At 45.7% G+C, this 256,223-nt stretch overlaps 1 protein-coding gene and 1 pseudogene across 5 annotated transcripts; one reads left to right on the top strand and one right to left on the bottom strand.

Annotated features, from left to right (window-relative positions):
- On the top strand, positions 73,653–75,588 carry LOC110261727 (annotated as a pseudogene).
- ADCK1 (aarF domain containing kinase 1) lies at positions 100,853–232,868 on the bottom strand. Of its 5 annotated transcripts, XM_021099557.1 has the most exons (12): positions 232,743–232,844; positions 220,326–220,480; positions 219,049–219,194; positions 217,507–217,590; positions 176,366–176,569; positions 147,430–147,588; positions 136,325–136,483; positions 128,987–129,103; positions 116,016–116,165; positions 114,610–114,807; positions 109,822–110,015; positions 100,853–109,112 (listed from the first exon to the last, which is right to left on the bottom strand). In XM_021099557.1, the coding sequence occupies exons 2-12, from the start codon at positions 220,378–220,380 to the stop codon at positions 108,941–108,943; spliced, it is 1,638 nt and encodes a 545-aa protein (XP_020955216.1). In that variant the 5' UTR covers positions 220,381–220,480; positions 232,743–232,844; the 3' UTR covers positions 100,853–108,940. The 5 variants fall into 5 exon arrangements, with proteins under 5 accessions (XP_020955216.1, XP_020955217.1, XP_020955221.1 ...); XM_021099558.1 differs by lacking the exon at positions 220,326–220,480 and having other exon boundaries at positions 232,743–232,868; XM_021099562.1 differs by lacking the exon at positions 136,325–136,483 and having other exon boundaries at positions 232,743–232,846.

The raw sequence follows: 256,223 nt of genomic DNA, 5'->3' as shown, positions 1-256,223 counted from the left end.
ATTGTTCTATATGAATTTAAATGTAATTCTGTGTACATATGTAATCTCACTGTAACAACTATTTGTTACTATAATAAAACTATAAATCTAGTGTTGATAACAAAAAATGAGAAAAAATATGTTTAAACCCAACAAATTAAGAACAGAAGAAAGCTTCCTCAGCCTAGTAAAAGAAATCTCTGAAAAACCTACAGCTAACATCATACTTATGGTAAGTGACTGAATGGCTTTCCCCTTAAGATCAAGCACAAGACATGAATATCTGCTCTCACCATTTTACTCAACATTATACTAAAAGTCCTATCAGGTTAATAAGGCAGTAGAATAAATAAAAAACATTCAGGTTTGAACAGAAGCAAAACTGTCTTGGTCACGTATGACAAGACTGCTGATGTAGAAAATCCTAAGTTATCTGCAAAACAGCTGATTTTTAGCAAGGACACAGGATACAAAGTCTGTATAAAAAACAGAATTTCTAAATGCTAGAAACAAAGAATTAGAAATGAAATAAAATAGATACTATTAACTGTTTTAAAATATTGCATTAGTTCTCAATTGTTACATAGAGAATTACCAAGTTAGCAGCTTGAAACGGCAAACATTTATTATCTCACAGTTTCTAAGAGTCTGGAATCTGGGAGAAGATTCCCCAGGTGGTCCAGCTCAGTCTCTCAGGAGGTTGCAGTCAAGATGCGGGCCAGGGCTGCTGCCATCTGAAGGCTTGAATGGGTCTGGAGAAATCTCCTTCCAAGATCACTGGTTCACGACTTGCTGTGGAGGCCTCAGTTTCTCATTTATGATGGTATCTGTCCTTCACCACGTTAAACCCTCCAACAGAGCAGTTCCCATATTTTCCAGAGCAAGTAATCCAAGCGAGAGCAAGGAAGAAGCCATGACGCCTTTCACTACCTGCTCTCAGAAGTGGCATTCCATCACTTTGCCATATCCTATTGGTCACACAGGCATGGTACAATGTATGTGTGTGCCGTGGGGGTGGGGGCATGAATACCAAGAGAGAAGGACCACCGGGGGGCCAACCTGGAGGTTAGCAACCACAAATAACATTCATGACAGCATCAAAAGATATAAAACATTTGTGGATAAATTTAACAAAATATATGCTAAACCTTCACACTGAAATAGACAAAATAATTACTGAAACAATTAAAGAAGATCTAGATAAATGCAGATATATCCCATGTTTATGGATCATAAGACATAATATTATTAAGATATTAATATTTCCCAAAATACTGGGATTAATTACAATGCCATCAGGTTTTTTTTAATAGAAATTTGATGAACTGATAATAAAATTTGTATGTAAATGTTAAGGATTTAAAATAGCCAAAACAACTTTGTAAAAGAAGAACAAAGTTGGAGGACTTAGACTACCTCCTACACTACATCCCAAAATAGTGTGGGAACTACACTATTTTAAGATTTATCATAAAGCTACAATAATAGAGACAGTGTGCTATTAACATAGGTTAGACATATAGATCAGTGGAACAGAATAAAGAGTTCAGAAATAGACCCACTCATATATGGTCAATTAATTTTTGACAAAAATGCCAAAGTAATCCAATGGGAAAGAATGTTCAACAAATGTTGCTAGGACAATTGAATATCTCAAGAAGAAAATAAACTTTGAACACTGCCACAGCCAATATAATACTCAACGGAGAAAAGCTGAAAGCCTTCCCACTAAAATCTGGAACAAGACAAGGATGCCCATTCTTACCACTTTTATTCAATGTAATAATTGGAAGTCCTAGCCACAGCAATCAGACCAACAAAAGAAATAAAATGTATCCAAATTGGAAGAGAAGTAAAATTTCTCACTATATGCAGATGACATGATACTATATATAGAAAACCCTAAGGACTCCACACAAAAACTATTTGAACTGAATAATGAATTCAGTAAAGTATCAGGATATAAGATTAACATTCAGAAATAGGTTGCATTTCTGTATACTAACAATTAAATATTAGAAAAGGAATTAAAAAAATACCATTTAAAATCGCACTCCCAAAAATTAAATACCTAAGAATAAACCTGACCAAGGAGGTAAAAGAGTTAGATGCTGAGAAATATAAAACACTAATCAAGGAAATTAAAGATGATCCAAAGAAATGGAACAATATCCCATGCTCCTGGATTGGAAGAACAAATATTGTTAAAATGGCCCTACTACCTACCCAAAGCAATCTACAGATTTAATGTGATCCCTATCAAATTACCCATGACATTTTTCAAAGAACTAGAACAAATAATCTAAAAATGTATATGGAAACATAAAGACCTAAAGAAATCCCAAGGAAAAAAAAACAAGCAGGAGGCATAATTCTCCCAGACTTCAGACAATATTACAAAGCTACAGTAATTCAAGACAGTGTGGTAATGGTACAAAAACAGACATACAGGCCAATGGAACCAGAACAGAGAGCCCAGAAACACTTACGATCAATTAATCTTTGACAAAGGAGGCAAGACTATAAAATGGGACATTCCGGACATGGCTCAGTGGTAATGAACCCGATTAGGATCCATCAGAATGCAGGGTTTGATCCCTGGCCTCACTCAATGGGTTAAGGATCTAGTGTTGCTGTGAGCTGTGGTGTAGACATGCTGTGGCTGTGGCATGGGCCTGAAGCTGCAGCTCTGATTTGGCCCCTAGCCTGGGAACTTCCAAATGCCACAGCTATGGCCATTAAAAAAAAATAAATAAAATATGTATATATATGTATTATGTGTATATATATATAATGGAAAAAGGACAGTCTTTTCAGCAAGTGCTGCTGGAAACACTGGCTAGCTGCATGTAAATCAATGAAAGTAGAACACACCTTCATGCTCTGCATGAAAATAAACTCAAAGTAGCTTAAAGATAAGACAAGACACCATAAAACTCCTAGAAAAGAACATAGGCAAAACATTCTATGACATCAACCCTACAAATGTTTTCTTAGGTCAGTCTCCAAAGCATTAGAAATAAAACCAAAAATAAACAAATGAGACCTAATCAAACTTACAAGTTTTGCACAGTAAAAGAAACCATAAAAAAAAAAGATAACCTACAGAATGGGAGAAAATAGCTGCAAATGATGCAACCGACAATGGTTTAATCTCCAAAATATACAAACAACACATACAACGCAACAGCAATAAAAAAAAATTGAAAAATGAGCAGAAGAGCTAAACAGATATTTCTCCAAAGAAGACATATGGATGGCCAACAGGCACATATAAAAAATGCTCAACATCACTAATTATTAGAGAAACATAAATCAAAACTATAATGAGGTACCACCTCACACTGGTCAGAATGGTTATCATTAATAAGACTACAAATAATAAATGCTGGAGAGGGTGCGGAGAAGAGGGAACCCTCCTACATTGTTGGTGGAAATGTAAATTGGTACATCCACTATAGAAAACAGTATGGAGGTTCCCCAGAAATCTGAATACTGAACTACCATATGATCCAGCAGTCTCACTCCTGGGTATATATCCAGACAACACTTTGACTCAAAAAGATACAGGCACCCCTATGTTCACAGCAGCACTATTCGCAAGCTAAGACATGGAAACAACCTAAATGTCCATCAACAGAGGAATGGATTAAGAAGATGTGGTACATGTACACAATGGAATACTACTCAGCCATAAAAAATGACAAAATAATGCCATTTGCAGCAACATGGATGGAACTAAAGATTCTCAAACTAAGTGAAGTAAGTCAGAAAGAGAAAGAGAGATACCATATGATATCACTTATATGTGGAAACTAAAATATGGCACAGATGAACCCATTTACAGAACAGAAAAAGACTTGCAAACATGGACAGCAGACTTGTGGTTGCCAAGGGGGAGGGGGAGGGAGAAGGATGGACTGGGAGTTTGGGGTTAGTAGATACAAACTGTTACATTAAGAATGGATAGACAATGTGGTCCTGCTGTATAGCACAGGGAAATATGTCCAATCACTTGTGATGGAACATGATGAAAGATAATATGAGAAAAAGAATGTATATATATGCATGAATGGGTCATTTGCTGTATAGCAGAAATTGATGGACCAATGTAAATCAACCATAATAAAAAATTCTTTAAAATAAAATTAAATAAATTTTAAAAATTGCCTTACACTATGATTAAAAATTAATTTAGGGAGTTCCTGTTGTGGCTTAGTGGGTTAAGAACCCAATTAATATCCATGAGAATGCAGGTTAAATCCCTGGCCTCACTCAGTGGGTTAAGGATCATGGCTGCAAGCTGGGGCATAGGTCACAGAGGTGGCTCAGATCTGGTGTTGTCATGGCTGTGGCACAGCCCTCAGGTGCAGCTCCAATTCAACCCTTAGCCCAGGAACTTCCATGTGCCATGGGTGCATCGCTAAGGAAAAATAATTATTTTAAAATAGATCATTGAAGAATATACAATGAGGAAAAGACAGTCTCTTCAATAAGTGGTACTGCAAAAACAGGACAGCTACATGTTAAAGAATGAAGTTAGAACACCATATATAAAAATAAACTCAAAATGGATTAAAAACCTAAATGTAAGACTGAATACTATAAAACTCTTAGAGGAAAACGTAGGCAGAACATCCTTTGACATAAATCAGAGCAATATTTTTCTGAATCCATCTCCTAAAGTAAGGGAAATGAAAGCAAAGATAAACAAATGGGACCTAATTAAACTTAAAAGCTTTTGCACAGCAAAGGAAACCATCAACAAAACAAAAAGACAACCTACTAAATGGGAGAAAATATTTATAAATGATACAATCAATAAGAGATTAATATCTAATATATACAAACAGCTCACACCACTTAACATCAAAACAAACAAGCCAGGAGTTCCCGTCGTGGCGCAGTGGTTAGCGAATCCGACTAGGAACCATGAGGTTGCAGGTTCAGTCCCTGCCCTTGCTCAGTGGGTTAACGATCCAGCGTTGCCGTGAGCTGTGGTGTAGATCGCAGACGCGGCTCGGATCCCGCGTTGCTGTGACTCTGGCGTAGGCCGGTGGCTACAGCTCTGATTCAACCCCTAGCCTGGGAACCTCCATATGCCGCGGGAGCGGCCCAAGAAATAGCAAAAAAAAACAACAAAAAAACAAGCCAATTTAAAAATGGGCAGAAGAACTGAATGGATATCTTTCCAAAGAGGAAATACAGATGGTCAACAGGAACATGAAAAGACGCTCAAATTGTTAACCATCAGGGAAATGCAAATCAAAATCACAGTATCACCTCATACCTGCCATAACGGCTGTCATTAAAAGGAACACAAATAACAAATGTTGGTTGAGGGTGCAGAGAAAAGGGAATGATACTGTATGATTTTGGTGGGAATGTATATTTCATGTTACTGGTGGGAATGTATATTGGTGAAGCCACTGTGGAAACAGTACAGAGGTTTCTCAAAAAAAAAAAAAAAAAAAAAAAAAAAACTAAAAATAGGAGTTCCCTGGTGGCCTAGCAGGTTAAGGATCTGGCATTATCACTGCTGTCACTCAGGTCACTGCTGTGGTACAAGTTTGATCCCTGCCCCCCAGGAACTTCTGCATGCCACAGGTGCATCACCCCCCCAAAAAAAAAAAACACTAAAAATAGGGTTATCATATCATCCAGCAATGCCACTCTGGTATATATTCAGACAAAACTATAATTCAAAAAAATACATGCACCCCTATGTTCGTAGCAGCACTATTCACAATAGCCAAGACATGCAATCAACCTAAATGTCCATCAACAGATGAATGAATGAAGAAGATGTGTTACATACTCCGTGTGGCCACTACTCAGCCATAATAAGGAATAAAATAATGCCATTTGCAGCAACATGGATACAACCAAAGACCATGATACTAAGTGAAGTAAGTCAGAAAGAGAAAGACAAGTACTGTATGATATCACCTATATGTGGAATCTAAAAATACAAAAACTAGTGAATAAGAAAAAAAAAATGTAGTTCCCACTGTGGCGCAATGGGAGTGGCAGCACCTCTGGAGCACTGGGATGCAGGTTCGATTCCTCTACCCAGCACAGTGGGTTAAGGATCCAGTGTTGCTGCAACATGGGGTATGTTGCAACTGCAGCTCGGATCTCATCTCTGCCCTGGGAACTCCATACGCTGCAGCGTGGACAAAAAAAGAAAAGAAGAAGTAGAAGCAGACTCACAGATATAGAGAACAAACTAGTGGTCACCAGTGGGAAGAGGGAAGAGGGAAGGGCACCACAAAGGTAGGGGTAAGAGGTAAAAAACTACCGGATACAAACCAAGCTATAAGAATATAGTGTGCAATACAGAGAATATAGCCAATATTTTATAAGAACTCTAAATGGAGCATAACCTTTAAAAAATGTGGGAGTTCCCATCGTGGCTCAGCGGAAATTAATCTGACTTGCATCCATGTGGACACAGGTTCAATCCCTGGCCTCACTGAGCGATTTAAGGATCCAGCGTTTCTGTGAGTTGTGGTGTAGGTAACAGACATGGCTGGGATCAGGTGTTGCTGTGGCTGTGGTGTATGCCAGTGGCTACAGCTCCAATTCGACCCCTAGCCTGGGAACCTCCATATGCCACAGGCCCTAAAAAGACAAAAATAAAATAAAATAAAATAAATAAATAAATTAAAATTGTGAATCACTATATTGTATACTTCTAACTTACATAATATTATACAGCAACTACACTTCAATTTAAAAAACTGATCACTGACCTAAATGTAAATGCTAAACTGAGATATTCTAAAAGAAAACATGACAGAAAAATGTTACGACTTCAGTATAGGCAAAGAATTTCAATACACAAAAAGCATGTAATCCAAAAGGGAAAAAACTAATAAACGACTACAATCGTCCCTTGGTATCATGGGGGATTGGTTCCAGGACCCCCCGTGGAGACCAAAATTTGAGAATGCTCAAGTCCCTTACATAAAAATACTATAGTATTTGCACATAACCTACACACATCCTCCCATATACTTTAAATCATCTCTCGATCACCTGTAATACTTAACATAGTCTACATACTACGTAAACAGCTGTAAATACAATGCAAAATCTATGTAAATAATCTCCTGTGCCCAGCAAATTCAAATTTTGCTTTTTAGAATTCTCTGGAATTAAAAAATATATACTTTCCATCCATAGTTGATTGAATCTGCAGATGCAGAACCTGCAGATACAAAGGGTTGACTATATATCAAAATTAAAGCTTCCTCCTCTGAAAGGGAGCATTTAAAAAAAGGGCAGGGAGTTCCCCATCATGACTCAGTAGAAACGAATCTGACAAGTATCCATGAGGACAAGGATTTGATTCCTGGCCTCGATCAGTGGATTAAGGATCCGACATTGCCATGAGCTGTGGTGTAGGTCACAGACAGCTCGGGTCCCATGTTGCTGTGGCTGTGGCACAGGCCGGCAGCTACAGCTCCGATTCAACCCCTAGCCTGGGAACCTCCATATGCCACAGGTGCGGCCCTAAAAAGACAGAATGAATGAATTAATGAATGAATGAATATTTAAAAAGGGCATGTCATTGATGAGAAAAATATATATGCAATACGTATAGCTGACAAAAGTCTTGTATTTGGAATATATGAAGAACTCTTATAGCTAAGAATGAGATATTAACTCATTTAAAAATAGGCAAAAATTTTGAACAGACATTTCACAGAAGAACTACAAATGACAAATATGCAAATAAAAATTGGCTCAACATCATTGGAGAAATGCAAATTAAAAACAAGATATTGCTATCACCCACTAGAATGACTAAAATTCAAAAGAAAAATAGTACCAAGTGTTGACAAGGATGTAGAACAACTGGAAATTTCACACTTCTTGGTAGAAATGCAAATAACATAGCACTTTGGAAAATTTTGGCAATTTCTTACAAAGTTAGATATTCACTTACTACATGACCCTGAAATCCCCTAGGTATTCATACAATAAAAAATACATGTCTGCACAAAGACTTGTTGCAAGCTGCATGACTTTTTCGTAATAACTTTTATCCATAAAACTCAAAACTAGACACAATCCACAAGTCCATTAAAAAGTGAATGGTAGGAGTTCCCACCGTGAACTCAGTGGTAACAAATCCAACTAGTGTCCATGAGGACGCAGGTTTGATCCCCGGCCTCGCTCAGTGGGTTAAGGATCCAGCGTTGCTGTGAGCTGTGGTGTAGTTTGCAGAAGTGGCTCTGACCCTGCATTGTTGCAGCTGTGGCGTAGGCTGGCAGCTATAGCTCCACTTTGACCCCTAGCCTGGGAACTTCCATATGCCACATGTGCCGCCCTGAAAAAAGAAAGAAAGAAAAAAGTGAATAATAAACAAATTGTCTCATATTCCTATCATGGAATACTACTCAGCAGCAACAAAGAACAAACTATTGACATAAAAAATAAATAAATAAATGGATCATTCTCAAAAACATGGCACTGAGCAAAACAAGCCAGATACAAAAAAACTTTACAGTGTATGATTTTATTTATAGAAACTAGAAAAGACAATTTTAATTTAATATGATAAAAGGCAGATCAGTGGTTACCTAGAGTTAGAGGAGAAGAATGACTGCAAAAGGCCAATTGGGAACTCAACAGAAATGTTCTATATCTTGTTTATGGTAGTGGTTAAATGAATGTATAAATTCCCTGAAACTCATTAAACTGTACACTTAAAATAGGTGCACCTTACTATATATGTTATAGCTCAACAAAGGTAATTAAAATATTGTTTTTTTAAAAAAAAGATATCATTGAAAAAACAGCAACTAGTACAAAAAGCTAGACATTGAAAAGTTAGTCCTCTCCCACACCAATTGTCCAGACTTGCAAACACCTCATCTCTCTACCCAAAGGTAACTACTATTCCCAGTGATTTTACGCATTACTCAAAATTGTCTGTGTCTACGTCAATATATTTCTATACTGGTATTTGCATATGGATATTTACATCTGCATATGGATACCTACAAACACACAATATACTTTGTTTACATGCATGTAGACATCTTTTTGTATTACAGCAGGTATTTTTGGTGCCTAGCATCCCGTCTTCTCACACCACCTCTGATTTCTGCTACAACTCCTATGGACAGTCCCTTCCTTGCATACTGACAGAGTCCCACCTTGAACACTGGCACTTTCTGCAAAGCCACAGAAGTCTGTGCAGCCCACAGGGAAATGCAGCCATAAGTGGGAGGCAGTTAAGTCACTCAGAGCAGGATGAGCTTCACTAATAAATGTCCCAGCCTTCCTTCTTACCAACAAGACAGACAATTCTGGAAGATAGACATTTTAGGTATTTTACAAAGGTCTGACTTATTTTGGCTTCTCTTGGCTACAGCAACACTCTTTATATGCATTTTGCCCCACTCTCTTCACACCCTCATTTATTTTTCTTAGGATCACTTCCTAAATACAACTACTTGCACCCAAGGCCTCGTCTGAAACTCTCATTCAAGGGAACCCAAAACAAGACATACACAAAATTTTTTTAACTTAATACATTTTGTAGATCACACCATATGAGCCCATATGATCTGCCATGTTGTAGCTCATACATATTCAACTACATGGATGTACCCTAGATTTTATCACCATCCTCCCATCAGTGGATATGCAGGTTGTTTATATATTGTACACAATGTTTTTTAAAACATCCTTTTGCATGTATCTTTGTAAGTTAAATCGCTAGAGATGGAATGGACAAAACAAAAGGTGGCCATGGGTAGTATCTAAATAAGAAGCATCCCTAATAGGATTCATCTGTCAAATCTTACCTGTATACATAGCTTTTTCGTCGAAAACCCAGGGTGTAATGATGCACAACTAGCCCCATCAGAGTTGATGCAAGGCCGTAATCCCACATCCTAAAGCCCCTTTTATTCAACCTACTAGTCCCCTTTTCCATGGATCAACCTGTCACCTTACAGTGAACTCAAATACAATCAGGAGGAGGCCTGAGACAGACAGTAAGAACACAAGCTAAAACACAGGGAAATGGAAACAAAGGGATAAGTGTGTGTGTGTGTGTGTGTGTGTGTGTGTGTGTGTGTGTGTGTGTGTGTGTGTGTGTGTGTGTGTGTGTTTTATTTTATTTTTAAACCACTCACTGATTGCCAGGAAATTTAGGAAAAACTCTCTCAGATGGAGTCAGAAGCACTGGACTAGGAGTCAGGAAATTCTAGCTCTCTCTCAGCCAAAGCAAGTGGTGTCCTTAGATAAGGGACAGTCTACCTTTGCCTCAATTTTCTCATTTATAAAAAATGAAGAGGTATACAGTTCCCATCGTGGCTCAGCAGTTAACAAAGCCAACTAGCTACAGCTCCAATTCGACCCCTAGCCTGGGAACCTCCATATGCCACAGGTGTGGCCCTAAAAAGACAAAAAAATAAAATAAAATTAAGATGTAGCCCTGAATCTTTCTTGCTGAAGCCCTCCTTACCCTGATATTCCAATTTCTATGACCCAGGCAGTTTGTAGAAATGGCAACTTTATATACCAAGGTGTTGACCCCTCTACTGTCTGTTAAAAGCTCCCCTCCTGACCACAAGCAGATGCTAGAAAACACAGGCATACCTTGGCAATATTGCAGGTTTGGTTCCAGAACATCATAATAAAGCTAATATCACAATAAAGCGAGTCACAAAAATTTTGATTTCCCAGTGCGTATAAAAGTCATGTTCATAGTATAGTATAGTCTGTGAAGTGTGCAATAGCATTATGTCTAAAAGACAATGTACAGACATCCAACTAAGGACTGGCACTTGTCATCTGCCTCTACAAGGATTAAATCATCAGCCACTGCAGCTGCTGACCTTCAACACCCCCTGAGAGGAATTCAGAGTAGAGATCAGGAGTGAGGCACTCTGTGCTCTGGGAAAAATTGGCAGAACAGGTCTTCAGATATTAGATATTTTCAGGAGAAGATTTTATTAGCCCAATTCTTGCATCTCTCCATTTGTAGAAAAACCACTAAAACCCTTCAGGGTAGTGTCTGCTCCTTGCGACTAGCAGTATCTTCACATGATTAGTAGTAACCTTCCCATGACTAGCAGCAACCTTCTGCAAAAATGTGTGCTCGACTGCATGTACCTTCCCGTTCACCAAAATCACATGTGTACTGACCTTCTCCCCACCTCTTCTGAGCAGTTTCTCAGAGCTATCTGAAATGGTGCCTCCCAGGCTATAGCCCTCATTTTGCCCCAAATAAACCCTAACTCACAACTCTCACATTGTGCTTTTTTTCCCCCCGTCAACAATGCCTTAATTAAAAAATACTTTCTTGGAATTCCCGTTGTGGCTTAGCAGGTTAGAAACCTGACCAGTATCCATGAGGACACAGGTTTGATCCCTGGCCTCACTCAGTGGGTTAAGGATCCGGTCGGCGTTTCCGTGAGCCGTGGTGTAGGTTGCAGACGCAGCTCAGATCCTGTGTTGCTGTGGCTGTGGTGTAGGCTGGCAGCTACAGCTCTGATTAGACCCTTAGCCTGGGAACCTCCATATGCCACAGGAGCAGGCCTAAAAAGAAAAAAAAAATGCTAAACATGATCTGAGCCTTCAGAGAGCTGTAATCTTTCTGCAATAGTAGCATCAAAAATCATTGATCATAGGAGTTTGTGCTGTGGGACAGCTGGTTAAGGATCCAGTGTTGGCTCTGATGGCACCCAGCACGGTGAGTTAAGGATCTGGTGTTGGTAGCTGTGGTTCAGATTCGATCCCTGGCCCTGGAACGTCTATATGCTGTGGGTGCAGCCAAAAAAGAGAAAAAAAATATATCACTGATCATAGATCACCACAACAAATATAATAAAAATGAAGAAGTTTGAAATATTGCAAGAACTACCAAGATGTGGCAGAGAGACACAAAGTCAGCAAATGCTGGTGGAATAATTGTGCCAACAGATTTACTTAATGCAGGGTTGCCAGAGACCTTCAATTTGTAGGGAGGGGGGGAAACAAAACTCTATATTAATGAGGTGTTCCTGTACTGGGTGAGCTGTCTCTCACTTTAAATCACAACCAAAATGCAAATACCTTTAGAACAAATGCAAATATCCCTGAGAACAGGGTACCCTTTTTCCTCTAACAATCAGTAGGAGTAGGTTTCTGCAGAGCACACTTTGGGAACAATGCTTTAACCCCAGGGGCAGCTGGAGCTCAGGCTTTGGAGCAAAAAGACTTGAACTCAAATACTAGTTCCTCCATACATTAGCTGTGTGGCCTTGACTAGTTCTTCTGTAGAAAGAAGCAAACTGAGCTACTTGGCAGGGCAGCTGTGAGAACTAGAAGAGATGGTAAATAGCGAACATGTACCTCATGCTGAGTATCAGCTTCCAAAGTTGTGGTGAGAGAGTCAGCTGGAGCCCAGAGGAAGTGGGTGACTTGTCTTTGGGGGCCATGTTAACCTGTATCACACACTCTCACACACACACATATGCACACATTGTTAAGAGCTATATACTTGCTATAGACTGAATGTGCCCCCCCAACACCCAAATTCATAAATTAAATCTTATGTCCCAGTGTGATGCTATTAAGGGGTAGGGCCTTTGGGCTATGATTAGGTCACAGGACAGGAGCCCTCATGAATGAGATTCACGCCCTTATGAAAGAGGCCCCAGAGAGCTCCCTAGCCCAGTTGCCATGTGAGAACGCAATAAGAGGATGGCCATCTAGGAACCAGGAAGCAAGTTCTCGCCAGACACTGAATCTGCTGACACCTTGATCTTAGACTTCCCAACCTCCAGAACTGTGAGTTATAAATTTGTGTTTATAAGTCTTTGGCATTTTTGTTAGAGCAGCTCAAACAAAGACAACATTAATGCTATATATTAATCTTTTACCATTTACCTAACAACTTTATTTCCCACATTTCATAAGACAATTTGGTTGCTAGGAATAATGAGAGTATTTCCAGTGCTTTACTTTTATAAATAATGAGTCAATGAATTACCTCTACATACCCATCTTAGCATACTATGTTACTTCATAGGTCCTAAACAGATGTTAGACAAACAGAACTTCTGTGCAATCTAGATAATAACTGCACAACGAAATTCCTTCCCATCATGGCTCAGCGGTAATGAACCCAACTAGTATCCACGAGGACACAGGTTTGATTCCTGGCCCCGCTCAGTGGGTTAAGGTAAGGATCTGGCATTGCTGTGAGCTGTGGTGTAGGTCACAGAGGTGGCTCAGATCCTGCATTGCTGTGGCTGTGGTGTAGGCCAGCAGCTACAGTTCCAATTGGACTTCTAGCCTGGGAACTTCCATATGCCATGGGTGCAGCCCTAAAAAGACACACACACAAAAAAAATTGCACAAAACGAGAGTGAACTTCAAGTTCATCCAAAAAGTATTTGCTGAGATTCTAGATGCCAAGCACTGTCCAGGCACACTTTCATATCACCTTACAGTGCTTCCCCAAATGGGTACATGTGTGCTTCTCTTTATACAGTGGATTTGGTTTTGTCATGTAAATTGGATTCTTATGAAATGGGAGATAAGAGATAAGAGCTGAGTTTAAATATTACTATGTCTCAGCCTCTCACAGACAAGAAAGCAAGAAGAACCTCTTCAGAGAAGCAAGAGGACAGGACAGAGCTGTCTGGAATACAAAGGACCCCAAACTGAATGTGGCATATCCTGTTTTCTCCAGTCATCAGAACATGAGAGTCCAGCCACCTGGGTGCAGTTTCAACATAATTTATTCAATTAGTCAACTATTTACTGAGCATCAATTACAGCCAATAATAACTCAGCTGTCATTCACTGAGGCAGACTAGAGTACGGGTTAGGAGTGCAGGCTCTGCCTTTAAAAGAGTGAGGTCAATCTATACAAACAATCTGTATGATAATGAATGACAGAGTAAGGAGCAAAACTGTACACCAAAGGGTACCATGTGTATAAAGAAGAGGGGGTGTATATACTTCTTTATGCACTGCATATTTCTGGAAAAATTAATAAATCCCAGTGAAAGTAGCACTGATTCTGGCCCTCATACTAAAATAGTAACCAGATTTATACTTCTTCCCTTTTTTTTTTTTTAGGGCCACACCCACAGCATATGGAGGTTCCCAGGCTAGAGGCTGAATCAGAGCTACAGCTGCTGGCCTATGCCACAGCTACAGCAACTTGGGATCTGAGCCGCATCTCTGATCTACACCACAGCTCACACCAGATCCCTGACCCACTGGCCAAGGCCAGGGATCAAACCTGCATCTTCATGGATAATAGTCAGATTCATTTCTGTTGTGCCACAATGGGAACTCACTACCCTTCTTCCTTAAATAGCTTTCTTAAAAAGGACAAAATGAAACAATGGTTTAAAACACTGAGCAGCAGACAGAGTTGGAAGGGTCACTGATGGCTGAGAGAAGGGAAAGGAAGGCAGGCCCCACAACTGCCCCAGCATATTGCTAGAATGTTCTATGACCCTAGGAGAAGCCCCATGGTCTCCCTGAGTTAAGAAGACAGCAATTGCATTCAGGGTGGCCAAAACAGCTATTGACAGGGCAGAGTATCAGAGAAGAGAGAGCTCCCGCAACCTGCAAAGGGGTCACCTTCTGCAACCTGCAAAGGGGTCACCTCTAGTTACTGCCTAAGTACTGGTCAGCACATGCACGAGAAGCTAACAGAGGCTGGGAAAGAACAATCATAAAGCAATTAGACCAACTATTTCCCAACCTCACACAGGCCTAGAACTAGTTCATGTTCCACCAGCCCAAGTGGAAAGACCTCATAATAAACTAGAGATGGGGCAAAATCCTCAGAAGCAGGAACAAATTAGACCTTGATGAAAAGACAATAATGGACTAGCATAATAAAGCACAGAAGAGAGGCCTCCTGGGGGTTGGATGATGGGGGGGGCAGAAAAGGGGAGATTAGGGGTCAGGGTCACGACCTGAAGCATAACTACCTGTTCACTGTACACCTTTCTGCACTGTTTGGAATTTCTACTGTGTATATGGATTCCTCTTTAACAACTTTTTTTAAGGGGAAAGGCTCTGGAGTCAGACTATCAGAGTGAGAATATGGCTCCACCTTTTGTAAGCTGTGTAAACTCAGGAAAGTCACTCAACCACTCCAACCCTCGGTTTTCTCACTGGTGGAATGGATGTCTTTGGATCATTGTGAAAACTAGTTTAAATGTTTAAGGAAGAGCTAGGAGAACCTGGCACTTCTGTACAAAGGTTGGTTTTGCTTTCTTCTAACCCATGTTTCTGGGAAAATCACCCTATTTTTCCTTTGAAGGAAATACCTCTGCCCCACTCATCCATTTGTTTCAGGTGACCATGGCTCCATCCCCCAGCTCCAGAGATGGGCATGTTACTATGGTCTTAGGAGATGGTTGCTGATGACATGATACTACACATAGGAAAATCATAAAGATGCTACCAGAAAACTACTAGAGTTCATTGATGATTCAGTAAAGTTACAGGATACAAAAGTAAATCACAGAAATCTCTTGCATTTCTGTACACTAACAACGAAAGATCAGAAAGAGAAATTATAGGGAAACAAACCCATTCACCATCACATCAAAAAGAAGAAAATATCTAGGAATAAACCTACCTAAAGAGACAAAAGACCCGTACTCTGAAAACTATAAGATGCCAATGGAAAAAAAAAAAAATCAAAGATGACAAAGATGGAAAGATTGCTCCATGTTCTTGGATTGGAAGAATCAATATTGTCAAAATGACTATATTACCAAGGCAATCTACATATTCAATGCAATTTCTATCAAATTATCTACAAATGGCATTTTTCACAGAACTAGAACAAAAATATTTTAAATTTGTATAGAAACACAAAAGCAATCCTGAGAAGGAAAAATGGAGCTAGAGGAATCAGGCTCCCTGACTTAAGACTATACTACAAAGCTGGAGTCATCAGAACAGTATGGTATGGCACAAAAACAGAAACAGAGCTCAATGGAACAGGATAGAAAGCCCAGAAATAAATCTATGCACATAATGTCAATTAATCTACAACAATGAACACAAGTATATACAACCAAGAAAAGAAAGTTTCTTCCGTAAGTGTTGCTGGGAAAAAAATAAGTGTTGCTGGGAAAATTGGACAGCTACATTAAAAGAATGAGATTAGAACATTCTTGTAAGCCATACATAAAAATACTCAAAATGGACTAAAGACCTAATGTGAGGCTGAATACTAAAAAACTCTAGGCTTGCTAAGTGAACAGATTAGATTGAAGCTGCTGGTGATCATTTTCAGGGCACCAGCTTGAGAATGAAACCAAGATATAGAAAAGCAAAGCTGAGGGCTGAGAGAGATATGGTCCTGATGATATCATTTGAAGATGGGGATCAAGTGATGTCTAATGCCAGTTTCCGTCACCTGCAACAAGAAGAGGCCTGACAAATTCAGTAGGGATTATTACTATTCAATTCATTCAACAAGCACTGAGCCCAGAAGGGATGCCAGAAACCACCAAGAGCTGGGCATTTGAAAATGAGATCCCTGCCTTTAAGAAGTTGATGGTCTAGTGGAGGAGAGACTTATACAAAGGGACAACTGCTAGGATAGAGATATTCCCAGGGCAGTCTAGGTGAGCATCTAGACCATCCTGGGAGGAGTGAGCTGGACATCCAGAAAGACTGTGAGGAGTGATGCCTAAACTGAGGTTCAGCGGATGCTAAAGAAGAGGCCGCAAGAAAAAAGGAAGTAAAGAGGTGTTCAGACATGAGGGGTCAGTGGAGATAGATGACATTAAAGAAATAAGCAAGGAAAAAAAAAATCAGGAAGCACTTTGTATGTCATGCCCTGGAGTTTAGACTTTGTATCCTGGCTATTGCAGGATGCCGTTCAAAGACTTACAACAGGGGAGACACAGAATCAGATTTTTGTGTGGAACATAGATTAGAAGGCAAGACAGGTGAGGAAGACCAATTAAAAGGACATGGGGGTAATCCATGCTTGAAATGATCAGGGACTGACTTAAGAAATTAGGAATCGGTATGGAGAGCAGGGAAAGAATGAGTTTGAGAAGTTTTAAGGAGAATGAATTGACTGGACCTGATGCTGCAGGATAATGTATTTCAGTATTAAACATTAAAATAGGAAAAATAGTTTACAATTCTATAGCACATACTTTCCACCTGGTCCTGTTCTAAGTGCCTTACACAAATTAACTCATTCAACCTAGCACCACGAGGTAGACAGTATTGAGGTTTCTCATTTTACAGATGAGGAACTGGACCTCTGGGAGGTAAAATAACTTGCTGAGGCTACGCTCTAGCAAGTGGCGTAACTGCAAGCCCAGTAGGACAACTAGGACCCTGTGCTATTGACTGTACACACGCACATGGGTTTAAAAGGTAAACAAAAAAGTAAGAGGAGCCGGCCAAGAAAATAAAAACAAATGACTAGGCAGAGAGAGGGCAGCCTGGAGAGCTCAGTGTCACAGAAATAAGGAAGGCGGATGCCTGTTTCTTACCTCAGTAGTAATTAAATACCCAATCATGTAATTGCAGGAAGATACGCCAGGCTTAGCTGAGAAGAGAGTGGGAGGTACTTCCACACATATTATCTCTCTTTTCAACAGTTCCGTAAAATAAGTGTTTTCAGAACCCCAACTTCTAGATGCGGAAACTGAGGTTCAGGGAGGTCAGGGCCTCCTCAAAGCCACACAGCAGCTGGGAAGTAACCCAGTCATTTCTCAGATGTGCACTATGTGCTTGGTTCAACACAGTGCTATCCAGGGGCCCAGGGCTGCATTAAGGTGGGAAGGGGACATACTAGAATGGTCACATCCCTTATCCCAGTGGGTCTGTAATCTTGTTGCTTATATGATGCTACAACAAATGAAAACATAAAGATCATGATAAGGCAGCATAAAGGTGTGTGCTTAGGTAAGTGATACAGACGCTGGGCACCCAGAGCAGGTGAGGAAGCATCACAGAGCTGGTGGGCAGGCGTTGAGTATTGAAGGGTAGCCCAAGTATAAAAATGGGAGTTTATGGGGCATCTCTGGGAACTGGGTCCTCACCTGGTTGCTGTGAGTCAGAGATAGGCATCTACTGTTTCCACCTGGGCAGCATCTCTGCTGTGTTCTTCTAGTCTCCTCTGACTTTTCCTTCCATTGGGAATCTATGTGGTCTGGATATGGCTGGCCCCACTCCTCCCTCATATTCCAGGGGTAGGCAAATGATGCCAGCTTGGTCAATCACTGGGCTTCATTCCCCTCAACCCAGTGACTGGCTCCGGACCCAATCCAGACCAGTGATCTCACATACAATCTCAGGTGTGTGCTGGAACTTTGATAAGGAGAAATTCTTTCCCTAAGAGAGATGACATCTAGGAATGATGTTAGCTTAGAGATGCCAGGGGCCACATTGTAGAGAGGTCTGCCGGAAAGTAAAACCTATACTGAAGAAAGGGGACAAGAGGGAGAGAGATCTGATGAGAATGTTTGGGCCCCTGGATCCAGCCATGCCTGACTGCAAACATCCCGGACTCTTCATTTACTCCAACTAATAAATTCCCTTTGTTGTTTTCAATTAAAGTATAGCTGACTTACGGTTTTGTGGCAATTTCTGCTATACATCATAGTGACCCAGTTATTCATACATGTTTTTTTCTCATACTATCTTCCATCATGTTAATGGCATTTGCAGCAACATGGATACAACCAGAGATTGCTAAGTGAAGCTTACTAAGTGAAGTCAGAAAGAGAAGGAAAAATACCATATGATATCCCTTATACATGGAATCTAAAATACGTCACAAGTGAACCTATATGCAAAACAGAAACAGAACTTTTGTTGTTTATACCAGTTTGAGTTGGAGTTTCTGTCACTGGCAGGTGAAAGAGGTGTGACCGAGCTCTGCCTGCCTTCCCTGGAGTTAAAGTGCAGGGACAATGAGGTAAGGTCCATAAAAGAGACAAGGACTATAGGCTTCTGTGGAAGATGAGATAGGTGTAGACTTCACAGAAGTGGCTCTAGTTGCAAATATATCTCAAAAGGCAGACAGAATTTTACCAACCCACATTTGGGGAAATGTAGCACAGGAGGAGAGGTGACGGCAGAGAGAGAAGAGCACAGGGCAAGTTCAGGGTGCGTCACAGGGTCTGATCTGGCTAGAGGACAAAGAGACGCGAGGGGGCTGTGGAAGGTCAGGTGCTTGGAAGGCTCCGCGCACCAGGAGGTGTGTATGTATTGGCAGATAGCTGGGGACACAGATATGATGGTCTCAAGGGATCAGAGACATGTTCCTCCTCCAAGGTCTCTAGAAATGTTTGGATCCCAGGGAAGCCAGAGCAAGCGCCTGGCTATGATAAAGCAGGTAAAGAGCTAAGTGTCCAGGTAAGAGAGGAAACAGGACATTGTTCTCTGGTCCCACTCTACCGCCAGGAGGGTACGTCGTCCTCCAAGCCTGGATCCCTCCTCCCAGTTCCTGCCGAGCCCAGGACAAGAGATGACATGATCCTCATGCAGGCACCTGCTCCTGGAGCCCTGGCCAGGGGAGGGGGAGTTGTCTGAGTTTCCTGGGGGCGCACGGCTCCCCTCAGCCTCCCCTGTGGCGCCTGGCTGCACCTCGCAGCAGCCCGCTGCTGAGGGGATGTGTCCCTGCTGCTCGAGTTAATTACAGTAATTATACCTGCTCTCTCTTTGGCTCTGGTTCCCTTTGTTCCCAGTTTCCTGCCCGCTCATTTGCAAATCTAATCGCTCTGTGGATTGATTTTTTTTTTTTTTTAAGAGAGAACAGGATGAAGAGACAAAGATAGGGAGCAGGGAATGTGGGAGAGAAAAAGTGGGGTGGGAGTGGGCTTGGAAGAGGGGGAGGGGAGGAGACAGAGGGAGAGCAGTGACAAAGTGGAAGAGAGCATCAGAGAAGGGAAAGGATGGGAGGAACACCTAGCACAGGTGAGAGGCATCAGGGAGCTGGTGGACATAGTTTGGGTAACGAAGGCCATCTAGTATAAAAATAGGAGGACATGGGGCATTTCTAGGGGTCTGGCCCTCCCTGGATGCTCTGAGCCAGTGATAGGCATCTGTGATTTCCACCTGTACAGCATCTCTGCTGTGTTCTTTTATTTTCCTTTGAGAAACCCTCCTCCCCACTGGGAATCCCTGTGGGGTGGGAAGGGCTGGGCCCACTCCTCCCTCAGATTCCAGGAGTGGGCACTTGATGCCAGAGTCACCCCAGAGGCCTGGAAGGTGGAACTGTGGAGACCAGAGCCCTTGGGCCTTTCTTCTGAGTCCCCGGCTTCTCCCCAGACCATGCTGGTCTGGCACAAGTGATAGGAAGCTGGAAGGGCCCCAAATTCCAACAATACCAGTTAATATCCCTGGCTCCTTAAAAACCGTACTCCCAGGTATTCGTGGGATTTTGGCTCATCCAGAACACCTGCCCAGGCCTTCAGTGTCAGGTGGCTGAGAGGTGAGAGTAGGGGCTCAGGTACAAAGCAGGAGGGAAACCTGAGAGCTGGGGATGGTGGGTTTTTCTCTCACACCACAATCACACCCTGGATACTCTTAGGAAATAACCTGGCTGTATATTGTCATTTATAATCAAAAATACACATTTGGTCTTTATCCTGTTTCTGAAACAGAACTCCCTAAAATCCTTGGAATGTCCCAAGTGATAGCCAGAAAGGTGTCTCCATGTTCACAATAAACCCCTTTTAACCACACCTGGGTGTCTGTTAATGAGGTGACTTTTGGAAAAGCACCTAAGGGTAGGAAGTGGTTGCCAGGAGAACAACCATGTGTGTGAAGAAGGTTGGAAATTTCAGTCTCACCTCCTGGCTTCTAGGGTGGGGAGGGGGTGGGAGGTTGAGTCAATTGTCAGTGGTCGGTGATCTAACCAATCATGCCTGTGTAATGAAGCCTGTAATAAAAACTCAAAAGGAGGGGGTTCAGAGAGCTTCTAAGTTGGGGTATCAGAATCCTTCCATGTGCCACTGTGCCAGGCCCCAATCCTCAGGAAGACAGAAGAACCTTTGTTGGGAACTTTACCTTATGTAGCTCTTCATCTGGCCATCAATTCATATCCTTTAATATTCTTTGTAATAAACCAGTAATCTAGCGAGTGAACTAGTTTCCTAAATTCTGTGAACAGCTCTAGCAAATTAATCAAACCCAAAGAGGGGATTGTGGGAACCTCTGACTTAACAGCCAGTTGGTCAGAAGCAGCACAGGTAACACCCTGGGCCTGCGATTAGCACCTGAAACACAGGCTGGGGCAGTCTTATGGGACTCAGCCCTCAGCCCCTGCAACCTGATGCCATCACCAGGTAGTGTCAGAACTGAGTTAAATTCTTTTTTTTTTTTTTTTTTTTTTTTTTTTGTCTTTTTGCTATTTCTTTGGGCCGCTCCCGTGGCATATGGAGGTTCCCAGGCTAGGGGTCGAATCGGAGCTGTAGCCACCAGCCTACGCCAGAGCCACAGCAACGCGGGATCCGAGCCGCGTCTGCAACCTACACCACAGGTCACGGCAACGCCGGATCGTTAACCCACTGAGCAAGGGCAGGGACCGAACCCACAACCTCATGGTTCCTAGTCGGATTCGTTAACCACTGCGCCACGACGGGAACTCCGGAACTGAGTTAAATTCTAAGACGCCAGCTGGGTTTGAAAAATTGCTTGGTGTCAGGGGGAAACCCACACATCAGAACTCGTGACCAGAATTACAGCACAAGGATTTTCCAAATGTGCTTTTAGGAGCTCTGAGGTCCCGTGGAGAATGCCCATGGGGAAGGGGACAAGTGGGCACGTATTCCGCTAACACCCCTTTCAGCGATCTTTCTCCAATATTGGGTTCCACTGGAATTTTGGTTTGAAAATAATACAAATTAAAAAGGAAAAGAAGAAAGGGGATTCTACAACTGATCTACTTCAAAACAACTTCTCATCTGTCAGGTGGGGAAGCAGACTTAAATGGATCGAATGGCATGACCACATCACATGACCACTGGATCACAGGCCTTATAACTCACATTCAGGGGAGGTTTTCACACCCCACGCTGCTTGTCAGGGTGTCAGGGAGTGCCAGGGATTTTGCCAAAGCTCCTGACTCTACCTGGGCCCCTATGAAATGCGGGGAATGTGGCTGTGGCTGATGACATTATCCTGCCAGAAGCCCTCAGTGAATCCAGGAATCCTCACTCCTATGCCCTCTGAATGACCCCACAGGTGGAGTGTGTTTCCCAAAAGTGTTTGCAACCATATTTTCAATCCCGTGTGCCCTTCCCAGAACCTTGCCACCTACAACACCATTCCATCAAGAGCTAGAATCTATTTCTTCTCCTCCTGACACTGGAAGGGGCTTTGTGATTGCCACAAAGAACAAAACATGGTGGAAGTCATGCTGCATGACTTTCCAAGCTGAGTTAGAACTGAGGCAGTGCACCTCCCACCTGGCCCTCGTTTGAGAAGCTCACCATCGGAACCTTCCTACCATGCCATGAGGAAGCCCAAGCTATATGGAGAAACCACGTGTAGGTATTCTGGCAATAGCCCCAGCAAAGGTCCCAGCCAACAGCCAGCATCAACTGTCAGACATGAGAGCAAGAAAATATTCAGATAACTCTAACCCAGATGTTGAATCACCCCCAGCCTCTGAGTCTTCCAGCTGAAGCCCAACATTGTAGAACAGAAACAAAGCATCTTCACTGTGCCCTGTTCAAATTCACGACTGAAAGAGTCCCTGCACAGTTATTTTATGGCACTAAATTTTGCAGTAGTTTGTTATATGGCAATGGATAGCCAGAGCAGATGGTATCCAGAAGCTGGAGCAGATATTCCCCACATGAAGTTAGATTCAGTTAAGCAAGCAACCAACAACCAAGGAGCTCAAGAACAGAGTTGATGCCATGAATCCAAATCCTCAGCTATTTTTTCAATTTACCACCAGCACTTCCAATTAATTATTGAGAAAAGGTCAGAGTTCAGGTTCGTGTGGAGGCAGAAGTGGGAATGGCAGTGGGTGTCAACTTCCCACAATGGATTCAGACAATGTTTACTAAGTACCTACCATGAGTCAGACACAGAACAGAGTCCCCGCCCTATAGGAGCACAGTATAATTGGGGAGGCAGACACATCCACAGTCAGATGTAATTATAATGCAATAGGTTCAGTTGCTATTAAAAATAAAAGTACTTTGGGAGACTTTGGAAACAGGAATATCAGCCTCAAGAGTTTCATATCCTGGAATGGTTCCCATCTACTCATAGGTATAAATAATACTCCAAACCCCTGTATGTTAATCCCAAACTCCCAGTTTATCCTTCCTCCCCTTTCCCCTTTGGTAACCATAAGTTTGTTTTCTATGTATGTGGGTCGATTTCTGCTTTGCATGTAAGTTTATAATACAAAGGAGTTGCATCCTTAAAATGGGGGGGGGTGTACCCTTGTTAGCACCATTTCTGCCTCCTTACCAACCAGAGGACAGGGTATTGAGCCATTTGGATGATAAGATGAGAGAAATGCCTTAGAAATGGCAGAACCTAGGTCTCTTGCACCTTGGAATCCTATTCCAGGTATGGTCTGCCTATAAACTTAGGCAAATAAACCCTAGTCTTGTTTAACGCACTATTATTTGGGGAGTCTTCATTACTAAATCAAATCCTACCCCCAAAGTCCATTAAATTAAAAACTATTAACTCCTTATTTATTCCTGTGTGCGCGCACACACACACACACACAGACCCAGCCCCCAGCAGATATTCAAGAATGAGTTGAAGAATTTGCTGTTGGATGAAACCAATTGTACATTCTTGGCATCCCTGCTCCCTACTGCCTGGGGTTCCAGCTCACAGAGGGCAAGAGCCAGCTTTCCCACAAGGTTCTGATGCCCCTGAGGGTACCTTGTGATATGTCATGTGATATACAAAGCAACACTTTTACAGAAAGCGTTTTGTTCAAAGATTTGGTGAAAAGGGTTCTGAATTGTTTATCTCGTAAAAGGTTTTGTCATATGCACAAGACCAAAGCTGCAAAATTCCACTCTCCTATGTCAGCCAATCTTGTACTTTGCGTGAGCACAAAAAGCAGGAAATGTTTATGTGCAGTGAATGATTGAAAAAGTTGTTCTTTCTGTGTTATCAGGGAAACCTCAGCAGTATCCAAGTGGATTGGGCTATTACTTTAGGGAGAGGAGATTAAGCCAGCCTTTCCCTAATCATGCTCCGTTGATGGATGTTACACGAGGAAAGAAAGAAAAGGTTTCATGGTCAAATGAGTTTAGGAAAAGCCAGATTAAAACAAAATGACGAACAAGTGTCCTTGGGGCTTTCAATACGGTAATTCGCACTGTGAATTGCCACCAGGGGGCTGTAGCATGCAGAGGGGCCCACGATGCACCTTCACCTGGACAGTTTCGTGGTGGACCATCTCCAAGGAATCACTTGCAGAGATATGTAAATGTGCCTCTCACTGTTGGTCACGTCTGCCAGAGCAGAGGAGTGGGAATGTGTTTTTAACCTATTAAATTCTGGGGAGAGTAATGGGCCAAACCAACCCCTCTGATATTTTGCCCTATCCCTTTCCACTGCCCCCTCCCCACTTGTGACGGTCAGTGTTATGTGTCAGCATGCTTAGACCATAGCACCCAGTTATCCAATCAAATGCTAATCTAGGCATTGTGTCCAGGCTGTTCTGTAGATGTAGTTAACATCTGCAAGCAGATGGCTTTAAGAAAAGATTACCATTGATAGTGTGGCTGGGTCTCATTCAACCAGCTGAAAAGCCTTGACAGCAAAACTGAAGTTTCCCAGAGGAAAAAGGAAACTCAGCCCATGGGCTGCAGCAGTAGCTCCTGCCCAGCGTTTTCCAGCATGCCAGCCTGCTCAGCATTTATAGATTTGGACATTTTGGACTCGCCTCCAATCAAATAAGCCAGTTGAGTCAACGCCAACTATTTCTGTTTACCAGAGTAAGCCAAGCTAACCCCTACATACTATTGGAATAAATTCCTCAAAAATATAAAGTTCCAAAAATTTTGGAATTTTGTATGTATCTTTTCCAAGGTAATATTATGAAATTTAAGTTGAAACTTAAACTTGGACAGACAAAATCCCAAAGTCTGAAACATTAAGTTGAAAATCAGATGTTCAGAACATTCCAAAAATCATCCGAGGTGCTATGTCCTTTGGGCTGCCATTGATGACCTTGACAATGACAGTGAGTCATGACTAGCAGTCAGTCTTAAGAGTATAAAATTTACTTAGGTTCATTACATGAGTTCATTACATAGGCTCATCATATGGGTCTTGCTGTTGTGGAAACACAATACGAAATGAATCTAAACTTCAATGTTTCTTGTGTGAGGAACCCCAGGCAATGATTGTATGTAACCCTCTCTCTGGCAGCAACATTCAAAAACAAAAAGCAAACTTTGAAAGAAGTGTCTGTACCAAAAGAAGAGAAATGTCATTATTGATATAATGAAAAGCAAAATCAAATAAGTAAACCTAAACATTGTTTGAAATCCTCTGTGGGGTCAGGTTCAAAATGGTCTGTAAAGGTGAATTCAGCTCACGTAATGACAGATAAATTTCTGTCCCAATCTCAACTAAGCTGTCAAGCTAAAAAGAGTGGTCTTATTAAACTTATGCAGGCAGATAGATATTAATACACCCAAAGCATACCTGAACAGCTGGTTAAGACACTAGAGATAACCAGAGATAACCTAGATCTCTATGCTTTATTTTAATACTCCTATAGCATTTTTTTCTGATTATAAAAATAGTACAGGAGTTCCTGTTGTGGTTAAACAGGTTAAGAACCTAACTGGTACCCATGAAGATGCAGGTTTGATTCCTGGTCTCGCTCAGTGGGTTAAGGATCTGACATTGCTGCAAGCCATGATGTAGGTCAAAGATGTGGCCCTGATCCCAAGTTTCTGTGGCTGTGGTGTAGGCTGACAGCTGCAATTCCAATTCAACCCCTATCTCAGGGAATTTCCATATGCTGAAGGTATAGCCCTAAAAAGAAAAAAAAAAAAAAAAAAGAAAGGGAGAGAAAGAAAGAGAGAGAGAGAGAGAGAAAGAAAGAAGAAAGAAAGAGACAAAGAGAAAGAAGGGGAGAGAGAGAAAGAAGGAAGGAAATAAAGAAAAAAAAGAAAGAAAGAAAGAAAGAAAGAAAGAAAGAAAGAAAGAAAGAAAGAAAGAAAGAAAGAAAGAAAGGAAGAAAGAAAGAGAAAGAAAGAAAGCAAGCAGACTTCTAGGTGAAATCACCTGAGTCAAACAAGAATACAGAAACTCCTCAAGTACTCAATGAAATAAAGCAAAAAGAGTGAAACAAACCAGCAAAAAGTCATGAGTAGCAACCAATAAAGAAAAGGAACAGAATCTTACACCATGGAATTCAAAAATGATAGCCAAGAAAAGAAACAATATTTTGCTGTGATCAATATTTTGCTGTTAGACATCATTTTTTTTTTCCAATGGCTGCACCGCACCATATGGAACTTCCTAGGCCAGGATCAAATCTGAGCCACATCTGCAACCTACACCACAGCTGCGGCAATGCCAAATCCTTAACCCACTGTGGGCTAGGCTGGGGATCAAACTCACATCTCTGTAGCAACCCAAGCCACTGCAGTCGGATTCTTAACCTACTGCACCACAACAGGAACTCCAGAATGACTGTTACATCATTTGTGACAAGACTAGGATGTAGGAAAGTAATTGCAGTCAAAGACTGCTGAGAATTCCCACAAACACTCTACAATTTGAGGAGGTGTGACCTGAAAGAGTAGGAAGATCTAGGAAAAGCTATAGGGAAATTCCCGTGACTAGAAACGGCTCCAATCCCACTGTGGGGCCTCTGCAGAGGCAGGAAGGGCCACAGGGGCTTAACATCTTCCTAGGGAGAGAGATAACAGGAAAAAGAAAGATTATAAACCCAGTCTAACAATCAAGAAAAAAAAAAGTAACCCAAGAAACAGGACTAAGTGCCCCATGAGAGATTTATCCCATAGAAAAACTTAATAAAAATACAAAATCAATAAACAGGAGAGAGTAGAACAATAAAATGAAATTTCAAGGAATTTCACAGAGCTAAGGAAACAAATTGTGAACCAAAATGAATTTTTTACAAATCTAGTAAGTAAATTAGAAATAGCTGAATGAAATGAAGTAGACCCAACTGAAAAACAGAACTAACAGGTTTGGGGGAAGGCATTATGTAATCACAGAGGAGAGAATAAAACAGAGATTAAATAGCAACGCAGGATCCTTAACCCATTGATCAAGGCTAGGGACCGAACCCGTGTCCTCATGGATACCAGTCACATTCATCTCTGCTGGGCCATAATGGGAACTCCTACTAAGCTTTTTATTATGGAAAAAAATTAAATGTATAAAACTAGACAGAGCATTGTCATATCAATTAATATTTACTACTAGAATTAATATTATAATATCAATAACATTGTTATTCTTAATACTTTATTACAATAGTAGCATTAAAATGTAATAATACATTATTATAATGATTTAGAGTTTATAATTATTTTAAAATTATTTCTGAAATAATATTATTTGACCGTATTAATTATATCAATGATTAAGTAATATCTTTTAAATATATATCAATTATTCATGGTTATATTATTGTATTACTTTAATATAATTATTCCAGATGATATAAACATAGGTTTATATTATAAATTATAAGATTATAAGGATGTAAAATTTAATTTAGAATTATTAGTTTTATAATTAATATTCATTATTAACATTATTTATTACTAACCTCATTACTGTGATTAATTAATATTAAGACTTGTGGTCACCTGGATGTGTTTTGCCACTTTCCTGCCATGGCACCCACAGCAAATGGTGACAGATAAGGCATATTGGGGATAAATGGAAGGCTGTTTGCAGCCAGAAACACCTGGCTAAAGCTCAGCAGCCCCAGGCCCCAGGCAGCCACCTGTGGGTCCAGAGGGTGATCATCTGGGCCTCTGGTTCTTCTTCTCCACCTACAGGATGCTGTGGGCCTAGATAACTGGCTTTAGAACAATGTTTGAGATGATTCTAGACTAGAGGCCAGTCAACCAGACTATGTGGATTAGGCAAACCGTTTGTTCTGACTGTGGACGAGACCCACAGGAGAGGAAATTCAAAAGGCTCAGGAACAGGAAGAGAGGCAGCTAGAACACTGGTCTTACATGAAGGTCCTGAAAGATTCCCACAGGAAATATTCACAGTACACACAGAAATCAACCCACCTCCCCACTAAGAAAGGCATCAAAGATGAAGAAAAATGGAGCAAAGGTACCGTGCATGACAGAGAGCGCCCCTAACCCTGAGTGACACTCATTACAGAAGAGTGCACTGGTGCCTGCTCTGAAACCAGATGATCTGCCACAACAGCTGCCAGTGTCCGTCTTTTCATCTTGAGACAACTGGAAATGGTTGCGTCTCTTTTTTTTTTTTTTTTTTTGTCTTTTTGCCATTTTTTTGGGCCGCTCCCACGGCATATGGAGGTTCCCAGGCTAGGGGTCCAATCAGAGCTGTAGCTGCCGGCCTACGCCAGAGTCACAGCAACGCAGGACCCAAGCCGCATCTGCAACCTACACCACAGCTCACGGCAACGCCGGATCGTTAACCCACTGAGCAAGGGCGGGACCGAACCCGCAACCTCATGGTTCCTAGTCGGATTCATTAACCACTGCGCCACGACGGGAACTTCGGTTGCATTTCATTCTAATCAGAGTTGGACTAAGATGTTACTCACGGAAGAGGCTGGAGAAAGGCTTAGGGCTTCTGAGGATGCAGATTTCACCCATGGAAGTGAAAAGAAGACAAGAAAAAAAGGAGCCTGTTTGTGATAAAAGATTAAGGTTTCAGGAGTTCCTGCTGTGGTGCAGTGAGTTACTGATCTGACACTGTCACTGCAGCCGTTTCAGGTCACTGCTTGAGGCATGGGTTCAATCCCTGGCCCAAGAACTTCCATATGCCATGGGTGCACAAAAAATAAAATAAAATCTGTTTCAGTGCTGATGCTGCCATTAATGTTATTGTTTTAAAGTAAATGATTCCATATTTTAAAAAATAAAATAATTTTAAATAAAATAAAACAGAGATCAAAACCATTAGATAGGGAATTATAGGTGTAGAGGACAAATGCAGTCAAATGTAAAAATAAATGGTGCCCTTAAGTTTTAAAAAGTAGAAATCAAGAAAATTCTGAGCCAAAACAATCCTGAGAAAGAAAAATGGAACTGGCAGAATTAGGCTCCCTGACTTCAGACTATACTAGAACGCTACAGTCATCAAAATAGTATGATACTGGCACACACACACAAAAACAGAACTAAAGATCAATGGAATGAGACAGAAAGCCCAGAAATAAACCCACACACCTATGGGCAATTAATCTACGACAAAGGAGGCAAGCATATACAAGGGAGAAAAGAGAGTCTCTTTAATAAGTGTTGCTGGGAAAACCGGACAGCTACATGTAAAAAAAAAATGAAATTAGTATATTCTCTAACACCATATACAAAAATAAACTCAAAATGGATTAAATACCTAAATAGAAGACCAAATACTATAAAACTCTTAGAGAAAATATAGGCAGAACACTCTGACATAAACTGTAGCAGTATCTTCTCAGATCCACCTCCCAGAGTAACGAAAATAAAAAATGAAAATAAACCAATGGGACCTAAGTAAACTTAAAAGCTTTTGCACAGCAAAGGAAACCATAAAACAAAAAGGGAACCCAGAGAATGGGAGAAAATATTTGCAAATTATGCAACTGACAGGGATTAATCTCCAAAATATACAAACAACTCATGCAGCTCAATATAAAAAACAAACAAACAAACAACCCAATCAAAAAATGGGCAGAAGATCTAAAGAGACATTTCGCCAAAGAATACATATAGATGGTAAAAAACACCTGAAAAGATGCTCAGCATGGCTAATTATCAGAGAGATGTCAATCAAAATACAATCAAATATGAGGTAGCACCTTACACCAGCCAGAAGGGCCATTATCAAAAAATCTAGGAACACTAAGTGCTGGAGAGGGTGTGGAGAAAACAAAACTATCCTACATCATTGGAAGGACTGTAAATTGGTACAACCACTATGGAAAACAGTATGCAGGCTCCTCAAAAAACTAAAAATTTACCTACTATATGATCCAGCAATCCAACTCCTGGGCATCTAGCCAGAGAAAGCGTAAATCAAAAAGATACAGGAGTTCTGGTCATGGCTCAGCAGTAACAAACCCAACTAGTATCCAGGAGGACTCAGGTTCCATCTCTGACCTTGCTCAGCGGGTTATGGCTCTGGCATTGCCGTGAGCTGTGGTGTAGTTCACAGACTCGGCTCGGATCCTGTGTTGCTGTGGTTGGGGCATAGGCTGAGAGCTACAGCTCAGATTCAGCCCCTACCCTGGGAACTTCCATATGCCATGAGAGTGGCCCCCAAAAAAATACAAAAAGAAAAAAAAAAACATGCACCCCAACGTTCACTGCAGCATGGTTTACAATAGCCAAGACATGGAAGCAACCTAAATGTCCACTGACAGAGGAATGGCTAAAGAAGATGTGATACATACATACAATGGAATACTACTCAGCCACAAAAATGAATGAAATAATGCCACTTGCAGCAGCATGAATGGACCTAGAGATTATCATACTAAGTGAAGCTAGTCAGTGAAAGAAAAATGATATCATTTATACTTGGAATACAAAAAAAAAAAAAGGATACAAATGAACTTATTTGCAGAACAGAAACAGACTCATAGATTTTGAAAAACTAATGGTTACCAAACAGGACAGTTGCCAGGGCGGGGGGGTGAATGGACTGGGAATTTTGGATTGGCATAGGCACACTGAAGTATATGGAATGACTGGCCAACAAGGACCAACTGCATGGCACAGAGAACTCTACCAATATTCTTTGATAATCTATGTGGGAAAAGAATTTGAAAGAGAATGGACGTACTTACATGTATAACTGAATCACTTTGTTGTACAGCAGAAATTATCACAACATTGTAAATCAACTATATTTCAATAAAACTTTAAAAAATTGAAACAAAAAATAAAGTTAGCTGATTAGTAATGTTTTTTTAAAAAATACATATTCTTTAATGTAATACAGGAAAATTTCACTGAAATGAAGGAAGAATCCACAATTCAAAATGATACATCATGTAGATCAAGAATAATTATTCCAGAATAATAGACATTAAGATATATCCTACTTAAGTTATCAAACATCAAAGAAAATAATAACTAAAATAAATATCATGACAGATACCAAAAAGACACATCCTATGGCCAATAGGCACATGAAAAGATATTCAACACTGCTAATTATTAGAAAAATGCAAATCAAAACTATAATGAGACGCCACCTCACACTGGTCAGAATGGCCATCTTAATAAGTCTGCAAATAACAAATGCTGGAGAGGCTGTGGAGAAAGGGGAACCCTCCTACGCTGTTGGTAAACTAGTATAACCACTATGGAAAACAGTATGAAGATACCTCAGAAAACTAAAAATAGAATTACCATATAATTCAGCAATCCCATTCCTGGGAATATATCTGGACAAAGCTATAGTTCGAAAAGATACAGGCACCCCTATGTTCACTGCAGCACTATTCACAACAGCCAAGACATGGAAACAACCTAAATGTCCACTGACAAATGAATGGATTAAGAAGATGTAGTACATATATACAATGGAATACTTCTCAGCCATAAAAAAGAATGAAATAATGCATTTTCATCAATATGGATACAACTAGAGATTCTCCTACCAAGTGAAGTCAGTCAGAAAGAGAAAGACAAATACCATATGATATCACTTATTTGTGGAATCTAAAATATGGCACAAATGAACCTATCTACAAAACAGAGACAGACTCACAGAGAAGAGACTTGTGGCTGCCAGGGGGGAGAGGGGAGGGAGTGGGATGGACTGGGAGTTTGGGGTTACTAAATGCAAACTATTATATTTAGAATAGACCAACAATGAGGCCCTACTACAGCACAGCGAACTATTCCAATCCCTTGGGACAGACCATGATGGAAGATAATGTAAGAAAAAGAATGTATATATATGTATGACTGGGTCACTATGCTGTACAGCAGAAATTGGCACAACATTGTAAATCAACTGTACCTCAATAAAAAAATAAAATTTAATCTTAAAAAAGACATATCTTAGTTAAATTATTGGACCTCAGAGATAAAGACAGAATAAACAGACTAAGTAAGAAGGAAAACATCAGACTGGCTTCAGACTTCTCGCAGCAACACTCAGGGCCACAAGATGATAAGATGTTTGCCAAGGTCTGAGGGAAGGCAAATTTGACATAACTGCAAATTACAACAGGTTGTCTTACAAAAGTAAAGTCACAGTCAGATGTTTCTGTTCAATGTAGAACAACAACAATAACAAAATTTGAGAGGACCCCAGAACCTTCTTTTAAAAGCTACTCAATGAAATAAGGAGAGAAGGCCAGCGCAGTAAGCATGTTAGACAAAATCCTCAGGAAAATATCATAAAAGGAGCCTTAGCTCTCTGGCCCAGGAGCCCACGTGGAGATTTAGCCCTTCTCTTGGGGGCGGGGCGGGGGGGAAATGAGACCAGTAGACCTGAGCTTTGTTTTCAGGAACTGGGTTTCAAGCCACAGGGCAGCAAAAGGAGAATATCTGCAAAGCCTGTAATTGATGCCTCTTTGTTTGGAATCTTGCGCCCCTGGTCACTTTCATATCACCTTCTGATAAGAAACAAGCAAAATGAAGCTGTCATTTGATTTCACTCTGGGCCCACAATTTCCTTTTCATTTATTTGTTTGTTCGTTTTTGACCATACTCTCAGCATGTGGAAGCTTCCGGGCCAGGGATCAAATCCTAGCCAGAGCTGCAACCTACGGCAGCAACACCAGATCCTTAATCCACTGCGCCGAACCAGGATCAAACCTGCACCTCCACAGAAACAAGCCGATCATTAACCCACTGTACCACAGCAGGAACTCCTGGGTCCACAATTTCTGCCATAAAGAAAGTACCTAAAATCAAGGAAAACCCTTCTTTTGGTGGGAACAACTTCACTGCAAACCCTGCTTTCTGCTCCCAGCCACTGCCTGACTAAGCCCAACTATGGAGCCCAGGACCTTTCAGACAACTCCAGAACCAAAGCTGGAAGCAAGGTGGCTGGCAGTGTCTAGACACTGTCTGGGTACTGCGTTTGAACGGGAACAAAGGGCATGTGAAGTCCTTCTCCCCATCTGTCTCCTGAAGTGCTGAAATTGCCACCTCCCTGCAAGAAAAAAGAATTAAAGCATGTTTGGCCTGAGAGAGGCATTGCCAGCTAAGACAGCCCCAGGACTCTGAGTGCAGGGACAGACCCCCAGAGTGTGCCCTAGAATGACATGCATATGCCAGCTAAAGACTTCTCTGAGGCAATCTCGTGCTCACTGCCAGAGGAGAATAAGGGACAGGGACCCAACTGGAGAGACAGTGGTTAGGACGAGACCCTTGACACCAGATGGCCTAGGTTTTAATCTCCACTGCAACTTCCTGTGTAACTTCAGGCAATTTCCTTTAGTCTGTCTGTGCTTCAGTTCCCCGCCCCCCAGTAAAATGAGGCCAATGGTAGTGTCTACTTCATAACGCAGTTATGCAAATTAAATGATAATCCATATAGGACACTTAGAAGAGCCCCTGGCACATGGTGAACACAATAAAATGTTAGCTCTAAGTATTAATCCTGGGGGAGAGGAATCTAGAAGTGCTCATACATACCTACACCCTAAAGCCACCCTGGTCAAGGATGCTTCTCTTCCCAGGAGCTGGGAGCAACAAACTTCCCCTCTGATGAAGTCGTCTGAGAAAATAAAGCTCAGGTTCAGGGGGCTAGGATTTCCTTCTTGGGCTTCTGAGAGCACCTATGGCCCATACCCGGTTCAGCATGGACCAAGACCACCTCTCTCCTGAAGTCTGGTTGATATCAGGTGACATCCATTTTAACTAGAGCTTTATCACCTGCAAATAGACCTCCTCCATGAGTTCCACATGCAGTCCTTATCACAGTGGTGCAATAATTCCCATTTTCAGATGGGAAGACTGAGGCTCAAAACAGTCAACTTCACAGAGCTTGAAGTAGATAAGTTGGGATGCAAATCAATTCTGCCTCCAAATCAATGCCCTTGCATTTACGTAAGAGAGACAGATGTGTTTTTCTTTCTGATGTCTGTTTGGCGGTCTCCTGTTTTCTTCTCTGATTTTCATTTCTCTGATCCCTTTCTTCTTCTTAAACCTTATATTCCCCACAGTCCATCTACAACAAAAGAAAGGGCTTAGGACAAATAGCAGCTCAGGTGATAACTCTGACGAGGGATTGGGTTCTGTATGCAGAGATGCAGGGCAGTTTGTTATTCCAGGAATAAGAGCCGAAGGGCTGGTCAAAATAGAGAAGCAACCACTGCAAAAAGCAGTCCCTTAGCCACCCTGTCCTCTGTTCCATGTCCATTCTATCCTCATTACAATCCTTTGTTCTAATCTTTCCCCGGAACCCACTGTTCATTCTAAGGGGAGAGAACAGAAAGAAATGAGGTGGTAGGGGCACCTTTCAAGGGAAGAGAGAAGCAGGTCATGCCCTGGGCAGAGAAGTGGCTCTAGCAGCTGCAGAAGAGAAGCCCCACACTGTATCCTGCATCAAGGGAATTGTCCGTTTAGAAGAGGGAAACAGGGGCTGTTGCCTCTCAGGGCCTCTGAAATGGCAGTTCAAGCTACAAACCTCATCTTTTTCCCTCCCCACAGTAATGACCAACTACTACTAACTGGGCAGAGAAAGAGCGCCACCTCCTGGCCAGACACGTGTTTAGGACCAATACAAGTATTTGATAACCAAGTCACACCTTTTTTAGGGCAAGATTAGCACATTCTTCAGTGCCTTTCACCTCAGTCGCCGGCAGTCCCCTTCTAGGCCTTGGAAAGTAGCAGACTCTCTTGAGCTATGGCATAAGGAGGCTGCCTCTTCAACTAGTCTGGTCCATTTGGCCATGCTTAGCTGGCAACTATCTAAATAATGTCTTGAATTTTGCCATTATTTTTTTTAATAACCAGGAAGGAAAAGAGTTGATACTAGTAAGAAGGTAAAATTCTCGGAGTTCCTATGGTGGCTCAGTGGTTAACGAATCCAACTTGGAACCATGAGGTTGTGGGTGATCCCTGGCCTTGCTCAGAGGGTTAATGATCTGGCATTGCCATGAGCTGTGGTGTAGGTTGCAGACACAGCTCGGATCTCGTGTTGCTGTGGCTCTGGCATAGGCTGGTGGCTACAGCTTCGATTAGACCCCTAGCCTGGGAACCTCCATATGCCACGGGAGCGGCCCAAGAAATGGCAAAAAGACAAAAAAAAAAAAAAAAAAAAAAGGTAAAATTCTCATAAACTTAGGACAATGGAGGCAAAAGTAAATCATTTAGCTTTGACTGGCCACCCTGCATCCTCCAGCAGCCAAGTCTGTGCTTAACTGTGGAGGAAAAAAGTGTCATGAAATGCATTCTGAGGTGCTTGAAATAGAGCAACAAAGGATATGCCTAAAAGGCAAGATGCAATTAGGGATCATATAATTTGATCAGAATATCTTGGATAACATGTAAGTCTATTCTGTCTCTCAAGTCACTCTGCTTCTATATGTGTTCAAAAGTATAACAAAAGCACAGCAGAAGTCGACAGAACATTATAAATCAACTACTTTAATAGAAAAAATTTAATGATCATCTTACCAATAAAATTTCACTGTACAAACATTTTTTAAAAGGTATATTACAATTAAAGCAAAGGCAGCAGTGTCTTCCAGGTCCATGGTACAGACCATGTGGTAAATGTTTAGATCCTGTTTTCCCCAGTGTTAGTATCAGGTGACACCATCAATACATGACCAGAAAGGAGCTAGTGGCAATATGACATGCGGAGACAATGTGGGGAACAAAGACCAGAATTCAAATCCTAGCTCTCTTATTTGAAAGCTTTATGGCTTTTAAAAATGTCAGATTAAATCTCTCTGGTCTCAGTTTTCCATTTGCAAAATAGGATGCTAACAATTCCTGCCAAACCTACCTCCCAGAGATGATATAAGGCTCAAATGAGATGAAGTTTAAAAAAAAATAGAGAAGGAAACTAATGTTTAGTATGTATGTGCATGTGCTGCCATAGGCTAAGTACTTTATACATCTTGTCTCATTTAATCCCATGAGAAATACATTACTACCTGCAATTTACAAACTAGGACATTTGCAGAAGTTACATAAATTTTCCGAAGGTCCCTCGGGTTATAAGTGGTAGGGAGAATACAAATTTAGGAGTACCTTACTTTTCAAGACAATATTTTATAAACTATGAAGTGCTATTGGAAACGTGTGAACAATGACTTCTAAGTGAGAAGTTAGGAACAGTATATTTTCATCTTACTACTTCCCTTGCTCTTTGCCCCAGACCTCAGATCCTCTCTCTACCCAACCCCTCAAATGTGGTTTCTGGAAAGTTCCAATATGGGTCATCCATACTTCTCTGTGGAGGAACTTGCAGTGGAGGGCTTTCTATGAAAGTGCTTGCTTTTTTAGTTTTCTCCCTAGAGGGCAAGAGAGTAACTTCCCTCTAAGGGAATTTCCAACAAGGAGCTGGAAGAGAAGCCTGTGGTTCTGAGAACAGACGTGTCCTCATAGTTCCTGAAGCCACATCACTTAAGGCTCTGGGATGTTGATATTATGGACCATCAAAACTATTCTTCCTTCAGTGCCCCCTTTGTCCCCATCAGAGACAGAATGCCAGACTGGCTGCACTGGCAGTGAGTCCCAAGGTAGAATTCTGTGTCTTCTATTATGCATCTGCCAACCTCTCAGAGGCCTTGAGTTTCATACTAGGGCTACAACTGACTTTCTCCATCTCTACCTGCTAATCCCAAAGTAACCTAATAGTCTTCATCTCAACACTTTGTATCACTCGATAGTATAATCTTCCACACAGAGGCCAAAACTAAATCCACAGTGTCTGACACACAGAAGGGACTCAATGAACATTTATAGAGTTCATGCACTGAACAAACACTGATTGAGCATCATCAAAGGGTCAGGATTTGGCAACAGATGAAAGACGGGGATAGACAAAGGCTAAGTATGTGATGTAACATGCAGTAATGAATATCAACAAGAACGTTAAGCAGGGAGTGAGTAGTGAGGCAGAAGGTGGTGAGTGATGAGTGATGAAGTGGAGAGGTCTGTTTTAGATAGAGTGGTCAGGATAGGCTCCTTCAAGGAATTTATATTCGAGCCCACATGAGACTGAAGCCAGGGCATAAGACATGAAGACAAGTGGAAAGAAAGTTTTCCAGGCAGAGGGAATGCCAAATACAAAGACCCTGAGGCAGGTCCAAACTTGGGAATTTGAGTCCAAACAAGGCCAAGGACACCACAGCAAAATGAGCAAAGAGAAAGGTAGTAAAAGATGAGGTCTGCCACCTACACCACAGCTCATGGCAACGCCGGATCCTTAACCCACTGAGCGAGGCCAGGGATGGAAACTGCAGTCCTCATGGATGCTAGCCAGATTCATTAACCACTGAGCCACGACAGGAACTCCATGTTCTGCTTTTAATTCTTTTGGGTATATACCCAAAAGTGGAACTGCTGGATCATATGGTAATTCCACATTTAATTTTTCAAGAAATCGCCATACTGTTTTCCACAGCAGTTGCACCATTTTTCATTCTCATTCACAGTGCACAGGGCTCTAATTTCTCATCTTTGCCAATACTCTTTTTTCTGGTTTTTCTTTTCTATAGTAGGCATCCTAATGGGTCTGAAGTGCTACCTTATTGGAGTTTTGATGTGCATTTCACTAGTAGTTAGTAATGCTGAGCATTGTTTCATATGCTTACTAGCCATTTGTGTATCTTCTTTGGAGAAATAGCTATGAAGTTCTTTGCCCATTTTTAATCCAGTGATTTGAGGTTTTTGTTATTGAGTTTCGAGAATCCTTCACATATTTGGATATTAATTTCTTATCAGATCTATGACTTGTCAATATTTTCTCCCATTCTGGGGGCTGCTTTTTCACTCTATTAATTATACCTTTTTATGCACAAAAGTTTTTAATCTCAGTGCCATTCAGCTCATCTATCTTTCTTTTGTTGTCTGTGCTTTTGGTGTCATATTTGTGCAACATATTTTCAAAATTTCCCTGGCTGCCATTTCGAGTCTTGACTATGATGAGTCAAGGATGGAGACAGGAGACCAGGTAGGAGGTGATGATAATAACACAGAATAGAGTTTATAGGGGTATGGACTAAAATGGTTGGTAGTGAAATTGGAGAAGAGTGGGTGGATTTAGGTATGTTTTGAAGATAAAAGAGATATAAGTTGACACTTTGGATGAGAGAGACAAAGAAAATTAAGGAATAAAGAATGATTCCTACTCTTTTGGCCTGAGCAGCTAAGTGAATGATGATTCCATCGTGAGACGGAAATAATTAGGAAAAAAGCTGCTCTGTCAAAGGCTTTAGTATAGTTTGCTGGAACTGCCTATTATACATCCAATAAAGCTTATGATAGGTAGTTTGATCTACAAGTCTGAAATTAAGAAGAAAGATCTAGGGAGTTCCCGTCGTGGTGCAGTGGTTAACGAATCCGACTAGGAACCATGAGGTTGTGGGTTCGGTCCCTGGCCTTGCTCAGTGGGTTAATGATCCAGTGTTGCCATGAGCTGTGGTGTAGGTTTCAGACGAGGCTCGGATCTCGCATTGCTGTGGCTCTGGCGTAGGCCAGTGGCTATAGCTCTGATTGGACCCCTAGCCTGGGAACCTCCATATGCCGAGGGAGCGGCCCAAGAAATAGCAAAAAGACAAAAAAAAAAAAAAAAGAAGAAGAAGAAGAAGAAAGATCTATGTGGTAGATATGAATTTAGAATTCCCCAATTATCTGTTGCTACAATGCTACATAATAAGTAACTACCAAACGCCAATGCTCACATATCTGGGGTGGCTGTCTAGGTGGCTCTGCTGATCTTGGCTCAGCTCACTCATGTATCTGGGGTCAGCTGGCTGCCTACTGAAAGAGAGGAAAGGGTGAGACTTAGGGTGAGCTGAAAGATGACTATTTTGGCTTAGGCCAAAATGGCTGAGAACTGTTCAGATTCAGATACATTTCGAAGGTAAGCTGACAGAACTTGATGAGGGTGTATAAGGAGAGTAAGAAATAGACTCTTAAGGTTTCTGTCTCAACAAGTAGGCGTGCCACTTCTAAGGTGGGGAAAACTTGGAGAGAAGCAGGTTGCTGGTAACAAGAGGAGAGGAGAGTTTTGGACATGGAGAATAAAATTGCAGTGGAAATGTTCAGCAGGCAACTGGGTATAAAAGTGTGACGTTTGGGACGAAAGATTAAGGCCAGAGATGCAACTGCATATCTGGGTATTAAAGCCTTGGGAAGAGATGAGCTCTCCTGAGGTAGGGCATATCTAGAGGAAAGATGACCACAGGCTAATGGATTGACTCTATGTTCCTCCTTTACCTCCACATCCACAGGCGTCCACGTCCTGCTGAATATCTCTCAGATATGAACCCTCTTTTCCACCCTCTTAGTCAAAAATCTTACTCAAAAAATCAGACCACGGCAATTGCGTTCAACTGGTCTCCCTACCGCCAAGATCACTTTATTAGGTCATTCTTCATGTAGACACCAGGGGGATCTTTGTCAAGCAAATCTGGTTTCACCAGTCCTGCTTCAACACCTTAATACAAACTCTGTAATGAATGGATTAGTCTGCCATCACCCGAACCCAGTAACCAAAATTAACCTCACTAACCTCACTAATAATTCCATGGGAAACACACAATACCACACAAACTCACAATACCTGCCCTTCAGAAAGAGAACCTGAATCTGATCAAGACTCTAGCTCCAACTACCATCACGGACAATGTTGGGGTTAGAGGCACTTGTTACAGGGAACAGCAAAGTACAATCAGCCAAATCTAAACTTGGGGGTACCACAGGACAAAAAATTAGTTTCATAACAAATTTTTTAATTTTAAAAAGGGCTTTTTTAGTCAAGAGGTGGATGGGCAGAGACTGCAGAGTAAGAAGCACTTAGGAGATAAATCATCCATGTGCTGCATGTGGACAGCGTTTGATTCTGACTTAACCAAAACAACTGTATAAAGACATTTTCGCAACAATAAGGGAAAACTGAAAGTGGACCAGATTTTACGTGATATTAAGGATTCTTTATTTATTTTGCTGGGTGTGCAGATTATATTGTAGTTATATTTTTATTTTATTTATTTATTTACTCATTTTGTATTTTGCCTTTTCTAGGGCCACTTCCCACGGCACATGGAGGTTCCCAGGCTAGGGGTCTGATCCGAGCTGTAGCTTCCAGCCTACGCCAGAGCCACAGCAACGCCGGATCCGAGCCGCATCTGCGACTTATACCACAGCTCACAGCAACGCCGGATCCTTAACCCAATGAGCGAGGCCAGGGATCAAACCCGCAACCTCATGGTTCCTAGTCAGATTCGTTAATCACTGAGCCACAACGGGAACTCCTGTAGTTACATTTTTAAAGAGAAACTCTCTGGTACACTTTCGTGGTTATATATTTTCTTAAAGAGATGATACTAAAGTACCTATGGATTTCCTTCAGATGCTCCAGCAATTAAGAAAGAAACTGGAAAAAGTAATCAATGGAAAAAGTCAGTGATCATTAAAGCTGGGTTATGGGTATTTAAGACTCCTTTATACTTACCTCTACTTTTATGTGTGAGACTTTTCCATTATAAAAAGTAGAAAAGAAAAAGCTTAGAACATGTGGCAAGTCCAGCATTAAGTTGGCCCTATGTGTCTTCATTTCTTCCTTCTTTCTCTAACCCTCATGACATGATCTATTCTGAATACACCAAAACCCTTGGTTATCCAATGAAATATATTCATGATGTATTAACATGTATTTTATCAAGATGTTAACTAACATTGATAATCAAAATGTCTACAACTAACACCAGTGTATCGCTAGCACTGGTCTACAACAGAGCAGAGTTAATTTTATGCTGCAAGTGTATACATTTTATTGGAACACTACATACCCCCGTTTTCCTGGATACCTATCCAATTCTCTTTATTGCCCCCAAACCTTTTATTGTATTGTTTCCTCTTATGGGGGCCCTTCCCTACTTCCCCACTTGGCAAACTCCTCCAGGGTTCATCTCAAACGCTAGCTCCCTTGTGAAATCTGCCCTGGCCCACGGTGAACCCTCTCCCCCCGATTCTCAGCAGTCAGTGGCTCCCTCCTCTGCCCCCCTGGCTCCTTGCATGGATCTCACCATCACTGTGTGTGGCACTTATTGGCCGCCTCCCCTCCTAAATGGAGAACTCCTTGGTATGTTCTCTCCACAGGTATATTGCCCAACTTAGCACACAGTAAGTACACAATACATTCTTGAAGGAAAAATGAGAAAGGGAGGGAGGGAGGGATAGAAGGAGGAAGGGAAGAATGCTTTTCCTTTCTTCTAATTGCAGAGAGATTCCCAAGATAACATGCGTCCTCAGAGAACCCAGAAGCATGTTACCCCTCACTGTTCACATCAAGTATCTCAAAGAACCACTGTCCACCCAGTTCATGCCCCATCAAGGTAGAGAGTCTCTAAGCAGATGGAAACCTCCTTCACGGAGCCCTCGCTTCTCTGCCTCCTTGAATTCCAACACCAACAATAACAAAACGGACAGAACCCAACCTCCAAATTTCCAAAGAAATGGCCTTCTCAGCCCATACCCTGTAGACCAAAAAGGAGGATGGGCATAGCCGTGCTCCTGGGCCTTCCCTGAGAGCTCCCACTTGGGAAGGCCTCCGGCAGGATGCTTTAGTATCTTGAAGGACACCAAGGTTGTGTTAGAAGCAGGAATCATGGTTATGGCCACTTTCTCCAGCCGATGACTGACTCTGGCACTCTAACAGCTCATAGCAAAAATTACCTCTCCCTCATGATGAAGACAGGAACAGCAGCCACCAATGAATGCCAACTCCTGCAGCACATGGCCTGCAGAGCTAACACCTGGGAGGTCACAGACCCTCACCCAGACCTCTAAAAGCTGGAAAATCCCAGGGTCCTGAAAGGTGCTGGTGTCCCCACCCCCAGAGGATGCTCCCACACCCTCACAGGAGAGCTGTGCACCTTCAGTTAGCTCACTACTTCCGGAATTCTGTCTAAAGCCACTCCTCCTCAGGCAAGTCCATGACCATAGGTTGAGGATCAATTTTCCACTTACAGTATAATGAGCACTCAAGGGGCTGCGTGAATCTACTGGGCATGGCCCACCTCCTTCCCCAGAATTGAAAGATGGCCCCCTATGTGCAGCCAGATTTTGTCCCAAGACACTTCCCTGCACTTGGGTTTATGGGGAAAACGTGAAATTAATCTGACATACACAGAGGGCAGGGAGGATACTGGTGGGCTGTGCTCAAACTGGAAGATTTTTGCCTAAGTTTTAAGGGAAGGGGCTAAATGCCCATGTGTCCCAAATTCATGTTGAAATAACAAGTGACCTGCAAAACACAATCCCCAGCCCGAGGCATGTGCACCGCTGGTGCTCTGGAATCTACAACTAAGAGAGGCAGTATGGAGAAGTGATTAAGAGCAAGGCTCTAGAATGAGGCAAACCCTGGCCCAAAGGCTGACTCTGTCCCTCATTAGCTATGGGTCTTGGGAGAGGACTTCTCCAAGCCTGATTACTCATCTGCCAAGTCTCTCTTTTTAGCGCCTCTCATCAGGAGTGGTAAATGACAGGACATATAAATCACCCAGTGCCTTTCGTAGCAGCCATTACGGCTCTTGCCCCTAATGAGTGGTTTTTGTGATCAGTCCAGAGGAGCAATAAAAGCTGAGCCTTACTGAGAGCTTGCGTTAATGACAGCACTGATCTGTGCCAGGCACTGTTCAGATGCTATACGTACCCTGTATTAACTCATGTCATCCTCATAATAATCTTAACACTATTATGCCTTCCATTTTATAGATGACAAAACCAAGGCACCATGAGGTTAACTATTTTGCTCAAGGTCACACAGCTAATAAGCAACAGAAGCAGGATTCCAATTCAGGCCACCGGCCACCAAAACCCAGCTTTTCTTTTTTTTTTTTTTAACTAGGATATGTCTTTTTTAATTTCAGTCTTATTTTTATTGAAGTATAGTTGATTTACAATGTTGTGCCAATTTCTGCTGTACACAAAGTGATCCAGTGATCCAATGTGTATTCTCCTATATTGTCTTCCATCATGGTCTATCCCAAGCGACTGGATATAGTTCCCTGTGCTATAGAGTAGGACCTCACTACTTATCCATTCCAAATGTAATAGTTTGCATTTCCTAACCCCAAACTCCCAGTCCATCCCACTCCCTCCCCTCTCCCTTGGCAACCACAGTCTGTTCTCCATGTCTGGGAGTCTGTTTCTGTTTTGTCAATAGGTTCATTTGTGCCCTATTTTAGATTCACCATGTATAAGTGATGTCATATGGTATTTGTCTTTCTTTTTCTGACTTACTTCACTTAGCATGATAATCTCTAGTTGCATAGTTGCATCCATGTTGCTGAAAATGGCATTATTTTCTTTTTTATGGCTGAGAAGTATTCCACTGTATATATATAAAACACATCCTCCTAATCTATTCATCTGTTGTTGGTCATTTAGGTTGCTTCCTTATCTTGGCTATTGTGAACAGTGCTACTCTGAACATAGGGGTGCGTGTATTTTTTTAAATTATAGTTTTGTCTGGATATATACCCAGGAGTTGGATTGCTGGATCATATGGTAGTTCTACATTTAGTTTTCTGAGGAACCTCCATACTGTAATCCAAAGTGGTTGTACCAATTTACATTCCTACCGCCAGTGTAGGAGGTTCCCTTTCCCCCACGATCTCCCCTGCATTTGTTATTTGTTATTAATGACAGCCATTCTGACCAGAATGAGGTGGTACCTCATTGCAGTTTTGACAAAATCCAACTCTTCACTGTCCCACCACTACCTTACTTCACCCAGTGATCATATCTCAGATGCATGTTCCATGAGGACAGGACCAGGGTCTTACTTCACCCAGTGATCCAGCAAACATGGTTTCCTCCCTCTAGCAGCACACAGTAAGTGCTCAATAAACACTGCTGCGTGATCAAATGAGAACCTCACCCTCCATGGTCCCTAGTGAAGGGACCGCAGAAACACTGTGTTGATGGTAATTTTGCTGTATCATCTTATCCAATATTTTAAAAACAGATCTTCATCAAGAGCAACAATCAAATCTTTCTGTGCGCTTCTCCAAATTAAAGTGTACCTTTCCCAAATGGATATACGTATATGCCTGACCGGGTCACTTTGTTGTACAGCAAAAATTATCACAACCTTGTCAATTAACTATACTTCAATAAAACTAAAAAAAAAAAAAAAAAAAAAGTAAAAAAAAAAAAAGTGTCCCTCTCACTCCAGCTCCTTAAGAAGAGAGAAAGATTAAAGAAAGAGGAGAAATGTGTTAAGAGGTATTTGTTACAAGATATCAAATGTGTATGCAAATACTTCATTTTAAAAGAAACCAGGTAGAAAAAGGAATGAAGTACCATTAAGCGTGACAACCTCAAAAATGGGCTAAGTGACAAAAGCCAGACACAAAAGCCAGGCACATATTGGATGATTCCTTCTATATGAAATATTCAGAGTAAGCAAATCCATAGAGACAGAAAGAAGATTAGTGGTTTCCAGTGGCTGGAGGTGGGGGTGAGGAGTGGGGAATGCTTACTTAAAGGGCATGAAAAAGTTTTGAAACTAGAGAAAAAACACTATGAACGCACAAAATGCCCCTGAATTGTATACTTTAAAATGGTTAATTGCATGCTATACAAATTTCACCTCGAATTTTTTTTTTGAATAAAGGATCCTCAGACCCACCCTGAGGCATGTGTCCACACCACCGGGAGCTGCAGAGTACAGGGAGCCCATCCTTTGCCTCATCACAGCCTCTAGCACCCAACACAGTGTCTGGGGCAAGAGACAAGTCAGCACAACACTGGGGCAGGAGAGACAGGACAAAGCCTGCAATTTCCTGGCCCACAACCTAACTGCCCACAAGACAGGTTCAGGGACCCTCGGAAGGGCATTTTCAAGGACTCCCTCCTGCGATAGGATCTCTCTAGCTGGGATGAGGTAGGGCCAGGGACAAGGCATTCTAAGCACCCCAGCTCGATTCAGACTTTGCTCAAGAGTCTTAAAATCAATGCAGCTGTCACTTAGCTTCTGAAGGATCATGCTCCTGGGACAAGACACAGCCTTATGGGCCTAGCACACCAGAAAAGAGAAGGGATTCCACCTAAGATATTTCAAAAGGATGCACTTCACTGAACCCATTCTGCCTTCCTATCTTCACTCCTCTGACCCAAGAGACCTCACCCCAGGAGGATCACGCCAACGTCTCCAGAGCCAGGAGCCTATATGGCAACATAAAGGTTTCCCGGGAACCTTTCGGAATAATCTATGTCACCACAAAGCGCATTAACAATTCCTAGGAAATAAAAATAGATTCCAGATAATAAGATAAAGTCTAACCTTTCTTCCCCCCCTGGGGGTTTGTCTAGCTGCTCTTGCTCATAGGGTGTCATGTGCTTCAGACCACAGCTCCCAGCGACAAGCAGCCACGACGACAGCTCAGTGGGAAGCACGTGCAGAAGCTCCACCCAGCCCTGCGATTCAAGATGGCGGCGGCGGCCCGTGCGCAGAGAGGCTGCGCAGTGCGATCAGAAGCCGCAAGCAGCGCGGCTGCGCCCACCCCCAGAGAACTCCGCCCCTCCCCGCCCCTGCTGAGGTCTCTACAAAGCAGCTCTGCTCCTGGCCAATGGCGAAGTGGAAAGCATGTTCTCTAAAGCAAGGACTTACACCTCTCCATTTTTTAATCAAACAATAAAGCTTTCCTTTGCTTCTGAACCAAACTCAGTTTCATTCTACCAACTCGAATGACACTGAGCAGAAGGACCTCTGTTGGGACCTTCTCCCGAGGGTGGTAACACTACGACCTTGAGAGTCCAGGACAGGCAATGTCGTCTCCTGTTTAGATGCTGTTTAAGCTAGGGAGTTGGGAAAAGCAAGAATGATTAAAGACCCTAGGGGCAGGACATATGGTGGAATCTTGCTGGTTGTCCCGAGTTGAACCGCTAAACTCCGCTTTTCTCCCGCACCCTCCGTCCACATGACAGCCGTGGACTCCCAGTCTCCAGCTTTGTTCAACTTAACTCAACTACCCTGGTCACAGGTGACTGAACCAAGAGTGAGTACATGACATAAGTTAGATAATCAGAGATCTCTCCCTGAGAAATCTAGAACTGGGACCATGAGAAAGAACTGGATCACTTCATGAAACTAAAGGTTTATATATAAAAGTAAACTGGGAGTTCCCATTGTGGCTCAGTGGAAATGAACCTGACTAGCATCCATGAGATCCCTGACCCCGCTCATTGGGTTAAAGGATCCAGGGTTGCCATGAGCTGAGGTATAGATCACATATGGGCTTGGATCTGGTGTTGCTGTGGCTGTGGTGTAGGCCAGCAGCTGTAGCTCCAATTCCACCCCTAGCCTGGGAACTTCCATATGCTGCAGGTGCAGCCCTAAAAAGAAAAAAAAAAAAAGTAAATGAAGGACAACTGTGTCCCGGCACCTGCGAACTGCTCTGTGGCCAGCTACTCCACTGGCTCCCAGTGGGCTACACCTCCGGCTGTTCATGACCATTTATAATCCTCTCCCCTTGATTGTGGGCTGGACTCCGTCACTTGCTTCTAAGAGACATAATATGGAAAAAGTGATGTCACTTCCGAGATTAGTTTATAAAAATCTGCGATTTCCATCTCGCTCCCTTTCTCTCTGGCTCTTCACACTGATTTGCTGGGATAAAGCAAACTGCCACATCCCATGAGCTGCCCTACAGTGCAGCACCCATGGCCAGGAACTAAGGATGACTTCCTGTCATGAGCTAGTAAGAAAGCATGGTCCACAACTGTCCAGGAACTGAATCCCGCCAGCAACCATGTGCTGAGTTTGGAAGAAGATCCTTCCCCAGTTGAGCCTTGAGGTGACTGCGGCTCTGGCCCACATCTTTAATTGTAGCCTATGAGAAGCAGCAGGCCGAGCTAAGATGCGCCAGGATGACTGATCTGAAACTGATATAATAAAATATATCTTACATCATTAAGTGTTGAAGTAATTTGTTACACACAACAGATAATTCATACATGCTCTGAAGAGAAGGAGAAAGGAAATCCAGGCTGAAGAAAGAAGAGAATGTTACACACAGAAAAGGAGAAATGACAGGAGGAAACCTGGTGGTTGGAGATCCCTGTGGATTGGAGTGGGTGTGGGGAGACCACTTAGAAGTATTTCTGTTGTTCAGGCAAGAGATTACGATATCTTTGTGTGTGGGTGTGATAAGACTGTTGATTGTGCTTGAATTGTTCACTGAGTGTAAATTTAGATTATGGTATCTTAACCATAGGGTAGGGTAGGAAGTTCCCATTGTGGCTCAGCGTTAACAAGCCCAACTAGTAGCCATGAGGATGCAGGTTCGATCCCTGGCCTTTGTTCAGTGGGTTAAGAATCCACGTTGCCATGAGCCGCAGGCCACAATGCAGCTCAGATCCTGAGGTGCTATGGTGGTGCCACAGGCCAGCAGCTGTAGCTCTGATTCAACCCCGAGCCAGGGAACTTCTATATGCCACACCTGTGGCCCTAAAAAGCAAAAAAAAAAAAAGATTGAAGTAGGGTGTATACAATGTCCTTTTCTGTGACGGAGAAGACCAAGGGAGGAAAATATTCAGGGAGACAATTAAGAGGTCACTTTTATTTTTACATATGGCCCATTAATGCATGAGACCATGACATAATTCAACTCGGCAAATGCGTATTGACCTGTGTTGGTGCTCTTCCAATGGTACACACACAAGGAAGATGAGTTCCTTGTCCCCAAGGTGCTCACGGTCTGAGGGAGGGAAATCAAGCATGACACAATGTATAAAGTGCTGCATCTGGCCTGTGAGCATATTGCTGCTATATGTTGAAGAGGAAAGGGAGTGATTAATTGTGTCTGAGGAGACAGAGGCTTCTCAGAGGGAACATCAGCCTGTGCACTGATCACACCTATAGGAAAATACACTTCTGTGCAGTAACAAGGATAGAAAACGACTTCAAAGTAATAAAATGAATACATTTCTAGGTGCCTTGTATTTTTCCTTGTCTTGAGGGCATAATAAAAAAAGTCTTTCTTCCATTTAGGGGAACATAAAGGACTTAGATCAGAGTCCCTGCTGTGGTGCAGTGGGTTAAGAATCTGACTGCAGCAGCTTGGGTGGCTGCAGAGGTGCAGTTTCAACTCCTGGCCCGGCACAGTGGGTTAAAGGTTGCCGCAGCTGTGGTGTAGGTCGCAGCTGTGGCTTGGATTCAGTCCCTGGCTTGGGGAACTTCCATGTGCTGTGGGTACAGCCAAAAAAAAAAAACAAGGACTTAGATCAAGGAGTGAAGGAAGACTGTACGAGGCAGTCGGGATGGTTCTACATAGCTCTTCCTGCTTCGAAAAAACCATAGACTTGACTGAGTCACAGTTATGGGGGGAGGCTCTGGAGATAGACAGACTTAGCTTCTCTCAATGTTCCCAGACTTTGCCATGTATTAGCTATGAGACCTTGGCCAAGTGGATTAACCTCTCTCTTAGCCTCAGCTTCCTCATTGTGAAGTGGATATAATAATTTTTGTTGAAAGAATTAAATTAAATAATCTTGCAATGCTTCTAAAATGGGGACCAACAAATATGTTTTCTGAGTCTAAAGAATTTAGTAAAACTACATTTTTTAATGTATGAGTCCTCAATTGGATAAGAAGCATAAAATTCTACCATTAACATATTCCAGGGAGTTCCCATCATGGCATAGGGGAAACAAACCTGATTAGGAACCATGAGGTTGCGGATTCGATCCCTGGCCTTGCAGAGTGGGTTAAGGATCCGGCATTGCTGTGAGCTATGGTGTAGGTCACAGACGAGGCTAGGATCTGGTGTTGCTATGGCTGTGATGTAGGGCGGCAGCTACAGCTCTGATTGGACCCCTAGCCTGGGAACCTCCATACGCCGTGGGTGTGTGGCCCTAAAAAGCAAAAAAAAAAAAAAGGCAACATATTCCAGATTACCCGGTTGACCACCTCATAACTAAGTTCTGCTGGGAAAGTTCAGTATCAAAGTTTTTCATGCCACTTGTACAAGTGTTGGCACCAATGAATACTAGTGTAATGACCATAGGCTGGTAAAGAGAGAGAAACAGAGGCAGAGACACTTAATATATAAATGCTGCTTTGAGTTAAAAATGGGCCAGATTTTGCCACATCACTGTACAAGCGGAAGCTTCAGGGTGGCACAGTGGTTACATAGAGAAATTAGTGGGACAATGGAGTCATCCCCCAGCACGAGGAAGCAGTGATGTGACAGAGGAACCTGCCCCACAGTCATCCACTACAATGCACAGTATCAACAGCTATTTAGTTTCAACAAACATCGTCATTTGTCACATTAAATAAATGGTGTTGACTTAAGCTGTTTCATGTTGCACTTTTGTCTGCATTTAATTTATAAATTTCATTTTTTTGGTCTTTTTTTTTTTTTTTTTTGCAGGGGGCAGGGGGGGCCACACCCATGGCGAATGGAAGTTCCCAGGCTAGGGGTCTAATTGGAGCTGTAGCTGTGACCTACGCCACAGCTCACAGCAACGCTGGATCCCCAATCCACTGAGCAAGGTCAAGGATCAAACCCTCATCCTCATGGATACTAGTTGGGTTCATTCCTGCTGAGCCACAATGGGAACTCCTCGTTTTGTATTATTGTTCTTTAAACACTGTAAGCACAAGAAGCTGAGACCTAATTGTGTGTCAGTACATATTTAAGGAGCAAAACGATAAAAGTAAATCAACTCTAAAGTTCCATGAGAGAATACTTTTCCTTTAAAAGAAGGCTGTCCCAAACAAGCGATGTAGGGTGTTTAGCACAGGGTGTAGAAATGGTAAGTATTATTAAATCTGGAGGAGAATGCTGGAGTCCAGTTCCAGGTAAGAGGGAGTAAGTGCATTTTACCCTGCTTCTCCCATTGAATGAAGCTGTAAATCTTGGACAGAACACATGAAGCAGCTATTTGAGAACTCTCTAAAGTAAATAGTGTATTTACCCTTTTTTCCATCCAGTATCCACAGTCTGAACTCAGTGCAGCCCAAAACCCAGAAGGGGCATTGGAGCACAGAGAGTAAGTTCTGGGAAAAGCCTCTAGCTCTGGCTTGGGGATCAAGAAAGGGAACTCAAGATGCTCAGAAAAAGGGCAGAAAAACCCTATATTTTTTCTTTTTTCCCTCCATTCCCTCACACTCTAGCTCCTAAACAATCCTCTGGTAGCAAGAGAATCCCACAGGAACCAAAAGTCAGTCCTCTATGATTTGTGGAACTATGGTCTCAAAAGAATGGAGTGAACCTCCATTGATTTTTGCTCTCTTTCTACTCCTTGGACTTGACACGGGCACGCTTGTGAACGTGAGTGGCAAAACTGGGTAAATAAAATCCTAGATTTCTAACTGGAGAACAGAAAATCCCCAAAAGTCCAGAAAATAAAGATCTTGGAGAGGGAGGAGTTTAGGAAAGTGATGCCATCTAACTGGAGGACTTGCCTCCAAGCTGTGCCTGCATGGATCAGATCCCAATCAGCATACCAAAGACTTTGAGCAATGAGCTAATGTATAGAACACCCCCCTCCCCCAGCCAGGTCCCAGAGTAGCTACCATGTGGCACACACAGGAAAGAGTCAAGTAGCATACAAAGGATTTAAGAACCACCTTGACCTGGAAAGAGCCCACAGAAAGTGAGTTAGAACTTGCAGCCTAATTTACTCAAAAGAATTGAAAGCATATGCCCATAAAAAACTCGTACATAAATATTCTTGTAGCTTTATTTGTAATAGCCATAAACTGGAAACACTCAAATATCTATCCGCAGGTGAATAACAAATTGCTCTGGCTTATACTGGAATATTATTCAGCAATAAAAGTGAACTATTCACTCCGATAGTGAATGAGTCTCAAAAATAATTATTCTTAGAGAATGAAGCCAGAAGGGAAAAAGGATGAACTTCTTTGCATAACAGATACTGGCTCACAGACTTTGAAAAACTTATGGTTGCCAAAAGAGACAGGTTGGAGGTGGGGGGGTGGGCTGGGGGGTTGGGCTGGAAATGCTATAATATTGGGTTGTGATGATCATTGTACAACTATAAATGTAATAAAATTCGCTGAGTTAAAAAAAAAGAAAAAAGGAAGTACTTACATTTTATAGAAAATTCTAGAAAAATAAAGACTAAACTATAGTGACAACAAGCAGATCAATGGTTGTCAGGGTCTGGAGGAGCTGAAGGGAGGAATGACAGTGGGACACAAGTAAACTTTTGTGGTTTCACTATTTTCATTATGGTGACAGTTTAACAGGTATGTAAAAATGTCAAAATGTATTAAATTATACATTTTTAAAATGCACAATTTATTGTATGTCGATTACATCTTTAAAAAAAAAATGTTCCGGAGTTCCCGTCGTGGCGCAGTGGTTGACGAATCCGACTAGGAACCATGAGGTTGCGGGTTTGGTCCCTGCCCTCGCTCAGTGGGTTAACGATCCAGCGTTGCCGTGAGCTGTGGTGTAGGTCGCAGACGCGGCTTGGATCCCGCGTTGCTGTGGCTCTGGCGTAGGCCGGTGGCTATAGCTCTGATTGGACCCCTAGCCTGGGAACCTCCATATGCCGAGGGAGCGGCCCAAGAAATAGCAAAAAGACAAAAAAAAAAAAAAAAAAAAAAAAAAAAAACTGTTCCAAAAATTGTTTTAAGAAAAGAACTTACAGGAGTTGCCGTCATGGCTCAGCAGAAACAAATCTGACTGGCATCCATGAGGACGCAGATTCATCCCTGCCTTTGATCAGTAGGTTTTAAGGATCCAGCTTTGCCCCTGGGTAGTGGTGTAGGCCGCAGATGTGGCTCGTATCTGGCGTCACTGTGGCTGTGGTATAGACTGCAGCGGCTGTGGCATAGACTGCAGCGGCTGTGGCATAGGCCAGCAGCTGAAGCTCTGATTTGACCCCTAGCCTGAGAACCTCCATATGCTGCAAATGCAGCCCTAAAAAGACAAAAAAAAAAAAAAAAAAAAAAAAAAAAAAAGACAAAAAAGAACTTGCAGCCTAAACCTGACCAGTTCAGTTGCCTACTTAAACGAAAACATCAACATTATCCATAAGACTTAAAACAGACCCAGAATCAAGTACGCATATATGTGTGTGACTAGGTCACGTTTCTGTGCAGCAGTACAATGTTGTAAATCAACTATACTTTAAAAAATAATAATTACAAAATGAAAAAGACCCAGAATCTCATAACAAAATATTAAAAACATTTAGGATACAATTCAAAATTACTTGACATGCGAAGAATTAGAAAAGTTTCAGCCCATTTGGGAAAATACAATCAACAGATGTCAACATCTAGACAACACAAATGTTGGAATTACCTAATAAAGAATTTAAAGCAGCTATTATTAAATTCTCCAACATTTACTTAACCCTCCGGAAATTAGTGTAAATATAGAGACTCTGAGCAAAGAATCAAAAGACATTAAGAAGAATCAACTGGAAAGTTTAGAACTGAAGGCTACGATGTGGGTTCAGTGGCAGAATACAGCTGACACAGGAATGAGTCAACCAACTGGTAATGAATGAAATGATCCAAAATGAACCACACAGGTAAATAAAATGGAAAAAAATGAATCGAGCCTTAGGAACCAGTGGGACACTAACTGAACATCTAAGAGTTGTATTAATATAGTCCTAAAGAGGAAAAAAATAGGAACAATGCTTAAAATTGTTTGAAGAATTGGCTGAAAACTTTCCAAATCTAGAAGAAATAAACCTACAAATTCAAAAAGCTCCACAAATTCAAAAAAGGATAAACCCGAAAAAATCCATGCCCAAATGCATCATAAACAAAGTGCTATAAATTAAACACAAAATACAAGTCTTGAAAGCACCCAGAGAAAAACAACACATTAATTATAGGAGAACAGTGATTCAAATGGCTGTAGATTCATCATGAGAAACCATGGAGACCAGAAGGAAGTGGCACAGCATTTTTAAAGTGCTGAAAATAAAGCTCTGTCAACAAGGATTCCATACACATCAAAAATATCCTTTAGAATTTAAGGTAAAATAACATTTTCTTCAGATGAAGGAAAGCTAAGATGCCAGCAGACCTGATCTAAAAGAATTGTTAAAGGAAATTCTTCATACAGAAGGGAAATATTACCAGAGAAAAATCTGGAATGTCAGAATGAAGGAAGAGGTAAATATCAGGAGTTCCCTGGTGGTCTAATGGTTAAGGATCCTGTGTTGTCACCCCTGTGGCCTAGGAACCTCCACATGCCACCGACATGGCAAAAAAATAATTTAAGTTTTAAAAATTAAAAAAGAAAAGGGTAAATATCTGGTTAAGTATAATAAACATGGAGTTCCCATCGTGGCTCAGGGGTAACGAATCCGACTAGGAACCATGAGGATATGGGTTTGATCCCTGGTCTCGCTCAGTGAGTTAGGGATCTGGCATTGCTATGAGCTATGGTGTAGGTTGCAGATGCGGCTTGGATCCTGCGTTGCTGTGGCTGTGGTGTAGGCCGGGAGGTGCAGCTCCAATTCGACCCCTATCCTGGGAACTCCCGTGTGCCACAGCTGCAGGCCTAAAAAGACAAAAAAAAAATTAATTTAAAAAATAAACTAGTCTTCATCTCTTAATTTCTTTATGTTTGATGATAATAAGCAGAATTATAACATCATCTGGTGAAGTTTTCAATGTATATACTACATAAGATAATTATAACCTAAAATGGGAAGAATAGAGGGACTGATGTGGCAAGATTTCTCCATTTCGCCTTAAGTGGGAAAATACTGACTCTAAGTAGATCATGAAAAGTTAAGATGTATATTGTAATCCCTAGAGAAACCACTAAGACAAATTTTAATTGTATAAAGAGATACACTCAAAAAATAAATTTAAATGAAACTCTAAAAAATATTTAAATAATCTAAGTAAAAGAAAGGAATCAAAGGAACAAAAATGGGGTTGAAACAGAAAACAGATAATAAAATGGTAAATCTAAATCAAAACTTACCTGTAATTGCATTAAGTGCAAATAATATAGACACCAATTAAAAGACATATTGTCAAAATAGATTTTTTTTTTTTTAACTCATGGCAGAACTATATGCTGTCTACAAGAAAGTCACTGCAAATATACTGCTATAGGTAGGTTAAAAAAAAAAGAGGTGGAAAGGCATACAACACAAATACAAAAAAAAAAGTCAGGGAGTTCCCATCGTGGTGCAGCAGAAATGAATCTGACTGGTAACCATGAGGTTGCCAGTTCCATCCCTGGTCTCAAGCAGTGGGTTAACGATCTGTCGCTGCTGTGAGCTGCGGTGTAGGTCGCCGACGTGGCTCGGACCCTGTAATAGCTGTGGCTGTGATGTAGGCCGGCAGCTGTAGCTCTGATTCAACCCCAGGCCTGGGAACTTCCATGTGCCCTGAGGGCAGCCCTAAAAAGCAAATCAAAAAAAGTCAGAGTGGATATATTAATATTAGACGATTTCCAAGAAATGAGAAAATTACTGAGTCATTCACCAGAAGAAACAGCAATCTTAAATGTGTACCTAACAGAGCTTTGAAGCACATGAAGCAAAAACTGATAATAACTGAAAGGAGAAGTAGGTAACTCTATAATTATAGCTGGAGACTTCAACACTCTTAATGATTAGAACTAGTAAACAGAAAATCAGCAAGAATATAGAAGAACTAAACATCATCATCAACCAACTGGATCTAACTGACATTTACACAGCACTTCACCCAACAGCAGAAGAATACACATCCTTCTCGATACAGCGCTCCACCCAAGAACAGCAAAATAGCACATTCTTGGAACATTGACAAAGACAGACCAAACTGTGGGTCATAAAATAAACTAACAAGTTTAAAAGAATAGCAACCATACGAAGAATATTCTCTGACCATAATGGAATCAAACCACCTTGGTAACAGAAAAATAATAGGGCAATCTCCAAATACTTGGAAATTAAATAACACACTTCTAAATAATCCATGAGCCAAAGAAGAATCTCAAGGGAAGTTAGGAAATGCTTTTAACTAAACAAAAATGAAAAAAAAAAAACAGATTACAATAAAAATTTGTGAGATGTAGTTAAGGCCATATTTGTAGAGAAATTTATAGAATTAAGTGATTATGTTAGAATATAATCAAGGTTTCAAGATAATATTCTAAGTTTCCATTAAAAGACCATTAGAAGAGGAACAAAATAAAGAGAGGGCAAGCAAAAGGAAAGAAACAGTAAAAATTGAACAAATCAGTGAAATTGAAAACGGAAAAAATAAAGGACATCAATATAAACAAAAGCTGATTATATGAAAAGATGAAAAAAATTGAAAAATTTCTAGAAAGAAAAAAGAGGATACAAACTGTCAACATCAGGATTGAAAGAGGAGCTGTCACTATAAACTCTACAGACATTAAAAGGATAGTAAGGGAATATTTTAAACAATCCTACACACATAAATTTGACAACCTAGATAAAATGATCAATTCTTCAAATACCACAAACTACTCATACTATCCGAAGATGAAATAGATAACCCAAATAGTACTACAACTATTAAAGACATTATAGTTTAAAGTCTTTGTGCCCAAAAAATCCACAGGACTAAATTATTTCACTGGCAAATTCTACCAAACATTTAAAGATGAAATAATACAATTCTGGACGATCTCTTTCAGAAAATAGGAGGGAACGCTTTACCTCAATTTATGAAGTTAGTATTACCCTGATACCAAAAATCAAAGACAGTAATCCCACCCCACCTCCAAAAAAGGAGAGAGACAAGAAAGAGGGGAGAAGAGAAAATAAAATTGGAGACCAAGATCCCTCATGAACATAGATGCAAAAATCTTCAAAATATATTAGCAAATTAAGTCCAGGAGAATATAGAAGGAAAAATACAGTACAAACAAGTGAAGTTTATTCTGGAAATGCAAGGATAACTCAATATTTGAAAATCAATCCATTCAATCCATTATATCAACAATCTAAAAAGCAAGCCCTGGTGATCATATAAATTGACAAAGAAAAGCATTTGACAAAATTCAGTATCTAATCTCTTTTTTTTTAAAAATCTCAGCAAACTAGGAATAGAAGAAAAATTTCTAAACCTAACAAAGCACATCTGCGAAAATCCTATCTTTCATCATACTTAATGATGAAAGATTGAATTCTCTTCCCCTGAGATTAGGAAAAAGACATAGTCTCACAGTGCAATTCAACATCATACTGGAAACTGCAATTAGCGCAACAAGGCAAGAAAAAGAAATAAAATGTTTAAAGATTGGAAAGGAAGAAATAAAAATGTCTTTATTCACAAACAACATAATTTTCTAAGTAGAAAATCCTACAAAATCAACAATAACAACAATGACAAAATTACTAGAAACAATGAGTTCAACAAGGTCACAGGCCACCAAGTCAACACACAAAATCAATCATAGTTTTAGATCCTAGCAAAAATACATACCATTTTCATATTTCACATTTCAAGAAAACTGAAATACTTTGGTATGAATCTAACAAAAATATGCATAGGATCTCTGTGCTGAAAAAATTACAAAGTGCTGATGAAAGAATTCACACTTGGCCTAAATAAAAAGGCAAGACAACCCATGCTCATGGACTGGAAAACTTTATATGGTAAGGACATTCATTTTTCCCAGACTCATCAACAAATTCACATAATTTTAGTCAAAATCCCAGTGGGATTTTGTAGAGATTTGAGCAGACAATTCTTAAACTTATATGGAAAAGCAAAGAAACTAGAATAGTATTATGGACTGAATGTTTGCATTCTCCTTAAAATTCATAAGCTGAAACCCTACTCCTCAATGTGCTGGCATTTGGAGATGAAATTTTTGAGAAGTAATGAGGTCATAAGAGAGCAGATCCTCGTGATGGAATTACTGCCCTTATAGGAAGAACCAAGAGACAGCTTGCTTCCTCTTTCTCTCTGCCTTGTGATGATACAGCAAAAAGGCAGCAAGAGGAGCTCCCGTTGTGGCGCAGTGGTTAATAAATCGGACTAGGAACCATGAGGTTGCGGGTTCGGTCCCTGTCCTTGCTCAGTGGGTTAAGGATCCAGCATTGCCATGAGCTGTGGTGTAGGTTGCAGACGCGGCTTGGATCCCGCATTGCTGTGGCTCTGGTGTAGGCCAGTGGCTACAGCTCTGATTGTACCCCTAGCCTGGGAATCTCCTTATGCCGTGGGAGCGGCCCAAGAAATAGCAAAAAGACAAAAAAAAAAAAAAAGGCAGCAAGAGGGCTCTCACCAGAACCCAGCCATGCTGACACCCTGATCTCAAACTTGCAACCTACACAACTGAAAAATAATTGTGTGTTGTTTAAGCCGCTCGTCTGTGGTATTCTGTTACAGTAGCTCAAACTGATGGAGACAAATAGCTAAGCCAATTTTAGAAAATGAAGGCTAAGATTAGAAAAGTAACACTACCCAAATTTTAACACTCACAACAAAGATACAGTAGTCAAGACACGAAATTAGCAAAAAAAAAAAAAAAAAAAAAAATAGACACACGTATCAATGAAAAAAGACCAGAAATAGTCCCATGCAAACATGGCCAACCAGTTTCTTCACAAAAGTGCAAAAGCCATTCAATGGGGAAAGGACAATATTTTCAGCAAATGGTATTAGAACAATTGGACATCCATATGCTAAACAAACAAACAAAAAAACTTCAACCTAAATTTCACACCATATACAAAAATTAGCTCAATTGGATCATGTATCTAAATACAAAATATAAAACAACAAAACTTGCAGAAGACATAGGCAAAATCTTTGAGATCTAAAGTTAGACAAAACATTCTTAGATATGACACCAAAAGTATAATGCATAGTATTATATGCATTATAGAAATTGAAATTATTTCTAGAAATAAAAAAAATTTTTAAAAATCAGACTTCTTCAAAACTAGAAACTTTGGTCTACAAAAGACACTGTTAAGAGACTGAAAAGACAAACTACAGACTGGAAGAAAAAATATTTTCAAATCACATCTTCAACAGAGTACTTTTATCCAAATATATAAAGAATTCCCCAAGCTCAACAAAAGGAAAACAACACAACTGAAAAATGGACAAGGGACTAAAATAAACCTTCATCAAAGAGGATATAAAGATGTCAAAAAAATGTTCAACATGAGTTCTCTGGTGGTGCAGCAGATTGAGGACCTGGCGTTATCACTGCAGCAGCTCAGTCCACTGCTATGGCATGGGTTTGATCCCTGGCCCAGGAACTTCTACATGCCACAGATGCAGCACACAAAAAAGAAATGTTCAACATTATTAAACATTAGGAAAACATAAATTTAATATCATAGTAATATACCACTACACACCTTTTTTTGTTGTTGTTGTTGTTGTTGTTGCTATTTCTTGGGCCGCTCCCGCGGCATATGGAGGTTCCCAGGCTAGGGGTCAAATCGGAGCTGTAGCCACCGGCCTACGCCAGAGCCACAGCAACGCGGGATCCGAGCCGCATCTGCGACCTACACCACAGCTCACGGCAACGCCAGATCCTTAACCCATTGAGCAAGGGCAGGGACCGAACCCGCAACCTCATGGTTCCTAGTCGGATTCGTTAACCACTGTGCCACAACGGGAACTCCTACACACCTATTAAATGGATAAAATTAAATTTTACATACCAAAAATACCAACGACTGACGAAAATATGGAGCAACTAGCATTCTCCCACCTTGCTGGTAAAAATGTAAAACGGTGTGGCTAGAAAACAGTTAGGCAGTTTCTTATAAAGTTAAACATACACTTACCATATGACCCAGCAATCCCACTTCTAGTTATTTCCTCTAAAGAAATGAAAACCTATGTTTACACGAAAACCTAAACACACATGTGTATAGTGGCTTTATTCACAACTGCCAAAAGCTGGAAATGACCTAAGTGTCCTTCAAAAGGCGAATGGATAAACAAACTGTGGAACAGCGTACAGCAGAATAGCAACCTCTCAGCAATAAAAAAGAACAGATTTTAATACACACAACAACTTGCATGAATCTCAAAGGTATTATGCTTAAGTGAACAAAGCCAGTTTCAAAAGGTTACCTACTATATGATTTCATTTCTGTGACATTCTTGAAAACACAGAACTATAGTGATGGCAGACAAGTGAGTGGCAGGGGTTAGAGGTGAGAAAAGAATGTGAGTAGAAAGAGCTAGCATGAGGGAGCATTGTTTTAATTATGTGGTGGTTACACAAATCCATATATGTGTTAAAATTAATAGAACTGCACACACATCAATTTTACTATATAACCATTTTTTTAATTTTAAAAATAAATATTAATCTATGAGACAGACAAGCTATACCAACTCAAAGCTAAGAATACATAGCTTTGCAGTCCCCGCCTTTATCCTTGCAAATAGCCTGCAAGGTTCTTCTCTCCGGGTTACCACAGTACATCAAAGTTTAGGCTTCAGAAGCCAACCTGGCCTGGCATAACTGATGCCTTATTTAAGAGGTGCTCAAGAATTTTAGAAAATAAATTAATTGTATACATTTAAAAAAATGTATACACATAAGGATAACTTGATCCCCTTGCTGTACAGTGGGGAAAAAAAATAATTAATACAAAAAAAATTCTACAAATCAATAAAAGGCAACTCAATAACTGTTCACTGAAAACAAGGAAAATAAAAATGTCAACAACAACAAAAATAAATAAATAAATAAATAAATATGTATAAAGGAAAAAAAAGAAAATAAATTAATTGGAAGATGATTCTTAGCATTAGAAAATGATCCTTCACTTACCAAAAGATTCCTCTGCAAAGGGAACTATCTAGTCCCTTTGAGTTTGCACAGATTGCAGACCTAATGACAAAGAAATTAAAAACTAAAACAATGGGAGCCACTGCTAATTGAAGTAAATGATGCCCTACACAGTTCTAAAATTAGTAGGTAAAGCAATGAGAAAATTGGATGACATTTACCAATATTTGGAGTTCCCTGGTGGCTCAGCAGGTTAAGGATCTGGTGTTGTCACTGCTATGTCAGATTCGATCCCTGGCCCTGGAATTTCTGCATGCCACAGGAGTGGCCAGAAAATAAATTTACCAATATCTGAGGTACACACAAATTCTTAAATCCAGGCATTGTCTGGAAGATGTATTCAACAGGTGCTTGACCCAGCATATGGTGAGTCATGTGCCCAGTGGGTGGAGAATCATCCAGCTAAGCCTGAACTGCCTTTTCCCCAAAACAGAAAGAGAAAAATGGAGTTACCCCATTTTTGTCTGTTCCTTTTCCCAGCCTCTTCTTTCATCATTATTCCCAAGGAGTAAATCTCACCAACCTACTGTCAAGACTTTGCAGAGAGACTAGAGAAAGCTTCAGGCCTCTGTCCAGAAGAACTTCTGAATATCTTTTTTGTTTTGTTTTGTTTTGTTTGTCTTTTTAGGGCTGCACCTGTGGCATATGGAGGTCCCCAGGCTAGGGATGAATTGGAGCTATGGCTGCGGGCCTACGCCAGAGCCACAGCCACATGGGATCTGAGCCGCATCTGTGACCTACACCACAACTCATAGCAATGCCCGATCCTTAAGCCACTGAGCAAGGCCAGGGATCGAACCTGCATCCTCATGGATGCTAGTCAGATTCATTTACAGTGAGCCACAATGGGAATTCCTGAATATCTTATTTAATTCTCCCATCAAACCACAAAATAAGTACTTGTGTTGCTTAGGTTGATTTTGGCTACAAGGAACAGAATAACTTATTCACAGAAGGATTAACAAACAAAGGTTCATTTTTCTTACATGAAACATTGGAAGTTAATGGCTTTGTTGTAGCTGCTCCAGGATGGCAGGACCCTCTTTGGCCTCTTGGTAATAAAATAGCTGCTGGGGAGTTCTCGTTGTGGCTCAGTTAACGAATCCGACTAGGAACCATGAGGTTGAGGGCTCGATCCCTGGCCTTGCTCAGTGGGTTAAGGATCTGGCATTGCCATGAGCTGTGGTGTAGGTTGCAGACATGGCTTGGATCCTGTGTTGCTGTGGCTCTGGCACAGGCTGGCAGCTACAGCTCCAATTGGACCCCTAGCCTAGGAATCTCCATATGCTGCTGGAGCGGCCCTAGAAATGGCTAAAAGACCAATAAATAAATAAATAAATAAAATAGCTGCAAAAGCCATAGCCTTACTCAGCAAATTTCCACTGTGGGAGCAGCATGTGCAAGGCTCCTCCCACTCACCAACCTCACATCAAGAAGGAAGCAGGTGTCAGACAGAACAGAGAGATATTCTTTGTCTGCCTTCTCATATCAGGGAGGGAAAATGCCAGAACCACCCCTAAAATAGTCCCTTTTCATCATTAGCCAGAACTGATCACAAGTTCACTTCAGGATCAGGGACTGGCTTACCTCCCCAGGGATCATGGGAAGTGATACCTAAACAACACTGATGTTCTGTGGGCAAGGAAGAAAAGGAGGCAATAAACATTGCCTGCCACGTACTGTTGTTATTTCTTCCTTTCTACAGATAGAAAACTGTGGCTTAGAAAGGATAAGAGACTTGCCCAAGGTCACCCAGCTGGTAAGCGTTGAAGCCAGATTTCAGACCCCAAACTGTCTGGCTGCCAAGCTGTTCTCTTAATCTCTGTTAGTACCTCCTCAGGATGCAGGTGATGTTGTGATCAATTCCTTCCCTCCAGGATGGCTAGGAGAGAGAGATTGCACTGCTAATGACAGCTCAAGACTGAGCAAGATTCCCACTGTGGATCAGCATCTGGGTCATCCCACACCCACTTACCTCATGGCAGGTAATCTCCATCTTCCCATGGTTCTGTCTTCCTTTCTCTCCTCACTGGTGCTCATCTTCCTGTTTGTTGGGTTTTTTTTGTTTGTTTTGTTTTTTGTCTTTTTTTGCCTCTTCTAGAGCCGCACCCACGGCATGTGGAGGTTCCCAGGCTACGGGTCTAATCGGAGCTGTAGCCGCCAGCCTACACCAGAGCCGCAGCAATGTGGGATCCGAGCCGTGTCTTCAACCTACACTACAGCTCACAGCAACACCAGATCCTTAACTCACTAGGTAAGGCCAGGGATCAAACCCGCAACCTCATGGTTCCTAGTCAGATTCGTTAACCACTGCGCCATGACAGGAACTCCTCATCTTTCTCTTTGAACAGGCCCTTAGAGACTATCAAGAGGAACAGTGCTGAGTAAGGTTGTTGGTTGGGAACTTTGCCCCTCTGGCTCGATCCCTGACCCAGCCACGCTGGGCTGCTTCTCTGGCCCTGTTCAGTTTGCTCAGTCTCGCCCTGCTGGTTACCCTAGGGATCCTTACATCCACAATAACTCAAAAGTCACCACATATGACTCTACTGCAAACATATCCTGCCCAAAAGTGAGGGCTGCAGACTACATTTCAATGAGAAAATAAATTAACAGGTAGTAATAAATTTTCCCTTCTTCCTCTGTTTTCCCAGTGGGCCTTGAAATTAGCAAAAGCCAAATGTCACGTTAATTTCATTGTCAGGGGCCAGAACTAAGGGTGACATCATAGTGTCCCCTGGGACTGGAATTCATTAGCCCGGGTTGGACCAGTGGGGAAAGGGAAGTAGACAATACTCATGAACAGGCTCCACGCCAAGTCCTGTTTTGTTTTGGTTTTGTCCTGGGCTGTTTCCCAAGGGGAGAGAGCTGGGACCCTAAAATGTTAAAGGTATCATGGTTTCAGGTATGGGGCATGAATAGATTTTCCAACACTAGGTTATGTTCTCAACACACTCCTTGTACCTTCATCCCTGATTCAGGAGGCCTTGTGGGGAAAGGGCATCTTGTTGCATCTAAGTGATGTCTCTCCATTCCAAAAGAATATCTGCAATGTTATTGAGTGGGACAAGGAAGGATTAGCAAGTCCTCGGATTATTTGAGCAATAAAGATATACGGCCATAGGCCTTTTCATTTGGAACTCCGTCTTGGTCAATATCAACATCTTATGGCACGTCGATAAATCCTGGCATCAACCGCAGTGGAAGAAGTGTCGATGCCTGCTGCCGGCAACTTAGTTTATGGTGAATCAAGACCTCGAACGAGGCTTTAAATTTGCTGATGCCTTTTTCTGTGGGGTGTGTGGCGGCTCACCCAGCCAAATCGATTCGAAGCGTTGTGCTGGGGAAGAGGAAAAGGTTTGTGGCTCTCAGAGTATTAGCAAGTTCATTTCATGCTGATGCTGCGACAGAGGCCGGGCAAAGGTTTACAGAAGCAGCATTCATCAAGCCAGCTGGTCGCCCAGGACAGGCCTCAGGCTTGGAGCAGACAGGGAAGGGGTGGGCGGCTAGCTGTTCATAGGGAGAATTACAGCCTTCTTGGAGGGAGGAGCAGGGACAAGCAGTGAAAAGGGGACAGGATCCAGAGGCTCTGATGACTCCCACAGCCAGGAGAGGAGCCAGAAGGGGCCAAGAGCCTAGTTCACTTCAGCTTTCAGAAGCTATCTGGGACGAAGGGCATTTTCCCTTCCCAGAGAACCTGTGGCAGACTGACAGACTGCAAAAATGGCCCTGATTCGCCATCCTTCCCACACCCTTTGCCGCATGACTTGGTTGTTCTCATCAAGGGGTTGAATCTATTTCCCTGTTCTTTGCATCCGGGCTGCCTTGTAACTTACTCTGACCAATAGAATGTGGTCAAAAGGCCTCACCTACTCCCCTCTCCGGCTCCCAATTTCCAGGCTCCCCCTTCCGCCTCATGAGAACAAGATCAGCCAGCCTCCTGGAGGAGGAGAGAGCATATGGAGAAGAGCCAAGTCTCCCCAGCTGAGGTCATTCTGGACCAATCAGCCTCCAGCCATCCTGATCACAGATGCTGAGCCCCACCGAGCCCAACCCAGATCGGCAGAGCTGGCCAGCCAATCTATAAACCTGTGAACAATGATAAATGGTTATTGTTTTAAGTCAGTGAGGTCTGGGGAGTGGTTTTTTATGCAGCATTATTATGTCAATAGATAATTGATGTAGGTTTCATCCAATTGTTTTAGTAACCAAAGCAATGCCCAGGGGAAATCACCCCAGGCCCTGAACTTTGGGGTTCCTGACTCTCTGAGGATCAGAGTTCTACCAAATGATGCTAAAAACCTGAAGTTTGTACATTATACACATGCAACCAACCCCCCCCAAAACCAGTCCATGCCTTCCCCCAAAGAGTCTACCAGCAAAAAAACCACACACACATCTCCCCAATTTAACTTAATCTTAGGGGGAAAGGTTGTGATTTCCAAAACAACCCGCCCAGTTTTAGCTCCGTGGCTCGGAACCACACTGCTTTTTTTCTGGTATGGATGGAAAACAACTTATCTGGCCTCCACCTCCCCAGTTTGCCCCCCTGCGCCACTGAACCATTTTGTGTGCTTGGCTACGGTCAACATTCCAGGCTAAAAACAGGGGGGTAGGTGGGTATTTGTATTAGTTTTCTACTGGTCCTGTACTACATTACCACACATTGAGTGTCTTCAACAATACAGATATATGACCTGACTGTTCCAGAGGTCAGAAGTCTGACAGGGGTCTCAGTGAGCTAAAATCAGTGTGGTGTCAGGGCTGCCTTCCTGTCTGGAAGCTCCAGGGGAGGATCTGTTCCTTATCTTTCCAGCTTCTAGAGCTTGCCCTTATTTCCTGGCTCATGGCCCCTTCCTTCATCTTCAAAGCCAGCACCGATGGATCAAGTCCTCCTGCCACATCTCTCTGACCAACTCTGCCACATCCCTATGCAACTTTTAAGGGTTATTAAATTGGGCACAATTAGATAACTCAACATAATATCCCCATCTCAAAATCCTTACCTTTAACCGTATCTTCAAACATTTGTCTGCATTGTAAAGTAACGTAGTTACAGTTTTCAGGGATTCACAGACATGGGCATCTTGGGGGGGGGGGCATTATTCCACCTACCAAAACTTCACTGTGATTTTTTTTATAAAAACTGAAAGATAGGAAGCTTTTGTCCTTCTTAGATATCTCCATAGAACCGATGGGCCTACGCCTGGAATTCTATAAAATGGGCTCACATTAGAGAAGAAGAGAGTGATGGAAATAAGGCAGAATCGATAGCATCCAGTAACTCAGCCGCAAAGGGGTAGAGCACCCCTTCCTCCATGAAACAGTGGTCTCACTACTGAGGTAGCAGGATCAGGCTCCCAGCTCCAGGAGGGATTCGAGAGCCTCAGTCTACAAGGGATGCAGCTCTTCATGATGTCATAACCCTGCACAGAACTTCAGGGGCTGGCGATGACCCTGGTGGCAATTCCAGGAAGGCCACTTGGGAGCCATGGCAGACTCTGCAACCAGCGAGGTCCTTCCCCCATGTACTGAACCCTGTGCTAAGAGTTGAGGGGCTGCAGGGATGGATTCGAAGAGATTCTGCTGCAAAGGGGTTACAGACTAGAGATTACATAGAACAGGCATTTAAATAAATGACTATTCCAATTTCTAGAAAGGAAGAAGCATCACAAGAAACAAATGATGAAATACTATGGAAGTTCAGAGCAGGAAAAGATGGGAAGGGTGCAGAGAATACAGAGAGGAGGAAAGAAGAATTTAAGGAAGCATGATATAAATTTAAGTTATAAACTTTATAGCTTAAGCTTGGGTAGGCAAACTCTTTCTGCAAAGGGGAAACAGTAAATGGCTCTGTGGGTCATATGGTCTCTGCTGAAACAACTCAACTCTTCCGATGCCATGCAAAAGCACCTAAGCAAGTGTGTGAACATGACTATGTTCCAATGAAACTTTATTTAAAAAAAAAAAAAATGGTAGTGGGCCAGATTTGGCCCACAGGCTGAAGTTAGCAATCCCCATTTTAAACCATGCTGTAGGCATCCAGTGAAAGTGAGCATAATCATGAAAGGATTTATAGAAGACATAATGCTTTGGTTAAGCTCTGGTGATTGGATAGAACTTGAATATGAAGGAACCATCAAAAAGAAGGTAAAATTGGAATTCCCACTGTGACTCAGCAGTTTAAGAATCCGACTAGTATCCATGCGGATGTTGGTTCAATCCCTGCCCTCACTCAGTGGGTTAAGGATCCAGTGTTGCTGTGAGCTGTGGTGTAGGTCATAGATCTGGTGTTACTGTGGCTCTGGTGTAGGCTGGCAGCTGCAGCTCAGATTCGACCCCTAGCCCAGGAACTTCCACATGCCGCCAAGTGTGGCCCTAAAAAGACAAAAAAATAAAATAAAATAAAATAAAAAATAAGAAGAAGGTAAAAGTAACAATTTTATGATATATTGAAGAGACCGAGCCCCCAAGAATTTCATATAGAGGATTTTGTATGGAGGAAATATTTGAAGTACGGCTAGTTTGAGTTAGGGTATTTTATGGAGAGCCTTAGTAGACAAAGAAGTTTCAGCATAAGACAGTAGGAATTAGGGAGTTGATAAGTTTTGAGCTGGAAAATTAGGGCGTGCAATTATCTTTCAAATCAAGAGTAAGTTCAAGAACTGGCCACTAGGGTCATGCAAGCACTCAAAGCAGAGGTCCTGAGGACTACTGGCCCCAGGGTTGAAAACTCTCCCTTTATTCCCCGGCCAACAAGTGGTCATGACGCTGACCATTTCCACGCACAGTTGGAGCTGGTCTGCACCTCACACAGAGCTGGGCCCAGATTCCCAGAAGACTCTAAGTGCACACTAGGGTCTGAGCTTGTTTCCTGCAAAGCATTGGGCATTTCTGCCTTCCTGTCATCTGCAAAGGGGACTCTCCCTCCATCTCTCTGCCTGCTCTCTCCTCTGCCTTCTCCACCCCAGAGCCCTCTTGCTGCTGTGAATCACATGTTATAACAAATGAGTTACCAAAGGCTCCAACAAGCTGCTCATCGTTATCCCCAGCAGGAGAAAAGCAGCCACGACCTGGAGCTGGGACCTTGTTAGAGTTTGTAATGAGCTGATGGGAAAATATTTCTGCCTGATTAGAATTCCTAATGAGCTGCTGACGACGGTGAGCAGAGAAAGGCCAGCTTCCAGCTCTTTCCCCAGCTCCTCCCTCACCTCTCCCTGCTCCCAAGCAGAGCTCCAGACAGGAAAGGGTTCTTTGCCAGCAGTTAAAACCATAAAGAACAAACACAAAGCATCCCCAGAAACTCCCTGTCCATCCCTCTTCTCCCTTTGCCTGGGAAGATACCTCCATCTTATTCGTTTTCCCATGCACGCTGACTGCTGACACCTGCTAATCCTAACGATGCCACCTGGACCATCCATAATTGGTCACAGGTGCCCCAGGGGTCCTGCAAGGTCCTCGCTCAGAGAGATAGAAAGGCGGGAGAATACAGCATCTGACCAGCCACTGGAAACATGAGGTCACAGGCCAAATTCCCGTAGTGACCGGTCAGAGCCAAGTTTCCCATGCAAAGAATTTTTTTCACGTCTAATTCAGAGAATATTCTGATATCCCTATTTTCTTCTGGTTGACTGGTTTTAGAAAGCATCTGGATGAGTTCCAGAGTGAATTGATTCACCACAATTATGATTTTTTAAAAGGAAAATAAAAACTCGCAACATATTTTGGGAGTTGTTCCTGGTTCCAATAAAAAAATTTGGATTCAGTTTGGGATTCAAGTTATGTGTATGGTCAAGTCCCTATGTCAGAGAGATTTGAATTTTTTTTTTTTTTTTTTTGGTCTTTTTGCCTTTTCTAGGGCCGCTGCCCACAGCACATGGATGTTCCCAGGCTAGGGGTCGAATCGGAGCTGTAGTCGCCTGTGTACACCAGAGCCACAGCAACGAGGGATCCAAGCCATGTCTGCGACCCACACCACAGCTCGCAGCAACACCAGATTGTTAACCCACTGAGCAAGGCCAGGGATCAAACCCACAACCTCATGGTTCCTAGTCGTATTCGTTAACCACTGCGCTACGATGGGAACTCCAAGGGACTTGAATTTTTAAGGCTTAAAAGATATTATGTAGTCCTGGGTTATGTAATTCAAAGGAAGAGAAGATATTTTGACGTAGTAAGAATAGAAAATATTTCAGGATTTGCTAAAATGCCCCTCGGGGCCCCTGTGAGTTCTGTCTGTGGGAATCAGCCCAGTCTGGCCCCTCTACCAGGCAGGGGCAGCTCCCACTTCATTTCTAAGGGACCCCATAAATACCAAGGTCCCGTTGCTGTGCCCACCTTAGAAGCAGGCTTCCAGCATAGGCTAAATCACAAAGCATCGGCCCTTTTAGCTACCATTCAGCAAATCACACTGGAGTAGTGGTCTTCGAGCTCGGCTATACATTGTTATCTCCCAATGAGCTTTAAAAAATGCAGATGTCAGGATCCACCCCCAGAGATTGTGATTTTATTGGTCTGGGGTATAGCTTGGGTGTTGGGACTATTTTTCAACCATTGCTGAAAACTGAAGTATAGTTAATTTACAATGTTGTGTTAGTTTCAGGTCTACAACAAAGTGAAATCAGCTATATATATATAATTGTTCAGATTATTTTCTATTATTACAAGATATTGAGTATAGTTTCCTGTACTATACAGCGGGTTCTTATTTTTATCTATTTCACATATAGTAGTGTGTATATGTTAAACCCAAACTCCTAATTTATTTATTATTATTTTTTTTTATTATTGTCTTTTTGCCTTTTCTAGGGCCACATCCATGGCATATGGAAGTTCCCAGGCTAGGGGTCTAATCGGAGCTGTAGCCGCCGGCCTACGCCAGAGCCACAGCAATGTGGGATCCAAACCAAGTCTGTGACCTACACCACAGCTCACGGCAACTTGGGATCCTTAACCCACTGAGCAAGGCCAGGGATCAAACTCGCAACCTCATGGTTCTTAGTCGGATTCGTTAACCACTGAGGCACGACGGGAACTCCCCCAAACTCCTAATTTATCTTCCCCCATCCCCTTTAGTAACCATGAGTCTATAAATTTGTTTTGTAAATGAGTTCATTTGTATCATTTTCTTTAGATTCTACATATACATGATAGCATACAATATTTGTTTTTTATGTCTGACTTAATATAATAATCTCTAGGTCCATCCATGTTGTGGCAAATGGCATCATTTAATAATTTTTTATGGCTAAGTAATATTCCAATGTTCCACATCTTCTTTATCCATTCATCTGTTGATGGACATTCAGGTTGCTTCCATGTCTTGGCTATTGTGAACAGTGCTACTGTGAACATGAGGTGCATGTATCTTTTCTAATAGTTTTCTCTGGATATTTGTCCAGGAATGGGACTGCAGAATTACACAGTAGTTCTATTTTAGGTTTTTTGGAGTTTTCTTCTCTTTTTTTTTTTTTTTTTGCTTTTTAGGGCCACACCCACGGCATATGGAGGTTTCTAGGCTAGGGGTCCAATCGGAGCTACAGCTGCTGGTCTATACCACAGCCATATCAATGCAGGATCTGAGCCTTGTCTGAGGGCTATGCCACAGCTCACGGCAACGCCAGATCCTTAACCCACTGAGTGAGGCCAGGGATTGAACCTCCAACCTCATGGTTCCTAGTTGGATTTGTTTCCACTGAACCAACAGGAACTCCTATTTTTGGTTTTTAAAGGAAACTCCATACTGTTCTCCATAGTGGCTGTACCAATTTACATTCCCACCAACAGTGTAGGAGAGTTCCTTTTTCTCCAGGTGGTGGGACTTTTAAATATGCATCTAGAGGTGAGAGTCACTAGTCTAGAGTAACACTCCTCAAATTTCCATGTGTATGTGAGTAGACCGGAATCTTGTTAAAATACAGGTTCTGATTCAACAGGTCTTGGAGAGATCTGAGAGTCTGAATTTCTAACAAGTTCCCAGGAGATGCCATACTGCTGGTTCTTGGACCACTTTGGGTAGAAAGGATCCAATATACCATCCCCAAGTGCTCTATATTTATTGGACACTATACTTGCCAGAAGTGCATCAACTGCAATCAATAGAAATCCAGCTCACCTTGGAATAACCAAAAGGAGAAATTTATTGGTACAAATAAATGGAAAATCCAAGAGCGGTGCTGGCTTTAGGCATAGCTATATCCAGGAGCTCAAATTATGTCACTAGGACTTTCTATTTTTGCCTTCCCTTGAGTTTGTTGCATTTTCAGGCAGGCTCTCTGCAAGTGGCATCAAAGATGTTCCAGACTTTTCTCATTCACACAGCTCACAAAGCTAGAGAAAGAAATCGGTCGCTATCTCCTTCACCATCCATACTGGCCCCTGAAAATGACTCATATTCCCCAGCTTAGATCATAACCCCACTGCTGGGCAGGGATGTGCAGGGTTCCACAGTGAATAGCCTCACTTGAAACACAGGTGTGAGAAAGTGACGTTTCCCAAAGGGAGGGATGCAGAGCCAACCACAAAGGAGCTGATGTCCCCCATGAGCACCGGTTACGTGGCAGAAGCTCTTCAGACGTTTGCTGCCACCTCCCCTTCTCTTGCCATTAGCTCTCTCACCCACAGTTACTCTTCTCTGCTCCTCACAAATGGGCTAAGGGCCTCCCTAAGCTTTAGCAATCTGTCCCTCATAGGCTGTCTCCAGTCCGATGCTGACATCCTGCGTGAGCAGAAGCCAAGAAGGCGGTCCTTACAACTCCAGCTTCCTCCCTCTCTGCTGACCTCCAGGACCAGACCAGGAAGAGCACCAAAGAACAGACAGTACTTTAGAGGTAGGGAAAATGTTCAGTGACAACGTCAAATCCCTCCATTTTATAGATGAAAACACTGAGGCTCAGAGTGACACCTTAAATTCAGGTTTTCATTTCTGGCAATCACCAGGAAGCCAAACTGGGCTGTCAGAAACGGAGGGACTGGTCACCAACTGACTCCAGGTGGGATTAGTTTTGTTTGGATGCTAAATGTGCCCCTGACCAGATCTAGGGCGGAATGACATTGCCTGGGATGCTGCGCCTGAGGCCCGCGGGCCATCTGGACTCGCTCCCTGGCCCTTGCCCACCAGTCTACCAGCCACCGTGCCCCTGTCCTGGCTGAGGCTGCACACATTCTCCTGGCACTAATGATCCGTGACCAGTTAGATATATCCAGCAGCCAGAACATCCTCCCAGGGACGCTCGACCTTCCTCTGCAAACACAAAGGCCTGGCAGGAGGGCAGCTGGCAGAGCCTGGGCCTGGCTGGGGGAGCCTCCCCCATCCCTGGCCCCCAGTAGGAGGCGCACAGTGCCCCTGCCCCCTGCAGGCACCTGTTCAGGTGAGGCGGGCAGGGAAGGGTGCAGCAGGATCACATGAGGGAAGATTCACACACACATACAGAGTCTGTCATAGCTTAGGCCCAGCCACCCATTCTGCCAGTCTACCTCCCTCCCTGGGTTAATGATGAGGCCCCAGGCTGTGCCAGCTGTTCCGGGTGGCAGGCTGCAGAGGCAACGGGAAGACTTGCCAGCCTCCAGCGACCCCCCCCCAAACACACCACTCCCCAACTCCTAAAACCCCAGGCTGCCAGCCAACAAGAAAGCAGAGGGTCCCACAGCCAATTCTCACGGGAGCCAGGCTGCCCCCACCTCCTACAAAGAGGCCGGGAATTGTGGCCAAGAGATGAGGCAGCTCCCAGCTCCCAAGAGGGCCTGGGTGGCGTGCAGCACAAGGAGAGGCCGCCCAGCTAAACTCTCAGAGCCAGGTTGCTTTCACTCTCAAGTTTCCATCACCCCCACCCCACCTTCACCCTCCCTGCCTGGCCGTCATTCGGTGAAAGTTGTTTGGTTCTCTGCTTTGCACTTCTCACTGCCTGATGTTCTCTATTTGTTTGCTGTCTCTCCCTCACCTGGCCCCATTCACTGCTATACACCCAGCACCTACAACAGTACCTGGCCTACAAAAGGTAATTGTGATGGACACTATGACAGCAATGGCTCCAGCTACAGGGCCTGGGCCAAAGATGGGTACGTAGGCCCTTGCCAGGTTGGCCCACATCCTTGGACTGATGGAGATCCAGCTTCTAAGCCCAACCCAGGACAACTCTGAAGGTCAGGTCGGTCTAGTTCCAGAGTGCCCTGAAGGTCAGGTCTAGTTCCAGAGTGCCCTGAGGCTGTGTGGTTCTCCTTTGCCCACTCCTGCCTCTGTTCCCTCCTTGAACCACCACAGGTGTTGATGCAAGAACATTCCTAAACATCATGCTCAATAAACACAGCCTCAGAGTCCCCTTCCCAGGAAGCCAGACCACGGCAGTACATATTTGTGGAATGAGAGAGGGGAAAGGAAGAGTTTTGACTCTACTGTTGATCACCTGACACATCCCCCAAAATACCTCCAATCTGCCTTCTTCTCGCCCCATCAGTGCCCCCACCGAAATTAAAGCCACCACTCTCTTATTTGGAGCCTGGCATCCCTTCGGCAGCAGCCGCCGCTGTGATGCCCACCCCCCGACTCTCCAGCCTGCTCTGAGCTCAGCTGCAGCTGTGGCAGAGGGTTACTGAGAAGCAGGTAGCTTCCCACCTCCAGCGGTTCCTCTGCTGTCCCCTGGGGCTTCTCCCACAGCACAGCAGCTTGCTCAGCCCAGAGCAGAGTGCTAAGGATTTAGTGCCGGCCCGGGACACTCAGCAGGACTCCCAGGTAAATACCCACCCCACCCCCGGTAAGCCTATTCCACAGGATTCCTCAGAGGCCCCCCCCCATTAACCCACCCTTCTTTTATTGGCTTTTCTCTCTTCACTTCTCAGCTCCCTCAGTCCCTCACATGTGCTTCCCAAGTAAAAACTAGGAGCACCCAAATCTCTGTCTTAGCACATGCTTTGCAGGGAATCCACACTAGGTGAGCCTCCTCGCCAGCCCCCAGACTCCTTCTACTCTTGCTGCCTTGAGCTTCTGAAAGAGGGCCCCACAGAGAACCGGCTTCTCAGCCTCCTCTAGGCCCCGGGGACTTGACTGTGCGACTCGGTCTATTCTTGCATTCAGTGGCTGTTTGTTGAGTGCCTACTGCTTGAGACATTGGGATACACAGCAAACCATAGTCAGAATCCTCACCCTCCCGGAGCTGACACCCCTCCCCTCCCCCATTCCCTTCTGGCTTCCAACAAGCAGGCCTGCTTCCCTTTATCTTTCTGACTGACTTAGTGTGAGATGTCACTTAAATGTGGAATCTAAAATATGGCACAAATGAACCTGTCCACAAAACAGAAAGACACCCCCAGACATAGAGAACACGTGTGGTTGCCAAGGGGGAGGGGGGAAGAAGTGGGATGGACGGGGAGTTTGGGGTTGGTAGATGCAAACTATTACATTTAGAAAGGATAAGCAATGAGGCCCTACTGTACAGCCAGGGAACTATATCTATTCCTGGGACAGACCACGATGGAAGAGAATATGAGAAAAAGAATGTATATATATATATATATATGTATGACTGGGTCACCATGCTATACAGCAGAAATTGATACACCACCGTAAATCAACTATACCCTAAAAAAAATAAAGGCTTCCTTTTCTTGCCTCACTCCTACTTACAACTTAAGTCTCAGCTCTATGAGATCCTACCTGCCCTGCTCCCTTGCCTAATTTCTCCCCAAGAACTGCCCTCACAGAGCCTGTTACTTTCTCCTTACACCTGTCCCCAGACCTGTTTCCTCCACCATCCTGCCCACTCCATAAGCACAAGACTATGCCTGCTTCTTTCTCATTCTCACTGTAGCCTCTGCCCTTAGCACCATGTCTGGCACCAGTGCATGGATAGATGGATGGTTGGGTGAATGACCTATGGCACCATTGTCATGACTGAAAGGTAAGAGGAGAAATGAGAAACTCATCCTTGTGGATGGACATGGAGAGACCAACATGGAGGAAAATGTCACAGCCACCAATACTGGTGACCAGGATGACCCCAAATTTGGGAGAGCTAGATCATCAGGTGGCAGCAAGAATGTCCCTGGGACAGGGTGACAGTGGCAAGGCACAGAAGCAATGAGACACAGAAAGGCCAGGCCACAACCACCAAGCCATTTCTTCCTCTTTCACCATTTCCCAGCCACAGAATGACAGTAATGGAAAGCATCTCAGAGACAATCTATGCTCTTGTTTTCAGGTGAGAAAACCAAGTCCCAGAGAGGTGCCTTGGCCTAGTGAGGGTCCTACGATTAGTGACAAGCCTCCAAACGCAGAGTTCATTGCTCTTGTTTGTTAAAACTTGAGCCTCAGTCCGGCCAGTCCAGGCTGTAAGCACCGCTTCCCAGGCTACTGCCCTCAGCCGTGCACAGCTCATTGTCCAGAAAGAGACAGCTTCCAGGTGCCAGCAAGCAGAGATTTGCAGGATGGTTAAACCCTCTCCTGGGCTTCATCCTGGGTTTGGGGGAAGTGAGGTGAGTGTGGCAGGAGGGCGCAGTTGGCCTCATTCCTAAGCACCAAGAAGGACTCCACTCCCAACTCCTACCCCAAACCGTCCTATGACCGTGAGCAGTAATTAGGGGGTAGGGGAACGCCTGCAAAGTGTCCCAGTTCTCCCTTGTCTAGGTCCTACAGAGTGATGACTTAAATCCAAGGTCATGGCAAATCATCTGAAGTTCATTGCCAGGTCTGTGATGGTACAGGAAGGGAACATGGAAGGAGCATACAAGACTCTAAACAGAATCCTCACCATGGATGGGCTGATTGAGGACATAAAGCAGCGGCGGTACTATGAGAAGCCTTGCCGTCAGCGACAGAGGGAAAGCTATGAAACCTGCCGGCGAATCTACAACATGGAATTGGCTCGCAAGATCAATTTCTTGATGCGAAAGAATCGGGCAGATCCATGGCAGGGCTGCTGAGGCCTGTGACTAGGAGGCCCAGTATAAAAACCCTTATTCATTTGTCTCCACCTCTTTTCTTTCTACAACCCCATTTTTTCTCACCTTTATTACATTAAACCCAATCACGTATACACAAGAAGGCCTGCATATGTAGGACCAATACCACCAGTCAGGAGTGGACCCTCTCTTTTATTAAATCAAAGAGGAACTGAAAAAAAAAACAAAAACCCCTCTCCTTGTCTCCTGGCACCCCCACGTTCCTACCCTCAACAAAGGACTGCTCTGGGGTGACCACCCAGACTCCTATTTTCTAGATGCTCTCTGCATCCCCAGTGTCAACTCAGATGGTAAAGGCAAGCCTCCCCATTGATACTGTGTTAGGCTCTGCCCACTCCTTCTGGCTTTTGTCCTAGGGACAAGCTGAATGGTAGAGTGTGAATGACAACTGGGAAGTGTCTGAACCAAAGTCTTTTTATACCATCTTCAGTTTATTAGAACAATGAGCAGGGAGTTCCTGTTGTGGCTCAGTGGGTTAAAAATCCCACCAGAAATGTAATTGTAATGTATACATGTAAGGATAACTTGATCCCCTTGCTGTACAGTGGGGAAAAAAAAAAAATCCCACCAGTATCCATGAGGATGCAGATTCGATTGCTGGCCTTGCTCAGTGGGTTAAGGATCCAGTGTTGCTGTACACTGCAGCATAGGTTGCAGATGAGGCTTGGATACCAAGTTGCTGATGCTATCACTGTGGCATAGACCAGCAGCTACAGCTCCAATTCAACCCCTTGCCTGGGAACTTCCATATGCAGCAGGTGTGGCCCTTTAAAAAAAAAAAAAGGAAAAAGAATGAGCAAACATACAGAAAAAAAAATAATAGTTCACATTTACTGAAGGCTTAGTATGTGCCAAGAGTTATGTTAAGCACTACATTGATTTTTTTTTCTCTTCTTTTTATGGCCACACCTGTGGCATATGGAAGTTCTTGGGCCAGGGGTTGAATCAGAGCTGCACCTGCCAGCCGATGCTACAGCCACAGCAACACCAGATCTGAGCCACATCTGCAACCTACACAGCAGCTTGCAGCAGTGCTGCATCCTTAACCCACTGAGCTAGGCCAGGGATTGAACCCACATTCTCACAGACACTATGTCAGGTTCTTTACCTGCTGAGCCACAACAGGAACCCCTAGATTGGTTTTAATTTGATAATTCTATACAGTATAAACTTTTATTATCTATCTATTTACTTATGAAGAAACTGAGGTTCAATGAGACCAAGTGACTTGCCCGAAGCCACGCAGCTAATAAGTAATAAAATTGGAGTTCAAGCCCAGTGTATCTGATCCCAAGCTCTCCACTGCGTCCTCCACCAAACTGCTCATGCTTTCCCAGAGATCAGTGGGTCCCAGACACCAAAAGAGAGGCCAAGTGTAAGCCAGGCACCTTCTCTTCAGAAGATGGTATCCAGGAGCCAAGCAGTTATCAAAGACAGCAAGGCCTGATGACACAGAAGTCAAGAGAAATGGTGACTGCTGCCACATGTGACATAGAATCCCCACCTCCAGTGCCTCTGAGACTTGTTTTGGGCTTAAAGCAAAATAGTGAGGCTTTGGAGCACTCATCCCCCTTCTATATCCCATACCCTTTCCAACAGCCCTACCCCTACATCCTATCACCACACACACACACACACACACACACACACACAGCTCCATATCACACCTGGCCAGACCCCATCATTACATAGAAAGGTCGATAGGGAGTTAGTGATATGTTATCCTTCAAGAGCATTTGCAGTTTTAAAGTGGATGTAGAAGGAGGCAGTACAAAAACAAAGGAACAGCTGGTTCTCTTTCTTGGAGTGTCTTAATCAGGTGTAAGGTAATTCATCACTATTACAGTGAGACTACTAAAATTTGCGACTTGGCTACTTTTTGGAAAACTAAAGTCAATACCCTCCCTAAAACAACATCCCTGTCCCTTGAATTTGACATGTATGCTTGAGTGGAAGAGAGAGGATGGAGGGACAGCCAGTTCACCGCTAAGTACATGAATCACAACCCATTTGGAACACGGCATGATCCAGGTGGATAATGAGGATCCAGATATTCTTAGTAGTTGTGGCATTTAGAAATTATTATGGCACTTTACCTTCTCCCACCCAATTTTTTTTAGACCTTATCAAAACCTGAGTACCCAGGAGGGTATATTCCATAACATGGAAGAGATGCTGTAAAGAAAACGCAGGTGAGGGAGAGGTGCCCTGGCAGCAGTAAAGCTCTGCCCTGTCTTCATTCAGGAAGCTCTCCCAACCCTGCCCCCTCCAGGCACTCTTCCCCTATCAGCGTGACAGGTAATATTATCAAAATGACTATACTACCCAAGGCAATCTACAGATTCAATGCAATCCCTGTCAAATTACCAAGGATATGTTTCACAGAACTTGAACAAAATATTTTAAAGTTTGTTTGGAAGCACAAAAGACCCATAATAGCCAAAGACATCCTGAAAAAGAAAAATGGAGCTGGAGGAATCAGGATCCTGGACTTCAGACTATACTACAAAGCTACAGTCATCAAAACTGCATGGTACTGGCACAAAGAGACATATAGATCAATGGAACAGGATAGAAAGCCCAGAATTAAACCCATGCACCTACAGCCAACTAATCTATGACAAAGGAAGCAAGACTATACAATGCAGAAAAGACAGCTTGTTCAATAAGTGGTGCTGGGAAAACTGGACAGCCACATGGAAAAGAATGAAATTAGAACACTCCCTAACACCATACACAAAAATAAACTCCAAATGGATTAAAGACCTAGATATAAGACCAGACACTATCAAACTCCTAGAGGAAAACATAGGCCAAACACTCTCCGACATAAACGACAGCAACATCTTCTCAGATCCACCTCTTAGAGTAATGACAATAAAAACAAAAATAAACAAAGGGGACTTAATTAAACTTAAAAGTTTCTACACGGCAAAGGAAACCCTAAACAAAATGAAAAGACAACCCACAGAATGGGAGAAAATCTCTGCAAGTGAATCGACTGACAAGGGATTAATCTCCAAAATTTATAAACATCTTCAGCAGCTCAATACTAAAAAAAATAAACAACCCCATCAAAAAATGGGCAGAAGATCTAAACAGGCAGTTCTCCAAAGAAGACATGCAAATGGCCAAAAAACACATGAAAAAATGTTCAGCATCACTCATTCTTAGAGAAATTCAAATCAAAACCATGATGAGATACCACCTTACACCAGCCAGAATGACCATCATCCAAAAGTCTACAAACAATAAATACTGGAGAGGGTATGGAGAAAAAGGAATCCTAGTACACTGTTGGTGGGATTGTAAATTGGTGCAACCACTGTGGAAAGCAGTATGGAGATTCCTCAGAAAACTAAAAATAGAACTACCATTTGATCCAGCAATCCCACTCCTGGCCATCTACCCAGAGAAAACCACGACTCAAAAAGACACATGTACTCTAATGTTCATTGTAGCACTATTTTCAATAGCCAAGACATGGAAACAACCTAAATGTCCATCAACAGAGGTGTGGATAAAGAAGATGTGGTACATATACACAATGGAATATTACTCAGCCAGGAACGAAAAGGAACGAAATAATGGCATTTTTTGCAGCATGGACGGACCTAGAAATTATCATGCTAAATGAAGTCAGCCATGAGACACCAACATCAAATGCTTTCACTGACATGTGGAATCTGAAAAAAGGACAGAATGAACTTCCTTGCAGAACAGATACTGACTCACAGACTTTGAAAAACTTATGGTCTCCTAAGGAGACAGTTTGGGGATGCGCTGGGGTTGTGGGATAGAAATCCTATAAAACTGGATTGTGATGATCATTGTACAACTACAAATGTAATAAATTCATTGAGTAATTTCAAAAAAGGGTGAGTTAAGCGATTTTTCTTTTAATCTGAAAAGTTTTTTTAAACAGATATTTTGTTATACAAGTATTAAATATAAGAACGTTTTCTAGTTTTTATTTAAATTTTATTTGCTAATAGATGGAAAGTTCACAGTTATTCAAAAGGAACACAGTAAAATTTCTCCCTCTACTCTGTCCTTAGCCACTCAGTTGCCCCCAGAGGCAACCAATGGCATATATATTTTTTAACATAAATTATAGCACAATATTCACATTCTTCTGCACTTAATATTTTCTCTTAACAATACATCTTAGAAATAATTCCAAGTCAACAAGACATGCTTCCTCCTAATATACGACGCTTACTCTTTCACAGTACAGATGTACATAATTTATTCAACCAGTTTCCACTGATGGGCATACAGACTGTTTCTCACCTTTTGCTGCAATGAATGACCTTGACCATACATCATTTTGCAAACGTGCCAGTATATCTGTAGGACAAATTCCTGGAAGTGGAACTGCTGAGTCAAAGGGCGTATAAGTTAAGATTCTGCTGGGCTGCTCATAACAGAAAAGCCAAAATAACAGTCACTTAAACAAGATAGATATTTATTTAAGTAAAAGGAATCTGGAGGTGGGTCATTCAGAGCTGCCATGGGCTTCTGTGTCATAAGAAACCAGAATTTTATCTTTTCCCTCTGACATCTCCTGCCTAAAGCTTACACAATCGTAGAGGCCTTCTTTAAGTAAAAGAACACAAGATTTGGGAGTTCTTGTCGTGGCGCAGCGGAAAAGAATCCGACTAGGAACCATGAGGTTGCGGGTTTGATCCCTGGCCACACTCAGTGGGTTAAGGATCCAGTGTTGCTGTGGCTGTGGTGTAGGCTGGCAGCTACAGCTCTGATTTGACCCCTAGCCTGGGAAACTCCATATGCCACAGGGACGGCCCTAAAAAGCAAAAAAAAAAAAAAAAACAAAAACAAAATTACAATTATTTAGAATGAAGAAAAAATCATGATATAAATTTTTATTTTTATTTTTTTTAATTTTTTAAAAATTTTTGTGTCTTTTTGCCATTTCTTGGGCCACTCCCATGGCATATGGAGGTTCCCAGGCTAGGGGTCTAATCGGAGCTGTAGCTGCCAGCCTACGCCAGAGCCAGAGCAACGCAGGATCCAAGCTGTGTCTGCGACCTACACCACAGCTCACAGCAATGCTGGATACTTAACCCACTGAGCAAGGCCAGGGATTGAACCTGCAACCTCATGGTTCCTAGTCGGATCCGTTAACCACTGAGCCACAACGGGAACTCCATGATGTAAATTTTTAAAAGCTAAAATAACACAAACATCACAACATCCAGGAAAAAAATATAATCATTCAACTACCCAATATATCTTCATAATAAGTTTTTTTTTCCCTACTTTCAGGGGGGCTACATGATCTTTGATCACCTTTCCGTAAGACAAGATTTTGTAATATCTTATGGTGAATAATTAAAAAGGTAATTGAATTTTCCTTTCAGCATGGTTCATTAAAATTTCTTTTTATTCTTTAGGAGTTCCTGTAGTGTTGCAGTGGTTAATGAATCCGACTGGGAACCATGAGGTTGCGGGTTCGGTTCCTGGCCTTGCTCAGTGGGTTAAGGATCTGGTGTTGCCGTGAGCTGTGGTGTAGGTCACAGACTCAGTTCGGATTCCACATTGCTGTGGCTCTGGTGTAGGCCGGCAGCTACAGCTCCGATTAGACCCCTTCCCTGGGAACCTCCATATGCTGTGGGAGCAGCCCAAGAAATGGCAAAAAGACAAAAAATAAATAAATAAAATTTATTTTTATTGTTTATACTTGATATGCACAGAACATGTGAGATATACTATTTGTAGTACTAGAGCAGGTTTTGCCCTACAAATACAGAAATTCTGATAAACTCGATGTTTTATAATGCCCGTCAAAAAATATTTGGTGTGTTTATAAATGTGTAAGCTAAGTTACTGAGTGTGTTCCTGATAAGAGAAATCTTCCATTTCACTAAGCACCCATGAGTACCGAATTCTCCACTTACAATTTTAGGAAGAATTACACAGGCTAGCTCTGGCATTATACTTTTCAGCCTTTTATCCGCCGCCACTACTGAATACTTCTGACGTTGGGCGTGGGACCCATTCACATCATGATATGACCTCTGGCCCTAAACCTTATTTTCATAGAGCCTGGGGAGTTGGCACCGTGAGCATTAAGGGTCTTCATTCCTACAACAAGACGACTTGCAAATAACTTCACACCACAGAAGCAGATCTCATTAAACACCAACAAAATGCATCCCCAGTTCAATGTCCTCTTAACCTGATCCCCCAAATTCCCATGGCCATTCCAACACCATCCAACACGAGGGAAAGCGTGACACGAGGAAAATCAGAGTCGAAATGGACAGCAATCATAACTATTTGCAGCTGAAATATCCTCCTTCTGCCAAGATGGTTACAAAAGCAGAGGACCCTGTCAACACATTGCTAGGACCCTCCTGGGGCCTTGGAGGATGCCTGTGCAGATGAGGGGCTCTAGGCTTAAGCTCCATTCCCTGCATGGTAAGATGTCCCAGCTAGCAGGGTTCTAGATTTATCTGGTCAATCACATACCCATGATTCAGAAGGTGGAAGGGAGACAGAAGCCCATCTTCTTTTGCCAGTGGCAGTTGCTGAAGTGCCAACCGCAGCAGATATGAGCCATGAGGCTCTATATTCAACAGCCCATCACCCACCTTGGGTCTCCAGGCTGTATAGGGCAGCTCTGTGGCTGCAGCAGCAGCTTTCTCCTGTTTTTGTTTGTCTGTTTCAATGTAAATGTAATTCTAATTTCAAACAGGAAAAAAAAGAATAAATGCCCATGCATTATCCACCTAGTTTCAACCATTATTAATATTTTGCCCTTTTTTGCCTCATAACTGAATCAACTCTTAGTGAATTAAAAACATCATGACACTTAACCTCTAAATATTTCAACATGGAGCTCCAAAGAGTAGGGGTATTTCTCCAATTAATAACACCAATATCATATATAACAAAAATGGCAATAATTCCTTAATATACCTGACTCGTATTCAAATTTCTATAACTATCTAAAAATATATTTTATACCTGTTTCTTTGAAACATGATCTAGTAAGTTTTGTGCAATAAACATGTTTATTATGGCTAAGTCTTGCATCACCTAGGATAATTTATTCTCATGAAATTATCTCTTTGAAGACTCTTTGACGAGATCAAGTCAGCTGTCAAATAGGATGTCCCACATTCTAAATATGACTCTTTCCTTATGTTGTTATTTAAAAATCCCTAGAATTTCCTGCTAAATGAGGTATATCTAAAGCCTTGGGTTTTTAAAGCCATATTTACTGTGGTTTAATTTATATACAGTAAATATCATCTTTTTTACTTTTCAGTTCTATGAGTTTTGACAAATGCAAATAATCATAGAATCTAAAAGCTTGGTTTGATTCAGATTTAACACGATTGGTCAAAACACTTTAAAGGGATGCTTTGAACATCATATTGAACTTCATATCACATATGCAGGCAAATGATGTCTAGTTGTCCCACAATTAATGCTACTAATTTTGAGCCCTGGTTCCTATAGCTTCCTGTAATCTCTATGTCCTTTAGTAAAAGTTAATGGAAAACTACAGTCATACAAACAGAATCGCCAAGAGAGCACATCCTTTAGGAAGGAAGGCTTGGGTCATTCCCTGAACTGCTGAAGCTGGCTGAGAACAAAAGGAAAAAGGGGTAGATGGCATAAGAAGGGAGTTACAATAATCAAAAAAAGGCCGGTTGCAAAAATATAATCAATATGCATATATTCTTCCCTACTTTATTAGGTATTTTCTTCCTCTTTCTTTCCCCCATCATTTTATACAAGGAGCATTAGTGGCAGCTAATCTCATAGTTTCATCTTTAAAATATCAAATGAGATGGTGACTGAACTGGAAGGGAGAAGATCCAGTGTGTCCAGTGATGGACGCAATCATCAATGAGACTTTGGGTCTTTCCTCTTGGGGGACAGGGTGGCTATCTTCTCATTTGCATTATTGTATATAACTATTGTTTTCTTTTAGATGGAAGCATGTTGTCCTTACTGATGCTGTTGGAAATTTAAATATGGACAAAAGGGTATGTATGGATGCTGAGAAGCCAGAAGGCTAGGGCATATTAGATACTGTCTACTGGCACTCAGCACCCCTCTCTATTCCCCTCTATGCTCTCCTCTGGCAGACATGGTATAGATCACAGGGGCTAGAATCTTGGAAACTACAATTCCCAGACTTCCTTCCCACCTGGGATATAAATACAGTTAGTTTTTGCCAGTGAGATGTGCTCACAGGAGATGTGAAAGACTGAAGGGGGTAGAAGCCATTCTGAACCTGATTCTGATGGCAGCTGACACACAGGTTTTGGCCACTGGGAGTTTTTGTACTAGCCAGCAAAGCAGTGGCTTCAGAGCTGCAAGGCAGCTATGACTTCCCAGTCTCTGAGTGGCAGTAACAGCTTTTCAGACCTCTTGATCACAGCTTGGGGCAGTGTGATCTAAATAATAATAATAATAATAATAATAATAATAAATGGCATAATCCTAGCTTTTGTTCTTCAAGTCCTGCCAGTGGTTTTTACTATCATCTAAGTCCCTATATTAAATCCCTTTCTGCCTGAAATACCTAAGATGGTTTCTGATTCTCTGAACTGAACTCTGCTATACTCTTCCAGAGACTGTAACAATTTGTATTCCCAATTTCCCTCAGAACCTAAGTAACGCATGTATGTACATTAAACTTTTTATTATTAGTCATCTTTTGACTAATCTGATAGGTGAACACTTCACTGGATTTCATTCATTATCAGTGAGAGTGAACATCTTTGTTTAGGAATCATGTGGATTTCTTTTTCTGTACATTGTGCCACTAACTTGCTATGTCACACAACTGCAACCACAAGGCTGTTAGCACAAGGCTGATTCGGTTCCTTGGACTCCAGGAACCTAATCAGGTCAGGTCACCAAAGACCTGCATATTGCCAAATCCAGTGTTCAGTCTTTGACTGTTTTATTTATTTAACTGGCGATGTTTAACCAAGATGGCCAAGGCTCTTCCTTCTGACGCCTACTTGGCTTCCAGGGCCCGCACCCTCTTAGTTTTCCTTTAGGATGTTCCGTCTCCTCTCCCACCTCTGTAGCACTGGGCTGCCTCAGGCCTCAGCCCTCAGCCCTTCTCCACTGACACCCATTCACAGGTGATCCCGTCTAGTCTCAGGGCTTTCAACCACCTCTACACCGAGGGTCCCAAACTTAGATGTTCAGCTCCAACCTCTCCCTTATTCAAAATCCCCACTTGGATGTTTAAAAGTCATCTCAGACCAAACATGTCCAAATCAAACTCAACCCCTCCCTTACAAAAAATAAAACCTTCTGGATTTCCTTCCCATAGTGACTCAGTGGTTAACAAATCCAACTAGGAACCATGAGGTGGCGTGTTTGATCCCTGGCCCTTGCTCAGCGGGTTAAGGATCCGGCGTTGCTGTGAGCTGTGGTGTAGGTCACAGACACAGCTTGGATCCTGAGTTGCTGTGGCTGTGGTGTAGGCTGGCAGCTGTACCTCCGATTAGACCCCTAGCCTGGAAACCTCCATATGCCGCAGGTGCAGCCCTGAAAAGACAAAAAAGACCAAAAAAAAACTTTCTGCCATGGTCTTCTCTAACTCAGTTAATAGCACAATACTGTCTTGGCAAGTGCCTGGGGCCAAAAACTTAGTAGTTGTTCTTGACTCCTCTATCTCATCACCCCCTCATCTAATCCTCAGCAACCTTTCAGTCCTACTTTTTTTTTTTCTTTCTTTCTTTCTTTTTTTTTTTGTCTTTTCTAGGGCCACACCCACGGCATATGGAGGTTCCCAGGCTAGGGGTCTAATCGGAGCTGTAGCCGCCAGCCTACACCACAGCCAAGGCAACTTGGCATCTGAGTCGCATCTGCGACCTACACCACAGCTCACGGCAACGCCGGGTCCTTAACCCACTGAGCAAGGCCATCGTTCCTAGTTGGATTCATTAACCACTGAGCCACGACAGGAACTCCCAGCCCTACTTTAAAAATTCATCTAGAACATCATGTTCGCAGCCCCATCATGGCCCCTAGTTTATTGGAATGGCCTCCCAATGATTTCTTTGCTCGCTACAATCTACTTGCAGCATGCCTGCCAGAAGGATTCCATCAAAACAAAGTCACATCAAGTCACTCCAATCAACAACTCCCCTGGGAGTTCCCATGGTGGATCAGTGGAAGCGAACCCAACTAGTGTCCATGAGGACGCAGGTCCCAGCCCTGGCCCCACTCAGTGGGTTAAGGATCTGGCATTGCTGTGGCTGTGGTGTAGGCCAGCGGCTATGGCTCCAATTCAACCCCTAGCCTGGGAACCTCCAAATGCTCCGCTGGATTCCTGTATGACTCTAAGTAACACCCAGCTCTTACAACAGTCTACAAAGCCCTTTTTAATCTGCCCTCTGGGCCACAACTTCTCCAATCATCTCTACCACTTCCCGTTCATACACTCTACTCCAGCCACACAGGCCCCCTTGTACCTCAAACACACCAAGCACCTTCCAGCCTTAGGGATTTTGCACTCGCAGTTCTCTCAGCCTGAAATAATCAACCTAGATGGCCAAGCTGCTGGTCCTTTATCTCCTTTATGTTCAAATGCCATCTCATCAAGAAGGCCTTTGTTATTTAAAACAGGAATTTCTACCCTCCCTCCAGAACTCTCTACTCCCTTTTCCTGCTTTCTTGTCACAGCATTTATCATGATTTGAGTTTTTGTCCATTACTACCTCTATAGAAGTATAAGCTCCATGAGGACAAGGATTAGAAGCTCTTTTATTTATTGCTAAATCTCCAGCATCTGGAACAGTGCTTGGCAAATAACAGATACTCAGTAAATATCTATATGACTAAATCAATGAATGACGCCAAGGTAAGACCTGTAGGACTTTCATGTAACACAACCAGGAGATGTAAATTTGAGGAGCAGTGGGACTGGATGCCATTACCTTGAAGGGAGAAGGTAAAGCTGTAGATAGGGAATACGAGGTCACAAGCCTTGTTAAGAGTTCAATGTCTAGTCAACTACATTTCAATTGAAAAAAGTGCGTGTCTAAACTGGCGCTGAAGAGTTTGGTGAGAACAGGATAAAAATAGTGTGAGGGTTAACAGTAATAGCCAACACATAAAATAAAAATAGTGAGGGCTCACAGTAATAGCCAACACATAAAACAGATCAGGTACCTTATATGTATTGACTGACAATAACCCTAAGAGTTCAACACTATTACTATTCCTTTTACAGGCAACTAAATAAGCACAGAGCGTTTGAGACTTGGCCAGGGCCATCCGGCAAAGCTGCAGTTAGTCTTTGTGTTTTTCCCACCACACTCTGACTGCCTTGAGAAGAGCTGGTTAGGAGGGTCTTCTCCAAGCAAGCATGGGGAGGGTCCCATCTCCAGTCCCCATCTCTGTGCTCCCCAAGAAATACAGGAAGAGCACACTTGGAGTGAGGCAAGGTGGTCCATGAGAGCTGAAACACAGAACCAGAAAGCTCTGGGAGGAGGACCAGGAAGCATGGCTTCTCATCCTGGCTGCACCACTAGCTCCAGAACTGTGGACTAGTTACTATCCGCTCTGACCATCCCCTTCAGCACTGTCCAAAGAGGGAGCCAACGCATATAATCTCACAAGTTCCTTCGAGTTTGGAAATGCCACAAACCATAAACAAGCACCAACTCTATTAGCAAGGGAGATGAGCATGTGCCACAGAGACACCTTTTCTATAACACCAGGTATCTAGCGTTTGGGGAAAACCAACAAATAACCAGTGCCTGGTAGACAGATTCTTTCTGATGGCATCCAAAGCTCTTCAGAAGGTTTCTAGGAGCTACAACTTGGAAAAGGGGAGTGATGGAGAGGACTGGGCAACGGAAATATTGTTCCCCTCTGTTGGTACTGCACACCTTGGAGGTGTGTTTATAAATAGAGTTCTTCTTTTCTGTATTATAATGATGAGCAAAAATGGAAACTCTGCAACATGTCCAGGGAGAGGCTGGCAATAAAATTTAATTCCTGAAAACCTGGATTGCAGAGGTCATGATCCTAAAAAGGAGGAGTTCTCATGCATATACAGAGATCCATAAATAACTTGAAGTTTGTGTGCCTGCCACACACACCTGCCCGCATCCTGTGCTTATATGTACATGTCTATATACACATTCACATGTGCACATCTAAGAGTACGTGTGTATCTATATATACCTACAGGAGGGGCCAGATATATATTTATATATTACAGCCTGGCTCTTTAAAATGGGGGATAATGACACTGAAAATTATTCTAAGCTTTTCAAAGACATAAATGACCAAACTGCCTCCTGACTCCTGAATTACATTACCCAGAAAGAACTTAATAACATGTTATTATCACTTCTCCTCACTGACAGGATTTCAGGGCTGAAAAGACAAACAAGAAGTGCGTTCGTAATCACCAGTATAGTCACCTCGGCCGAGCTGCAACCGCTGCTAATTCCAGGTAAGTGCTGTGGGGTGGAAGAAAGCCTGGGCTGGTAATGTGACTTGGTGCTTGGTAATTGTCACCAGTTCAGGTGGACTGTCACCATCCAAGAGTGGGCTATAGGGAGCTCTTGGAAATCAGAGAGACTCCCACGGGTGAAGGGCAGAGGAGAGAGAATGCATTATGAGATCCAGAACTTAATTTCTCAGATCAACTGACATAACGTAGGTGAAATTCCTTGTAAACTGTAAAGTGTTTCACAAATGTAACTGTGAATAGGAAGGACTATCATTTATGGGTCCTATAATATCCTGTTTGAGTTCTCAAGACTGCCATGTACAGTTGTGCAAGCTGTGCACTGTTCAACGTCTGATTAATGTCATTAGTCTATGTGAATGGTGCCCCCTGGAGTGGTGCATTGTGGCAGCCCTGTTGGTGGAAGTGAGGCCAATGTGGCTAAGAAAGACCAGCATGGGGTCTGATGTTCCCCTCCTGGACAATGCTTAAGCCCCTGTGATGAACCATCCAGAGAAGTGGTCAACAATTCTAACAGAAACTTGCCAGTTAGTGGGGAAATTTTCTGCAGGGTAATAATTAAAAAGAAATTATAAGTAAGATCCTTGAGGGCAGGAGCCATGGCTTATTCACTTAGTATCCTGAGCCTTACAATATGTTTGGTACATGATAAAGGTTCAAAAAACGTTTGTGGAATATAAGAAGGGATATTGAGTGAATGACTGATGAAGATTCATCAGGGTCAGCTCCTGGGGAGAACTGGTTATAGTGCAAAGAGCATGTTGAGCTCAGCAGTTGTAACTGCACACCCTGTCCCAGGTCTCCCCTTCCAAGAATTGGGTTATTACAAGCCTTTTGTGAAGTGCCATGGGCATGTCATGAGTTCAGAAAGGGTTTGTTCAAGATTATGATATGCCTCACCCAATGCTGGGTGCTATGGGCCTGTGTAGTGGTGATGGCAGCAGGGCCAACAAACAAGGCAGAGTCACAATCCTTGTCATCAAGGATCTTATGATTTAGATGGCTTAGTCAGATGTAAGGTCATGGAGAAGTGAAATAATGCTTTCAGGGGATACAAGCCCAAACACCAATGAACAGCAAAGATGATAAGTATTATAGAAGTTCGGGACAGAAAACACAGATTTCTGCTCTGCTACTTGGTGTATGCTCAGGAAAAATTTACTTACCTATTCTGTCTCCATTTCCCAGTTTGTAAGACTGAGGTAATCATGCCCACCATGCAAAGCCCTTAAACAGAAGATTAAAAGAAATAATGTATTTAAAATGCATAGTATAGTGCCTGCCTCATGGTAGAAATTTCCAGAATGTTGGTTCTACATAAGGACTTCCCGGTCACAACTAACAGAATCCCAGATGATCTCAAGGGAGAAAAAAAAAAAAAGTAGGGGAATTTGTTCATGTGTATACATAGCTCCAAAGTGCAAAAATGAGGCTTCAGGCATAGTGGGATCCAGGAGCTCAATGTCACTAGGTCTCTGCCTGTACTTCCACTTCTCATACACACTTTCTCTAGAGACTTTCTAGGGTAAGAATAGAGTCCAGCTTAGCCAGAGTCCAGCTTAGCCTCAGAAAGAAAAGCTCTTCCTCCCAGAAACTGGGAAGAGGAAAGTCTCAGGGAGCACTCTGATTGGTCCAGCACAGCCCATGTAACCATCTTTTACTTGTGGCTGTGGCCAGGATAATGAGATCATCTGATTGATGTGGCCTGAGTTGGGTTCCTACTCCTGAGCTTACTGAGGGACGAGGGCGGAAAGGAGGAAGGAAGGATATTTAGCTCTATCCCAACTTCGTGGAATGGCTTTCTGAGTAGAAAAGGGTTGCCTATTTCTTCCATACACTTGGAAGAAATAAATAAAAGACAGAGTTGTGTGTGTGTCTTGAAAAAAATAAGAGAACTCATATTTCTTGACAGGAGCGAAAAAAAAAAAAAGATTTTATTGGATTAATATGCAAACACCATATGTATGTCTGTAAATTCCCCAGGCCTCGGAACTCAGAAATGGTACCTGCCCAGCTAGGATAAATGAACCAGGACTTTGGGACCCTGGTGAGCAGGCACAATGCTAGTTTTCCTCTGCAAAGCAGAAAAGCGGATTTAGGTGGGGCACGAGAGGTTGGGGGAGGTCAGAAGCTGCGCTTTGGTTGGAGGGGAGACAGGCATGGAAAGGGGAGGTTGGCAGTGACATGCCCTGTGTGACTGACCTCCCGGTCTTCTGTGTCTCAAAGCCCCTTCCACAGGGACCAGGACAGGCTCTACAGTGAGAGTTGATCGCGGTACCTATTCTGGACACGCAGGAGGCAGGGACGTGCTGGCGCCCAGGGAGGAGCCCAGGGCGAGGCCGAGACGCTCGAGGTTAAAGCGGCGGCACCGAGGGTCCCCTCCAGCAGGAGCAGCCTTGGCCACCACTGGAGTGGGGGAAGGGGGGCAGGTGCCAACATAGTCTCTGCACTGCAGCTTCCTTTCCTAATGTTCTGTTCCATTTTCTCATCTTGGGGGGAAAAAAAAGAGAGAAAGAAGGGACGGGGCTACTGTTTACTTAACATCCTGTAACAGTGGCCTTGAGTAACCAAGCATGTAATGTCAGAGAATGCGAGGGAGACAGAGAGGGAGGGAGACCTGGAGAACCGGCAGAAAATTTGCCATCATGAGCGTCATTTTAAGTCATTTATCATGCGTGCGTTTGTCAGTGCATATTTTTCTAAATTCAATTTAGGACGGGAGTTAGAGCAGACCCCAGAGTCAGAAGGCAGCGGTTCATTTCCCAGCTTCCTCCGTAAAATGCCTTAGCGAGAAGTAGAATCAGGGCTGTTCAAGTATTGGAGAGCACCTGGCATATAGAAACTATCATTGTTGCCTTTTGGTGCCGTAGTCCGGGATTGCCCTCAGCAAGGTCCCCACTTTCTCTGAGTTTATATCAACTCGAATGTAGATGCACACCTTGGAGTTTCTACTTGTAATGCTATTTACTGGGCTGAAAGAGACATCCTGTGATAGACTGAATTCTAAGAGAGCCCCTAAGATCCCCACGCCCCACACTCCCCCTACAACCCCCTACATCTCGTATAACCCCCTCCCTTCAGATGTGGGTGAGACGGAATACAACGGGATGCTACTCCAGGATTCGGTTAGGTTACTAAGCAAAGGTGGAAGGATCGTGCGGCATCTCTGAGATGCAGTGAACAAAAACAGAGATTATCCTGGGTGGGCCTCGCTTAATCAGATGAGCCCTTAAAGTGGGACTAACTAGATCCTTCCTGAGGTTAGAGAGACATTCTTCTGCTGGCCTTGAAGAAGCCAATAGCCATGTTGTGAGCTGCCCGTGGAGAGGGGCAGCCTTTGAGAGCTGAGGGCCTCCATCCTGCAACCACAAGGACCAGAATTCTGCCAACAACCTAAATTCACTTTGAAGAGGATCTCAATCTTCAGGGAAGAACACAGCCAGCCTGACTCTGTGTTCAGCCTTGATCGTGACCTTGTGGACCCAGAGCAGAGGACCCAGCTAAGCTGTGGGACGCCTGACCTACAGAAAGCGAGAAACACGTGCTGCTTGAAGTGATAAAGTCTGATATTGTCACATGGCAATAGAAAACTAATACATAGTCTGTCTGCTTAAAGCCATATTGAATTATTTTTTAAAATGGGGATGGTGTGTGTGCACATCTCTGTGCATGTGAGAGAGAAGGATTTAAAACAGAGCCCCATGATTTCTGGATTATAATTGAAAGAAACTATGGACTATCATTCATCGAACAAATATCTATCAAGCACCGCTGACTTCAAAAATGCACAACCTGAAAGCGAAGTTTTATTTGGGGCAAAATTAGGACTTAAGCCTACGAGACAGCCTCTCGGGTAGCCCTGAGAAACCGCTCGGAGAAGGTGAAGCGGGAGCTAGGCTATACAGGAGTTTTGGCAAGAAAGGGCCCGTATCAGGAACAAAAGAGGCCTGGGCTTGCTGAAATCATTCCTTTGATAGGCACCTCAGCTACCAGGCCAGTATCCTGAGTTTTCGCAGCCCTCAGGGCTCGGGGCTTATGGCTCACCCTTGGAGATGACTGCTTTCTCAGATGACTGTGACATCCTTTGTTTTGTCAACTGCAACCTGGCCAAAGAGGCAAGGGGTCAAGGATACCAGGGTATCTGTTAAAGGTGAAGGGGAGGTGCCTGTGGCCACACACACACACATTTTACGAAAGTTTGCTGCTGGTCTCCTGAAGGTTACTGCTAGTCACAAGGAGCAGACATCACCAAGAAGGATTTCAGTCTTTTTCTAGATCCGAGGAGGTGCACCTAAAATCTTCTGAAAATATCTGACTAGCTTTAGACCTGTTCTCCCAGTTTTCCCCGAGCCCAGAGGGCCTCCCTCCTGATGTTCACCTGAGCTCTGCTTAGGGGCTGCTTCGGGTTGGCAGTTGCAAGGGCTCATGATATAATCCACGTAGAGGCTGATGCCAAGTGCCACACTTCAGTTCACAGGACCTACTTACTAGATGCATGGCAATGGACTAGGAACTTAATCAGGATCAGACACTCAAACTGGAAACTTGTTTCTTCTGCTTCCTAAGAGAATTAAGAGAACATGTTTAATGTTGACATACGAGTCTCCTTAAACCACTCTTTTTTTTTGTCTTTTTTTGTTGTTGCTGCTATTTTTTGGGCCGTTCCCGTGGCATATGGAGGTTCCCAGACTAGGGGTTGAATCGGAGCTGTAGCCACCGGCCTACGCCAGAGCCACAGCAACGCGGGATCCGAGCCGCGTCTGCAACCTACACCACAGCTCACGGCAACGCCGGATCGTTAACCCACTGAGCGAGGGCAGGGACCGAACCCGCAACCTCATGGTTCCTAGTCGGATTCGTTAACCACTGCGCCACGACGGGAACTCCTCCTTAAACCACTCTTATCAGAGCCTATGCTTGTCAAGGATGGGTTTCTTTGAGATAGCGAATGACTAATAGTAATAGTGGGAGGAATGGTAATAATAGCGAATGTTATGAAGTGCTTGGTGCTCCCCAAGCCATGTACTAAGCACTTTACGTGCCTCTTCCCATTTCATCCTCTTCACGGCACTCAGAAGTAGGGCGTCGTTATCTTTTTTATACTATAGAGGAAAATACAGAGGATTAGAAAGGGAAATGACTTGTCCAAGGACTCACACAGCCAGTGGAAAGCAGAGGCAGAATTACCCCAGCTCTGTCTGGCAGATTCCATGCAAGGAAACTTGTGTTGATAACCTACTGTCTTGTGAGATCTCAAACGGTCCTTTCTGTTTCTTATCCCCTTTGTCATCCGCCTTCCAGGAGATCCCTCTCCCTTCCATTTTTATTATTCACTGTCTCCTTTTACAGAGGCAATGGTGGCTACCCATGCCTGTGCCCCCAGATTTCCTCCAGAAACAACAGAGACCAAGAAGAAAAAGTAAAGCTATACCCAAAACACACCCTCAGTATGGCTGGAAACCAAGTACGCCTCAACTTCAAAATCACTGCAAGTAAAAAAGAAATTCCCAGTGAGCAATCTTTCACATTTCTGCTTCAGCGCCGTGAGGCTCTGCTGGGAGCTGGGAGCTTGGCAGGATCCGCAGGCATAGCCTCTGGGGGGAAAGAGGGCCAAAGGAAGAAAGAGGCAGCCTTTGGCAGTGGGGTGGCCTACAAGCTAAAAGAAAACTAAAAAAAAAAAAAAAAAAAAAAAAAAAAAAAAAAAAATTCAGCAGTATCTCATTATACATCCTTGAGCAAACGGAAGACTCAGTGTACCGTGGCAGGTTAGGATTTTTGCCCTCTCCGGTGATGGGTTCCTCCCTGGTGATGGCTCCTCCCCCTCCCCAGGTCCTGTACACCACCCTCTTACCCACTCCCACCCCCCTTCAAGCAGCCACCAGGCTTCTCTGTTTCTTGCCTGGGAAAAGATGAGACTGCAAAATGGTGGGGGGTGTCTCTTCCTGGCGTTTGATTCAAAAAGCTAGCTATTTGATTAGGGAATGGAATAGACTCAAAACTTAAGCAAAGGATTTGGGAGAAAACATCGGGACTCGGAGCAAGATTCCCTCCTCTGCCTGCACCCTCCACCACTTCCCCCAATCCAAGCCCAACTAAAAATACTTTGCTTTCTGAGCTGATGGGCGGGGACACAGGGAAACTGATAAAAGTGGAGACATCACCAAGTCCCAGAGAAGGAGCCCTGCACCCTCCTCCTTGCTCCTGTTTCGGTCTCAGGAGTCCAGAGACGTGTGCAGCAGAGCGTCCTGGTGAGCATTGCCTGGGTGCAGCTGCCTCAAGACCCCAGGAAAGAAAAGGTCACCCAGCGTCTCTAGTTTTAGGGTCTCAGAGCTTCCCTGTGCCCCAGCATGGCTCAGGACAGAGGTCCAGTGACTGCTACTGAAACCAAGCAGGGCCCTGTGGGCTCCTGGGCACACAAGCCTTTCTGTGTTCCCCATTTCTTGTTTTAGGGAATAAACTTCAGCCTCCATGACCTTCCCTGGGTTCCAAAGGGCAGGTTCAAACGGTTGCTAATCAGGGAAGGGAGGGGATGCAGAGACCAGAGAGCAGCGATCCAGAGACAACAGTGCAGCTTTGGAGAAGGGTCCTGGTCCCTCCTCAAGGAATAGACATAACAGTATCTTTGAGTTCTTCTGCAAAACTAAAACCCCCAACAAATGGAAGATGTTAATGAAGCCTTCTTTATTCTGGAAAGAAGACCACCAGACCACTGAACACCAGCTTTGAAAACAATGCAAGCTTGCCTCTACCCTGATCCTTATCTGCAGCCTTATTTTTCACTCCCCAAACTATAAAATCACCTCCCTTCTCTCCTAAGGGGTGGGGGGGGGGCACAGTCTTTAAGGCATTAGCCTACTGTCACCCTCCTTTGCCTGGCAAAGCAATAAAGCTATGGTTTTTCTCCTTTACCCAAAACTATCTCTGAGTTTCTATTCCGCACTGTGAGCAGAGACCGAGTTCCAGCAACATGACGCCTAGAAGTCATGACGAAGTTGCCCTGATGGCAACTGAGCTGAGAGGAATGAGGGTCATTCTGGCAAACAGGGTGTTAGAGGTGCAGAAGGTAAATGTCTCCAGGAAAGGTGAGCAGTGGCTCAAAGTGAGCGAGGACCAGTCCAGCCCAGTTGAAAGCCTGCGTGGCCAGTCTGCCTCAGGGGCAAGTTGGCCCCCCGGGGACGCTTTGGCCCCAGGGACCCATCAGAGCTCAGGAGAGGAGGGAGAGTGACTATGAGGAACCCTCTTCCTCCTGGCTGAGTCTGAAGAGGGGCGATCCAGTGGCCTTCCTGACCCCAGCCTCCACAGGGAGAGGCAGAGCATGCCTCTGGACCACTGTGTGGGAGCCTAGGCAGGGAGGGCCAGGCAGAGGCTGAGCTGGACGTCTCAGGAAAGCCAGGAGGATATGGGGCTCCGACAGCTCAGGTGGTTCTCAGGCTGATGAGCCATCATCAGACCTGCTGCAATGACAATAAACATGATTACAACTCTTCCTCCTTGAGAAACAGCCAACTGTCAACACCTCATTCCTTTTTTTTTTTTTTTTTTAATGCCACCTGCGGCATGCAGAAGTTCTGGGGGCAAGGATCAAACCTGCACCACAGCAGTGACAATGCTAGGACCAGGGAACTCCCACCTCCTTCCCTCTTTGATTGCCCAGTGGTTAGACTGGGTGTTACTGGAAGCTGAGGACAGGAGGAAGACAAGGAGAAAAGCAGAGGCGAGTGGGGAACAAGAACTATGGGGTGGGGTCCTTCCCACTCCGCCAGTGGCTCCCTGAGGGCCCTCCAACTCAGGTTCCCAAGTGGACCAGCCTGCCCACATCCCTGGTAAAGGATGGTCACCCTGACACTAGAGCACAGCTGGTCTTTAGCACCCCCTGGAACAGAGTGCCTACACAGGTCGCTTCACACGGCGTACTGATGACACTGTAATACCATGTGTTTTCGTGCCTGCCTTTCTCACCCCAAGGCCTCTCCTTTTTTTCTAGGACCCAGCTCCTCCCAGGTGGGCAGGAAATATTAGTGAATAAATCACTTCACAAATGCCTAACCAAGCTCTGGGACATGCCACCTTTGCTACCACATCTGAACTTAATACAACCACTACCAGGAGAAATAAGAACACATGCCCTGCTCCATATAAGATCCCAGCAAATGGAGAAGAAGTGGTACATATATACAATGGACTACTACTCGGCTATAAAAACGAACAAAATAATGCCATTGGCAGCAACATGGATGGAACCTGAGATTCTCATACTAAGTGAAGTAAGTCAGAAAGAAAAAGACAAATACCATATGATATCACTTAGATGTGGAATCTAAAATATGGCACAAATGAACCTATTGACAAAACAGAAGCAGACTCACAGCCTTAGAACACTTTTGTGGTTGCCAAGGGGGAGGGAGTGGGAGAGACTGGGAGCTTGGGGTTATTAGATGCAAACAACTGCATTTAGAATGGATGGGCAATGAGGTCCTACTGTACAGCACAGGGAACTATATCGAATCTCTTGAGACAGACTATGATGGAAGAGAATATAAGAAAAGAATGTATATATATATATATATGTATGACTGGGTCGCTTTGCTGTACAGCAGAAATTGGCACAACATTGTAAATCAACTATACTTTAACCTAAAAAAATAAGGAAAAAAACACAAAAAAACCCACAGCAGACAGGGAGGAAGTAAGCCCAATGCATTTGACAGTAATTGTCCGGCTCTAGGAGACCCACGACTGCAGTCTCCTGAAGTCAGGTGTTTCATAACTTTGCTCTGGCACCTGAAAGGAGGGTAATCTAGTGATCCTGGCATTTTGCTACCCAAAGTGTGGTGTCTAGTCTGGCAGCATCAAGCATCACATGGGGGGTTGTTGGAAGTGCGGGATCTCAGACCCCACCCAGACCTGCTGAATCAGAGTCTGCATGTGACAAGAACACAGATGCAGGATTGAGTGGTAAGGCCTTCGAATATATAGAGAGAAAGGCTGAGGAGTGGGGAGACCAGTGAGGTGATGAAGAGTACCTTGGAGGACAGGTGTTCACTGCATCTAGTAATATCTTAACTCATTATTATTCAACAGTCAAAGAAGATCAGAGACCCAGAGTACTACATGTGACATCTGATGCCAACACCAGCCTGCCTGATCCTAGTATGGCCTGCATGAGATCTTTCTCATACAAAGATTCACAAGGGAACTAGAAGGCCAGCGGGACATACCCACCAGCCACTTGCCCACCAAAGGCTTGGCCACTTCCTCTTGTCCCTAGGAGGCCTATCTTGACAACCCCAACCCCCCTTTACCTCCCCTCCTCAGGAGAAATTGACTATTTCCTACTTTATTCCCAGCACAAAGTAGACACTCAATAATTGTGTGCCAAATAATGAAAGTGTTGTGCTAGCAGGCTTGGATCAATTAGTGATTGTAATTGAGGCTGAATGTAATTAATTATATAATTTGGGGCTGTTCAAGTTTAATTCTACTGAAATTGCATCATGAGAACAGGGCATGAGGAAGGATTACAGACAAGGAGAGGAGCTAAGCTTCCGCAAACAATAGGTGCACAACGATAAACATTAAAAGGGCTGAGTAACTAGGGCATTCTGATCCTGAATCCCATCTGGACAAAAATTAAGGTCCAAAATCAAAGACTGTACCCCCTTACCAGGGTTATGCAGCAGTGGGCACTCTCAGCAGCAGACTCTGCTCAGTGTGGGGACATTAATCCTTGCCTTGATCCACTTCTACTGTGGCACGTTTGTGTTATTCATGCCCCGTAAGTCTCCTCTCGGTGCTCACACTCAGAGAGTTCCAGAGCTAAAAAGGCTCTTGGGGGATCTTTAGACCAGTGAGTTTTAGCCCAACTGGACCTAACATACACGTTTCTTAACAGCAAATATTTTGTAATGCCCCAACCATCCCGAAACAAAATCCATAGATTTCATTTGTCTACCTACACATATGTGTGTGTGTGTGTGTGTGTGTGTGTGTGTGTGTGTGTGTGTGTGTATGCAATATACCTGCATGATTTTTAAGCAGACTGATGCAGATGGGTTACACTGGCTCTTCAAACGCAGGCTCTGCACTGCCATCAGTTATGTGATTTCCCATAGGAATAAGCAATAATTCCTAAAGAAATCATCCCTCAACTCTCATGGTAATTCCATTCCTGGAAAATTCAACAAAAATTTAAAATTCAACATGAGGGAGTTCCCGTCGTGGCGCAGTGGTTAACGAATCCGACTAGGAACCATGAGGTTGCGGGTTCGGTCCCTGCCCTTGCTCAGTGGGTTAACGATCCAGCGTTGCCGTGAGCTGTGGTGTAGGTTGCAGACGCGGCTCGGATCCTGCGTTGCAGTGGCTCTGGCGTAGGCCGGTGGCTACAGCTTCGATTCAACCCCTAGCCTGGGAACCTCCATATGCCGCCGGAGCGGCCCAGGAAATAGCAACAACAACAACAACAAAAGACAAAAAGACAAAAAAAAAAAAAAGACAAAAAAAAAAAATTCAACATGAGGAGTTCCTGTCATGGCTTAGCGGAAATGAATGTGACTAGTATCCATGAGGACGCAGGTTCAAACCCTGGCCTCGCTCAGTGGGTTAAGGATCCTGTGTTGCCATGAGCTGTGGTGTAGGTCGCAGACATGTCCCCAGATCTGGCATTGCTGTGGCTGTGGCTGTGGCTGTGGCTGTAGCCGGCAGCTACAGCTCTGATTCAACTCCTAGTCTGGGAACCTCCATATGCTTCGGATGCAACCTTCAAAAGACAACCCCCCCCAAAAAAAAAATTGAACATAAAAAAAAATGCTCTGGAAAAAAAGCAAAACAAAATGCTCTGCTTTTGCATGTAAAACAGAGTTAGGGTGCCGATCTAGTTCATGCTAAACAGGATTTTTACCACATGAATATCCTGTGGGACAGTGTGGATATCACACTGGTCACTGGAAAATTCTTTGTGTTGAGTGAAGTTGTGCTACCCATAAGATGTCCCTGATCCCACCACTCGATGCCAGTAGCAACCCTCCAGTCATTGTGGTGACCAAATATGTCCCCACACATTTCCAAAAAGTGCCTGGGGCAGGGGTAGTAGCACCCCCGACTGAGAACCAGTGATTTAACCCAGTCTCCTTAATTTGCAGGTAAGAAATCAGAGGACTGGGAAGAAGAGTTGCCCTAGGACCAGCTGATCAGCACCCACCAGTCTCTGGAGTTCCGTTCAAGGAGTCTGCCTAGCTCCACACTGCAGCTCCCCAAGCAGGAGGAGATCAGGCTCTTACACGGAACGCCTTTGGTTCCCATGCACAGACCCGGGGTGTCTCCCCCACACCCCAGAAGATCAAAGTCCCTGCAAAAGAAAAGACAACCACACAGTAGAGCACAAAGTTCTCTAAACTTGGGAATGACAGGCCCATGCCCTCAGGTTAATCCGTCTAAATGAGCAGTTTCCATCGTGGCTCAGCAGAAACAAACCTGACTAGTGTCCATGAGGTTGCAGGTTTAATCTCTGGCCTTGCTCAGTGGGTTAGGGATCCAGCATTGCCTTGAGCTGTTGTGTAGGTCGCAGATGAGGCTTAGATCCTGTGTTGCTGTGGTGAAGGCCGGCAGCTGTAACTCTGATTGGACCCCTAGCCCGGGAACCTCCATATGCTGTGGGTGCGGCCCGAAAGAAAATTAAAAAAAAAAAAAAAAAAAAAGTTAGCCCAAGATGTCTCTTCCCCCACCAGAAAGCTAGGAATGTTCTGTCATTGTGAGGTTGACTTATCTGCCCTCCAGTCTTATGAGAGCCCTGAAACTATCTTGGGCAAAGAAGGGATCCTACGTTGGTTGAGGCCCCAAACAGCAATTGGGCCCTACATGCCAACACTGCTCAATTAGGAGCAGCTGACTTGTGTGCTGTGTTAAGAAGGATTCTGGAGCCATTTCCCAGCTCAATCTGAGAGGATACAGTGACCAGTGTGTGGTGTCTGCACTGGTCACAGTGGGGCCCAGGTACCTGCTATGTCTGTTTCAGAAGCCCAGGCAGATCCAATCCCTTTTCCCAGGTCAAAAGCTCACTGGTTTCTTTAGCTACAATCTACATCATACCCTTGGTTTCTGTGTTTAAAAGCTGCAGCAAATGTCTCCTTCCTGATGGTTGGCACACTTCAATCATGAGACAAATTGCTTTGCTACAAGTGGTGGTACCAGCATCTCAGCTCAGAATCGTGCTCATTCACTCAGGACGCGTGAATTGAGCATATACTAAATACCAGTCACCAGCAGTGGGGAGATTTCGCAAACCTCTCATATTGCACCTAAGAGTCATCCTGCTTCTTTTTTTAAGGCAAAAACACTAATTCAAAAAGACGCCTGTACCCCAATGTCCCTGCAGCACTATGTACAATAGCCATGACATGGAAGCAACTAAACATCCAACAACAGATGAATGGATACAATGGTATATACAATGGAATATATTTAAGTTTAATAAATATATTAAATGGAATATATTCAATACTTAATAAAGTTAAATAAATATATTCCATTTATACAATGGACTACTCCTCAGCCATAAAAATAATGACATAACACCGTTTTCAGGAACATATATGGACCTAGAGAATAACATACTAAGTGAAGTCAGATAGAAAAAGATAAATATCACGTGATATCACTTATATGTGGAATCTTAAAAAGGTGATATTAATGAACTTATTTACAAAATGGAAATAGAAAACAAACTTACAGTTACCAAAGGGGAAAGCAGGAGGGAGGAATAAATTAGGAATCTGGGATTAACATATACACAACACTATACATAAAATAAACAAGGACACACTTATAGCACAGGGAACTGTATTCAATGTCCTATAATAACCTCTAATGGAAAAAAATCTTAAAAAGAATATATATCTCTAATATGTATTCTTATATATAACTGAATAAAGTAAATACATATATATAACTGAATCACTTTGCTGTATACCAGAAACTAACACAACATTGTAAATCAACTATATGTCAATTTAAAAATAATTAAATTTTAAAAAAGAATCATCTTTTTTCCAAGGTCCCTAATGCATACAATAATATGCACCACACAAAACTCAACATTAATACTCATTTTCCATCTGAAATTGATGTACCCTTAGTTGAGGGATCAAGATGACACAGTGCATATCAATTGATTGTAATTAATGCCTTGAATATTTTTTGCTAGGACAGCTATATTTTGAGGAAAGTGTCTTTTGACAAAATGGCCAAATATTGGTTATTTTTAAAGTTAATGAAAGTAGATAACCTAGAAAAAAGACATCTAGAGGAATACAAAATAATCATTTTAAAAAGCTGCCTGTTTAATACATCCTTATTAGAAATACAAAGTTAAGTCAAATACCCTTGCATGAATTATTTTTTTTGAAATCTTTAAAATGAAGAACAAGGCAAGAAATAATAGGAAGGTTAAACAGATCTGAGAACTTTTAAGAATACTTAATTTGAGGTAAACTGGTCTTTGGGTGAATTGATCCTTGGGCAAAGAGGTTTTTGGCCATGTAACTGTAAGCACGTTGGCTTTATGTGAACCAAATGAGAGTCAGTTTGGTGGGACATGATGGGAGGCAAGGAGACCAACGAGGGGACCAGATCTTAACCAGGATGTTGGTGGTAGAGAGGCAAAGGAGACTTAGTGGATACAGACATACAAGATGGTACAGTTTGTGGGGTAATGCTATGAAAGTCAAGAACAGGTTAAGACTGACTATTGGCTTTTGGACATGGGTGACTGCTGGTGGCACCATCCACTAAGACATTGAATGCAGGCCCCTGGGTCAAAATGAAATTTGGGTAGATACTGGCCCCAAAGAGAAATACAGAGATAGTTTCATCAAATCCTGCTGCCAGGGGGAGCTGCTGGCTGGCATTATTGTTCCCCCAGAGTTGTTTAAATCCCCTTCTCTCCTCCCGGACCATGGACTCCTAGCCCACCCCTGCCTCCACCAGCAGGAACCTCTCCAAAGCAAGCTGCTCTTTTCAAAGATACCCCAGTTTTTTAAAGGCAGGCATCATGTCTAATTCATCTTCTCTCTCCACTGCCCTTTCCAATCTAAGGGCACTGAAGGAATGCGTGCTACTCGCAGGAATTGAGGCGTGTGTAAGCGGCCACATGATGGCCAACGAAAGGCCTAGTGGGGCCTCCCCTGTCCTGACATCAAAGAGCATACAAGAGACAAAAAAGTGGTCCTTGCCCTCCCATGACTGCATGGGGCAGGCAGACAACTGAGTGTGGACGGTGGACATGAAGAATCAAGACACCTGGGGGGAGAAGGAGGCGGATCAACAAGAGCAGTGGTCTTGGGAGGCTCCCTGCAGAAGGCAGGCCTTGGGAGCTGCCAAGAATGTAGAAAGCAGAGGGCGTGGATATAAGGCAAAGCAGAGTGAGTGAACCCCAAGAGCCACACCGTGGAGATGGGCTGAGCTTGGTGTCTATAAGATGTCAGTATCAGCCTGTTTAGAAATCTCACAACCCAGGCAGGAGAGAGAGGTAACAAACCTCACATGGGCTCTCATCTCACTCAACCAGATGCGTGAAATAGGAAAAGCAGAAGAGAAAGCAGCTTCCTCAACCACAGTCAAGTTGCCAACTCACCCTGATTAAACATGGGCTCTGCGAACTGGCCAGCCCAGCTCTCAGGAGAACAAGGAACACCTGCGTGAGACTGTCTTTGCCTTAAATGCTCCCAGGGATGTCTCTTTCCAACTAATACTGTGATTAAAGAAAGAGCTCCTGCCAGCTCTCTGGGGGTAACCTACGTTGACAGCAACTGGCAGAATCGATAAGAGAAGTTAAGCCTATTGCAGCCAAATAGCCAGTTTCTAAAATCCCCATGGATCGTTAGGAAACAGGCATGACTATTATAGAAAGCGTATGTATCCATACAAAGGGCAACCAGCCAGAATGGCATGGCCTTTGTGTTGGTTCTGACCAGAAGACAACATATAAAGTAACCAATCAGCAGCCCTTACTCATTGCCTCAGCAACAGCAAAACAGTAGGAACTTACTGTAATTGAACTCTTGTTTGCTCCTGCTCAGCTCTCTGGAGAGTGTCCAGTCTAGAATCATCTATTTCTATCCCTGCAGATGTCTATATTATTCCCCTCCAGACTTCCTCCTGGATTTCCACATCCTCCAAACACGGGTTCAGGGCCCTTAAACATAACAGCTGCAGTGATAAGGGCACTTTGGGTTAAAACTCAGATACCCAACTGAGAATGCAAAAGTCTTACAGATTTATTGGCTCATGTACTCGAGAAGCCAAGGGTGGATCTAGCCTGCAGGAATGGCTGGATCTAGGAGTTCAAAAGAGAGGCAGTCAAGATAGTCACTGGAGCTTAGCAACCAATAGAAAGATAGTCATTCTCCATAATCTTAACTGAAAGTCACAGGAATGCCCTTGAGGCCATGAGCCTATGTTGGAACCAATGTCTGTAGCCAGAGAGATCTGTCTACCCCATGGCTTGCGGTAGACACTGGATCAGCATGCTTGCAGCAGTGAGTGTCACCACAGAAGGGAGTTCTGCTAAAGCTGCAAGCGATGCTGGATAAACTTTTCCCTTGCATGCTTTGTATCTGTTAGTTTCTTAGTGTTGCTTTTCCCTGTCACTTTCACTGGCACTATTCACACTCATCCCAGCCCTCCAAGAAGGGCACCCTATGGACAGCCACCCCATTTCACAGCAGAGGCCCAGAAACCAAAGCAACCTGCAAAGCCATCTAGTGATAGCAGAATCAGAATGATGGGCCTGGCCCGGTGTGGGCGACACTGGCCCCCATTAGGAGAATATGGCCCAGGACAAATGTAGGAAAAGGATCAGAGCTGACTCTGGACATCTTCTGCCATCTGATCATTATGCACATAAACCATTACAAGGCAGAACCTACTCCTTATTAGATGGTTACAGGAGTTCCTGTCGTGGCTCAGTGGTTCACAAATCCCACTAGGTTCGATCCCTGGCCTTGCTTCGTGGGTTAAGGATCCAGTGTTGCCGTGAGCTGTGGTGTAGGTCGCAGAGGTGGCTTAGATCTGGCGTGGCTGTAGCTGTGGTGTAGGCTGGCAACTGCAGCTCCAATTAGACCCCTAGCCTGGGAACCTCCACAAGCTGTGGGTGCGGTCCTAAAAAAATAAAATAGTTACTTCAAAATCAAAAGCTTAAAAAAAGAATTGTTTTAAATGCCTGGCCCTCATTCAAACCAATTAAGTCAGAATCTTGGGTATTCAGAGCTCTCCCGGTGACCTGGACATGCAGGTAGAGTTGAGAACCACAGACCAGAGATTTCCACCGTGAGCATGTACATCAGAGTTCCCTAGAGTGCTTATTAAAACAGACTGCTGGCCGCCCCAGAGTTTCTGCCTCAGCAGATCTGCAGTGGGGTCTGAGATGTGCATTTCTAACAAGCTCCCAGTTGATGCTTCTGCCGGTTCTGGAACCACACCTTCAGAACCACTGATCAGAACCTTGTGGCTCAAGGCATGGTCCTCAGACGAGCAGCATCAACATGCTCTGGGAGCTGGTTAAAAATGCAGAATCTTGGGCCCCATGCAGACTCACTGAGGCAGAATCTGTGTTTTCACAGGAGCCTGGGTTGTTCAGTTATATCTGGAGGTTTGAAAAGCACTGATCAGGGAGAAGGGAGCTGAAATATTGAGAGAGAGTGGGGCTTGAAACCCATCACTTTACCACTTAGCCAGCCTGGCCCTCCCTTTACACTCCAAAAAGAGAAAACCAGACGAAACATCAGAGGAACTACGCTACTATTAACCAAAGGCAGAACTGCACAGAGTGTCTCCTGTCCCTGGCAGTGCTGGCCAGGAGCACGCTGACCTGGCTGGGAAGGGAGCTAGCTGATGATGGGGGCTGAGGCAGCCTCCAAAGAAGCCACGTGAACCAGGCCAGAAGGCGGTGGCCACAGGAAAGCGGACATCCCGGCCCAAGGTTTACTATTTACTCGGCTGAGGGCTGACCTCATCGTTCCTTTAGAAACGGAGAGCGCGGCTTCGTAACAAGCTTTACTTTATAGGAAGGAAAGAGGGAGGGAGGGGGAGAGAGGAAGAAGGAAGGAAGGAAAAAAAGAAGGAAGAAAGGAAGGATGGAGGGAAGGAGGAAAGGAGGTGAAAGCAGAGCCTCTCTAAACAAATGGGTTTTTATCAAAATACTTGCAGACTACATAGTAAATCAACTATAATAAAAATTAAAAAAAAATACTTGCAGACTTAAAGGCTTATGGCCAGGTACCAATAGCAGTGGCACCAGATCACCTGGCATTTATGGCCCCATGTTACATGTCGGGCCCCCAATTCAGCCTGACAACCGTCACCCCAGCAGGCCGGGCTGCCAGGAACAGGCCACGCTTTATGGCTTTGCTCATCCTGCCTGTTCAGATTTTGCCCAGTCACCAGGTCCCAGCTCAGCCCCTAGCTCTGCAGAGCCATGCCCTGAGACACTGTAGCCCCAAGTGTCACCCTGCAAGGCCCCACCCACCCTTCTCGCATTTACTTACACTGCTGGTAATTCTAAACCTCCCAAGTGCTGCCCCTGAGGATTTGCTGGGGTGCCTCTTGGAGCCACGTTCATTTTCTGAGATGTCACGACAAGTGTGCATTCTTGGAGCCCTACAGCTGTGACTGGAGGGCCCCGGCAGCCCGTCGTGCTGAGGGTGACCACCCCTGATCCCAGGAGTGGGCTCAGAAGGCTGCGAAAATTAAGCTGACAATCAAACCAGGCAGCATTCCTAGCAGAGGGAGAGTGGCAAGCACAGCTTCTTTTTAAATGCACAGGTTTCAAGATCCCTGAAAATGGCCAGATATTCTGAGAGTCTAAATATGTGCGGGTTTATTGAGCACTTACTACAAACTGGGACATCTGCACTTCCTATGAGCTGGGCACAGATCTGAGGGGCCAGCTGGGCCATAAGTTGGAATTCTCCTCAGGGGGACAAGAAGAGGGAAAGGGAATTATAGCCAGGTTGCCCCAAACACACCAAAACTGATTAAGGATCCAAGGGTTAAAACACCTAGCACTCTTCAAAGTAACCTGGGGCCGGCTTTCCGACACCGTGTTACCACTGGGAGACGAAGTCACAGGACATCAAGTTCCACAGGACGAAGAAGGGAGCCGGGCCAAGGTCCCACACAGAATCTCAGGTGACGGTTCTCTGAACAGCAGAACGGAGACTGTGAGAGCTTCCTATGGCTCCTGCTCCAGAGACAGCACCACTCGACAGAGCAGAAGGCACAGGCCAGCAGTCAGGGGATAAGGATACATCCCAGGCCAATACACAAGACACTGGGGTGACTGTTAGATAATGAAGACTCTGTCTGGTCTTTGTGCCTGCTCATCTCCTGGGAGATGACCTTTCGCTCCGTGGACGTCCTTAGTGATGGGAGGATCTCTGTTCCTCATGGTGGGTCCCTGGACCACACCTGAGTTTATGCCAAATGACTCAGGATGGGACAAGAGCAGCCCCACGTTCTGCAGGGAGCTAAGGGGGCGCTGGAGAGAGCATTCAATCATATGGTCAATGATTCAAGAAACTGTGCTTATATCATGAAATCCTGATAAAAACTCTGGACACACACTGAAGTCAAGAGGTTCCTTCCACAGCAAGTACTCAGAGGCTCTGTATGCGGGACCCTCCTAGATCTCATCCTACGTGTCTCTTCACTTGTCTGGTCACAAGTGTAATGTTTTCTTGAGTTCAATGAGTCATTTAAGCAATCCTCAAATCTGAGGGGATAGTGGGAACCCCCAAACGGGGAGTCAGTCAAAAGCACAGACGGCCTGGGGACTCCCAAATGCATAGCTTGTGTCTGAAGTGAGGGCAGTCTTACGGGACACTGCGCCCTCAAGTCTAAGAAGTCTGCACCCACCGCAGGTGGTCAGCACCAGAACTGCACCGCAGTATCCGAGAGCTCCAGGTCCATCCTGTCTTAGACCCGAGGAACACGCCGGATTCAGTCTGAATTTTCCAGGACTTTCTGTCTCCTTTACCCATCCACTCCCCCGCCTCCACTGCAATTGCAAGCTCCTCTGAAGTTAGGGTGTTAGAGTCACAATTCGGGCACATATGACAACCCAAAGAGCAAGTATAACCCACACAGCACTGAGGGATAACAAGCAAAGCATGGACCACCACTCAGCAGCGGTGTGACTTCAAGCAAATGACTAAACCTCTCTGAGCCTCAGTTCCTGTCTCTGTAAGATGAGGCTAATGCTCCTCCCCTCACAGAGCTGCTGGAACAACTCAGGGATGGAACGCGTTTACAAAGAGCCTAGCAGGCTCTCTCCCACACGGAAGGCACTCCGTGAACATCGACCTCTCCCCTCCTGCTGCAAACTGCCCTGTACCCCAAACTCTCCCAGCCTCTCAGCTCTCTCTGGATAACTGATCTGGCAACATGTGGATGTTTTAGATCGCAGGGAGGCAGGAAGCCAACCATTAAACCAGAAGTGAAAAGCAAGTAACCATTACCTTGAACAAAAAGGACATTTGTATTTACTTCAGTGGCTATAAAAGGTGCCATAAAATATAATACGCAGCGTGCAGCCTCATGATTCTTAACAGATCTTGCAAATTATGCTCTCAGGCCCCTGGGTGCATCCAACAGGTCACTAAGAACAATTTTTTTTTTTTTGTCTTTTTGCCACTCCCGCGGCATATGGAGGTTGCCAGGCTAGGGGTCCAATCGGAGCTGTAGCCGCCGGCCTATGTCAGAGCCACAGCCACGAGGGATCCAAGCCGCATCTGCAACCTACACCACAGCTCACGGCAATGCCGGATCCTTAACCCACTGAGCAAGGCCAGGGATCAAACCCAAAACCTCATGGTTCCTAGTCAGATTTGTTACCCACTGAGCCACGATGGGAACTCCAAGAACAATTAATTCTTTCGGGAAATAAAGGGATTGCGAATCATCTCTGGCTAGTGAAAAATCTGCTTGCTGTAGTATGAATAAATAGAACAGAAAGTGACACTCAAATCTAGGTTTTTTTTGTTTTGTTTTTTTTGTCTTTTGTCTTTTCAGGGCATTTGGAGGTTCCCAGGCTAGGTGTCCAGTCGGAGCTATAGTCACTGACCTACACCACAGCCACAGCAACACAGGATCCAAGCTGCATCTGCAACCTACACCACAGTTCAGGGCAATGCCAGATCCTTAACCCACTGAGCGAGGCCAGGGATCAAACCCGTGTCCTCATGGTTGCTAGCCGGGTTCATTAACCACTGAGCCATGAAAGGAACTCCTCAAATTTAGTTTTTTTCCTGCTCCTGTGAATGGGGGGGTGAAGTAAGATCAGAGATATTCGACTACAAATTACTGTCTGTGAGCCTGGGTACTCAGTGACAGCTAGGACCTGCCACATCTGGGGTCTCAGGGGCCCAGAGACCACACAGATACAGAAGTTTGAGGAGGTCCTGAAAATAAGGTAGAAGCAGAGTCTAGACAGGTGATGAGGAGGTTTCAAAGCAGAATCCCAGCCACAGTGATTGAGGTTTAGGCTACAGTCTCCAGGACCGCAGGTATCGAATTATGACTCCAGGAGGCAATTAGTAGAACATGGCAGGTGACAGGTCATAGGGAATGAAGTGAGAACCCAGGCAAACCCAAGTCGGAGGTTTCAGCAGAGCCTCTGAGTTCCAGGCTTCTTAACAATTCCAATCCAGATTTCAGTCTTAGAACGTGAGAGAAACACACAAGAAGCAGGAAGTAGCCACACAGTGGGAGGATAGAAAGGGTTACAGGGACAAGAAGCCATGCAGATCACAATGGCACATGGCATCCAGAGCCACTCCTACCTAATGGCCAAAGTGGATTCACTCCCAAGCTAGAATAAAGATCCCACTGACCAAGTGGAGCACAGTACATGACACACCAAAGGGTCACCATGACAGCAGAGAACTCACAGCTGCAGCAGAGCCTGGCTCGGGTGCCAAGCCACCTCTGGGGAGGGACAGTGCAGAGAGGGAATCTGCTCTCAGCGGTTCAGAGACCACACTCCTCTCCAACGAAATCCAACTTCCTACAAGTTAAATGTGTCTCAGTGGGATTCACAGTACCCTCTGACAACAGGAAGGGTTAATGGAAGTAGAGGCATCCGACCCAATGGCACACACGGGCAGCAGGAAAGCAGACTGCCATGCCCTCTCCTTGGATACAGAGGGAAGCCTATCACAGGGCACAGCTTGGGGGCCCTGACAAGGGCTCCGAGGGAGAGGAATTCCAGAAGCGGAGGATAACGGTGCCATGGACAATGACTGTAGGGCTCCAGGCCACCATGTGGCAGAAACAGGGCAAGTGGGTGGAGATATGCCGGAAGAGTGAGGAGTGAAAAGACCCTTTGGCCACCACAGGGTCCTGCCAATGTCCGCTCAGTGTGGAGCAGGCAACAGCCGGCAGAGCAGGGTCAAGACCCAGCTGGCCAGCCTCAGCCCCTTCACACGCAGAATGAGTTCATGAAGGTTGATCTGCCATAAGCTGAAGGCCTCCCCAAAAGAGATCTGGGTCCTTTTGAAGAATGAACGGGTGTTCTTCTTCTTGTGCCTGCAGGAGGGGCAGAAAAGAGGAGAGAACAAGAGGTAAAGAGGCAAGAAACGCTTACTCAGGATGACTCGGTAAAACAGAAGATGGTGGCTTTGCCAACACACCAGCCCCCTACCCAGGGGCTGGTTACACGGTCAGACCACTGGCCAACCAGGGACCAGAGGAACTCCACTGTTCCAAAGGTGTTTTCCAGGTAAGCAGGGCAGGTAAAAGCAGTTGTTTCATAGCTCATCAAAGGCCTAGTGGACCCAGTGGGTAGCACATTCCAATGTCTCTCTTTTTCCAAAAGTATAGTTAATATTTATCCAATCAGAATCAACCAAACTCAAATGTAAAAGCTTTCTGAGGATAAGAATCCCCTGGAAACCTGGTCTGCATGGTCCTGGGAGGCTGGGGACATTATGGATTCAGCCCAGCTCAATTCCTTCTATACCAACAAAAGGACATTTCAAACTTAACTGAGGCAAAGAATCACCTGGAAAGCCTGACGGGGAGGGTGAGGTTCTAGAATCCACAATTCTACCCAGTCAGGTGGCTCTCTGGACCACCTCAAAATACTAGCCTGAGGCAGCCAGTTCACTGGAGCTGTTTCCTGCCCCTACCTTCCTGCAGGGAGAGCTGGGGGTTGGGGGGCTCGGGCAGGGCTTGAGGACTCATGAGAGGCCCACCAGGGAGCTAGAGGGGAGGAGAGGCCAGCGGCCACACTCACGCAGCCAGTGCCCTGATGCAGCAACGCGACATGTTGAGGAAGGAGCTGGCACTGGCGCGGGTGCCCAGGGCAGCCTCGATGCCACGCAGCAGGTCGTTGGTCTTGAGGATGAGCAGCATCTGGCGTGGCACGTGGTTGAGGAGCTGGCTGATCTGGGGGAGGTAGTTGGCTGCGTTGCTGCGAATCTCCGAGTCCTGAAGCAGCAACAGGGAGACATATACGTGGTTGGTGTGGGAAGTGGGGCCCGAGGCAGTAGGTTGGAGCAGCCTGTGACCTGAGGGGCTGCAAGGAAGCTCTGGGAGGGAGCGTCTAGCACAGCTGCCACGGCACCACTAGGTACCTTTCTTTCTTTTTTTTTTTGTCTTTTTGCCTCTTCTAGGGCCGCTGCCCACAGCACATGGAGGTTCCCAGGCTAGGGGTCAAATTGGAGCTGTAGCCGCTGGTCTACGCCAGAGCCATAGCAACGCGGCATCCAAGCCACATCTGCGACTACACCACAGCTCACGGCAACACTAGATCCTTAACCCACTGAGCAAGGTCAGGGATCGAACCTGCAACCTCATGGTTCCTAGTTGGATTCGTTAACCACTGAGCCACAACCAGAACTTCCCACTAGGTACCTTTCTTGGAGGGAGGCTTAGCCCAAGGGGGCTTTGCAGCCTGACAAATCTGGATGGGACTCTCACCCCAACTTCGAGCCAAGTGCTGGAAACAGTATAGGACCAGGAGCACATCACTGGGGCCAGGCTGCATTTCTGCTGCCCTTGAGCTCCTAGATCCCGGTGGCCAAGGTCACTAACAACCATCTGAGAAGTCCACCTCCCCCACAATCATTTGCTGAGCCGGAGTTAGCCAGCCACTCAGCCCAAGGGTCCACCCTTGCATTATTCCCCAAGGCTTCTTTTCTGGTCACCAGTTTTAGGCCAGGCTGAGTCATGTCCCCCCATCCCTGCAACTGAACCCAGGCTGCTGCAGTTCAGAGGTCTGAGGCCCTGATCCCACCCCAACTCCAAAGTCCTGCCCCGCACCCTGCCTGACCCTGCACCCCGCCACCCACACGGCGAGCGCCTGTCACTATCCTCCATGCTGGAGCCAGGGTCAGCCCGCTCACTGCCCAAGGTCCTAAGGCCCCCAGAGCAAGATTGAGGGTTAGCCCTTGGCCCATCCTGGTGTGTAAGTTTGAGGTCTGGCTTCCCCACCTTCCCCATGCCTGAGCTCTGCACAGTTCTGGGCGGACAACTCCCTCCAGCCAGAGTCCTGAATATACAATGAGGCTCTGATCCCTTCTCTGTCTCCGGAGACAGTGATGACGACAATGACAATGACAACAGTGCACACGTATTGAGCATCACTTTGTAAGCCAGGCACGCTGGAAATGCTTGCGTGTTCTAACTCATCCAATCTTTACCACAACCCTGTTAGGTGAGTGTGTGTCCTGACCTGAGAGGAGGAAGCTGAGGCATCGAGAAGTTAAGTGACCTCTCAAGGTCCACAGCTAGTAAGCAGTGGGTCAGGAGTCAAACCCAGGCAGTTCACTCCAAAGCCCACACCCTCACCACCAGGCCACGCTCTCAGCCCACAGAGGGCCATGTCACCCAGTGTCCTCCCCTAAAAGCTGGACATGCTAATTCCCTCTGTGCCCACCTCCCAGCAGGACCCAGAGGGTCATCAGAGACAAGGTATGAGGAGGTACTCAAGGCCGGCCGAAGTCACAACGTGGGGCCCAGAGGAGCTGCCAAGTGCTTCACCAGCCAGCCTCCTTCTGTAGCAGGAGCCAGAACTCTCAGCCTTTGCAGGAACCCATGTGCATAGCTGATAGCTGAGTTGCTGTGAAACCTGAAATGTCCCCCAGGCAGGAGCTATCAGACTGGAACATCTCAACACAAGCCAGACAGCAAGAGGCTGTCTGCCTCCCTGCCGCCTCCCGCCACAGCTGCAGGTCACCCTGCTCGCGGGCAAAGGCCAGATCAAAGCCCTATGCACCATGGGGACCCCCTCTCAGCAAGGTTGGCCTGGCCTGGCCACAGCCCCTCTTGGACCAACTCGAAGCACCTGTGTCCACCCAGGCCACCTCAAGGGGCCATCTGTCAGGGCAGCACAGCCTTCAAGCTTGGACCCTGCTAGATGCCTATCAATAGCAAAAATAAACTAACTTGGTGAATAAAAAGAGACATCATTCATGGAATACCTAGTGGGTGCCATGTGATCGTGTCCATCCCTGTGGCTTTAAGACACTGATACTCTGAGGGCCCCAGATTTCTATCTCGCACCTGCATTTCTTCTTTGAGGTCCAGGCTCAACTGCCCACGACACCTCTATCAGAATGCTCACGAGAACTACTAACTCCCCCACCCCCAAATATGTCCTTCCCGAAGTCTTTCCTATTTCAGGACGTGGCACCTGCACCCCATAACTCGCCCCTAAAAGCTATGATGCAACTCAGACTCTTCCCTTCTCCTCCCCCCGTCCATGCCAACACAAAGGCTTCTCACTCTTACATCCAAAATACGCCTCAGCTCCGTCTGCCTCTCTGCACCTCCGCTGCTATTGGCACCATCTGAGTCCTGCCCCAGCCCCTAACTCATCGTCCCGCTGCTCAGCTTGCCCCACTTGAGAGACATGTAAAACAGCGAGTCTGACCACATTTGTCTCCTGCTTAAAACCTGTCAAAGGCTTTGCTTTGAACTGAGAATGAATTTGAACTTCCTCCTGTGTGATGCTCTCCCAGCCCAGCACTCCACCATCTTCCTCACACCCCAGCCCACCCAATCCCGCTCCCCTTAGCACATCGTGTGCCCTCTGCCTGGAGTGCCTGCTCCGAGCTCTTTCCGTGCTGGTGTCTTTCTTCTCCTTCAGGCCTGGCTTACACATGGACTCCCCGGCAAGATCTCCTCTACAGCACCCCCCATCAGCCATCACCCTGGCACCCTGCTTGTTTCCTCCCTGGAGCCTCTAACCTGCAATTATTCCATTTACCTGTTTGTTCACTTGTTTACTGTCTGTCTCCCTCTACCACAGTGCAAATTACACAGAAGGCCTGTCTGTCTGTTCATCACTCAATCCATAGGCACCCAGCCTAGGGTCCAGCAAAAATAGGTGTTTGTTCGGAGTTCCCGTTGTGGCGCAGTGGTTAATGAATCCGACTAGGAACCATGAGGTTGTGGGTTCGATCCCTGGCCTTGCTCAGTGGGATAACGATCCAGCATTGCTGTGAGCTGTGGTGTAGGTTGCAGACAGCTTGGATCCCGTATTGCTGTGGCTCTGGTGGAGGCTTGGCAGCTACAGCTCCGATTAGACCCCTAGCCTGGAAACCTCCATATGCCGCAGGAGCAGCCCAAGAAATGGCAAAAGACCAGAAAAAAAAAAAAAAGTGTTTGTTCAAGGAACAAGTTTCAGAAACTATGGAGAGGCACTTTACATGCATTATCGATAAAACAGAAATTATTATCCCTATTCAACAAAGGAAGAAAACTGTCTCTCTTTTTCCAACACGATGAGCTGGTGGTCATCTTTGCCACCCAGCTTGCTGGGGAATGTTGTCATCCTGGAAGAAAGCAGAGTCAAGGGATGGCAAGAGGTGACCTCTTCAGTGATTTAGGGGGAGACTCTGGACCTAGTTTTTAGTTTGTTTTTGCTGTTTTTCTAGGGCCGCACTTGCAGCATATAGAAGTTCCCAGGCTAGTCAAACTGGAGCTACAGCTGACGTCCTATACCACAGCCACAGCAATACCAGACCCAAGCTGTGTCTGCAACCTACACCACAGCTCACAGCAATGCCAGATCTTTAACCCACTGAGCAAGGCCAGGGATCGAACCTACCTCCTCATGGATATTAGTCAGGTTTGCTTCCTCTGTGCCACAATGGGAACGCCATGGACCTAAAGCCCCCACCACAAGCCAGTCTGCAGGGGAGGACTCTGAGCCTCAAAGAGGTGACTAGAACCAAAGTCATGCCAGGAGAAGCAGGTGCTGGAACTAGAGCCCACATCTTTCTGACCTGTGCCTTGTGGTGCATGCAAGCCCCTCTCCCACATGGACACGGGCAGGTCTGCACAGGTCTGGCAACCTGAGAGACTGGGAGGACAGGAGGCACTGCCATGAGGGACTGATAAGCCTGGGAAGAGGCTTGCCCTGAGCCAGAATGAACGAGTCACCCTGTAAGTGCCTGCTGTGGGGGCAGAGGTGAATATAAGCACAGGGAGGAGGTGTTCCTAGGGCGGTCTCAGCACAGACTCCACGGGACTCCTGTCTGGATCCAGAGGAGGAATGATCTATGAACAAAGACCCGAGAGCTGTTTCCCTACAAACTCCCCAGGACAACAGGACAAGCAGCCCCTGAGTAGCACATGAGGACACGAAGCCCTCTCCCCAGGAGGGTGCCCTAGAGGAAGCCCAAGGCAGGAGATAGTTCCTTCACCAGGGGACAGCAGGTGACGCTAGACTTATTTACGAGACAGTCCCTGGGGATTCCTAGAAGTCATGGGGGAGAGCTTGGTGGGAGCCTGAAATCCTGCGAGAGCGGGCGGCAGTGAAAGTAGGTGATACGGTTACCATGACCTGCTTACCCTCCAGTTGACAAGACCAGGAGGGACACAGTGGGACACCATTCCCGGTCCCTGCATCCATCGAGGGACCCTGCTTCTCCTCCGTTCCCTCTTTCTCATCTGGTGCATCTCTGACTCTGCCCCCAACTCTACCCCCACAGCCCACCAGTCTAGAACCTCAGAATCTAGGTTAGCAGGGCTCCAAAGGCCGCCGCTTGCATTCAGACCAGGACGGGCCACCCACCTCAGTGGCCGTGACTGGAGTTCGGCCGATGCCCGTGTTGACCGAGTTCCACGACCGGGCCGTCAGCATGCAGGCGAACAAGGGGTAGAGGTCCCCGGCCCCCAGGCGCTGGCTGTACTTCTTCACGCTCTTCATGTCGGTCCAGATCAGCGACTGCCAGAGGTGGCAGTAATCCAGGCGGAACTCTTCCGTGAGCACCTACGGTGGGGGCAGCATGGCAGGACCTGGGCCTCCTCTCCCCGCGAAAGACCTAGTCCCTGGCTGGTGTGACCACTGCGAAGGGCGGCGGAGGAAGACCGCGGCTCCCGGCAACACCTGCTCCTCCCCGCAGCCCAGCCATCCCCGGGGGTCTCAGATCTAAGCTACTCTTTGGCCAGCCTTGGTCCTGAGTGGCAGAGGCCACCAATGGCCCGTCAAAATCTATATTCCCCTCCTCTTCCCAAGTACAGGCTACAATGCCCAGGCTCCTCCTGGTTAGATGTGGCTCTCTGCCAGAGCTCTGACCAATGGAACCCAGCAGACACATCCCTGCCAGGCCCTTCCATGATCACTTGCTCTGCGTGCTCCGCTGAGCCCTGACCCCAGCTGCTGGTGGATGCGAGACCCCCAAGGAGGTCCGGGGGCACACAGCCTCGCTCAGCCCCTGCCCTCAGGCTCCTCCCCAGACTGGTAGACAAGCAAGTGATTAGACTTCTGCCGTGCCTGGACCATTATTCACTGGGGGGCTGTGTCTACCTTCAACGAACCCACTCAACATCACTGCCTCTCGGGAAGTCCAGACTTGGGGATGCGGGATCAGGGCCATGAGGCAAGGAGGACCACCTAGCTCATGGAATCAAGCCAGGCCCTGGCTCCTGGAATTGGCAGCGAACTTCTCAACTTTTAGGCAGGAGCTTGTGGTTCACTGGAACCAGCTCAGCATCCTAGGTTCCAGAGGACAGTCAGGGCCATCCAACCCCTCTCAGTTCTCTGTGACCCTTCCCACTACACATGACCCCTTCAGCGGGGCTGGGACCTTCCCCTTGAAGCCCCAGCTCATCTAAGGGCAGCTCACCTCACAGGGTCTGGCTGGCCTGGGCTCTCCCGGGAACATGGATTTTTTTCTTTTTTTTGCAGCTGACAAACTCCATTCACACATCCAGACACAAACCCATCAACTCCTCAGAGCAGCCTCCAAGGGAGGTGTTATCACCCTCAGTCTATTAGGAGAAAGCTGAGGCCTGGAGAACTCATATGACTGTGACTTGCACAGAATGACAGTGACAGCCTGAGGGGCAGGGCAGGGCCCTCTCCAGCTACCTTGCTATCTGCTTCCCATTTCTGTGGCTGGTAGAGGAGTTCAGTGGGCTCTGAGCCCAGGCAGGACCAGACCCTGGAGCTGGCTGGGCAGGAAAGGGCTCTCCTACCTGGTAGAGCCCGTGGTCCAGCAGGACAATCTCTGCCTTCTCCGAGCCCGGGCGCTTCCGCACCAGCACGTTGCCTGGGTGGGGGTCACAGTGCACGAAGCCATTGACAAAGATCATCTCGCTGTACATCTTGCCCAGGTGGCGCGAGATCTGAAAGAGAAGGGAGCCGGGTGGGGGTTGCATGGCATCGCCACCTGCCTCAGAGACTTCTACTCTGCTCCTCAATTGGCCACTTTCCAGAGGAAGGCCTGAGCCATGCCTGTGGAGCGATGGCTCGAGACTGTGTTGTTCTTAAGTTTAAGATAGAAGCCGAAACCTGATCCAGATCTTCCTAACTTCAGCTGCACCTGACATTCAGCTGGAACTCGGCACTGCTGGGGGTGGCACCCCTGGTCTCAGTATTTTTTTTTTAAGTGCCCAAGGTGATTTTAATGGATGGCAAAGTAGGAGAACCACTGCTTCTAGTTTTCCTGAAGGTTGTAATGCCCACCTCCCACACCCGCCCTCCACTCTGCCCGGGGTTTTTCTCTTCTCTCTCATCAGTCCCTCTTCATTTCTTGTCCAAAGCTGAATATGGGTTGGGAAGCTGGTTTGGGGTTAGGGGTCATTACACCTGCTCCTTCACCAAAGAATAAGGCTAGGGGTTGAGGGTCAGAAATAAGGGACCCCACCACCCTCTGGGGTGCCCCAGCCACACCAGGCCAGTCCCAGGAGGCCCCAGAGTTGCCAGCCCTCCTCCTGCCTCCCGCAGGCCCCTTTCCCTCCCCGCCTCCCCGCCAGAGCCCAATGCTAATCTGATTTATGATGTCTGCACAGAAGAAATGACACTGAAGAGGCCATTTAAATCATCCTGTCACTGCTGCTCTCCCTGCCGAGGCAGCCTCCTTATCTCTACTCCCTTTTTATTAAAGCTAAAAGCCTCTTCCTAGCCAGGAAACAGCTGCTGAACAGAGCCAGACCCGAGCCCACAGATGGTCTGCTGATGGGTTTCCATGGGACAAAGAGATGCTCAACCTGGAAAACTGCTGCCCCATGATACATACTGCATCCCTCAGCCCTGGCTGAACACCATGGTCACTAACAAAGATATCCCAGCCAGAGGAGAGGAGCTGGGGCCCACGGGATGGGGAACACAGGATAAGGGTCTGAAGAGTAAGACTCAAGTCCTTTCCCTGGCCTACAAAGTCCTGCACAACCAGGCCCAGCCTCCCATCCTGGTCTCATCTTGTACCACACCGACATTCCAGCCATATTTGCTCTTTCTCTTCCCTAATAACCCCTGAGCCTTCCCACCTCAGGGCCTTTGCATGTGATATTCCAGGAGCTTTGCTCCATCTTCCCTCACCTGGTTCACTCCTCCCTTCCTTCCCATTCCAGCTGAGCATCACCTCCTTGGGGAAGCCTTCCTTGACCCCCCCCCCCGGACTAAATGAGGTTCTCCTAGAGTTCTCCTGTGGTGAGGAAGGTTAAGGATCTAGCACCGTCACTGCAATGGCTTGGGCTGCTGCCATGGCGTGGGTTCAATCCCTGGCCTGGGAACTTCCACATGCTATGAGTGCTGCCAAAAAATAAATAAAAACTTTAAATTAATATATTATGTCTAAATAAAAGACACATTTTCAGTGTTTAAAAAAATTTTTTTTTTTTTTTTTTGTCTTTTCGCCTTTTCTAGGGCCACTCCTGTGGCATATGGAGGTTCCCAGGCTAGGGGTCCAATTGGAGCTGTAGCCGCTGGCCTACACCACAGCCACAGCAACGCGGGATCCAAGCCGCGTCTGCGACCTACACCACAGCTCACGGCAATGCCAGATCGTCAACCCACTGAGCAAGGCCAGGGATTGAACCTGCAACCTCATGGTTCCTAGTCGGATTCGTTAGCCACTGCGCCGCGACCGGAACTCCTAAAAATTTTTTTAATTAAAAAGATAAAAGATTCTCTGCCACACACTCTCATCAGATGCTAAACTTTGCTTTCACTCACACAGTTTTTGTGTCATTAGTTCATTAATGACCATCTAGCCCACTGTCGTAAGCTCCCCTGATGGCAGGGACTGGCTCTATTTTGCATCCACTTGCTAGTAACAGGCCAAACATGTGACAACAGGCCTCTGCCTTCAACAGGAATAAGAACCCTGCCCCTCCACATTTTTCTCTAATGCCATGGTTCCTGCCTCTGATGCTTATCCAAACCCCATTAATCTCCTCTGAATCCCAATCAATTATAATTGGCCCCAAATTAAATCATCGAGAGTAATTCCACTTTAGTGACAATAGTTGTCATCCTTATTAACAGCCCTAAAAGTAGGCACAATTATGCTCCTCCTTGTGCAGCTGAGGAACTGAGACTTGTTGCAGTTTAACTCACCAGAGCTACCTGGCTGGAAAGAGGTGGAGCCGGGACTCAAACCAGCTGTGACCCCACAGCCTCCTAGTAACCACTGTGCTACACTGGCTCACACCGACTTCTGCACTTTGCAATTGACCTTTGTGACCTGAAACAAGTGAGTGATGCTCTCAGCTTCGGTAAAATGGAAATACTAATGGTGCCGCTCTCAAGGGTTACTGTCGGGTAAATGAGAATATCACGGTGCGTGGAACCCCGTGACCTCTCCTAGTGCCCCCGATTCCTCATCACACTCCTGGGAGGGAGGCAAGCCAGGTTTCACTGCACCTATGAACGAAGGTACAGATGATGAAGCTGGGGTTAAAGAGGCGCTCTCAAGTCCTGACACTTGGGCTGTGTCACCCTGTGCCCTGCAACCACACCAGGTCTCAGGCGCCTGACACTTTCCTCAGGTGAAAGGAATGCCCAGGGCTCAGTGCCTGTTGGCATCAGGAACAGAACTTTGCTCCGTGTTCCGTTCTCCAACTCAGGCTGAGATGCTGGGTGTCCCAGGGCCACCATGTGCTGTTTCCTGGAGAGGCAGCCCCGCCAGAGCTGGTCCTGGGTGAGCTGGCAGGTCCCCACCTTGGTGCCACTGAAACCCCCATCTGTTAGGGACTTTGGGGCTCTAGGGAGCCAAGCTCTGAAGGGTTGTATTTGCCAAACCAATTGCATTTATTAAGTAATAATTCATTTTTATCTGTCAGGAACGCATATAAGGTCCAATCAGGGCTCCTGATCAGCCCCAGATAAGCAGGGCGGCCAGAATGAGCTGACGGAATTCCAGCCAAAAGCAGAGAAATGACATTTCATTTAGTCTGGGCAGGCCTGTCATTGGGAGATGTATGGTCTCCCTTAAGCTTTCTGAAATATTGCTAATCGCTATGGGACCCCTATTACTACATTGAAAGATGGCCCCTGGAGGTCTGGGGACTCAGGTTGGGGGAGCCTTGGACCGTGAGGAGTGAGCTATTGCTACGGAAGGAGGAGGAAGAGGCTGCCAACTGTGGCTCGAATACACACAGGCAAAGCCACCAGAGCAGTCCTCCCGTTCCAACATCCTAGCCAGCTGCCCCTATCTGGGTGTCTTTCCTTTCAGGGGCTGTTCCAATGTTCATTTCAACCAGGTTTCACCAGGACAGGCAGGTGTGGAAGGCAGAGACAGGGGCAGAACCAGCCTATGCCACTGGCTTCACTCGGCACTGCCACTTAGGGCATGGGGGACCTGGGGGACAAGTCACCTCCCTTGTCAATCTGGGTCTAAGGTCCCTGAGCTGTTAAGTGGAAGTAACCCCATCCACCCTCTTTTCCTCACAGAGCAGCCTCAAGATTCAAGGGCAAAATGTGATCGCATTTTGGGAAAGCACTTTATACACTACACTGTAAGACACAAATGTGCTTGTTTGTTTTCTGTAATGTGGCAGCTTATTATTTTAAACTTGGAAAAACATATACCCACTATCACCATCAAAGAGTAACTCTCGAAAGGTTAAAAGCTTGACTTTCACACAAATATAGAATGAACATGTGTCCAAGATTGTGGAACTCATCAATATCCTTTATTGGAACAAGTAAGAAAGGAGAGCTGCTTCAAAGAGAATTTTGAGGGGCTGGGTATTTATGGGCATTTAAACAGAAATAAGAGACTAAGATGCTGCGATTAGATACGAAACGGGTTATTGGCCTCCCAGGCAATAAGGAAATCATAACCTTCGGGGTTATCTTTCCTGGCGGGAGAAATTATTTGCATCTCTGCTGGATAAGATCTACAGGTTGACATATGACTTCAGGCTGAGCACTTAATTAATTGTCAATAGCAAAGTCAAACAAAAGTACATTCCCCTAGATATTAAAAAAATCCACAGGTGGGCTGCTTGAACAACACCCAAGAATGACTCTAAAAGGACAAACTGCACACTCTAATTTCTAAATTTGGGGTAATTTTTCTTAACAACTATCAGAGATGCAGTAAATGGTCTCTGAGAACCAATATGCCCAGAGAAAGGCAGCTAGTCCCCTCCCACCCACAGGGGCACCAAGAGTCCCAGGAGAAACCTGAGGCCATCGCTGGGCACAAAACCCTCTCTCTACCGCTTCCATATATTTAGCTATGTCTCCTGCTCAAGAACAGACAATTGCAAAGAAGACTGCCATGCACATGGGCATGCAGGTATCCTTTCAATATTGATTTTGTTTCCTTTGGGTATATACCCAAGAGTGAGGCTGCAGGAAGAGGGTAGCTCTATTTTCAGCTTTTTGAGGAACCGCCATACTGTTTGCCACAGTGGTCACACCAATTTACATTCCCACCAACAGAGTACAAACGTCCCACTTTCTCCATATCCTCACCAACGCCATTACCTCATCTTCTTGATGACAGCCATTCTAACAGGTGTGAATTGACTGCTACTGTGGTTTTAACTTGTATTTCTTTGACAGTAAGTGATGTGGAGCACCTTTTCATGTATCCCTTGGCCATGTGTGGGTCTTCTTTGGAGAAATGTCCAAAGAGGTTTGGTTCCTCTAAGGCTGCCCTGTTCTCTTTGCCCTGTTAATAGTGGCATCTGAACAAAGACAGGAGTCCCACCTCTTTAGAATGGTAACAGTTAATGCTCTGTGCCAGGCACCATTCCACGCATGTTACCAGAACTTACAACCACCTCTGCAGTAGACAAGATATAAAAAGGAGAGGGAAGCAAGATATAAAAAGAAGAGGATGAAAATATACAAACAATTCACGCAACTCAACAATAACAAAAAAATCCAATTGAAAAATGGGCAGAAGATCTACACAGACATTTCTCCAAAGAAGACATATAGATGGTCACTAGGAACATGACAAGATGCTCAACGTCACTTACTATTAGAGAAATGCACATTAAAACCACAATGAGGTACCACCACACACCGGTCAGAACGGCCACCATTAATAAGTCTACAAATAACAAATGCTGGAGAGGGCGTGGAGAAAAGGGAACCCTCCTACACTGCTGGTGGGAATATATGTTGGTGCAACTACTATGGAAAACAGTATGGAGATTCCTCAGAAAACTAAAATGGAATTACTATATGATCCAGCAATCCACTTCTGGGAATATATCCAGACAAAACTATAATTCAAAAAGATACATGCACCCTTATGTTCACTGCAGCACTATTCATAATAGCCATGACACAGAAACAACCTCAAAGTTTACTGACAGATGAATGGATTAAGATGTGGTACACATATGCAATGGAATACTACTCAGCCATAAAAAGAACAAAATTATGCCATTTGCAGCAAAAGACAAACACCATATGATAGCACTTAGATGTGGAATCTAAAATGTGGCACAAATGAACCTATCTACAAAACAGAAACAGACTCACAGACATGGGGAACAGACTTGTGCTTGCTGGGGAGAGGGGGGTGAAGGAGAGATGGATTGGAAATTGGGGTTAGCAGATGCAAACTATTATAAATAGGATGGATAAACATCAAGGTCCTACTCCGTAGCACAGGGAACTATATCCAAACTCTTGAGATAGATCATGACGGAAAAGAATATAAAAAGTAATGCATGTATACACACACACACACACACACACACACACACACACACACGTATATGCATATATATATATATAGCTGAGTCATTTTGATGTACAGTAGAAATTGGCACAACACTGTAAATCAACTACACTTTAATTTTTTTAAAAGGGAAGGAGGATGCTTGGTCACCTGGCCAGCAGTTAGTGAAACAGAGATCTGAACTCAAGTGGCCTGGCTCCGAGGAATAAGCTCTCAATCGCCAGCCCATCCCGCCTCTCCGCTCACTGGGACGCTCCTTCCTGGAGTAGGAGCTACACCAAAAACCTCTGAAGGTCCCCAGAGCAACCAAGAAAGCATTCCATTTGGAGAAAAGAGTCACAGTGGGAAATCCAGAGCTATTTGTCTAACCAAAAATGCACTGTTAACTAAAGCCATAGTATAGCTCTTTTTAGGAAAAGAAAAAAGAAAAAAAAAATCAGTGACAAGTCTTTAATTGTTCCACGGAAAAAGAATGTGCCACTCACACAGCGATTTCAGTAATTGCACGATGCCTTTATGTTCTAACAGTGGGGAGGGAAAAGACGAGGAATCTATTAAAAAAAAAAGTTTTGGGTAAAGAATTAATTTAGTAAATAATATTTAAATCAAAGAGTTATTTTTAGATTTTTCTCAAAACTTGAACTGGCTAAAAGTATTTTAATTATTCTATAATTACACAGATTAATTTATTCCCATCCCCAAGGGATTATGTTTTTAGGGTGTGTTGTGGAAGCAAGGTCAAGCCCTCTCAAAGACACAGGAGGTTAGCGTTGCAGATATATTAATAATCACACAAGTAGCCTGATACTAACTATAAGGAGGTTCATAATTCAAGCTTTCTCTGCCCTTCCCCTGGTATCCACCCAGGCCTCTCGAAGCAGAAGCACCGCCTGAAAAACCAGACCGGACCACTGCCTAGAGCGCGTGATTCTCCACCCCGACCCCATCCCCTGGGATACATAAACCTCAGGTTGCTCCCGGAGTGGGTCAATCCTGGACCAGCGAATGCTGAGGTGAACTGCCTGAGTGTGAAGGTGCTTGGAACCTCCTCAGCCACACATGGTGTCAGGAGAGGCAGTGAGGAAGAAGAGACGCCAGGTTAATCACGGGAAACTGGGGGAGAATCTCAGAGCTTCCAGGGGCTTGGCGAAAGCTTTTCTAGATTTGGCTGGAACCGGGACAGCTCCTGCGAGCCAGGGTACAGGGTATCCACAGGTCCATAAAGGCAACTCAGGTCTCCTAGCCAGTCAGACTCAAAGGGTCAAGGCTACCAGAGGGCTGGGCAGGGACTGCAGAGGCCATGGCAGCTGTTAAGACACGCATGTCGACCTCTGACATCCCGACCTTGGACCACCACCCACTCCGAAGAAATACGTCCACAGATTTCTGGGCCAATATGTCCCCTCACCTGGGCCAATATAAAAAAAATGGGGAAAGGGTTCCTTCCCTACATCTCCCCCTTCCTCTGACAAATATTTCACTGCCAGCACCACAGAGGGGACCATGGGGAATTCCAGCAAAATAGCCTGGGTTAGCACGGACTATGGGCACTGCACTAGGTGCTTCATGTTTTAATCATCAAACCATTCTACAAGTTACTCCCTTGTACCCACTTTTCAGCAGGAAGCCAGGGCTTCCCAAAGGAGACGAGCGCCAGCAAGGCAGCATGGCTCGTAAGCAGCAGAGCCAGTGCTGGAATCCAGGAAGGCCGACTCCAAAGCAACGCCACTCTCCACTCCTGACACCCCCACCGTTGGGGACATAGTCCCCAGGAGCCCATTTGTGCACCTGGACCCTTCTAACATCCCCAGCGTCTCAAGATTTGCTGCAAGAACCTATGGAGGGCAGATGACAGAAGGAAATGTTTTCGTTCCAGTGATTTCAGTAACTGGGGTCTTTGTGCCCCTTAGGCTTCTCTTCCCTGGTCCTCTGAGCACCTTCTTCTCCAGAGCCAGAGAGGCCCACCAAGTGGGAGAGGATGCTGAGCACAAAGTAAATGTCCTACTCAATCCTAGCTGGTGTTGGAGTATTTCTTTCTTTCTTTTTTTTTAAAGAACCGCACCCGCAGCATATGGAGGTTCCCAGGCTAGGGGTCCATTTGGGGTTGTGGCCACTGGCCTACACTACAGCCACAGCCATGCCAGATCCAAGCCACATCTGCAACCTACACCACAGCTCACAGCAACGCCAGATCCTTAACCCACTGAGCGAGGCCAGGGACCAAACCTGCGTCCTCATGGTTACAGGTCAGATTCACTTCCACTGAGCCACAACGGGAACTCCCCCAGCTGGTGATGGGGACAAAAGGGAATACTTGGGCAGCATGGCTTTTAGAGATGGAGAAGAGGGTCACTACTTGCTCAGTGACCACTGATCACCCCCAGCCTACACAGTCCCCAGTCTACACACTTATGGACAACAGAGGTAGGTGGATGGGAGAAAAGCAAAGAAGATTCTCACAGATTCTATAGGGGAAGACATGCCTCTATGAGTAGCAACCTCATGAGTTATAAATAATTTTTTTTAAACAGAACTTCAAACCTTCAAAGCCTGCACAACAACCCCATCAAGGAAGACTTGTTTCCACACCAACTGGATGAAGAAACTCAGACTCAGAGTTTAAGGAACCTACCCAAGGCCACCTGGCCAATAAATGGCAGAGTCAGGTACAACCCCAGTGCCCCCACTTTGAACACCCCTCCCGCCCCCCGCCACATGCCCAGCCTTGGTGAGGCTGCACCAGCCCACTTCCCCCATGCTCTGTCCACACGTGTCCTACTGCACTGACATACGGGGCCTGCATGTAGTAGGTGCTCCAGAAGCGTCTGCTCAAAGACAGGTCTGAGACACTTGCACTGTTTCTCCAGTGACACAGAGAGGGAAACCTACGGGACAGAAGAAACGGGATGAAGGCGTCTGGCTACACGTGGCAGATGGAACCCGAGAACTGACTGCCTTCCCTCAGCAGTCCCACTCAAATGATTCCAAAGGAAACAAAAGAGGCTGAGACCTGAAATTAAAACCTTTGTACTTCAAAAGACACCATCAAGTCAGTGAAAAGACACCTCACAGGAGAAGATATTTGCAAATAATACATCTGATAAGAGACTTGTATCCAGAATATACAAAGAACGCTTACAACTTGGTTGTGATGATTGTTGTACGCCTATAAATGTAATAAAATTCATAAAAAAAGAACACTTACAGTTCAATGATCGAAAGATAAGTAGCTCAATTAAAAAATGGGCAAAGGACTTGAACAGACGTTTCTCCAAAGATGTACAAGTGGCCCATAAGTAGATGAATAGATGCTCCACACCACTAATCACGAGGGAAATGCAAATCAAAAGCACAGTAAGGTATCACTTCTTATCCACTGGGGTAGCTATAATTAAAAAAGATAGATAATAGCAAGTGTTGCTGAAAAAGTGGGAAAACTGGAACCCTCACATTTTGCTGATAGGAAGGTAACATGGGACAGCTGCTCTGGACAACAATCTAACAGTTCCTCAAAATGTTAAACACAGAGTTACCATATGACCCAGCTATTCCAAGAGAAATGAAATTGTACCTCCACACAAAACTTGTACGTGAATGTTCATACCCGCATTATTCGTGACAGCCAAAAAGTGGAAATAAACTAAATATCCATCACAAAGGGGGGGGGGGCGCAAGACCCCACCACAACATAGACCAGAAGGGCCAACAATGGCAAAGAGATTAGCAAGGTTTGTAGTTGCCAGAGGGGAGCAGATAGCTACTGAGAAATGGCTCAGCAGGCCAGAAAACAGCACACCTAAGCTGAGTGCAGGGGATCTTGGCATTGGCTGCCTCACAGCCTACAAAGGCTCAACAACTGAGGGGCCCTGCACCCCTCAAACAGGATCCAGGGGTCCTGAGTAAGAACTAAACCTCGAGATCCCCCTCCCATCCTGATGGAAAACAAGATGAATTCACTGGGTAGACTGGGGGGTGGGGGGGGAGGCTCTGCAGGCCACCCCACATGCCATAGGGCCACCCTGAGGACAGAGGACCAAGTCAAAGTCCTCATAATGACCCCTGAGAGCCCCAGGCCTCCTTCCCCAGGGGGCTCCCAGGCCTCTCGGATGGAAGCCCCACATCCCAGCTCCAGCCCGTCTTCACAGACTGTGGATGTTGTCCACCAGGCCTCCAGTCCCCGGCTCACCCAACCTCAGCCCCTGACTTTGCCACCTTTCTCTTGGCTAATTTCACACAAATTCAATTGGGCCTCAGCCCAGGTGGGATCTTAAAGATACACTCACTGAAATCCAATTAACCTTCGATAAAGGTCCTGCAATCAATAATCCTGTGGTTTGAGGAGGCTCCATCCAGCCCAGGAAAGCACGCTCCTGCACGACCTTTATTCTTAATGAAATCAGTGACAGTCACTGTCACCAGCTCTTAAAGTGACTGGCAAATATGATCACCGGGTCAGGCCCTCAGTAACATGCGGCTTCTGGGCTCAGAGCACAGACAAACTAGGGCCCCTGCAGGCTGCTGGCTCCCCAGGCCCATCCTTCCTGGCTAGAGAGCACACCTGGCAGGGCTGTCTTGGGCCTGGAGGTGCCAAACAGCAGAGGTGAGGCCTGAGGGCTCATCTGGGGCAGCCAAGGACCCTCCGGCCTTGGGGCAGGTGGCTCCTGAATTTCAGTGAGTATCTGAACCCCCTGGAGAGTTTGTTAAAATGTAGATTCTTGCAACCCTTCCCACCCAAGATTCTGATAAGTTTGGGGTGGGGCCCAGGAGTCTACATAGTTAAATAAATTACCCTGGTGATTCTCAAACACATGGTCCAATCTTAGCTCCCAGCAAGCCTAGAGTTACTGTTCTGTAAAATATCCAAGCAGGATAGACCCTAAGAGTCCAGCTAACCCAATGCCTTCATTAAGAAAACTGAGGCCCAATTCCACATTCTATCTAAATAAAATAAACTCTAAATAAACATACTTTCACTTAAAAAAAAAGAGAGAGAAATAAAATTGAGGCCCAGATTGGTCCAAGGCCACACAGCAGCCCACTGGTAGGGATGGAGCTTGAACTCAGGTCTCTTGCTTCCTAACCTGGTATTTCCCTACCCAAGTCTATTGGAAACTGGCCACTTAGACTGGTCTCCAGGTCCTCACATACTAGGCTCAACTGGACTGGGATGCTGTGGGGTGAGGGGACCTCTTCAAAGTGGAGTAAGGATGACTAACAAGTGTTTGGAGGGCTCCGAAGCCATCCCCACCCAGCTTGAGGGCAATTCCTTCTCGAGCCACTTCCTGCTAAGCCCCACCTTCCAGCTGAGCCAATAGCTTGCAGCAGCCAAGATGCCACGAACTATGTACACTTCTCCCCTGGAGTTGGGGTGAGATCTTTGCCCCTTGTCACTCCTATATGTCCCTTGTTCTTTCCTCCTCAAGTAACACTCAGAGTGACTGAAGAGTCACTCCAGGGACAGCTCACTGAGTCCCAAAGTCCTAGGGAGGCTTTAGAACCTCCAAAGTCTGTTAAACACTTTCAGTCATGTGGCATCTTTCAAGCTACACACACATATACATACTTGCACACACACTCCCCTAGTCTTCCAGGCCTGTGGCTTTGACATTGGTTGATAAGAGACATAACAGACGAATTTCTACAGAGTAGGGCCGGTCCCCAGTCTACTCCCAAGATCACTGATGGTCAGCAACAGCACAGCAGAGCACACGGCCCAAGGCATACAGCCCAGCAGGAGGTTTCTGTGTGAATACTGAAGGCCATCATCTCAGAAAACTACCAAAGAGCCTTCAGGTCATGCAAACCCTAGAAGCCAGGGGCAGGGGATTCAGGGACTAGAGAATGAAGACAGTATGGTATTATTGCAAGGACAGACCGATAGACCAATGGAAGAGAACACAGTTCCCAGAAAAGACCCACGGCCGATTAAAGACCAAGAGGCCAGACCCAAAGTATTATTCAGTATGATGCCACTTATATGAAGTTCCGTAAGGGAGAAAGTGATGTACGGTGACAGAGGTCAGAAGAGCGGTAGCTCCAGTGGCAGGGGGAGGGTATTGACTGGGAGGAGACACAAGGGAGCCTGTCGGGGGCTAGAAATGGTCTGTGCCTTCTCCAGGCTGCTGAGTACGTGGCATGTCCATATGGAAACTCGGGGAGGTGGACCATCAAGATCCGGGACCTCACGTAAGCTACCTTCCCTCTCTGAGTCTCAGATTCTCCATGCGCAACGTGGAGACAGGACCTCCCGCCCAGGTTCGAAATGCAGAATGGGCCTGCCACCCAGTCAGGCAGTCCGTAAACATTAATGGTCAAAAGAGGTAATGGAGGGAAGGCCAGGGCCTAGTGATGATGATGATAATGACAACAGCAACAGCCGTCACCTAGCTACCGATTCGGAGCACAAGCCACACCCCAGGCTCTGCACTGGGAGAGCACGTCTGGTCCTCACAACATCTCTAGAAAATGGAATAGTGTTTGTCTGAACGGGCCCAACCCACGGCCAGCTTTCCCTGAGGCCAACGGGCTGGCAGGTAGGAGATAGAAGCCCCCCCACCCCCGCCCCGCCTTAGCTCTATGCTACCAGCTGGTGGCTGCTGCTGTGCCCTTTCTGCCTGACCCCTGGGAGGGCAGGAAGAGGGAGGAGATGGTCCACAGGCCCCACAGGGCAGAGGATTAAGTGCCATGAACTTCACACCATTGTTCATCGATTTCTCAGCGCTGTGGGGCTCGAACGGTACAAGAAGACAGACAGTAATTACCTCTCCAGGCAGGAGCTGCAGGGAGGGGCTCAGAGGCGCCCACACCCCACTGCATGCTGCCAACCCCAGCTCTAGAGGCAGAGGGTTGCCCTGGAGGACCCGGAAGGTTGCTTTGTGCTCAGAGACTCCGTAATTCTTTAGACAACAGGCCCCACCCAAGGCGGGGAACCCTCACCTGGACACACTCATCCTTGCTGAGCAAGCCCGACCAAGCCCGCATCCCTCGCCAGCAGCCGAGCGCTCTTGACCTCACCTCATTGACGTCAATCTTGTTCCTCTCCATGTAGTCTCTGTCATTGACCTGCCCGCCGTCCACAAACTCCATCAGAAGGACCCGCTTGGTGGACAGCTCCCAGTGGATTCGAGGGACCTGGAGTAGGAAAGCATGGATCAGGAGGAGCTGGGAAGCTGAGAACTGGGGACAAGGGCTGCAGAGGGGCACACACTCCTCCTAGGAACAGGAGGGAAGGTGTGGGAGGGACCCCAGCAGGGGTGTGTGGAGGCGGCTCTGAGCCTCCTTTAGGGTCCCCTCCTGCTTGGGGACCATAGAATGGCTTCCCGGCCCTCCTTAGTGACTTGGGAGACACAACCAAGAGTCCACACTAAAACTGAGACTTAGAGAAAAATGTATGGAAGCTCTCGGATCTGAGCCAGAGTTGGGGTTAAAACCAACTAGTTCCCTCTCTCACCAGGCTTATTTCAGGCTCCTCGTGTGAATATAAACTCTCTGCCTCAGTTTCTACACCTGTGCACGAGGTGTCAAATGTATGAGTGATGACAATGAATGAATGTTTACTGGGTGATAAATTTTTCGGTCAGGAAGTCATAAGTTTTCTCATCCCCATTTCCTACAAGCCTCCTGTGGCAGACGGTGCTGAAGCCTAACTCAACACCTATTCCCAATCCTCCTCTTCCCCAAGGACAGGAAAAATAAATATTTTCCCTGCCTGCCTTGCAATAGATATGGTCATATGACACATGGGGAGGTCTACGAGGGAGTATGAGAAGGTTTTTATTTTCTTAATAAAAAGTGATGTTTGTAAATAGTGCAACTTTACTTCCCCTTCTCTTCCTACCTTGAGAGGGAATGTGATACCTGGAGCTGCAGCAGCTATCTTACAACCATGAGGAAAAGTCTAAGAAAATCAGACTGGCAGAGGTGCCAGAAGTGATACTGTCAAATCATTGAGACACTCTCGGCAGGCAAGTGCAGCAAGCCTTCTTGCCATACAAGGGAAATACATCCTTTTCATTTAAAACATTCTGAATTGAGCTGTCAGTTACCTGCAGACAAATGTATTTCTAACTGATATATACTCTCCAACCCCCTCAGACTCTAAGAACACCCAATAGCCAAAAAGAGAGCAGATTTCCCTAGAAGCAGCCAAGAGACTGGGATATACCACAGATTGCTGGGCTGCCAGATAAGAGCCCACTGCTCATCAGCCCTGCCATGGCCAGGAGGGAGGAGTTACCAGGCTTTCAGCACACCACGATTCCCCAACAACCTAAAGGGTTTATTCTACTTGCAAATAAAGAAGCAAGGGCAGGAGTCCCCATTGTGGTTCAGCAAAAATGAACTTGACTAGCATCCATGAGGATACAGGTTCGATCCCTGGCCTTGCTCAGTGGGTTAAGGATCTGGCGTTGCCGTGAGCTGGGGTGTAGGTTGCAGACAAGGCTCGGATCCTGCATTGCCGTGGCTTTGACGTAGGCCAGCAGCTACTGCTCCGATTCAACCCCTAACCTGGGAACCTCCATATGCTGCAGGTGCAGCACTTAAAAAAAAAAAAAAGAGGAAGCAAGGGCAGCTAATTCAAGTGTTTTGGGGAATAAGAACTTCCCTCATCCCAACCCCCAAAGCTCACCTAGCAGTAAGGTAGCGGCCCTCAAGCCAAGAAATCTCTTTCCTGTTCGCAGTTCTGCTAATAACTATTGTGTCTAAGTCTAGCCACTTAACTCCTCCACGCCTCACTTTTCCTCATTAGAAAGGAAATTGTTCCTGCTCCATCTCAATGAGAAGCTCTGGGGACAAATGGGGCCGTACACACAATTGAACATTCTGGGCTCCCTGGAACAAAGGATCCCACTGAGATCAAGGTGTCATTTTGGTTTGCTCCTTTCCTGCTGTTTTTGCCATTTGAAAATCTAGGCCAATAAAGAAATCCATGACTCTCTGTTACTTTGAACTTCAAATTCAGTCTCACTTGGCATTTTCAAAAAGTCTCTTTAAAAATATGAATGCACGTTTGCTGCTTTTATTTGTGCTTCCAAATGAAAGGGACATGTTTGAGGGTTAAGTCCTTCCCTTGGTGTGTTTGGGACCGAAGCTTGGCAGTGGGCACCTGGGACTCCGGAGAAGCACGGTCAGACCCCCTCCGTGGCTGCTTTCCTGGGGCAACCCGGAAAATAGCCATGGCAGAGCCACAGATGCAGAGAGAAAACCCCCAAACTGGAGACTCTCCGGGCTTGTGAGTCAGGGTCAAGGGTGTCCTGGGTTTCCTCCTCCTCCACTCCCCCCGCCCCCCGTCTCCCTCCAAACGCAGCCATCCCAGTCTCACAACTGAATGTGCCCCTGCTTCAGCTGCTTAATTCTGAAATGAAACAGACAACAGGAGTTCCCGTCGTGGTGCAGCGGAAACGAATCCGACTGGGAATCCTGAGGTTGAAGGCTCAATCCCTGGCCTCGCTCAGTGGGTTAAGGATCCGGCATTGCCATGAGCTGTGGTGTACATCGCAGACGCGGCTCGGATCTGACGTGGCTGTGGCTGTGGCTGGCAGCTACAACTCCCATTGGACCCCTAGCCTGGGAACCTCCATATGCCATGGGGGAGGCCCTAAAAAGACCAAAAAAAAAGGGGGGGGAGAGACAACAAACCCAGGAGGCAGAGGGCTTTATCCTGGGAGCCCAGGGAAGGCTGCAACTGCCTCTCAATGGACAGAACACGGAAAGGACTGCAAAATGCAAAAGCGCTCCCGCCTCAGCGCTCCCGCATTGGCAGAAACTTGGCGTGCCAGGAGATTCAAGATCAAGTGACTTGTCCTGAATCGCTGTGCAAGCAGGAGGTTTGGGGTGTGAGGTGACATTCACTTCACCCCAACACCCATGTTTCACCACAATTCCTTCTTCAGCTTCTTCCATCAAGGAAGCAAACATGAAAGAAATAAAGAGGCAACAAGAACCACCCTGCCTCCTGCCCACACAAAAATAAACCCTGGGAGGCTCAGGGCCAGGGTGCTCGCTGACCCCACAGGCAGGGTCTCAGCCTGGCCATGAGGACCTCTAGGTCTGGGGTCCACCTCCTTACCACACAGCAGAGACCTCACTCCTAGCACCTGCCCCCCACACCAGAGCCAACCCCAAGAAGGAAGAACACAGACTATGGAAAGTTCCAGCCCAAGACCCCAGTCTCAGCCTTACCAACTGGCTTTCACCCTGTGCTTCTTCTTTGTTCCTGTGTTCGGTCAACGCACGTGGGAAGCACACCCTGGCTTGTCTGGATCAGCACCTGCCATCCAGGGCCATGGTACTCCCATCGCCCAAGCCCAGTACGGCAGAGTGCAGACCTGGAGGCAGATGGTCAGCCTGGAGCCTCAGCTCTGCCACCTCCAGGCTGTGCGACTTGAGTAAGTTTTAAAACCTCTCTGAGTGCCAGTTTCCTCACCTATCAAATGGTGACAACGATTATAATGAAAGCAACACTCCCTCTGTCCTACTAGCATATACGAGGTCTAGTGCTCGATACAGCAGCTTCTTGTATGGCCGCCATGCAGAATTTCACAGGTGCTTCGGATACACAAGCAGGGCTGAGAGTTAATGCCACAGACAGTGCAGCATAACTCAGATCTGCCCCATAAACTATTACAAAGGGAGAAGAGCACAGCGGTTTAACATGCAGGCTGGGGGCCAGGCTGCCTCTGCCTCTCACCAGGAAGCCATGTAACCTTGGGCAGGTGGCTTCATCTCTCTGGGCCTCAGCTTCCCCGCTGCTCACATGGGGCCAATAATGGCATTTCCCTTGTGGGGCTGTATAAGGATTAAAGAGCAAATACACATGAGGCACTTTATAAAGTGTCTAACAACGCATAGGCATTTAAAAAATATTACATGTAATATTGTTACATTACATGTTACATGAATATACAAAGAAATTATAATGCTAATTAGTTTTTGAGATTTTTAGGAAGTTTATGGCATTTGACCCAAAGTATGCACATTCCCTCTGGGTTTGCCCACAATTTCTGGACGGTCCCAGGCCCCTTACTTAGTACTAAACCCCGCTGGAATGGCCCCCTACCAAACCCCACCTCCACGCTCCCATCCCTTCCAGCCCTGTGGTTATAAGGCTCTCCCCTCTATCCTGTCCCAGTCGTCCCCAAGATAGTCACAAACCTCACTGCTCATCCTGTCCCCTCCCCTCAGCACACACACTCTGATGCCAGATCTACAAATGCCCTGGTCTTGACCGTTCGGCCTGGCTGCCCCCTCACCCTCTCACAGTCTCCCCGACACCACATTTGCATTCACTGCTTGTCTGAGGCTCGGAGATTTATAGCATAGGACTGAGGTTATTAAACCCCACTGGAAGATGCCTCACATACTGAGAGGTAAACTCTTTGCTGAGGCTTAATTACGCACAGATGTTGTGATGGGCTGCCAGTGTGCAAAAGCAATCTATCTCCGCTTTTAAGAGCTGAACTGGGTTGGTAGCGCAAAATTTGCTTCCCACTTGCTATGTGTTTAGGCAAAATTAATTACTCAGGAGCCTTAATTCCACCATTGTCTTAGGAATGGTGTGCAGGTTTTGGAAGCAGCAGGTCAAATCGTTACATTAATTATTTACCCATTTGGCATCCTCGTTTCAAAAAATGTGTGTTATTATTATTATTACATGTCTTGGTCTGACAGATGTTAGTTGGCCCCAGCCAGGGGACGATTTTGCTGTTTCCATGGGAACAGTGGAGGAGCCGGTTGTTTGTCTGGCTCAGAGTTCTGGCACTGAGGACCACCCCTGCCGGGTAAGAGGCAACAGAACGTCCTTAGATGAGCATCAGAGTTGAAGTCAGAAAATCCTCGCTAGTTTGTACCCTCGCTCCTCTCCTCTAAGAGCACCATCTGTAGAATGGGATGACGGCTGCTGGAAGGATTCAGAGTCACAGAATATGCACAGTGTACAGTGCCGCACAAGAAACATGCAGCGACTACTGCCTCTCCCTTTGTACAATCAACACTTCTTGGAAGGTGCCCTGAGCTTCTTATCTGAGCAGAATCAAGTACTTCTTCTCGGTATCCACAGAAACGTAGACCAGCCGCTGCCACAGCACTGATCACCCTGTGCTAGGACGACACGCTGTGCGTCTGTCCTCCACTAGACAGGAAGTCTTCCCAGGCAGGGACCAACCAACCAACCATCTCCTACTCAGCAAGGGAAACCCCAGATCCTAGCACAGCAACAGGCTCGGGAAACGCTCGACAAAGGTGGAACAGAGGAATGAAAGGAAAGAGGTGTGCACATGGGAGCACAGTTGACACCCCACTGTATTCTGCTAATTAGTTACTATTATTACTTGTGTAAGAAAGCCCAGTTTTTATTGAATTGGTGGTTCGAACTTTCAAGCTGGGGCAATGTTACCGGATCTAGTTGCACATCTGGATTCACGAGCCCAAGAGAGTCTGTACAAATAATCGCCTTTCCCTCGTAGGACTATAGAAGGAAAAGCCAGTCAAGCACATGGGGGAATCTCAACAGACCTGACCTTCGACTCACTCAGAGAGCTGAACTTCGCCAGCAACTAAACCTTCCGCCAAAGCAGTGTATCCAGACCACACGCATCACCACAGCTGTGGGTCTTCCTCTCATGAACTGAGCTTTAGGATTCTCGGGTGGCTAATGTAGACACACCCTTGGTCTCCCCATCTCTGTCAACCAATCCAGCCAGCAGAAGTATAAACTCCACCTCTGTTTCTCACGATGTCTTCAGAAGCCACGTGGACCGTTTAGTCCAGATTAAGAGCTTTCCAGTCCATGTGCTGAGACCCCCCCACCACACCCAAGCAAGAGCCCCACTCGACTGCTCTGGAACTAGTACCCAGAGCCCTGTGCCTCCCCATCCTGCATTTTCTAGGCATCCCCAGTGAAGAGCAAAGGGCTGACCTCATCCAAGAGCTGAAGGTCAAGCTCTCCATGTAACTGTCAAAGGGGCCCAACTCCTGCCCTGCTGTGATGAAGGGGTGCCCCCGGTAAATGGGTCCAGGCCCTGCCACGGACAAAACTCTTTGGAAGAACAATGGTGTGTTCGTGCCTCTCGTTCCAATCTCCACAGGCCCCATGGGGAACATCGGGGCAGTCCTCAAAGACCAGTTCCAAGGCCAACTCCTCTGCAGAGCCTTCCTGGCCCGGCTCCCCATGAAAGCCCCTCTTCTGAATCCTTAAAGCAGGACCTCTCACTGAGCTGGAACCATGTGCCCTTTAATGCTGTGTCCCATAGTCAGTGTCTCCTATCACACCGGCAGTTCTGGCAAGTACTTGAAAACACAAATCTGTTCCGATGTGATGGATAAATTAGGAACAATTTGACCACAACACAAATTTTACCTTTGCTGGTGTGCAGTATCCTCCACAAGAAACACTTGGGAACATAGAAAACAGAGCCAGCTGATCCACATAAGAACACACAAAGCACACCCACCTCGAACTTCTCACATGTGTTATGGGTCACACTCCACCCCACATCTGCTGTCACAACTTTCTGTCCAATTTCAGATGACCCTCCTCCCACCTCTTCCCAGTAATTCCCAAGCAGCAATTCTTCTGATGCCCACTCTCTCAAGCTGAGTGCCAGGTGTACTACAGTCTCATGTATTTCTTAGCCATTTACCAGGTGTAAAACTATGCTACCATTTCATTAGGTTCCTATGCACTTTTATTTCTTTTTCTTTCTTTTTTTTTTTCTTTTTTCTTTTTCTTCTTTTGGCTGCACCCACAGCATGCAAAAGTTCTCACGCCAGGGACTGAACCCGCCACAGCAGTGACAACACTGAATCCTTAATTAACCTTTAGCTGCAAGGAAGCTCCAACTGGTCATTTTTGAGTGTTGTATGCCCAAGTCCCTTTTGCCCATAAACCCTGTGGTTTCTGTTAGGCGATTCTGCATACTGTGGCGATGTCTAAGACACATACGTTGTGCGATGGCAGACCTGGGTATTCAGTGAGCTGATATAACACACCTGAGGTTTTAGGACCAGTGCCAGAGTACAGCAGCATTAGCTCTCATCGCCATTATCATCATCATCATCAGTGTCATCTTCCTATGTTCACAGAGGCAGAGACCACAGCTTACAGGCCCTCAGGAGTGCCCAGGGTCCTGCTGCTATAGATCATTCAATAGACACCTCTTTGTTTGGTCAAGAAGCCCCTTTGGTAATCTGTAACTTTGCCTTGAAGGGCTTTAATGTACATCACCAGGGACAAGTGAGTCAGCCTCAGAGGAGACTCAGGAAGGCCATGTCCCCACCCCCACTCTGCAAAGAGTGCTCAGGGACCAGTCTTCCGTCCAACCACCAGGCCCCCCATTGCCCTGCCCCTCCTACCTTTAAGAAGTCAAAGTGCTTGAGCATTTGGGCCACTTTCTCAGCATTCCTCCCCTCATTGAGGAAATCCAGCTCCAAAGGCAGGTTCTTCTTGGCTTCGTCCACCAGCCACATGAACTCAAACTCTGGAAACAGCTGCTTCACAGCCAGGACGAGCACCTAAAACCCCCCAAGCACTGCATCAGTCAGTCCACGGAACCCAAGGGAGGAATGTTCCCCGCCCTCCAGCCTGGGTCTGGGTGTTAACCAGCGCCCGGGGTCTGCCCTGGAGTAAGGCTGGGAGGGGAAACGGCTCCCCTGGGGCCCATCCCTCTAGTCCAAATCCAAGATGATCAAAGCCCCAGAGCCGCCAGCAGAAACCACCAGCACCATCGGAGCTGGGAGGGCACTATGTTTTACCTTATTCCTCCATTTAGTCTTCACAATGAGTCTGGGAGGCACACACTCTCATGCCCATTTTACAGATGAAAAAAGTTGAGGCTCTGAGAGGTTATATGATTTTTCCTGAATTTGCCCAGCAAGAAAGCACAGAACCAGAATTCCACCTGGGTCTACCCAGCCCCAAACCCCTTGCTCTTAAGCACGTTGCTGAACTGCTGCCTTTGCTGCTGCTAGATTTGTGCTTCATGGTCCTGTTTATAAAAGGCTGGGAGTGGGGCAGCCACTGGAACTGCATTTTGTTTATTTCTTAAGCTGAGTGGTTGGTCCCTGAGCATTTATAACATGATTTTCTATGCTTTTTGTAGATCTAAACTGTTTCATGATAAAAAATTAAACCGGAATAAGAAAACAAGGTTGGACAAGACAAGAGGAGTAAGAGATAAGAGATGTGACTGCTTGGATTTTTGGCACGCCGGGCCCACTGTGAATTCTTGAGTCAGGACATGATGAAAGAGGGGGTTTTAGAAGGCTTATCTGGCATTTCAGTTGTCAGTTTATCGATGTGAAATAAACATCACTGGCAGAGAACAAGAGCCCAGAGACATCTACAGAGCACACCACAGCCCCTCTGTGCGCAGGGACTGCGTTCTGAGGCCACCCCAGCACCGGAGCTCTGCATCTGAGAGGATGGCACAAGTGCACAGACAATGGCTTGGGCGTGGGTAAGCAAGGGTGATGCCAGGATGTAGGAGGCGTTTCAGTGTTCTGGGGGTGGGGAGCGGGGAGGACCAGAAGACAACTCTCCTGCTCTCCTAGAAGCCCTCTTGCTGGTGTTCAAAGTCAGGCCCGGGGAGAACCACTGACTGATCCTTCCAGTAATTTGTGGTGTAGATTACAGTCCAAGTTCCCCGACAATACCCATCTCTCCAGCCCTGGCTAAAGCAGAAGGACAAGGAACAAGAACTAGAGAACCTATGGGCCTATTGGTACCAAGAGACCTTCCCCATCCATTAGGGACTAAATGCTTCTGCGACCCCCAAATTCATATGTTAAGCCCTATCTCCATTGTGATGGTGTTTGGAGGCGGGGCCTTTGGAAAGTGATGGGGTCTAGATGAGATCATGAAGGTAGGGCCCCTGTGACAAGGTTAGTGTCCTTATAAGAAGAGACCAGAGTTCACTCCCTCTCTGCCAAGTGAGGACTCAGGGAGAAGGCAGCCATCTGTCTACAAGCCAGGAAGAGGCCCCCACCAGGCACCAAATCAGCAGGCACCTTGATCTTAGACTTCCCAGCCTCCAGAACTGTGAGAAGTAAGTGTCTGTCGCTTAAGCCACCCAGCCTATGGTATTTTGTTATGGCAGCCGAAGCTGACCAAGACACCGCCTGTCTATCCAGAAGGCCTTCCTCCGCCCCAGCTACGAGCCTTGTCTCATGCTTATTTGCCCTGGTCTGTGATATGATGCCTACCACTGTCGGGCACGTACAGCACAAAGAAATAAATCTAAACCAGGGCCATTAACTACAAGGCATTTACAGCTTTGTTTTTAAATCCCATGTCTGAGACAATGTACCAGACGCCATTCTAAAAGAATCGCCACACAGGGTTATTATACTCAATTTCTCTCAAACCCTTTTTAATTACATTCTGCTGCAGTCTAATTTCCTTTAAGTCTTGTCTAGTCTTTCATGGGCTAGACCTGTGACCTTATGATAATCGATTTAGTTTATGTTTTGTTTCTGTTTGTGTCACATGAAACAAGAAGAGAGAGGTGGCAACAGCGGGGCCCAGACCGCATGTGTCAGATCCAGGCACCTGGGCAGCCCAGCAGCCCCTGGGCATCACGTCACCGTGCCCTCAGATGGCCCTCGGCTGCCACCAAGGGGGAAGCAGAGCTGGCACCCAGCAAACAGAGCAGCCCAGGCCAAGGACACACCTGTCATCTGAGCCACCTCAATTCCAACCTCTGGACTCTGAGTGTAAACAAGAACCCTCCAGGGTATTTTGTTCCAGCCTAAACTCCAGGGCTTCTCACCCAGGAGGGACAAGGGGAGGAGCCACAGAGTCTCACTCATCTGTTCAATCGAAATGCACTGATTACCTTTTGGGCAATGACTCTGGCTGGACCTGACGCGGGTATACACAGAGACCCACGCATGGCTTCACGGGGTCTCTACCAGGCCTCTGGCCACACAATAACTCCTCATCATTTATTGTGTGGTCACTGTTATTTGTGAAATGTTTAATTATCATTAATATCCAAACAGCACTAAAAGGCGCTTTAAAGATTTTTCTGTTACTGATCAATTACATGATTAGTCATTACTAGCACTATTGGTTATTAACAGTACTTCATGTCATTAATCATAAACACAAGCAAAGATTTTACTGGTTGATATTAATTGCTAATGACTAATTAGTAAACTAATTCATAACTCGCAAAACTCTGCAGTACTCATAAAACTGATTTCAAAAGTACTCCGTGGTGGTTGGTGAACTATTTCTTTGGTTACTTTATTTTATTTATTTTATGGCTGCACTCACGGCATATGGAAGTTCCTGGGTCAGGGACTGGATGTGAGCTGCAGCTAACTACGACAGAGCCGCCGCAGTCGGGTTCTTAACCCACTATGCCACAGCAGGAACTCCTTCTTTGGTTAACTTAAAATGAGAGGGTCTGTCTGAGGGGAAAATAATGGTTCTTAGCTTTAGAGGACACCACCCCCTTAAAGGGAATCACAAATTTGAAATTTGATGCCAGTTACGATGTCCAGAAAATATACGTACTCCCATAATTTTGTACATAATTTGGGGGGGTATCAACTCCTTGACCTTCAAGGGGGTGGGAGATGGGTCTGGCCAAGAGTTATCTGGTCCAAATCTAAAATGGTTTGGATTGCTGCCGCTGTAGGTTTTTCTTGGGAAAATAAAATAAAACCCCTCAGTTTCACCTTCTGTCCTCATTCTAATTCCCTCCTTAGGAGTCTGCCTGAAGTAGATTCACTCAAGTTTTTCTTTTTTTGACAACAAATGCAAGCAACAAAAATAAAACAGGCGTTATCAATTTGACTTTCTGATTTTTCTCCCAAAATGTATCTTCTCCATAAAACTCTTCCAACAGCCAGTGTTTTCACCTGTGCATAGCATGTACTCAATACCCAGCAGATGTTTGTTGAAAACTCACATGAATGAATGAGTGAATGAATATGAACATTCCAAAAAGTCTGTCCTCTCCCCAGAGATAATGAGATGTTCCCATGTGCATTACCCAAATGGGTTAAGGTTTTGTTGCCTCTGAAATTTTGGTGGAGAAAGGGATTACCTCTGAATTGGGGGGAACCACGGTTTCGAAACGCCTGAGAATTTTCTGCTTGATGTGGAGCCTTATTAATCAATCAAGGTATCTTCAACAATTAATACCTCCTTCATACTGAAATCATAATGACATCATTTTCCTATAGGGCTGTTGGCTCACAGGAAGAAAAATAAATTACGGGCCACGTGGAAACATACTGGAAAAATTGAAAGTCACATAAAGTTTGGAAACTAGTGATTGCTATTTATAACAGCAAAAAAAAATGAGAATTATCATTATTCAGGTACAGGCTATGAAGCACTTTATACACGTGCTCTCATTTCTTCTTCTTGTCCATTTCACAGAGAAGGAAACCAGATCCAGGAGGTTAAAGCATTTCTCAAGGTCACATAGCTTGTAATTTCAAATGCAAGACTTGGACCCAGGTTGTTTGGGTTTAGGGTTTTTTTTTTTTTTTTTTCCTGCTTCTTTCTTTATGCAGCCCTGTCTCAGGCAACACAATACAGGAGGGTACAATAGGAAGCTTGAGATAAGGCAAAAAAAGAGCTTTGTAAGCTATAAAATGCAACTGAAATTTGAGTTACTGTTATCAAGCTATTACATACTATAAAAGAAATAATGTTCTACGGGAAAACAGGACACTAAATAGAATGCCTGCACGGATCCGAACTGGTAAAAATGGATATTCGACAAGGATCGAAAATCAATTCAGAGTGATGTAAATAGCTTACCATTCATGGGCTTTATCTTTGTTGTGATAAGTTATTAAAAGTGCACACTTTTTTAGAAAACAGAGTGAAGAGAAGTTTCCACGGGATGATATACATCTCTGGGGCTTTTTAAAAATGTATTTAAAAAAAAAAATCAGCTGTTGGATTCCAGGCCAACACAAGCATTACCTAGCCACCCACTGTTCAAATCAACACATTCAGAAAAGAAACAAGAGGACAGAGAGCAGGCACTGAAAATGATGCTCAAAAAAAAAAAAAAAAAAGAGATCAAGGACTTAACTGCCACAGCTCTTTATTTTTACTGACCCTTGGTATGGGCTGGATGACACCAAATGATGGATGAGATTGTGGTGCTCAGACTGGAGTGTCCCACACAATGCTGTAGAGTGCCTTGGGGAGGGGTGGTACCTGGAGGGCAGGGCGCCTGGCCATGAGTTAGATTCTTTAGGGGGTGCAGCATGGGGGACGGGCCCTCATCATCCATTTCAGAAGCCTAAGAGGTAACAGGGAGTGATACATGGCGGTGCTTTGGGGACCTGGGAATTACAGTCTTACCACTGGCTCACAGGTCAACTGGGTCCTACCCTCTATTCACACAGTGAGAGTGGCAGTGAGACCCAGCCTGCTGGGCTCCCTGCTCTCATGGGCAGGCAAGAGCTGCTGCAAAGCCAGCCCGCCAGCAGACAGAAAGACTCTGCCTTGTCAGTGCACCCTTTCCTGCTGAATCATTGTTCCAATCTCTGGGCCCAATTAGTCTGGCTCTGGACAGCCACTCAAATCAATAAGAGTCACCAGCCGTGCATCTAGAAGTAGAGTTGCCCCAACTATTAAAGGGACAATATCAGGTGATAATGACAAAGCTGAAAACACCCTTGGCTGTGCGTTTCTCTTTTGTGCAAAGTCACCGACACCATCAGGTTCATCGCCATTTGCTGAGAGCCAGCCTCTGTTTCTCTGGCACCAGTCATAAGTGTACCCCAGAGATTGCCCCCTCCCCCAAGAGGAGGGCCAGGTTCACAGGAGACACAAAACACCAGGGTGGCATATGCTACTGGGTACCAACCCAAAAGCCATTTCCCCTATCCTCCTGGCTAACAGAATCTCAATTTTGTGCATCTTTCATGTCCTTCAAGGAAAGCAGGCCTTAGCCTGAGAACGTGTATCATGAGCCAACCAAAGCCAATCAAAGTGGTCCCAATCCTCCTGCCAAGACTTTCAGGATTGGGCACATGGGCTTGCTTCTGCCAACCAGACCTGAAAGGAATTCTACTGAGGGGCAACTTTGAGGGGCTACTTTTTAACAAGGAAGATGAGGGAAGAAACAGGCCCTCTCTGGCATCTGGATGTCATCTGCTTGTAATAGCAGGAACCATGCAGCTGTTTTGGGCCATGAGGGGCCCTACCTTAGAAGGACAAGCCACAAAGCTGAACTGGCGGAGTGGAAGATATAAAGAACCTAGATCCTTGCAACCCACAATGAATGCTAGATTAGTCAACCTTGAAACAGCTGACCCTACTTCCAGATGTCTTGAAATATGAGATAATCTAGGTTACTATTATTTATTTCACTTATAGTTGGATTTCCCAATACATGCAGCTAAAGGCATCCTAACTGATACAGCCAGTAGTTCCCACTTTCTTAAACTCAAAAGTCTCACTCCTGCAGACCTCTTTCCTTACAGCAGATATGTGTTTGGATTTACAAGCTCACTTCTTAGACTGCAAATATCCTGAGGTTAAGCCTATTAGCCACTCTCTCCTTAGTATGAACTACACTGATCAATGCGATCAACCACATCGTTGGGGAAGTGGGAGAGAAGCATAAGGACACACAACATCTGGAACTGGAATGAAAAGAAGCACCAGAAGGCTATGCAGAAAGGAAGCTTGGCCTCCCCGCTTTGTCTCCGAGTTTCTGGAGGGTATAGTAGCCCTAATGCCACCAAAAAATCATTCTTCTCCTGCCGAGCACAACTGAGCACATCTCACTTCTAAAAGCAAGGCAACATTTATGTCTGGACATAGAAAAAAATAGTACTACTCATTTCATATATTATATAAAATAAAATGAGCTTTCCAGTTGGCACATCTCAGTTTTAAAGCAGAGAAGGGTGACCAGGAAGGACTTTTTCCCGCCAGAGACCAAACCCAGAGAGAAGGCCATACCACTCCGTGCTGCTGCTAATGCTGCCGGTCCATCGAGGAGACCTCAGGCCTCACTCTCAGCTTCTATCCTGAAAGCTGCAAGTGCAGGCCTCTGCCCCACCTGGAGATCTCAGCCCCAGCGGCACCTCCGCACCTGTGAAGGAGCCACTTTGCATGTGACCACAAGGCTGGTACTTCCCAAGAAAAGGATCTAAGGCTTATCTCAAGGAGGAATATGCCGAATCTTTATTACTGCTATTATTCCTATCGACCTTATGGCCCCTGTTACTTAAGGAGCAGCAAGGCTCTGAGCAATGATGTCAGCTATCGTCCTAGCCCCGGTGGGTCCTGCTGGTACCACAGGGCAGAGACAGGTTCCCGCCCAGCGCAGGAGTGGCTGCTGGGCCTCAGCACACCCAGGGATCCTCTGAGCCTTGCAGTGCCCTCGCAGCACCACTGACCGGTGCTTCAGAAAACTCAGGTTTCCAGGCAGATGTCCAGTGCTACTCAGCAACCCTGCTCCTGCTCAGCTCCCTCTTCCACCACACTCAGCGATATCCCAAACCCCCGTCAAGCCTCCACGCCACTTCCTACCCTCTCCTTCCTGGCAGATGGTCTTGCCTCCTACTTCAGAGAAAAAATAGAGGCTATCAGGCTGGCACAACTCATCATCCCACTTTCCCCACCTTCCTGCTCTGCCCCACTCACGCAGCTGTGCCAGCCTTGCCACCTTCCTCTAGTCTCAAAACAAAGGCTGACCAAAGCCTAAGGCTTCCACCTCTGTCCCTGGAGCCCAATCCCTCCAGGCTCCTCCCGAACCAGATCTATTGGCTACTTCTCCCTCCTGCATCTCCAAATCCCCAACCCTGCTGCCCCTTCCCCATTGGCTACAGCCTGCTGAGTCCCCCACTCTAACCCTGTGTGTGGCTCTAACCACCACCCTCCCCCTCCCCACCATCCATGGCTAAACATGAAAAGAGGAATCTACATTCACCATCTCTGCTGCCTGGGGCCTCGATTCTCTTCCACTCCACTCACCCCACTCACCCTGCCCTTCCCACCAACGATAAATCGCCCAACCCAAAATCAGAGCTTTACTGATTTACATTGCATTCGACAACATGAAGTCATTCCGACAGAATATATTTCCTTTTTTTTTTTTTTTTTGTCTTTTTGCCATTTCTTGGGCCACTCCCGCAGCATATGGAGGTTCCCAGGCTAGGGGTCTAATCGGAGCTGTAGCTGCCAGCCTACGCCAGAGCCACAGCAACGCGGGATCCAAGCTGTGTCTGCAACCTACACCACAGCTCACGGCAACGCTGGATCATTAACCCACTGAGCAAGGGCAGGGATCGAATCCGCAACCTCATGGTTCCTAGTTGGATTCGTTAACCACTGCGCCACAATAGGAACTCCTAGAATATATTTTCTAAAATAGCTTCAACAACATCTCTCACTCTTAATAGTCTCTGGAATGGGGTTACTCCCCCAGCGAGAGGTACAGTCTATTTCCCTGCCCCTCAAGCCAAGGGGGACCTTGTGACTCTCATTCTTACCAATAAAATAAGGAAGACATAATCGACATGACTGCCAAGCCTAGGTCGTAAAACTAGGATGTACTATTAGCCTTATTCTCTTGGGACCTTCATGCTTAGAACCCAGCCACCATGCTGTGAGGAAGCCCAACCAGCCATGGAGGGGCCTACGCAAGAGGAATGAAGGCCCTGGCCCACAGTTGAGCTCCCAGCCAACAGCTAGAACCAACTTGCCAGTCATGTGAGTGGATCCTCCAGTTCCAGTCAAGCCCCCTCCAGCTGGCACCACATAAAACAGAGAGGAGTCTCTCTACCACACCCTGCCCAGATTTCAGGTTCATGAGCAAAATACACGACGAGTGTTTTATGCCACTGTGTTCTGAGGCGGTTCACTAGGCAGACTAGCGGTTGTATCAGGTAGGATGCTAGATAAAGGACATTGCTCTCTCCTGGAAACTGCTTTCATTGGATGCAGCTGCTCAATCCTGGTTCTCCGCCAAGGCCCCTGACTGCGCCTTCTTGTTCCCCCCGGAACTCATCCCCGTGAGCACACGCCCTAAATGGTGATGTTCCTCCCACTTCTTTCTTGGCCCTCTCCTTCCCCACCCCCCCGTACAGCTTTTCTAAGTGATCTCAACTACTCCCTCAGTCTCCTTGCCAAAATCCTAAATCTGGGAGTTCCCACTGTGGCACAACGGGATTGGAGATACCTTGGAGCGCTTGGGATAGAGGTTCAGTCCCCGGCCTGGCAGTGGGTTGGGATCTAGTGTTGCTGCAGCTGCAGCTTAGGTCACAACAGGGGCTCAGATCTGATCCCTGGCCCAGGAACTCCATGTGCTGTGAGGCGACCAAAAAAGTAAAAAATAAAAATAAGAATGAAATCCTGAATCTGTATTTCTAGCCTAAATCGCAGACCAACAGAGATTCTGATCCCAAACTGCAGACAGCAATTCCAGCACATGGCTGCTCCACCACCCACTTCACTTGCTCTGACATCCATCCCACCCCCTTACTCTCATAAGAAGCTGCATCCCCTAGGCTCCTTTGCCAGCTGGCCTCCAGTTAGGTTTGGTGGAATATGGGGGACAGGAGGAGATGAAACCTTCGCTGCCTTAAACAGCATCCGTGTCCCCAACCCCCAGGTGCAAGCCTTACGTCTGTGATCCACTCCCCTCAGGTGGCCCCAGCACCCAGCTCCAAGGAACCACTTCTTCTCCTTGACAGTGGCTGACTGCTGCTGATGACTGTCAGCAATTCCATTCCCTGAAGACCCCGTGTTCTGTTCTAAATCCCCTCTGAAACACCTAGAGCAATTTCGTTTTTTCCCCAACTGACAGACATGGCTAAAGGTTCCCTAACTTAATCATTCAAGCCAGAAACTTAAAACTTGCTTTCATTCTATTCATATCAGTATTCCTCCCACTCTGTGTAAAGCTGGTCACAAAGTCCTGAGGGTCCCGCCCCGTGAATCCATGCCTCTCCCCCACTGCCTGGGTTTACATCACTACTGCTCTCTCCGACCAGCCTGCAGCCCCTCAGTCAGTCTCCCTGGCTACAGTCTTTCCGCCTCCCGATACATCCTCCAGACTGTCAGCAGACTTTTATTTCTAACGTACATCTGATCACGACATTCCTCTGATTAACATTCTTAAATGGTTCCCCACTGACTACAGGAGAAAATCAGATCTGCTCAGTTCCAGAGGAAATACGTACTGACTCTGTACACTGTGCTGCACCTGAGCCTGGAATACAAGGCCCAGGTGTTCTGTCCTGCCTCCCTTCCCGGCCTCATCCACACCCACCCCCAACCAGCCAGAGCTCTCCAAGCATACCCCGTTCCCCTAAGACTCAGGGCCTTCACACGGGCTGGGTCAGCCTCTCCTGCCTGGCTGGCTGGCTGGCGTCTTGGTGAAGCCCCCCATGACGCCCTCATCAACCCAGGCCCAGGGCTCCACGGCACTCGGCAAACACCCCTTTGATGGAGCTCACAGTCAAAGGATGTCTGTGAACAGGTCCGTCTCCTCACTAACTGAGGAGCTCCCCAAGGATAAAGATGGAGGTCACTCATGCTCGTGTCCCGATGTGTGTGTTAAATTTAGCCAAAATGAGTTGAAAGAATAAACGAAGTGAGGAAAGAGAACAAAGGAAAGTGAAAGAGAAAAGGGAAGAAAGGGACGTGCTGGCAGGGTAAGCAGATTGCTGACCTCCGCTGGGGGTGCTGGCTCCCGCCCAAGCCCCAGCCATTCACCCTTTCTCCTTGCTCCGGGCACAGAGCTAGAAAAGTCCAGAGGCACAGTCTCCATTAGAGCTGTCCCAGGGCCATGCTGGGTCATGCAAGTCTGTTCATTCAGAGCACATAGCAGAGAAGCAAACGTGCAGTCTGCATAAATATTTCTATGTGATCTGCCTGGGCTGACCACAGGCAGTGGTGTGTTTTTTGTTTGTTTGTTTGTTTTATTAAAGTATAGTTGATTTACAATGTTGTGTCAATTTCTGTTGCACTGCAAAGTGGCCCTGTCATACACATATATACATTCTTTATCTCATCTTATCTTCCATCATGTTCTATCCCAAGAGATTGAACATAGTCCCTGCACTATACACAGGACCTCACTGCAATAGTTTGCATCTCTTTTGTTACAATTTAACGAATTAAGATGTAACCCTTTCTACCCTCAAGGAAATCACCTGTGGTTCAGCTCATGCCTACAACATCCCCCTGAGGTCTCCTTGGCCCCAGCAGCTGCCCTGCATGTTCTGAGGCCATCCACAAACAATTCCCAGGAATGAATAAAAAAAAAAAAGGTCAACCCAGCCATGGGTCCCCTGGTCACTGCTGTCATGACACCCCCTTTGTGCTCTCAAGTTCTCTCTCACTCTCTGCTACTCCAAGGGCCACACTCCACTCTACTAGCCTTGAACCACTTTCACTGGGACAGCCTGGACCCCAGGGAAATAGAGAATGAGCATGAGGGAAAGAGAAGGCAGAAGGCTCTCACCTCCATCAGAAGAATGTCCTTGGAGCTCTGAGCCTGCACCTTCGGGTGCTGAACCTTCACGGCCACTGTCCGCCCATCGTGCAGCACCGCCTTGTGGACCTGGGCCAGCGAGGCAGCCCCTAGAGGGGTGTCGTCAAAGCTCACAAACAAATCATGTATCTGTCAAGAGTGGAGAGAGGACAGCGCAATTAGGATGACTCCATTCAGGGAGAGGGGCCAGGAGGACGGGCAAGGACCAGCGCTGTCCAGTGTCCCCCTGTCTATTGTATGCCAAGCCAGCACTTTGCCTGGGCCCTGTGCTGCCATGGAAGTTCACACCAGATCTATGGAGGGAGTGAGACAGACAGTACATGTAGAGGGTGTGTCTCCCACACGTGCATGGGTGCCCTGAGCACCTCCACCTAAAGCCAGAAAAATGCATCTAGAATGTTCAGGACCATGCATCATCTACCCATTTAATTATCCACCACTGTGCCCCCGAGGCTCTCCTCACATGGATATAATCAAAAGTTAACAGAACCTGGGTCAGGGCAGCCCAGGACAGAGATCAGACGGAGGATGTCCCAAACGTCCAACCTGCCAACCCGGAAAGCTCACGGAAGCCCAGGCCAAGGGTCAAACCCAACAACCACTTCGTATTGCTGCCTGAACTTCAACAAGTCCACTCACAGCTTGGCCACCTGGCAGAGACGCCAGGGCTGCAAGCTGGAGCCCTGCTTTTGGTCTTCGCACGCAATGCTACCACCCCCAAGTACCTTGGGCAGATCCCTGCCCCTTCAGTGCCTCGCCTTCTCCCTATAGAAATGGAACATAAACCCCCTTGCTTCCCATTGTCTCTTCCTTTCCTCCTTCCCTCCTCCCCTCTTAGAAATGCATGCCAGTTCTCCCAAAGGAAGAAGTCTTTCTGACTTGAGTGCTCAGATAAATGGTCCAAATAGGACTATTCTACTGGATGGGGAAGGAGCCTCTGAAAGCCTTTTGAAAGACTGTCCAGGGCAAAAATGCTCATCCCTCCATTTCTTGAATCCCCTGTATAGCCTCACAACTCTTAAAAGGCCAGACGTTCCCACGCACACGTGCTCATGCAAACGCATGTATGTATGTCATGTGTCTCCCTTACTTTTCACACCACCCAGGTTCTCATGCTGACGTCTATTCAATCCATGTCCATCCAGCCTCCCTTTGTCCCCCTCGGCAGCAGCCACTCCATCCTGGCCCTCAGCCGCTCTCCTCTCCTTGGACTTCAGAAGCCACATGACCCATGGCCACCATCCCATCCATTTGTTTGCTAGGCTGCACCATCATTTTGCTAATCTCATCTCATAAATCACTCCCTCCAGCCTTGTCATCATTTTTGTAGCTTTCACTAACTCTATGCCATTTATCAACATCCTGCAGAGGCCAAAGGCCCAGGCAACTTGGGAGGGGCCTACCCTGTTCTGTCACAGGAGTTGAGTACAGATTGGCTTCCCCGTCCCCCTCTTCCTCACTGGGGTTTTATTTGTACCCCTCCTACTTCCTCCTTCCCCAACCACGCAGCTTGTCTTTGTCCCTTCCGTGCGAGTTCTGGGCTCCCTGAGGGCCAGGTTCTTCCCATGTCATCACCCTGAATCACCCTGGGCCTCACCACACAAGAACTCTTTATCCTGGACCTGAGCTTAGACTAAGAGAACGAAAAGACCACCAGTCCTGAAGTCCCTATGAGAACATCGGCTCCAAATGGGCAGCCATTTTTTTCTGTTTTGTTCGCTTTCAAATTCCTTGCACTTAGGTCAGGGCAAAAGAAAAAAGCCAGTGCTAAAGAAATGTTTGTTGAAGGACTGAATCCACTATTCTCTCTTGGAGACCCACTGAATCAACTCTCTTCCTTTTGAAACAGTTGGACCTTCCTGCTCCCACACTCCTACTAATCCAAAGGCCTCAAATGCAAAAGCACAAGTCATGTGTGGAATATACCCAGGGGGACTCCACCTGTTACTCCAGGGTGGGTGTGAGACCCTGGCCTGGCCAATCAGAACCCTGTGTACCTTGGACCACACTGATTAGCTCAGAGGTGGACATGTGACCCAACTGGTCCAACCAGACTCAACTGTTTTACTTTTATTTGAACTGTAGAAAAGATATTCTTTCTTTCTGCTCAAGGGGAAGCTGAAAATTGAACTTAAAGCCTGGAGCTACCAGGGGTCACACAGTAGCAACAAAGAGGAAAGCAGAGCCAAGAGACAACAAGGGTGAATCCTGGTCAGAATGGTTGAGCCCCCTGGTCTAGCCATACCTGAATGCTCACCTATAATATCTTTTGCTTAAGGCAGTTTGAGTTGTTTTCCATCACATCTGAAGGGGCTCTGACTGCTGCAGTGTGTTCTCAGGCCCCAGCTGGGACAGATGAAAGAAACCTGGGCATGGTGCCTGGTACCCCCAAGAGGCTCAGTATGTGTGAGTTCCATTCCCTCCCCACCGTCATGCTGGGACTGGGATCCAGGAATAGAAGGGAGATAGAACTTCAGCAACATTCCCATCCATTACATAATGAGAGGAGCACCATCTTCCTTGGAAACCCTCTGAAAATTCCTGAAGGAGCACCAAGCAGAATGTTTTCTGGAGCAGAGCTGTGAACTTAGACCCTCACCGCCTTGGCAGCTAGAAGGACCCAATCTTCCCGCTTCAAGGGGACCTGGGGGTCATCTGACCTCACTCCCGCCCCAAGCCTCCTCCTGGCTCCCCGGGAACATCTGCTCACTCTCTGAGAAGGACAACCAGTCTTCCAATCAGTGTCATTGCAGGGACGTTGCAGAGTCATTGCAACTGAAGAGTGACATGGCATCACTAGGGCTGTGTGGCAGAAGAGCTGCCAGGAGTGCTGCAGGGGGGGTGGACGAAGGAAAGGGCTGAGGCAAGCATATCCCAACCTCCAGGGTAAGAGGAAGACTGGTCCACCCTATCACCAGGGAGTGGGAAGGGGGCCTCCCATAATTCCCTGCTCTCACAGGGGTTGGAGGGGGCTCCCAAGATACCACCCACGCCCAGGTGCCAACGCAGCACCCTGAACAAGGCCCGGCTACGAGGACTTCCCCAAATCCCCAATTTGACCAGTGGAAGCAGAGAGAGGCAGAAGTGAGGATGCAGCAGTCCCTCCACATGGGAAAACGCGGGGGCAGATACCCACCCCGCCCCCACCCACCCACCACCTCCCGGTACCCCTGCCGCCAGCCTTCCCCCCCATCAGAAAGCAAGTCACACACTCACACCCTCCTGTGCATACACACACACACACACAACATACACACAATAATTGATTGCTAGTGAATGTTCCTAGCTGGCTTATAAAAAAAAGGTAATTAAAGATTGGTGCTACAGCCTGTAATTAAATATGAATAAAGTATCTCTAAATGGAACCTTGATTCAAAGTGTTCAGTGGAAGTACTTTATGCTGATAGAGAGTAAAGAAAAATAGACCCTGTCCCGAAAGCAGAATTATACCCCCCATGCAGCTGAAACCAACGCCACCCCCCTCCAATCAGGCCTCATCCCCCAGCCCTTTCAGCAGAAAACCATTAGCAGAAACAAACTGCAGCATTTGCAGCAATTAGATTCAAGCAGGGCCCTCAGCTGCCTCCAGTCACTCGCAGAAACCTGTCTCCCCTTCTAAGGCTTCCCCCCCCCCTCCCCTCCCCTCCCCATTCTTTTTTCCCCTCTGGGTCTGGCAGCAAAATCAATTAAGTAAAACAACTACATTTTAAAATGACTAGTTATGTGCTTTTTAATTACTGTCGGCCCATGATTCAAAGACATCGATGTCCCTGTCTAGAAAAGGGAAAATAATCAGGAAAAGAGTTTCTATAGCTTTGCATGGTCTGGAGTGTGTGTGCGGGTAAGGAGTGGGGGTTTATGAGAACAAAAATATCAGAAGGGCAAGAAGAAATGTGTCACCTCCTAGGGATGTAGGAAACCAGGAGCTCGGGCTAAGACTTCAGCTCATCCAGATGAGATGAGGGATATTAACTAAATTTGTTGCAGTCATCACTTCACAATCTATGTCAGTTTCATCATCAAGCTGTACACCCTAAACTTACACAGTGATGTATGTCAATTACATGTCAACCACACTGGAAGGAAAAAAAGACATCAGCAGGCTGGCTTTAGCTGGGGTCCAGGAATTGGGAGGCCATGTGACATGATACCCCAGCACCAGGCAAAGTGAGAGACTCTCCAAAAAAAATAAAAAATAAAAAAAAAAAATTGGCCTGGAGGATTCCCATGAAGCTGGGTCACAGGGCACTGTTTCTAGAATGCCACAGTGAGCTGCCAAGCACTGCCTGGTGTCCTCATTCAGCCCAAAATAAGGAGGCAGTCTTCTGGAGAAGCCTTAGTATTAAGCCCGGGGGGCAATTCCACTTGGGCCTCTTCGCCAGCCCCACCAGAGCCTGCAGCTTAGGCAGCCCCAGCCTCGTGAGCACTGGCTCACCAGTCACAGGACACGGGTCAGTTTCAAATGTTCCATCCTGTTGTCCCCATGGTCATTCACATCGGACCTACTCTGGATTTAGAAACTATATCACCGTAAGATAATGCACACACGCCTAACAAACCCTGAACAAGCCAGCAGGCCTTGGTGCCAAGGCCAGGCAGTTCCCACTTATGGGCCTGGAAGACTGCCCAGGGCACCTAAGCAGGTTACCATAGCATCAGCAGCAAACACATCTAGCTCTCAAGGTCTTGAGATGGCCCACCCTACCCATGGTGGGGAGAGGGACAAGACCCCATGCTAAGGAAGTGGCTGGGGTGAATCGTCCCCACCCCATTCCCCACCCCCAGCCTGAGCTCTAGCTGGCCAGGATCTGCAAAGGCACTGACGTCTGACATCTGCCTTGGGCGGAAAACCCATCACCACCTCCTATCCGCCTCTGCTGGAAATCCATCCCCCTCTCAGCACCAGTTCCAGGGACCTGCCCCAGGAACCCCTACATCTCACAGTCTCCCTACTAGCTGATACCTCATTTTGCTGCACCTCCTTAAACACATCGTATATCCCACCTCTCCCGGGTCATTCCTGCACCTTCTAAGGTAACACTTGACACTGATGGCAAATGGGTGGCACGTATACTCTTTCCCCTGTGCTGTTTTTCAAATAAGTTCACAAGCTCCTCCTTTGAGAGGTAGAGCCTATTCCCTGCCCCTTGAGTAGAGGCTGCACTTAATGACCCACCCCTAACAAACAGCATGTGGAGGAGGTAACAGTGTTCAGTTTCCAAGACTGCTGCCATGATGTCCTCCTTGCCTTCTCTCTTGGAATGCTGGCTCGGGTGGGAAGCAAGCTGTCCTGTCATAAGGACACTCAAGCAACCTGGGGAGAGGTCCACGTGGTGAGGAACCCACGCCTCCTGCCAGCAGCGAGCCTCCCTCCCAACTCAGGCCTTCAGATGACTGCACCCCAGCGGACATCACGACCAGAACCACGTGAAGACACTCTGAGCCAAAGCCAGCCACTAAGCCACTTCCAAATTCCTGACCCACACAAACTGTAGGATATCAAACGTCTGCTGCTTCAAGGCACTAAGTGTTGGGGTAATTTGTTATGCAGCAATGTATAATTAATATACCCCAAGCATACCCTGCCAGACATCATGAATCAATCACGGCCTTCATTCCTTCTGGATCCAGATGATGCCTCAAAAATCTCTCAACCCAGTGCTCCAAGCAGCCACTACCAACTGAACAGAGTTAATAGATGAAATGAAACCAACCTGCCATTTCTGAGCCTGGGCGAATCAGTCAACAGATACTTACAGCAGGGTCACATGACAGAAACTGTGCTAGGAACATGGGCCAATAAAAACAGACAGCCCCCAGCCATGAGGAGACCTTGGTCCCACAGAACGTCCTAATGGAAGAAGGCTGCAGCCTCTGAAAAGCAGCCTTATATTTTAGCAGGACCTGCTGGAGAGGGTGCCCCCTGCCTGGTGCTGCTTCACGCAGCCCTGAAGGGCCCATCTGCCAAGGCAAGAAGAGGGACCCCCAATACTTCCATGTAGACCCTGGGGGTCAGGGGACAGGACAAGGCATCCAAGCGTCTCTCCCCATCCCCCACTCAATAGCTGCCCTGCCTCAAGGTGGGAGCGCTCCCACCTCCAGCTTCCCACTCAGCAATTTATTATAATAAAAAGCATAATGACGATAACAGCACGAGGACACATAGATCCTCTCTTCCGTGGAATGTGTGTTCTTTCTGGGGCTCTGAAAGATCAAACTGTCGGTTCTGCAGAGCCATTAGCTACTGCTACTGCCAAGCTGGGAAGAAAGAACGAGGGGCCAAGAGTAGAACTTGAAGCCCTTCTTGACAGAGGTCATCCCCAGAAATTACAAAGCAGCAATCCTGTCTAAATTCCTGCACGGAGGCTGGCATAACGCTCAACTCTCACCAATTCGCTGAAGAGCCTCCAGATACAGGATAATCGTCCACCTGGCTCCACTGTGGGCATCACAGGTCAGACCAAGCTTCTTTTCTCCCACAGGATGGGGACAAATAGCTGACAGAAAAGAAGCAAGAATCCAGAAGCAGCCACCCCCCTGGGGTGGCCAGGGGCATGCTCCCTGAGAATGCCCACCTGTTGGCCAGGACAGGCAGACCTGAGAGGCAGCAAGATTCAGTGATTCTGATGCAAGCTCAGGGTCAAACTGCCTCCACTCAAATTCTGGCTCCACAGTGCAATCAGCTTGGGCAGTGACATAACCCCTGTTCCTCATCTGTAAAATGGGAATTTTGGTCCTTACCTCACAGAGTTGTTATATGAAACACCCTACATAAAGTATCTAGAATAGAGCCTATAGAAGACCCCCAATGATTGTAACAGAGGTGGTGGGCACCCCATCTGATGCCTCCATGAAGGGGTCAGAGTGGTATGATGAAAAGAGCACTGGGCAAGGAGTCAGCAACTCTGGGCTCTCAGTTCTGTTCTGCAAGTGAGTCAAAGCCACCATCCTCTTTTACCCAAAGGACTCCTAACTGGTCCACCCATTTGCATTCCTTTCTCTGCCAAGCCATCTTCCACACACAGCTAAGGTGAGTTACCCAAACTTAAGCTGATCATGTCACTTCTCTCTGCTTAAACCACTCTGCCAGCTTCCCAGGGCCAAAATCCATAGCACAGCCCACAGGCTCAACCTGCCTGCCTCTCCTACCACCTCTCCCTGCTCTGCCCTGAACAGCTGGCCTCACTCCTCCCTGCCCACTGCAGGGCCTTTGCTGTTCCCTCTGCCCAGTTCTCTCTGAACAAACTCCCACTCATTCGTCAAATCACAGCTCAAAGGTCACCTCCTCCAGGAAGTCTCCCTGTATACATTCTCGGAGTTGACCGCCCTCCGCAAGAACAATTACACAGCTGCACTTTTGCCTCAATTTATATTTGCTTAATCTCCCTTTTTCCTTCTCAACAATAGACATCTGGTTTTTGCTCAGCATTGTATCCAAGGCACCTGGCATATAACTGGTGCCCAGCAATACTCCCCAATGAATGCATGGAGGTGATGATTTTCCCCATCCTCTTCCTAGGGGTGGGGGGGACTTTGGGCCTTCCAGCTGCCCCAGGGCAGCTAAAACGCTTCCCGGAAGTGGCCAGAGTTCCTTCAAGGTGGGTGGGCATGTCGCGAGCTGTGGGCAGAGGGACTCTATGGAAATGTTGTGATAATGATGATTACTGAAAAGCAGATAAACACCCAGTGTGTCTGGCCAGCCCGGGAAGCCATCCATTAGCTCTGTCATTCATTAAAGGTGGGGGAGGGGCCAGTCCAATCAGATCTCCTCAGTTTAAGCAAACCTTCTGTAAATTGTAGGCTGCAGGCGCTGACATTTGATAAATTATTCTTCATAATCCACCGCTGGCTGTCATAAATCTAATCTTTCAACATTCCCCACCTTAATAACTTGTCCAGCTGCACAGGGTGACAGGTCTATGTCTCTGTCTGTGACAGAGATCTCTAGGGTAGAAGAGACCAGAGACCACAGTGCAGAAGGAAGCCAAGGACCCCCAGAGGCAGGGCCCCGGCAGGTCAGGTAACCTCTGGGCCATCAGAGTACAGAGGCGATGAGGTGTGTGTGGAGCTGTGGAGTACCCAGGGTCAAGGGCTCACACCCCATCACGGGGCCCAGAGACAGGTGGTGGCCATACCCAAGAATCGAGCAGGCTGAGCTCCACACCCTCCACTGCCAGCCTGCCCATGTGAGGACTCACCCCTCTTCCTCAAACTTGAGCTTGAGTGGGAATAAGGGATGTCAAGGATATCTTTGCTCTGCTGGGGTGAAGGCTCAACCACAGGTAATTCCTTGTATCTGCATACTATCTGTTGCTCTTGTGTAATTCTCAACCTTTCTCAAGGTTAGGTAGGGAGAGGAGATATAACTGCACCCACTGGACAGTGGACAACACAGTCCCTCACGATCATTCATTTATTCATCCAGCAAATGTTTACGGAGCGACTACTATGTGCAGGGCACTGTGCCACTCACTGGGGATGCGACAGGGAGTGAGTCCAAACTTGGTACAGCCCCGCCCTCTGGAGTCACTCCTAGAACCTGAAGTCCTGCAGGGAGGCAGGAATTCATCAGGAAAGCTAAACGGCCGCTCTGACAGGGCAGGAAGGGAAAGCTAGATGGTACCGTAAGAGCCTGCGTTCAGCGGACTAAACCTGGGCAGGGAGGACTTCTTGGAGGAGGTGGCAAAGAACTCATCTCGGAAGGATGGGGAGCCAGATAACTGGTTAAGTAGCTGAAGAGAGCCAAGAGCTTTCCAGGCAGAGGGCACAGCCTGTGTAAACCACAATAAGGGGAGTAAGCTACGGCAACGAAAGAGAGCCAGAGAGAAGATGACCAGCAACTCCCAACCTGGAATCCAGGCCCACTCAGGCCCCGCAAGTCTCGCCCTGGGTCAGGGGTGTGCCCCAACTACAGCTCATACCCATGATGGAGAAAGCCTGGCCATGGTGACTCACGTTCATGATTCTAAACCGGATGGGCTGAACCTCACAAAACCCCAAAGGCCTTTCCCCAACAACCTTCAGATGTTCTGCAAACTCACAGGAAGGGGCTAACCAAAGCATAAGCATTCTTCGCTTACAGCAGCACCATTTCTCTCAGGACAGACTTCCTTAGCCTCTGGGAGGTGGCAAAATGCCACACAGCAAACGAGCCCAAGCTATGTTCTTATGCCTCAGAGCCCCAAATAAGAGGGTTTGGGTACCAAAGCCCTTTCTACAACACCTGGGCATGTTCCATCCAATAAGAAGTTTCCCAGATTTACTTTGCATGGGACAGCAGTGGTGCCCAGAGATTTTACAGGGAGTTAACCCAGACTGTCTGCATCTTTGGGGAAGCCAAAGTCCCCATTTGGGTAAAACCACACATACTCCTGGCTGACCCCAATGAATGGAGCAGAGGTTAAGACTGCCAGCTCTGGGGTCAGGGGCCCTATCTGCCAAAGTCTGGCCAAATGGCCTCAGGCAAACTGCTTAGCTGCACTAACATTCTGCAAAATAGGAGTGAGAACAATAGTACCCACTGGTAGGGGATTTCTAAAGGATACTATGCATCCAGAGCAAGGGGGCCAGCAAACTGTAGCCCACAGGACAAATCCAGGCCACGGCCTGCTTTGTACAGCTCACAAGCAAAGAATGCCTTTTTATATTCTTAAGTGTTAGAGAAATAGCAAAAGACTGATATTTTGTGACATGTGAAATTACATGAAATTCAACTTCATGCCCACGAATAAAGTTTTACTGGGATACAGCAAGCCTGTTTATGACTGCTCTCATTCCGCAATGGCAAAGCTCAGCAGTTGCAACAGAATATGTGGCCCACAGAGCCTAAAATATTTACCATTTGGCCCTGTGGTGAGCAGAAAAAATGCCCTCCTAAGGATGTCCATGTCCCAATCCTCAAAGATGGGATGAGGTTAAGACTCTTGAGGTGGGGAACGTATCCTGAATTCCCATGAGGGCCCAGGGAAATCACTAGGGTCTTTATAAAAGGGAGGCAGGGGCAGGTCCCTTCGTGGCTCAGCAGTTGAGGATTCCAGCGAGGATCCATGAGGATGTGGGTTTGATCCCTGGCTCGTTCAGTGGACAAAGGATCTGGGGTTGCCAAGAGTTGTGGTCACAGATGCAGCAGCTCAGATCTGGCATTGCTGTGGCTGTGGTTAGGCTGGCAGCTGTAGCTCTGATTAGACCCCTAGCCTGGGAACCTCCATGTGCCGCAGGTGGGGCCCTAAAAAAAAAAATGGGGAGGCAGGAAGTCAGAGTCAGAGCAGAGACATGACATGGAAGTAGAGGTGGAAGGATGAGAGAAAGAGAAATTTAAAGATGCTATGCTTTTCGCTTGAAGATGGAGTAAGGGGCCACAAGCCAAGGGATGCAGGAACCTCTAGATGCTAGAAAAGGCCAGGAAAGAGATTCTCCTCCAGAAAGGAATACAGCCCAAGCAGCACTGAATTTTAGGACTTCTGACCCATAAGACAGTAAGATAATAAGTGTGTATTGTTTTAAGCCAGTAACTTTGTGGTAATTCATTACAGCAGCAATAGGAACCTAAAACAGACCAGGAAATAGAGCATCTGTGTCACATTCTCAGGACATGTCAGTTTTTATTCTTTTGCTGCATTTCCCAGGACAGATATAGGCTAGAAAGCTGGGGAATGAGACAAGGGGCTGCACTGGCAGGGTGGGAACACAGGTCAAGTGCAAACCCTTAGATGTGGAACCAGGAAGGGCACATCACGGCTTCCAGTTCCGCTGTGCCACATGATGCACACCAGTCCTGCCCCCACCCCCTTCCCAGGCAAGGTGTCCTCCAGCCCCACTGGCTGTCACCTGCATGTGATCCCCTCCCAGCCCCCAGATCAAACCCTAAAACCTGCCTGGCTGAAATTGATACCTTCCCCTCTGTCCAAGGAGCCTCTCAAACATCCCACTGAACCACCTGTCATCAGCTCACACATCTAAGACAGGAAGAGCAGCAGAGGCCCACGAGAGACCCCTCATCACAATGAGGACACAGGTACTTTTCAGGAGCTGCTTCAGCTGTTGGAGTAACAGCCTCTCCTTCTACAAAAGCCAGACAGGAGTTCCCGTCGTGGCGCAGCAGTTGATGAAACTGACTAGGAACCATAAGATTGCGGGTTTGATCCCTGGCCTTGCTCAGTGGGTTAAGGATCTGGCATTGCTGTGGCTCTGGCGTAGGCCGGCGGCTACAGCTCCAATTGGACCCCTAGCCTGGGAACCTCCATATGCCGCAGGATTACCCCTAGAAAAGGCAAAAAGACAAAAAGACAAAAAAAAATAAAATAAAAAAAAAAGCCATGACAGTTGTACAGATGCACACACGCAGCCCTAGAGCTCTCATCAGATCAGGGTGCTGATGACTTTTTTTCAATATCTGGAAACCAGGAGCCCAATGCTGGATCCCAGCCTCTCAGTGCTGAACCCCAATTGTTCAGTCCCACCTGGGACTCTCCAGCCTTCTGTGACCACCACCTCTAAGGAGAGAGGGGGCACTGTGCAAACCCCAGCCCTGTACAAAAATCTTTCCCAAACTGCTAGCAGGATGCCTGCCAACAACTCCCCGCATGGGGCCCCTTCAGAGCTTTGTGAGAATCTGAAACTCGGCAGTGGTACCTGCCTCTCCCTGGTCCCTCCCCGCTGATTCATCCTCGAGTCCTTGATTGGGTCTCCAAGGAACATCTGTCCATTCCTCATCCAAGTCACTGTCACCTCTTGCCTGGACGACCACAAGGGCCTTGCAACTGGTCTCCCAGTCCCACCCTGATCCCTGTGCAAAGCAAGCCAGACTGCGTCGTTCTCTGCAGGGAGCCAGCCAGGGCCACCTCGGACCTCCTGCACGTGCCGGCACGTCTGCAGCCTCACCTTTCAGAGCATCTCTCTGCCCAGCCCCCACCCCTCCTTTTCTTTCCCACGCTCGCTCCCAGCCTGTGGCCTCTACATTCTCTGCTCTCTGTCCTGCTGCCCTTGCCCAGCAACCCTCTGCTCTCAGCTTAATCCTCGCTTCCTCACAAAGGCCACTGAGGCCCCCACGCGCAGAGCACTTCCCTTCTTCCACGGCATTTATCACAAGGGTCATCAGATTTTTACTTTTTTGATCTCTTGTTCAGCATCTGCCTTTCCTGCAGCTGGATCATAAGCACCATGACGGCAGCTCGCTCAGGCACATAACCCCGGGGGCCCACGCGACAGAGCTCAGTGAACATCTGCTGAGCCAATGAAGGAATCAGCAAGGGATTGGTGAGGTCCCCACAGGGAGGGTCCATACACGGGCGCCCCAGCCTGTGGGGCAGCCTCGCCATCCAGGCCCAGCACCTGCCCCACCCCCAGGGCCCAGGCTCCGTGCATCAGCTCGGATCCCAGAGGCACAGGACCCTGGTCTGGCTCAGGTTCAACTGCCTCCCTGAGGCCCTCAGCCCTGCTCCGCCGTCAGCTCAGGCCACTCCACTCCCCCCGCCGCCAGGCCTTTCTGCTCGTTCTCCTTTATCAGCACTGAAGTCCCGCTCGGGTTTCTCCTGGTTAGAAAGTGTCCTGATTCACCCCTCTCTGCACCCTATTTGCAGATTCCAAGAACACCTGACCACGGGAGCCCTCTCGTGGGATGTCCTCTCATCTTGTTGTGACCTCTTCTTAGGTTATGTCGAGACCCGCAGAGGTGGCCACATTGGGTGATGTCAATTATTCAAGCACAGCAGCCCACATGGGACCTTCCTCTGACTCCGCCCCACTCCGACTGCTGTGGAAGCTGTCCTGCCCGCCAGGGAAGGGAGTCTAATCCCACCCCTGCCCCCAAACAGTGGCAAGACCTTAGGGAAGCCGCTTCACCTTTTCTGGGTCTTAATTTCCACTTGCGGAAGGAGGTGCCTGGGTACTTGATTCTTGATGGTCTTCCCATTCTATGAGCCTGTAACTTACCTGTCACCCCACAGTCCTCTCGCTGTGCCCTGGTCCACACCAGCCACCGCCTAACCATGCACACGTGCACAACTGCACACTAAATCCACTTCCCCACCTGGACTCAGCTGATCCTCTCTGGAGACACAGACACACACACACACGCACACACCTGGAGTCACCTCCAAAGTGGCACAGGCAAGACCCTTGAGGGGGTCTCCTGAAGCAGCATCCCTATACCAGAAATCACCAAGGGAGCCTGGCCTGGGACACGAGCTTGTTCCTGAAGCTCCATGAATAAAGAAGCAGGCACAGCTGGCCTATTCATAATCAGCATAAAAAATTGATTAGCCCTTTCCAGATTAAACATTATTGTTTCAACGACGAACATAAATCAGGCAGACGTGGAGGGCTTGCCTCCCTCTGCTGCCAAGGGACAGCGCCAGGTAGACAGAGTGAGGGCGGCGGGAGGAGGGGGGGGGGGGAGGGGCAGGGGGGAAGCGGGGCGGGGCGGGGGGGGGAGGGCTCCTCCCTGCACAAGTGCCAGCGCTAAGAAGGGCCCTGACGGACAGCCCCCCCCCCCGTCACCAGCCCCCGCCTGCAGCAGCACTTGTGCAGAGGTGAGATGGAGACAAGAACCTGACAACCTCACTGCAAACTCCTCAGCCACCCTCTGATTGGCTCTCGAGGCAACACAGGCCCAGGGCCAGCCTGGGCTGAAGGCACAAGTGCAGACTGGGGCCATGTCCGAGAGAGAGCGCATGGCCTCATGGGTCCCACGGGTCCATCAGCTCGGCCTTGAACCTGGCCCCTTGCCTCTGTAGCCTGTGCGATTGAAGCATGTGTGTCTCCGAAGTCAGACAACACTAAGGTTCAGGACCACTGTCCTGCTGTGTGATCCTGAGTAAGTGACTTAGCGACTCTGAACCTCAGTATCTACAGCTGGAAAAAATAGAGAAAGGGACCGACAACACTGAGCTGCTGTGAGAACTCCACGTGAAAAAATTTAACACGTGTTAGGGAAGGAGAAAACACTTAATAAATATTCAGCTCCTGGACATGCCAGGGTTCCCCAGCTGCCCATCCCGCCCCGACTCGGGAACCCTGGGAGAAGCCATAATCCGCTAGAACGTGAACCCATGTGAAAAGCAGAGGGCTCCTTACAGAGAACAAGCGCACGCAGAGGGCAGAAGCTTGGCTTTGCAGTCAACCTGGCTGTTGCTCCTGACTCTGCCTGGTACTCTCTGTGTGACCTCCAGCTTGGGATTCAACCTCTCTGGCCTTGGTTTGCTCCTCTGTACAATGGGGGTAATGATAGTGCTTCCCTTCACAGGGCAGCTGGGAGGATTACAGGAGGGGATGTCTGCCAAGTTCACCAATGTCCCAAGTTCATCCATTCCCTCAGTTCTTTCCTCCTGCTACCACCTGACTTGCGGTTCTCCATATTGGCACCTGTGCCTGAGGGCTCCTTCTCCACAGGGGCAGGAATTTACGGTCCTCAGCAGCAGCCATCACTCAGGAAGTTAGAAGCTGGTGTATAAACACAATACCTGGAGTTCCCTGGTGGCTCAGCGGGTTAAGGGTCCGACATGGTCACTGCTGTGGCGCAGGTTCAATCTCTGGCCTGGGAACTTCTGCTTGCCATGGGTGCAGCCAAAATTTTTTAAAATTTAAAGAAATAAACAAACACCCTACCTTGGCTGCTGGGTGTAATGACTCTAAGGTGACTGGCACTGATTGTGTCTCCCCAGAGGATGAACTTTCATCCACCCACCGAGGCAGCTGGTCTGAGATCACATGGCCACTGGCTGCCTTCTCTTCCCAGGGAGCACCTGAGCTTCCCACGGAACCACTTTCCCTGGAATCCGTTCCTTGGAGCCATCTTCTGGGAGCCCCCCACTAGGATGAGCCCCTCTCACGCCACAAGTGCTGGGCCAAAGCTGGCAATTACGTTCACTGCAGGACATGGCAGAACCTAGGATTCTGCCAAATTGTCACCTCTATGCTGGCCAGCACCAGTCAAGACAACAGTCTGGCTCACAGGGAGACAGGGAGAGGCCCTGGAAACCATGGCAGTGACACCCACCCCACCCACCCCAGCCTGAGGGATGCAAGGCACCCCACCCCTCTTTCCCAGGAAAGGGGAAGAAAGGCTACAATTTCATCCGAAGAGAAGACAAGGACCCTTCAGTCCATCCAGCAGTCCCAGAGGGCACGGGGTCAGCTGTCCAGGCAGCTCCTTCAACAGCAGTGACTGCGGCTTTCATCTTCTAGCGTGTGGCCTTCTGATTCACTGCCCAGCTTGGGACACTTGCTGAGTGCTCCAGGGAAAGGACAAGAGGAGAAAAACGGGCCCTGCCCCCACCCCAGGAGACAGCTTTAAAAGGCTGCGCGGGGAGAGTTCACCTCTGCCAGGCATGGATGCTGGAGAGAGTCCACCCCCCCGCCACCACAGCTCCATCCGTACTGCACTGTTGGCTGGCTGACTCGGTCCAAAATGTCTCTCGTCATCAGTCACAGGTGCTTGCACATACATGCACACGTGCACACACACACACTAACAGCTGATTTGACTTAACATTCCTTCTAAGACTGGGACTTGGGGCCCTTGACTAAAGCCTGCACATCAAGGCCCAATACCTAGGCCCATTCTGATGCCCTAGGAACCAGCCCCTCCTCAGAGCTAACAGCTGGAACACAGGAGGGGTGGGACCTTGGGCAACAGAGTTGAAAGCCTGGCTCTGCTTCTTTTAGTTTGACTGTGGCTGTTACTTAACCTCTCAGGGCCTCTGCTTCCTCATATGGAAAACTGGAATGGTAAAATCTACCAACCTTGCAGAAATATTATAAGGGTTAGAAACAATATGTGTAAAACATCCAGCCAACGTGTACTACACAGCAAGTACCAAATAAACAGAAACTAGCATTATCACCCCGAGATAGGAACATCTACGGGTTTGGTGGTCTTTTTCTGCCTTGCCGCCTCCCACCCCACCCCACCCCCCAACCGTAACCTCAGGGGGGTTTAAATGAGGGGGCGTGACAGCTCACAGACCCCACCTCCCATGAGCACAGTGACTGGTCTGCACAGATGGACAACTATACTTGCTGCCCAAGGCTACCACACCAAATTACCACAACCAGGTGCCTTAAAACAACGGCAGTGTGTTGTCTCAGTTCTGGGGACTCGAAGCCTGCAGTCAAGGTGTTGGCAGGCCTGCACTCCCTCTGAAGGTTCTAAGGGAGAATGCTTCCTTGCATTTCTTTCTTTTTTTTTTTTTCTTTCCTTTTTGGCCACACCCACAGCATATGGAAGTTCTGGGACCAGGGATCAAATCCAAGCCACCACTGCAGTATCGCAGGATCCTCAACCTGCTGAACCACAGCAGGAACTCCCCTTGCAACTTTTTTTTTTTTTTTAATTTTTTAGGGCCACACCTGCGGCATATAGACGTCCTCCAGGGGGTGACGTGAAGCTACAGCTGCCGGCCTACACTATAGCCACGACGATGCAGGATCTGAGCCTCGGACTGCAACCTATACCATAGCTCATGGCTACGCCGGATCCTGGACCCACTGAGCAAGGCCAGGGATCAAACCCACATCCTCATGGATGCTAGTGGGATTCGTTTCTGCTGAGCCATGACGGGAACTGCCCCCCACCCCCGCATCTTCATTTCTGCTGTCTGCCAGCAATCTTCCGAGTTGCTCAGTTTGTAGCTACATCACTCGAATCTCTACATCACATGGCCATCGTCACATGGCCTTCTTATGAGGCCACCAGTCACCGGATCTAGGCATCACCCCAATCCAGCATCAACTCCTCTTACGTTGCCTAATTATACCTGCAAAAACCAGTCTCAGGTTCCAGGCAGACATGAACAGGGGGAAGAAGGGGGACACCTCATTTTATAAAATGAAACAAGAGTTGGGGGATTCCCTCCTGAGGCCATAGCGGAGACGAGGAGAGGCTGAGAGCAGCCTGTGGAGGGACACAACTGGGAATCCAGCTGAGCCTCAGGAGGAAGTTGAGAGACTGAGAAGAGAGTCTGGGAAGGGCTCCCCAAAGCGCCAGCTCCACCCAAGCCCCCCTAGGATGTGGTCACATGAGAGGACATCGCCTTTCTGCCTCAGCCAGTTCAGCTGGGTCCCGATCCTCACAACCACAAAAGACCCAACACAGCCGTCTGCTTTGGGTTGACTTGCATCTTCCAAATATTCATGTGTTGAGGTCCTACCCCCTTGCACTTAGAGCATAAACTTATTTGGAAACAGGGTCCTTGCAGATGTAATTAGTTAGGATGAGGTCATGCTGAGGTGAACCCCTAATCCAACATGACTGCATTTACCACACACACACACACACACACACACACACACGCACGCACGCACATGCATAGAGAACACCAGGTGAAGGTGAGGCAGAGATGGAGGTGATGCTTCTCCAAGCCACGAACATCAAAGGTTGCCTGCAAACCACCAGAAGTGGAGGTGGGGGCATAACAGATTCTCCCCACAGCCTCAGGGAAACCACCCAGGCGACAACTGGAACTTGGACTTCCAGCCACCAGAACTATAAGACCAAAGATTTTTGTTGCATAAGCCACCCGCTTTGTGGTACTTTGTTATAATAGTCCTAGCAAACTAATACACCCCCAACACAGCCCTCTGTCGCTCCAGCCACACTGGTCTGCTCTCGGCACGACACGGGCTATGTTTCGCCCTCGCCACCACACCGCCCCACCTCTGTGCCCTCGTGCTTTCCCTTCTTAAGTCTCCCTCATCCTTGGAGGGGCAGCTCAGGGCCCACCTCCTCCAAGAATCCCCTTTTGAACCTCCCCTGAACTTTTCCTGCATCAGCTCCACAGCTGAGGATTTAACTGTTCTCTAGTTACTCCCTCTGTGTATTGTTCTGTCTGCCTGGCTTGGGGGGTGGGGAGGGAGGGACGCAGCTTTGACATTTTCTGTATCCTCCAGCGCGTTGGCACAGAGGTAAGACCCTATCAGCTCCTCAACAAACCTGCATGTTCTGAATGAGCAAAGCAGCAAGGAGCTGCCCAACCCTCCCAAGGCAGGGAGCGGGGCCACCAGGAGCCAAGGCCCTTTTTTCTCCATGGAACAGCCCAGACACAGCAGCTAAGTTGGGGGCTGGGGCAGCACCCTGCAGAACAGATCCCAGAGGAGAGGAGCACCCTGCTTTCGGGCTAAAGGTCAGCTGGTGAGCACATGGGCATCACGGCCCCAAACCACAGGCAAGGGGGAGGCCTGATAGGAGGATACAAAGAACAGAATCCTGTCCCCTTGAGGGATGAATTAAGAAAGTCAAAAGTCAAAGTCCACAGAAAACTCTAAGGTCCTGAGTAGGATGGAAACTACCTGAGACCTTCTGGATTTCCTTGACAGCCACACCAGCCTCATTCCCTGTGCTGGGTGTTCCTTCCAGGCACTAAGCTTCCAGCCCTGAACAGAAAAGGCCAGGAGGACAAGGCCTGGATCAGGAGTCAAAAGACCCAGGCTCTACCCCTGCTTTTACCACCAAGCAGCTGTGCCACTCTGGGTAAGCTTCTTCCCTTCTCTGAGCCTCAGTTTCCTCACCTAAGAAACTCAGGGGAAGGGCAAGATGATTTCTAAACCCTTACAACCCAGGAGTTAGTGACCCTCTCGGCTAACCTGTGCCCAAAGCACTTTCCACCAGACAGTGAAGGCTTAACAAGAAGCTGCAGTGTTTGTCAAACCCTAGGAAGATCCAGGCACCAGGTAAGGTCCTGGATATAATCTGAGGGCTCCATCTGACTGCTGCCTAGCTTCCCCCCAACCCCATACACCAGCCCCAGTTCCTAGCATTCACTACACACCAGGCCGTGCACTGCAGATGGGTTCATCTTTCAATCCTACTAGCCCTACTAATGCTAAGATCCTGTTATCATCCCTGTTTATAGATGAGGAAACTAGGGCTCAGAAAGACCTAGGGACACAGTAGGACAGGATAGCATTTGGGAACATGCAAGGCCCCCTGTCTCCACTGCATATTTTATTAACCTTCACGCCATGCTGCCTCAGAAATGATCCTTCGGCTCCTTCTAGAAGCCAGATGCTGCCCTAGCCTCAGCCCACAATTTAGGTCACCTGAGACATCCCCTCGCACGGCCCTTCCATACACAGGCTTGTACAGGTTTGTCCTAGGGGACAATGGGACCAAGACTGAGGCAGGGGCAGAGCTGGCCACCCTGAGGACACCAGGCCCCGCAACCCCATGCCACAATGTCTGGCATCAGACAGAGCACCTCGTGCAAGTTACCATCCACCCTCATATTCTGTGTGCCAGGCACCAGACGGCACTCTGAGGACACCCCAAGGTGAGTGGGAAGACCTGTCAACTGAGAACATACACCAGGCTCCGAGGTGACCAGACCACGGGCTGAAGTGAGAGGCCAGCCCCATTCCAAGGGACAGGGCATCCAAAGCGGTTCTTACTTCAACCCAACCGCACTGACCAACACCTGCCGTGCGCAGAGCCCACTGTGGGGCCCATGGGGGATTCGAGGTGGGGAAGCAACCAACAAGCCACTGCGGGAGAGCTGCAAGGGGAGAAGGCCTAACGCGCCGTTCATCCTGACGGGGGCGGCTTTACAGGCCCTGCAGCTCGGTTCCCACTGTGAAGTAAGTAATAGGAGTGCCCATCTCAGGGGTTCAGGGAGAAGTGAGTTGATCCACACGAAGCCTTTAAGGCAGGCACTCAGCGTGTGTGTGTGCTGCTGGTGGTGGCGGTGGTGTTAGACCCGGAGCCCAAAGGACAAGAAGGAGCTTGAGAAATAAAGAAGGAAACGAGAGGCCGGGCCTGAGGTGCGAATGCAGGTTGATGGGAGAAGCCAGTGTGGCCAGGGGGCATCTGTGTGGAGAGGGGGCAGGGCGACGGGGCTGGAAAGAATGTGGGGGCGCACGGGGGTCGGGGGGTAGGCAGCCTTCGTGCTCCCTTGGGTCCTCCAGACCACGGGCCTGAGAGGGATGTGGCCCAGGCTGTGTCAGGGTCACCCAGAAGCTACGGAATCATCGGACTGAAGGTGCCCCAGAGAGCAGAAAGGGAGCCCCCGCCCCAGAGGAGGCCTGGAGAGGGTGCTGGCCTGAGGGTGGGGCTGGTGCAGGCGGGCCAGGGGTGGGGGTGGGGGAGCCAGCGGTGGCCTCAGTCTCTCCCCCAGTGACGAATGGCGCGCCATCCGTCCCGACTGACATTAATGCTTCCCGCCATCCATCTCCCACTCGTTAAATTACCATTTTATGGCCCAAATCTCTCTCTCATAATTGATAAAAATCTCCTTTTGATGTGCAGCATTATTGGGGGGAAAATGTTTTTCTATTCTTTATTATGTTTTTAATATAAATGTATTTTTTATTGAGAGCTACTGGGAAGGCTGGATGGGCCCAAGTCAGGAGGGAGGGTAGGTTCTGTCTCTACCCCCCTCTGCCACCCCCCAGCCTCCCCACACTCCAGTTTCTTCTGTTGTGTTCCATTCCCAGAACACACACACGGTAGCCTGGGGGGGGGGGGAGCTGTCTGGGGAGACAAAGAAACCAGATGACAGAACAAACAAAGGTTGTGCTAAAGACCAAGAGGAGTGAGTCTGCAGATGGCTGAAGCCCTCAGGTGTTCTCCCCCAGAGGGGGGCAGGGGGGCAGTGGAACAGGGCAGGAGCCGGGAGGGCAGGGACCCCCAGGGGCTGGCAGAGTCCCTGGCACAGAGGACTGCAAGTAAATAAGAGGACAGGGAGAAGCTGGATCGGCACCGGAAAGGAAGGAGCAAGGAACACGAGAACGTGGCAGCCTGTGTCATCAGGGGAGGGAAGTCTTCTGCCAGCCATAGGCCCCCAGGTGGAACCGGCCCTGGGGGGCAGGAGGGGCTCCTCTGCCCTCTGGCCTAAGCCTTCCCCTAGCCCTGGTCCAACCCAGGGCATGCTCAGCCCACACCCAGCTCCTCCAGGACAAGGAAAGCTGAGTCTGGCTGCCGTCCTGCAAGTGAGGAAGGCTGGGTGGGTTCCGGACACAGCATAGCCACCAACTCAGGACCCTGGGCACCCGAGGCTCCACCTCCACCCCCTCACCCACAGAGTCAGATCAAGAACACAGCAGGTGCTGCCGATGGGCCTCAGGAAGCTGCCCACTGAGCTGCAGCAGGGTGGGGCTCCCTGGGTGGAGGGATGCTCTCCAGAAGCCCAGGGGACAGGCCCCTTGGCAGCCTGTGGCAGGGAAGGGCCCAGCCATGAGACGGATGCAGGGTACCCATCAGGGAGGGGAAGAGAAAGGAGAATTCTTCTAGCAAAATAGCATCAGGGACAGAGAACCATGTATCATATTAGAAAACCTGATTAAAGACCCAACTCCACCCTTCACAGTCTCAGAACCTTGGTTCCTCACACATAGAAAGCATCCCGCATAACACAGAGATGCTAGCAAACATTTGCTGGCCATTTGCCCTGTGCCAGGCATGCTCTACAGGCTCCACATTCAAGAACCCAGTTACTCTCTGCAGCAAGCCTGTGAGGCAGGTACTGTTATTATCCCTGTGTTACAGATGAGGAAACTGAGGGACAGAGAACATAAGTAACATGTCCAAGGTCACAAGCCAATAAACCAACACGCAGTCTGGCTCCTGCTCACCTCAAAGGCTCAATATGAAGCTCCGGGGTCATGTGACAGCAGGACCCAGGGTACAAAGGTACAGCCCCAGCCAAGGGCTGCATGGAGAACCATAAGGGTTAATTTATTTCATCTGCCAACTTGGCTGGGACACAGTGCCCAGAAATTGGGACAAACATTATTCTGATGTTTCTGTAAGGGTGTTCTAGGATGCGATTTATATTTAAAACAGTGCACTCTGAGTAAAGCAGACTGCCCACCACAATGCGGGTGGGCCTCATCCAATCAGTTGAAGGCCTGACTCAAATAAGACTGACCTCCCCGAGCAAGAGGGAATCCTGCCAGCAAATGGGTTTTCAGACTTGAACTGCAACATCAGCTTTTCTTGGGTCTCTAGCCTGATGGCCCACCCTGAAGATTTTGGACTTGCCAGCCTCCATAATTATATAGGCCAATTCCTTAAACTCAATCAATCGATCAATCATACTATGTATTTATTATATATAAGTACACACAAAAATCCTATTGGTTCTGTTTCTCTGGAACCCTGACTCCTAGGAGAATGAAACCCAGCCCTGGCAGAGCTGCCACCACCTGGAGGAAAGGATGCCCAGCTCAGGTGCTTTTCCTAGTTGTTACAAAGTCCTCTGCATGCCAGCAGAGGTCCTGTGGGCAGGTGTGGGGAAACAATGAGGGTCACCCCAGAGTTGGCCACTCACTCTCCACGCCCACCCACTCCCTCCCCTGGCCCCAAGGCCTCCACTCAAGCCCCTGCTCGTCTCTGCACTGAACCCACCCAGGGCTCCCACCACCAGGAAGCCTTGCCTAAGCGAGGAGCTCTCCTGCCTCACCTCCCTGCCTTCTGCTTTTGCTCCCGCTGGTCCTCTTGTCGACAGGGGCTTTTCTGCCACCCCCACCAAGCTTGAAAAATGAATGATGTTCTTGGGAGAAGAGCTTCTCTGTCTCTTTACTGAACTTTTGCTTACACTTTAAACATCACCCTGCCACCTGCACGTGCAGGTCCATGTGAAACAACAAAGCCTTCTCCCACCCGGATCACAATGGTTCTCGTCTGCAATCTCATGGTCACTCAGTCAGATGGTCCATCAGAACACCGAGCATTTGTCCCTGGGTGCTAGGGGGAGTTACAAAACAAGGTCACGTCTAGGTCCCCACCCCAAGGGAGCTCCACAAGCGAAGTCCCTACAAAGGTTTCAGGGCTCCACTCCGGCCCCTGACTTCATTTCTTTCAGTTGGTTTTTCACACAATTTCAGAGTTGGAAAGAATGTTGTCTGATACAATTATGTTCCAGGACAATACACAAAACTGGAACATTCACTGAAATATACAGGAAGGAGACTGGACATGTCTGTATGTGTGGGTGGAGGCAGTGAGTAGGGATGTGTGTGTGTCCATGACCAAAGAGAACTATCCTGGTGCAGCTGGCGGTTCTACCACCTCTTCCTCAGTCCCCCTACTCCCGAGCTCTCCACCCACCTCGAACCTCCCGCCTCCACCTTCCCTGCCTGTAAAGGTGACCTCCTTTCCCATGTCACTAGGAAAATCCAGCCCCACTCCAGCCGTCTTCTCTCAGGTCCCTCTCCAAGTCCTCCTCTGCCTTAGATTCACGTTAAGAACATTCAAAAGGCTCTTCATAATATGCCTCTGCCCCAACATTGCAAACCCAGCTCCACTATTCACCAGCTTGAACCCTGAATGGTCAACAAGACTATCCACCATGTACCCTCTGTGCTTTAGGCTTTCCAGGGCCTGCATCGTTGTTGTCCCATCTCATTGATCTGTAATTCCCTCCTCCAACCTCCACCTCTTCTAATCCCACCCATCTTTGAGAGCCTGGGCCAGATGCCACCTGCTTCAGAAAGCTTCCATCCACCCAAATATAACCTCTCTCTCTCACCCATTTTGGTTGCAGCCACAGCTTCCAGCTCTGTGCCTCTTTCACTAAACACCAGCTGCTTAGACAACAAAGAAAAGAAATGGAAAAACGAAGGAAAAGGTGTTGAACCACAGACGTGCACCTGCAGGGGGCCTCAGAGGACACCTACTCCAAACAGGGAAGGTGTAGCAATGGCCTGGTGGTCAATGTGAAGAACCCTGCCAGGTCCTCCAGCACTGAGCCAAGAGCTGGGGACCAGGGTGGGCCAAGCCTCATGGCCTAGGCTTGTTGCAATGGCTTGCATCCATTCAGGGTGCGGAGGTGTCATCCCAGGCTCCCTCCACAGCATGGACCTTGTCCAGGGGTAGAAAGAACCTGAGTCTCATCTAGCCGTCAGGGTGTCCCCCTGTAAGGAAGGGCCATGACTTCAACACCCCTCCCTGACTCTCAAGCTCAGGCGCCATCTGCTGGTCGGGACCAGCACTGCACCCACAACCCCAAGGGCAGTAAGGAGATCAAGGCTGAGACCATTCTCAACCCACTCCAGACACAAGCCACTTTGGGAGGCAGCAGAAATGACTCCACCTCCTAGAATTCTGACTTCTGACTGCTTCCCAGGACCTGTTCTTCACAACTTGAGACTAACATTCAAAATAAAAGGAAAAGAAAAAAAAAAAAAAAGGAGTTCCCTTTGTGGCTCAGAGGAAAGCAACCTGACTAGCATTCATGATGCAGGTTCCATCCCTGGCCTCGCTCAGTGGGTCGGGGATCCGGCGTTGCTGTGAGCTGTGGTGAAGGTCGTAGATGTGGCTTGGACCCCACATTGCTGTTGCTGTAGTTGTGGTGTACGGCCGGCAGATACAGCTCCAATTCGACCCCTAACCTGGAAAATTCCATATGCTGAAGGTGTGGCCCTAAAAAAAGAAAAAAAAATTAAAAATAGGGGAGGGGGAGGGAGTGGGATGGATTTATTGGAAGCTTGGGGCTAATAGATGTAAACTATTAGATTTGGACTGGATTAGCAATGAGATCCTGCTGTGCAGCACTGGGAACTACATCTGGTCACTTGTGATGGAGCCTGATAATGTGAGAGAAAAGAATGTATACATGTATGTGTAACTGGGTCACCATGCTGTACAGCAGAAAGTTGACAGAACACTGCAAACCAAGTATAACGGAAAAAAATAAAAATCATTATACAAACTAAAAAAAAAAAAAAAAAGAAAAAGAAATGGAAGAAAAGTTTCTTTCTGATAATACAAATAGAAACTTCCAAGGCACAGACATACAGACACACAGAAAAGTGATTTCCAAAGGGCTTCTGCCAAACAGAAGCTCTGCGACATAGGGAACAAAGCACTGGCCAGAAAATCAGAAGTTCTGAGGCCTCATCCCATCCCTCACGTGCCACTCCTCAGTTATGTGACCCCCTGCCTAGGCCAGTCCCTAACCAAGCTGGGACCCTTTCACTCGCCCTCACCTTACACTGATCGCACTGGCTATGCCACAGGGATCTGGACTAATCCAGGACTAAATGTAAAGCATGGGATCCAGAAGCGCTGCAACCTCACCCTCAACCCCCATGCTAGGGACACCCCCAGAGCCAGTCCTATCTGTCTGGGCATGGACCAGTCTGAGGATACTAGTGACCCTCCAAGGCCTCTGCTGATGCCCAAGAGGCATAGATGGGACCAATCAGAGCAAGCTGGAACACAATGGCCTGGAGCTCCCCTCCGGCCACCCCTCCCTGCTCAGGCTGAGATTTAGGGGCTGCTGCGTGGTCTTTGAGCCCTGGGTGACCTCAAAGCAATGGACTCGGACCTGGAAAGAAGACGATGATGCATGACAGACTCAGCTTCCTTTAGCCACCCTCCTGGACCCACGGACCTCGGGGCAGGCCTGGAGCCCAGGATAAGGAGGGCCACTCAAACATCTTCCTGGAGGAGGGCTGCCCCCGGAGAAGTGTCATGAGAGGGGCTGGAGGAGGAGGGAAGTGCAGCGTGAGTGACTTTCCCCGCCCTCACGCCCCCACACACACCTACCCTGCTTCCCACATGTCCCCTTTCCCCTCCCTCCACCCTCGAGCTGAGAAAGTGTGTCACCGGGAACAAATGCCATCTTCCCAGGAGGGAGGAGGAGGAGGGGAGAGGGAAGACTTTGACTGTATGCCTGTGGGGGCCGGGGTGAGAAACCAGAGGTTTCTGAGCTTCCCAGCTGTGAGGGACACCCCCTCTGAGCCCTGGCCTTGACATTAGCCTCCTTTTCTCAGAAGGCTTGAGACAAGCTGTGGGTCAGGAGCCACAGCCCACCATGCTCAGGACCACTTAGCTGGGGGGCCTAGAGAAGAGGCCTTGAAGATGCAGGCAGCATCTTCCAAGCCCAGAAATTCTCTGGCCAGCTGGATGGGCCACCATGGCTGCTGACTCCCCAAGCTTCCCATCTCGCTCCGCCTGCCTTAGAGGAAGTCCCTGACTTCTTCTTGCCTCCCGCTCCAGCTCTCCACAGACACGGGGGCCTCCAAGGGTTAATCTGCTGCCTTCCCTTCCTTGTCTCTGCCCCCACTGAGCTGCCACATGCCAGCAATGATGCACTTCGCACTGTTATTACAGTGATTTATTTAGTTTTAATTTGGGGGTGCATCTCGTGCTATAGGAAGCAGGAGGCCAATCATCTTGGCAAGAAGCAAAGCCCCGCGCAGGCTGTGCCATGCCAATCCTATCCCCTCTGCCAGCAGCCCCTCCACCCTAACCCCGCTCTTCCCAGACTGGCTCTGGCCCTCAGTCAGGTTTATTCTTCACTCAATCTCCCCCACCTCCTTGAAGGAGATGTTCCAAGAAGTAGGAAGGGAGTCCACAGACGTGTCTAGGCTCACCTCCTGTGTGATCTGGACACCTCAGATGGTCAGTTAATGAGGCTTGCTCAGGCCAGACCATCACTGAGAAGTGGGGCACCTTTGGCTGGATGCTGAGCACGTGCTACCAGCTCTACATTAAGGGACCGCTCCAAGCAGATCAGCGAAAATGGAACCACTGGTCCTTACGAACTTCTGCCCCTACTCTCCGCCTGGCCGTCAGTAGCCTAAGGAAACTCACCCATCAGGAGTTAATTCATTAAACAAACACTGGCGCCCACGTGACACCAGGTACTGCTCTGGAACCACAGATCCGAGTAAAAGGACCATCGTGGTCTTCATCCCCAAAGACTTTACAACTTACAGTGGAACCACCTAGACCCAGCTAACCAAGCCAGGGAAGGAAAGGTGTGCAGAGCGTCAGAGAGGACTTCGTTACAGCAGGCAGATAGCTAGGGATGAGCAGAGAAAGGGGGCGCAGTCAGGTGGCAGAAACCATGCATCACGTAAACAGTGGGGTCCACGGGCAGATGAAAAAAAGCAGGAACCTCCATTCTGACAGGAAACCACACATTCTGAGGTGAAAAGTGTGCGGAGACAAAGACAGACGAAACGGGCACGAATCTCCAGTCCAAATGCAACCTGCAGCTCGTTGCGCCCTCACGGCAGTAAAATCAGCCGTGTAGATAAGAAGCACCCATCACGCAACATGACACTTCTGATCAGAGCTAAATAAGGACAGAAGTCCCTCCCTCCTCCCTTCAGGAAGGTGGAGCTGGAATAAAAATTCTGGAATACAATGCCCAAACCCCTCCTTTCCAGTGCATATTCGGCCTATTCATGTGTATAACCAGCCTGCCAAAGAAATACTGGGCAGCTGCTGCCCTCTCTGCCCCCTCTCTTTAAGAGGCGTATTTCTCACTTAAATAAATCCTCACGTTTCTTTCTCAATGTCTGTCCCATTTCTTAATTCCTTCTGCGACAAGACAAGAACCTTCCCTTTGGGAACAACCTCATAAGAGAGCTGGAGTTCAGTGGAGACACCCAGCACCCAGCACAGTGTCCAGCATTTGATAAATGGATAGGTAGATGGATGAATGGTCTAAAAACACAAGGAATCACTTGAGAGGGAGAGGATGGGTAAAGAAATTCTCGGCAGACTGAGACCATGGCACAGTGCAAGTGGTCAGGATAGACCCTGAAAGCCCTGCTGAAGTTATTATTTGGGAAAACTGGCATCTTAAAGTCAATCCTCCATCAGGAAAGGCATCCACTGATTGAGGCTTGACTTTAAGGTTGTTTTGCTCAGAAAAATTCTAGAAGTTCCAAAGGATTTTCTCTCTAAGAGGAGAATTTCAAATATAGTAGCAGGTGAAGGGAGAAAAGTAGGTTTTTTGTTTTTGGGGTTTTTTTTTTTTTTTTTTTTTTTGGTTTTTTCAGTAGAGTTCTCTAAGGTATCATGAAATTACAGCATGTAATTGGTAAGACTGGGCCTGATCAGCTGATCAATACCCTGCAGACAGCTGCTCCAACCCATCCCCAAAAGCAAGACCAGCAGAACAGGGTCCACATCACTGTGCCCGGTCAGGTTCCACTCATCCCTCAGGTCCCTGGCATGAGTTCAGTGGAGTGTGGCCAGGGCTGTATGTACAGCCCTTTTTTCTGTTGCATCAGGCAGGTGAGATGAAGAGCAGGAAAGTGGGGTTTGAGGAGGCAGCTTTTAGCCCTTAGGAGGAGGTATTTATTAAATTAGAGATGACTGATAATAGAACAGACCCCCTTGCACAGCAGGTAAGAGAAGAAGCTTCCTATGACTGGAAGTAATCAAGCAGAGGACCAGAGAGAATGAATCTGCGCTGAACGGTTAGGACGGCTCACTGACAGAGCAGCACCCAGGAATCACCTGCTCGGGGCCCCCTTGCACGCTTTCCCTGACCACTCAAGCCTCCACCCTCGTCCACAAGGTGGGATTAATGACGGTACCTACCTCATAGGTTTGCCATCAGGATTCAGTGATAGAACACATGGAGATGAGCACAGCTGTCAGCACACGTACACCCTCAGTAACTGATAGATATTATTAGGTGCAACCATATGAGTCCACTTCATTACAGGTCAAAAACAGTCAATAGATCAGTGTCCGTGGCTCTGATCACCTGTTGTGGCTCAGCAGGTTATGAACTTGCCTAGTATCCATGAGGATGTGGGTTCAATCCTTAGCCTCACTCAGTGGGTTAAGGATCCAGCTGCTACCCTGATCTGTGCTGTAGATCGCCAACAGAGCTTAGATCTGGCATTGCTGAGGCTATGGCATAAGCCTGCAGCTGTAGCTGCGATTCGAACCCTAACCTGGGAACCTCCATATGTTGTAGGTGCACTCCTAATAAGCACAAGAAAAAAAATTATTAAAAAAAAACAATCAAATATCAACTATTTCACATGGTCTGACCAATCTTTTGTACTGAGGGCCACTCAGGTTTCTTCTAAGCTCTCTGGTTTCACACTGGAAGTTTCCACGTAGTTCTGCACCACCAGGCGCTAGGCAGCAAGAACTCTGTGAGGGGCCTTGGCGGAAGCACACTGTGCCCAGGGCCCACCCCTATCCGCGGAGCGGTACCTCCTTGCCCAGGTCCTCGCGGATGACCTGGCGAACCTCCTGCATGCTGCTCTGCGGGGCCTGGCTGTGCAGCACCTTCAGCGTGCTCGTGTACTCCTCTGGCAGCAGGTAGTCCAGGGCCCCCAGATGCTGGCCCACCTTGATAAATGTGCCCCGGTTGGCACAGCAGAGCTCACAGAGGCGCCGGGCGGAGCGGAGGTGCACCTGCAGGGAGACAGGTGGGGCCAGAGAGCCGTGAGTGCGCTGTGTCCATGGGATCCTGTCCTCTTTCCCTGCGCCCTCTGCTTGGAAACCCTGATTCACCCCCCCAACCCCACCCCCCGGGGATGGACACACACACACATACACACCCCTCCCTCTTCATTCTCCTTCAGCCTCCTGGGACCAGAGCAGTCAATTTCAACTCAAACTGTAGCCAGCCTTCTTACGTGGCTGGATGCTTCTGATTTCCTTCTTTCCTTCAGAACTTACCTGGTCCCGCGGCCTCAGAAACAAGAGTTCCTTCAAAGCTTTCAACCAACTCTATTACTTATGATTCATTCAGGGATACTCTGAGTTCACGTATTTGCCACCCACCCGTAGTATTAGTATTAGCCATACAAATAATACTATCTGTTAGTTGGGAGGGCTACAATTTTTAAAACATGGACATATTCGTTATTTCTTTGAATCCTTACAGCCACTCAGGGAGGCAAGTATGGGTATCTTTAAGGATAAGAAACTCAGATGTTTTGCTCATAAAGAACTAGCTAATAAATGCCAAAGGAAGGTCTAGAAAACACGCTAAACCTAGGACCCTTTAGCTCAGCAAACTTTAGCAGGGGTCTCCTATGAACTGGAGGAAAGCCTTACCTGGGGGCATCAGGCACGTGGAGTAGGCAGCAGTCCGGCAGTCCAGGACAGGCCAGCCTTAACATGTAGCCTAATGCCACCACCCAATGCCCATGTGTCCTCCCAGAGAGGGAGGTGGCCTGGATGTGCCCCCAAGCTGTGCATCCCATCATCACCCCCCTCAGCTGAGGGTCTAGGAATTTTGAGGGTCCTGCCTTCCTGGAGCTCCAGTGCTGAGGAAGGAACTGGCACACACAGAAGACAAGAGAGCCCAGTGCCCTGTAGGAACATGGTACCTCTTCCAAGGGAGTAAGTATCCGTGATGGACTTGCACTCTCAAGTTCTATGAAGGATGCTGACATAATTAATACTGGAGGCAACAAGCCACGTGAGGGGTTAAGTAACAGTTGGCAACAAAGGTGGAAGAAACATTCAGCACCCTACATAATTAGCTGCTAAATGAACCATACAGAAAATTGTTACTTTAGAAATTAAGAAAGAACACTGTAGCCCTGAACACCCTGTCCCAGCCGCCAGGGAGCCCACCTGCCCTCTTCCTCCACAGCAGAGCAAGGCCCCAGACTCCAGGCACTCACTGTGCCTGGGCCCTTGAAGGGCTCTGTGGGACACCTCTGCCTCCCACCCCGACCTACTCTTGGGGACCCTATGTGCACATGACTCCATCCCCCACAGACAGAGTGCTCAGCCTTGATGTGGGTACCTGGGCTAAACAGGCCAAGGAGTCTTTTTCCCCTGACAGAAGGGAGCAGGGAAAAGGTAATTAATTCTAAGAATTAGGAGAGAGAGAGAAAGACACCCCTCTAGATGAGAGAAAAGCTATGGGAGTTGGGGGCGGTTCTTAAAATTTGGGAAGTTCCCTGGTGACCTAGTGGTTAAGATCCAGAGTGGTCACTGCTGTGGCTTGGGTCACTGAAGTGGGCACAGCCCAAAAAAAAAAAAAAAAAAAAAAAAAAGACTTTGGAACTAGGGGCTGCGCTGGCCAGTACTGGATGGTGGAAGGTGTCAATATTCAAGGTCACACTCAAGTTCTGAGAAGACAGAAAGCAACCACACATGGCACGACACAGAACTGGGCATCTCCTCACATTACAGGGTCTGGGCTATTACCAAAAAAAAAAAAAAAAAAAAGACTTTTTGAGCTCAAATAGTCATCCCCAACTCCAGCCCTGCAGAATGAGAGGCAGCCAGAAAGGCATCCACAGCCATCAGTCCTCAGATACAGTGAAACCAGAGCCCGGGTCCCACCAGAGGCTCCCATGCGGATGCCCAGCACCCAGCTGGCTTGCCCAAGAACACATGCTTGCCCCCACACCAAAGCCATTCCAGGGTCTGGACCCACTGGCAGCAGAGGACTGGACTGGACGACAGGGTGAGGACACAACACTGACTCCTCCCCTTCCAGTGAGGATGACAATCCAGTGGATTCCCAGGGGGCTTACTGAGTTCCGTGCCCTCCACCACATCAGAGAACGACATGGGGCAGCAGGATCATGGTGGCAACTGCAGAGCTCACAGATGTCAGAGACAAGAGGGCTGGAATCAGTGGGGAGGCTTGGCTCCCGGGAGGAAGCAGAATGTGTGCCATTCATGAGTGTGGGGCCTCTCGCTGCAAATCCACCCTTCTCTGCCCTGCACTGTGATACTGGAGCTGGACTCTGTGTCATTTCTCCTTTGACAGATGCCTCACTATTAGGCTTTGTCAACAGGAGGCTCGGGGGAGGGGGTGTTACTGCGAGGCCACTGCAGTGCAAGGAGACTCCCATACTGTCCCCATGTGCCATTGTCAACTCAGCAGCCAGAGAGTCAGTGGCTTGGGGGTACCACTTTGGTGACCCGCACAGACCAGCCCACCCTCACTAAGTTTCTTCACTACCTGTTGGGCCCCTCCTGTGTCCCGAGTCAGGCGCGGTAAGTGTTCCCACCACCCAACAGGCCGCTCCTACCCACGAACTCCAGGTCACGCCCTCCTCCAAATTTCTCTGCCACCCGGCAGGCTGTTCCCATGGACCATGGCCTCCACTGCATCTCTTCATCATCAGGAAAGCCCTGCATCCAAGCCGTGCGTGTGGGAGGCCAGCCCCCCGCTGAGTCTTTAGCTCTATCCTTGTTCACTACCCCTCAGCTCGAGAGGAGCAGGTGCTTATGAGTTTACTACTTCCGCACACTTCAAATCTTCTTTTACTCCTTTTAGGAGAGAACTACCTTTTCCTAGTCAGTAAGTTCTTATAGTTTTCCCCATTTAAATTACAGGTGTGACTAGCCCCTGACAGATATACAGGACTAGCCCCTGAAACTGAATTTGAATAGCCAATAAAAAAGGAGGGCGTTTCAGGTTGAGAGAACAATCCACCACGGGGTGTGTGTGTGATGCTGAACTTGCCCAACCATTCTCTTTAGACTAGATTCACACCTGCATTTCTTTCTGCTGCTGGCAGAGAGCATCAGTCTCATCTGGCCAAGCCTTAAGGGAGCAGAGCCAGGGCTCTTTTGTCCTCACCTGTGGCTTCAGCCAGTGCCAGGTAGGGTGGCTCTGGACACAGAGTGATTCTCACCTTCAGGACACTATCTGGGCAATGCAGGGAGCCCTCTCTGGTCACACAAGCTCAGGCAGGCTGGTCTACCACTGACTCACTGGTTGCTTGGCACATCAGCCACTGGGGACAGAGACCATGTGTACACCATGTACCTCAAGGAAAACCACGCATGAGCCATAAATATAGATTGATGACAACCATGGGTCATATGCTCACAAAACCATCATCCATGAAACTGAATCAGCATCTACTGCAAATGGCACCCATATTTCAACCAAAGAAGCCCAAAGTCACCTTCACCAGCTTCTAAATAAACACAGACATACAAATAAACATCTATCTCACATGGGGGTGAGGGACACTGCCACTCACAAAAAAAATTTAAATGTCATTTTAAGGCCAAAAGACACAAATGCTGAACAATAGAGCAGTAAGTACTCTGATCTCCAGAGTCCCTTTCCAGTTCTAGCGCTTACAGCTCCACAGTCCTTTGGGATCAGAGGCAAGTCCCACTTAGAATCTCAAGAAACTACTGGCTTAGTGCAAACTCCCTCTCTGGCATTCACTTACTTAATTTGGTACTGTAAGGGGCTAAGCATGCTGGCAACAGGGAATACGTACGGGAATCTCACAGCTCTCTCCCAACCAAGATCCTTTCCCCTAACCAGGCAAACATGCTCAATGCAAAGCTTCCAGAATCTCCTGAGTTCTGCACTACCTTCAATCTAGTCCTTCCTACTCTACCTGTCTGGGAACACCCACATAGGCATCAGCACTAGGAGGACATGCAGCTAAATGAAAGCTAGTTTATAACACAACTGTCCAAGAGAACTTTCTGTAATGACGGAAACATTCAGCATCTGCACTGCCCAATACAGCGGCCACCAGCTACGTGACTTACAAGTGGCAGCGGAGCACTTGAAATGTAGCTGGTCAGGGTTCCTGTTGTGGCTCAGCAGGTTAATAGTTAATAGGCTCATAGTGTCTGTGAGGATGTGGGTTCAGGGCCTGGCCTTACTCAGTGGGTTAAGGATCCAGCGTTGCCACAAGCTTCAGTGTAGGTCACAGATGTGGCTTGGATCCGTGTGGCGGTGGCTGTGGCGTCGCCGGCAGCTGCAGCTCCAATTCGACCTCTAGCCCAGGAACTTCCATAGGCTGCAAGTGCAGCCATAAAAGAAAACAAACAAACAAACAAATAAATGTGGCCGGTGTGACCGAGAAACTGAATTTTTCATTTCATCTCAAATCATTTTATGACAAATGCTAAAGAATGTAGATTACTTTATTTTTTTGACCCTCGGTTTCCATTATCTGTAAGAAAAACCCAGAAGGCCTGAGCACTTACAAGCTATAGTATTTTTACTGAAGTAGAGTTGATTGATTTATATGACATTAGTTTCAAGTGAACAACAGGCTGACTCTGTTTGTATAGATTATATTCCATTTAAAGTTATTACAAAACAATGGCTATATTTTCCTGTGCTATATAGTATATTCCTGTTGCTTATGTACTTTACACACAGTAATTTGTATCGCTTAATCCCTTACCCCATCCTTCCCCTCCCCACTTCCCTCTCCCCACTGGTATCCACTCGTTTGTTCTCTGTATGCATGAGTCTGTTTCTGTTTTCTTATATACATTTGCTTGATTTATTTTTTAGATTCCACATATAAGTGGAGTATTAGTCTTCCTCTGTCTGACTTATTTCACTAAGCATAATACCCTCCAGGCCATCCATGTAGTTGCAAATGGCAAAATTCACTTTTTTCTTATGGCTGAGTCATTACCACATCTTCTCTAACCATTCATCAGTTGATGGGGGCTTAGGTTGCTGCCATATCTTGACTATTGTAAATAGTGCTGCTATGGATATTAAGGTGCATATATCTTTTCAAATTAATGTTTTCATTTCCTTCCAATTTATACCCCATAGTAGAATTGCTGGATCATATATACGACGGCTCTGTTTTTAGTTTTTTGAGGAACCTCCATGTTGTTGTCCATTGTGGCTGCACCAATTTACAATCCTACCAACAGTGTACTAGGGTACCCTTTTCTCCACATTCTCACAACACTTGCTATTTGTAAACTTTTAAATGATGGCCATTTTGATAGGTGTGAGGTGATATTTCATTGTGGTTTTGATTTGCATTTCTCTGACGATTAGTAATGTTGAGCATTTTTTTCATGTGCCTGTTGGCCATCTGTACGTCTTCTTTGGAAAAATGTCTATTCAGGTCTTCTGCCCATTTTTTTAATCAGGTTGTTGGTTTTCTGATACTGAATTGTATGAGCCATTTATATATTTTGGGCATTAATCCCTGATCATCATATCATTTGTAAATATACTCTCCCATTCAGTAGGTTGTCTTTTCATTTTGTCAGTGGTTTCCTTTGCCGTGCAAAAGCTTTTAACTTTAATTAAGTCCCATTTGTTTAGTTTTGCTTTTATTTCTTTTGCCTTAAAAGACAGATCCAAGAAAATCTTGCTACAATTTGTGTCAAAGAATGTTCTGCCTATGTCCTCTTCTAGGAATTTTATGGTTCTATGTCTTACATTTAGGTCTTTAATCCATCTGAGTTTATTTTTGTATTTGGTGTGAGGAAATGGCCTAATCTCATTCTTTTTCATGCAGCTGTCCAGTTTTCTCAGCACTACTTATCAAAGAGACTATTTTCTCCGTTGTATATCCTTGCCTCCTATGTCATTAATTAATTGTCTGGGTTTACTTCTGGGCTCTCTATTCTCTTCCATTGATTTATGCATCTGTTTTTGTGCCAGAACCATGTTGTTTTGATTACTGCAGCTTTGTAGCATAGTCTGAGCATGATACCTTCAGCTTTATTCTTTTTTCTCAAGATCAGTCTGGCAATTCAGGGTCTTTCGTGGTTCCGTATAAATTTTAGGATTATAGGTGTTCCCGTGGTGGCTCAGTTCCTTGAGGATGCAGGTTTGATCTCTTGTCTCCCTCAGTGGGTTAAGGATCTGGTGTTGCCATGAGCTGTGGTGTAGGTCACAGACATGGCTCAGATCTTGCATTGCTGTGGATGTGGCACAGACCAGCAGCTGTAGCTCTGATTTGACCCCTAGCCTGGGAACTTCCATATGCTGCAGGTGCAGCTCTAAAAAGCAAATTAAAAAAAAAAAAATTATAGGATTATTTGTTCTAGTCATGGGTACTTTGATTTTATTTAATTTTAAATAATTTAAATTTAAATGGCTACATAGAGCCAGTGGCTACCATATTGGATAGTTCAGGTTAATAAATTAATAACAACCATAACAAATAATCACTTACATAGTCCTGTTTTAAGTACTGTTCATAGCCTATAGTAAACACTCAAATATAGGTGGGTGGTAGCTGTAATTGTTTTTAAACTTGCCCAATATCTTTGTAAAATAGAACTAAAATGTATCTTTAAAGATGAAGACATAATCTCAGGTCCTGTCACATTCCCAAGGTCCAAGAGTCAGTAAACGATGAAATGTGAGTGTGTTCCATGTGCCAGGAAATAGGCTTTAAGTGAATTTCTCTATGTACAAGTATTATGGGAATGCAAGGAAGTACAGCTGTGATCCTCATGAGCAAAGAGCTTACAGTGCAGACCGAGGTGGACATGAACCCATGAAACTAGAACCACCAGTGGAAGCCAATATAAGCAGCTGCCCAGTTACTCCCAGGTATGACAGGTGCTGAAGAGGGCACCAGGGTAGCCATGGGTGTTAAACCAAGTGCATACAGTTTAAAAGGCCAATGCCAAGCTGCAGCTGGTCCTGATTAGAACAAACTGAGATCATAAAACCTAATGATTTATCGCAATGGCTTTAGAATCGAATAAACACGGGTTCAAATCCTACTTTGCTACTTACTTGTCATGTAACTTTGGACAAGTTAATTAACTTTGAGGCCTCAGTTTCTTCATCAGTAAAAGGAAGAGAAAAATGATAACTGTCCCTGTGATGAATGAAAGAAGCAATGTACAGGAGTTCCCATCGTGGCACAGCAGAAACGAATCCGACTAGGAACCATGAGGTTGCAGGTTCAATCCCTGCCCTCGCTCAGTGGCTTAAGGATCTGGGGTTGCCGTGAGCTGTGGTATAGGTCGCAGATGCAGCTTGGATCCTGCATTTGATGTGGCGTAGGCCGGCAACTGAAGCTCCGATTGGACCCCTAGCCTGGGAACCTCCATATGCCGCTGGTGTGGCCCTAAAAAGCAAAATAAATACATAAATAAAATATAAATTAAAAAAAAGAAAGAAGCAACGCATAAAAAAGAGCTTAGCACGGGGCCCAGGACATAATCAGCGCTCAATAAATGATGGAAAGAGACAGGGGAAAAAAATCAGTCTTCCTAGAAAAATGAAATTTAAAACAAAAAAAAGAACACTTTGGGCCCATCTACTCCCAGGACTCTGTTCAGTCCAACAAGTCTCACCCATAATCTAACTGACAGAAACGGTAGCTAATTTCATGCTCTGTCATCTGAATTGCACAGCAAGTGTGCACAAGCAAATAGCTATAAAGCATTATTCCAAATACACTGACTTCAGGTTCTCTTCCCCAAAGATCTGCTATGTGATGAAGAAAATTTTTGAGTAAAAACAGCTTTGTTCTTCTCAACTGCTGAATAGGCATCTTACAGTACGACAACCCTACTCACCTGCAGAGTCTGGAAATACAGAGAACCTGAGTTTAGGATTCCTCCGTAAGTTCCCACTTTGCTTTTCCCGGGGTACTCTTTAAAATAACCACTTAGAGTTAAGCCCTAGAAAAGTTAGTTCTTTCTGCCCAAATCACCTTATAAGTATAGCTGAGTGTCGAACATTACAAGGATTAATCCCACGCAGTCAAAAACCCACGTGTAATTTATAGTCAGCCCCTGGTAGCCACAGTTCTCAGCATCTACTGATGCAACCAACCACAGGTTGTGTGAACTGTAGTATTTACTGGGGGAAAAAATCAACAATGAAGTAGACCCGTGCACTTCAAACCTGCATTGTTCAAGGGTCAGCTATAGTTGGTGCTAGCTATACTCCTACCTCCTGCTTGCTGCCCAGTTCCTCCCAGCTATGACAGGTGATGACCTGGGATGGAGAACTGCCCTTCCCCCAGCTCACGGAGCCCCCTTGCTCTGGGATCTGTTAAGTAATAATAAATCTTGTGACTCTATTTCCATGTGTGGGCATATTTAAACTGCATCTTCAATCAAAACGACCCAGTGGGGGAGTTCCCATTGTGGCTGAGTGAGTTACAAACCTGACAAGTATCCATGAGGATACAGGTTTGATTCCTGGCCTTGCTCAGTGGGTTAAGGATCTGATGTTGCTGTGAGCTGTGGTGTAGGTCGCAGTCACAGCTTGGATCCCACATTGCTGTGGCTGTGTTGTTGGCCGGCAGCTGCAGCTCCAATTTGACCCCTAGCCTGGGAACTTCCACATGCCTCAGGTGTGGCCCTGAAAAAAAGATAAAAGTCCCAGAGTGTTAGCCAGGATGCTGAGGGAGTTACCTGCCAACCACCCCCCCAACACCCATGCGGGTGGCTTGTGCTCCCTCCTTCAGCAGCTCATAATCTGCGTATTCATAATTCAATCCACCATCTCTAGTTTTTCAACACATGCTCCTACCCTAACACTGACCACCCGTGTGCTCACGGGACCCGAGTCCTGCCCTTACCTGGCACCTGGTTTCACGAGCTGGTTGGCTGTGTCAGTACAGTATGTCCTCACTGCAGAACTCCCACACTTCCCCTTCCGCTCCTGCCAAAATGTGGCAGGAACAGCTGGCATGGACTCTCTGCACCTCCTCTAACTTCATTTTCACTCCCAGCTGAGCAACTTGCCTTATGATTATCTCATTACCAATAACCTTGTTGTAATGAGTTTTAATCTGCCTCATATTAATTAAAAGCATTGTCATTAGCCAGCTTAGTTTGGGGAGGGGGGGCAGTGAATAGCTAATCAGATCAACTCAGGGCTGATTAATTATTTATTGGGAGGGATGGAGGAAAGGCCTAAGGAGGGCAATCCTTTAGTCATGTCTAAATCCCCAGGAATAGGGATCTCGGGCCCCAAACTTGGCAGAAAGGTACCAAAGCCAGACTGAATCATGGGGCTCCCCTGCAGAAGGGGGCTGTATCTCCAACAGGGTTTAGGGGTTGAGAGACAGAGACGAAAGAGAGAGATACATATACATACCCACCACATCACAGAAAGAAAGAGACAGAGAAAGAGAAGGCCACAGACAGACCCCAAAACAGACAAGCCCCTTGATGAATTCTTTTGGTCAAAGACTCAAGACCCAAAGGAAACACACTAACATGTAAACACTGGCACCTCTGGGCTATGAGGTTACAAGAGTATTTTTCTACGTTACAGGTTTTTCTGTATTTTTCAATTTTTTTTTTTTTTTTTTTTTGTCTTTTTAGGGCCACACCCATGGCCTATGGAGATTCCCAGGCTAGGGGTGGAATAAGAGCTATAGCCACTGGTGTACACCACAGCTCATGGCAATGCCAGATCTTTAACCCACTGAGCGAGGCCAGGGATCGAACCTGAGTCCTCATGGATGCTAGTCAGATTCGTTTCCACTGAGCCACGATGGAAACACCTGTATTTTACAAATTTATTAAAATTAATATGTATTATATCAAAAAGAGAGGAGATAACTTTAAAAGAATCCATTCTTCAACATCTTCCGGAAATAGAAAAGTCCAGTTGACAAGACTCTGCCCTGCAGACTGGACCAGCTTGGTGAAGAATCCAGCATCTCTTCCTCAGTTTTGCAGGGTGCTATGATCCATGTGTGTGTTTTTCATCATGGAAATGGAATTGTAATTCCTCCTTCATCCCCAAGAAATCAGGCCAGGACAGCCTCTAAGGTCTCTTTTCTGGATGTCACCCTTTAAGTTGTCATTTAAGCAACAAACGCATCCTGTCTTTTGCAGTTTATAAAAGTTTTGAAGGAGACTGACCACAAATTTAATCCCACTCTTTAGGAGTGTCCCCTCTCTCTTCTATGACCACCTGTCCGGCCGGGCAGAGGGCCAGCATCAGATTGCCACAGTCTATACCCCAACTTCACTACTCAGAAGCTGGTGACCTTGGGCAAGTTATGTAGCCTCTGTTGACTTCTGTCTGCTCCACTATAAAAGAAGGATAATAATAGTACCTACCTAATAAGGCTTCTGTGAAAGTTAAATGAGGTGAAGTAAGGTATATACTTTGCTTAGCCAGAGCTGGCATTTCTCTCCTTGTTGCAAGGTTACCTAGAATTTGTTTTAAGTTATGATCAGATGCACAGATATGGAAATGACTGTCATAAAGAAAGAAGTTTTTAACCACAATTCCTTACAAGCAAGAGAGTTGGCATGCCATGCAGGACCACATGTGGAAGCATCAGGGCTGGCCAGGAAACAACAGGAATGAGTGGAAATGTGACCAGAGCTTTTATTATGGATTCCATGGGAAATAATGGGCAAAGCTTAGGAATAGCTAGTTTTTATTATTTCAGCTGGCTTTGGGGCATAGGGGCTATCCCTAGTTTTGGGTACCTGGTCCCAGGGTAGTTAGGGCAGATTAATAGTGGCCCAAAGTATAAGAGCTCAGGAATAGAGGTGGTTGGTAGGTATGGGCTTTGGATTGGTTGGTCTTCCTATGAAAGACATGCTCACAGCTGAGTTGTTTGCTACCTCTTGGAACTAGTTAACCTTGAGAAGATCAGTTCCCCATAGTGTCAGCAAGGCTCCAAAATGTCAAAGCATCAGAAAATAAAAAATACAATCAATACAATACTCTAGCTATGCTTCCTTGGAAAACGTCTTCCAGCATCATAGTGGTAAATACCACATACACCCTGACAAGACACAAATGCATATCTCCTGCCCAGACCTCGCTCCTGACTCTAGGCTCACATATCCAACTGCCTCTCTGACATCACCCAATGTCCAACGAGCTCCTCAAACTTAGCATGACTTTTCCACCACTCCCACCACCACCAAACCTGCTCCTCCATCAGTCTTCCTCATCTCAGGAAATGTCAACTCTAAACTTGGACTTGCTGAAGCTATAACTCTTGATGTCATACTTGACATCTCTTCCCAAACAGGGACTAAAATTACCTTCCCATCTGAAATAACAAAAAACTGGACAAGATTTACAAAACAATGATTTTTAAGGCACTCAGCAGTAGGCAATGAAGGACAGTGATTCCTAAGCAAATACAAACAAACTGAACCCTATAATTGCCCCCACATTATTGCATTGAGAGTTTCCAGGCCACAGTGCAGGGAAGGAGAATCTAAGCAGTGCCCAGAAGAGTCTAAGTTGAGGAGAAAGAGCTGAAAGTCCAGGAAGGCCAAAGAAGCTAGAGTTCACAAGACAGAGTACTAGAGAGAAGAGAGAGAATGGCACAAAGAAAGAACTCTGAAGACCTGCAGAGAGTCCATCTTACCTACTCAGCTGAGTACTAGTCAGCAAGTGCACATGAGAAAATTACCTGGGCCAGAGAAATAACAACCCAAAAAGACTAGAATTAACAGCACTAGGTGTTCACAAAGGTCTATTTCCACCAGCCAGACTGGAACATCTCATAATTCTTGAGGCATTTGTTATAATACCCAGAAGGGGCCTGGCTCAGTAATGGGGAATATCCCAAACTAAATACCATTCCAGGAGTTCCTGTCATGGTGCAGTGGAAATGAATCCAACTAGGAACCATGAGATTATGGGTTCAATCCCTGGCCTCGCTTAGTGGGTTAAGGATCCAGCATTGCCGTGAGTTGTGGTGTAGGCCATAGACACAGCTTGGATCTGGAATTGCTGTGGCTGTGGCATAGGCCAGCGGCTACAGCTCTGATTAGACCCGTAGCCTGGGAACCTCCATATGCCATTGATATGGCCCTCAAAAGACAAAACACAAAAAAAGAAAAAAAAAATACTGTTCCATTCCCATCTAACAAATAAGAAAAGAAAGACTTGAAAAAAAGTCAAACTGGGAGTTCCCGTCATGGTGCAGTGGTTAACAAATCCGACTAGGACCCATGAGGTTGTGGGTTTGATCCCTGGCCTTGCTCAGTGGGTTAAGGATCCAGCATTGCCGTGAGCTATGGTGTGGGTCAGACGTGGCTCGGATCCTGTGTTGCTGTGGCTCTGGTGTAGGCTGGTGGCTACAGCTCCGATTAGACCCCTAGCCTGAGAATCTCCATATGCCACAGGAGCAGCTCAAGAAAAGCCAAAAAGACAAAAAAAAAAAAAAAAAAGGTCAAACTGTTTCCAAGTAACTTAACTGTGTCTGAGAACAAAGCTTAAGAATATCTGTAAGAATACAAAAAATATCTAGTACCCAAAAAAGATAAAACTGCAAAGTCTTGCATGTAATAAAAAATTTATTAGGCATGTAAAGAAACAGAAAAATACAACACATGATGAGAAGACAAATCACTAAATCAAAACCAACCCCAGGGAGTTCCCATTGTGCCTCAGCAGTAACAAATCTGGCTAATATCTATGCAGATGGAGGTTCAATCCCTGGCCTTGCTCAGTGGGTTAAGGATCCAGTGTTGCATGATCTGTGGTGTAGGTCACAGATGGGGCTCGGATCCTGTATTGCTATGGCTGTGATGCAGGCCAGCAGCTGCAGTTCTGATTCAACCCCTAGCCTGGGAACTTCCATGTGTCATGGGTGTGGCCCTAAAAAAAAAAATAATAATAAGACAAAAAAAACTAACCCCAAACTGAAACTTGTATTAGTAAAGGTGGACATGAAAACATTTGTTATAGCTGCATTTCATGTGTTCAAAAAGTTAAGCAGAGACATGGACAATATAAAAAAGAGAGTGAGATCCAAATGAAGCTTCTGGAGATGAACACTGTAATGTTTGATATGAAAAATACACTGGATGGGATTAATGGCAGTTTAGACTTTGTAGAAGAAAGGATTGGTGAACCTCAAGACATAGCAATAGAAACTATTCAAAAGGAAACAAGGAGGAAAAATAATTAAAAAAAAAAAATGAAAAGAGAACCAGTGATCTGTAGGACAAATTCAAGCAGCCTTGTAAACATGTAGTTGGAATGGTTGGAATCCCCAAAGAGGGGATGGCAGAGTGTAGAGAAAAAATATTTAAATAATAACTGAAATTTTTCCAATTTGATATTTAAAAAACTATAAACCAACAGATCCAAAAAAAATCTCAACAAGACTCAAGCATAAGAAACATGAAGAAAACTATATAATGTTATTCAAAATCAGTGACAAGGAAAAAATCCTAAATGTATTCAGAGAAAAAAAGACTCATTATGGTGAAAGGAACAAAGATAAGAATGACAGATTTCTCATTAGCAACAATACAAGCACAAGTTAGTGGAGCAACATCTTGGAAAGCACTGAAATGAAACCCAGAATTCTATATCCAACGAAAACATCTTTCAAAACCAAAGGTAAAATAAAAGCTCTTTCAGACATATAAAAGCTGATAGAATATAAGAAATGATAAAGGGCATCCTTCAGGTAGAAAGAAAATAATACCAGAGAGAAATATGGATCTACATAAAAAGAGAGACCGGAAATAGCAACTTCATAGGTAAACATACAAGAATGTTTTCTTATATTCTATATCTCTTTGAAAGATAAGTGACTGTTGTCCATCAACACAGAAATGGATAAGGAAGATGTGGTACATAAACACAATGGAATATTACTTGGCCATAAAAAATAATGAAATAATGCCATTTGCAGCAACAGGATGGACCTAGAAACTATCATTCTCCGTGAAGTTAGTCAGATAATGAACGACAAACATCATATGATACCACCTATATGTGGAACCTAAAAAAAAAGGGGGGGTACAAATGAACTTATTTGTGGAACAGAAACAGACTCACAGACTTTGAAAAACTTATTTCAAAGGAGACAGGTGTAGGGGGGTGAAGGAGGGGAGGGATGGCCCTGGGGTCTGGGATTGACATATGCACACACTAATGTATACAGAACAGTTGGCCAATGGAGACCAGCTGTATAGCACAGAGAACTCTATCCAGAATTCTGTGATAATCTATGTGGGAAAAGAATGAGAGAGAATGGATATGTGTGTATGTATGACTGGATCACTTTGTTGTACAGCAGAAATTATCACAGCCTTGTAAATTAACTATACTTCAATAAAATTTTTTAAAGATTAAAAAAATGAAAGACGAAAAAGAAGAAAACCTGGCTAAAACTCCAAAAAAAAAAAAAAAAGAAAGAAAGCTAAGTGACTGCTTAAACAATAGGGAGTTCCCATCATGGCTCAGTGGTAACAAACCATGAGGATGGGAGTTCAATCCCTGACCTCACTCAGTGGGTTAACGATCCAGTGTTGCCATGAGCTGTGGTGTAGGTCACAGATGTGGCTCAGATCTAGTGTTGCTGTGGCTGTGGTGAAAGCCAACAGCTGTAGCTCCAATTCGACCTCTAGCCTGGAAACTTCCAAATGCTATGGGTGTGGCCCTAAAAGGCAAAAAATAAATATATAAATAAACAGCATAATGTGGAGTTTATAACATAAGAAAAAGCAGAATGTATTACAAAAGCATAAAGGCTGGAAAGAAAGAAATGAAAGTATACTATTATAAGATTCTAATACTCTCTGAAGTAGTAAAATGTCCCTTGAATGCAAACCATAACAAATTAAAGATGTATACTGTAAATAGAGGCAATCACTAAAATAGCAAAAAGAACTGTAGCTCATAAGCCAACAAAGAAGACAAAATGGAACCATGGGGAAAAAAATATTCAATCCAAAAGAAAGCATGAGAGGAAATAAGAATAAAGCACAAATAGGAAAAGTAGAAAACAAATAACAAGATGCAAGACATAAATAAACCTAACCATATCAATAATCTCATTAAAAATAAATGATCTAGGAGTTTTCTTGTGGCACAGTGGGTTAAGGATCATGGCATTGTCACTGCAGCAACTTGGGTCACTGCTGTGGCTCGGGTTCGATACCTGGTCCAGGAACTTCCACATGCCACAGGTTCAGCAAAAAAAAAAAAAAAAAAAGGAAAGAAAGACTCAAGTATGTGCTACCTACAAGAAATTGCCCTTTAAATGTTAAAACACAAATAGGTTAAACGGAAAAGGATGGAAAAGGATATGCCAACACTAATTAAAATAAAGCTGGAATGGTTATGTTTATAACAGACAAGAAAAACTCCCACCCAAGATAGTGTTCCAGTTGAATTCTACAAACATTTAAAGAAGAAATATTGCCAATTCCACATAAACTCTTCCAGAAAACTGAAGACAGAATACCTTCCAACTCATTCTGTGAGACCCCAAAATCAAAACCTTACAGAAAATGCAAGGGGGGGAGATATAAACCAATATACATAGTGGGCATGGAGGTAAAAATTCTTTTTTTTTTTTTTTTTGTCTTTTTGCCATTTCTTGGGCCGCTCCAGTGGCATATGGGAGGTTCCAGGCTAGGGGTCTAATCGGAGCTGTAGCTGTCAGCCTACACCAGAGCCACAGCAACACGGGATCGTTAACCCACTGAGCAAGGGTTCCTAGTCGGATGTGTTAATCACTGCACCACGACGGGAACTCCCTGCAAAAATTCTTTTCAAAGAGAATGTTAGCTGCAGAGTTCCCTGGTGGTCTAGTGGTTAGGATCCTGCACTTTCAGCACTGTGGCCCAGGTTCAATCCCTGGTCTGGGAATTAAGATCCCACATCAAGCTGCTGCACACCACAGCCAAAATAAAAAATATAAAAAGAAAATTAAAAGGTGTTAATTTTAAATTACTCCAACAATTTATAAATAGGTTTTGTTCTTCTCATTACAACCTATCAGGTGGTGAACAGTGCTGATTTATCTCCCTACAAGCAACGTTAATTTTGATCACATCATTGAGATGGTTACCGCCTAACTTCCTCACTTAAAGTTACTTCTTTTCTCTTTGTAATTACATATTTCATGGGGAAATCTTTCCAAATTTTATAGCCAGTTCTTTATCAAAATTTCAATTTATTCATTTGTTTATTTATAGAAGTGTGGACTCAAGGATTTCTCATTTTTTCAACAGATTATAATCCATTTCTATCACTGTTTGATTGTTTTAACAGCCTCACTGAGGTATTCTGACATGATAAATATTTCAAATGCATAATCTGATACTTTTCGACATATGTATACACCTATAAATACATCACCATAATCAAGCTAGTAAACATATCAATCACCCCCCCAGAAGCTCTGATGTCCTTTTTTAATTGCAACCCCATCCTTCCACATACTTCTCATCTTCAGACAACCACTAATCTACTTTCTATCAGTATAGATTAGAATTTTCTAAAGTTTTATATAAGTGGAATCATACAGCTCATACCTTTATCTAGCCTTTTTCACTCAACTTTTCTGAGATCCATCATATTATTGCATATACCAATAGTTCATTCTTTTTTCTTACTAAGTAGTATTCCATTGCATAAATATACCAGAATTTCTTTATTTATTCATCTGCTGGTGCATATTTGGATTGTTTCCAGCTTGGGAGTACAAGTGAAGCTGTTATAAACATTCATGTACAAGTCTTTGTGCAGACATATGCTTTCGTTTCTTATGAATAAATACTTCAGATTATAATGGCCAAATTGTATGGTAGGATATGTTTAACTTCTTAAGAAATTAAACTGTTTTTTCCTAAACTAGTTGTACTATTTTACATTCCTGCCACTCATGTCTGAGAGTTCCTCCACAACCCTCAATGCTTGGTATAATAAGTTTGCCATTTTAATCATTCTAACAGATGTGTAACAGTATTTCATTAAGGTATAAATTTGTGTTTCCCTAAGTCTAATAATGTTGAAAATCTTTTAATGTGCTTACTTGTCATCTCTATATCTTCTTTGGTGAAATGTCAATCTTTTGTCCTTTTTTTTTTTTTTGGTCTTTTTAGGGTCACGCCCACAGCATATGGAGGTTCCAGGCCAGGGGTCAAATCAGAGCTGTAGCCACTGGCCACAGCCACACCAGATCAGAGCCATGTCTGTGACCTATACCACAGCTCACTGCAATGCTGGATCCTTAACCCACTGAGTGAGGCCAGGGATCAAACCTGCGTCCTCATGGATACTAGTCAGATTCCTTTCCACTGAGCCAAGATGGGAACTCCCCTTTCATCCCTTTTTAATGGAGTGTTTGTTTTCTTGTTACTAAGTTATAGGAATTCTTCATATATTCCACATATAGTTACTTTATCAGAGCTATGATTTGCAAATATTTTCTCCCAGTTTGTGGCCTGTCTTCCCTTTCTCTTAACAACACTAAAATGTGGGGAAGGTATTTTAATAAAATAAAATCTACCACTTTTTCCTTTATGGATCATGTATTTGATGTTGTAGCTAAGATATCGTTGCCTAATCCAAATTACAACTATTTTCTCCTATGTCTTCTTCTAGAAGTGTTCAGGTTTCAGGTTTTACATTTGGGTGTGTGATCTATTTGGAGTCCATTTTTATATATGGTGTGAGGTATGGATCAAAGTTCAATTTTTCATATGAAGATCTAATTGTTTCAGCATTGTTTGTGGAAAAGACAAACCTTTCTACATTGAATTGCCTTTGCGCCATTGTGAAAAATTCATCATTCATATTACGCGTGGATCTATTTCTGACTCTCTAATGTGTTTCATGATCAGTTTGTCTGTTTTTACACCAATACCACACTATCTTGATTACCAGAGTTGTAAAGTAAGTCAGATAGTATTACTCTTCAACTTTGTTCTTTTTTCAGTGCTATTTTCTAGAATTGACTCTAAAACCCTCTGCATTCTTATATAAATTTTAGAATTGGTGTGTCACTTCCTACAAAAGAGCCTCCTGGAATTCTGATTGGCATTGCTATGAATCTATAAAATTATTTGGGGAAAATAGACATCTTAGCAATATTGTCTTTCAACCCATGAACATGATATAGCTCTCCATTTATTTGGCCATCCTTAATTTCTCTCAGCAATGTTTTAACTCATATATAATCACTTTAGAAATTCCTCCAAAGTAAAGAATCCAGGATGTAGGAAAAAACCCTATGTACACTGATGTTCAGCACAGTGCAAATTATAATAGAAAAACATATATTGTAGATGCATCTTAAAAAGTAGAAAAAGCATTAAGTAAATTATGGAATAGTCGCACAGTGCAGTATTAAATAGCCATTTTAAGTGAAGATTAAATAACATGGAAAATGCTAAGAATAACATGTTAAATGAGAAAACCAGTTCATTATATTGATAGAACACTATGGAAATAACAGGAAAGGGTTAGAAGAGAGCATACCAAAATCATAATGAGTTTGAATTGGTAAAATTATAATTTTTTCTTGAATCTCTAAATTTTTTATAACCATTTTAAAATTGAGTTTTTCTTTCCTTTTTTTTTTTTTTTCTTTGTCTTTTTGTCTTTATTTTATTTAGGGCCACACCACAGCATATGGAGGTTCCCAGGGTAGGGGTCCAATCGGAGCTACAGCTGCCAGCCTATGCCAGAACCACAGCAATGCCAGATCCGAGCCACGTCTGCGACCTACACCACAGCTCACAGCAATACCAGATCCTTAACCCACTGAGTGAGGCCAGGGATCAAACCCACATCCTCATGGAAAATATGTCAGGTTCTTGACATAATGAGCCATGATGAGAACTCCCTAAAATTCACCATTTTAAAGTATAAATTTCAGTAGTTTTTAATTATATTCAGCAAGTTGTACAACTATCAGCACTAATTCCAGAACATAGAAACTGCTTTATTTTTTAAAATCACTTACAAGGAGTTCCCGTCGTGGCTCAGTGGTTAACAAATCTGACTAGCAACCATGAGGACACAGGTTCGATCCCTGGCCTCGCTCAGTGGGTTAAGGATCGGGCATTGCCGTGAGCTGTGGTGTAGATCACAGACACAGCTCAGATCCCACGCTGCTGTGGCTGTGGTGTAGGCCAGTAGCTACAGCTCCGATTAGACCCCTAGCCTGGGAACCTCCATATGCCATGGGTGTGGCCCTAAAAAGACAAAAAAATAAAATAAAATATAAAATCAATTATGATATTTTAGTCACATTGTATATAAACATCTTTGAAATAAAAAGATTCCTGTCTTCAATTTATCAGTACTCATTAATAATTGATAAAGATTAAGAATGCCCAGTATGTATGAATTTCTTATCATCTTATGTTTTCCTAACACTCAAGCTCAGTTAATAATTTCATATTAAAATGAGGATCAGGAGTTCCCGTCATGGTTCAGTGGTTAATGAATCCGACTAGGAACCATGAGGTTGAGGGTTCGGTCTCTGCCCTTGCTCAGTGGGTTAACGATCCGCCGTTGCCGTGAGCTGTGGTGTAGGTTGCAGATGCGGCTCGGATCCCGCATTGCTATGGCTCTGGCGTAGGCCGGTGGCTACAGCTCCGATTCGACCCCTATCCTGGGAACCTCCATATGCCGCAGGAGCGGCCCAAGAAATGGCAAAAAAGAAAAAAAAAAAAAAAAAAAAATGAGGATCAAACTTAAGATGCCAAATTGAGTTGTCAGCACAATGCAAGTACAAATAGGTCCCTGATTTATAATTTTCACATGCTCTTCTCCATAATCATTAACTTCTATTTGAATTGTTGATTTGCTATACCAGCATGTCATATAAGCTTCTAGGAAATAGAATCCTGTTCATCACACGCTCTGTAATAACGGTCCTCAGCAGTAAGGATGCAATCCCTCACAGTGCCTTAAACCTTTCACACGCATCATCTCACCTGATGATCAGAGGTGAGCTTTGGGCATTACCATTCTCCCCATTGCACAGATGCAGGAATCGAGGCTTTAAAAAGGCAGAGGCCTTGTCAGAGTTCCTCAGCCAGTAAATACTAAACCTAGGGTTTGAGTCATTGTCTTCTGACTCCAAAACCCATCTCTTTCTATTAGACTCTGCTGTCCCTCTGAACACAGCTAAACAAACCTCCTGCATGAATTAGAAGGTGGCCAGTTGCCCGCCCCATGTGCTCACAATCGCTGGCTCCTGCCCCTTGATGAGCCCCAGCTATTTCCACAACTAGGCCACTGGCTGCCACAGTACCTCAGCGTGTCTGGGCTCCCAGGAGCTGTCCCTCTAAGCCGGCTAACACCAAGCTTAAGAACGGATTCAAGAACACACAATAGCCTGGAAAGCACCAGTGACACAAACAAACTCTGACTGGGGAGCCACTGGAAGAAGGAAGCGAGGGAGACCCGGGAGCCCTAAGGTGAGGCCTGGGAGCCCTAAGGCATCTCACCGAAGACACTGGACAAGATTAGAGGACAAGATTAGGTAGCAACTGGTCTCTCGCCCATGCTGCAGCTCTGGGGCCATGGTCACCTGCTCTGCTCTAGGTCCAAACCACAAAAAGCAGGGGAACCACCCCTTCACAGCTAGGTAGCAATCAAACTAGGCTGTGACCCAAGGCAAGAGAGGCCCAGGGCAACAGAGCTCCCAAACATTAGGGACAATGGCATGACATCCTCCAGTGGTCCTTCCCACAGCCTCCTCTCCCCGCTTTCTCTCCAGAGAACAGACAGGCAGATCCCAAGAAGGCCTCTGTTGGAGAATCCAAGGCAGAGGCTTTTCCCCAACAACCAGTGGCTGGAATCACAGATGAATTCACTCACAAGAAGCCACAGGCCCATCACGGCACCCGAAGAGCCCTTTCCACCACTGCCACTCCCCTCGCCTACACACTCCAAGAGGAACCACCAGGCATGCCTGCCTTGAGAAAATGGGCATGCTACCAAGAGGCAAAGTGGAAGAATGCAGGGGGCAGTCCTGCATGAGCCAGCTCAAAATGCCATCGCCCCAGGCCAGACATCCGGGAATGGCTCTCAAAGCCTCTCTGGGTCCCTCAAGGTCACCCAAAGGGACCACGGACTCCTCCTGGCTCTCAAAGCCTCTCTGGGTCCCGTCAAGGTCACCCATAGGGACCATGGACAAGGCCCTACATGGCTGGACTTGTCCATGGACAAGGCCCTACATGGCTGGACTTGTCCATGGACAAGGCCCTACATGGCCGGACATGAAGAGAACCCCAGTAGTTTCTGGTCTAGGATCTGCCCAGGCCCTGCTTTCTAACCCCACAGGAGAGGTTGGTGTGAGGGGAGGGGGCTGGCACCAGCTGGGCATTGATGTCCAGTTTGCAAACTTGGCTTGGGGTCAGTGGGACACATACTCGCTCAGGGGAGCAGGGATGGACTGGGGGAGATGCTATAGCAATGTTCAGTCAGGGAGAGACCAGGCAAAACAGCCTCTAAGGCCCCATTTGGCAGCTGGTCCTTGGGGACCCCCACCATGCCTCAAACCAAACAAACTTCTATAGAGTGTGAAGCAGACACCCCAAACCATGGGCATTTACAGACCTAGCACCATCTCACACTTGGAATGTTTTGTTTTTGTTTTTGTCTTTTAGGGCCACACCCATGGCATATGGAGGGTCCCAGGCTAGGGGTCAAATCAGAGCTACAGCCACTGGCCACAGCCACAGCCACACCAGATCCGAGCTGCATCTGCAACCTATACCACAGCTCACAGCAATGCCAGATCCCAAACCCACTGAAAAAGGCCAGGGATCGAACCTGCGTCCTCATGGATACTAGTCAGATTCCTTTCCACTGAGCCACAACAGGAACTCCTCACACTTGGTTTTTAGTTCTGTGGAACTTCTCATCACCAAATTACAAATTCCAGGAGCACATCAAACACAGAAAATCCTAGACCATTGAATAGGGAAGGAAAAGAAGCAAGTAGGAATCTGAGGGGTAACTCTGCAGGATACTGCAGAGGGGGTGCTGTGGGGAGGTTTTATGTCCGTATCCAGCAATAATTTAGAAGAACAATGCAATGATAATGTAACACTTTAATAAATTACTAACATTCACTAAGTACTCAGAATGTTTAGGCCCTAATCCAAACATTTATACATGCATTATCTCATTTAATTCCATAGCCATCCTATAAGGTAGGCAAAATTATTATCCCGTTTTACAGATGAAGAAGCAATGGCTCAGAAAGGTTAAATAACTTGGCCCAGAGCACACAGCTAAGATCTGAACCCAAGCAGTCTGAGCCCAAGACTGCATGCTCTTTAACCACAGTGAAATCTGTCTTAGAACATCTGGAGACTTCAAAAGAACAGATTTTGGAGTTCCCATCATGGTGCAGTGGTTAACGAATCCGACTAGGAACCATGAGGTTGCGCGTTCCATCCCTGGCCTTGCTCAGTGGGTTAAGGATACGGTGTTGCCGTGGGCTGTGGTGTAGGTCACAGACGCGGCTCGGATCCCACGTTGCTGTGGCTCTGGTGTAGGCCGGTGGCTACAGCTCTGATTCAACCTCTAGTCTGGGAACCTCCATATGCCGCGAGAGCGGCCCTAGAAAAGACAAAAAAGAAAAAGAAAAGAAAAGATTTTGACCAAGATTCAAGGGACCTGGATTCTGGACCAATACTGCCCCTAATTTATTGTCCCTACTTATATAATCCTGAACAAATCATCCCAGCTTTCAGGATCTCAGTTGGCCCCTGTACAAGGAGAGGTTGCATAGAATCAGGAATACAAGTGCAGCAAACATGCCTCCCTTCTATTACCACATCCATGGCACCCATCAGACATCACTAGTCAACCATGACATGCACTCACTGAGTCCAGGTGAAGACTCATTCATTCTCTATCCTGCACTCAGCCACTATTGTATCAACTGGAATTGACAAATGAAATGCACTGCTTTCCCAGAATTAGATTGTTTCTAAGGTGTCTTCACACTCTAAAAATCTACAACTGTGTTACTGAGGTTCTAAAGACAAAACTTTAATTCTGGCCCCATTCCAACTAGGTTTTGTCCTTACACTTTGAGCTTGCTTCTGCAAAATGGACATTATGTTACAGGTGGTCAGCCCCACTTTCTCCCCAACCCACAATGGATGACACTCACAGCCAACGCTTAATCTGAGTTACATAAACTGGATCTGCTGGCCCTCTCTCTCCTCTATCTCTCTAAGGGAGTGCAATAAAAGGGAGAGCTAAAGCCAAAGCCACTGCATAACAGGATGAAGGGGTACAGTTTCCTTTGTACTAAGCACTGTGTTTCCAGAAAGTTCCACTTAAAATACAAATACACCCTAGAGTTGGTAACACAGGAAATTATTATCAGTCATTGACACTTTGGCAGGACTTTCTGTCTGTTTTTCCAGCTTCAGCAACTAATTGAGAGCAGCGTTCTACGGAATAGGATAGATTCCAAATATAGGTTCTGTTTCAGAGAAGGCCATCCTAAAAAGAAAGTTGTGGGAGGGAGTATTTGGGGAGGGCAGCCACTAGTGACTGAGAAAGCTTAAATGAATAAAACATGCTACACAGCTGCCAGGGATACTTGCATTTTAATAGGGAACAGTTTGAGCCAAAGGAATTAATCTCTAATGGTGGAATTACAAGCATCAGCAATGATTTAGGGAGGTATTAAGCAAAGGAAGTTGTTCCAGCATCCCTGAAATCCCAACAAATGAGCTGATGTGAGTATGCAAGCCCTCAGCAAATAGCAAATATGCTGCAAATTTAAGGGATTAATAATATTATTACTGACAACTTGTGACTCTGCCTGCCAGTGAGCAAGCCTGCCACTACAGAGACAAACCCAGATGCCCACGGGAGCCCAGGACACGCACTCTTTGGTCTGGAAAGCATCCATTTGGGAAAGTAGTTGCCAGAAAAACTAAAGAGAACCCTTCCCTCCATCTGCCCCTTAATCACACACACTGAGAAGATGCATAATTAATTTGTTCTCAACAGTTGCTCTGTGGCTGGAAGAGTGAGGGCAGTTCTGGAATGGCAATTACAGGCGGAAAAAAAATGTTCGGCCCAAGCAGAATAACATATCCAGCCAGACTGCTTCCCTCCCCTTCCCCATCAACCCTGTTCAGGCCACAGGCCTGGGTGAGGGACAGGAGTAGGAAGGAACAAAAAACAAAATCTTGAAAGATACAAGGAAAGAATACTCATGCTAACCTCAGAAAGATGAAACAGATGCAAAGCTCAGGTACAACGTGAAGATCACGAGGCAGGATATTTGAGGGACAACTGAGCACACAACGAAATTCAATGAAATTCAAGAATTCTCCTTAATTTCATTCGTTGTGATAATGACATGAATACTTATAAAATGTCAGTTGTTAAGAGTTGCACATTGAAATTACAGGCAAAATGCCATGGTTTCTGTAATTTAAAATACTTCAGCAAAATAAATAAATAAATAAATGAAAAAATTATGGCAACATATTTTAGATCTAGGTGCCAGGTATAGGGGTTCACCATGATTCTATTTTTTAAATTGGATTGGAAATTTTTCAGATAGAGATTTTTGGGTTTTTGGGGGGTTTTTTTGGGGTTTTTTTTTGTCTTTTCTAGGGCCGCTCCCGCAGCATATGGAGGTTCCCAGGCTAGGGGTCTAATCAGAGCTATAGCCACCAGCCTATGCCAGAGCCACAGCAATGCCAGATCCAAGCCACATCTGCGACCTACACCACAGCTCACAGCAGTGCCAGATCCTTAACCCACTGAGCGAGGTCAGGGATCGAACCCGCAACCTCATGGTTCCTAGTTGGATTCATTAACCACTGAGCCACGACGGGAACTCCGGGTTTTTTTTTTTTTTTTAAGATTTAAGGCAGACCCCTGGCTGCTGTTCCTAACCCTCCACTGTGGCCTATTAATGCCCTGCATTCTCAACCCAAGCCAGCCTCTCCCATCTCATTTTGTACCACAAGCCCTGTCATCCACTGTAGTCCATCATGCCAGCCTGATTTCAGGTCCTTGAACAAGCCAGGCTTGTTCCCATCTCAGGACTTTTAGGCTTGTAGCCTACTCTTCCAGAACCAGCTTCATGGCACGTAAGCAGGGCAATCTCACTGCACCCCGCACTCAGAAAGACTCCACACTCGAGGTTTAATGTAGGAGTCAGAACAATGCCCCCCCAACAAAGATGTTCGTGACCTAATCCCTGGATCCGATGAATCTGTTACCTTACATGGGAAAGGAGAATTAAGGTTGCAAAAGAAACTGAGGTTGCTGATCAGCTGACCTTGAGATAGATTATCTCAGATTATCCAGGTGGTCCAGTATAATCACAATGGTTCTTTCAAGTGGAAGAGGGTGGGGCATGAGAAGAGAACCAAGAGGTGGCAGCATAAGGACTTCGCCAGACATTGCTGGTTTTGAAGATGGAGAAAGTGTGCCCTGAGCCAAGGAAGCTGGAAAAGATAAGGAAATGAATTTTCCCCTAGAGCCTCCAGAAGGAACATGGCCCTGCTGACATATTCATTTTAGTCCAGTGAACCATTTCAGACTTCTGACCTCCATACTGTAAAAGAATAAATTTGTATTGTTACAAGCCACTATGTTTATAGTAGTTTGTTACGGCAGCAATACAAAACTAATACAGAGTAGCTGTCTTGAAAGTCTTCATTTTATCTTTGAATTTGCATCCTGCAAGTGAGGCTGGATGGGACAATGGAGCATTCAGCTCAATGGAGAATTCAACTCATGTCCAGCCCTACCTCTCTGGTAGGTTCTCGGCTGCCCACTCCCCATCCAAGCCCATCCTACCTCCATCTGGCCTCCCGACCTTGTCCCCACAGTCATGACTGCTCTCCACCCAGCATGGCAACCAGATCATGTCAGTGGGAGAGGCCCACATTCTTCCAATGCCCATCCTCCCCACTGGGGGCCTGGGTACAGGCAGGGACAGGGCAGGGTCGTACACATCATGCAACATCCTCCCTCATCCTAGACTAGCATCATCATGACAAGTTCAGCAGGTGATTTAGCATGCCCAATCCAGAGCCTGAGCACCTTCCAGCACAGAGGCTGTGATCTCTTGGGGTATTCCCCTTCCCTGTGAGTTGGGGCGGCAGGGCCACGGGAAGGGGACATTGACTCCCCGGCCAGCCAGAGCCCTGCATCGTCATTCTGCACCAGGCCCTAAAAATTACATAGCCTGCCCTGTCTCCTCCTCTCACAAAATTCTCCCAGCTCTTCATTTGCTGGTTCTTTCATTGCTTTTCAGTTTTAACTGAAAAACTCTGTGTCGGGGAGCTTTTCCTCAGCCAGCTTCGGTCACTCTTTATCCCAGGACCACCTTTTATCTCTTTTAGGGCGCACGGCAAGAGCTGACATTATTTTGTTTACTCACCTCAACAAGTCACTAAAATTATTCACTGAGCCTGTTGCGTGCCAAGCACTAAGTGCTGAGGATAGAGCAGCAAGAAAACCGGATCGAGTCTTTGATCTCCTGGACAAGACAGTCCTCTGAATGCCATCAATAGTTAATGATCTCCTCTCCTTTCAAGAACGGGTCATTGGACACCCAGCACCTTGCACAGTACCTGGCACATAGTAGGTGCTCAAAAAATATTGCTGCACGATATATCGTATGAATGATGAGTGTCCGGGGCACTCTGTACTGTGACCGGGCACAGCATGGAGACGTCCCTCTTCATCCTACAGAGTGTGGGGCATGAAGATCCATCCCCAAAGCAAGAAATTAGAGAGAAGGAGAGGCCTGAGATAGACTGGGGGTGGGGGAGAGGGGCAATGCCCTAGGTCCTGAACCGTGTTGCCTTAAATTAGCCTCACATATGTCCTGCCATTGTCTGTCAACAGCTTATTTGTATATTTAAGTAAAGTTTTTCTGCTAATTGAACATATGTCTCACTGTTCTACAAGAAGAAGTCTATTAAAAAGTCTTGCTGTAAGAGGCAAGAGCTTTGAGGGTAGTTTTATTTAGGAACAGGAAGGGAACTGAGTGGATTTTAATTTGGTAGAAAATAGCTGCTTGGGGCCAAGACCATGAGAAGCAGGAAATCAAGAACAGGCTATTCGATTATTAGTGTTGTTAACAAGCGCCTCCATCACCCTTACAGCAGCAGAGTGCCTGCCATCAATTTTATTAGTTACATCACGGCCTTCCACCTACCCCTGCTATTCCACCATTCTCGTCTTGGAGATGTGGCCACTGAGGCAAGAAAAATGCATCTTCCCCAAGCCAGTATGAGCGTGGCCCTGGAGCCCCTGCAGCCCCACCTCCCGAGCTCATCAAGGTGGGAGAATTCCAGAGTGTGAGATGAACAGCCCGAAGGGTTTCAGGAGAAGGCAGAGGGTCGACGGGGTGGGAGAGAGGTAGAGGAAAACACTGGTCTATCAAGCTCTGTGACACAGCAAGGTAATCCATGCCTTGACTGCTGGCCTAGAGGAAGCCTGGAAGTCCATCCAGCCCAGAGAGCAAGCTGGGAAGCCAAGAGGTGAAAGCCACAGGCTCGGCAGACACATCATCTGGGATTAAAGGTTTAAAGGCTGCCGATCCTGTGGCTTTCACCTCTCGGCTTCCGTGGCACAGCGGAAATGAATCTGACTAGGAACCATAAGGTTGCAGGTTCAATCCCTGGCCTCGCTCAGTGGGTAAGAATCCGGCGTTGCCGTGAGCTGTGGTGTAGGTCACAGACATGGCTCAAGTCTTACATGGCTGTGGCTGTGGTGTAGGCCGGCAGCTGTAGCTCTGATTCAACCCCTAGCCTGGGAACCTCCATATGCTGCAGGTGCAGCCCTAAAAAGACAAACAAACAAACATACAAACAAACAAAAAACCCTGCAGAGGGTTTGATAGTGTCCACCAAAAGATATGCCTATGTGACTGCAACCTGAATTGGAAAAAAGGTTCTTCATAGGTACAATTAAGAATCTTGAAATGAGATCATCCTGGCTTGTCCCGCTAGGCCCTATATCCCATGACAAGTGTCTTCAGAAGAAAAGAGAAGACGGAAGCAGAGGCTGGAGTGATGCAGCCCCAAGGAATGCCTGGAGCCTGAGAAGCCAGAAGGGGCAAGGAAGGATTCTTCCCAAGAGCCTCCAGAAGGAGCAGAGCTCTGCGGGCACCTTGTTTTCAGAGTTCTGGCCCCCAAAACTGTAAGACCATATCTGCTGTCACTGACCACCTCATGTGTGGCCATTTGTCATGGCAATCACAGGAAACGCACGCTTACCAGCTGTGGGACCTTAGACAAGTCAATCTGTCAGTGCCTTAGTTTTCCCATCTGTAAAATAGGGCTGATAACAACAGCATCTCCCTCGGGGTTGTTGTGAACTTCAAGGAGATAATACAGAGAGAGCTCTCAGAACACTGCCTGTCCTGTGGTGTCTAGTCAATGTCAACACTGGTTCTGAGTATCAGAAACCCACCTGAGAGGAGTTCCTGTTGTGGTGCAGTGGAAACAAATCTGACTAGTATCCATGGGGATGTGGGTTCGATCCCTGGCCTCGCTCAGTGGGTTGGGGATCTGGTGTTGCTGTGGCTATGGTGTAGGTCAGCAGCTGCAGCTCCGATTTAACCCCTAGCCTGGGAACTTCCATGTGCTGTGGGTGCAGCCCTAAGAAGCGAAAGAAGAAAGAAAGAAAGAAAGAAAGAAAGAAAGAAAGAAAGAAAGAAAGAAAGAGAGAGAGAGAGAGAGAGAAAGAAAGAAAGAAAGAAAGAGCAAGTGGGAGGGAGGGAGGGAGGAAGAAAGAGAAACCCACTGGGAGAACCCCTATTAACAAATGGTTTTCCAGGCCTCACCCCGGAATCACTGAAAACAAATTTTAGGCTATAGGGGCCTAAGAATCTGTCATTTTAAGGCTCCTCAGGTAACTATGATCACCTGACAGGTTACAAACCATGTGTGAACTGTCACATTCCTACCTCCACAATAGACAGTATACTTGCTGTATCTGGAAAGCTCCCCTTCCAGATACAGATTTCATAACTGTCTTGGTAACCCAGTCAGGCCTAGCCTACCTTAGCAGCAAGGATGTCCTGGTTTTGCCTACTCCAAATCCCCCATCATGTAGCTTCATCCCCTTTCCCTGCAGAAGGAGAAACATGTGTGAAAGCACCCAGTCCAGGGAAAGAAAGAAAACAGCAGGGAGGGTTTTCAGGGGAAAAAGCAATAAAAAGCCCAGTCCTGGTTAATCTGGGATGGGATTTGAGGTGGGCAAAGACAGGCTGAGGCCAGGGTTTCTCCAGCTACTGCCCCATTAGGTGCAAGCTACCCCTCAATGCAGCACCAACCCTGGGGAGTGGGCACCCTGCCCTCCTCTGGCCACCCCACAGATCCCAGCAGCAGGGACGGCTGGAGAGCAGCTCTGCAGCAGCAGGAAGCCAGCCCTGAGTGTCAAGGCAGTCTGTGAGGGCAGAGAGGGCAGGGAGGACAGGGGAGCTGCAGACACGCAAATGAGGAGCTGGCTAATAGTGATAATGGTACTCATCAGGATGGAGCAGTGCCCAGCACAGGCAACAGCCGCCCAACACAGGAAATCCAGGGGCTTATTTTGTTTCACTTCAGCTGTGGCCTTTGGAAAGGGATCCCTGCTTCTGAGCAGCAGGAAGAAATACCATCCCATCAGGTAGCTTCAAGCCTGAAGCAGCCCCAGGAGATAAACAGGGTGAACTAGGAGAAGAGACAACTGAGAAAGAGCGTGGCCAAACCCAGCAGGGGAAAGACTAAAGCAATGAGGGGAGCAAGCCAGAGTTTGGCCCAGCATCTGCTACAGATGGTGCAATCTGAGTTCTTCCAAGTGTGACCTGGGACCAGCGATGGTATGCAAAAACGTGATACAAGAGGCAATTTTGGGTGGTACCCAGAACATGTCTTATTTGCATATGCATTAGACCCCAAAAAAGAAAGCTAGCCTATCAAATCTGCAATTTCACAGATATGTTGGCTTAGAACAAAACCAAGTAAAGGAAAAAGAGTCAATAAAACGAAGAATATCATACGGATACATATTTAGGTACAAAGACGTGCATGAGAATGATAACCAATGAATTCAAGATAGAGCTTGTTTCTGTTTATGCAGGAGGAAGGCTGGAATCGGGGAAGACGTACCTAGGCGGCTTGTATGGGTACGGTATCATTTCTGAAATTGAGCAGGAAGGTGAAGGGTGATCACTAAATTATTTTTTATACCTTGTCTTAGACCTTATGTATTTCACATGTTTCTAAAAATATAAGAGATATGCAGACATGGCAAAATGGGCACTGTTATTGGCCATGGTCCATAGGTCACTGAAAAGTCTAGAGCAATCAGGAAGACAATTTGGTACTTGTGTGGTCTGCCTGGGAATACAGAGAAGCCACCACACAACAGGTCTAATCTCCAGGGGGAAGCTAGAGTCCCCACTGATGGGGGTGGACCCCACCAAGTCTTTCCCCAGTCCACACCAAGGCCCAAGAGCCTACTGCTATGGAACTCTCCCTGAATCAGCAAGGCTCGGGGTCAGGGCCACTGCAGAAAGGTGTGCAGGTCTGCGATGCAGTACTCAGAAAGGTTGGGTGTGCAGGGAACTGGAAAGGAGATGCTAGATTCAATAGCAGACTCTGATCTCCTCACTCCACAGGCCTGGTCCTTAGATGACCCAGCCAGAGCAAATTAAATGCAGCTCATGCTCCTGTAGAAATTATCACAAACTCTGCAAAAGCCAGTCACCAAAACAGCAAGGATTCAATTTCCCTCCTCCTCTGTGCAAAACACGCTCAGGCAAAAATTCCATGATGACAAATGAAAGCAGCAAAAAGGAGTCTGAGGGAGAGAGTGTATGAAAACTCACTGAAAAGCGTCCACGCCAGGCTGACAGACACCACACGTGCAAAGGAACAGTGGCCGAATTCAAAGAGGCAACTTCAGAGGAGGTCTTCCAGGCAGGTACCCACATCTCCCAGGCTGGGTCAGGAGCCCCTTACCTGCCGGCCTCCTGCTCCCCTGCAGCCCCTCAGCCCTGTTCCTCTTGGCTAGGAGTTAGGTGCTGTCATGGGCCAGAGCTAGAATGAAGACAAATGCATCTTCTGCAACTGGAGATTTCATGCCTGTTCCCCCAATTAGACTGCCAGCAACTGGAGGGCAGAGGTCGAGTCTTATTTCCCTTTACATCCTCTGAGCCTGAGCCTCACTCAGGACCTGGCACAGAGCAGGTTCAGTTAATGTTGGTTAAGAAAACAAGAGGATGGAAGAACAGTGAAGCAATGCCCTGGCTTGGCCGGGACAGTCCCCAGGTTTCAGAGAATATTCCTAAAGAGACTGACACTGCTATAGTTCCCCTTGCTGAGCAAGAAGATCTTTCAAATACTTACTGAATTATCATACCCTCTCTAAGCTGGAAGTATGGTTACCCTCAAAACCAGCAGTTGTCCAATAGCTTAAGAGTCAAAAGCCTTTCCCAAAGCAAACAGCTAGCACCTACTGATTCTTTTGGAGGGTCTATACTCCTGCCACTGGGGAATACAAATTCCAAACAGTTGTTGACTTAACAATTCTTTGCTTGATGGATTAAATAAGTAAAGGAATCCCAGGGTGAAGGCTCGATTGCCCTTCTCTCTCCTCCTCTGCGCTTCCCAAACCCACCCCAGGCGACACCACAGTTTTGGGGCTCGCATCAGGGGATGTGGACCAGGGGGAAAGCTGCAGGGCATCTTTGGTTCCACCTTCTATACAACTAGGTGTTTTCTCCCAGGTTGCAAGTGGATAAAAAGGGAGGCTCATTAGAGGTGTAAGGCTCCTGGCCTCTCTCCTTTCTCTCCCTCTCCCTCCTGTGCAAGGAAGAATCGTCCATCGAATTGCTGCGTTAGGGCAAAGAACAGGAGACTGGGCAACATCGTCATGTCCAAGACCAAGTCCAGGATTTGCCATAACCCTGAGGAGGGCCTCAAGAAATCCCCCCCTGCTTCTGGAACACCAGTTCTGTATCTGTACAGAGACTGGGGCTAGCTGATGCTGAAGATGTCTTTCCCAAGTTCAATAGAATGAGTATAAATAATCCTCCCCTCACCTTAGCTCCTTATCCTGCTCCTCTGACCAATGCCCACTGGTCAGGAGTCCATTTTCCCCCAAAATACCCTACCATATGCCATGGTTCTAAAGACTGACAGCAGATGATCCCTCCCTCTAAATGCAGATTTAGTATTGTTGAAACTCTCTTCACATACTCAAGCCCAAAGCAGGCCTGTATCCCTAAACAAGGTCAGGTGTAAACGTTAGCAGGATTGAAAGGGCACAAAAGGTTCTTAAAGCCAAGTTAGAGCTACCGCCCCTTCCGAGGATAAGTACTGCAGGTGAAACTCCCATCTCTTAAGATTCAGGAAAGCCCTGCAGGGAGCCTCATTAGAGGTGTAAGGCTCCTGGCCTCTCTCTATCCCCTCCCTCTCCCGGAGGAATTGTGAACACACTTGGCGAGTTTGGGAGAAGAAACTCAGCTCACCTCTTCTCTCCTCCTTTTTGGGACCTGCACACCTGCAGAGTCCTGGATGCTGCCCCTCCATTTCCTAAGAGGCAGGCCCCACCAGAGAGGCTTGTCCTGCCAGGTCTGTGCCTGGGTAGGTTAAGTCTATCGATTTCAGGGGTGAAGTTCAACAAGCCCACGTGCTCAAAGACCCAAGCTATGTGCTCCAGCCCAACATTTATGTGTTATAAAGCTGGTTATCTCGATATCTACCTGGCAAAGCCCTGCATCTCCTTGGCTTTCTTTGTTTGCTCTGTTCTAATGTTTGCCAAGGGGAAAACATTATTAATCATTTCCTTCTATGCTTAAATATTAAGTACTAGAGTAAACACATACTGCAGACCTGAAGAATCCCAGGAAGCATACCACAGGAGCCCAGTGACCTACTCAGAAACAAAAAATAAATTCAGCTACAAAGATTCCCACTCATGGCAGCAATCAAGTCCCCTCCCTATATTCAGACTCTGATTAAGGAAGGAAAAGGCACATGCAATCTCTCTTGCTCTCTCACTCCCCCACTACACACACACACACACATTTCTACTTATTGTCTGACACAGAGAAGCAGCTCAGGAATTCCCATTGTGACACAATGGGATTGGTGGCATCTCTGCAGCACCAGGAGGCAGGTTCAATCCCCAACCCGGCACAGTGGATTAAGGATCCGGTGTTGCCACAGCTGCAGCATTGATTGCAGCTGCGTCTCGGATCTGATCCCCGGCCCAGGAACTCTATATGTCACAGGGCAGTCAAAATAGAATTTAAAACAAGAAAAAAGAAGACCCTCGCCAAAGTGGGTATAGAGGGAACATTCCTGAATATAATCAAAGCCATTTATGATAAACCCACAGCAAATATAATCCTCAACGGGGAAAAACTGAAAGCCTTCTCACTCAAATCTGGAACAAGACAGGGATGCCCACTCTCACCACTGCTCTTCAACATCGTTTTGGAAGTCTTAGCCACAGCAATTAGACAAACAAAAGAAATCAAAGGCATCCATATAGGAAGAGAAGAGATCAAACTGTCACTGTATGCAGATGACATGATACTATACCTAGAAAACCCTAAGGACTCAACCCCAAAACTACTTGAACTGATTAATAAATTCAGCAAAGTGGCAGGATATAAGATTAACATTCAGAAGTCAGTTGCATTTCTGTATACCAGCAATGAAACATTAGAAAAGGAATACAAAAATACGACCCCTTTTAAAATTGTATCTCACAAAATCAAATACCTCGGAATACACCTGACCAAAGAGGTAAAGGACCTATATGCCGAGAACTATAAAACTTTAATCAAAGAAATCAAAGAAGATATAAAGAAATGGAAAGATATTCCATGTTCCTGGATTGGGAAAATCAATATTGTAAAAATGGCCATCCTACCCAAAGCAATCTACAGATTCAATGCAATCCCTATCAAATTACCCATGACATTTTTCACAGAACTAGAACAACAATCCAAACATTTATATGGAACAACAAAAGACCCAGAATCGGCAAAGCAATCCTGAGAAACAAAAACCAAGCAGGAGGCATAACTCTCCCAGACTTCAAGAAATACTACAAAGCCACAGTCATCAAAACAGTGTGGTACTGGTATCAAAACAGACAGACAGACCAATGGAACAGAAGAGAGAATCCGGAAATTAACCCTGACACCTATGGTCAATTAATCTTTGACAAGGGAGGCAAGAACATAAAATGGGAAAAGGAAAGTCTATTCAGCAAGCATTGCTGGGAAACCTGGACAGCTGCATGCAAAGCAATGAAACTAGAACACACCCTCACACCATGCACAAAAATAAACTCCAAATGGCTGAAAGACTTAAATATACGACAGGACACCATCAAACTCCTAGAAGAAAACATAGGCAAAACACTCTCTGACATCAACATCATGAATATTTTCTCAGGTCAGTCTCCCAAAGCAATAGAAATTAGAACAAAAATAAACCCATGGGACCTCATCAAACTGAAAAGCTTTTGCACAGCAAAGGAAACCAAAAAGAAAACAAAAAGACAACTTACAGAATGGGAGAAAATAGTTTCAAATGATGCAACTGACAAGGGCTTAATCTCTAGAATATATAAGCAACTTATACAACCCAACAGCAAAAAAACCAATCAATCAATGGAAAAATGGGCAAAAGACCTGAATAGACATTTCTCCAAAGAAGATATACAGATGGCCAACAAACACATGAAAAAATGCTCCACATCGCTGATTATAAGAGAAATGCAAATCAAAACTACCATGAGATACCACCTCACACCAGTCAGAATGGCCATCATTAATAAATCCACAAACAACAAGTGCTGGAGGGGCTGTGGAGAAAAGGGAACCCTCCTGCACTGCTGGTGGGAATGTAAACTGGTACAGCCACTATGGAGAACAGTTTGGAGATACCTTAGAAATCTATACATAGAACTTCCATATGACCCCGCAATCCCACTCTTGGGCATCTATCCGGACAAAACTCTACTTAAAAGAGACACATGCACCCGCATGTTCATTGCAGCACTATTCACAATAGCCAGGACATGGAAACAACCCAAATGTCCATCGACAGATGATTGGATTTGGAAGAGGTGGTATATATACACAATGGAATACTACTCAGCCATAAAAAAGGATGACATCATGCCATTTGCAGCAACATGGATGGAACTAGAGAATCTCATACTGAGTGAAATGAGCCAGAAAGACAAAGACAAATACCATATGATATCACTTCTAACTGGAATCTAATATCCAGCACAAATGAACATCTCCTCAGAAAAGAAAATCATGGACTTGGAGAAGAGACTTGTGGTTGCCTGATGGGAGGGGGAGGGAGTGGGAGGGATCGGGAGCTTGGGCTTATCAGACACAACCTAGAATAGATTTACAAGGAGATCCTGCTGAATAGCATTGAGAACTATGTCTAGATACTCATGTTGCAACAGAAGAAAGGGTGGGGGAAAAACTGTAATTGCAATGTATACATGTAAGGATAACCTGACCCCCTTGCTGTACAGTGGGAAAATAAAAAAAATAAAAATAAAAAAGAAAAAGAAAAAAGAAGCAGCTCAAAAAATACTCAGTAACTCAAAACGTTAAGCATGCTCATTCATTGAAGGCATAATAAAGCTTTCCTCTAGAACCTTCCATGGCCCCCTACTGTCCATGGTATAAAACTCAGCCTTTAGTCCTTCTGTAACCTAACTCTAACTCTGTTTGCCAGGGTGACCCTTCACTCACCCATACCCTAGTCTCTAGTAATATTAAACACATCTCTGTTTCTTATAGACACTCCCCCAAATTTTACCCACCCACCTCAGCCGAAATCACCTTGTCCCCAGTGCTACATGTTTCAGTCTTACCCATCTTTCCAAACCTCAATCAAACACCTCCTGAATGCATACAGTCTCACCCATCTTGAGCCACTCTCTCTGCTCTTGTATGCCTCAGGGGTCTTAATAATTTGGGGTTGAACAAGTAAGTAAACATACTGTAGATAATAAGAGGCATTTTCACTGTCAGAGAAATAAGTTACATATAAGGAAAGGGAAAGGCTATAATGAACTCTGCGATGTTAGATTGAAATTGAAGGTACCCGTGTGTACACATGGTTTATTTAATACATGGATGTGTGTGTGCATGAGTAAGCATACAGACCTAAATTTCCCAGCTCTGTCTCTAGTAAGAGCCTAGAAACAACGGCACCCCGGTAGCAGTATGCGTGGCTAACATCCACATGTCGGTTTCTAAGTACCATTCTCCGATAAAAGGAACCAGGACTCCTCAGAGAAGTGACTGGTCTCAGGGCTGGGGCAATGAAAATGCAAGATGAGCCTGGGGCATCTTGTGGTACCAGAAAGTTCAGATAATGCTCAAAAAATGATGGGCATATCGAAAGGACACAGGAGACAACCTGAAGGCGCTCTCAAAGTTGAACCAATTGGAGCAATAAAAATAAATAATGATTTCTCTGGATTCTAACCCACAGAATAAAATAAATATCCATGAGTTCATACTGATAAAAAAAAATATTTAAACAACTGAGGGAGGAGGGATAGCTTTTTCTTATAGAAGGATTCCAATTAATAAATATAAAAATAAGGAATACAGAAAAACATTAACTTGTTCATTGAAATGACAATGAGCCATCGAGGCAAACTCTGCTTCTGGATCTCCTCTCTGGCTGGATTAAATGATGCTCAGTATTTAATTAAGTAAAGCTTCTCATCTTTGTTCCTACAAACACAGCTGGAGCAAAGGCCAGCTTTACAGATAGGGAAGTAGCAGTGCTTGACGGCAGACCAGGAGCCTGAGGACCTGGCTCTAGGCCCAGTATGGCTCAAATTCTACCCAGCACCATCATTCTATCTTCTTACCCTCTGTGGGCCTTGAAATTTCTGAATTTCATTTCTTCCCATGAGTTACCGGTCCTTCTGTGATCTATCATAACCCTAATTATGCTTCAAGATCCAATATGCTTCTCCAAGAACGTATCTGGACTCATTCAGTTGCAAGGAATGGAAAACTGATCTCAAACCATTTTAAACAAAAAGAGAATTTCCTGGCACCTAACTGAAAAGCCCAGTGGCAGTCTAGCTTCAGGCTCAGCTAGATCCAGGGATTCAAATGACCCCAGATCATTTCAGTTGTGTGATCAGATCAGTGTGTGATCGATCTCTCCACACTGGCTCCATTCACAAGAAGGCTTTCCCCTCATGGTGGAAAGATGGCTGCCAGCAGCTCTAAGCCAACATCTGATACTCTCAGCCTACCCATGGGGGACACCTCCAAAAGTCCTAGAACTGATTGATGCTCAATGGCCAGCACTAGCTCAGGTGCTCATCCCTAAATCGATCTCTAGGGCCAGAGGAATGGACAACACTGATAGCCAAAGTCACATGTCAACCCTTATAGCTGGGGGGGGGGGGTGAACCCATTCAAACCTCATGGCATGTATATGAGATAAGAGTGGTTCCCCAAAGGAAAGTTTAGATGCTGCTCGCTAAAACAAGAATGGCTGCTGAGCTGCAAAATTAACATATGTCCACTATAGCCAAACTCTTGGTCACAATCAGCTCAGTCCTGCCTCCTCCAGCCCATTGTCTGGACATTTGTCCCAGCAGTGACTTCTTTTTGCTGTTTGCATAGGCCAATTCACACCCACTGTCTGTCTCTGTTTATAAGCATCCTGGGCACCAAGAATCTGGATCTCCAAAGCATCTGGGTCCCAGCCCACGCCTCACTGCCTAGCAAAGTGCCACCATGCCCCTAGAAACACGCCTTCACCTCAGCCCCCAGCCCCTCCTAGCTCACAGCTGAGTCACTGCAATCCCAGCCAGCGGAGCACCAACCTTGAAAGTGCTTTTCGAAGTCACTGCCTGCAGAGCTCATCTCCCAGCTCTGGCACACTCCAGGACCTGGGGACGCTGGCTTGACAGATGAGATAATTATGTTTTACCCTTCACTCACTTCTTTATCAGTCTTGCAGCCAGAACAGATAAGTGTTCCGATGGAAGAAAACACTCCTGCGGTATTTACTTGTGCTCTTTGGGGCTGGCCAGCTCCCCCTTCCCAAGAACAACCCAGCCTACACCCCGTTATCTGGTGCCAGCCACCACACGCTGCCCTCTTGTCAACTGCCAGGCTGCATTTTCCTCACTGCATCCCCAAAGCTGTCAACTTCTTTAGGACCTGCAGCACCACCGCTTTCCAGACGTCTTACACATGAAGGGTGACTGTCTTTGTGACACCCACCCCACTGCCCACTCTGCACATTCCCCAAAGTAGAGGGCTTGCCCCTGTGCCCTGGTCCGGATCCCTCTGCAAAACAGTGCTCTGGGGGGTTCCAAGGCCCCACAGCACTGGTTAGATAGAGAAAATGGGGGTAGGGATAAACAGGAGGCGTTAAGCCTCAGACACGAGACCTTCGAGATCTTCCAATACAAACTAACATTTGATTCATTGGTTTGTTCAACAAACCTTTATTTAGGACCTACTGTGTCCTGGGTACTGTTGTAGGTGCTGCAGACATGAAAACATACAACACAGACCAAGTTTCTGTCCTCATGGAAAGGTACATCCTCAGACTTTCTAGTAGACCTCTGACTCATTTTTGATGCCTGTTTTACACTTATATTCATAACACACAGTCTCAGACACTACCCACCTAATTCTCAGTAAGTAACATAACCATCTGCAGTCCGCAGACAAGGAAAATGGCAATTCGAAAGGTTCAATGACCTTCGCAAAGCCGAGGCACAAAACCCAGGGCTTCTGACTAGAAACCTTATTCTCTTTCTGGGGCCTCTCCCAAGGCAGGGAGCTAGTGGGGTACAGCCTGGCACTAAAACAGACATTGACTCAACTGAGTCCCAGGCATCATTACTAGAGGTTGAGGATATAAAAAGACCCAATCCCTGATCTAAAGGAATTTACAGTCCAAAGAAAAAGACATATAACCAACTATCATCTATGGCAGAAATAAAGAAGATAGAGTGATTAAATTCAAATAGGAAGCTATCTCTGGAAGGATATACCAGAAATATATAATGATTACCTCCAGGCAGGAAAATTGGGTACCTGAGAAACAGGGAAAGGAGGATCATTCTGTATGTTCAAATATTATATATTTTGAATTGTGTACCATTGAATTTATTTCCCATTAAATGACACTTTCAGGATGCAATCAGCCAAATCCTGAATGTGGGAAATTCCACAGGATAAATGACCTGGTTTCTTCAATAAGCAAATAGCTCAGAAAGGGGGAGGTAGGGAGGGAAATAGAGATTTTGAAAGATTTAGGAAATGCCAACCAATGTAATACTGAATCTTGTTTGGATCCAGATTCAAATCGACTTTAAAAATAAACTTGGGGAGTTCCCGTCATGGCATGGGGGAAATGAATCTGACTAGGAAGCATGAGGTTGCAGGTTCGATCCCTGGCCTCGCTCAGTAGGTTAAGGATCCCACGTTGTCGTGAGCTGTGGTGTAGGTCACAGATGTGGCTCAGATCTGGTGTGGCTGTGACTGTGGCTGTGGTGTAGGTCAGCAGCTACAGCTCCAATTAGACCCCTGGCCTGGGAACCTCCATATGCCACGGGTGCAGCCCTAAAACGACAAAAAGACAAAAATAAAATAAAGAGAAAATCATCTCCTGTTGCTAGGTGCTGGCCTAAAAAATAAATAAAGAAATAAATAAAAATTAAAAAATAAATTTGGGGGACAGCAAGGGAGATTTGAATATGGACTATTCGTGATTATTAAGGAATTATTGTCAATTTTGTTAGGTATGATCATGGTACTGCATTAAGTTGTTTTAAGGAACTTATAAAGAAACATCCTTAAGTATTTACAAATGAAATAATATGATGCCTGAGATTTGCTTTTAGCTATTTCAGCAAAAAGTAATCATAAATAAATGAATAAATAAAGAAGTTAATAGGAGTTCCCGTCGTGGTTCAGTGGAAAAAAATCTGACTAGTGTCCATGAGGACACAGGTTCCATCCCTGGCCTCATTCAGTGGGTTAAGGATCTGGCGTTGCTGTGGCTCTGGCATAGGCCAGCAGCTACAGCTCCAATTTGACCCTTAGCCTGGGAACCTCCATATGCCACGAGTGCAGACCTAAAAAAATAAAAGCAAAAAAAAAATTAAAAATACTAATTATTCCATTCACCAAGGATGACTGAGGAGGAAAGTATCACAGAGGAGAGGTGTTTGGGCTGAGTCCTGAGGATAACCAGCAATTTTCTAAGAGGCAAAGGGACCTCCAGATGGAGCAAGGATACACAGCTCTATCACAAACCTCTCCCTGGAAGAACCAAAGGTATCTACACTTGACCCCAAACTCAACTTACATCCCACACCAATATGCTTTTGCTTACTACCCCTGCCCCCGCAACGCTCTGGGACATGCAGACAGAGCGTCAACATCACCTACCCTGTTCCAAGTGAGAAGAGTGTGTTTTTCAGACAGTTCTACTCAGAGGCCTACAACAGGCCTCAGTGTATCCTTTAGAGGACAGGAAAGCAATTAACCCTTTCAGTTGGGTTTGCCTGACACAGCAGTCTGGAAGCCAGCTAAGTTATCTCAGGCCTAGAGACTTCATCCCTCCTGAGTCACCCCAGACACATGCGCTCCCCAGAAACATACACCTGCCCCCACAACAGCACCTTATAGATTTATAACCTCAGAACCAGGGGGTCCAGCTTGATGGCAGCCTGGCAGCCCAGTCCATGGCCATGAAAACACCTCCCCTTCTTCCCTCCAAGCCCCCAACTTCAATCTTCACATTGCCCCCTGCCCACCTCCACCCGCACACAGGAAGCTTGCTGGCTTTGCAGACACTTTAGGACTTCGGCAGGCCTGGCCTGGTCCAGAGGGATCCCGTGCATCCCTTACCTTGGAACGAAGCTGCAAGTATTCCTTTGAGCCATATGGGACCCTCCTCAGGGAGGTAAGATAGTCATAACTGATGACGGCTGTCTGTGAACCAAAGAAGAAGGCTTAGCATCAGACAGCAAATATTACTTCTCTGTCCAAGGTCTGCAGCTGCAGGCCCCTGACAGGTGGTGTGTCTAGAGAAGTAGTCCCACCTTAAGATGCCTGGCCCCCAGATCTTGGTCTGGCTGGCTTCTTCCTGTCATTCAAGGCTCTACATAAATGCCACTCCTGCAGAAACCCTCAATCTAAAGTTACTCCTACCCACCAGGAACTCTCAATTATTTATCAAAACAAACCACCATCCAAAATGACCTTGCTCATTTGTTTTCTTGTATATGGAACGTCCCCACTTCACTAGAAATAAGCTCTATAAGCACAGGGACATGTCCTTCCTGTTCAGCACTGTATCTCCTACACGTTTAGCAGTGCCAGGCGCCCAGGTAAATGCTCACTCAATGCTAGTTGGATGAATGCTGTTGGATAAACATATCCCGCCTCTCCATATCACAAAGAAACACCATGTCACATTTACTGTCACAGCATAAGTTTTAATTCGGGGTCCCTTAGCCAAAACTCCAGGAGAGGTTCCCTATGCTTGGTGAATCAGAAAATGACAGGTTCCCAGGTATCTCGGGCACAGAGGAGCCTTGAGGGTTACTGGGTCCAAACCTTCCCTTTTAGAATTGAGCAACTGAGGCCCCTAGAATTTAAGGGGCTTACGAGACTGGTATGGAGAAGAGCCCATTCCTTTGTCTACACCCCCAAAGCTTTGTTCCAATCCATATACTTGCTGAATGCCAACCACCAGAAAGACCTGGCCTGAGTGGTGCACAGGACTCATCAAGACCAGAGCCCTGCACTACGTTCAGCGAAATAAGGCAGATAGACCAAGACAAATACTCGATGATTCACTTACATGCAGAGTCTAAGAAATACAAGAAACTAGTGAATATAACAAAAAAGGAAGCAGACTCACAGGCATAGAGAACAAACTAGTGGCTACCAGTGGGGAGAGGGAAATGGGGAGGGGAGGACAACCTAGGGGTAAGGGATTAAGAGGTTCAAACTCTTAGGTTTAAAAGAAGTACAGGGATATATTGGCACAACACAAGGAATAGAGCCGATATTTTATAGTAACTGTAAATAGAATATAAACTTTAAAATCGTGAATCACTATTTTTTACATCCCTATCTCATATACTATTGTACAGCAACCATACTTCAATAAAAAAAAAACAATGTTTTAAACCCCCTCAATGGGATCTGAGGAGTTCCTGCTGTGGGAACACCATGCAATCCCTAGCTAACTTCAGGACAGCAGAGGTTGCGTGTACAGGGATAGAGGTGCACCTTCGTGCCTATGCAACTGTGCAGTGGGAGCTGCACACAGGTGAGGGTATCTCCACATACATGTCACTAGCATACCTGCCTGCCACGTGTATGGAGACCTGCAGGTAATATTACAGTTCCTCTGCCCCTCCACAGAGGAGCCAAACCTACCGTGGCAACTGCTCTGCCCACCCTGACAGCACCAAAGTCGTTGAGGTCCAAGTACTCTTTGCTGTAGAGGTAGAAGCCAGAGGCAGCAAGAGCCATGCTGGTCCACGAAGCAAGCTTGAGAGCCCTTCTGGCCATGTCCCCAGGCCCTGCAGAAGGAGGGCAGAGAAAGGGAAGCAGTCAAAAAGAGTTTCATAGATAGTCAAAGTCGAATCCAGGCTCTGCCACTTAATAGATGGTATGACCTTGGGTCATTTTCTTTTTTTTTTTTTTTTTTTTTGTCTTTTGTCTTTTTGTCTTTTGTTGTTGTTGTTGTTGTTGTTGCTATTTCTTGGGCCGCTCCCGCGGCATATGGAGATTCCCAGGCTAGGGGTCCAATCGGAGCTGTAGCCACCGGCCTACGCCAGAGGCACAGCAACGCAGGATCCGAGCCGCGTCTGCAACCTACACCACAGCTCACGGCAACGCCGGATCGTTAACCCACTGAGCAAGGGCAGGGACCGAACCCGCAACCTCATGGTTCCTAGTCAGATTCGTTAACCACTGCGCCACAACGGGAACTCCCTTGGGTCATTTTCTTAATCTCATTGTGCCTGAGTTTCCTCATCTGTGACACAGGATGATACCTACCTAGAAAATTGACGGGATAAAATGAGATCATGAATATTAAATGCTTAGCACAGTACCCAGCTAAATGTGTTAAGTCAACTTTCAACTGTCATTCTTCCTTCGACAGGACCAGCACTGTTCTAGGCACTAGGGAGAGAGCCAAGAAAACAAAGTTCTTACATCCTCAAGCGGATGACAGAGCATAAGCAAACAGACATGTATTAGAAGAGCGGCAGGTATTAAATGCTGAGAAGAAAATCAAAGAGGGTAAGAGGAAGGAGGATGAATATATGATGAAACATGCTGTTTTAGGTAAGAAGAAGCGACAGCGGGTTAACTACTGTTGCCTATAAATACTATTATAACACCAAGCACACACAAGCGTCATTAGCCCTCTGTGCCACAGCCAAAATGACAACTGATCAGAAGCAGCCAGGTAAGCCATCCACGTCTGATTTTCCAAATATTGAATGAAGTTAGAATAAACAGCCCCTTCTCTAGTCTGTAAGCTCCTTGAGAGCAAACACCACGACAGGTCCCGTAAGGTACTCTACAGGTTAGAGGCTCAAGGTCCACCTGTAATTTGATTTGTTTAACCAAACCCACACTCTTGCTCCCTGGGACTAAGTGGGTTCCCAGCTCCCAGATACCTTTCCCCACCCAGCTTGTACCTGCATGGTCCACCAGGTGGCTGCACAGACAGTCTTTGAGCTGCTTCTCCTTCATTTCCCAGGAATTCCATATCAGACTAAAACAGCCTCAGCTGCCAGTGGAGAAGTCCTTCCCAGGAGAAATGCCACCACCAAGCCACCTGCAGGTGCAAAACCTGCACAGAGGCAGCAGGAAAATGTAGGTGGTCACCCTGTTTGCTTCTGCTCTGGACTCCATCTGTGACCTTCCCCTTCCTGCTCTGATCCTCCGTTCCCCCCACCACCACCCCCGTAAGGAAACAACTGCTCCAGACAGCCATGTCCATTTCTTTTCTTTGGCCACACTCATGAGATGCAGAAGTTCCTGTGCCACAGCAGTGACCTGAGCCACAGTAATGACAACACCAAATCCTTAACCCACTGAGTCACCAGGGAACTCCCTCCTCATTTTCTTTAAAGTCTATTTTGACTCACGCCTCATAATACAGCCACAGGTTTTTTTAAAAGTATTCACAGAGACTTCTTTCTGCATTCTTTTATTTTGTATACACTTTATACTCTTTCTCTAAATAGCACATAGTTGACTCTGTCTACCTGCATTTAATATAATCACTTATGTATTTAGATTTAATTTTACAATCTTCTTCTATGCTTTCTATTTTCCTACCTGTTTTTCTCTCCTTTTTTGACTTTTCTGGTGTTCCTTTTTCTTCAACATTTTGGAAAAGTTTAAGGATGGGTATAAGTTCTTTGTATGTTTGGCAGAATTTGCCTGTGAAGCCATCTGGTCCTGGACTTCTGTTTATAAGTTTTCATCACATATTCAATTTCATGTCTACTGATTCTTCTAGGCTGTCAAACTTGTTGACATATAACTGTTCATAGTACTCTCTTAAGGTTTTTTATATTTCTGCAGCATCCATTGAAATTTTTTTCATTTCTTATTTTATTTGGGTTTTCTCTCTCTTCTTGGTAAATCTAGCCAGAGGTTTGTCTATTTTGTTTACCCTTTCAAAGAACCAGCTTTTGGCTTGATTTTTTTCTATTATTTTCTACTCTCTATTCTATGGATTTCCTCTCTGAGCTTTATGCTCTCCTTCCTTCTGATGACTTTAGGTTTTGTTTGTTCTTTTTCTAATTCTTTTAGGTGGTAATTTAGGTTATTGATTTGAGATTTTTCTTTTCTGAGGAAAGCCTATATCACTATGAACTTCCCTCCAAGAACTGCTTTTGCAGCATCCCATAGATTTTGTATGCCTGTGTTTTCATTGCTGTTTGTCTTGAGGTATTTTTTATTTCCTTTTTGATTTGCTCATTGATCCATTAGTTTATTTATTTCTTTCTTTTTGTCTTTTCATCTTTTCTAGGGCCGCACTCACGGCCTATGGAGGTTCCAGGCTAGGGGTCTAATCAGAGCTGGAGCTGCCAGCCTACGCCAGAGCCACAGCAACTCAGGATCTGAGCCGCACCTGCAACCTACACCACAGCTCACAGCAAAGCCAGATCCTTAACCCACTGTGCAAGGCCAGGGATCAAACCCACAACCTAATGGTTCCTAGTCAGATTCGTTAATCACTGCACCACGACGGGAACTCCCATTAGTTTTTTTAATAGCATGTTGTTTAGTCTCCCTGTAGTCATTTTTTTCTCATTTCTTTTCCTGTGGTTGATTTCTAGTTTCATTACACTGTGGTCAGAGAAGATGCCTGAAATACTTTCCATACTCTGAAATTAGTTGAGGTTAGTTTTGTGCCCCAGTATGTGGTCAATCCTAGAGAATGTTCCATTTGCACTTGAAAAGACTGTACATTCTGGGAGTTCCCATTGAGGATCAGTGGGTTAAGAACCAGACTATTATCCATGAGGATGCAGGTTCAATCCCTGGCCTTGCTCAGTGGGTTAAGGATCTGGTGTTGCCATGAGCTGTGGTGTAGGTCACAGACGCAACTAGGATCCAGCATTGCTGTGGCTGTGATTCAACCCCTAGCCTGAGAACTTCCATATGCCACAGGTGTGGCCCTTAAAAAAAAAAAAAAAAAGTATATTGGGTTTTTTGGCTATAATGTCCTGAAAATATCAATTAAGTCTAACTGTTCTATTATGTTCTTTAGGATCTCTGCTGCTTACTGATTTTCTGTCTATAGTGGGGTGTTAAAGTATGCTACTATTATTGTATTCCCATCAGTTTCTCCTTTTACGTCTGTTAGTTTTTGGGATATGTATTTGGGTGCTCCTATAATAGGGGCATATAGATTGATGAGTGTAACATCCACTTCTTGAATTGATCCTTTTATCATTAAATAGCATCCTTCTTTATCTTTCTTTATGGCCTTTGTTTTAAAGTCTATTTTGTCTGAGGAATATTGTGACTCCCACTTTCCTGCCATTTCCATTAGCGTGAAATATCTTTTTCTATCCCCTCACTTTCAAATTATATGTGTCCTTTACCATTAGGTAGGTATCTTATAGGCAGCATATTGCAGGCTCTTGTTTTTTATCCAGTTTGACACTCTATGTCTTTTAATTGGAGCATTCAGTCCATTGACATTTAAGGTAGTTTTTGATAAATATGTATTTATTGCCATTTAAACCTGTTTTCCAGTTGATTCTATGTTTCTCCTCTGTTCCTTTCTTTTTTTGGTTGGATGATTTCCTTTTATGCTTGTGTCCTCTTCTTTTTGTGAATGTATTGTTTGGTTTTGATTGGTGGTTGCCTTATTTTTCAAATATGTTGAACTCTTCCTACATTTGCATTTGTTTTAGACTGACAGGCATATAAGCTCAAACACACTCTAAAAAAAGGGTCTAGGAGTTCCCTTCATGGCCCAGTGGTTAGCAAACCCAACTAGGATCCATGAGGATGAGGGTTCGATCCCTGGCTTCGCTCAGTGGGTTAAGGATCTGGCATTGACTGTGACCTGTGGTGCAGGCTGCAGACACGGCTTGGATCCCACATCACTATGGCTGTGGTGTGGGCTGGCAACTGCAGTTCTGATTTGACCTGGGAACTTCCATATAACTTGGATGCAGCCCTAAAAAGCAAAAAAAATAAAATTAAATAGCCTAAATGTTCTTACTCTACTTCCCCACATTCTATGACCTTGATGTCCTTTTCTACATCTTCATGTTCATCCCTTTGCTGTTCTTTGTGTTTATCATCACTTTCACAAATAGGGGTTGTTGTTTTTTTCTGTATACTGGCTTATTTGTTTTGTTTTTTGTTTGGTTTTTTTGTTTGTTTTTTTTACCTTTGTTAAAGTTTTTTATTATTATTATTTTAAATATATGGAATGCTTCACGAATTTGCGTGTCATCCTTGTGCAGGGGCCATGCTAATCTCTGTATCGTTCCAATTTCAGTATATGTGCTGCTGAAATGAGCACTATACTGGCTTATTTAAGTGATTAGTTTCCAATTGTGATTTCCTCCATCCTATATCTTCTTACTTCTTTCCTATTTTTTTATAGTATTTTTTTTTTCTGCTGTACAGCATGGGGACCAAGTTACACTTACATGTGTACATTTTTTTTCCTTTGTTCTGTTGTGATATAAGTATCTAGACATTGTTCTCAATGCTACTCAGCAGGATCTCATTGTAAATCCATTCCAAGAGCAATCGTTTGCATCCGATAACCCCAAGCTCCCGATCCCTCCCACTCCCTCCCTCTCCCCATGGGCAGCCACTTCTTTCCTATTTAAAGGAGACCTTTCATTATTTCTTTTAGAAAGGATTTAGTATTGCTGTATTCTTTTAGTTTTTGCTTCTCTGATAAATTCTTTATTTCTCCTTCTATTTTAAATTATAATCTTGCTGGGTAGAGTATTCCAGGCTACAAATTTTTTCACTTTCAGAACTTTGAATATATCTCACAACTCTCTTCTGGCCTGTAGTGTCTCTGTAGAGAAATCAGCTGATAGCCTTATGAGGATTCCCTTATAATTAACTCTTTGTTTTTCTCTTGTTGCCCTTAGAATCCTCTCCTTATCTTTAACTTTTGCCATTTTTATTATGATAGGTCTTGATGTAGGTCTGTTTGGGCACAATTTGTTCGGGGCCCTCTATGCTTTCTGTATCTTAATATCTGTTTCCTTTAGATTTGGAAAGTTTTCAGCCATAATTTCTTCAAATATATTTTCAATTCCCTTCTCTTTTTCTTCTCCTTCTGGAATCCCTATTATGCATAGACTGGCCCGCTTTATATTATCCTATAGATCTCTTATATTGCTTTCATTTTTTTAAATTTGGTTTTCTGTCTGCTGTCCTGATTGAGTGATTTCCATTATTCTATCTTCCAAGTCACTGATTCATTCCTCTGCATTATTCCTTCTGCTCTTTGATGCCTTTAACTCAGCTTGTGTCTCTGCAAATGAATTTTCTAATTTTTCTTGGCTCCTCCTTATAGTTTCTAGTTCCTTTCTAAAGTAATCTGCATTACTGTTCACATCTGCTCTTGACTCCTTCAGTATTTTCATTACTTCCTTTTTGAATTCAGTGTCTGTTAGATTGCAAAGGTCTGTTTCATTGTTTGTTCCTTGTTTTTTTAACTTGGAATGGTTCCTGTGCTTGCACATTTTGCTTATACTTTTCTTATTCTGTGAGTTTAGGGAAAACAATTTTCTATTGTAGTCTTAGAGGGCTATTTATATGCGGCAGCATCCTTGGGCAGCTTGTGAGGGCTATATACATATATACATGTATATATATATTTGGACCTATATATCTATAGATATATGTGTATATATATATATATATTTGGCATGAAGGCTGCTTTTGGTTTGGATACTTGGCTGTCTCTTTCCTCAGTGTGTGCAGGTATACAGCCTGTGTGCACTTCCAGGGAAGTGGAGGCCATAGGCAGTGCCTGTAGGTGGTGCCTGGTTGCTGGGCCCTTGGCCGTGGCAAGGACCCATGGGCAGATGGGGGCTCGGGATGCTCCTGGTTACAGGACCCTGAGCAGCAGCAGTGACCCTCAGGGAGGTATCAGCAGTGCCCAGAGCCTTTGGCAGTGGCAACAGTGAGGCGTGTGCATTCCCAGAGGGCTAAGGGCAACTGGTAGAACTCAGGTTCAGGGCCCTCCACAGTGGCAACCCCTGAGGTGACTGAGGCTGCAAGCAGTGCCTGTTCACAGGACCTTTAGTGGTGGCAGGCCAGGCTCACTTCAGGAGTTCAAGATGGCTGTGAAGGTTTGCACCTGCCCTGTGCAGCCCATGCATAAGGCACCCCAGCACCCAAGAGCCCATGTGTGCACAAAGATGTTCCTATGGCAGCCCTGCCCCTCCTCCTCTCACCCTCTTCAACAACAGTGCCTTGCTTCTCCTTTGGTCCAGGCCTCCTCCCACATTCTCTTGGCTGTGGCACTCCGCTCCCTCGCCCCCTCGGGCTGTTTCCACATAGCCGGCCCTAGTCCTCTCCCCAGAACTGACCTCCAAAGCCCAGGTCTCAGTGTCCAGCCCCTACCCAAATGTCTCAGGCTGTGGTGCCCCAGGTGGTGGTACCAAGGGTCTGTATGGCTCTCTCTGCTTTGTCCTCCTCAGTCCGGCTGCTTTTCTCCGAGGCCCTGAGGTTCCCCCTCTGTCCCAGCTGATCTCTCCATCAGTCAGGCGGCCTCTCAGGGCGGGGATTCCTTTCCTCTTTCACAGCTCCCTCCCAGGAGTGTTGATCTGGTCCCAATTCCTCTCTCTCTCTCTCTCTCTCTCTCTCTCTTTCTCTCTTTCCTCTTGTTCTACCCAGTTATGTGGAGGGTTTCTTTCCATTTGTGGAAGTCTGAGGTTTTCTGCTGGTGTTCAGTAGATGTTCTTTGTGAATCATTCCACATGCAGATGGCTTTTTTAATGTGTTTGTGAGAGATGAGTGCCACGTCTTACTCCTCTGTCATCCTCATTCAAAGGTTGTTTTTGTTTCTTTATTTGTTTGTTGGAGGTTTTTTGTTTGTTTTTTGCGGGGGAAGGTTGGCTTTTCATGGCTGCACCTAAAGCATATGGAAGTTCCCAGGCTAGCGGTTGAATCACAGCTACAGCTGTCAAGCCACACCACAGCCACAGCAATGCGGGATCCGAGCTGTGTCTGTAACCTACACCACCGCTCGTGGCAATACCAGATCCTTAACCCACTGAGTGAGGCCAGGCATCAAACCTGCATCCTCATGGATACAGTCAGGTTTGTTACTGCTGAGCCACAATGGGAACTCCCCATGGGTTTGTGTGTGTGTGTTTGTTTGTTTAATGCAAGCTAAAGTTTGAGAACCACTCTTCTAATTACCTCAATTTTTAAAAAGAGAATCTTCATGTGTTCAAATTCATCAGTGAAACCATGCTCCAAAAACAAGCCTTCCAAGTTTTTACCATCCATTTTCAATCCCAGGTGAGTGCATTCACCCCACAAGGATGACTGCAAACAGTTCTTTCTAAAGAGAAAATTTAAGGAAACTCATTTTTTTTTTTTCACTTCAACACAAATGCTCTGACCCAACTCCTGGGCTCAGTTCCTGACTCTATGAGAAAGGGAGTTGTAAATAAAAAGAATAAATTAAAACCTTGCTTTGTGGTGTGCTTTTTATTTCCTTTATACCATCTTTGTTTTATGAAAACCTCCCGAGGCCCATCCCTCATTATTTTCAGACGAGAGACAGCACCTCAGAGTCCAACGGGCCTGAATGTGAGTCGGCACCGTCACTGACACACGGGGTGAGCAGGAGCAGACTGCTAACTCTCTCTCCGCATCTCGAGACCTTGTCTATAATGTGGGGATGATCCAAACAGCGTCTACTTGATGAGGTCGTAAGGCATGAGGAAATCATGCAAAATGTTTAGCAAGGTGCCACCTACACCGTAAGACCACAGCAGCAGCTACTATTACCACCACCACCACTGCTGTTGTTGTCTCCTCACCCAGTGCCAGGCTTAGGAAAGGATCTTATTACTCCCCGATGTGTCAGCTCCCAGAGGACTTCTGCAGGCCCCTCTTCTAACCTCCCAGCAGTGCCCACACACCCCCAGCCCTGCCTTTTCACCTTGCTCTCTACACCCTCAGCCTGGAGTACTTCCTAGCGAAAGGGGCAGCATGCTCAGTTTCTCCTCCACCGGGTTTCTGCCAAGGCACAGAGTCCCAACTGAATCCAGAAGCAGGCCTTAAATTCGGCCGAGCGTCCTCAGCTCCTAACACACCTTCCTTCTTCCAGATCATCAGTTCAATAACGTCCGTGAGGGGTCACCCAGGTGAGACAGGAAGGAAGGGGGCAGGGCACAACTGCTGAAAGAGTGATAAAACCATTAAGAATAGGATACCACAAAAACCAGTTAGAACCACTACGTCCAAGACGGTGGACAAGCGGACTTCCAGTGGACCTTGAGACACCTTACTCACTCACTGTGATACATTCACTAAATGACACACACACAGGCACCAGGACAGTTCTGAGGCCAAGCGTGAAAGGCCAAAAATCGGATGATGGCTGATTCCTGGAAATCCCTGCCCCTTCCCCAAGAGAGTTAAACTATCCCTCCTACTTGTTAGCCTATAAAATTACCCAGCCCATAAAAACCACCTATCTTGGGACCACTCTCAAGCTTTTTGAGGCAGACTGAATTCTGTCTATGGAATTTGCACCTCCCAGGGCCTCTCACCTTTTGAAATGGCTACACTCTGTCTGTGGTGTGTATATCTCCCTAAATAAAGCTGCCTTCCCCTTAGCTCTTGGAGCAGAGCCCCTCTGCCTGCCCACTTATATCCTTCATATTAATAAATCTACTTCTTGCCTATCACTTTGCTCTCTCTGAATTCCTTCTGCACTGAGATATAAAGGGCCTAAGCTTCAGTTAAGTCCTGACACCAGGTGAGTGAGTCTAATTAAAACACAGTGAGTTTGAGTCCCAGCCCATGGGTTCAAGACCTAATCTGAGTTTTGACTGGGTTCGAGTCCCATCTGAGTTGTGCGATTTCAACTCCACCCCAGTGGCACCAGCCCCCTTGCTGTTCCTCAAACGTGCCAGGCACATTCCAGCCTCAGTGCTTTTGTGCTTACTGTTCTGTCTGTCTAGAATAGGGGTTAGCAAACTTTGTCAGTGAAGGGCCACATAATATTTTTGCCTTTTCAGGCTATGTCTCTGTAACAACTACTCTGCATTGTAGTGCAAGATAAAAGGTAGCCATAGACAGTACATAAAGTAATGAGTGTGGCCAGATTTGGACTGAAGGCTGTAGTTTGCCAAACCCTGGCTTAGCACATAGTAATACGTGCTCCAAAAGTATTTACTGAGTGAAGGAATTAATGAATGGATGAACTATATCCCATGAGACCTGCATAGAGCCAGTAACACAGGTCCCCAGGTGAGAATCATAAACTCAGGGCTAACAATTTTTTTTTTTTTAAGGCCCTCAGTGGTGATATACGGAGGTACCCAGGCTAGGGGTCAAATCAGAGCTACAGCTGCTGACCTACACCACAGCTCCCAGCAATGCTAGATCTGAGCTTCGTCTGCGACCTATACCACAGCTCCCAGCAATGCTGGATGCTTAACACACTGAGCGAGGACAGGGATCAAACCTGTGTCCTCATGGATACTAGTCCGATTCATTTCTGCTGAGCTAAGATGACAGGAACCCCATGGGCTGACAATTTGACAGCCACCCTCCCCTAGTACCCCCAGCCCCACCTCCCAAATTTCCCTCCCCAAACCCCATTTTCCTCTTGCACCATCCTCCAGACCCATCCCTCAGGACAGCGAGCCTACTCCAGCCTTGAGACAGCCTCTGGGTGAGGAAGCAGCAGCCAGGCAGACCCAACTCCCAAGACCCGGCTTTCATGCAAATGTCCTCAGTAATAAAAGAGGTGGAAATTGAAAAACATAAAATAGATGATACAGGAGCCAAACTGTGTCTAAATAGACGGGAGCTGGAGTTTTCCATAAGGTGTCAGTGAGTCTTTAACATGCAAATGAGTTGCTTCCCTCCGGGTATTTTAAAAGACCCTGTCAGCCGTGAAATATGTCTGTTGATGAAAAACACCTTTCATTATTAAACCTTTTGCTAATGAATCACCTGCCCTGTTCTGTTTACTTTCCTTTTTGACTTTCACCTGAGTTGTCTCTCATAACAGCACATCCTCTTTTTTTTGGGGGGGGAGATGCCCGAGGCTACCAGACCCTAAAACCTAAGCATCAGATAATGATAATCATAACTGACCTTTCATAGCCCTTTGCACTCTATCTCATGAGCTACTCCACACATCCTGGTGGGATGAGACAAATATTACTACCATCCCCAGGTAGAAATGAGGAAACCAAGGAGCAGTGAGCGATTGCCGCAGGTGGCTGGGCTAGTAAATGGCAGAGTAGACCTTGGGCCCTTTCTCTTTACAGCACATGACCTTCCTGAGACTCAGGACTCGGAGACCTCTGATCACCAACACTCTTACTTCCATTCTCAAGTAACCGCATCAGTCACTGTGGACAGGGACTATGATTTCTGACCCCCCACCACCACCCCCAAACAGTGTCAGGCACGGGGAAGATGCTGCTTGGCACCCTAGAAATCAACATGTCACAAGATCCACCAAAGCACCTCACTAGAACGCACTGATTCCGGGCTATGAAACATTTAGGAGATCTGTGTTATTGTCAAACCAAGGATGAGAATGGAATCCATCTGGTGGGACCCCAGGAAACAGACAAGCAAGTCATGAGACAAGGCAAGAGGAGAATCTGGAAAGTTCTACCAATGAAAAGTTGATAGTCAAATGAAACGCCATCCCTTGTACAGAACTAAATAGGGAACCAGGCATTTACCATTCACAGGGCTAGGCCTTTTCAGCTGCCATCCATCTGCTGCCTCCTCCCCATGCCACACTCCAGGACAATCAGCCTACAATCACTTCTCCCGGCTTGGTGCCCAGGTGAGAATGGCCAGAGAAGAAAGAATTTAGGGCTCTAATCCCATTAATCCCATAATGTGACCATAGCTCCTCCTCCCATTTCCTAGAGAGAATGTTAGACAAATGAGCAGTTTCTTTTGGTCTGCTCCCAAGACGGAAAAAACCCAGTAATACTCATAGAGTGATCAGGTTTTCAGCAAAACCTGGTTACAGAGGTGGATAAAAAGCAACCAAGATGGATGATATCGTCATGTCTCAGATAGACGCTGAGGGGTCGTCTAGTTGGCCTGAGCAGGTTTACAGCCTGCCCTACTCTGTAGATACAAATGTAATTCAGATATATACACTCCCTTTCCTAGTGCTTGATACCCAGCAGGTGATTCAATCAATATCCATTAAAGGGATCCCAATGGATGCCAAAGTCCCAGAGTAGATGGGGAAAAATCAATCTCACCCAGGTAAGGAACAGAATTCTCCACTCACTTTATCCAGAGATAGGAGGACTCAGGAAAAAACAGTGGAAAACCAAGCACAAAAAGTAAGTGGCAGGTAAGAGAGGGGAAAACCAGTGAGCATCTAACAGGAGAGGTACTTAAGCACTTAAACACTAAGTACCTAAACATGTCACCTAACTCCCACAACTGCATTCAGGGGTGCATCCTTTTGGAGTCTCACTCTACTGATGAGGAAGCTGAGTTTTAGAAAAGGTAAGAAACTTGGCTGGGAAACTAGTAAGTGATACAGCCAGAACTTGAACACACGTGTGTCTGTTCCCTCCAAGAGAGCATAGAGTGGATAAAAACAAAGCTTGCTAGGCCCTGAGGTGGGTCACTGGAGTGCCTCTAATGTGGATAGCTAAACCAAGATGGATTACTGGGGCGGGGGAGTGCCTGAACCAAGCATTGATCTCAGCTTATGGATCCCTTGTGTGACAAGAAAATAAGTGTGTATCAGAAAGGAAAAATATAAATGCTGCCAGCAGAAGTCAAATTTTACTTCCAGAGGGCTGCTGAGAAGCAGCCAAGCAAAAATACAGTAAAATTGGAGTTCTCTGGTGGTTCAACAGGTTAAAGATCCAGCGTTTCCACTGCTGAGGCACGGGTTCAGTCCCTGGCGCAGGGAACTTCCACCTGCCTTGGTCACCACCAGAAAAAAAAAAAAAAAAAAAAAGACACAGTAAAATACAATATGATGTAACCCAGGAAAACTGACACGTGTAGACTACATGAAAATCTGTCTGTAATGTGGGGGAAAAAACAGTGAACAAAGTAATAGGCACATGTTTAATATCACTACAAAAGTTAAACTGGCAAACCAGGATAGAAAGGCCTGTGACCAGGAGGGAAGTGTTGGTGCTTTAAGTTCACAGGATTTTTTTCCTACAAAACAGTGATAGTCAATAAATAGTATGTTCCCAGACCTGCAGCATCTGAATGTAGTAGGATCATGTTAGAAATGCCAATACTTGAGTTCCCATCGTGGCTCACGGGTTAATGAACCCCACCAGCATCCATGAGGACTCAGGTTCGATCCCTGGCCTTGCTGAGTGGGTTAAGGATCGGGCGTTGCTGTAAGCTGTGTGGTATAGGTTGCAGACATGGCTCGGATCTGGCTTGGCTGTGGCTGTGGTGTAGGCCGGTGGCTGCAGCTCCGATTCTACCCTAGTCTGGGAACCCATATGCCGCGGGAGTAGTCTTAAAAAGCCAAAAAAAAAACCAAACAAACAAACAAAAAAAAAAGCAAATATTTGCCTCCGCACTCCAGACGGACTAAATCAGAAACTTTCAGGATGGGGTCCAGCATTCTGCTGTAACAAGCTCTCCAGGTGATTCTGATGCATACTAAAGTTTGAGAGCTACTGCAGTAAGAAAATAACTTGAAGCAAACGTGTGAAGGCAGGTAAGTCTAACTCACTTTCATCTCAGCAAATATTTCCTCAACACCCACTAAGTGCCAAGTATTTGCTGAATTGAATGACTTCGTAGGTAGTAGAAAGTAAATGCCACTTAACCTAGGGAGAGAGCTGTACCAGGTGTCTTCTAAAGGTTGCTCTCCATACATCGGCTGTCATCAGCACATGTTTTTTGTGCTATCAGGAAACTCAGGGCCCTGCAACTGCTATAGACAAGATGTGCTCTGGAGCACGCAGGCCCCAGCGGATGGCACGGATATTAGCGCCCGCCGTGCTCTGGTCCAGGCCGCGTTCCATCCCCAAACACCTGCGCCGCAAAGCCCATAGACCACCTGAGCCGAGGACATCTGGGTGAGCCACCTGCTGCCTTCCCCCAGCTCTACCTTCACGCAGGGCTGCACTAAGATTCCGCAAACTGACGACCCAGGCTGGAGAGTCGCCGCAAGGGGGCGGGGCACTGACAATCACCCGAGCCACGTGGTCACGCGCCGAGCCCCGGCTAACAAGGTCACCGTCTGAGAGTTCGCTCCCCACAGGCGGCCCCCGCAGAGGCGAGCGCCCGGAGGCACCGTCCACACTGGCTCACCCGCGCTCCCGCGCCCCGCGGCCCAGGCGACCAGGTTTTGTGCCGGCCGCCGAGGAGCTACCCTTACTCACCCCCGTGGGAAACTGAGCTGCGGCGTCTGGCTTCCGGCCGCAGCCTGGCGGACGGGGTTCTCAGGGAACTTTGCTTGCGGCCGCTACCTGATTGCGCCTAGTTAAGCAGAGGCGCCGCGGGGCCTGCCGGGATTTGTAGTTCTTGGTTCCCCAACCCACGGGAACAAGGGCCAAAGAACCACCGCGGTCCCCCTGGAGTGCTCCACCCAGACAGGCAGAGGCATCACAGACGCTTTACCTGTCAGAGAGCCTATTTCTTTGTCTGAGCTGCGGACGCGAAGTCTTCCTGAAAAGTTATTTTCAAGAGGTTTTCCAAATTGGTCATAGATTTATGTTCAGTAGAGGATGGAGTAGTGGGTTTGTGTGCTTTAAACAAGGTATTAGGAGTTCACATCATGGCGCGACGGAAACGAAATCGACCAGGAACCAATTGGACTGGGAACCATAAGGTTGCGGGTTCCATCCCTGGCCTCGCTCAGTGGGTTTAAGGATCTGGCATTGGCCTGAGCTGTGGTGTAGGTTGCAGACGTGGCTCGAATATCCGTGGCTGTGGCTGTGGTGTAGGCGGGCAGCTGTAGCTCCAACTGGACCCCTAGCCCGGAAACCTCCATAGGCTGCGGGTGTGGCCCTAAACACACACACACACACACACACACACACACACACACACACACACACAAAAGTATAGGAACACAAAGAAGGGAGTATTAATTTTGCTCAGAAGATTTTGAAGTGCTTTGCAAACTAAGATCTGTCTTACAGGCTGAGAATCAAAGGTTGAACCGAGACTCCCCAGGAAAAGGATGTTGGGGAGCAGCCCAGGCACAGGAAAAGTTATATTAAAAAGTCTAAATATACAATATGCAGAATACAATAAAAGACATAAAGACACTTCAATTAAAATGGAAAATTTAAAACCACGAAGAAGGGTAAATATATTTAAAAATTGTTACCAGCATGCTAGCAGCTAACCGTAAGGAATGGAATGGGGCAAGTGGGGCTAAAGTGCTTTCAGTTTATACTGTATTTTTTTGTAGTATTTGAATTTATTACAATGAATGATCGTATAACTTTTATAATTAAAATTTAATTGCTTAGGAGTCCCCGTTGTAGCTCAGTGGGTTAAGAACCCGACACTATCTCTCTGAGGATGCCAGTTCGAACCCTGGCCTCACTTGAGGGTTAAGGATCCCTCATTGCAGCAAGCTGAGGTGTAGGTTGCAGATGCAGCTCAGTCCTGTATTGCCAGGGGCGACCCCTAGCATGGGAACTTCCATATGCTACAGGTATAGCCTAAAAAGATTTTTTAAAAAAATGTAATGTTTTAAATGTTTAAAATTTTATTTTAGCAGATTTCCAGTTCAACATGGTATGTTTAGTATACCCATTTAAATCCACACTTTCTTAAAATCCCATGAAAATGACAGGAAAGGAATAAAGAGTCATGAAACCCAAAAGGAACAAGAAAGGAGACAGCAAAAGATAGGAAAAATTTAAAAATAAATGTGGGAAACTCCAAAACAGATAGGCAAATGAGGCACTTTTAACACAAGCCAATGCCTGAGCTCCAGCCTTAGAAATTCTGATTTTAGAGTCCGGTTTGGGGCCTGGGCCTCTACAATCTTTAGAAAGCTCCCCTGGTGATTTTAATGCACAGCTTAGTGGAAAGGCTCTATCCAGGAGGCAGTGCAGGCAGATTAAGAGCAATGGTTTGAGCCTCCGTAGAATCACCTGGAGAGCTTTAACAGTCCTCCTGGGCTAGACCCTGGACCTCTCAAGTCCACTTCTGGGGATAGAATCCAGATATAAGTATTTTGCAGAGTTTCCCAGAACACTTCTGTACACAGCCAAAGTTAAACACCACTGATTTAAAGACTTGTGATTGAACTGTGTGACTCGAAGCAAGGTTTCTAATTTGACAGAGCTTTGATTTTCTTCCTGATAAAACGGTAGTGATAAAACAGTGGTTTCCCCCTTGATAAAAGATATTAACTATCATCTGTCCTACCTACTTCAGAGGAAGGACAGATTCTTGAGATGATCAAGTGACGTGGTGTGTGTGCTTCAGAAACTGAATATTGCTATGCAGATGTATCCCATTGCACTTAGAAGAAAACGCTACCTCTTTACACAACCACCCTTTTCTTCATGGCCTCTTCCCACTCCCTCCACCTCCAGCCTCTGTTTCTCAACCTTCTCTCCCCCAGCTTACACTAGCGTCCTTTCTGTTCCTCAACCTGCCAAGCTGGCTGCTGCCTTGAGGCCCTTACGGTTGCTGTTCCCCCATAATTTTAAAGGTCTGCTCTGCCCCAGCAATCTGTTCTCTCTTCCAATGTCACCTCCCAGAGAGGTCATCCCTGATCACCCTTATGAAACTACCACCATCCCTCCATATTCCCTGAGACACAGTTTATCTCCTTACATTACTCTATTACTGGTCAGTACTTGAAATAATATCATTCATTTGTTTAAGAGGGCTCTTGTCTGTCTCCTCCACCAACATGTAAGCTCCATGAGATCAGGGATTTAGATCCATGGTGCCTGCACACAGTAGGTACAAGTTGGGGGGATATAATGGTGAACAAAACAGGCAAGATCCTTGTCCCTGTGAAATGTCATTTGGCTGAGGTGGGGAAGGAGGAGACAGACAATAGAGAAGCAAAGAAATAACAAGATAGTTGTGTGATGTAATAAACCCCATGAAGGAAGGAAGCAGAGAGGTGTGGTAACGAGGAAATGGACAGAGGACAGAGATTGCAAGTCTTTGGAGAGAGTAGTCACACTCTTTGAGGGAGCTGCAAACCAGTGGATGAAGAAATCAGCCGTGGGGAGGATGAAGGAGTGTGTTCCAAACAGAGGGAACAGCAAGTGCAAGGGCCCAGCGTAGGAAAGAGCTTGGTATGTTTGAGGAACAGGAAGGAACCCAATGAGACTGAGCAGAGAGAATGGCATGGGAGGAGGTGGGAGAGGCAGAGGCTGGGCCCCACAAGGCCTTCAGTTTGGATTTTAGTCCAAGTACACCAGAAAGCCATTGGAGAGTTTTAAATTGAGATGGGATATGCTCAGAGAAGCTAAATAGAAAATGCACTGAGCAACCAAAGCCATTAAGGGAAACAACTAACTTATTCCAGAAGCTGCCAGAGTCCCAGTTATATTTCTGGGACAGCAAGGCCTGGGGTTAGTACATTGATAATTTAGAATGCTTGGTTTTCATTCAGGATGTTCTGTGGCTTGTCCCAGGGGTAGACCATCTGGGAAAAAGCATCACACAGCAGCCAACCAAAGGAAAAGCAAGAGAAAGCAAAGTGCAAGTTTCTCCCTTAAGGAAACAAAAAAAGTGTACTGCAGAGGAAGTAATAAGGGAACTGTGTCCTGTGCAGCAGGGAGAAGGCTTAGGGCCCTTGGTGAAGGAAGCACGCAAGCTGCACTGGCTCTCAGTAACATCCCAAATGGGAGCAATCCCCCACAGGGGTCCATCCACAGAGGCAGCAGCAGCAGCAGCAGCAGAAAGCAGTAGAGTTAGGAAGCCAGAAGTTCGTGTTAGCACCTGCCCAGGATTGAGAATGTTCCAATAGGACAAAGGCAATCAACTCAGACCCAGGGCCAGAAGGTCAGAATCCAGAGAGCAGTTCAGCATTTGCCAGAGGATCAGCAGGCTAATCCATATGCCCTATACATTTGTGTGCTTGGGTGGAAGGGCAGAAGTTAGGAGTTGGAGTGAGAGAGCAAGGCCTGCTGGCTCTGGATGCTTTGAGATCAACATCAATGACCAGGAAGTGAAATCTGCTAGGCCTGCCCCATGATGTGATCACACAGGCCTAGACTTGATCACAGGCTAAAGGGGTTTTTCCAATACCTGGGAGGAAGTAAATCGAGGTGAGTAATCTGGAATTAATTTCCAACCCAGGGGCTGGAGTGCGATGAAGAACAGGAATTTCTCATTTGCCTCTGACTGGCTAAGGAATCCCACAAAAGGCACATCACCCAAGTCCTTCAGTTTTCTTTCTTTCTTTTCAGTTTTAGTGAAATCTAATTGACACACCCTTCAATTTTCTTATCCGTCATAAGGGAGAGGAAAAATTCCCTGTGAAAAACAGCTGATATATCTCCTAAGGGTAAAAAAAAAAAAAAAAAAAAAAAACGCATAAATTCTTAACCAAATAAATGTATTAAAAAGTATACATCCCAAATATGTATATAGTCTAGTAAATACTATGTATGGATATATATGCTATCATTTATCAAGATTGCCAGATGCTAGTCTAAGTGCTTTAAGTATATATATTTTTTCATATAATCCTCATGGCATGTAGGATAGATATCATTATTACCCCCATTCTATCGTTGACCAAACTAAGGTACAGAGAGTTAAGTGACTTGTCCTTGGTCATGCCAGTGGGCAGTGCTGGGACCCCACCCCAGGAGTCTGACTCCAAAGCCCGCACTCTGGAATGGGCAGCCCCCTCTGGTCACAGGGGTATTTGGAGAGGAAATCCTTTGAGGCAAACATCTGGGGCCAAAGTAAACTGCACCCTGAGGTCTTCAAGCAGCTTTATCAGGTAATAGGCAAGCTGTGTCAGCAGTAACCCTTTATTACCAACCATTAATTGACCACAGCTCTCAGATTAAGAGGCATGATGAGCTAGAAGTTAGAGAGCTGGGTTTCTGTCCTGCCCATGCTACTAATTAGCAGCTGACCTTGGATTCGTCGTTTTCCCTTCCTAGGATTCAGGATCCTCTTATGCAAAGTAAAGGGAATTTGGAGTTCCTGGTGGCCTGGAGGTTAAAGACTCAGCATTGTCACTGCTGTGGCTTGGGTTCAATCCCTGGCCCGGGGAACTTCCATAGGCCATGGGTGTAGCCTAAATAAAGGAATAAATAAAGAAATAACAAAGTAAAGGGATTCTATGGGCAGAACTTTTAGGGCTCTTCCTGTCGCATTGCTTGATTCTTTGAGTCTGAAAGCAATGTCCTATCCCTTTAGACTGAGGTGCAGGCCATGCTTGAGTAAGTCCCTGTGCTGAATATCCTCTGTATCCTCCCCGAGGGCCCCTCCACCCTTCTCTGCCCTGCTCTGTGCCCAGGAGGCTGACCAGTACAAACTGCATCCCCAGAGCTCCACTGCCCTCCTTCTAGTTGAGTTTGGCCAGGAGCAAGCATGAGGAGCAGGCAGGGAGGGCAAAGGCGAGAAGGTCCCAGATGTACACACACACACACACACACACACACACACACACACACACCCCTTCATGTGTGCTCCTGCCCTTCCTGTCGCCACCTCTGCAGTGGCAGGGTTCCTCTCCGGCCACAGCTCTTGATGGAACACTTCTGCCCCAGCCTCAGCACCCACCGGGCTGCAGGAACACCACTCCCACACTGTGCCCCTTTAGACGGAGGGATGACTATGACTTCCTGCTATGCTAGTGCCCAGCTGCTTCCCTACAGCTTGTTGGTTCCCTTAACTCTCCACGCCACCTCTAAGCAATCCCTGCATTCAGTGCTCTAGCTTTAAACCCTAGAGTGTGCCATCTGTTTCCCATAGGACCCTGACTGCTGCAGCCCCCGGTGGCTTTCCTCCTGGTCATGGCCACCATCTCTCCACGTGTCATAAACCAATGTAGGAATCTCAGACTTCCTTTCAGAGTCCTGCGGGCATCCTCACCAAGACAGAGGACCTAGAAACAGGCACTTTCAGGGGCAGGGGCAGGATTCCCCAATTCTCCTACAGTGGTGGGAGCATCAATACCAATGTTCTACTGGCCAAAATCTATTTTAAAAGCAAACAAAACTGGAGTTCCTGTCGTGGTGCAGCGGAAGTACATCCAACTAGGAACCATGAGGTGGCAGGTTCAATCCCTGGCCGCGCTCAGTGGGTTAAGGATCCGGCGTTGCCGTGAGTTGTGGTGTAGGTCGCAGATGTGGCTCAGATCCTGAGTTGCTGTGGCTCTGGCGAAGGCCAGTGGCTACAGCTCCGATTAGACCCCTAGCCTGGGAACCTCCATATGCCACGGGTGAGGCCCTAAGAAAGGACAAAAGACGAAAAATAAAAATAAATAAATAAATAAATAAATAAAAGCAAACAAAACAAAAAACTCTTGGGCTCCTTTAAGAGAGGCAACATGGAGTCAGACAGACCCAGGTTTGAATCCCAGCTCAGTCTACTTACTGGCTATGAGACCTTCCTGTGCCTTAGGGTCCTCATCTATAAATTGAGGAAAATATTACCTGCTTCCCAGTCTTGCTGCAAGGATTAAATAGGAGAACCTATTAGAGGGCTTCGTACAATGCCTGGCACATTCTAAATAGATGCTCAGTAAATGTTAATTCCCTTCCTCTGTCAGGCACCTGGGAGGAAGAGAGAGGAAGCCACGAGAACAATTAGATGGGTTAAAGTGGCTTCTCTAGAAATACCATACCACCTCCTTCAGTTCTCTGATGGAATAGTCAGGGGCTGACATGGCCATGGACCAAGGCAGAAAAAAAAGAAAAGAAAAGAACAACTCACCAGGCTTTTGTCAAAAGAAAAGAAAAAAAAAATGCTCAAACCCAACTGCAGCAAGCAATTAGGGAACAATAGCTAAATACTTTCTATAATTAGAGAGAGAAACCATCGCAAATGATCAGAGCGCCTTTGTCTGCACTGACCCTCTTCACCCAAAGAATATCTTGGCTCATGTGAGATGGAGATTGGGGGTCTTTGTGTCTTTTTTAGTTTCCCCGAGAAATTAAATCTCACACCACCCATCTATTGCCAAGAATGGAGGGCAGCGGAGGCAGCGAGGACCCTGTCTGTCGTCAGAAAGAACGGCAAATGGAAAAGTGACACATGTCTAGGACTGAATCAGTCCTGAAAGAGGAGAAGCTCTTGAGCTTCGCCTGAGAATTCCTGACACCTTAGCCCTAGGCTGCCGTGGGGCAGGTGTGTGGGTTGGCGTTTCTGTAGGAAGAAGAGGCAAGATAGGTTTTGACAACCACCTCGCCTGCCCCTTTTGCTAAAATGCGGGGGGAGGGGTAGTAAATCCCTATTATTTTTGGACAGTGGATATTCCAGACAAAAGCAAAGCAAAAGCAAAGGAGAGGATATTTCCAAAAACATTCAGCTAGAGAACCGCTCTCTTGGTCTCCACAGAAGGACCAAGCTGGCTTCCTCACCCAGAATCTCTATTCTCCCAGGCCCCCGGGTGCTAACCTGTCATCCTTTTTATTTCATTCTTCTCAATCCCTTATCACTAACTCAGCCTCCTGACACTTCCTCCTGTAACCCTTCCCATCTTCCTCCACCTCCACCTTCCCATCACCACAAGCATCGTCAAGCTCCCCGCACATCCCATGTCTAGACTTTTCCACACACTTCCACCCCATTCCCCTTCCTCAGACTCCTCCCCTTCAAATGAAAACAGCACCTAACACACTGCAGTCACCATGCCATTCTCTACACGCAGACTTTCTAACTATGGTACAAGTGCCCCTGGTGGTACACGAGGTAATTTTAGATTGTGTGGTACCCACAGTTAGTGTCCTGCCCAAGTCCCCGTGACCAGGCCAGCACACCCATCACTCAGCTGCTGAGTGCTGACTGCTAAGAGCTCGCGGCTGCCTCATACTCCAGAAAATGAATGGGCTGAGGGGAGATACCTCCCCAGGAAATGTCTGGAAGGTTAGACCCTCGCACATTCCTATAACACGTTTTCAAGAAGATATCCTGTTTCTTCCAGTTCCCATGTGACTCAATGAGTTAAGGATCCAGCATAGTTACTGCAGTGGCCCAGGTGACTGCTATGGCTCAGGTTCGATCCCTGACCTGGGAACTTCACATGCCTCAGGCACAGCCGAAGAAGAAAGAGGAAAAGATGATGACAATATCTTGTTTCTTGAACTCTAGGGTGCCATCAGTTATTTCTTTGGGAGAAAACCAGGTCAGTCTGGGAAAATCCAGGACAACTGCTTTCAGGTCTGTGCGAGGCTATGGACCTAGTTGGCTCCCACTCCCTGCCTGGAAGAACAGTTATTGAGGGTCTACCACGATCCAGGTACCGAACCACTATTAAGCACCAGACCTTGTTTCGAGGATACTGATGTAAATGAGATGATGTCCCTGCCCAACTGAGAAGTCCATGAGCCATGGTAGACAAAGATTTTTTTTTTTAATTTACAATCCATTTTTAAAAGTGCTATATAGACAAATGTAAAGTAGGACTGTGGGGTGGGGAGCTCCTCTGTTCCTGCTACAGTGGAGCACAAAGAAATTCAGGATTCAGCAGCTGGGCTCCGGTGTGGACTCTCTCACTTCCTAGCCTGAGAGACCCCAGGCAAGAGACTGATGATGTCTGCTAGCAAAAAAAGAGCAACTGAAACGCCCTTTAGAACCCTGGAGAGATGTGTATCAACTTCATGGAAATTGACTCTGGATTATAGAATTGCTGGTGGTTTCTTTCTATTTTCTTTGGTTGCCTTTCTATTGTTAAAAATTTTCCACAGGAGTTCCCCATTGTGGCTCAGTGGAAACAAATCTGACTAGGAACCATGAGGTTGTGGGGTTGATCCCTGGCCTCGCTCGGTGGGTTAAGGATCCAGTGTTGCCCTGAGCTGTGATATAGGTTGCAGATGCAGCTCAGATCTGGCATTGCTGTGGCTGTGGTGTCAGCCAGCAGCTACAGCTCCAATTCGACCCCTAGCCTGGAAACCTCCATATGCCATAGGTGCTGCCCTAAAAAAAAAAAAGAGCCAAAAAAAATTTTTTTCCACAGAGTACAGCAGAAATTATCACAACATTGTAAATCAACTAAACTTCAAAAAATGAAAAAAAAATCCACAGAGAATAAAATCCTTTTGAAATCAGAAAAAGAGAAACACTAAATTTATTTTATTTTATTTTTTTAAGGCCACAGCTCCAGCATTTGGAAGTTCCCAGGCTAGGGGTAGAATTGAAACTGCAGCTGCTGGCCTATAACCCAGCCACAGCAACAACAACGATAGATCCAAGCTGGGTCTGCGACCTACACCACAGCTCATGGAGACACCAGATCCTTAACTCACTGAACGAGGCCAGGGATGGAACCCGCGTCCTCATGGATACTAGTCAGTTTCATTACTGCTGAGCTGCAACAGGAACTCCCTTCTGTAACTTCTTCAGGTGGACATAGGGCAGCATGTTCTCAGAGGAGAAAATGCAGACCTGAGTCTGTAGCCTCTCTTCGCTGCCCATTTTAGTTACTCACTTACATACATGGGCAGAACAAGCAAGGATTATTTTGATGCCCACAAATGTATAGATTATTATGAGCAATAGCATTAATCACATTCTCTTAAGACCAATTCTGGGACTTGTGCTGCCACAGATTCAGTGCTGCTCAACATGGAGCTGCTTATGTCACAGCTGCAGTCTGGTCATTATGTAGTTAGCTTTTTCTCTTTGGTGGCCGTTATCAGATGCTGAAAGATTCTGTGACTCCATTGTCCTAATCATTAACTGCTTGAGCTGCTCTTTTGTGACTCAGGGAAGCCTGGGAGACTTCAGATTTTCTACAAATAAGAGGCAGGAGACATGGAGGGGTCTTTGAACTTGGAGGGGCCCCACAGGGTTTGGCTCAGTTCCGTGAGATATATCAACCAATCACACGGATAAAACTTATTTGCATCTCAGGTCAAATAAGCAAACTCATGTGTGTTTGTGTGTGTGTATGTAAAGCAATAGCAAGAATACATTTTAAAAAACATGTAGCACGTTTTTAAAAATGCTCGACATCACTAATTACTAGAGAAATGCAAATCAAAACTACTGTGAGGGAGTTCCCGTCATGGCGCAGTGGTTAACGAATCCGACTAGGAACCATGAGGTTGCGGGTTTGATCCCTGCCCTTGCTCAGTGGGTTAACGATCCGGCGTTGCCGTGAGCTGTGGTGTAGGTTGCAGACGCGGCTCGGATCCCGCGTTGCTGTGCCTCTGGCGTAGGCCGGTGGCTCCAGCTCCAATTCAACCCCTAGCCTGGGAACCTCCATATGCCGCGGGAGCAGCCCAAAGAAATAGCAACAAGAACAACAACAACAAAAAAAAAGACAAATTTACTAATGAAATTGATGCCCGAGGAGTTCCTGTGGTGGTAATGAACCCTACTAGTATGCGTGATGACAAGAATTTGATCTCTGGCCTTCCTTGGTGGGTTAAGGATCTGGCGTTGCTGTGAGCTGTGGTGTAAGTCTCAGCTCTGATTCAACCCCTAGCCTCGGAACTTCCATCTCCCACAGGTACAACCAAAAAAAGAAAGAAAGGAAGGAAGGAAGGAAGGAGGAAGGAAGAAAGGGAGGGAGGGAAAGGAAGGAAGGAAAGAAAGAAAGAAAGAGAGAGAGAGGGAGGGAGAGAGAGAGAAAGAAAGAAAGAAAGAAAGAGAGAGAGAGAGAGAGAGAGAAAGAAAGAAAGAAAGAAAGAAAGAAAGAAAGAAAGAAAGAAAGAAAGAAAGAAAGGGAGAAAGAAAGGGAGAAAGAAAAGAAAGGGAGAAAGAAATTGATGCCTGAGATTTGCTTCAGAAATAATCAGGAGAGGGAGTGGGAAAGGTCTGATGGGCAAGACTGACCCAGTGTTGAAAATTGGTGGTGAATTCATCAGGTTCATTTTTTAATAACTTTTTTTATTTTTGAATATCTTTGAAATTTTCATCAATAAAATATTCTGGAAATTCATGGCTCAAACTTGAAAATTTCAGAAGAGTAAAAGAAGAAAACTAAAATTATTCATAATCCCACCCTGCAGAGATAATCACTACTATCATTTTACAGTATATCCTTCTTGACTTTTAAATAATATATATAATAGAAATCCTGCTGTGAATATTGTTTTGTAATCTGGTTCTTTCACTTAAGATAGTATTTTTTCTTGTCATTAAAATTTCTAAAACATTATTCTTAATAGCGGCAAAGTATTTTAGTTCCTAACATTTATTAAATCAAAACTCTAGTTTTGCTGCTAAAAATTTTTTTTGCTGCTATGAACATCCTTGAAAACCTTTATTTGCGTGCACCACTCATTTTCAAAAAGTAAGCTTAGTATTTAAAATACTATAAACATATTCAGGTATTAAATACGTACCACCAAACTTCTCTCTAGAAAGTCTATCCATTTATGTTCCTAACAGTAATGAGGTAGAATTCCCTTTTCCCCCAAAGCTTTACTCTTCTAGAAGCACTTAGTTGTCCCTATTTGATTAAAAAAAAATCTAAGTCAAAAGAGAAATTTTTTTTCTTCTTTTTAGGGCTGCACCCACAGCATATGGAAGTACCCAGGCTAGGGGTCAAACCTGAGCTGCAGCTGCCAGCCCGTGCCACAGCCACAGCAACACGGGATCTGAGCTGAGTCTTTGACTTACACCACAGTTCATGGCAATGCTGGATCCTTAACCCAATGATCGAGGTCAGAGATCGAATCCGCATCCTGGTGGATACTAGGCGGTTCTTAACCCACTAAGCCACAATAGGAACTCCCAAAAGAGCATTTGATGTATGTGCTAGAGACAGACAAGACTACCTTTGAATGCTATTAGCTATGTGACATTGGGAGAGTTACTTATCCCTGGTCCTGGGAAAAAGAATAACATTGGGAGGAGTTCCCATCATGGCTCAGTGGCTCAGTGGAAATGAATCTGACTAGCATCCATGAGGACGAAGGTTCAATCCCTGGCCTCGCTCAGTGGGTTAAGGATCCGGCATTGCCGTGAGCTGTAGTGTAGGTTCCTAGATGTGGCTCAGATCCTGCATTGCTTCAGCTGTAGTGTAGGCAAGCTGCTACAGCTCCAATTTGACCCCTAGCCTGAGAACCTCCATATGCCCCAATTGTGGCCCTAAAAAGATTAAAAACAAACAAGAATAACATTGGGAGGTCATAGCCACTGAATAAGGTCATAAAGGTCATGATATATTATCTGTAAATGTCTTAGCACACTGACTGGCTTGGCAGATGTTATCTTTAACTATCATCATTGTCATTATTACCGTTATCACATACTATCTTCCCATAGAATAAAATTCATATTTTTGTGACAGCTATTTTCCTTTTCATGAAGAGGCCTTTTTTACTGGTTCTTGCATTCAAGTCTGTATTTAAAATAGCTTGTGGGTTAATTAGGATGCATTTGGTTGGATCCAAAAGAAACCCCACATTAAGCTCATAGAGCTGCAGCACCCAGAGTTACGAAGGATTCAGAAGACGTGGTCTGACTGTCTGCAGTGAGTCCTTGGTTCTGCCCTTCTCTAACCCCATGCCTAGAATAAGACAGCTGTCAAATAAAAGAGACACAACTGAGTCTGTATACTTCTTTGCTCACTTCCAGCTGGAAAAATAAAGAGCTCCTGCCCACTACCCTCCAACTAGATCTTGAGATGTATACGGATTGAGAAAACTGTTTTTGTTTTTTTATTTTTTTGGGGGGGGGTTGTTTTCTTTTGTTTGGTGGAACCTGATAACTAATTCTCAAGGTAAAGAGCCAAAATGCAACGCACCACTGAATAAGCAGAACAAGTGAGTGGATTTGCTGTAACAGGAACAGAATAAAGAGCTCCCAGGCAGATCTACACACATGGATCCTTGCTACTTGACAGAGGTGGCCTGCAGAGCAGTGAGGAAAGAACAGACTTTTTAATAAATGATGCTGATAAAATTGAGTATCCATATGTAGAAAAAATGAAATTGCACTCCTATCTCACCTCATACACAATAGACAATTCCAGATGGAACTGACCTAAGTATAAAAGGGAAAACCATAAAGCTTTTACAAGGTAATACAAGAAAGCATGTTCGAGAACTTACTCTTAAGACAGATAAGAATTTCTTAAACAGAACATGAAAAGCACCACCATAAAAGAAAGGATTCATAAATGTGCTGAAGAATTAAAACACCTTATTCATCAAAAATACCACTGTTAAAGCAAAAAGACAAACAAAGCAATAGAAAATACTTTCAATAGGAGTTTCTTCTGTGGTGCAACAGAATCTGCAGCGTCTCTGCAGCCAGGATGCAGGTTCAATCCCGGCCTGGCACAGTGGATTAAAGGATGCAGCATTGCTGCAGCTGGAACATAGGTTGAAACTGCTGCTCGGATCTGATCCCTGACCCGGGAACTCCGTGTGCGGTGGGGCTGCTAAAGAAAGAAAGGATGAAAGGGAAGGGAAGGAAAGATTTCCAACAGACAAAGCACTAGTTTCCAAACCACATGAAGAAGTCTCACAAATCAACAAGAAAAGGGCTTATCAACCAGTATGAAATGGACAAGAGACTTGAACAGGAACTTCACAAAAGAGGAAATCAAAGACGCTCCCCTCATCAGTAATCATGGAAATGCAAATTAAAATCAACGCCATCATTACATACCAGATGTAAAATTTTTCATGATGAGTACAGCAAGTGTTGGAGGTGGGAGTATAAACTGAATCACCCACTTTGGAAAACAGTTTGGCATTATTTGGAAATAGGAAGATCCGCATACCCCATGACTCAGCAATCTACTCCTAAGTGTATACCCTAGAGAAACGGATGCACAAATATTCAAAGCCTCACTATTCATTAATAACACCCATCTGAAAACAGCTCAAATACTCATCAACAGCGGAACAAAGTCTTGGACAAGTTTGCCATTACCCTCTCAAATAAAAGTACTTAATTAGGCCTTTGTGGTCCAATGGGTTACAAACCCGACTGGTGTTCATGAGGACGCTGGTTGGATCCCTGACCTCGATCAGTGGGTTAAGGATCTGTCATTGCTGTGGCTGTGGTGTAGGCCAGCAGCTGCAGCTCCAATTCAACCCCTAACCCAGGAATTTCCATGTGGCGCATGTGCGGCCCTAAAAATAAATTTTAAAAAAAGTAAAAAAAGAAAGAGTATTTAAATAATAATGGCTAACCTTTTTTATGAGGTGTGGTTGAATAACAGATAATCTTATTGGGCACTTAACATGAGCTAAATACTGTTCTAGGATTTAGATATATAAATAATCATTACAAATACTAATAAAGAACTTTGTATGTGCCCGGTACTGTTCTGAACAGGCTTCATATATTTAGTCTTTTTTTTTTTTTTTTTTTTTTTTTTGTCTTTTGTTGTTGTTGTTGCTATTTCTTGGGCCGCTCCCGAGGCATATGGAGATTCCCAGGCTAGGGGTCCAATCGGAGCTGTAGCCACCGGCCTACGCCAGAGTCACAGCAACGCGGGATCCGAGCCGCGTCTGCAACCTACACCACAGCTCACGGCAACGCCGGATCGTTAACCCACTGAGCAAGGGCAGGGATCAAACCCGCAACCTCATGGTTCCTAGTCGGATTCGTTAACCACTGCGCCACGACGGGAACTCCATATTTAGTCTTTTTATCTTCACACTTAGCCTCTGAAGGAGGTGCAGTTATTATCCCGATTTTTTCTTTTTTTCTTTCTTTCTTTTTTTTTTTTTTTTTTTTTTTTTTGTCTTTTGTCTTTATAGGGCCGCACCCGCAGCATGTGGAGGTTCCCAGACTAGGGGTCTAATCAGACCTGTTGCTGCCGGCCTACACCAGAGCCACAGCAACGACAGATCCAAGCCACATCTGCAACCTACACCACAGCTCACCACTGAGTGATGCCAGGGATCAAACCCACAACCTCATGGTTCCTAGTCGGATTCGTTTCCACTGCGCCATGATGGGAACTCCATATTCCCATTTTTTCAAATGAGGAAATTGAGGTCATTCTTGAGGTAACTTGTTCAAGATTACACAGCTAGTAGTGGTAAAGTTGGGAGGCTGTCTTCATGGAGCATAACTAGAAAAATCAGCAGATAAGGAGTTAATGAGTAAAGAGGGGCTCAGGAATTTAAAAAAAAAAAGCAATAGGAGGAGAGAGGCAAAAGTCCCTTGTGTTTTCTATTTATCTCAGAGTAAGTCTGAAGAAACTTGGAGCAGAGATTTTTTTTTTTTTTTTCATGTTAGGGCCACACCTGCAGCATATGGAGGTTCCCAGGCTAGGGGTCCAATCAGACCTGCAGCTGCTGGCCTACACCATAGCCATGGCAACACTGAACCTGAGCCACATCTGTAAGCTGAAGCTTGCAGCAATGCCAGATCCTTAACCCACCGAGCAAGGCCAGAGATGGAACCCACAGCCTGACAGGCACGATGTTGGGTTCTTAACCTGCTGAGCCACAATGGGAGCTCTGGAGCAGAGATTTTTTTTTTTTTAGTCCCAACTTTATTGAGATATAATTCCCCATACCATAAAACTCACCCTCTCAAAGTGTACAATTCAGTGGTTTTTATTATAGTCCCAAAGTTGCACAACCATCACTATTATTTAGTGTTAGAAATTATTTAAGATTCCAAAAAGAAACCTGTACGAGTAGCAGACACTCCTCTTTCCCAGTCTCACCTTCCTGTCCTCCCACCTTAGGCCCAGGCAACCACTAATCTACATTCTGTGTGGATATGCCTATTCCGGACATTTCACATATGTGGAATCATATATCATCTAGGCTTTTGTAACTGGCTTCTTTCACTTAGCATAATGTTTTCAAGGTTCATATACGCTACATCACGTATACGTGCTTCATTCCTTCTTATTGCTGAAGAATAGTCCATTGTATCATGCTTTGTTTACTCATTTGGCAACTGATGGACATTTAGGTTGTTTCCACATTTGGGCTCTTATGAATATTTCTATGGTGAACATTGTGTACAAGTTTCTATATGAGCATATGTTTTCACGTCTCTTGGGTACATACCTAGGAGTGGAATTTCTGGGTCATACGGTAACCCTATGCTGAACATTTTGAGGAACTGCCAGGCTCTTTTCCAAAGTGACCACACTATTTTACATTCCCACCACCAACGTATGAGTTTCAATGTCTCTACATCCTCTCTGGCACTTGTTATTGACTGCCTGCCTGAGTGTAACCACCCTAGTAGGTGTGGAATGATAGCTTATTGTAGTTTGGAGCAAATTTCTCCACTGTAGGTTGAACTTGACTTTGAAGAGTCGCTTCCACCCTCAGCTTTCACGCAGCCTCTGCCAAGTCTCTCAGGCCCCTGATGCCAAAAAAAAAAAAAAAATCAGCTCAGTCTACAGACTATGAAGAATGTTATTCTTCCTATGGGCTAAGCCTAACCATTCAAACAGGCTTCCATTCTCATGTTGAGAATTGTCATAGGGCTGTTGTAAGAGTTAAATGAGATAAATAGGCACAGAGGAGCTCATCAACAAACAGTAGCTATTCTTATTGCCCCAGTATGTCCCCTTAGGGTTACTAAATGCTAGCCATCCATACCCACATAGGCTCCTTAGTACACAGACAGGCATATTTTGGTGGAATATCTTGTTACAAGACAAGAGAAAAGACAAGGAAATAATGTAAAGAGTCACTTCGGATATCAGATGGCTGCCTTCTGAGCCAGCAGCACACTTGATAGGAATGAAAACGATCAAAATAAATGACAGTGCTCAGGGCAAGGGGCAAATTGTTCCCCTGCCAGGCTGTTCAATAGAAAAAGGAATAGTTATCTTGGGTCTAAAGCTTCATCCCCACTGGAGCCTTGTGTTTCAAATCCCCTTAAGGTTAGAGCCAACTTTCAAAAAGAATAATTAAATCTAGAAAGAAATGGGGTCAGCGGGTCTCACAGTGGTTTCAAAAGGGAAGTCTCCAAGCTGGAGGAGGGAAGTAGCTGCCAGCAAAGCTGCTTTCCTGCATATTAACCCAAAGGATTGCTGGGTCCCAGGAAGGAGATATTAGGCGCACATCTCACCACATACAAGTCGACCTAAACTTAAAGTTATCTGCAGTCAAAAAATTGATTCTGTTCATAAATTGATGCATTTCAGAACATTTTTGACTTGCTTAATTAAAAATATAGTTATATTTAGTAATCATATAAAAACAGAAATTGCATTCATGATAAAAAGAAATTAAATACCTAAGAATAGACATCCTAAGAGATATGTACAATCTATATAAAGAAAACTTCAGGAGTTCCCATCGTGGCTCAGCAGTTAACAACCCGACTAGCATCCATGAGGATGCAGGTTTGATCCCTGGGCTCACTCAGTGGGTTAAGGATCCGCCTTTGCCGTGAGATGTGGTGTAGGTCGAAGATGCGGCCCGGATCCTGTGTTGCTGTGGCTGTGGCGTAGGCCGGTGGCTACAGCTCCGATGGGACGCCTAGCCTGTGAAATTCGATATGCTGCAGGTGCAGCCCTAAAAAGCCAAAAAGACAAAAAAATAAATAAATAAGACAACTTCAAATTTTTATTAGAAGAGATGAAAGACATTTTTCTTTTTTACAGCCGCACCTGAGACATATGGAAGTTCCCTGGCTAGAGGTTGAATCGGAGCTGCAGCTAAGGCCTATGCCACAGCCACAACAACATGGGATTCAAGACACATCTGTGACCCCTGCTGCAACTTGCAGCAATGCTAGATCCTCAATTCACTGAGTGAGGCCAGGGATCAAACCCAAATCCTCAGAGAGACAACACTGGGTCCTTAATCTACTGAGCCACAATGGGAACTCCTGAAAGACAACTTTAATAAGTGAAAACCTAAACAGTGTTCCTGAGACATAAAGCTGTAAAGATCTCAAAATTAACATATGCTCTGGGTGTTCCCATCATGGCTCAGTGGTTAACAAATCTGACTAGGAACCATCAGGTTTCGGGTTTGATTCCTGGCCCCACTCAGTGGGTTAAGGATCTGGCGTTGCCATGAGACACAGCTCAGATCCCGAGTTGCTGTGGCTCTGGCGTAGGTCGGTGACCACAGCTCCAATTAGACCACATGCAGTGGGTGCGGCACTAGAAAAGACAAAAAAAGAAAAAATTAACATATGGTCAACTCAATGACAATAGTCCTACAAACTGTTTAAAAAGAACTCAAAAAATTCTAAATTTTATTTTAAAAATGAATAGAGGGAATATCATACTTTTTCACTTACTTTTATTAATTTTACATTTTGACTTTGCTTTTATACCTTTATTGAAATATATTCCGCATTCCATAAAATTCACCTTTCCAAGTGTTACAGATCAGTGGTTTTTGGTACATTCATAGAGTTGTGTCAACATCAACACTCCAAAAAAAACCCCTGATACCCATTAGCAGTCACTCACCTTTCCCATCCCTCATCTCCACCCAACCCAGCCCCAGGTAACTATTCATCTACTTTCTGTCTCTATTCATTTGTCTATCCTGGAAATTTTATATGGAATTATACAATATCTGGCCTTTTGTGACTCATTTCTTTCACTTAGCATAATATTTTTAAGGTTTCTGTAGTAAAGGATTTAACCTTGCCTAAACAGAATTCTGGCCTTTGTCCTCAGCTTTGGGGAGGTAAGGTCTAAGCTCTTGAAATGTCATGCCTAATAAGAATGTCTTTGTTTCCCTGGTAGCCCTGAGTCACCAGATAGTCTAATAATATGATTTAGGGGGGAAGCTGGCCACATCAAATAGTCTTAGAGTGGGGGCTGACCAAAAAGACCAACAATTCGATTTAACATGGGGGCTTTAGGTCACAGTTTCAGAAACGTCTGGAGGGGCTGAAGACTGAGCTCAGCCACACAGGTAATCAATCACACCTATGTGATGGAAGCCCAGTAAAACCTCTGGATTCCAAGGCTCAAATGAGCCTCCCTGCTTCCTGTAGCACAGCGATGCCAGGAGAGAAATGCTGTTGGGCTACACAGAGAGAGGACAACTGAATGCTCCATGCCTGGAATCCTTCCTTTGACTAATTTTAATCTAGATCCTTTTCCTGTAATAAACCATAAAATGTGTTTAACACCTTTCAGTAAGTTCCGTGTATCCTTCTAATGAATTATGAAAAGTGAGAGTAGCTTTTGGAATCCCCGAATTTTCAGTTAGAAGTGATGGTAATTACTTTTCTTTTTTTATGGCTGCACCCACAGCATATGGAAGTTCCCAGGCTAGGGGTCAAATGGCAGCTGCAGCTGCTGGCCTGTGCCACAGCCACAGCAGCTTGGGATCCAAGCCACGCCTGTGACCTATACCACAGCTCATGGCAACACCAGATCCTTAACCCACTACACGAAGCCAAGGATCAAACCTGCATCTTCATGGATAGTAGTCAGGTTCTTTTCTGCTGAACCACTATGGGAACTCCCCAATCCTTTCATTAAAAAAAAATTTAGGAGTTCCCGTCGTGGTGCAGTGGTTAATGAATCCGACTAGGAACCATGAGGTTGCGGGTTCGGTCCCTGCCCTTGCTCAGTGGGTTAACAATCCGGCATTGCCGTGAGCTGTGGTGTAGGTTGCAGACGCGGCTCGGATCCCGCGTTGCTGTGACTCTGGCGTAGGCCGGTGGCTACAGCTCTGATTCAACCCCTAGCCTGGGAACCTCCATATGCTGCAGGTGTGGTCCTAGAAAAGACAAAAAGACAAAAAATATATATATATATTGTGAAGGCATATGAAAGGCTTCTAATAAGGAAGAATAGTGAGGTAGGGCAGTGCTACTCTTCACCAGGGAATAAATATAAATAAATAAAGCAGCAATAACTAAAGCCTAATGACATCAGAGCATAAAATACTGGCATTGCAATAAATAAAAATATGAATCATAAAGGAGAATAGAATGTTAGTTGGAAGGTACCCTACAAATAAAATTGAGTTTAATTGCCTCCTTTATGAATGCAAAACCTGAAGCTCAAGAAGCTTAATAAATATTATTAAAGCCAATTAAATTAAGTCCAAAAAATAATAATTGTTTTTTGAGTGCTTACTCTATCTTGGCCACTGTTCTAAGCACTTTACATGATTAACTCTTTTAATTATCCCAACAGCTTTATGAGAATAGGTTATACTTACTTTCCCCATTTTTTTGGTCAGCAAGAAACTTAGGGAGAAGTTAAGTGACTTGCTTCACAAGGTATGTCACTTGTGGATACATAGTGACAGCTAGTGAGCAACCAAATCAGGCCCTATATTCTCTGAGGATGAATCCCTCTCTCTATCTGGGATACCAAGAGTGGAGTGAGATGATTGTTCCTCGTAACTTGGAGCATCACCAGTTCTGGCCTGCACCGGGCCTCTATTACAAACAGGCAGCTGCTAATTACCCATGATAATGAGAGAAGGATGCTGCAAGGAAGATCCAGCACAGCTGAACACAAGCCCCGTCCCCACAAACCTTAATAAAATACTTGGCCTTGGGGTATAATATCATATTATTTTTGCAGTAGATTTGCCTTCTTAATTATGTTTTGCTAAGATTGCTATTAAAATCAGTTGCTATTCTACACCCCACGGACAAGGGACCACAAATGGTAGAAGTGCTACACATGAATATGCCTCTGTGAAAAATGAGAGCAGGGAGTTCCCATTGTGGCGCAGTGGAAATGAATCTGACTAGTATCGGTGAGGATGCGGGTTTGATCCCAGGCCTTGCTCAGTGGGTTGGGGATCCGAGTTGCCATGGGCTGTGATGTAGGTTGCAGATGCAGCTCGGATCCAGTGTTGCTGTGGCTGTGGTGTAGGTCAGCAGCTACAGATCCGATTTGACCCCTTTCCTGGGAACTTCCATATGCCATGGGGGCAGCCTGAAAAAAGCAAAAAAGAAAAAATGAGTTTGGACTATAAAAGCTCTTCCCCACTCTTTCTTTCAATCCTACATCCCAGGCCTTGGTCTATATCTTACTGATTTCCCATGTTAATCATTTTAACCTTTTCTTCAGTGACCTCCTTAGTCTCTCATCACCATAGAAACCCATTCTGCCTTAAGAATAGTCTTTCTTGCGAGTTTCTTTGACCCAGGCCCTCTACAGCTAAGTCCTCCTTCAGCTCCAAATCACATGCTGAATTAAGTCAAAGCTCCTTGATCTTGGTTTCGGGACTTTCTCTAATTTGTTCCTCTTTTATTCTCTTTTTAGAAATAATACAATCCTGGAGGTTAAAGCAGATCACTGTCAACCAAAATATTAAACTGTAGTAACTAATATATTTACATAATACTTTAGATCTGAGTAAAACTTATTCACCTACATTACCTCAGTTTAGTCTCATAATCACCCTGTGATATGTACATAAAGGAGGTAACATGATCAGCATTTTAAGTTTGATGAAATTGGAGACCAAACAAGTTTAATGTCTTGACCATGATAACACAGCTTACTGGTGAAGCAATAGGTTGAATTTATATCTTCAGACTATCAGATCATGCTTGTTACACTAAACAATATGATCAGTAATCCCACATTTACCAAAATGCTATTTTTCTTTTGGCTTACATCTTGTAGCAGGCAGAATCCCAAGATCTCTCCCACGGTCTCCTCCCATCCCACCTCCAACCTCGGTGTACGGCCACACAATAACCCTGGGGCTTTGAATATGATGAGAAATCAGTCCTCTAATTGTGATGTTACATGGCACAGTTGACTTTATTTATTTGTCTTTTTAGGGACGCACCAGTAGCATATGGAAGTTCCTGGGCTAGGGGTCAAAGTGGAGCTGTAGCCTCCAGCCTACACCACAGCCACAGCAATGCCAGATCCTTTAGCTCACAGAGAAATGCCAGGGATCAAATCCCCATCCTCATGGATACTAGTAAGGTTCTCAACCACTGAGCCACAAGGGAACTCCACAGCTGACTTTAAAATAAGAAGATTATCTAGGGGTTCCCACTGCGGCACAAGGAGGGGCAGTGTTTTGGGAGCACTGGGACACAGGTTCAATCCCCGGCCGACACAGTGGGTGAAAGATCCACGGTTGCAGTAGCTGTGGCTTAGGTCTCGACTGTGACTTGGATCTGATCCCTGACCCTGGGAATTCCATGTGCCATGCAGGGCCAAAAATGAAATTAATCAATTAATTATGAATAAGGAGATTATCTGGGTGGGTCTGATCTAATCAATGAGCCCTTTAAAAGCAGAGTATTTTCTCAGGCGATGGCAGAGGAGAAAGTCAGAGAGATATGCTCCAGCTGGCCTGGAAGAAAGCAAACAGCCACGATGTGAACAAACCTCAAGAGTCACATGGAAGGGCCTGAGTGTGGCTTGTAGAGGGTGAGGGTGGCCCTCACCAATAGCACGCGACCAAACAGGGACCTCAGTCCTATGCCTGCAACAATAGGCATGAGCTTGAACATGGATTTTTCTGCAGAGCCACAGCCTGATGAGAATTCAGGCTGGCCAGCTCAAATTGTGATTTCAGATTTATGATACCCTGAGTGAAGAACCCATCCATGCCAGCCTTCTGACCCACAGTAATGTGAGCTCATAAATGGGTGTTATTTTAAGCCACGAAGTGTGTGGTCATTTGTTGTACAGCAATAGAAAACAAACACATCTTCTATTCCCTTGCTTTTCTTAAAAATACACATTTTATGAAACCGCCATGGCTCTAGGATCCTAAGACATGCTCTGTACCACAGCAATTGTAGAGTAAACGTTGCTGATGCTGAATGAGGCTAAGGAGTCCCTTCTAACAGTACGGTAGTAAGAATTAAACCAGGCATTTTTTTAATTTTACTTTTTAAATTGCCATACAGTAAAACTGACCTTTTTGGTAAACAGGCCTATGAATTTTAGCACATGCATAGTTGCGTATAATCACCATCACAAACAGGATGCAGAACAATTCCATCACCCCCAAAATCTCCTTTTTGGCCTCAGTCTTTCACTTACCTCTAATCCCTGGCAACCACTGATGTGTCCTCCATCATTAGAGTTTTATCTTTTCAAGAATGTCCTAAATAAAATCACATAATACGTAATCCTTTCGAGACTGGCTTCTTTCACTCATTATGATGCCTTTGAGATTCATCTAAGCTGTTTCATGTATCAGAAGTTCCTGGAATGGCATATTTTCAAACCTCTTCATCTGGAAGTATAAAAACTAGAGCAAAGTACCAAGAATCAAAGGATGTCGACAGTAGAGGGGACCTTTGATGTTACCTGGGCCCACTCTGTCCTTTTACAGATGAGGAATCTGAAATCCAGTGAGGGTTGAGGACTCACCCAAAATTGTGTGGGCACAGGTGAATGACGAGAGAAGTTCAATCTCCCTTGCAGTCACACAACCATCAAAATCTGTGGAGTTCCCCTCGTGGATCAGTGGAAACGAATCCAACTAGCATCCATGAGAACGAAAGTTCGATCCCTGGCCTTGCTCAGTGGGTTGAGGATCTAGTGTTGCTGTGAGCTATGGTGTAGGTTGCAGATGTGGCTCAGATCTGGCATTGCTATGGCTGTGGTATAGGGCATTGGCTATAGCTCCAATTCAACCCCTAGCCTTAGAACCTCCATATGCCAGAGTGCAGCCCTAAAAAGACAATAGTCAAAAAAAAAAAGATCTGTAAAGTGTGATGTATATTAAGACTGCAGGAAGAATAAGTATTATGGGAGCACAAAAAAATAAACATTGTATAAATTTTTTTTCATTGCAAATGATAATCAACTCAAATTAGTTTAAAGCCACAAAATAGTTTATTGGCTCATTTGGTTAAAAAATTCAAGGTGATGTGGT

This window comes from Sus scrofa, chromosome 7 (assembly GCF_000003025.6).
Source record: "Sus scrofa isolate TJ Tabasco breed Duroc chromosome 7, Sscrofa11.1, whole genome shotgun sequence".
Lineage (NCBI taxonomy): Eukaryota > Metazoa > Chordata > Mammalia > Artiodactyla > Suidae > Sus > Sus scrofa.
Note: the sequence above shows the minus strand (reverse complement) of the source record. Positions and strands in the feature narration are given on the sequence as shown.

Excerpts from the sequence above, each read along its gene's own strand:
- ADCK1 (XM_021099557.1), bottom strand. The coding sequence starts at position 220,380 with ATGAAGGAGAAGCAGCTCAAAGACTGTCTGTGCAGCCACCTGGTGGAC. Across the intron at positions 217,591-219,048 it reads TGGGCAGAGCAGTTGCCACG|ACAGCCGTCATCAGTTATGA; the intron begins GTAGGTTTGGCT and ends TTTGGTTCACAG. Across the intron at positions 116,166-128,986 it reads ACAAGATTGACGTCAATGAG|ATCTCGCGCCACCTGGGCAA; the intron begins GTGAGGTCAAGA and ends CTTCTCTTTCAG.